Source organism: Astyanax mexicanus, chromosome 9, assembly GCF_023375975.1.
Source record: "Astyanax mexicanus isolate ESR-SI-001 chromosome 9, AstMex3_surface, whole genome shotgun sequence".
Classification (NCBI taxonomy): Eukaryota; Metazoa; Chordata; class Actinopteri; order Characiformes; family Acestrorhamphidae; genus Astyanax; species Astyanax mexicanus.
Window position 1 is genome coordinate 17,231,591 of NC_064416.1, and position 285,300 is coordinate 17,516,890.

Below are 285,300 nucleotides of genomic sequence, written 5' to 3' on the forward strand. Positions count from 1 at the left end.
CATGCAAATAAATTGTAAACATGAACAATTTAAAAAATATATCCTTAAAGCTTCATACTAAATAACAGTCTGCTTTCAAGACAGAATACTGCTATTATCAATACATGGATTTTTTTTAAACTCACAATATATTATGTATTAAATAAAGTGGCACCTCCCTGAATGCGCATAAATAGGGGATAGTCATTCCTAAAGAAGCCACAATAACTTTAGGAGAATGGCTGATATACCATAGTTACCTTAATGGGTTAACAAAATTCTCTTTTTTATTTAAAATGTTTGGAGACCTTCATGCTGCCAATCCACATAACATGATCAGCCATTCATAGAAAGTTATAAATCATGTAGAGGAATTCATGCAGTCCAGCATAATTGGGTTATGCAGCAAGACAATGATGGAGTCTAGCCTTGAATGGCTAAAAGAAACTAAACGAAGGTTTTGAATTGCCCCAGTCCTGACTGGAACCCCATTCACATATTGTGATAGTGTGGGCCAATGAGAAAGTTGAGATTCCAAAAATAACTTTTTTCATAAAAAGTGTGTGAAAAGTGGAAAGAAAATTAGAATGCAAAGTAGCAAGCAAACTTTACATCCACTTTTTAACCCTTTAAAATATATTAGTACATTGCTTACATACCGTTGTGCTACAAAATACATATTAAACTGTAGATATCAGTGTAGATATTAACATTTAAATGTTTAAGTAACCTGTTGAATGGAAAGTGATGCTGTTAAGCAGGTAATTGCTGGATTTGTCTTGTTTATGGTGGAATTTGATATTTTCCAGAATAATTAAACCACCATTGTGGACTAGGTAAGCTTTTTTCTGGTAAAAATTGGGAATAAATATTAGTCTGTTTGTGATATTGACTTGATGTGTTGTTTGAACTACACAGTTATGAGACTGTGCACCTGGAAGCTACTGGCACTGGCAGTAATTTGTGTATGTTTGGTGAAGATATTTGAACTTTAGTTTTAAACAAGTGTGTTTTTGTTTTGTGTATTTGTGATTTTGAATGTGAGAAAGATTATTAATCTTTGGTATGTTGGAAGAATAAATGTACCAATTTAACATATCATCTTATTTTGTTCAGCACCTCCTTTTCTCTTTTGCTCTCTGTGTGACTAGCCTTTTAGAAAAAAAAACATATATTTAAATATAATAATAGTGTACTTGAACTATATGTGGAATAATTAAAGTATGTATTTTTTCTCCTTATAATTACAAGTTTACCTACTTAATCTGTTTTTCAGTATGCTTTTAAAAATGTATACTATATATGGCTGTGCAAATTTTGCACTTTTGTACTGTGATTTACTTCATACAAATATATATTTATTATTATTTTATAACTGCTTTTTATAAAACTGTACTTGTAATAAATGTGTCATAGGAGTTTATATTTCTGCAATAAATCTGTACTTTAGTGAAATTTGCTAGCAAAACATTTTTTCTGCTCATTCAAATACATAAAATGTGCTGCTGGACCTTTTATGTGTTAAAACTTTACTTTAAAAGTTTACTTTAGTTGTGTGTAGGTAAATAACTTTAACAGATAATGCTTGCAATGAGAAATCTGGCTTTTGTTTTCACCAGTTTATGTGAACTTCTCAAAATAATTGAAAGTAATTTTAAAACTATACATTAATCACACTTTTAATTTATGTTTTTAATGTTCAGTTGGATAGCTCATACAAATATACCTACATTGTAATAAATAGTGGCAATAATAACATTAGACTAAAAACTCAGTTTAAAGTTAATGCCAGTTTATATAATTTTAAATACAAACAAGTAATAATTAAGTACAAATTAACATAACTTAAGCACAGACACATTTCAAGCTTTTTTGTTTTTTTGTTTTTTTTTTCTCATAGGTACCCATGCATATACTGTTTATGCTTTTTTTAGAGTGGCTTTGAACAGAGGGATGTAGGTAAAGGGTGGGGTTATTCTTATAAATATATTTCTATTTTAAGTTTACAGGGGTAATGCTAATGTAGACATTGCTTCTGTAATCAATTAAATGATCATTGAAATCATGCGAAATGTCCAAAAATGAAAAAAACGCTAAAATAACTCAAACAACAAAAAGATAGCACAGTTGAAATGAATAAAACATGCACAGGTCATTTCACTGGAAAGGAAAAATAAACACATTCAATTTCAATAGCATTTAAAGATGTAATTTAATACAAAGCAAGGAGAGAATGCAATGCAGAAAAATAGAAATGTATAATCACCACATAGAACACATACATTTGAGCCAGTTTGTGGAGTTTGTGATGCATGATAAATGACTGTATTTTACTGTGACTGTGCACTACGGCGGTGTGTTCATGTTTGTGCGTGTGCGTGTGTGCACAAAGGTGTGCATATATATTTATATATGTGTGTATGTGTGTGACTTTGCATGTGCATCCACTGAACAATAATCAATCAGTGGGCCATGGTTGCCATTGCACTGGTGATAAATGAGGCATTGATAATTGTATTAATACTCAGATTCACATTCAGTCGCTCAGTTAAACATTTGGGCTATGCTTGTCTACAGAGGGAACAACAGATGGACTCACCCTATGAGGGGGAAGTGTTAAAGGCTTTCTTTCTCCCTCTCTCTCTCTCTCTCTCTCTCTCTCTCTCTTCCTCTCGCTCTCTCTTTCTGCCCCCACATCCAACATCCCACCCACATACACTTTACACACACACACATATATATAAAAGGTGTAAGGAGGCCTTGTCAACAAATGCTGAAATGTTCTTTTTTGCCCCTTTTCCTGATTGAGTGACTCTCTCTTTCCCTTTCTTTCTCTCTTTCTGTCTCACTCCCTCGCTCCCCCTTTTTCTTCATAGACACCCATTTCACGTTCCTCTGCATTTCTTTCCCCTGCCTCTCCTCTCCTCTCTCGCTGTTCTTTCCTCCTTTTCTGACAGCTCCAGTTGGACACTATGGAGAGGCACCAGCACAAAAGGGCCCGCTCCGCTGTGAGAGGGGCTTCTGACCAAACAAAGCACTTCTGTCCAGCATACATGCATGCAAACACACAAAGCCACCATTCTTCAGAGGCCCAGCGTGCATGGCAGAGTATAGCTTAAGAGCCATCCGTCAAAGCTCCAGACCAGCAGCAGGGCTCTGAGAAACTGGATCAGGAACCGTCTCTGATTGACAAGCGGATCATAACAGTCTCTCGCAGTCGTGGTGGTGAGGGCAGGAGACTGGCTAGCCAATTTCCGCTCTGTGTAGTGTGAGCATGTCTGCTCAGGATACTACAAAACATCCCGGTTCAGTACTTTATTTACATTGTGACCAGTAGAATCACATCAAAGCTAAAACAAACTAAAACAGATAAAAAATACAACACTCTGCAGTTTATGAATCATGTACCTGCAGCAAAGCACAAAATGACCATAAATGGTGGCCCACTGGCAGAGACCCTTATTTACCCTCTACCCCAACATCAGGAGGGTAAATAATGCTCCAGATATCCACTAAACATTAGACATCTTATGGATGTGCAGATCACATCTACAGCTCTGACATAAAAGAAACCAATTAAAAAATTATGCTTTTTTATGATTTTACTAAATTGAAAACTTCTAGAATATAATCAAGATGAAGATGGGTGATCACAAGCCATCAAACCAAACTGAACTGCTTGAAGTTTTGCACTAGGAGTGGCAGAAAGTTATCCCTAAGCAGTGTGTAAGACTGGTGGAGGAGAACATGCCAAGGTGCATAAAAACTGTGATTAAAAACCAGAGTTATTACACTAAATATTGATTTCTAAACTCTTAAAACTTTATGAATATGAACTTGTTTTCTTTGCATTATTTAAGGACTGAAAGCTCTGCATCTCTTTTGTTATTTCAGCCATTTCTCATTTTCTGCAAATAAATGCTCTAAATGACAATATTTTTATTTGGAATTTGGGAGAAATGTTGTCCGTAGTTTATAGAATAAAACAACAATGTTTAATTTACTCAAACATAAACCTATAAATATCAAAATCAGAGAAACTGATTCACAACTGCTTGTGTGTGTTTAGTAGTAGTGGGTCCATACTCACTGTGCAAAAACACATTGAAGCAATGTCTTTTCTAGGGGATTTTTAACTTTGATTTCCTGAAGATGCAGACTGTGAAGCCAGACGATGTCTTTTTTCTGTTTTGTTTGACAGTATGTGTCACCACCAAATTATCATAAATGGTGGCCCACTAGCAGATACTCTTATTCACCCTCTACCCCAATATCAGGAGGGTAAATAATGCTCCTTGGTGGCACTTTCTGACCTTATCACTCCAGGTGATAGGATGCTGGTCGCCACAGTCATCTACTGGTTGTTGCACTGAAGGTGGGTTGCTGGGCTTTCCTCTGAACACTCTGCCTACCCAGTGATGCTGCATTAGTGCATCAGTTCATCAGTTCATAAAGAAACGATGTGCTAGTCTTCATGTGTGGTGGTCGGGGGGGTAGATAATGGGAGATAAACAGGGCTCGAATTATTGACCTTCAAATTGGGGAGAAAATATGGTAAATTTACAGATAAATATCAGTATAAATTTTGCCTAAGGGAAGGGAATTGTGAATTAAATCGCCCTTGTAAGTTTTGAACTAGGCTAAGATAAACAAACGTTTTAAGTTACATTAAATTCTGTGTCTGTTGATCTACAATCTTTATAACACTATTCTTGTGTATGTTTCATCACACGGTCCTCTTTACTCAAAGGCTTTTAAGGTAAATCCCAAAACACGGCCACACAAATTAGCTTGTAAAACTGTGCCCTCTTCTATTCTGGAAAGCTCTGCGATGACTCACACTAGAAGTGCTTCTTATCCCTCCGCAGACGTTTTAACCGGTGACAAAAAGATTAAACAATTCACATTAGTAAGCTCCTCATAAATGCCCTACATCTGGAAGTCACTGCTCATTCACAACAGCATACATCCCTATGCAATAACACCAGCGCCTCTGGAAGTCTCATGTGGAGCCGTAAACAGCCTACCGGATTATCTATCATGCCTGGAGGACAGAGAGAGAGAGGGAGAGAGAGAGAGAGAGAGAACGAGAGAGCCACCATACCCCTCAAGGGGTCCTTGCTGAAATAATTCCTCTCTAGTCTCATTGTTTTAGACACAGGCTCACTGCAGGTTTAATAAATGCCGCCTGCTGCCTCTCGTCTCGCTGTACATTACTCATCTAAAGCAGACACCACCGCTGGGGTCACCGTCACACCGGCTCACTCGGACACGCCCCAATCCAGGTCTGGCCCTGGGGCCCCAGCTCTCACTGTCTCTGCTAAAGTAGAGGAGAGCAAAAGGATGATATGTTAGCCCTATTTACAACAATTACATCATATTAATGTTTTCTATTTGCTTACTGATGTTCTAACTGCCAGTAAACAGAATCAGTTCATTCTGGTTATTAATACAGGTAATACCAACCAATGTATGGAACGTACATTCACTATACAGTAACTAATGGCTGGTAGAGTGTAATTGTGTCATTATCTTAAAAATACATAACTGTGTCCTGTAGAGGTTTCATTCCTGTTGAAATGAATGTAAGGTAAAAATAAATGTAATGTTCAGTAAGCATTAGATGTCTTATGGACGTGCAGATCATGTCTATATTGCTCACAAGACCAATTTTATTTTGGAGGGGGTTATGTGGTTGTACGTTTGTGTGTGTTTAGTAGAAGGGTCCATACTCACTGTGCAAAGACACGTTGAAACCTTTTTCTAGATTATTTTTGCACATTTAATTTTGGTTTACTAAAGATGCAGACCAGAGGTGTCCAAACTACGGTCCACAGTCTAAAAGTTGCTGTAATTAAGGAGTTTAATATTAAGAGACATCATGAAATGAAACATCAACACTGTCAAAGATAAAGATAGTAAGTCAAGTAAAATGGTGTGTAAATGAAATAATCAAGAAAATGTATTATTTAAAGTGGTATATTTCATTATTTGTTTTATTACAGAGTCTGTGGCCCGTGACTTCAAATATATTTCTCCTTCTGGCCCCCAACCAAAAAAATTTGGACAGAGTTTGGATGCAGACTGTGAAGCCAGACAATGTCTTTTTTCTGTTTTGAGTGAGAATATGCGACACTGGCAGAGACTCTTATTCACCCTCTATCCCAACATCAGAAGGATGAATAATGTTCCACAAATCGACTCACCGCTATAAAACACACACAATCTCACAACCACATAACACTCCCCTTCCATAACAACAAAACTACTTAACTACCTTCCATAACTACAAAACTTGGTCTGATAATATTACTAGCATGTTACTTGTAGCTTTTATAGAATATTAGTATTCATCTAGAACTAAAAAGCAACAAAAATGGATATTGCTTGACAGCAATTATTTGTTTTCCAATATCATGTCTCCATTAGATCTTGTCAGCTGATGCTTCTCTCTAGCCAAACAGTATTGTGCATGGATAAAACATTGGGGCCTTCCTTACACCCTGCAAAAGGCATATCACGATTCTCATTGCTATCTTACACCCAGCCAACTAATTCATGCCTTCCACATGCATTTTTAAATAGCAAAGCTTACAAATGTCTCTACACCAGAGGAGTGTTCAGGAAAATGTACGGTGTATTGCAATCTTGGCAACGAAAAACACAGGTGTGCCACTCACTGAAAAAACCTAGACAACAGTCAACAGTCAGAAGTTCATTCCTTTTTTGACAATGCAAGATACTCACACACAGGACACAGAGCAATGCACAAACCCAATTTTTACATCAACAATATGCAGAATACAAAATAAAAAAACAATGCTGTTCTTGTAAATGACCTGAGAACGCAGAAGCGCTGTGATGTTAAAGTAGTAATCTGCCATCAGAGCGCAGTCAAAGCGCAGCTGGCTCTTAAAGTGAATGGCAAGTGAAACTCAGATTGGTTTATTTCATGGTATGGCAAAAACACACCCATGATTAATTGATTAAAAAAGAATTAGTACACGTCTTTGCACATTTAAAGCCAGTACCTGATTTTCCTGATGGAAAAGCAATAAAGCAGTAATTAAATGCAGTAGGAAAATACTGCCAATATTGACCAGACTGCTGATACACTGTTGATCATCTAAGCTGTGTTTTTTCTGTAACATACCCAGGGGGAACCCAACACAGACACTTCTACAGTTCAATATGACAACTAATACAAAAAAATGTCTTTCATCTGCTATATTTTCTTTCCTCAAAAGAAATACATTTACTACCTACATGCATCAGGCAAATTGAATTAGGCATATATATATATATATATATATATATATATATATATATATATATATATATATATATATATATAGTCCAGCTTCAGAAAAACAGAAAAGGTTTTCAGATGAATATGCTTCTACAAGTATCATAACCTGGTATTGTCGTTGTGTTGTCCACACTTACACTGCAGCTCTCAATTTCTTTACAGTTTAAATAATAATAATTAGTTAATAGTTTTAGTCCTTTATTATTATTAATAATAATTAATTAATAGTTTCAATCCTGTCCACTGCACTGCATGTATGCAAGCCTGCAAGCCACCGGGATAAAGAAGCAAGAAGCAGAAGAACAAGAGCAGACTCACACATGGATACCTCACAAGGCGGGATGCTCGCTCCTCTGCATCTGTGAGTGTGTGTATGTATGTCTGTATGTGTGTGCATGTGTGTGTGTGAGAAAGAGAGAGAGAGAGAGAGAGAGAGACAGTGAGAGAAACAGAGACAGAGATTTTTATCCTCCCACATGCTTTGATGTATGCAGAGTGTGTGATACGCTGGTAGGAACGCTAGTGCCTCAACAACGTCACGAATCTGAAGCAGCTGATGAAACGCACATATACAGACACACACACACACACACAGAGTACTTTAATTTCACATAGTTAAGAAATTAGGAGCCAGGTCCCCTCCACACCTCAGCAGCTCCACGAATAACTAAATCATTAATAGGGAATCAATTATTACATGTTTTCCCCTCAAATGAACATTTTGCATTTTTCACATAGTTGAGCATGGACAAAAGTGTGGAGGGGAGCGGGGCTTGCTCCTGCTCAGCCATGCATGTGCACTTCTCTCGTCCAATCGCGGCGCATTCAAGAGGAACCAGAGGCTTAAATACTTGCATTTTAATGACGGCGCCAAAGTGTGTGATTTTCTCTCACGGCCAAAGCCCACCACCACCACCACTGCTCTTCCCACCTCTATGGCAGGAGGCAGGGAAAGAGGGAGGATCAGAGCTGTTTGAGGGACACACAGACCCAGACTAACCCAGTGAATTCATTCACAAGGCTCCAGCCAGTGTGGGCAGATGACTTCTTCTCCTCTCTCTCTGTGCGAGTCACACTGAGGCTGTGATCAATTCCCTCTCTTGGAGCGTGGGAGTTTACTGGTTACGTCATCTGAATGCATTAACTAGGGCTAAACTTAGACCCCAGTTATACCTGGTCAATTTATTCATCTTAAGCATCAGGATTGTATCTGGATAAGGCCAAGTTACATACAGTACCAGTCAAAAGTTTGGACACACCCTTTCTTATTAATTTTTTTTTTTTTGGCATTGTAGATTGATATTTAGGAGAGGAAAACCATGAAGGAACACTATGAACATTATGTTTCACACTTTAGATTCGTCAAAGTAGCCACCTTTTGCCCACTCTTGGCATTTTTTTTTTCTACCAGTCTGCTTTATAAAGTAGAATCTGGAATGGTTCTCCAACTGTCTTAAAGCAGTTCCTAGAGGTGCTGAGCTATTATTAACTGCTTTTTCTTTACTATGTGCTCCAATTCGAAATACCAGTGATTATTGCTATGAGTGCAATGAGTGAATTTGCATAATCCATCCAACACAGCAATCAGATTTCAGACTGACTAGCTAGAAACTAATTTGGCTACCAATTGTACTAAAAATGCATGTGGCTAAAATCATTCTAGCCACATGAAGTGATCTGGTGTAAATGGGATCATATGGCTGTATTTGACTTTATGAGCTAATGTACTTGATCTGAATATCGAATATAAGCTGTTTGCTGCATTTCATATTTAGATAATACCTGGATCTACTATGTAAGCAAAAATGTATTTATTTGCATAAAGCAACATTATGTAATAATTCATCAATATAGCAGCTTCAAAATCAGTGTAAAGATTCACTGGCAAGTAATAATGAGAATAGCATCTATGTGTTTGATACTTTGGGGTAACTACACTATGTAACTTTTTTGAAGCAGGCAGGAAAGCCCTAATGAGACACAAAATGAAGTACGTAAACCCTATTGTCTAAAAATCTATTGTCTCATAAATTTGATTTTTTATTTTGCTGTGATGGTTCTGTATTTCTCAGCTTGTCCAGAAATGCATGTGAAAAGCGCATGTGTCCATTTTTAGGTGTGGCTTTAAGCATGAATTGCACTTACTGGCTGTAGGAGTAACTCTAGAGCAGGGGCCGGCAATAAGCAGATAAAATGCTTCTCTGTCGAGCTTTTATTTACATTCCTCCCCTGTCTCTCTGTCACAATCGGCGTGATTAGTTTCCACCTGTTCTCGTTTTTTCACCCATTCTTGGGCTCCCTATCTCCTTAAAAGGGCATTTTTCCCAGTAGTGTACCAATTCGCTACCTGGGGAAGCGATAGTATATTGAACCACGACCCTGACAACCAGTGTTGGGCACGTTACTTTGAAAAAGTAATTAGTTATAGTTACTCGTTACTTCTCCAAAAAAGTAACTGAGTTACTAACGGAGTTACTCCACTATAAAAGTAACTAGTTACCAGTAAAAGTAACTATTGCGTTACTTTTATTATTCGCCCTCAAAAAAAAGGAAATCAATTATGTATTTACTATTATTATTAGAAAAATAACAAACGAAAATAAACCCAAAATGTTGACAAAAATATAACGAATTTCAAAAAAAAAAAAAAAAAAAACGAAATTCTCCACACAACCAAAGAAAATTACTAAAACTTACTAAAACTAATACTGAAAAAAACGGAAAAAACGGAAAAAACGCATCTGGGGATGAAATTAAACAAACCAAGCCACACTCAAAGGAAATATGTATATATAAACAAAACAAAATAATGGACAAAAACAACAATCTAACGACCGTTAAAATAGTATTAATATAACAGTTTCACCAAAAGAGAATAGAGCTTAGATCGTGCCCAAAAAATCCGACCCGACCCAGCCCGAGCCCGTGCACGTTCTGCCCGAGCCCGAGCCAACCCAAACCATAAACTGTCTGTTTTCGGGCTGATTGAATGAGCGAAATATAATCAGAATTATGTTTATTAACACTGCAACATAGAAGCATATCTATTATTTAATTAACATGATTTTTAAGAACAGCTACACACAGTGCTGCAAGTCAAACGCGGAGGCGTTCACGTGCGCCCAGAGCTACGTGATTACATTTTTCATTTTTATTATGGTTTAATTTTATTTTGTTTTACTTTTTTCTGTTCAGTAAGTTTTAATTTGTTTTTAGGGTGGGCTTGCTAGTTTTTATTATTCACATATCTCATCAGAGAGATCAATCTAATAAACGTGAGAGAGAGAGAGAGAGAGAGAGAGAGAGAGAAAGAGAGATTTCTGGTATGAGCTACTCACAGGTAAATGTTCTCACACACTGTATCTCCTGTTTCTCTTTCATCTGCTTCACACGCATATTGTAATCCCATACATAGTTCTGCAGTTTCTCAGTGTTTTCTGTCGTATTTTGCGGCTAGCGCGAGCGCTTTACACAAGAACTAACGGACCACGAGGTGCCGCGCGCTCGGCACAACAACTCCCGCTGTACAACTCCGCTGTACAACAGCGCTTATAAATAAATTAAACACGAAAATGAGGGTATTCTATCAGTAATTTCAGTTCGTTTTAGTTAGTTTTAAGAACACAAAATACAGTTCGAGGTAGTTTTTTCCTTTTAATTACCGTTTTTATTAGATTCAGTTAACACAAATGTTTTTTCACTTTCAGTTTTCGGTATTTCGTTCGCTTTAGTGAACAATAATAATTGGTTACTTAGTAACATTGTGATTATCACACCAGAGCTTTATATAAAATAAAAATAGGAGCCCGATTTCGGGTCGGTCCTCGGGTCAGGTCGGGTTCTGGCAGAGAATTTAAGCTCTAAAAGAGAAAGCAGCAGCAAAACAAAAACCGGAGCAGCTAAAAAGAACTTAACGTCCTTATTTCGGAACTTGGCCTGTCCACGGCAATCACTGAATTGATTAGAGCAGCAAATCGTCACAATTGTGCCTCACTTCACCACGCCAAACTACATAAACCTACAGGCACAGCGGCCAGAAGCTCAAGTTCACCGGAAAGAGGAGGGGTTAACCAGGGCAAAGCGAAGTTAAAACAAAAAAAAGCGGCTAAAGTAACGTGCAGTAACAGGGTGTCGGAAATGGTAACGGCGTTATATTTACAGTCAGAGTAAATAGTTAAATTACTCGTTACTGAAAAAAAGTAACGGCGTTAGCAACGCCGTTAGTTTTAACGCCGTTACTCCCAACACTGCTGACAACACAGGTTCGATCCCGCGTGAGGAACTTTCAGGATCTTTCTGGTTTTCAGGTTTCAGAAGTTTTTATATTGAATTGTTCTCTTTTGATCTCAGTGTTGAAGGCTGCACCAGCCTGTTTGCTGCCTCCTCTGCATGAGAGAACTCACAGTATAATACAGATACACATTTAATATTTAATATGCACACACACACACACACACACAACCACAGACATGGAGAGCTGGAGAGGTGTTTGCTGAACAGTACACACACTGAGGTTTATTTAAAGCCGCTGTGTTTGTGGTTCTACAGTAGCTGTTACAGGTGAGTCCAGGCAAGTTTCCGCTCCTCCGCCAATACAAGCGTTCCCCCACAAGATCAAGTTTTGTTGCTAGGAGACACAAGCATCGCACAGAGAGGCTTCTTTCTCTCTCTCTCTCTCTCTCTCTCTCTCTTTCTTTGTGCTTTCTGAATCTCACTCTCCCTTTCTCTGTGCTCTCTTTTCTCTCAAATTGTTTTTCTCTCCCTCTCTTTCTCTCCCCTTTTTTCGCTCTGTGCTCTCTTTTCTTTTGCATTCTTTTTCTCTTGCTCTCTACTTCTTTATGTGTTCTCTCCTTCTCTCTTTGTTTCTATCTCTGTGGTCTCTCTTAGAAGTCATTAAATCTGTCTCCCACACAATCTCTTTCTTTTTCTTTTTCAATCTCTTCTACTTCTTCTCTCCTACTCTGCTCTTTCTCACTCATTTAATATATTTTTCTTTCTTCCTTTCTCTTTGCTCTTGCTTTTGCGATCTCTCTCTCTTTACGTCTTTCTGTTCTCTTTTTTTCTTGCAATCTGCTGTATCTCCCTCATTCATTCAATCTCTCACTCTTCATCTTTGTGTCGTTGCTTGCTTTCACTCTTACTCTAAGTCAATATTTCTGTCTCTCTTTCTCTCTTCTCTACCAAACCATCTCTCCCTTTTTTGTTTCTTTCTCTCTCTTTTTTCTCTCTTCCTCCTTTTCTCTGTGCTGATTTTTTTCCTCACAATCTTACTTCTCTCTGTGTTCTTTCTTTCTCTCTTTTCCTTGGTCAGACAGTTTTCTCTCTCCCTTTTACTAGATCTCTCCTAATCCCTTTCTTTCTATACTTTACAGTATTCTCTTTTTCAATCTCTCCGTCAGTCAGTCAATCTTTCTTTTTCTCTTTTCTTCCAATTTCTTTCTGTCTCTTAACCACTGTGCCTCCCTTACTCCATCTCTCGCTCACTTTCTCTCGCTCTGCTCTTTCTTTCTTTAGCTCTCTCTCTCTGTGCTGTTTCTAACTCATTCACCCCCACCCCCCAACTCTCTCACTCTCGCTCTCTCTCTCTCTCTCTCTCTCTCTTTCTCTCTCTCTCTCATCCTGTCCACTGCGCGCGGCTCTCAGCACTGGCGGACTTTCTCGTGCGCTCTCTCTCTGGTGAAGGTAGGAGCCCCCGCAGTATCTCGGGACCCCCAGCCCCGCGGGACTCAGCTCGGATTATCCCGGACACTTTTGGCGGAGGCTCTCGCTGTTCTCCAGCTTTGCGCGGTGGAGCGCGAGGATCCAGCACGCGATCTAGCTTCACCAGAAACAAAGTGCAGGTATCGCTTCATAGCGCACGGGCTGATGGGGAGGGAGGGAGGGGTGGCGGTGTGTTATTGTGATGAGTGTTACTGCTGTATCTGATGTATCTATCTTATCTGATTTTATCAGCTTTCTCTACTGGGTTTACTGGTGACAGTAAGTGAGTTACAGCACTGGGTGGCTCTGTACTTTACTGGTCTATCTGAGAGAGAGTCTTAAAAAAAGGGTCTGAAAGAGGGTCTGAGGGAAGGTTTGAGAGAGTGTCGGGAGAGGGTCTTGGAAGAGGGTCTGAGAAACGGTCTGAAAAGGGGTCTGAGATAGGGTTTGGGAGGGGGTCTGAAAGAGAGTCTGAGAGAAGGTTTAAGAAAGTGTTGGGGAGAGGGTCTGAGAAAGGGTCTGAAAGTGGGTCTGAGATAAGGTTTGGGAGAGGGTCTGAAAGAGGGTCTGAGAGAAGGTTTAAGAGAGTGTTGGGGAGAGGGTCTGGGAGAGGACTTGAGACAGGGTTTGGAGGAGGGTCTAAAAGAGGTTCTGAGTGATGGTCTGAGAAAGGGTCTGGGAGAGGGTCTGAAATAGGTTCTGGAAGAGGGTCTGAAAGAGGGTCTGAGACAGGGTTTGGGAGAGGTTCTGAAAAGAGTGTCTGAGACAGGGTTTGGGAGAGGTTCTGAAAAGAGTGTCTGAGACAGGGTTTGGGAGAGGTTCTGAAAAGAGTGTCTGAGACAGGGTTTGGGAGAGAGTCTGAAAGAGGTTCTGAGTGATAGTCTGAGAGAGGGTCTGGGCGAGGGTCAGAAAGATTGTCTGAGACCGGGTTTGGGAGAGGTTCTGAAAAGAGGGTCTGAGACAGGGTTTGAAAGAGGTTCTGAGAGAAGGTCTGGGAGAGGGTCTGTGAAAGGGTCTGACAGAGGGTCTGGAAGAGGGTCTGAGACAGGGTTTGAAAGAGGTTCTGAGAGAAGGTCTGAGAAAGGGTTGGGGAGAGAGTCTGAGAAGAGGTTGGGGAGAGGGTCTGAAAGTACGTCTGGGAGAGGGTCTGAAAGAGGGTCTGGAAGGGGTTCTGAGCGATGGTCTAAGAGAGGGTCTGAGAGAGGGGTAAGAGAGTCTAAAGAGAGGGGCTGGGAGAGGGTTTAAGAGAGGGTCTGAAAGAGGTTCTGAGCAATGGTCTAAGAGAGGGTCTGAGAGAGGGTCTGAGAGAGGGGTAAGAGAGTCTAAATGAGGGTCTGGGAGAGGGTTTGAGAGAGGGTCTGAAAGACGTTCTGAGCAATGGTCTAAGAGAGGGGTAAGAGAGTCTAAAGAGAGGGTCTGGGAGCGGGTTTGAGACAGGGTTTCGGAGAGGGTCTGGAAGAGGGTCTGAGAGAGAGGTGAGAGTGGGTCTGAGCTGAGAGAAAGTTTCAGCAGCTCGTTTACCATCAGTTCCTGATAAAACCTCCACTGATCAATCAAAGCTGCTCGAGCTGATCCAGCTTCTGTTAGCTGCTGTGCGCCTGCATACCCTTACTGATATCTAAGATATGGCAATGCAGCCTATAGATTTACCACATATTATGATATACGAGAATATATAGAATTCCTTCATAGAGAATATATAGGCTATTTGTCACATTTTGCATTATATGTGACGTGTATATGTGGTGTATTTACAACATTATTATACAGATACAAACATATATGTGCAACACATATTCAATAATTAGAAAATGAACATTGTCACACTTCGTATCTCTGATATATTAAATTCACAGGAGAAGAAAAACTTTTTCGACGTATAAAGATTTTACTATACATTCCATATACTGTGATGGACTGGCAACCTGTCCAGGGATGCATTCTGCCTTACACCATTGTATAACTTTTGTGCTACCCTTAATCTAGATATCACACTGCACTTTTTAAAACTGTCTAATTTTCATGGATTTTCATCTCTATGGCAGTATCATTTATTAAAGATTTACCCAAAACCACTTCCTCACACATGCGTAAGACAAACTTGCAATTGCATTATTTTGTATAAAATATTAAGTATACATTAACAGTATACTAATTTTAGGCCGAATTTGAATCTCACTTCTGATAGAGGAAGTGACATTGCTTGGACATATATATGTTTTTTAATAGAACTGTTAAAAATAAAATTAGACTTAAATATTATTATATTAAATATGAGTGTAAATTCAGGTTGAACATATGAATCAGGAGGCTGAGACAGTCAAAAATGTGAGTTAATATTATGTTTAAATTGTGCTTAAAATATACATCAAGCATTATTAATAGTGGAAAATTAATGTGAATAGATCATTCAGTAAAGATGACAGACATGAAATTTACCATCAATTCTAAAATCTTGTTTTTTTTTTGTTTTTTGTTGTTGTTGTTGTTGTTGTGGTGTACATTTTAAAAATCGTTTTCATATTTAAAATTCATAATAGTCATGGCTGATAAAAAATCCAGGTTCTCCCATATAAATAAAAAATAAAACTAGACTAGACTAGCTTTGCTGCAGTATTCAACTAGCTTACCTGCTAGTGTTAGAAACATGAAAGGTACAATAAACACGCTAACTGCTAAAGCTTGAGGAAATCAAGCCTCCCAGACACTCCCCTTGAGTCTGTTGTGATGTTTTTACTGGTGCCACTGTTTTCCTCTATAGGGAGGTTCTAGATGTAGTTTGAAAAGATGTGAAGAGAACAGAGGAAAAGAGTGAGAGAATCTGAGAGAGAAAAAGACAGAGAAGCATTATGTTAGTTAGCTGAAGTAGCCAGAATGCTAAAGAACCTGTTCCCAGTTTTCTCCCTGTTTTTTCCGCACCCATACTACTTGGGTTCCACCCCTTTCTGCACAGTGATTGGATAATAGTACATACCTATCCAAAGGACCACTAGTTAGCAAGCACTACTAGCCAATCTTAGCGTAGGAGGGAGCTAAAACTGTCCAATTATAATGCAATGTGGGCGGGCTTTGCAACAAAACGGGTGGGGAAAGAAAGGCGCGCCTCCTCAGTGAGCCGTTAGAGGTGTATGTGTGTGAATGTGTGTGTGGGGCGAAACGTGGCCGTGTGTTTTTTTGTAAGATGTTAGAGGAAGACGCAGATGGTACATAATTTATGACGCCGAGCGCCTGCGCTGAATGTTAATCCGGCTGGTGGGTTCTGTGTTGTGGTTGAACTGTGAGGTAAAATGCTGGCGAGAGAACTAGAAAGGAGAATAAAACACGAGAAGCACGTGATTAAATTACCAATCATAACTTCAATCACATCTAACTTGCACTTGAAATACTGACTGTTATGAGGTGAGTAAGACCATAGCTTTAAAATCATCTACCTAATATTGTGTCGGCGCCCTTCCTTCCGACAAAACAGCTCTGATCCCTTGAGGCATGGAACGGACTCAACAAGACCTCTGAAGGTGTCCTGAGGCATCTGGCACCTAGAGTAACAATCGCAGCAAATTGTTCAAAGAGGACATTTTTTGGCATTTTTGCTATCACTTTTTGCATGCTTTTGTATATCCACTTGGGTCTCGACTGCCCCATAAATCATTAAAAGAGTTCATGTGAGAATCATATTCTTCTATGAACCGTTTTCTATGGCTCCCTTATTGTGATGTCACAATAAGAAAATGTGCATACCCACTAGATCAGTTGATGAGTTGCCATTTTGGTCTGCTAGTTTTATTTACAAGCACTGTGCTTCGTCTGAAGGAGGGATCTGTACCTGCTGTCCATCGCAAGTTGTCAGATCAGTGGAGATGTAGGTACTTTCAAATAGTGAGTTTTGTGCTTCGATCACGGTTATACATGAAAACTAGCTTGTTTATGTTTTGCCACTAAGCACAAGCTAACATCAATGTGGTAAATGCTTAACATAAACATGTTGTGGCCAGAAACAGCTTATTTGCATATTAATGACAGAGCCCTTAAATGGCTCATTCTAAAAAGGACTGACAAACATAGCACTAGTGAGATCTCTTTATGTGAGAGTGATTTTGTGCAACAAAAAAAAACCTTCAAGAACGTGTTTTGTATAGTCTATAGACCTAATCTAACTTGTGTAAAAAGAGGTATAATATGTACCCTGTAAGTCCTGTAAGTTGATTGGTGGTGTTTGTAGGGCTTTTTTCAATGAGCTATTAGTGTGTTAAGGTCATGACTGTAAGGTCTTGGCTGTTGTCCAGTGGGCTCAATGCTGCCACTATGATCAGAAGATCGCCGGTTCTACTGCAGCCCTGAGAAAGCACAATATGCCTGGTTTCCTTGAAGGGAGTGAATGGTGCTCTCTCTCGCCACATCATTCCAAAGGGTGATGTCTATCAGCACAAGGCACCTGTGGGCTGATGTATCGGAACCGAGTCGCTGCGCTTTCCTCCAAGCGAGCTGTGATGCTACTCGGCAATGCTGCATCAGCAGATGTTTGAAAAGAGGCGGTGGCTGACTTCACATGTATGAGAGGAGGCATGTGCTAGTCTTCACCCTCCTGGTGTTGGGGCATCACTAGTGATAGGGGGAGTCCTAATGAATGAGTGGATTGGGTAACTGGCCATGTAAATTTAGGAGGAAATGGGGAAAAAATTGTATTGCTGTAGCTTTTGCCAGTTCATTTTTGATGCACAGTATGAATGCTGCACAAGACCAGTTTCTTATTTGGGGATATTTTGATACAGTTTAGCTAGTTATAAATAGTTGGCTTCCCTTAGACCCTGTTCACCGTGTTGTATATAATATTGTATATAATAATATTGCAATATATTGTATCATTTACTTTTTTATTGTAGCTTTTCGATACGTGATGTCACAAGAGATGAATCTAAAACTCCAGGTGTAATTGGCTTTTGTTTTGGCAATCATTATGATCAGATCACCCAGGGTGGATGTTAATGCCAGGTGCATTATTCATTTCTTACTGCAACCAATACATCAACTTCAAGAACTGACTGCTCACTTGCTGCCTAATATGTAAATCCCACACCTGCTACAGGTGGACACTGTAACCAAATAATTTGTGTTTTTCACGTCATCTGCCTGTGGTTTTAATATCGTGGCTGATTACTTTAGTTGTAGTAGATTCTTCTATTCAACCAACAGTGGTTTAACCACACCCATTTAGACTGAAGTTATACAAAGTGTTATAGTCTGGGGTGTTTTTCAATAAGGCCGAGTTTTAATGTAAAAGGATATTATATAAAAAAAGCTATTTTTGTTTTGAGGGGAAAACAAGTTTGGGGAAGACCGGATGAGAAGAATTAGGGCTGTTTTTGTTACATAAACCCAAACAAACAGTGTAAGTGGACCTCAGGGAAAAAACACTGCAAACCATAATGGCATAAACATTATATGGGGTTTTCCTCTCGGGTTTAGTGTCTGAATTATAATTATTTTGAGAAACAAGACATGGGTTCTTTTCAGGTACTAATCAGACATAACATTAGAGCCATTGGCAGATGAAGTGGATAACACTTGAAATGCTTTGATTTTAGTGATACTTGTCAGGGGTTTGGAACTATATTCTGTATTAGGCAGCAAATGAACAGTCAGTTCTTGAAGTTGATGTGTTGAAAGCAGTAAAATGGGCAAGGGCAAGAATCTGAGCCACAGTGACAAGCATCAAACTCTGATCTGAGCTTCAAAACATCAGTCAGGTCTTGTTGGGTGTTCTCTGATGGAGTAGTATCCAAGGAAAGACAAGCAGTGAACTGGTGACAGGGTCATGGGCACCCAAAGCTCTTTAATAAGATAGTGGAGCAAAGGCTAGGCATTTTAATTTTACTCCACAGAAGACTACAGCTATTGTAGCAGTAGTTTCTGGTTAGGGTAATGAGGGGTTGAGTCCAGAGCTGTTTTGGTGACACAGTTAGGACTAACACAATGTATGACAAGTGATTTTAATGTTATGGCTGATCAGTACCCAGATATCTGGGTATCTACCATATACTGAGCCATATTCTGGTACACATGTGCCAGCCCCTCGGATGCCAAGTATAATATTACAATTGGTCAAAGTTCTGTATGTGCCAATACCCTGGTTGCTGAGTATAATACTTCAAACTTCCCAAGCCACATGTGCAAACACCCTTAGATGTTGAGTATAATTCAACAATCTTTCCAACACTCGTGTGTAACGTCCCTAGATTTTGAGTATAATATGGCAAACATCTTGCATGTGCCAACACCTCGGTTGCAGAGTATAATATGCCAATTTTCCCGTGCCACATGTGCAAACACCCTTAGATGATGAGTAAAATACAGTAATCTTTCCAAGACTCGTGGGTAACACCTGTAGATCTTGAGTATAATACAACAAACATCATGAGCAACATGTTCCAACACCCCGGTTGCAGAGTATAATATGCCAGTCTTCCTGAGCTACATGTACCAACACCCCGGATGCACGGTATAATATGCCAATCTTCGCAAGACACATGTACCAACACCTTTAGATGTTGAGTATAAAACAATAATCTTCCCAAGACTCGTGTGTAACACCCCTAGATCTTGAGTATAATACGGCAAACTTTGTGAGCCGCATGTGCCAACACTCCAGTTGCAAAGTATAATATACCAATCTTTGCAAGCTGCATGTGCCCACACCACGGATGCAGAGTATAATATGCCAATCTTGCTGAGAAAAATATACAGTCATGTGAAAAAGTTTGGGCACCTCTATTAATCTTAATCATTTTTAGTTCTAAATATTTGGGTGTTTGCAACAGCCATTTCAGTTTGATATATCTAATAACTGATAACTGACACAGAAATATTTCAGGACTGAAATGAGGTTTATTGTACTAACAGAAAATGTGCAATATGCATTAAACCAAAATTTGACCGGTGCAAAAGTATGGGCACCCTTATCATTTTATTGATTTGAATACTCCTAACTACTTTTTACTGACTTACTGAAGCACAAAATTGGTTTGGTAACCTCATTGAGCTTTGAACTTCATAGCCAGGTGTATCCAATCATGAGAAAAGGTATTTAAGGTGGCCAATTGCAAGTTGTTCTTCTATTTGAATCTCCTCTGAAGAGTGGCATCATGGGCTCATCAAAACAACTCAAAAGCCCAAAAGTGGCAAGCCAAGAAAAATATCAGAAAGGCAGAGAAGAAGAATGGTGAGAACAGTCAAGGACAATTCACAGACCACCTCCAAAGAGCTGCAGCATCATCTTGCTGCAGATGGTGTCACTGTGCATCGGTCAACAATACAGCGCACTTTGCACAAGGAGAAGCTGTATGGGAGAGTGATGCGAAAGAAGCCATTTCTGCAAGCACGCCACAAACAGAGTCACCTAAGGTGTGCTTTTGGTTTAATGCATATTGCACATTTTCTGTTAGTACAATAAACCTCATTTCAATCCTGAAATATTACTGTGTCCATCAGTTATTAGATATATCAAACTGAAATGACTGTTGCAAAAACCCAAGAACTAAAGTGAACTAAACTAGAACTAAAATGATTAAGATTAATAGGGGTGCCCAAAATTTTTCATATGACTGTATGAATCAGCCCAAGCCACTTGCACCAACTCTCCAACTGATGAGTATAAACCACATTCTATCCAATTGTCTCAACTGATGCTGCCATACATCAGACGATTCTGTATATATCTTACGTACTGTATCTTAGTTTTGTACCTCCATTGCAAAGCTAAAGAAGCAAACAGCGTTCTTGGCTCTGACTGACTACATTTGAGTTAAGGAGGAAAGCATGTAAATCTGATTTATCGGTGAACAACTTCGTTAAGCCAAGCTAACTTACCATGAAAGCTCTACCAAAACCCAGTGCTACAGTCTTACAGTTATATAGTACATTTCCTCTAGGCTATTCCATCTATTCTACAGTAGTTTTCACTTACACATGCGTTTGTTGTGCCGTACAGTCTGAACTGCACATTTCGTGATGGAAAAAAATAGGAGCAAGGATGTGCCTGCACTCAGAAATCAGTCGGAGGAGGCGTTGGCCTTGAATAGGGCAGAGCTCCCTGTTGAGATTCAGCCTCTCATTCTGAAATTGCACATGTCCACATGTGCAGGCTTCCAGAGCATCCTATAAAAATGGTATAAATCAGTCCAGTTAATATGTATGCATGCCATGTATTTGCACACCTAGCTGTGTGGCCTTTCTGAACCACGCGTCTGTGCGCTTTATGGTTAGAAATGTTTTGTACAGACCTGGACGGACTTGGCCTTGGACTGTGCTGTTCAGCTCTCAGTGCTGCACTCAGTAGAAATGATGCAGTAGAAGGCAGCGCTGTAATAATTAGCCATTCAAGAGCATGGCCTGCATAGTGCATGTAAATAAGTCCTGCCTAGCCCTCAGACTAAAGCGCTGTGCGTCAGGGCTTTACAGAGCTATACATAAAGTTCAGGGCTGTGTTGCTCTACTGTAAGTAGATGTCCACTTTGCAGGCGAGGACAAGTTATAGCAGAAGACCTACAGAAATCGTTAATTTACTATTAATACCATTATTTGCTAGTAAGATGAGATGATTTGAAACAGTTCTTTGTGTGATGCAATGGAAGAAACACTTTTTGCTTCATGAAAGAGAACAGTTTGTTTTTTTATAAGAAAATGCACTTCATTATCAGATTATAATCTTATTTCTGCAGCTATCTGATTATTCTGCGGTTAAGTAGCCATGTAAACAGTAAACTTTGATTTCTAAAAAGTATTTCTCAATCTTTATGGAGATATAAAATTTCAGTCTGTGCATGCATGAAAACATGAAAAACCCTGCTACTGAAAATATGCGAGCAGTTTTTAACACAGCACTCTTCGATGGCAACAAAACCTTTTCAAAGCAATGCTTAAGAAAGAAAAAACTAAGTATTTAAATAATCTTCATATTTTAGCTAAAGTGTGTTCAAATTTCTCCTTGATGTGTTAAAAAAAACAAAGTGCCATAGGGCTGAATGAATCATATTGAGTCATGAATCCTATGGTTTTACGATAAACACATTAAAAGAGCTGTGAATAACATCATGATTAACAGTAAACTTAAATTTACTATTTAAATTCACTCCTTTGTCAACTACCAAGTAAGTGCCAAAAAATATTTAATGATCTTAATTTATAGGGATATTGATATTGGGATATTGGGATAACCAACAGCATTATCACATATAATTATTTTGTCTATATTATACACTCCTAATGTGCAGTTTGGAATTTATGTGACAATTATTCTGTTAATTTATTGGCTGGTTGCAAAGCATGAAAATTGATTGATTGGATATAAGATAAATCCTATTTTTCATATTTATTGATTGATATGATTTTCCACAATAAACACAATGAAAGAGCTGCAGAGGTTGAGTGAAGTAGAGAGGGGCAGAGTGAGGTAGAGGTCCACAATAAAAGTACACACCAAACTACTTCTTAGCCTGAGATAATAACTGCAGCCAAGCCAAGTATCAAACAAACCTTAGAGGAAATAAAATGTTTAATTAAATCTTTATTTACTTTGTTTCACATTGATATTGCAATATTCAATAACAATAATACACATGGCTTTTTTGTCCATATCATATGCATTGAAATGGATTACTGACAAAACTGACGACTCCAATGTTCTGCAGTAGTCAGATTATAAAGTGAATGTAAACACTCTTCAAACATTTAAAAAGGTTCCTCACACCATATCACCACCTCCATATCGCTTTTACAAAAATGATAATAATGGTTCAAATGGTTTAAATTCCATTTCTCTAAAAGGCTTGTGTAGCACCTTTATTTTAAGGACTGTTTAAATATTTTATTGTAATTACGACACAGACAAATGATGCATCTCTTAAGACATCACCGACATGCTGTAAATCTAAGGCAATTTCATGCCCTGGCAGTAAGATCTTCTTTATCTTCTTTATCCCTATATGTTTGCAGCTTTGAGAACTCGAGAGATTTTCTGCCGCCCACGCATGTGTTCTCTGTTGAGAGAGCCCACCTTTTGTCAGACTGCATGTTTCCCTCAGATGAAGCCCATGGGTACGGAGCCGTATTATCAATTCTGCTTCAGTCACGTACTCGCAGGCCCAACAGCTTGCAAATGCCTCGTCTCCTGTTCATTAACATGGAGAGAAAATGATGCCTAAGCTCATAGAGCTGCCATATAGCCTTCTGAAAGCACATGCGTATCGTCACTGTCACATAAAAACAGCACACCTCCATTTTTGCCATTTTTCATTTTCAGTTAATGTGAATCTGGCAGGTGATTACGGTGTGTCAAAAATTAATATACCGATAGAAATGCACCAAAATGACTTTTATAACCCTATAGAAATATGGTGTATTTCTACATAATGATAATTTGGGTAAAAACTGTCATACAAACCCAGCAGGTACCAGATGTCAGTTTAATATCAGAAAGATTTTAGGAACATAAATTCAGACAGTGAATTTAGGTGCAAAATAAAAAATAAAATATAAAATAAAAACATTGATGATGTTGAATTTTGAGTTAAATTGTAAAGCCACATATCCTCAAAAACATTTTTTTACATCAAGTTCCAATTTTGCCAGATTAAACTGGATTTAGATGAATTACATTTAGATTATTCAGCACCACCACCGAAAAATCAACAATGTATACAGTAAATTCACACAGCATTACTTTACACTGTGTGCAGCTTGACATTATGAAGGTTAGCAGATGTTGGGGTTTGGTCACACACCCCACAAATAAATGTTTTTACGTCAATTTAATTTTGAGAGTTTGAAGAAGTTAAGAAACATTTTGGTCACTAAAACTAAAACATTCAAATTATCAAAGTCAGCTGTCGTTACTATCCTCCATCACATTTATTTCAGAATTAGACCGTGTTCTGACATTGAATTTTCAGCACCTGACATCATTACCTACATTATCCATACTATATTCATTTGGGCAGCCTTAGTAGAATAGTAAAAAAGAGAAATAATATCATCACTGTTATAACAAAGATTCAAAGTTTGAGAAAAGGTAAAAAATATATACTATTGAAATTACTATTTATTCTAACCATTAATTGTATATTAATCAAGGCATAATACACTGTAATCTTATGCCAAAGCCTTGTCACAGCCTTGTCCTATTGAAGCTAAATACACTGCACGGTCTGTGGGATATGAATTTGGGATGTTCTGCAGTGAATCTGGATGCAATTTTTTTGATGCAAGTTGCTTGTTTGTTTATATGGACAATTCCTTTTTTTACACAAGCAATTACCCAACCCACTCATTAAAACTCCTTCTATCACTAGTGAAGCCCCAACACCAGGAGGGTGAAGACTAACACATGCCTCCTCCGATAAATGACCCACCACCTCTTTTTGAACTGCTGGTGATGCAACATTACCAATTACCATCACAGCGCACTTGGAGAAATGTGCAGCGACTCGGTTCTGATACATCAGCTCACAGACGTAGCCTTGTGCTGAACGACATCACCCTTTGGAGTGATGAGGGGAAAGAGCGCCATCTACCCACCCAGAGAGAGCAAGGCCAATAGTAGCAGCCTATAGCAAGCTACATGAACAGGATACAAACCAGCAATTTTCTGATCGCTGAACCACTCAGAGCCAAATAGACAATTCTAGACAGATGCCGCTGGTCACAATCTTTACCATTAACTGTGGGGGATAATGCATTCTTGTCCTTCTGGCCTTCATTAGCAATAGGATTGTAGAAAGAACCACGATCATAAAGAATCTGTAAGTGATAAAAACCTTAACATTTTTTTATAACTACAAGGCTCCCACACACTGTTATAATACATAGTAAACAGTGAAGCAATTGAAGTGCTGACAAATGTGTATTATGTTGTATCTTAGTATCTTTCAATTGTTAAAAGTTAAGTAGGGGTTTCCTTCTCCTGTAGTGTAATATTTTTTAGATTTTTATATGTTGCGCATTTTTGACAAGGTTTTTGCATAATGATATATGTGCCACGCAAAATGTCCCACAGGACAAGGGCCAAGGTGTGCACCGGCACTCTGGAACGGCAGTAGAAATCTGTGTGCATACTTGTGGGTTAAGCCTCGAGTGTGTAAGGTTTGTAACGCGGTGCTCGGACGGGGATTGAGGCTTCACGAGGAGTGCGAGGAGTGAGTGCCCCGCTGAGGATGATTCGTTAAACGAGGCAGCCCTTTTAAAATTCCAGCCAAACAGGCTGATAGTGCTGCAATAAGTCTTGCGTCAAAAGCAGCAAAGGGCTGCGGCGCTGTTCGCGTCTATCTGCGGGTATGCACAATGAGGAGTGTGAAGAGATTTCAGCAGCCTGTCAGTCCTATTCGCTGCCAAGCAAATCCGTTTCTGAGTGGAGAAAAAAAAAAGAAGAACAGCTTTGTAGTTGTGGAGTGTTTCTATTTTTTTATACATTGGTTCTGTTTTGGGGGTGGATGGGTAGGTGGGTGGGTGGGTGGGTGTGTGGGTTGGTTGGTTGGTTGGATGGTTGGTAGGGGGGCTGGGTGTTGTTGCTGCTGCTGCTGCTGCATAGCAGAGCTCCACGTTTTCCTCCCTGCATCGCATCTCATCATATGTAGGTTGGCTTGATCTAAAAGACGCGTGAGCTTTTTTACACCACCCAAAGCTAGCTTTTCAGAAGCCGAAACCGTTCCCTCAGCGCGACCCCGAACAAACTGAGCATTGCAGATTCACCCCCAATTCAAAATTCATTTGAAAAAATCACCCTGTTGAGCTCGGCAGCTGTAATAATCACACTCGTCAGTGGGTGGTGGAACAAGAGGGGATTTAGATGGCATATCTTGATGAAAGAGTTTGCTTTCGGCTCACGCCGAAGTGACGGATCGGGATGCGTTTGAAGCACGGAAGGTTTTGACAGGGAGGAACGCGCAGTTCTTTCTAAACACAGAGATGAATATCCCTCCACTCAAACACACTTCTTCCTAATGATAGTGATTATTGGGGGTAACCGCTGTATGCCAAACAAGATTACATTTCCATTGCAGCAGCAGTAGGGTGGGAGGGGGGTCTGCAGTAAGGGGGTCCCAGATGAATGGATGTTGATATTTGTTTAGTGTTATCTGACTGCTAGCGTGATGTAGGGCGCTCTGTAAGCTGTGATCACTGTCGCATCGCTTGCTGTAATTTTCAGCTAACCAAACTCATCACCGTTAGGCTTCACCTAACGACATGCCGGGCCTGCAGCCGCGGTTGTATCTGGATGAGCTGTTGGTTGCTGTGTTTAGTTCAGGTGTGTTTGTGTCAGGTGTCAAAACAATGACAAGGCCTCTCTCAGGGAGCACTGCAGCATTTTTACACACCATCAGCCGTATCGGAGTTTGTAGTGTTCTCTCTCACACTCGCATTCTCACACTCGCGTTCTCACACTCTCTCACACACTCTCTAACACTTTCTCTCTCTCTCCAGTTAAAATCCCAACAGTAAACAAACACGCTCATCATTTGAAGTGACTTCAAATGTCTCGCTGATTCAAAGCTGAAATCCTCAAACGCAGTCATTCCTAACCCTTGGTCACTGAATGGGAAAACACTACACACACACACAGAGGCACACTTCTGAAAAATACACTTCTGTAGTGTCCTCGGATGTGCGGATGTGTGGTCTTAGGAAAGAAGTTTAATTGGTATAACTTTTAGATACCCAGTGCACACAAATATATAAATGTACTAAATATTTATATCTTAACAAAATCTAATACATTACTGCTGACTGTTTTATTTTACCTGCATTGCTCTCTTTGAGGTTCAGGTTCGAACCCCTGCTCATGCAGCTTTGTCATCAAGCTGCCGGCGCTCAGAGGGAGCACAATTGGCCCTGCTCCCTCCGGGTGGGTAGATGGCGCTCTCTCCCCACATCACTCCTGGGGTGATGTCCACAGCACAGGGCATCTGTGAGCTGATGTATCAGAACCAAGTCGCTGCACTTTCCTCCAAGCGCGCTGGCTGCTAGGCAATGCTGCATCAGCAGCAGCTCGAAAAGAAGTGGTGGCTTCACGTGTATCGGAGGAAGCCAGTGCTAGTCTTCGTCCTCCTGGTGTATTGGGGCATTACTAGTGATAGGGGGAGTTCTAATGAGTGGGTTGGGTAATTAGCCGTGCAAATTGGTGAGAAAATGGGAACAATTCAAAAAATAAATAAAATTATAGAAAAAATAGATAGATGATGAGTGACAAATGAAAAGAAAAGACACATAGCCAATAATTGGTGAACTTTGTGCCTATGTACAAATCTGTATTATATAATTCATTACAAATATCATAATCTCAGTAAACCCTAAAGATCTGTCAATCACAACCACAATTCATAGTGAAAAGTTAAAAAAGTAGCTGCTCTACATCAAGGCTGCGTGCGAAATCATCATCAATGCAAGATATTGTTAAACAGTGAAGGCAACACTGGATTGAAATAAATTTTGTAACATTGGAGAAGCTTATCGAAACAATGTCACAGCGAATGTTTGCTGTAATCGAAGTTAAATGCGGTCCAATGGAGTGTGTGTAGAGTGTGTGACTTTTTTTGGTGGCAACTTTTGGCCAGGCAGTGTATCAACGTGTTCTCATTGGCTTTACACTTTAAATAGAAAAAACGTCTCAAGGAATCCATACATTTCTTGAACTCAAAGTATATAACTCAATTTTATTACTCCATTGACACTACAGAGTTGATGTAGATGGTTTATGGTCCAGTGTCAGCTGTGAACAGGATTCTTGATTGGTTAGTAGACTGGTCCTGTCATCTGATCTCTGATAAGTGAATAAAACATCAGTATTGAATCCAATTACAATATAGGATCAAGCTGGGCTCATCTCTAGTTTTGTTGTTTGCAGTTTCTTGAAGTTATACTATTGGACAACAAAAAAAAAACTGTCAAAACCAAAAAAACACATTTGAGACTGGACCAGCCTGAATCTCCGTCCAAGAAAAGTGTGAAAGTTGGCAGCCCTGCTTTAATTTTAAATGTATGAGTAATAAAAACCTCACTTCACCTCATTGCTGTGTCTCAGCAGGACATGACTTCCTTTCATGTCTTGTAAAGAGCTAACAGTAACAGCGTGGTTCTTGCTCTCGCCGCTCTCTTTCTCAGTAGCTCTCTCGGCCTCTGTGTCCTGTTTATGGATCAATGGCCTTAGCGCTGTAAGGAGTGCTGTGTTAATATTTAATAGTGTCCCTCCACTAAAAAAGAGAGCATACTGCCTCCTAAAACTGACCAGCCCTACAAAACCGTACCCCTGTACACTGCGGACGAGGACGATGTACAGGATCTTTACCAGTGTAAAAGGTTCTGGTATGTAACTCAGCAGGGTCACTGTAAGTTCAAGGCTAACAGCGAGAGTGACTTTGGTGGTCCCAATCAGACCCTCTGCAGCTATTTGCAGCTTTTGAGTGAATGGAGTAAATGGGAGAGAAGTCAGTTCTGGCATTTTAAAAAAGTCAGAATTGTTTTTTTTATACAGCCACTAGGTACAGCAGGAGGCGATATTAGAGCAGTGTGTGTTTTGGTGAATGTAGTGGGGCTCCAGGCCTCAAACCTTCAAACTCTCTCCAAGAGGAACTCAAGTGAATCTTTGTTGTTTGACGAGATACGCTTCAGTGATGTAACTGTGCTCGCACAGACCCCCTAACACACACACATACACACCTAGATATACACACATCCATACAGACAGAGAGTGAAAAACAAATAACCAGTGGGGGAAAATGTCGATATCACTCTCAGGGTTGTAGTGGATTTTTTGATGCAGGTAAAAAACTGTATAGAGGTTTTAGGCACATAATCACATTATTAAAAAGTATCTCTCTCAGCGGTAAAAGAGGAGTTTCACTGTACAAACTCCAGATCACATCAGTACAGATGCAGGTAAAAAACCATATAATAAACAGTACCAATAAAAATCTGATTTTGCACAAATTAGTTGAGATCTTATGTTTTCTGGTTCAGATTTCTCCTGGACGCCCCCAAATCAGTACCTGGATGTGATCAATTTCATCATCAGTATTAGAGTGGTCGGGTAGGTTTGTTGGATGCAATTGCGCCCAAAAAAACCAAATACTTCCAAACACAGAATTTCAGACAGCAATTTATACATTGACCTTCATTAAAGGTATTCTTCTGCTAAAAAAAGTTCTCCCCACGGCATTGATAATGCTGACAGTCTGATGTTAAGCAGAGTTTAAGGTGTTATATCTTTACAACTAAGGCTGTATCTCTGAAAACATTTTGTCCTTTGAGTTTTAAAGGTGCAAAAATGACTGTGGGATATGGGGAAAGACAGGGCACATTCTCTGCTGCAGTGCTGTTAGCCAATCAGAGGTGATATGTTTGCATGTATGAATATGCATGAGCAAGAGCTGAAATCCTGTCTTTCTAAAGCAGAAACAGAAACACATGAGCACTTTTTTCACAAAAAAAACAAAAACGGCTCACATGGCATTCATTTATACTAGAGACCACAACTACACATTTTAAAATGAATGAAAAAAATTATGGAATGAGACTTTTAAAAGTACTCTTCTACATACAATTACTCATTCTCACCAGAGAGGGCTCTAAATCCCCAAATCCTCAAGACTTATGGATTGTCGTTTTAAGCACTGGTTTACTGACTTACCGAAGTTCCTATAGAAATTTGGGGTTGTGGTTGGGATTGTAGTTCTGCAGTACTGCTTTTGTACAGGTGTTAGTGGATAAAATGTTTCTAGGTGGTTGCCACGGTTTTCCCATACCGTAGAGTGCAAACATGTGTTGCTATTTGAGCTGTGTTTAAAAAAACATTTGGCTAAATAGTGGCATGCAGATACTTTGGGCTAAATTGTGGAACGTTTTAATGAACACATAATATTTTAAATTAATATTATTTGTATTTATTATAATATTAGTGGATGCCAGATACAAAAACACTGCCCAAATAAGGACTGTTAATAAACAATAATAAAACAATAATACTATTAATAATACCTAGTGAAGCTACAATAACACTTTTTCCTTTCTGATACTGACCAATGTCAGATTTTATGGTATCTACCAATACTGAGCACAATACTGACCAACTGACTTAACCTGACTTTACAACTCATTATACCGACCCTGCAATGTGATTGGCTGAGAGGTATTCTATGAGTGCCGTTATCAGCCAGTAATGCACAGTAACCAAAGCTTTCCACATACATGTATTTTCTCGTCCTTTTTAACTCAAAATATTTCAATAAACAGTGATAATGGAACTGTGGTATAATTGTAATTATACACTCAAGATTCATGCTATAACGTGTAATATTACACGTTATAGAATGGACCTCGAGTGTATTATTGCTTAAATAACTGCCTAATATTTGTAGTGTTCCATTTTTTTTAGGTTTCATGATGGTAAATTAGGCGTTCTACATAAGTTGTACACTTTATTTTGAATGGTTAGGGTTAAATAAATGTTCCTCAGGCTTTCAGTAACTTATAAAGAATATATGAGTGATGTAGCAGCATTTAAACATTCAGTAGATCATCAACAGACTTCTACTGTCCATTTTAATATCTGTAGATGCTGGCATTACTGATCATGTAACATCTCTAATACACACCATTTAAACTTCCCCAATAAAATTTAAGAGACCTGCTGCTGATACCAGTCTGTAACTGGAGCTTAACTGGATTAGTGGTGAGACTAAGAACAGAATTAGTCTTAGAATAGAAATAAATTTGTGTTGAGGTTAAGATAGGATTAGGATTAGGATTAGGATTAGGGCCTGGTTTAGATTTAGGTTTTGGACTGATGTTAAGTGGAAGTGGCATATCAAGTTTTTTCCATGTCACATAACAATAGTACTTCTACTGAATGTACTAAAGTAATGCATCAACAGCACATCTTTATGATATTTACCTCAGTGTATTCAGATGCTTTACTACTGCTACTGCACGGATTGTTACTCTTAATGATACTCTCTTAAAGGTTTTTTTAAACATTTATAACTTACCTCTCAGAATAAAGTGTTCCCCAAATAAGTAAAAGCTTAAAAGATCTGCATTTTATTATCACATTATCACATTCAAGTTGGCAAGCACAACAATTTCTCACTGTGCACTTGGTCCTGGCTTCAGTTTAGTGTTAACTAGTGGCATCCATGCATCACGGTATCGGTGCTCTCTACTCCTGATACGATACTGTATTGGCGCAAATATCATTGAAGTATCATATCAGATCAACACTACCCATGTTAATAATGTCTTAATAATGTTTTCTTACCATAGAAATGAAGTGTCATTTATATGCTATTTGTTTCGGTGGCGTACCTATCAAATCTGATGTCTTATCATCCCTCCCTGCTTTCCTCAAACCCCAGAGGAGTTTTTTTTTAACAAACAATTGTAATATTCCAGGGAAAAGAGCTCGTCTGCAGAACATTGTTGCCGCTGTGAGAGCAAGTACTTGGGGATTTTGTTTGGCGCCTGAGTTTAGAATTGATTTTGTGAGCTGACTGTTTGATTTAAGCATGCTGTTAAAGAACTGCCTGCAAGCAAAATCCAATTAATTTCAGAGGCTCTCTGTACCCAAAAAAGCCCTCGTACCCCGCTCCCGTCCTACCCCACTAAGCTAATTAACACGATTAGCCAAGGGGAACTGCTTAAAGATGGGCTAAAGTACGCGGCTCAGGGAGGGACCTACGCTCCTTCTCTCTCTTGCCGGAGAAAGTTAACACACTTGTTTTAACTACAGTTCGGGGAATTGATGTGAATGTGGCTTGAAGGTTGATGGATTGCCATGAGACCGAGTAGAGCTGAACTGTATAGATGTTTGTAAATCATTATACCAATATTTAGGTCTAATAATGGCAGGCCACCCAGGCACACATCTGATTTTAGGCAGTGTATACATTTAAAATACACTATATAGACTAAACTTTCAGGACATCTCAAGGGTTTTAAAAAGAGTTTATTCTGTTTTTGTTGAAGTAATTGACTCTACTGTCCAGGGACTTGAGCATTGCAATGAGTTTTTGATTGCATTCGCTGACAAGAGCTTTAGTGAGGTAAAGATTTTGAATGAGCATCATCCCATCTCATCCTAAAGAAGTATTGGATGAAACACCATCGTTCACCAATTGGTGCAACTTTAAAGAGTTAAATGCCTTGGTGACATTGCATTGGAATGCATTGGTACATTAATATAAAACAATAAAGGTACATTCATCAACAGTACTTATGAAAGACTGTATGGTCCCGCTTTATAAGAAGTGTCTTTAATAACTATGTAGTTACACATAAACAATCCATATAATAACAGTGTATCTACTGGTGAAGTACGTAAGTACACCAAGTACTTTGATCAATGTTATCAAACATTTCCTGGCCACATGATGAATTTGTTATATATTCAATATTCAATATATTGAATTGCTGTAGGTCCAGTTAATATTTATCATATATTTACATATTTGTGGTGTACATGCCAACATATTTAATATATGTAAAAAAAAATCTCCACAAATACAACTTTACAATAGAAGGTAAAAAATATTCAGTGTGAAGACATTTTGTTACTTGTTAGCATTTGTTTAGCATTCCTATTGGTCTATTTATATCATTCATAACATTCTGATATGTTCTGCACAGAACATATCAGAACATGAAGATACAAGGATTTTGCAATATACAATCCATATACAACCCCAAATCAAAAAAGGACAGTAAAGAAAGTGCAAAAATTGAGTTTCTCACACTGTATTTTTGTTTTGATTTAACTGAAGACAGTATAAAGGGTCTATTTTGTCTAGTCAACTTTCTTTAATTTATTAATATACATCCATTCAAGCATTTCAGGCCTGCAACACTTTCCAAAATATTAGGATTGTAAAGCATTTGTCATTTTCCATACTGTTGCAACTTTTTAAAATATGTGCCCACATATGTATGTACCTTGCAATTAAAACTATTGTAATGGTTCAGAGATTATGCATAGTGCCTAGTAGAAAATACTTTATTACTAGTACTTTTTTGACATAATCTGAATGTTCTTGTTCTTTACACTGGAGCGCTAGACATGCTTCATAAGGGCTTTACATTGACTTCCACTGGAGGTTAAGACATTTATGCAGATGGTTTGTTTTAGTCTGATAGTGATATTGTATGTGTGCATACATCAGATTTCCCTAAAGGCAATGCTGAACCATGATTGATACGTAGCAGATGTCAGCATTTTGTTTGTATTATATTGGATAGTGAATAACGTGTAGGGCTTGGAAAAGCTTCTCTTGTTTTTATTACTGGTGTAACACTAGGTGCAGTGGGTGCTCTAGACTGTTTTTTATATTTCATTTTACCTTTTTATTACATCTTTTCTACCTGTAAGGTTTTTTTATATTGTAAGTACAGACAGCACATTCAGACAGTTCTAAATGCTTTAAACACAATCTACTTAAACGTCTCCCAAAAGAGGAGTTTTCTTTCAAAACAATGCATTTTGTGTTTTTTTAGTGAATTTGGCAAAGCATTAGCAGTGCAAGAGAGCGAGCGCTAATTCCTCTCACCCAGCGTGACTTCCTCCGTCTCACTGTGCTAAAATGGCACCAGTCAGCAGCTCCTGAACAGTCAAAAGCTTCTGCCATCAAAGCAAAAGATCTCATCCCCCGCCTGTCTTCTTGCTGATCACTCAGGAGAGAGAGTGTACAGGAGTGAAAAGCGCGAGAACGTGCACTTAAACGTGCCCCCACACACACGGTGCACACAGGCGGCGCGAGAGCTATTGTAGCCGTTCGGCTGGAGCTCGCGGAGTTTGTGGCTGGCAGACCGAATCGGGAAAGAGATAACAAGGCTAGCCAGTGTTAACGCCGAGCCACCAGAGGCCCCGCAGCACGGCGGGCTCCGCACAGCATAGCGCCGTGAAGACAGATAGCATCGCCGGGGATGAGCATTAGGGCTATCTAGCGCTCGAGCCCTCTTCTTCTTCTTTTGGAGTGGGCCTGAAGGCTTTATGAGCCTGCCAGTGTGCTGGAAACGGGGCTGGCTTCTCGCAGGGCTCCTAAATGCCTCCTCCGCAAGGGAATGTGGGAGAGGAAATCAGATTAGAGAAGCTTTTCCAAGCCCTGAGATCAAAACACGGGCTTAGATATCAGCCGCACATCCGAGTGGCTTCAGCAGCTCGTCGCCAGGAGTGGAACGGCGAGCGTGGATTTGATCCGTCAATTAGACTGCCAGATCTTTCTGAACAATGAAAACACGCTATCTGGGAATCTATTTATTAATGCTTCTGCTTTAATTATTCACTAAAATGGATGATTATATAAACAGACAAGATATAAAACATGCAAAAGTTTGGGCACCCTTGGTCTGAATGTCTCTTACTCTAAATAGCTCAGTGTGTAAAAGTAAAATCACCTGATGGCAAAAAGATGAAACTTTTTTTTATTTTTGAAACTTTTTTGAAAGTACTATTTTTCTATTTACATTTTTACAGTTTCAAGGTAACAAAACCCTTGGTCAGAATATCTGTTAGTGTGACTAGCTAAGTGAGTTTCAAAACAATAAAAAAAAAAACAGAAAAAGTTTGGGTATCCTATTCTATTCAAGTATTTAATTGATCCATCCAAATTTTTATTTGCTTCTTTCCAGACAGGTTTCACAGTGGGTCCAAAAATAACCTACCCGAAATCATTAAGTCATTTAGGCAGGAATACCCTGTGGACAGGGATCCAGTCCATTGCAACAATTATCCCTACAATTATTCACTCTCAAACTCATGTCCAAGGGAGAAGTATGTCGTGCCCACTCCCATGCCATGTGTTGTTATGTGTGTTTGGTAATCAAAGTAGACAGTGGGTAGTCTTCACAGATAGAGCTCAGTTACTGCAGTAGAGATCCGAGTCTCTGTGTTCTGTGTGGTTCTTAGGATGCTTTGCTTCACTGTGTTTGACTCATGAAATTCCTGCCCTGCTAGAGCTGCCCCAGTCAACTGTAAGTGCCATTATTTTCGAATAGAAGCTTTTAGAAGGAATAATGTGCCATGAAACAGTAGACCTCACAAACCTACAGAGCACTGCCAGACAGCTCTGAAGGATGTTGCATCACTCACTACAGAGTACAGTCACTCAACCTCTGGGAGCAAGAATGAGAACTGTGCATAAAAAAAAGCTTCATAAAATGGGTTCGCAGTACTGAGCAGCTGCACACAATACTGAGCTCACTGAAGGCAATGCTAGGCATTGGCTGCAATGGTGTAAAGCAGGGGTCGGCAATAGGTGGCAAGTATGAAACATCTGGCCAGTGGGGTTGTTTGAACTATACTGAACGATAATGAAAAAAATAAATAAATAAATAAAATGCCTCCCTGGACAGCTTTTGTTTACATCCCTCCCCTGTCTCTCTGACTTGCTCGGCGTGACTTTATTTTCCACCCGTTCTTGTTTTTCTGCCTGTTCTTGGGCTCCCTATCTCCTTATGAGGGCTTATTTTCCCAGCTGTGCCTCAATTCACTGGCCGGGGCAATGGTAGTGTATTGGACCGCGACTCTGGCGACACAGGTTCGATCCTGCGTGAGAAGCAGTGTGTTTATTTTTAATTTTTTTTATTTAATTTTAATTAAATCAATTTAATTAGTTTACCTGCTTTGAGATCAACTGTTTTGCAGTTGGGTTTAACAACCCTCTGGGCTGGTGAGCTACTAGTCTGTAGCACTCCATCCCATTACACTTCATTTTCCAAAAGAGAATTTGTTTTTTTGTAATGGCTTGGAAAATATCTGGCAAATATCTTAATTGCCCACCCCTGATGTAAAGCATGTTTGCACTAGACTCTATACCAGTCTCATTAATCTACTAATCTACTTGTAGAATGCTGCCTACTTGACTGCACAATGCTAACAATAAACTTTGATGAAGGAAAGATTTGGGGATATTTTGCAAGGTTTAGACTCATCCTCTTAGTTCTCTCCCCTTATAAATGTTTATGATAATACCACAGCATTCAAAAACCTTTGGGACACAGGATAGTATGCTTCCAACTTTGTGCTTTCCAGCAGTTTGTGGAAGCTCCTTTCTGGTCCCAGCATGACTGTACCGCTGTGCACAAAGCAAGGGTCCGTGAAGGCACGGTTTGATGAATTTGGTGTGAAGGAACTCCAGTGGCCTGCATAGAGCCTTGAATTCAACCCCACTGATCACCTTTGAAATGAATTGAAACGTTGATTGCAGGCCAGGACTTCTCCCCCCAACATCAATGCTTAACCTCACAAACCTCACTTTTTACTGATTGGGCTCAAATTTCCACAGATACACTCCAAAATCTTGTGGAAAGCCTTTTTAAAAAACGGGAAGAGAAGGGTCTGCGTAACGGCATAAAACTGCACATGGTTTTGGAAAAAAATATCTAATGTCCACTTGTACTTTTCTTTAGTGCATTTAACTACTCCTGATCTCTTAGTTCACGGTGGGTGGGGGTGTTGGTGTTGTCGTTGAATGCAAATGAATAAAGTTGATGTAGAAAGTCGTTTTTGTAAGATTTTTAATGATTTTGAATCAATTGTATTCTAATCTAATTCTGCAAATCCAGATACTGCCAAAATTACAGCCAGATACCTGTTCATCATGTGATGCTCATATGATGTACTTGCCTACTTATCTCTGATTGGATTGAAGCAGTGTGCACAAAATTACATACACTTATAAACTTTGCTGAACTTTTATCACACGGCAAGGCTGCTCTAGACCCATCACAGCCAGCCGTGCAACACATCATGCAGCATTTCTCTCCATTAAAATTGAATACGATGCCTCGAGGCAAATTGCCAAGTGGACACATACTGTAACAGGTGTCGTCTATAAACCATTGATCATATTCAGTATGTAGAGTATACACCTACACCAGAAAGCACAGATCATTGGTGATGTTCAGTCAACATTTATGGATTGTTTTCATCCTGAAACAGTGATTATAAAAACAATATGTTCACTTCAGATCCAGTTTACCCTTTAAATTCCAAATTTTCACCCCTAAAATAGCGTTTTCACTCTGTCTCAGAGGCTGTGTGCTTATTGATTTACGCTTGTGTGTTTCTTCATCCTTGTATATCTGTTCTGACATATCTGTTCACAGCAATACAGATGAGGGGAGGTGAAGCTGGAGCATCTGTGTGTGTGTGTGGGGGGGGGGGGGTTAAAGCGTGTGAAGCATGATGTTTTCCAAAGCTTTATCAAAGTCTTAGTATCCTACTGTCACCCTGAAAAATAGAGTCTTGGCCAGGATGTGCAGTTCTGGAGAAAGCTCCAAATCGGTCCAGAGAAATGAAAAAATCTGAAAAATGGTCAGAAAAATTCTTGAACCACAAAGCAGTGTTTTTCACCTTCATATTTAAAAGTGTAAATACTACAGATACACTGAAATGAACATTTTTGGACAAAACCAAAACCAAATATAATGTTAAATTTGAATAGAGACAGAATGTTCAATACGGAACATGTCTTTTTTCACAGTTTTTAATCACTTTGTCACTTTCTTTTTACCACTAAATATATTAAATTGTCTAAACCTATTTTGTATTCCTTTCTAAAAGGAAAAAAGAATAAAAGTGCAAGATTAAAAATATTTTAAAAATTATATATTAAACACCTAACATTTTTAATATCATAGCAGATAAACCAACAAAGTACACTACATTTTAATTATGAATTTACTCATTTAGCGCTATTTTAGACATAAATATACCTCAGTACTGCTGCTATTTAAATCACAAATGTGCTTCAGCACTGCTGTTCTGGTCATAAAAAATATTTTATTGCTCATCTTTTTATAAAAGTGTGTCAGTTTTTTTTATTCATGCGTGCATCTCTTTTTTATTTTCTTGCCATTTTTGGATGTGGTTTTGCCCTTCAGGGCCACTATAAGATAGTCTTTCAGTGAACAAATACTAATGCTAAGTTAGCTCAGCTAATTTTACTATTTTTATTTTGTTTATTTTTTTTTGAGAGATTATTACAGAGTAATAATGAACTTTAACCTGCCGTTTTCCAGCTTTTTTACTGTGTTGAGATCTGAGTGCTGCTGTGGGCGTGGTAGAACTTTGAGCTTAAAAATGCTCCACTTCTCTGTTACAAAAATGCTAAAATATAACTTGAACATGTAATTCTTTGGTAAAATTATTTTTGGGTGCCAAGAATTATTGGGGCATACCTAGTAAATATGCATTTTCCATCACTTTTAGAATCTAGTGCCAGGTCTTGTTGATTAATCTCTCTCTCTCCTTCTTTTTCCCTGTGTGTCTCTCGCTCTCTGCAGGTGGTAAGCTGACTCCCCCCATAGCGTATCTTCATGTGTGATCAGACAGAACTCTCAGTGTCCACTCCATGGCTCTCCCCTGCCTCTGACACTCCCTCCTCACCCTCTCTCTCCCTCATAAAGCGCTAATCGGCCTTGCTGCTTGCTCCGTCTCCTCGTAACCATGTCATCCGCAGTCCGAGCTCTGCTGCTTGTGCTGCTAGGAGCCGGGGTCCTGCTGTCCAGTGGCGACTCTCCCCGCCGAGAGATTAAGATAGACGGGGATCTGGTGCTGGGAGGCCTCTTCCCCATTCACGAGAAGGGCCTGGGCATGGACGAGTGCGGCCGCATCAACGAGGACCGGGGCATCCAGCGGCTGGAGGCCATGCTCTTCGCTATAGACCAGATCAATCGGGATGTCAGCCTGCTGCCGGGTGTGGTCCTGGGAGTCCATATTTTGGACACGTGCTCAAGGGACACCTACGCACTGGAACAAGCCCTGGAGTTCGTCAGAGCCTCGCTGACCAAGGTGGACGACACCGAGTTCATCTGCCCTGACGGCTCCTACGCCTTCCAAGAGGACAGTCCACTGGCTATTGCTGGGGTCATCGGAGGCTCCTACAGCAGTGTATCCATACAGGTCAGTGCAGAGCTGAAGTGCAGAAAACAGTTTATGCAGCAATTTTACCTGCTGAAACATCATTTGATGATACTTTTGTTGTGATGTCACAGCCATAAACAGTATACCTGAAGTGATAGGCAGTGTTTTTTCTTAAGACTAAAGTAATTTAATGCAAATTTTAAACATAATGTGATTTATATACAAGTTATATTTATATAACCTCTGTTTTTAGTGATCTTGGGTCACTCAAAACAGGTAAGTAGAGTGTAATCCACTAAAAAAAACACTAAAATATTCTGATTACAGAACAAACTTTTTTTACGCCAACTACCTTTTCAGTTTTTGTGTAACAGAAAAAAACACATCCAGTGTGAAAAATGACAGATATTAATCATGTCTTTTACATTGAGTCCAAAACTGATGGACTGCAACTCTGGGAATTTTTTTAATTAGTGGGTGATTTTCTGCATTGTTGGATGCATTTAAATCAGACTGTCGAATCTCAGCTAAACTATATTATCTTGTCTGGAGCAAAAAATATATATATATATATGATAAGCAACATGCTGCATATAAAAATGCAAATGTTAAATAAAATATTTTGGTTATAAGTTTTGGGTATGACGTTTTGTTCACAAAGTGCTACAAAATACAAACAGACAATAAGCAGAGAAAAGGAAAGAGTGGAAAAGTATGAGAGCCCCGTTTACAGAACACAGATGGCAAAAAATGTGTCAGACTTCAGTGTGTGAAGGTTCTACTGCATTAAAAACAACCTCTGGTTTTATATCCAAAAAAGTGTTCTGTGTAAAAGGGCCTTACAAGACAACAAGTTGCATAGTGTGAAAGACACAATGATCTGATGACTCGTCTGATGTAGTGACATCCTGGCATAAGGTAGGCACCAGAACATGAATTATTCGGTAGGCTTGTTTGTATGCAGAGATGCAGATGATGTAATCATATAGTTTCAACACATTATTACAGGCCAGTGAATGATTTTCTGTCTGAGAGCTCACCACTCTCTAAGAACAGGAGAGAAAAAAATGGCTACACGGAGGCCTCGCTCCTGCCCGGCTGTAGAGTACCTGATCCATTATTTAGAGAGCACCATTCAAGATAAACAAAAAAAAAACGAAACAAAAACCGTGTGCCGCCCATTTTTTATTTGTCCCTGTTGAAATTCTCCCCTATTTGCTCCAGTTCTTTCCCTCATGCATACATGCCTGGATTAGCATCGTGGCTATGCTATTGTGTGCTTTGTTTCGCTGAGGAAATCTGCATAGTTTTACATAACCTGCTCCATCTGTGGCGCCACAAAAGCCATTTTTCCTTTTCATTTGCCGAATCCGTAATCTTTTATCCTTTTTCTTTTTTTTACTCCCTCTATCTCTCTTTATCTCTTTTTCTCTCTCTGTCTCTCCTTTCTCGAGTCTTACTTTTCTCTCTGCCTTTTCTTCAGAGGGCTAATGCTCTGTGTTTCTGGAGATAGGCCGGGAGGACCGTGACCTCACTATGGTCTCTCGTTAGATAACCATTGTTACCCATCATTCGCTTCTCATCAGCAACAATTAGTCACTGTTTATTTCTTCCTGCCGTTGTCTGGCCATCCTTTCTTTTCGCTCCCTCTGGCAAGACACACTCATGAGGGCTGCATCTCTCATTCTGCAGCAATCTTTACCCACTTACTTTACATACCATGCTAAAGAAAGGAGAGACCCCATGTCAAGTTTATGTTCTGTAATGCACTAAAGAGAGCACTGCCTGTTATTCTCGTTTAACAGTCATTGTTCATAACCTTCTTAACCACATGAAGTCTGAGGCTTTTCAAGCATATCTAAGGAATTTGAACGGGATTAGTTTTACATAGGAATGTATTTTCCCTAAATTCCCCAAACTTTGGGATGCTGTATAAAATGCAAATAAATGTAAATAAAAACTGATTGCAATGATTTGCAAATGTCATACACCCACATTTTATTCACAATAAAAAAAAATATCAGATGTTTAAACTGAGACATTTTACCATTTCATGAAAAACATTAACTTACTATGACCTTGATGTGGCAGGAGAACAGCATCTACCATCGCAAAAAGAGTTTGAACAAACAAGGTTTATTTTTATGGAAAGTGTACAAGGAGAAGAACCTTTGGATACATCAAAAAAAACCTCAGACCAAGACTTGAGATTATTTTGTCCAAAACAAATGGTTTCAATATTCCTGTTTCTTTTTTAGGTGTTTTCTCACAAACGTTAGACTAACTGTTTTTTAAAAGCAAATTGTTCCTCCTTTCAGACCAATTTCTAGTAGAGAGTAGATACTTTAACATAAATTCTACGAGGTCAATCAAGAGAGGTGTGTAGATCCCATGGTGACATTTTAGGAATGTTTAAAGAGCCTTCTATACACAGCTTGTGGTCTGCTCTTGGGAAACCTTGCTAAAATGCCTGATCTGGACATGTTGGCAGGTGTTTCAATTGCCTGATTTTTTTATTTGTTCTGGTATCTTTCAGAGTCCCTTCTCTGGCCCATCTGCATCTATATCCTTCTTTCTGAAGGCCTCAGAAAGCTCTTTGGTGATTTACATATTTCAACTTCATCAAGAGCAAACCAAACTAAATGTCTGAGGTTTAAATAAGACCGGCTCCTCCAACAATAATCTGCAGCTAATTTTACATTTTAATAAGTAATAAATGCTAAATATTAGTTGCTTAAAATTTCCATGTGCTATGGTATTTGTTTTGTTTGTTTTTATTATATTTTATACAAGACTGTATACTGTATACTATACTATATATCCCAGTTTTCCCCACAGCATCAAAGTATTCAGAGACAGAACCATCTTCCACACTGCAGTGAAACCTCAGCGCTAATGATCCATTCAGTTTGACAGTCACTAATGTAGTGGATAATTACTATGTGCTGTGAGCATGTAAAATAAACCCGTTGTAGCAGACAAACAGACATGTCCACGCTGAAGGCCTGATCACGATGAGATAAAAGGCTATTCTGATGGATTACAACAGACTGACAGTGTGGATTTCATGCAAGCTGACAGCAAAGTGCTCAATACGCTCGGTGCTCAGTCTTGCTGCAGTGCACGGCAGTGGCAGCTTCCGCCCTCGCGCTCGGTGTGAGATACGTGTGATGTGAGAGAGGCAAGCTGAATCTGACCAAAGAGAAACATCCCCTCTCTGCCTCGCCCTGCTGGGACTGCCTGCAAACACTTAATTGGGCTAATTTGAACTGATCCAATCAAATGGCTGAAAAGGAATATTTTATGTATCGTAGACTTTGGATAATTAATTCATAAGGCACTGACTTATTGATTTGAACAGTATTTCTAATGCTGCGCTGTTGCGTTTCTTTTTCTTTACTCTTTACTCTCAGGTTGCCAACTTGTTGCGCCTCTTCCAGATCCCTCAGATCAGCTACGCCTCCACCAGTGCTAAGCTCAGCGACAAATCGCGCTACGACTACTTCGCTCGTACCGTCCCTCCAGACTTCTACCAGGCGAAGGCCATGGCTGAGATCCTGCGTGCCTTTAACTGGACGTACGTCTCCACTGTGGCCTCTGAGGGAGACTACGGCGAGACAGGCATAGAGGCCTTTGAGCAGGAAGCCCGTCTGCGGAACATATGCATCGCTACATCAGAAAAGGTGGGCCGCTCTAACGCTAAGCGCTCCTCGTACGAGGCAGTGGTGCGGCAACTCCTGCAGAAGCCTACGGCGCGTGTGGTGGTGCTCTTCCTGCGCAGCGACGATGCCCGTGAGCTCCTGGGAGCTGCCACTCGCCTCAACGCCTCATTCCTTTGGGTGGCCAGTGATGGCTGGGGGGCGCAAGAGAGCATCGTCAAAGGTAGCGAGTTTGCAGCTGATGGCGCCATCACCCTGGAGCTGGCTGCTCATCCTATCCCCGACTTCAACCAGTACTTCCAAAGCCTCAATCCGCGCAACAACCACCGGAACCCGTGGTACAGAGACTTCTGGGAACAGAAGTTCCAGTGTTCTTTAGGCGGCACATTGTCATCGACAGGAATGGGCACTCCCAAACCTCCCTGTGACCAAGGGCTGGCAGTGGATGATTCCAACTTCGAACCTGAGTCTAAAATCATGTTTGTGGTGAATGCAGTGTTCGCCATGGCGCATGCCCTGCACCGGATGCAGCGAGCCCTGTGTGCAAACACCACGCGCCTGTGTGATGCAATGCGCAGCCTTGACGGCAGGAGGCTGTACCGGGACTTTCTGCTTCACATCAACTTCAGAGGTAAAATTAATTTGATTTGATGTAGTAATGTTGAGATCAATGTTGTTTCAAATTTGTAATTCCAGTAATTCCATACATGACACAATAGGTACTTTTTTTAGGTACATTAAAGTTGTAGGCAGGGCAACAGCAACAGAAAAAATTTATCAACAGTCAAATTCATCTGAAGCTCAAAGGAACAGATTGTTAGAAATGTGTAGAAATTGGCAAGTGTGAACTGAGGTCAAGAGATTATAGCATGAGTGGCAACTTTGCTAACAAGGCTCTTCAAAAGACTGGCTCTATGGTTGGTGTAGTATAGTGGATAATAACACTGCCCTCTCTAGTCCTTCTCTGGACTGTTGTTGTTTATAATATACTGATGTGAAATAGCTGTTTATAGTGATGTGAATGGGCTGTGAAATTTGATTTCTGTATAGCATGTGTGCACTAGCATTAACATCAGTCTTTACTTGGTTTTGAGCATGCTCAGTGTTGATTGGTTGGTCCTCCAACAGTAAAAGCCAAGTAAAATGAGCCCTTACTTTATATATGTTTAATATAGTGTCAGATAATAGTTCAGTAAAGCAAGTCCACACTGCAGACTCTAACTGAACTCTTGTATTTAGGATTTCTGAGAACTGTCCTTACAGTGCTGTTGGCTGAAAAACAATAATGTCTGCTAATGGTGCCTTGAGCCCACCTGATAGCTCTCTGAACAGAGTGGTTAAAAGAAAAAATGGAACTGGATTGGGATTAAAATATCATAATAAACAGTATACATGGATTGACCCCGATCCCACCTTAGTTACTGGATCCCTAGTAACACACAATACACCAGTGAGCAATTCCACATTCCCCTACCTGTGTAAGAGGATTCAAATCTAGGTCACTCTGGAACAGAGAGTGTCAGACAAATGTTTTAAATGCGAGAGCGACTTGCGACTTGGGAGTCTCATGTTCAGAGTGTTGACACTCCAAATGCGTTGGCAGCCCTGATTGGGCTCAATATGGCCCTTATTGATCCATTACTGTCTGACTTGATTGGTTGCAGGGATCTTTCAGATCTTTCGCAAAAAATTTGAGCATGGTGTTTCTACTCTCTACTCTCTCTCTCTCTTTCTCTCTCTCTTTCTCTCTGTTCTATTCCTATTCCACTCCCCCCCCACCCCCCCCCACCCCCCTCCGCTCTCCTTCTTGGCGGTGGTACGTAGCGGGCTGTGTGGAGGTGCTTAAGGATCATGCTGTATTTCTTTTGTCAGTCTGTGCTTAATGTGAGTGGAGGTGCATAGTGGCTGTGTAATTAGAGCCAGTGTGAGAACTGATTGCCGCACTGGCAGGGCCCGTGGCTGTGACGGGAACGCGAGCCGAGGCTAACGCGCCCCGGCTGCCACTGAGAGGATTGCTTTTGACTGACAGGTGGAGAGCAAGGGGAGCAGGTAAAAATAAACCATGTAAAAGTGCTCAAGCTGCCGCGTCAATATTAGATGAGCTTATGCCACACTTATCCGTGACTGTACACAAACACGTACGGCGATGGCGGCGGAGAAGAAGAAGCGGCGAAGGGGGGCGGAGAGAATTCTAAAGTCCCTTAAGGCATTGGGGGAAAAGAAGGAGTTATTAAGGTGTGAAAAATAGAACTGGGCTGAGAACTGTTTATGAAGATAGGATATGGGTATATAAAGAAACTGGGGTGGGTATGCAGAGAGAGATATGGAGACTATATATGGACAGATGTTTGTGGACACCTGTTAATTTACTGATTCTCCTTCCAAAAACAGGTCTCTTATTTTTTTTAAATATAGTTTTTGTATTGAGATACAAAGGTGTTTGACAATTATACATTAGAATAGCCCATTTTATTATTATTTTTTTAATCAGGTTTCTTAAAGAAACAGTAAGAAATGTGAGCAAGTGTGTAAAACTGCTACAGGAGTCACATAAAAAGCTCATGCAGTTGGCAAGTGGCAAATGACGCAAAGTCTTACTTTGTAGCTAATCAGTAAATATATGTACATATCAATGTCAAACATGTCCATCTCTACTACACAAATGAGGGTAGTAACTACCCAGATATGTTTAGGGAACCTTACTGAAGCTTAGTGATTACTTGTTCAGCAGATAAATAGTCAAATCTCCCATTTCCATGGCTGCAGCACACTCTTTGTGGCTGTTGTGTTTTATTCCTGACAACCCTGAGTGTGGAAATGGGACTGGTAATTGGCAGTGGGCAAATTTGGAGACTACATACACAGAGATTTCCATTACATACTGCACACTTTAACTAAAAAAATTCTGTCTAAGGCTGTCAGTGCTCTTTACTCTCTTTATTTTAGACTTTTCCTTAATATCTGATGATACTGTACATCCTTATCATGTTATGAGTTACTACTAAACATATAAAATTTAATGGTTCTTTATATACGAGTTTATCCTTCTTTTCTTTTGTTGGAATAACTGTTTAGTGGCTTTTTCCTCAACTTTCTAGACTGAGGAGAGCATGTGATTGCATTTTTTGACAAAAGCATCACCGCTCCATATCATCTTCAAACCCCCAGCATATTCCAAAAGTGTTTAATGGAGCACCATCATTTCAAATAACACAGTTAATTCCACCACTCCACCGCTTAATGCGTGGTGCTTTATACCGCTCTAGTCCATGCTTGGTATTAGACATGAGGCTAATAGGTTCATGTTTATCTGCTTTATCTATTAGCAGTACATCTCTGCAGAGACTAGACAAACTGTGCTGGTGTGCATTTATTTTTTGCACAATTGTTGCACATCGTTTGTGTGAACAATGTAGCTGTATGATGGATTGATTAGATTGGGGTGTCTGTAAACATTCGGACACATAGTGTAGCTACAGAAGCCTGCCCCTGTAAGAGAAAAGCAGTGTGGTGGAGGCTGTGTGCATGCCTGTGCATACCTATGTGAGATAGAAGGGAGTGTGCAAGCATTTGTGTTTGTGTGTGTATGCAAGAGAGAGAGAGAGAGAAAGAGAGAGAAAGAGAGAGTAAGAGAGAGTAAGAGAGAAAGAGAGAGAGAGACTTGGGGAGATAAAACGATGTGAGAGAGTTTGAGTGGGTTGGTATGCGTCAGCAGAAGAAGATTCTCTTTGAAATTCACCATCTTCATTTTTCAAGCGCAGAATCAAAGACGTGTGGGGTTTGCTGTCTGGGGCGATGGGGTGGCAGGAGCGAGCGATGCAGGAGAAAGAGCGAGCGAGAGAAAATGACAGTAGCCTGTAGACAGGAGGAGGTGGAGGAGAAGAGAAAGAGATAGAGATAGAGAAAATAGAAAGCAAGAAACTGAAAGAGGGAGAGGACTCTGGGTCGGTGGGGGAGGGAGAAGAAGAGAAGGTGGAGGAGGAGGAGGAGGAGGAGGAGGAGGAAATAGAGAAGAAGCTGGGGAGCAAAGGAAGTTTTAATGTGCAAAGGAGAAGCAGCGCAGAGGACCATCAAAGAGGAAGAGCTACTATCTGATCTAGCGTGGAGAAGGTGGAGAAGAGAATGAGATGGTTTAGGAAAGGTGCAGATGGAGTAAGTGGTTTACACAAGTTCCTACACTGCTTACCATGGGCTGAGGTTCCTGTAACAGTTCTCTAAGCAGTTATGGGTTATGGGAATTCCAGTTCTGAACACAAACAGGATGTAAGTGTTGTTTTTTCAGTAGGGTTAACCATACTTGGGGCCACAGAAGGGCTTAATGACACAGGGGCACTTTGATTGGCTAGCCATGTCATGCTAACACTGCTGTAGCAATGTATGACAAGGTTGGTTGCCAGCGTGAAAACTCATAGTTCTGCGTTTTTCATTTAGCTAGAATGGAAAAAGAAAGCATAACTGATATAACTGGTTTATAACAGCACAGTATGGTAGATATACAGATATACAGATTTTCAGTTTACAGTTAGGGCTGCAGGGTTTGATTATGCAGATCAGAACATAAACCAAAGGTTTAACTGGAGTTCCTTTTAAATTTACAGTATATAGACAAAATTATTAAGGCTGTGGCTATGTATTGAGATCTGCTCATTCACCGTTTCTTCCAAAAGCAAGGAAATTTTAAAAAATCCTGTATATTCTGCCTGTTGGAATAGCTATCTCTACAGTCCAGGGAAGGCACTTTACCTCAACTCTGAAACTAATCCCACAGCTACTATTCCACCAAACACTCAATGGAGATTGGCCAGCATTCTAGAACAGAAAGCTCCCCTCAATGTGGAGATCTGCGCAAGCGCAGGGGCCTTTACAAACAAAAAAAAAACATTTTTTTGTGCCTTGATTACATGATGTAATCTTTTCATGAGGTTTTTATCAGTAATTAATATCAGTGATTTAAAATCTGTTTTTAAAATGGTAATTAATGCTTTAGTTTCCAATATTTTGGAACTCAGAAGATGGTCTCAAATGACTGAAGCTAACTTCCCACCTGCAATTCAAAGATGGCTGCTGAGTGAACAGACTTGCCTATAAGACCTTTAGATGGGTTTTATACCCCTCTAGCCCAAGCCCGGCATTATCCACAGTGCCCTTATTTTCATATTTTATAGGTTCATATCTGCTCCTGTGAGTCATATTCTATTAGCAATACTCCTCTACAGGAACAAGATCAACTGGTGCAACTTAAAATAGCTAAATTAATTCATTTAAAAAAAGGGTTTCCATTAACATTTGGACACAGGCTAAATTTCAATACCCACTTTGCGACTTTATTGTATTGAAGCATTTCCTCTCCAGATCTTTGGATCTGTGGTTGATTCGCTCGTTCCTGCTTGGAAGATCTCATTGCTCCCTCTCCCAGGAGTGTTGTTAAACCTAGTTTGATGAGAAAATGGATTTTTGTCCTTTGTTAGCTAGCCTTCTGTTCTCTGCCTCATTTCCCCATGCTTTGTTCTTCACTTCTCACTATTAAGACAATTGATATTTTACTTTAAATCTCCTATTTAACTCTTTGAAATAAACCAGGAAATATCTCTAGCAGTCTACTGGAATTGCATGGTAATGGAGAATTGCAGGGCTTTTTCTGGAGGAGCTGTGTACAGTGACATGTACACCGTGACATTTACATACTAGTGATTGTTCAGACTCGCCAGATTTTTCGTACTTTTCACACTACACAACTTTTCTTCCTAGCTAACTTTTAAGTAGTAATATTTTTTTCTGCACATTAAAATTAATTTGTCAAGTTTTCTGGATGTTCTTGGAACATCATTTTGTGTGATTACGAGTGTGATTACTGTTTGCACAGGAACAAGAGGCACCAACAGTGCAAACAAACCAGACTCTGTTTCAACCAGATCAAGTGCTGGTGTGAACACACCCTTAATGCTGTAACACTGATACCTGTTTTTTTCCTGTTAAGCTGGCATTTTGAAGATACTAGTTTTTTTTTTGTGCAACTGTGTTTTATTTATTTAATGTAATATGATTTTAGATCTAGTGGTCCACATTTGGTCAGTTTGTTTTGCAGGGGTTTGATACAAAAAAAAAACTGTGATAAGCTTTGCTTTGAATTAAATCATTTTGTTGTAATATTTGACAGCAGAGTCTGAACACTTGATGTGAGACACTGTTGCGTCAGAACTCATCCTTATTATTCGAGTGTCTCCCGGCTCTTCAGAGTTTGTCATTTTTCCAACACTGTGCTCCTCACTCAGACTAATACAAGCTACATGCAGTTGCTATGGTAATTGGGTCTGCACATGGCACCAATTGGTGAAGTAATCCAATAGAGTGAGAGAGGGATATTCTGTCAACAAGAGAAAGAGAGAGAGAGAAAGTAAGAGAGAAATCGAGAGAGAGAGAGAGAGAGAAAGAGAGAGATATGCTTCAAATTGTAGTGATCCCACACCTACTGAGTAAACACATGCCCATGCACATGTAGCAGTAGCAACACACACACACACACTCTAGCATACACACACTTGCGCAGGCCATTTGGGATGTTTTTGTTTGTTTTTTGCTATTCTGCCATAACATCTCAGACACTCACAGCCCACACACTGTAGGAAAAAATGTGCACTCGTCCACCCACAGTAAACACACACACACACACACACACACATTATATAGAAATACATACAGTATACGCAAAACCCACATAAGTAAAGCAGGGCTGGAAAACAGCCCAGTTCCAAAACCCTCAAACTGTTACACTATGTGTCCAAACACACACACACACACACCTTCCCTATTAACCTATAGAGGAATACTGACAATAGAAGGATTAATAGGACCCTCTGAAGCAGATAAACATGAACCTATTGCTAAAACGGGCAAGTCTTAAACCCCCAAACTGTTACACTATATGTCCAAATGTTGGTGGACCTTTTTTAATATATGCATTCAGCTACTAGAGGAATACTGCTAATATCAGTAAGCAACATAAATAGGATGAACTTTTTTAAAAATGTTCTTTGATTTTGATTTAGGATAAAACCATAGATAGATGTGTTCTCACTGAGATTAGATCTCTCATTCTTCCTCTCTCATCTCTCTCTCAATATCTCTCTCTCTCTCTCTCTCTCTCTCCCTCTCTCTCTCTCTCTCTCTCTCTCTCTCTGGGTCACTTGAATTGTTTACTGCTATACAGGTTTGAGATAAATATGATTTATCATATCCACCAACCATACTGTTGATGATTTGTGTGATATCTTTGTGGTGCGCTTGTGTGTGCGCATGTGTGTGTGTGTGTGTGTGTGTGTGTGTGTGTACTGTAAAGCCAGCCCTCAGGCCATGCTGAGCTAGAAGCTAAACCGCGATGGGCTATAGATACCATTTCACTTAAACCACATACACACAGACACCCTCCTCCTTTTCTTCTTTACTTTCTTTCTTCCGTACACACATACATCTCTCTCTCTGTTTCTCTCTCTCTCTCTCTCTCTCTATCTCTTTTCCTTTCCTTCTCTCTGTTCTCCCGAAACATGAACACACAGCCGTGCGACTGCAGCGGAATCGAATGAAGGGATCTAGTATTTTGTAGCATTGCTGAGAATTCTGTGCTAAGCTACTGCATCTTTACTCATTTAAATCAGATTGCATCCAGTGCTTACAACCCCCCTCTTCCACTTCTCCTGTAATGCTGCAAACCAATGAAAAAGTAATCAGGGTATAGCCTGCATGTATATTTTTATGAGGCACATGCGAAATGCTTGCGTGGCGCTACGCCGAGGGAGGACGGCCTGCGTGTTTTTCTCTCTTTCTGACCCTGAATCAAACACAGCTGTAGAGGTTTTGGTTTAAAATTTTCATTTGAGGCTCAGAAAGAATTTGCTGTATGAGATGTGATCTAAGGTTGGAAAATTATACTGTCTAAACAGAGTTAATCTCAGACCTTTCATTATGTATGCTGATAGCATGGCTAATGAAGCTGTGTGGCTAATGCAGCATTACAACACACCCAGTAGAGCAGTGGGCACTCATGCTGAAGATATCTTCATTAAATATACACTGTAATCACACAGTACATTCATTTAAACAAAATAAATAAGAGTATTAAAAAAGTGTTTATCCTGCGTTTGTTGATTTAGTATCTGCCTCTGCTGTTCATGGAGGGCACTATACTTAAGCAATAATACACGAGAGGTAGTGCTATAACATGTAATATTGGGTCCATAGATCAGCACACCATTGCCAATTTTACATGTTATAGCACGAACCTCAAGTGTATTATGGCAATTATACCACAGTTCTATTATCGCTGTTTATTGAAAATATCATCTGTTTGGTTATAAACACTCAGCGAGTTAAAATCGTTTCATTGCTGCTCTGTTTGTAGCTGCGCTGTTTGGTTTGTAAGCGCTGCATCGTTGCTAGTTTACCTGTATGTGGCGAAGTAATACATGGAGAGCTTCGGTTACAGTGCATTACCAACTGATAACAGCACTCGTAAAGTGCCTCTTAGCCAATCACATTGCAGGGTCGGCATTAACTGTGGTATAATAGATGTCGGAACACTGCTGTGAGAATTAGAGTGCATGTATTATTGGGTGAGCTCAGGATGTTAAATGATCACCAACCCACCTCATCCACCCCAACTGCTTGATTCATCCCAAAAGTATTAGATGGAGCACCATGGTGACAGTTTCAGATTCATCTGCTCTAGAGAATCCTAATCTATTGGCAATATTTCTTTACAAGGACTAGACAAGCTGTTTGTGTGCATTTGCACATTCGCACAGGTCAGCAATGGTGCAAACTAAGAAGCTGACTGCACTAACTGAAAAGGATGTCCACAAACAATTGGACATTCAGTGTAGTTGTACCCGTTGCTGACACTGATGTGTAGAGCTTGTACAGAGATGGTCCATGTACAAATTCTATTGATTCTATTGGACTCTGCAACAGATAAACATACAACATTATTCTCTAGAATAATTGCACTCCATCCAATACTTTAGGGATGAGGTGGGCTGATGGTCCTGACCTCCCTAAAAGCTCCTGAATGCAATCAAAACCTCACAGATATGCTCCAAAATCTAGTAAGAAGTCTTCTTTAGACAGTTATTCCAATAAAACTAGAATAAACTCTTTTTAATATCCTTGAAATTGGAAGAAAAAAATGGCAGTAGCAGTTCCCAATATGTTTGACCATGCAGTGCTGCTAGACCTAATGGATATTTAACAACAGAAGCTATTTGTCAGGCCTGCGTTCTCTTACAAGCCATCTATCAACCTCATTGGACAGTTCTGGCCCCTTCCAAACCTTGACGATGAAAACAAGCAATAGATCTTTGAGGGTGTGTGTCGTTTCACAGCCAGTGAACTGCCTAAATCATTTTTCAATGGAAAAAATGAATGATCTTTGTGAAAAATGCCTTTATCTCACCCGGTGGTGAATAAAAATATTCAAAAAAAAAAAAATACATTTCATCTTATATGATTGAGCTCTTTGAATTACAAGGTCATTAACCAGTCAAAATATTAATTAATATTGCTACTTATTTATTTGATGTCATTAATGTGCATGAATGCAAGTCTTCTGCACAAACTAAACTAAACTACTACAAAAATCTTGGTGGTTGGCTTATTTGTGTATGAGTTTCCTAGTAAAATGCCAATCTTATGATAACAACTAATTATGTAGTGCTACATGCAAGATGTACTATTAATATTATACTGTATATACTTTACAACCTTGTAATTCAAATAAGATAATTATATTTAGGTTCTAGGAATTTGGATTAGGGATGGGACAAAATATTGTGATATTTCATGTTATATTATATATCACTTTTTGCTATACATAATACACACTCTAAACTCCCTAAGACTCCCCTTACTAAAGATACTGCTTCATTACTCCACATGTTGGTGCTAATCAAATGAATATGGTAAACCTATGGTAAATAATATTGGTTGTTCAATTCTGTGAAATTTATATTGGCATTAAATCCATAATTTCTAGTATTTGCCTATTTAGGAGTGTTTTATCCTAAATAAACGCATAAGCATAAACTGATCCAACACAATAAACTGTGGAGATACACTGACCTAGCCAATCTAGCCAATTAAATCGCCTAGCTTTTATTAGAGTACCTGGATTTTTTTTTTGGATCCTTTATATAATACTGTATGTAGATCCCACCCCTTGACAGGGGTCATTGTAACCAGAATAATCAATCTTGTTCACTTCACTCTCTATGTTATGGCTGTAATGGATGTTCATTGAGGCCTGTGATGCTAATTCTTTTTCTAAACACAGCATTCATTTGTGTTCCCTCCTTCAACTGTGTTCTGTGGAGTGATGGTACTCTATTGAATACTTTTAAGAAGAGCTGAGGAGTTGGAGATGAGGTGGGATGGTGGCCATGTAGCATCACAGCGCACTCGGAGGAAAGCGCAGCGACTTGGATCTGATACATCAGCTCACAGACGCCTTGTGCTGAGCAACATCACCCTTTGTAATGATGAAGGGAGAGATCACTATCTACCGACCCAGAGAGAGCATAGCCAATTGTGCTCTCTCAGGGCTCTGGTAGCTGATGGCAAGCTACATGAACAGGATTCGAACCAGCGCTCTCTTGGTCATGGTGGCAGCGCTTTAGTCTGATGCAACACTCGTTCCCTGTCTCTGCATGAGTGACAGGATTGATCAGAGTATAGTAAAGCTATAAGTATAATAAACCTTAGGTTTAAAAGTGTTAAATTGCAGTTAATCTCTTGTGCACACAATTGCTGAGCCATCTCGCCCTCTGTCTGGCCTGGGAGTCACACGGTTGAGTTAAAATACCAGGCCTAGTTCTGTGCACGTGTGTCTGCCCCTGTGTTTATCCCAGTATGAGTGTGTGTGTATGTGTCTGTGTGTGCACGGCTGTGTGAGTGAAGAGGCCGTCAGGTCTGAATGGAAGCTGTCAGCAGTGGAGGTGTGCGAGAGGATGTAAGAGGCTGTTGTAAGAGCAGTGCTTTAGACCTGTCTCCTCCTGTAGAGGGAGATGTTATGGCACCCGAGGCCAACAGATCGCTCCTGCTCCGTTTCTGCATGACAAGACTGACAGGCAACAGGGCACAGTGTCACCATGGAGTCGGAGGAGTTTAAAGTGCGCCTGACAAACAATGCTCTGACTGAGGGAGAGAGAGAAAGAGAGAGAGAGAGCGTGAGAGAGAGAGAGAGAGAGAGAGAGAGAGAGAGAGAGGGAAAGAGCAATTATGAGGCGCTCACTGCGACATACAGGGAGAAATATTTTATGTATCTTGTCAAAGCTAGAATAGTGTTTGACTCATCTTTCTCTGAGTGGGAGCTGTTTTCAGCTGCTTTCAGGAAACTCGGCACAGTCGTGTGTGTGCATGTGTGTGTGTGTGTGTGTGCTCGGAATATGATTCAGAATAATCCTCAATTATCTTCTCAAAGTCTGCAAACATTACACACTATTGTTTCTACATTCTGTCTCTCTCTCTTTGTGTCTAGCTTCCATCCATTAGTAAGATTCACAATGAACTTCTAGATAAAGATGGTACCCATCTGATACTCACCATGAAATGCTGGACCAGGATTTCAGAATTAAAAGGTCTGGACTGGTCTGCTTTAAGCAGGCTTAACATGAAATGTTACAGTAAAGTAGGTCACCTGATATAAGCAGTGTAAAGCACACCTTTAGGTGGCCATCTTAAGTGAAGTGCTTAAATCACTGCTTTTAAAGGAAGCATGGTGAGTTTTGCTGTAGGGGTGGGACAATATACTATTATTGCAATACAGCTCTGGATGTTTCTACTCCAGACTCAGTCCACTGCTTTCGCAGGTCCCCCAAGGTCTGGAATCGGCCCTTCTCCACAATCTTCCTCAGGGTCCGATCACCTCTTCTCCTTGTGCAGCGTTTTCTGCCACACTTTTTCCTTCCCACAGACTTCCCACTGAGGTGCCTTGATACAGCACTCTGGGAACAGCCTATTCGTTCAGAAATTTCTTTCTGTGTCTCACCCTGTTGCTTGAGGGTGTCAATGATGGCCTTCTGGACAGCAGTCAGGTCGGCAGTCTTACCCATGATTGCGGTTTTGAGTAATGAACCAGGGACTGCCTCAGGAATCTTTTGCAGGTGTTTAGAGTTGATTCGTTGATTCAGATGATTAGGTTAATAGCTCGTTTAGAGAACCTTTTCATGATATGCTAATTTTGTGAGATAGGAATTTTGTTTTTTCATGAGCTGTATGCCAAAATCATCAGTATTAAAACAATAAAAGACCTGAAATATTTCAGTTGGTGTGCAATGAATCTAAAATATATGAAAGTTTAATTTTTATCATTTCATTATGGAAAAAAATGAACTTTATCACAATATGCTAATTCTTTGAGAAGGACCTGTAGGTATATGTTTGAGTAAAATGCACATTGTTGTTTTATTCTATAAACTACAGACATTATTCCCAAATTCCAAATAAAAAATTGTCATATAGAGCATTCATTTGCAGAAAATGAGAAATTTCTGTAATACCAAAAAAGATGCAGAGCTTTCAGACCTTAAATAATGCAAAGAAAACAAGTTTATACAAATGTTATTAACACGTTTCACCTCCCAGCAGATACATATACAAAATAATACACAATAAAATAAAATAAAATAAAATTTATTAGCAAAGAAACGAATTACTTATCATTTGACCAGTCATCAAAATATAATGTTCAATATAAAATATTCCCATAATGCGCATGTGTACTAGTCCTAAATGTCCTAGTTTCAGGAGCATTGCATGTAATAGAGAGAGTCCAAGTGAAGGAAAATGTTGGGTAAAAATAATAAATAAACATGTTCTCTTTGTCAATTTCAAAGACTAAAAGTCTGAAGTCATGAAGCTTAATCACTTTATTAAAATAATCCAAAAAATAAATACCACAGAATGCATTATCTGATTTATCTGACTTTCTGCAAGCCGACTGATTCATCTTCACTGTTCTGAAGATGATAAAAGTGCTTATTCTAAATGTCAGTGGTTTGTGAAATATCAAATATCAGATTATTATCAGTATTAGAAAAGAAAAACTATTATACCATCTTTACTTTTACATCTTTACAGATTCATCAGGATAACCCTCCTTAAAGCAGTCTGCAGTGCTGAGAATCTGTTTACTGTTCTTACAGCCCCAGTCAGATCAATAGAACTATTAAAAGTGGTTTCATGCGTTGAATTTGATTTATTTTCCTCATTTAGAGGCCTAATAGAGGGTAATATACTTGTCATACATTTTATATCGATTAGAGAGAGCATTGTTTACATGAATAGAGAAGTATTATTGGGTTTAGAGACAGTTACTTCAGCAAAAGCTGGATAAACTCTATTTAATACAGCTACTCTTGATATTGGAAGAAAAAATAAAATAGCAGGCATCCTGATACTTTTAGATATAGGATACAGGATACCCCCTCACAAAAGTCTCAAAGTGTGGAACTTAGATTCTGTTAACTGCGTTTGGAACTGTTCGTACATCTCCAGTCAGATCAATAGAACTATAAAAGTGGTTTCATGTGCTGGATTTGATTTATTATTCCAATTTTGAGCCTTATAAAATATAATAAACTTGTCATTCATTTCTATGTTCATCACAGTGAGCATTATTTACATGGCTATTAAAGTATTATTGTTTTTAGAGACAGTTACTCCAACAAAAGCTGGATGAACTTTTTTTTTTTAAATATGGATACTCTTGATACTGGATGAAAAAAAAAATTAGCCAGCATTCCAATACTTGTGGAGATTCATCAGATCAATAGAGGTATTAAAAGTGGTTTCATGTGCTGGATTTGATTTATTATCCTAATTTTGAGCCTTATAAAATATAATAAACTTGTCATTCATTTCTATGTTCATCACAGTGAGCATTGTTTACATGACTACTAAAGTATACTTATTTTTAGAGACAGTTACTCCAACAAAACCTGGATAAACAATTTTTTTTAATATGGATACTCTTGATACTGGATGAAAAAAAGAAATAGCCAGCATTCCAATACTTGTACAGATTCATCAGATCAATAGAACTAGTAAAAGTGGTCTCAGGCACTGGATTTGATTTGTTGTGCCCATTTAAAGGCCTTGTGGAGTATTATATAGTTGCCGTTCATTTATTTATTGATCATAGAGAGAATTATGTACTTGCTTATGTAATTATATATATATATAGCAGGCATCCCAATACTTGTAGAGATCCATCAGGATACCCCTCAAAGAATTCTAAAAAGCAGAACTGAGATTTTGTTTACAGCAACTCTCAGACCAATAATACAATAAAAAATGGTTTCATGCAGCATTTGACTTATTATCCTCGCTTAGAGGCCCAATACAATGTAATATACTTGTCATGCATTCATTAATTGATCATAAAGTGCATTGTTTACATGAATAGTGAATCTTATAATAGTATTATTTGTTTTTCCCTGTATTAAGCAGCTTTTGTAGGTTTACTGAATGTTCACCATGTCCCCCGGCGGTTCAGCACAAGCTGATTAACTGCAATCCGTGTTTGTCGCAAGTAATTATATTATGGTTAATTATCCTGTTACCAGATGCTGATTACTTAATCTAGGGGTGCGTGGGGCGTCTGCTGAGTACGAGGATTATTAATTATAAGTGTGGATAATATTAAACAGGGAAATGAGCAGATGAACTGCAGTCAACGAAAGGTTAATGTGATCGTCAGTGAGAGGAAGTACCCAAATAAGTGTGTGTATAAGCACATATCGAGGGTACGCTCGCGTTCCGCTGCATTTTAGCTGCTGTATATGTGTGTACAGTATATGTGCATGCGTTTGCGTGTGCGCAAGTGCTGACATTGACGTTATCTCTGTGATTGATGCGGTTCATAACGCCTAACCTCCTTTCCCTATCTGACGAGTCAACATTCCCTCCAGAGCTTCCAGAGCCCCTCATGGCAATTACACTCTGAGTGATAAATCATACACACAGTTCTGAGACCAGCATTAGCTGTTCACTGAGCCCACTCGTGTCCATTCTTCTGACACGCTGGACTTTTCCAAGTGGGTGTGGAGAACTTCTCATGGGGTTGATCATTCCTAGGTGGGAATCTAATATAGGGCATATAGTTATACATAACATAAAGGTGGCTTTACAAAAGCTTCTTTGAAGGGTACCTATATAGAGGCTTTATAACACATTCATAAACCGTTAATAATGCATTTACTTTAATATTTACTCGCAACATAACGTTAGATTTTATAAAATGGTCAACATCAGACTTGGAGTTTTATATTTGACATGTGTGTTGTATATAAAGTTCAGGTTGTGATTTTTCTTTTTCCACTCTAATCATTTTAACATTAGCTTCATTTTCCCACCAAACATGCCGAGTGAATTCTGCTTAAAGAGGGAGATATGAATGCAAAATATGTTTTCTCTTTAGTTTAAGGGCTTCAATGTAATTAATAGAACTAATATACGTCTTTCAAAAATAGGTGCGTGTCTTATAAACTCTTATCAACGCCAAATAAATGAAGCAAAGGTCTGTCAATTTAGTTTAAGGACATCAGACTCCTTCATACAGCTAAGACCATGATGTCCCAGTGACAGTTCTGAGAGAGACCAACACTCAACACCACAATATGTGATTTAGAAGGTTAAAATACAGCTCTGGAAAAAAATAAGAGACCACTTCAGTTTCTAAATCTGTTTCTCTGATTTTGCTATTTATAAGAATATATTTGAGTGAAATGAACATTGTTGTTTTATTCTATTAACTACAGACAATATGGCTCTCACATTACAAATATAAATATTATCATTTAGAGCATTTACTTGCAGAAAATGAGCTTTCAGACCTTAAATAATGCAAAGAAAACAAGTTCATATTCATAAAGTTTTAAGAGTTCAGAAATCAATATTTGTAGGAATAACCCTGGTTTTTAATCACAGTTTTCATGCATCATGGCAGGTTCTCCTCCACCAGTCTTACACACTGCTTTTGAGTAACTTTATGTCATTCCTGGTGCAAAAATTCAAGCAGTTCAGCTTGGTTTGATGGCTTGGGATCACTCATCATGTTTGAGCGGTCTCTTATTTTTTCCAGAGCTGTATATATATACTTGTGCAGTATATGATACCAACCATTGTATTTGATATATATATATATATAGTGTGTGCATACACAGTTTTCAAAATTTCTGTTTCTGTGCTTCATATAGAAACGGTATAAACAAAGAGTTTTCACCGCCACACTCTGCTACACACAGAATGTAGCTTGAGGGTGTTTTTTGACGCTGTGTTTTTCCACCTCATCTCCACAGATTGAAATATCAACTGTCTGTGTAATAGACTTGATTTGTTTATTCACCTCAGCAGTATAAAAAATGATTCTTTTTTTTTTCAGCCCTGTGGGAGTGTGTAAGGTCGGGAGAAAACTTGTGTAGGGTGGCACATAAACGCTGAGCAGGACCGTAAAGTCTGTAGCACCTTCTACAGTTACTATCCATTTTTATACAGTAATCTTTCCCTGGACAGATGGTGCTTTTTATAGTAGCTTCTACTCCAGTATCCTGGCTTTTCTTTTAGAATCTGTTACAGTAAGGGTTCATGGTGCTCCCTGATGATTTTAAGAGCCTGCTGTGTAATTGTCTTGTGCGCCTGCAGCAACGTTGCAGAACTTACCAAGCGTAATTAAAGTCAGCATAACATTGACACCCTTAGAGCTGGCGATAAAAAACACCAAAGGCCAGTGATATGTTGCTATTTTCACAATACCTGAGCCACAATACTGTTTTTGTTTGACTTGTAATATTGTGATATGCTACGTTTTGTGTAGAGATGCATAAATTCAGATACTTGTATTGGGTATCTGCCTCATACAATGCTAATTTACTCATACTTGTAATCACAATCGAGGCTTTAATACCCACATCCAACCCTGTGTGTCTATATCGCACATTGTTGCTCAGACAGCTTGCAAGGAGAGGACACGGAAAGCGGAAGCAACAGCAAAAAAATTATATCTTTATATACATTTAATGAAACAGGAATAAATCAAAGAAATAAACACAAAATCAGGATGAATAAACAAAAAGGAATAACTAACAAAAACAAGAAATAAACTGATACAAGGAACAGCAATTTCCAGAGTCGGGATAAAATCTGGCAAGAGTCGAGCTGCAGTCGAGTCACGGTCGCGTCATCTGGATCGTTCAGGTGGTTATGACTGAAAATTTTAGTCGGTCGGGTTTGCTTCCTGGCGCTTCAATAAAATGAAATAAAAAATAAAATAAAATAATAAAATAAAATAAAAAAATCTAAATGTAAAAAATCTGACCATGACCGAATTACGTGTCCTTTTTAGCAAGCTGGAGTGAATTCTCTGTGATAAGCTCATGTGCAGTCTGAACTCATTTATGGCTCTTAGGATTCTGGCTATGAGCAAAGTGAAACTTAACATGAAGCATTGATCTGTCGAGCATGCATGGTGATGACAAAACATGAAGCATTCAGACAGGTGTCTGCGAGGGGGGACAATACAATGAAAACTAAATATCGGATTTGGTCTGCTGTGTGAACATACTGAATCAGAATTTCTTTAAAAATATGCTTGTTTTAAAAAAAAAACAAATGTTTATGTTGTCACAACAAAACTCAAAATGACACGTCCTATTCTGCATTAAATTTTGGCCATGGTTCATGCTAAATTATAAACCAGGAAACAACATTTAATAACTTATATCCTTATATCTATTTATTTAAATCTAATAACTGAAATCTAGTAGCCACAGGCACCTCCTACCTGATCTCACAACAAAGAAAACTAAATCTTAGCTCCATCTTGTGGAACAATGAGGATTATGCATGTTGGAAAAAAGTTGTTACAGTATGGAAAATAAAAATACAAAAGTGCAGTGTTTCTTGCATTCACTTTGAATTTAGTTTCATTGCAGACAGTATGAACCGATAATATTTAAGGTGTTATCTGCTCAAGCTTATTTTATTTGTCAAGATATATTAATTCAACGATTCGGTTCAGTGTAACAGTGTGGCCTTAAAAAACTTAAAAGATGTTTTGGCGCTGAGAATACCAAGCATGGAAATGTTAATGTGTTATTTTGTCCCATTTTTCCTGTAAACCCGTCTTAATGTGTGCAACAGTAGAGGTTATAAAATTCCCCACAGATACTCTATTGGGAACACTTCTTCTTCTGCAGCCATGCATTTGTAATGTGTGTATTATGTGGTTTTGTATTGTCTTGGTGAAAAATACATGTCCATCCTCAGTAATTCTGACACACCCTGGCTTTTGGACTTTTGCTGATAACAATCTGGATGGTCCTTTTTTGTCTATGGTCTGGAGAAAATGATCTACATACTAATTCTGATACTGCATCAACATTTTCAGCTACCTGAGGACCACCTGCTCTTGTTTTTCTTACATATCTTACTAATGCAAGAACATCACACTCATTTAGTGTGAAAACACTTCCACATACCCATAACGTGACTGATGTATTTTCTGTGTATTTGAAGGCAGATGTCTTTATTTCCAAATCAGTCTGGTCTATTCAGTATTTCAATTTATTTTTGATGTAAAGTTTTTACTGTATAATGCTTTATTTATGTATCATACACTAATTGAGTTTTTCCACTCATGTACTAATCATGGATGAGTTTTCTTTGAGTAATTTTATTGAATATTAATTTTAAAATGGTTGATCCTTCTTGGGATGGATTAACTGTCTACTGTCTACAGAAGGTTTCTGATTAGGTTTTGTTCAGATTGCTGTAAGGAGTGAGGCATTAGTCAGGTCAGGATGTGGGATGATCTTCATCCCGCCTCATCATTCTCAACTCCCCAACTTATTCCAAAAGTTATGGATGGAGCACCACAGTACAGTGCTGTCTTTAGACATTGGTTTATGTTTATCTGCTTTTAACAGTCCTATTCTTTTGGCAATACTGCTCTACAGAGACTAGACAAGTTCCATGTGTGCATTTGCATACATGTTGCCAATAGGTTCATAGGTTTATCTGCGGCACAGAGTCATATTCTAATAGCAGTAGTTCCCTACAGGAACTGGACATAAGTCGTTTACGTGCTTTGGCACTTTGTTGAAGTTAAAACAGATAAATACAATCATTACAAAGGACGTCCATAAATATTTGGACATATAATGTAATTATTGTAATTCAATCGTAGCATTTCATGGTGCACTGATTTGTAATCAGAATTTTTCTGTTGTTTTTTTCACCCTCCCACACTCCCCCAGCTCCATTCTCCCCCCCTGGCTCAGAGAACGTGGTGAAGTTTGACCAGTATGGAGACGGCCTGGGTCGCTACAACATCTTCAACTACCAGCGCCTGCCAGGCAGTGACAAGTTCACCTACATCCAGGTGGGTGAGTGGGCTGAGACTCTCTCCCTCAACGAGTTCTTGATCGGGTGGCCACGGGGAGGGGGGTTGCCCACGTCCCAGTGCAGTGACCCATGCGCTCCCAACGAAATGAAGAAGATGCAGGCTGGCGAGTACTGCTGCTGGATCTGCACAGCTTGTGAACCCTACGAATACCTGCCTGACGAGTTCACCTGTGCACCCTGCGCTCTGGGCCAGTGGCCTCGAGACGATCTGAGTGGCTGCTATGACCTGCCAGAGGACTACATCATGTGGGAGGACGCCTGGGCCATCGGGCCCATCTCCATCGCCTGTGTGGGCTTCGTCTGCACCTCCTTGGTCTTCACTGTCTTCATCCGGCACAACGACACGCCCCTGGTCAAGGCTTCGGGTCGGGAGCTGTGCTACATCCTGCTGTTGGGTGTCCTTATGTCCTACTCCATGACCTTCATCTTCATCGCCAAGCCTTCACCAGCCGTGTGCGCCCTGCGCCGCCTGGGCCTGGGCACTTCCTTCGCTGTCTGCTACTCTGCACTGCTGACCAAGACCAACCGCATTGCCCGCATCTTCAGCGGAGTAAAAGACGGCGGAGCACAGCGACCGCGGTTCATCAGCCCCAGCTCCCAGGTCTTCATCTGCCTGTCATTCATCTCCGTGCAGCTGCTGCTGGTGTCCGTGTGGCTGCTTCTGGAGGTGCCGGGTACACGGCGCTTCACGCTCCCCGAGAAGCGGCAGACAGTTATCCTCAAGTGCAACGTGCGCGACTCCAGCATGCTGCTGTCGCTCAGCTACGACGTGGTGCTGGTGGTGCTCTGCACCGTCTACGCCTTCAAGACCCGCAAGTGCCCTGAGAACTTCAACGAGGCCAAATTCATCGGATTCACCATGTACACCACCTGCATCATCTGGCTGGCCTTCCTGCCCATCTTCTACGTCACGTCCAGTGACTACAGGGTATGTCTGTCTATGTAATCCTCATTCGTTATCATCAAACACAGACCCTTTACAAGTAGTCTGGGTGGCAGGGCAGCATTATCTTGTCATGTTGATGAATAAAGAACAAATATGGATCATTGACAGGTGATAATTAACTATTTTGAGAAGATTATTGCTGAATATCATTAAATATACATGTTTATTCATTTTTCCTGTTATTGACCAACAGACAATTGGTGGTTGCAGGTCATTGATATGCCATTAGACTGAAGCTTTATTCAGCTTTCAATCGAATAGTACCTGTCTTTACTGTCTAGGGAAGTCTTCTACTAGATTTTGGAGAGATTTTGCTGTAAGGATTTAATTTTCTGAGAATTTAGAGCCACCCCAACTTTCCAACTCATCCCAAGAGTACTAGATGAGTAGAAGTGTGCCACCATTTGACAATACACAGTTCCACTGCTCCAGAAAACAATGTTGAGGGTCTTTGTTTCCCTCTATCCAACACCTGGTCTTAGGCATGGCACTAATAGACTCATGTGTGTCTGCTTTCCATAGAGTTTAGTTTCATTGGCAGTACTTCTCTACAGGGACTAGACAAACTATGTTTGTATGACAGCAGTTGATGCAAACTAAAGACATGAATGCATACTTTAGAGGAAGAATTGTGCAATACCATAGAAAATCATATTTTTGTTCCATAAAGAGGAGTGTGGAGAACCTTCTAACTTGATGTTAAAGTTCTATACCATTAAAACACACCCATTACCAAACCAAAAGTGGTTCTCCTATGGTATCGGTTGAACAACCAAACCAATTGACCTTTGCACCTTTTAAGATTTTAGTCTATTTGAGTGTAGCTAAATATTAGATCATTGCAGAATTAAATATTAATACTTAATTTAAGGTGCATCAGACCACTCACACCTGGATTGGTTCCTACATGCTTATTCACAATTAGCAGGCTCCACTTTCTCCACAAGGGGGAGATAATAGCAATCAAGAAGCTGTAGTCTGCATCACTGAAAGGGAGAAAACTGGCTAAACCCCAAAACAGCCTCATGGGCAATCTAATCACTTTAAACAAAAAAAAAATATTACGGTAATTATTTTCAATATACTTTGGCCTACTGGGAAGTAAAGAAAAGAACTGAATGGAGTGTAATTGAATTGATTTGCACTGGACTTAAAAAAAAGAAAGAAAAATGAAGTGAAGAATAAACGTTGCTGTTGAAACCACCAGGCAATTGAGTTCCCTAGGCATAGAGTTGCCTGCTGTTGAGTAAGATATGCATAATACAGTAGAACATCCTAGGATGCACAAGGGCGCGCCGAGCCAGAAGAATAAAAGAAGAGAGTGAATTTAAATCCATAATAAACATTGCACTTAATCGGTCAGCCCTTCACAACGAACGTGTCGAGCCTGGAGCGTCAGTGTAATGCAAGCCCTGAAACGCAGCATCTTTTCCAGCAGAATTAGACACGGATTAGACCAAGTAACAGTGAAATGTGATTAGCGCAGTCCTGTATCGTATGTACTGCATACACATTCCGAAGCCTCCGAGTCACACTCCCAAACTTCCCGCTGCCGTACCCACACTCGCCCTGCTGACGCCCGCAGTACTTTCCTCAGTCTGCGCAGTCTGCTCTGTGTGGGTCTTCCAAGGCCTCAGTCAATGAAGTGGGAAAGCGTGCGACTCAGTTTGAGAGGGCCCGGTCCTCCGAGAGCACTTTAAACAGAGTGCTGATGTCTGTAGAAACACTGAGAGACTTTAGAGAGAGGGGCAGATCAGAGAACCACAGAGAGAGAGAGAGAGCGACAGTCACGCAGACAGACGTACCGAGAACAAGGATAAAAACATCATCCCCAACTATCCTCAACAGCAACTTAACACTTCATAGCAAAGTTGCAGAGTTGTTTGGATTTCTGCAACATTATTGTAACGATTTAATTCATTAATTTGTGCTAGCATTATTATCATGTTAATGCATGTGATTAAACTGAAAACTGTAATTAATCACGTTACCAAGTATGGCCCCGCCTTCTACCTGTAATTCTTACAGAGTAATTTTTTACAGAGTCTAGTGACGCATTAGTGGTTTTATTTTTATTAAGCAACATGAACACAGCATGTTCACACACACTTACACTAGAGCTTAGATTGGACCCAAGAAGTCCATCCCGACCCAATCTGATCCCATTCTGCCCAAGCCCGACCCGGCCCACCTCATAAACTGTCATTATGAACCCGAGCCCAGTTTAGAACTGACGTTTTTAGTAAGTAGAATATTAAAACTGACATTTTTTAATGACAATTTTGAGTTGTTTCAAAGAGTTAAATCTGTTCAGAAAGATGTTAATGAACAGTGCAGCACAGAAGAAAACTGTTTATTAAGAATGGTACTCTAGAGTGTAATGTGTAAAATGTAGGCCTAAACTACCCTGAGATACTATATAAAATAAAAAAGGCTCAAGTCTTCCGGGAATACCACACTAAATACCACACATACATCCCCCTCCCAAAAAAATACAACAAAATACTAGTTTTTACATTTTTATGACAATTTTAATCATACTTAATCACAGAATATTGTTGTGATTAAATCAATAAATGTTTTTAAGCAATTGACACCACTATTATAAATATAGTTAAATTTTTTTCCAGTCTAACATTGATTACTTTATCAGCATTTAAATAGCCATTATTAAAAGCTTCAGATTTCAGAAAAAGAAAAGGTGCGATTAATCGCAATTAATCAAAGTCATTCTTGTAATTGATAGTCAACACTAAATTAAATATTTTTTCATTAGAGAATGTTATTAAATAATATATTAATAATGATAGCAATGGATAACAAAATACATATAAAAAAAATAATGACATAAATGCATTAATATTTGTCACCCTTTAAATGGCACCTATTGCAAACATAGACATGCAAATACTTACACCAAACCTGTCTTTTGTGCCATTTGTAGAGAAGCACTGCCAATAGAATTGGAATCTCCCTGTCTGGAGCAGATAAACCTATTAAACATCTGTTTATAAACTCTAAACTCTTTGTAAAAAAAAAAAGCATTGTCCCCAAAGTTGTACTTACAGTTTAAAAAAACTTGAGTACAATTTTAAAGGCAGCTCAGAATAAAAGAGGATTCCAAAAAGTTTTCTGAAGGTTTTCATTTCTTTGAAGAAAAATGTCATGAGTAATAAATTAATAAATTAAGGATGAATCAAATATGATACAAAATCACACATATTCAAGATAATGTTTTGCTACTTCAATAAAATGCCATCAGCTTATGGCTATTTGGGAAGAGAAGATGAGAGAGGAGAGAACTTTGGGCTGGAGTTTGGTGAGCTTCTGCTTGTCGTATATCGTCCATAAGTAGAGTCAGGAGAGAGAGATAACAGAGTTAAAGAGAAGAGATGGGGCAAATGAGGGTTGTGAAAACTTCTCATGATTCACAAGTGAGGTGCAGGGTATTTATAAGATGTTAGATTAGAAGGAGGTGCTTCATGTTCCTCCTACTGAAACTCAGTTTACCTTTTTAATAATCAAACGGGCAAACCTTGGTGAGGTGTGTTTATTAAGGTTGAAAACAAACCAGGGTACACTTTAACTCATTAAAAAAGTACAGGTGTGAATACACGTTTAAAGAATTAATGATTCTTTGATGGTATATTTAAAGGTTGCAAAGCAGAGCTTTCATACAGTACAGGCGACAGAGGACCAACTGAACCTAAAACAGATTATACAACACTTTATTTTCTTCACTGTGAAAGCGTTCCTCGCTGATTCATTAGCTTTGGTGTAGCGTTTCTGTGTTCTCAGTCAAGATAAAGCTGCCCCTGAGGAGCAAATTCCTACCAAGTTTACTTTTTACATCTATTCTTCTTCTGCTTTGTGCCTCAGTCACAGCAGTAATCCAGGAGAGAGTGGCAGGGTGGTACTAAAAGAGAGAAAATCTAGACCTTGAGTGGAGAAGATTAGCCTGTTAATGGAAGATGTCCAAATAGCATCTAATCAACTGCTATTTATGCAGCCACAGAGCTAACTGCCATGGCAATTATCCCCCATGTTCCCTCAACTGCTCTCACTGTTCTACTTTAACTAATAGCATTTGATAATCAGCATGTCTGTAAGTATCTGTGGAGATGCTGGCGGTGACTGAAGTACTGAGTAAATGAGCTGTTTACTCTCTCTTCTATCTTTATCTGTCTTCTTATTCTCGCTCTCTCTCTTTATCTTTATCTCTCTCTCTCTCTCTGTATCCCAGGTTCAAACCACCACGATGTGTATATCAGTGAGTCTGAGTGGGTTTGTGGTGCTGGGCTGCATGTTTGCCCCTAAAGTCCACATCATCATGTTCCAACCCCAGAAGAACGTGACCAGCCACCGGCTCAACCTCAACCGCTTCAGTGTCAGTGGCCCAGCCACCACCTACGCTTCACATGGTGAGAAACTACTAGCTTAGTTAAAAATAACAAATGTTTACATGTAAAGATACATGTAAAAATGCAAAAAAAAAAAAAGTATTAAAACACAAACATAGAGATGGAGGTAATATACTGTCTGCATAGTTTAAATAGCAATCGTGTTTGTGACTATATTTAAATATGCAAAAGGATGTGGTAAAATATCGATCCGCCAAAGTCAGAGCGCACCTGGCTCTTAAAGGGAATGGCAAGTGACACACTGATTGGTTTATTTCATGTCACACTCAAAACACACCCATGATTAATTAAGAGAATAAGTACATGCCTTTTAAGCATCTCAAGTCATGCTAGGTGTACTTTTCCCATCGTTACGATAGCAAAGACACACTGACAATGACAATGTGATTTATTGTGTGTGATTGTGCTTAGGTAAGTGTGTTGTTGCCATAGTTAAAGGAAGTGAGCTTAGATTAAGGAGGGATTCTGTTTGTTCATAGGTTATTTTTGGTAGGTCTGTTACTTGGCAGTTGAGGCAATGGACCATGAACATAGTGTTAGGCTGTGCTTCTGGATTCTTGTCGAGCCAGTATCAGATTGTGGTGGTTTTGCTATTGTTGTTTGTTGAGTGAGTAGTAGATCCTGGCTGAGCCCTATGCATAACCCCAGCTGTTAGGTGCAGGATTTGTCAATTTCCTGTATTATATTACTACTGCTGAGTATAGAAGGTGGATAATTTTTATTTATGCTGATATATGGATTAAACTTTTTCTCTTTTATGCTTGGCATATTTAATTTTTCAAGTTATTGAAGGTGGAATATGGAGCTAGTGTTAAGTAGTGTACATTTAAAACATTTCCATAAGGTGTGTTGTGTTTGTTAAGGTTGTCTTTATAAAATGTTGTATAATATACTGTTCAGGGAAGGATTTCTACTGGATTTTGAAACATTGCTGTGAGGATTTGATTGCATTCAGTGACAAGAGCCTAAGTGAGGTCAAGATGAATGATCACCCCTCCTCATCACCCAAACCAGTGAAAGTCAGCTTTCTATGAATGTTTTACCAGCAGCAGGTACCATAACGCTCTACCTGGAATTGATTTGTAACTGGGATCATAAGCCTGTCATTTTCAGGGAAAGAACAGATGTGGCATGAGGCCAAGCAGATGGCCAAGTTTTCCTTTCCTCCATTACTTAAGCAGTTTGTAGTGATTACTCGTCTTTGATTTGCCAACTGAAGGCACTCTTGGGGTGTCGGTATCATCAGCTGACGGGAGTCGTGTACGTGGGGGAGCTGCGGTGGTTCCTCCTGCTGCACGGTAATAAGCTCCTATAAGCAGAGCCCAGTGCCTTTCCTCTAATGTTTAATTCATAAGCACAAAAAAAAAATCAACAAATCAGGTAAACAGTTTCATCTTTATTTATAATTCACCTCTCTGATAAACAATATGACAGACACTGCAGAGAGAAGATCAGGCTGCCTACGGAGGAGGGGAGAGGTGGTGGGGAGGGAAGGGGATGGGAGCGCGAGAGAGAGAGAGCATAAAAGAGATTGGGGGGGGGGGGTAGAACATGGTAGGTAATGTCTGAACTTCATGAATTTTTTTTTGTGTATTTTTTTGTAATTTTCCATTGTACCTAGCTCTTCTAACCCAATGTTGGCATTTCTGTTATTTCCCAAATTCTCTCTCTCTCTCTCTCTCTCTCTCTCTCTCTCTCTCTCTCTCTCTCTCTCTCTCTCTCTCTCTCTCTATCTATCTCCTGTCTCTCTCTATCTCTCTCTTCAGCATCTGTGAGTGCTCACTACGTTCCGACAGTCTGCAACGGCCGAGAAATCGTCGACTCCACCACCTCATCCCTGTGACCCCTCCTCTAACTACAGCTCTTTAGCGACTGTTAGCCAATCAGCACACATTGTGCTCTGCCCCAAGGACTCCGCCCATCCACAGTGTGTAGAAAATGTGTATTATTATGATTATTATTATTATTAAATTATTTTCTAGGGCTTGTACATATTAACTGATGTTGTTGTAGAGAAACAAAAGAACAAAAAAAAACTTTCTAGAGTGATTTTGGAGACTTTTGTTTTTTTTGATAGCTTTATTGTAAACTGTTGTAAATGACCATGAAATGTGAGCGCCGTTGCAATATCCGATGAGTCTTCTGACTGAGGGTGGGAGGGGAAAAGGGGTGACCGATAAGAGTGGCCATGCCTGCAATACTGGACAAACTGGTCGTTTTCTTTTGTAGGCCTCATTGTAATAATGGATTCTGTATGTATGTATTTCTATGTTGTATATTTTGTACATAATCTTACTGATGGTTTTAACAGCACAAGTTGACAGTGTGTTAGAGAAGAAAAAACGATGACGACGATGCTTCTGTCGATCGGGTGATGACGTCGGGAGTGGACGGAGGGTGAACAGTAGGAGATCTCATGCCTCGACTTCCACAGTGTCTCGTTCTGAACAGGGACACGGTCCTTTTTAAGTAAGCTTTCATGTCGTCTGCTAGTGTGTTACATGAAAAGCTTCTCACAAAGCATACAGTGCTGTGAAAAAAATGGTTGCTCTCGTGCAAATTTTGGATTTTTTTTTCATATTTGTCACATTTCAATTTTGAATACTTTTGGAAATATAGTGTAGAAGGTTCCTCTGCCATTTTTAGTTGCTACATCATATTTCATACAGATTCGAGAAATGCAGCTGATGTTCAAAACTATTCTGAGGATGTAACTGATGTATCTTTCCCAGCTCTTGGTTACCCACAATTCTCAGTGCACTCAAAACACAAAAGGGAGAAAACAGCACCACGAAAACTGGGCAACAATGGCAGAGCCTCCAGAGTTCATTTAAAATGCTCATTCCTTACTGTGATTAAATTAAAAAGCACACAAGTTTTGCACCATAACTGCAAGAGGCCTTTTTGGTGGTGTCACCACAAAGCCTCATTAGACTTAACCATATTTACCATACTAATACAGAGTCGTCTTCATAGGACAGTATTATAGAGTAGAAATTGCATTCTCATTGTAAAAAGTAGCTGCTACCAATTGGGTCCAGTTTCACTAGCCACAGCCAAACACGATTACCACCAGAGCTGTTAAATTTAAACATCACTTGAAAACAGAATCCGGCTTCACAATATGAAGCAGGTTAAAAGGTCTCCAAAGTATCACATGATGCCTCGTTCTAAAGGAATTTAAATAAAGAGAGAGAAAAAACCCAGATTAATCCATTATCTACAAACAAAGATACCATGGAACAGTGGTGAACCTGTCCACGAGTGGCCTACTACAATTTTACTGCATCAACATCTCATCCAGGAAGTCACAAAAGTAGCACAAAATGAGCATCTAAAGAACTGCAGGCTTTATTTACAGTACCTCAGTTGAAGTCAATGTATAAGAAAAATACTGAGCATAAATAACAGAATCCATTGAATATTTCCAAGGTGCTCACCACTGTTAAACATGGTAGTGGACTTCCCTTGTAATTCCCTTGTAATTGACAGAAGCATGCATTTACAGCCTGTTATTGGGTTTATGCTATTACTTTTTTCACATTGGTAATATACATTTTGAATCTTATATTAAAAAAGTTGTATGAACAGAAACATTATTGAAATGTGACAAATTCCAAAAAAAAAAAGAATTTGGGAATTTTTTCGAAAAAAAAAAGAAAAGAAAACTTTTTTTAACAGCACTGTACACACACACCTCTACAAGGTGGCCTCGAATGCTAAAACTTGTACAAATCTGTGATGTGCGAAGTGCTTGGTGAGACGGGAATGTGTGTAAGTGTGATCCATTGTTTAATGGCTCTTTGTGCCTTATCATATGTGTTGAGTAGTTGGATACGGAAGCTTCCTCTAGACCTCTCGGCGGGAGGTGGCTGAGCCAGTTTTTTTACATCCGTCTTTTTTTACATCTCTGTGTTTTATACATTTCTACATTTAGGTGTGCTTTTGGGTTGGGGAAGGAAAGGCAGTGTGGGGTTGTGGGCTGGGGTGGGGTGGGCTGAGGGGAACAAATTTTATTTGACGAGTCGATGACAAATACGTAGTCGTGTCACTGGTTTGTTTGGAGGTGCGTTCGACTGATCTTATTTTTAGCCCCAGCCACTCATCTCTTTTGATCACGGCAGTTTATTCGATTGTCAAGCTCCGTAAGTCAAAATCATTTTAGGTTTTTACGGTTTTTAAAGTGGAATGACGCACACATGAGAACTTGACATGGCAAACAGACATGGAACAGTGACCTAGATAAGCGGCATTCATTATTCACCGTCGTGACAGCAATCGTGTTCAAACTGCATGTCAGCTAACAAGGGGGACGTGGAAGTGAATATGCACAGAGGAATGATAAGAGTAGAGTAAATATTATAATTACACTTTTACTGGGTTTGAAAAATGGGGTATCTGCCTGATTAACAACACAGACTTCCAGTCTTCCAGTAAGACAGTGCTCACATAGAAACATACATATACTTTTTAAATGCATCATCTCACAGAAACATTTAGGCAACAATCACTGAGCAATTTCATTGGGAAGACTATACTAATACTTGGTATGGGTTTCATTGCATCATTCTGTTGAGTTCTGGACCATACGGGTATTAGAATATCACATTCCATTACGTACCAATGCTGGAAGTATTCATAAGTAGAGGTGGAAGTACTTTATAGTGGCTTTGAAGTTATGAATGCACACTGTCAGCAACAATTCAACTCTAATCGGATTTGGAAATCAAGAGATAACAGATTAATAGGCATTAAAACATTACTACATCAACTCCTGGACTAGACTGTTGTTTGGATTGTTGGACTAATACACCATACTGTAGGTTTAATTTATGGATTCATGCCATTGAAACCAAATCCAGACCCCCCATAATTTGTGGGTTTGAGCAGAATTTGAGATTAATCTGACAGTTGATGAGACTGTACAGCCTAAAGCCTATGCAGCCTCAGCTTTCTGTACTTGGCTGACAGAGGTAAAGCCCAACATGGCTTTCTGATGTTGTAGCTCATCTGCCTCAAGTCTGGATGTGCTGCTGTACATTCTGAGGTGCTTTTCTGCTCACTGCAATCGTACAGACTGGTAATCTGAGTTACTGTAGCCTTTTTGTCAGCTCCAACCAGTCTGGCTTTGACCAAGTTCAGAGCTTTCTTAATACTGTAACTGCTGCTCACTGGATGTTTTTCTTTTTATAGTCACGCTGTACAAAAATCAAGTTGTGATGAAAATGCTAGAAGATCTAGAAATCTAGATCTAGAAATACATAAACCAACTTTTCTGACATCAACAATCATACCAGACTCAAAATCAGAGAGATCACTTTTTGTCTCCATTCTGATAGATGAAGTGATCATTACCTAAAGCTGCTGACTTCAGTATTGCATATATATATTTGTGCATTCCAATGCTGCCACATGATTGGTCGATATTTTAATCAGTGGTACAGGTCTTCCAAATGAATTGTTTGGTGAGTGTTTATGAATGTTTCTTTGGTTGAATTTTGCACTGTAATTCTGCTTCTTTCTTTTACAGTATTTTTTCTCTAAATGCCATTATAGGCCATGTGCAATGCTAAGAAGCAATGCTGACACAGAGACACAGACAGATATAAAGTTTAAATTGTTTTAAAAAATAAAAGTAGAAAGCATGAGTGAGCAGTGGATTATGAAAAGCAAAGCAGCTCCTGCCCCATAGAGTCACACTGTTTTTTTTTTTCCAGTGCTCTGCAACCCTCTGCAGTCTGGGCCCTCTTTGTTGTAAGCTTTATACCTCACACTCCCCAAAGTCTGCAACTCACTGATTCTCCCTGCATGTCAAGTTGCTAGGGGACAGCGGTTTTACCACAGCCTCTTTAGGAATGCTTTTGAGCAGGAGGAGAGAAGCAGCATGGGGACTGGAGAATGAAACTTGCTTTATCTGAATGGCTTAGAGGCGTTTTAGAAACAGCGGGCTGTAGGGAGACAGTAATCAGAGCGTATCCACTCATCCCTGGGCGAAGTTCAGCCCCTGTAGTCACCTCCTAACAACAGCGAGGGGGTAAAGATTCTCCGAAAAGCACACTCGTACTGTCGCCACAATCCACAACCAGGCAGCACTTGAAATATATGAATATCCCAAGACTGTTGGTGGCACTGGTTGATAAGGTTGGGTCATATACAGTAGCTCTCAGGGTGATTTATAGGCCGCGTTAAACCGTTATCTGATTTTGGCCTGTAAGTACTTTCGCAAATGTAAAATTGGGCTGCGACTGAAATTGATCCCTATTGCCTGACCAGATAGTAGCAGAATCCCACATGCCGAGCTCAAGTTTAATCTGCCCGAATACAGTTTAAATCAAGATCTAATTCTTGCCCAAATGCTCAGCTCACATCCAGGCTAGGTGCTCTTGTGTCATTGTCCATTTGCTCTGTATATTATAGGACAATCAGCTTAATGCACAACACCCCGGCTGCTGAGTATAATATGCCAATCTGCCCAAGCCGCATTTGTCAAATCACCAGTTATAGAGTGTAATATGGGAATTGCTCAGCAGCACAGTTCCCAACTTTTCGATTGGCAAGTGTAAAATGTATTAGTCCCAATTCTGCATGGAGTCTCAGCCAATGCTGCCATAAATATTACACATACAACACAAACATGTGATTAGCTGAGCCATGTTTAAAGCTTTTTACACACAACAGCGATTTCTAAAATGAAATAAGTAAATCTTTATGCTGTTCATGAAATTAGCATTGACCGTTATTTAAAAACACAAACCTCCCATTAAAAACTACATGGGAAAATATTTGAAATTCACAAAATCCAGTCACTGTAACCATCATTACCACTTTTTACCATTTGAGATCCAGTTTGTTCCACTGTCTGTTGCTTAGTAAAGAGAGTTGAGCAATGCATTTTGGTCCACATTAAGCCCATATAGTGATTTAGACTGTTTATTATAAATTACAGGTGCACTGTGAGAATGTATAGTGCCCTAAAAACCACTTTCAAAGTTCACTATATGAGTCTTTAAGACCTTAACATTTTTAATAGGGATCTATTTCGGTCACAGTCTAAATTTTTGGGTTGCTGATAATCATTCTATTTTCATTTTAGACAAACTATGATTTTGCTTATCAATATTCAACTCCTTGAACCCTGAGAGGCCATATAAGTAGCAATGCTTTGATTCCTTTCTCTTGTGTAATACAGTATGTAGCTATTAATTTTAATACAGTAACCAAATAACTAAATAATATTTAACGCCAACTGAATAATACATTATAATACACACTAATATGAAACTTTGGGTTCAAGGAGTTAACAAACATAGAAGCACAGTGGTCACAAAAACACTCTTGGTTTCAGGTGAATTTAGATACACCACCCAGGTCAGGTCTAAGTAGAAGGTTTTTTGGGTAGATTCAGGTCCAATTTAAACCTCATAAATTAGCGTATTATGAAGTTTTACATGAATGTAAGAAGACACTTTTGATTCATGGTTGATGACAAAAGAGAATCTGCTTTTTTCTGGGGTAAAAAAAAAAGAATAAAATGAAAGGGTAGTTTGCTGTGTGCTGTGTGTGGATTTGATACAGTGATATATTGCAGAGAGAGGTTCTGTTTGCCTCTTGATCTATCTGTCAGCTCCCAACTTGTAAACAGTGAAACGTAACGTTAAGGAACCCTGTGTTGTTTCGGGTGACCCTCAACTTTGAACTCCAGTCAAACACAAAAGCAATAGAACAGTACCCATGGTGCAGTGTGTGCAATAACAAGGACATCATAATAAACAATAACCTACTGCTGTCGTACGTCTGGGGTTTCTGTGGTTATTTTGAGTGTTTGTTTTTTTTGTTGTATGTTGAATTTATACTTTTCTTCTGGGTTTTTGGAGATGGGACTATTCTGGAACAGCAGTGACACTGACATGATGGATTAATGCAACTGGACGTTGGCATTAAGCTGAGCTTCATTGCTACAAGATGTTTAAATCTGTCATTGTTTCTGTTGGGTTGAGAATAGTACACTTTCTAAAATACACTGACACAGATATGAACTGGCATAATTTTCCAAAACCATGAAATCTAAACAAACAATGTTTCTCTGAACTGCAGAATATGAATATGGGGCTTCCAGCATTGAATGTAGATATGATTTCTGTTTCAGTTGGAAATCTTACCAAAAAAAGCTCCATCCATTTGGTGACCTCCATTAGTCTTTACTTAAACTCTAATAATTCACATTACAATGCCATGAGCATGTTGGCCAATGTCTAACCTCACTTACGAGATTGCACCTCACAACATATACAGGTGTGTGGGGGTCCTGAATCATCCCCTGAGGTAACACTGTATGAATAATGTCAATACCCTTATCCAATGACTTTTATAATGTCAGTGTTTGTTTTGCCAGAAAGTGACCACTGATTAAACAGTAGATACGGGTTATTGAGTTCCAATCCCAGCACTAGACATCCCTACTCCTGACTTAAAGGAGAACTCCGGTGTAAAATTGACTTTTGCTGTAATAAAACATGATAAAAAGTACTTACCTTTGATGAATAGCACAAAGGTCTTCCACAGCGTTCCGAGATCCAGAAATTTTAACAGTTTCTCCAAACACCCTTCAGACTGGGTAATTCATAATTTGCCCCGATAAATCTATTTTTCCACTGTTATCCAGCTCAAAGTTGCTCCCCACCTCCTTGCTAGAATCTGGAGAGCCCTGACATTTAAAACAAGGCATTAATAACTTAAAAAGTGCACAAGAAGCTTATTAAAAACACTGTTTACAACCTATAAATTGAGCTTCAGCACTGAGCGTCGCCATTACTCCTGGCGCCGGCTGATACGCTAGGCGGAGTCTATGTATTTATACTAGCAGCTGTTGCCAGGAGTAATGGCGGCGTTTGGAGCTGAAGCTTGTGTTATAGGACGTATTTAAATAAGCTTCTTGTGCACTTTTTAAGTTAATAATGCCTCGTTTTAAATGTCAGGGTTCTCTGGATTCTAGCAAGGAGGTGTGGAGCTACTGTAAGCCTGAATAACTGTGGAAAAAGAGACTTATCAGGGCAAATTATGTCCTGTGTCACCCAGTCTGAAGTGTGTTTGGACAAACTGTTAAAGTTTCTAGATCTTGGATTGCTGTGGGAGAGCGGAGATGTGCTATTCATCAAAGGTCAGTAAATTTTTTCATCTTTTACTACACCAAAAGTCCATTTTACGCCAGAGTTCTCCTTTATTAAATGGACCAAAGGAGTTGCAGTACAGGAGCTGCAGTACAAATAACATACAAAGAGCACTTACTAGATGTTAGAGTTATCGGTACCTAGTTTTTTTACATTTCAAAAACGTTATACGCAATTACATTGATTAGGACTGGCATCAAATCCAGCAGTAAAGAGAGATTTCTTTTCAGCCATTTGCAAATCTTTTATGGCAGTATGGTATGCAGGACACGCCATATGTGGGCCTCCTTGGCAATATCCAACATACAGCTGGGAGCACAAACACACCAGACAGTACTGGGAGAGCAGTACAGAGCTGTTTTTCATACAAGCTTTTGGTTCAGCATTTTAGCATGTCGAAAGCAACTTTTGAAATGCCTGATAAGAGAAATACTGTGTGTCTTGTAGCTTAATAAGTGATTGTTCTTTTAAAAACGCTTTTCCTCATCTCTTTTTCGCTAACTTTCATTTTAGCTATAGTGAAATTCTAACTTTTTCCTAACTCCACCTTGTCCTAATATTTAAAAAAAATGCAAAACCATGGTGGATGGAATTAAGAATGGATATTATGAATTAAAAAGATATATTAAGAAAAAAAACTGTTCTAAAAAGACACATCTATAATAATAATAATAATAATACATTTTATTTAAAGGTGCCTTTCAGGACTCTCAAGGTCACCGTACATAATACAATGAAAATAAAGCAGAAAACATATACAAACATCATTAAAACAACAGTAAAAATAGGGAAGCAATTTAAAAATATCATAAAATGAGGGAGCAGACTAAAGATTGTATGCTATCCTAAACAGGTGCGTTTTGAGGCGTGATTTGAAAATGTGGAGAGAGTCAATATTACGGATGTCTGATGGGAGAGAGTTCCAAAGACGGGGGGCAGACCGGCTGAAAGCTCTTAACCCCATGGTGGTCAATCGGGCTGGGAAAACAGTGAGACTAACAGATGAGGAAGATCTGAGAGTGCGACTAGGTCTGTTTATGTGAAGGAGGTCGGTGAGATATGGAGGGGCGAGATGATGGATAGCCTTAAATGTGAGAAGTATAAGTTTATAGTCAATACGGGATTTAACTGGGAGCCAGTGGAGCTGCTGTAAAACGGGACTGATGTGGTGAAAGGATGGGGTTCTAGAGATGACACGGGCAGCAGCATTCTGCACCAGTTGTAGCTTATGAAGGGACTTGAGGGGGAGACCAAACAGAAGAGAATTACAATAGTCCAGGCGGGAAGTGACCAGAGAGTGAACCAAAATGGAAGTATTGTCCGAAGTGAGAGAGGAACGGAGGCGGTTTATATGACGAAGATAAAAGTATGCCGACCGAGTGATGTTATTTATATGGGTTTGAAAAGACAAAGTACTATCAAGGACGACACCAAGACTTTTTACCTCGGGGGAGGGAGAAACCAAAACATTATCAATGGGGATGGAAAAACTATTTGCTTTTGCAAGAACAGATTTAGAACCAATGAGGAGAACCTCTGATTTATCACTGTTCAGTTTGAGAAAATTAGAGGAGAACCAAGACTTGACTTCCTGTAGGCAATCACAAAGGGAAGGGGGAGGAAGGTTGGAAGTGGGTTTGCTAGAAATGTACAGCTGGGTGTCGTCCGCATAACAGTGAAACTGAATATTATATTTGTGAAAGATGTGACCCAAAGGAAGAAGGTAAATGATGAAAAGAATAGGACCCAGGACGGAACCTTGGGGAACACCAGAAGTGAGGGGAGATGGCTTAGACGTGAAAGTTTTTAGTTGGATAAACTGAGTGCGTTCAGAGAGATATGAACTAAACCAGGCCATAGGTGTACAGGAAAAACCAATGGCTGATAGTCTTTGAAGGAGGACAGAATGAGAAATGGTGTCGAATGCTGCACTTAGATCAAGGAGGATGAGTATGGATAAGAGACCAGAGTCAGCTGCAGTCAAAAGGTCATTAGTTATTTTGAGGAGAGCCGTTTCTGTACTATGATGGGGACGGAAACCAGATTGAAACTGCTCATAGAGGTAGTTATTTGAGAGGTGGGAGTGAACCTGGGTAGCAACTGTCTTCTCTAGGATTTTGGAAAGAAAAGGCAGATTAGAGATGGGACGAAGGTTGTTAAAATTGTTAGGATCAAGACCAGGTTTCTTTAAGATAGGGGTTACTGCAGCAGACTTTAATGACAAAGGGACAGATCCAGAGGTGAGGGAAGAGTGAATAATGGCAGTTATCATAGGCAAAATAGAAGAAAGACAAGCTTTAACCAGAGTTGTTGGGAGAGGGTCAAGTTGAGAAGTGGAAGGTTTAGATTTATGAATAAATTTTGATATATCAGAGGCAGTGGGAAGGAGAAAAGTAGTAAATGGACGAATAAGATGGGGCGATGCTGGAGATGATAAGGTAGAGGAAGTAACAGGAAGCAGTTGCTGATGAATCATATCTATTTTAGTGTTGAAAAATGACATTAATAAGTTGCAATGGTCAACAGAGTAGAAATGTGAAGGTAAAGAATCTGGTGGGCGAAGAGTGGTGGTGACCAGAGAGAACAGGGCCCGTGTGTTTCCATCACCAGCTCTAATTAATTGGGAATAATACTGGGATTTGGCTTTTTGAAGATTATCTTTATAGAGAAGAAGATGATTATGATATAAATCTTTGTGTATTGTGAGGCCAGTTTTCCTGAAGAGACGCTCCAGCTGGCGTCCTGAAGCTTTGAGCTGACGTAAGTGAGATGTGAACCAAGGGGCTGAATAATTGAAATACACAGTCCGAGTTTTTAATGGAGCCAGCGAGTCCAGGAGAGAATGAAGCCCAGTATTATAATGATAAACCAAATCGTCAGTAGTGGCTGAAGGGCAAATGTTAGGAAGATTGTCAATACCTGATACAAAAGAAGTTATGTCCAAATTTTTTATATTACGATATGTGATGTCACGTGATACTCTACTTTTAAACAGAGTAATATTGATACTGAATGAGATTAACAAATGATCAGAAACAGGAAGACTTGTGGCTGTACAGTTGTGAGGAGTTACACCTGAACAGCAAACTAAATCCAGGGTATGTCCTTTAGAATGTGTTGGGAAATTGATATGTTGATGTAATCCAAAACTGTCCAAGCAAGATGAGAAATCCTTAGTAGTGGAGTGATGCATATTGTCCATATGTATGTTAAAATCACCGAGCAGAATAATATTAGGAAAACGTGAACAGAGGAATGTCAGAAATGCTGAGAAGTCATTTATAAAATCCGAATTGGGCTTAGGAGCACGGTAAATAGTAGCTATAACAGTGGGTTTTGGGCCATGTAACTGTATGGCTACTACTTCAAACGTATGGTAAACAGGCAAAGTAAGAGTGGAGGCTTTTAGCTGTTCGCGGTATAGTATCGCGAGACCTCCTCCACGACCAGTAACACGCGGCTGACAGATGTAAACAAACCCGGCCGGTGTTAGCTCGTTCAGCTGGGAGAAGTCGCCAGGTTGTTGCCAAGTCTCTGTGAGACAAAGAAAATCAAACTTACGGTCGAGGAGGATGTGCCGGAGGAGGAGGCTTTTACCCGTGAGAGACCGAGTATTGAAAAGCCCGACATTAACTTGGCTATAGTCCGTAGATGCAATGGAGTTAGCCGACCTAGCTATCCTAGCTAGGACGGCATGATCTGCTTTCCTACCAGAGTTTCTCCGAGGTCGGCGAGTTTTAGACCAGATGGTGTTTATAGCTGTCACGTCATCAAAGTGGAAATTCCGTCGAGACCCGCGGTGGATGTATCTGCGTTGAAAGGGCCGCACAATGTCTGGGAGAGTGTGGAGTACCGGTGGCATATGGGGCAGATGGAACCGCAGCTTAAGAAGTTCAGCAGCCGAATACTGGTGTAGGGTTGCCGCTGATCGAAACACTATAGACATTACAGCCCAGACAAGGACAACTCTTACAACCAGGTCATTATTCCACATGATGAAGGTGGCAGCAGGCAGCGTCAGGGAGCAGAGCGGTTCACGTTCAGGTAATCCCGTCAAAACACACAGTTTACTTGTTCTGGTAGAAGACTAGTTGGGAGACCAGGCATTACCACTAGCCAGATCTCTAAAAACACCAAACTCATAGAGAAACATAAAATAAAATAAAAATAAAAACAGTCCAGAGAGCAGCGGCAGCTACACGCGCCAGCGTTCACTCAACCCAACATCTATACAGTAACTCCTCACAGGGTCCTTGGCTCACAGCGCCTCAAGGAGAGATTGAGCCACCCTGCGAAGACAAAACCCACATGGCTCCTTTCTTCAGGAGCTTCAGTCCGTTCGTCCTCTCCGCTCCTCTCATGCGGGGAATTATTCCGCTGATGCCCAATCAGCCAGCTGCTGGGTTTCTAAAAAGGGCCGAGTGTAGATTATGAGCGGGGAAAATGGGAGGCAAATTTTGCCAGGGGATTTTCTGGCCGGAATAATGCAGTGGAAGTGCTGAAGCCTTTGAAAAGCCTCCCTTTTATCAGCCACACCACCTCTTCAGAGAAAAGAGAGGACAGGTGAGTGGGAGTGAATGTGTGCGTGTGTGTGTGACTGAAAGAGCGAGACAGGGGGAGAGGGTGCGCGAGAGGGACTTTTGGTAGAACGTCCATATCGCGCTGCCCTTGCTCTCGGTGGACGTCTAATGGCCTCTGTGCAGGGGCTGGATGGGAAATAACAGCACGACGGAGACGGAGAGGACAGGTGAAGTGGACTGAGTAATGGGGAACGAGCAATCAGTCAAAGGAAAGCAAGCAGGGTAAGCCACATCCATCTCCACAAACCATCAGGGACAACCATAGTCAGTTACAGCTACCTTAATACTGCGTTTACCTTATACTGGTTATAAAATAAGGACCTTGAGTCCAGTTTCCAGTCCTGGATTTTGAAAATTACAGGAAATTAAGGAAACGTTGAATGTAACTGATTGGGAATGTAGAATCACACCCACCAAGGTTCGCCCCTACCAAGTCCAGGAACGTTAACTGGATTAGAGGTCCAAATTTGAAGATCCAGATCTGGCAAAGTTGTTGTTTCAGCATTTAAACCAACCTGGGAAAGCTGGTGCTACAGTGTGGTCAGAATGGTGGTTCTTCTGAAATGCTTGTCCATAAGGTTGCTTGTAATGGTTGAGTAGTTTGCACAGTTTGCTCAGGCTGGTCTATAAGCTAAACGAGGGCTTAACATGGGGGTAGGGTGTGATTTAAATGATAAGCAAGTAATTCTAACTGCTTTTATTTTAGTATTTTAAATTTAAAGGTAAAGTTAACTTTAATATTATAATATTTTACCAATATTGGGGCAAAATCATGCTGCTCCCACTTGTCTCCAGTGTCTCAGGCACTGAGTAGCACTTTAGGAATGGTTGGAAACATACTGGATAAAATATGAGGAAATTACCTTGTGAAATACTTTAAAATTCTTAAAAATAATTGCACAGTTTAAAAAGGTTAAAAACCACTGACATTCCCTCCCTGTGCTGGTCAAGATTTAATCTTGTCTCATCGGCTTAACCAAATATATATCACTTTGATTGCAAGTTTGAGCAGGAAAGGGTTTACCAAGGGTCTTGATTAATCATGTTTCCAATACTTAAGAAAAAAAAATTGCTTAAAACCATTACACACTTTCAGTGCAAACAGTCATTTATTATATCAAAACCTTGATCAAGTCAGTGTATTTCAGTAGATTTGATACAGTTGCATGGCTTTCATTTCACTCCAAACACAATAAGAAAAAGGACAAAAAGATATGCATGTACATCACAAACCTCAAAAGTGTAGGTAACGTGACAGAGAAAACACAGGACCATAGGAAAGGCACTCTTCCTTTCAGAACCAGGACCTTGCCGGAGACTCGTGTAGTGAAGATCAATCTTGGCGGTCCTACACTGTATTAGCATTAAGAAATTAGCATTAAGACATGCTCCTAATCAAGTCATGCTAATCCTGAGCTGTTGGCAGCTGTTCCAGCACTTCGACATGCAGTTCCCTAATTCTAATAACGAGTGTACAACATTGGCATCTTCCTAAAGATTCGAACAGAATCCAACATTTTTTTGCTTGAGGACAAGAAGGGAACCATGTTTGTTTACTTTGTGTTAGAATTTCCAGTACGGTAGCACCACACATCTTCTTCTCTTACCATTTTGTGGAGAGAAACCAACACCAGAACCAACACCAGAAACACCAGATTAGATTAGCTCTTATGAGAGCTTCACAGCTCCCAATACATTCATTCCATAGGAGCCTTGAGGAAAGCATTTTGTCCCCTTCACAAAATGGTTAGAGCAGCTGTATGAATGGAGCTTTTGGATGTATATTTATATAATCAAATGGATCAGTTCAATGGTGCAGTTGTATGGCTTTAATTTCAATCCATTTCACTCTTTCAACCAGAGTTGCAGCTTTTCTTCTTTAAAAGGTAGTAGAAAGAAAAGATAGCTTAGCTAGCTAGCTGTGTGGTGTACCCACAATATGCTATACAATATCTTTTTGTGTTCAGTTGAAAAGCTATTCAGCTATGCTTTGGTGTAAATCATGTTAAATAGCCTGTTGGAATGTTGAGTTAGCATAGCTAGTTGCTTTAGGATCAGTACTACACAAGCTAGTTACTTTAGACTGCAGTCACTTTGAATATGATATGACCACAAACCATTTGATATGAACCGACCGGAAATTCCACAAATGTGGAAGAAACTAACTTGACAGTAAAGTAAACGTGACAGAATAAGGTGGATACATATACTGGTGGACAAATTCACTAATTAAGAGAAGTGTGACAACTGTGCATTTGGGTTGCTGTTTGTTTTGACTTGATTTGGGAGTCGAGCCCTTTGCTACATTGTGTTCCCTCCATTGATATGCATGTCAAAGTGGGTCTTAATTTTCCTTTTTTTATCCCTGTAAGTCTAAATATGTGTGTGTGTGTGTGTGTGCCACCTTCCAGCCACCCCCTAGTCCTACAAGCAATATTACATTTTCATACAAAATTAAATGGGGGAGAGAAAAACAAAACAAACAAACAAAAACAGCAGAGCTGCTGGAGTTTTTAAACCTTGTGTTCAATGTTGTAGACTTAATGTCCTTAATCTGTTGCCGCACAGTTTGTGTGGTTTATCCTCTAGTCTTTAATCAGTGGTTAAATTGTGCAACAGTTGTACCATGACCTTCCAGCCACCCCCAGTCCCACAAGCAAATCTCACATTTTTATACAATATTAAAAAAAAAAAAAAAACACAACAAAACACAAACAACAAGAAAAACAAAGACAGATTGCACAGTGACACGATGATGACATCAAAGAAAACCATCCCACGGGGTCTGCTCCGCCACTCTGGTCCAGAACAGAGTCAGCCCAGAATCCCCAGAAGGGCCCCCTCCCGCCTCCGGGAGTCCCCCAGGGCTCAGTCTTAAGGCCACTGCACGTACACGTTGGCGAGAGAAGAGGGGCTTCAAAGTATCCATCCATCCATCTGTCTGTCCGTCCATCCAGTTCTCGTTTACTCCCTTTTTTTTTTCCTCCTCTTCCCTCTATCCCCACACCCATCTCTCCGCCTGCGAGGATTTCAGCTGGACGGCCTCGGAGCTCTGCTCGTTGCCCTAGAAACAGCGACATGCAGGGTTTTTTTTTTTTTACACAACTGAACAAATGGCAGCACACCGCTCGCCCGTGTACCGGGACGGCCCTACCCGGCTCGCTTTCAAAAGCACGCCCCCGATCAAGGCCAAGGACTTAACCACCAACACCAACACGTTACCAAGACAACCAGCGCTCGCATTCAGAGTGTGTTCGTCAGTGCGCGGACAGGAGCCAGGCAGCAGACGTGAAAAGAAGAGGAAGGAGTCTATCTCCGGCAGTGGCCAAGCCCAGATACATGCCTGTACAGCTCAAGGCCATCCTTACTCAATACCAGCCTTCTCTGCTTCCTACCAGGCTGAAGATGTGAAGGCACAGTAGGCACACTTCAACACTATATATTATTCCTTCAGTTTTAACACACTGATGGAGAGTGCATGCTTCATGCACAATGAAATACAATACTTCGGCAAAAATCTAAATGTACACTATATTTTCTACTTACCGCAAATGTAGTCGCAATACTGTTGCAATAGTGTAGCTTTCGTTATAATTATGGATGCATAGAACACCTTCGTGTTGTTAAAGGTTCCACAGAATGCATTTGTACAGTTGTACAAAGGTGTTTTTTTTAAATTAATGAAATCATTACAAATATATATTTTTGTTCAAGGTAAAAACAGTGGAATTGTCCAACATTGTTCAACATTGTTCTAAATTTGACAAGTTTATTGCATTTTTTTTCTAAGGGTTTTTTCAAACTAGCATTTTAATTCTGATTCGAGGGCGCTTTCTCCAAGTATTAATTTTAATTAGTTAATTTAGTTTATGTATCGCATCATTTCCCTTTCCATCAGTTAACAATACCTCATACATAATAAATCCTCACTTTAATAGCTGGTGTGGAGGAACTTCACGGTAAAACGTCCACCACCACACCAAAATTGCGATTGGTTAAAAAAAAGTTCTTGTATATAAAAACAAACCAGTGGTAATAAGCTCCTCCTCCAAACAAGGAGTGCGGAGGATTGATTTATTCAGGATAAGTGTGAAATGTGAAAACACCCTAAGAGTGCATTACCACTTTGTTATTTTGCCTCAGAATGCAACACAATTTGTTTTGTATTGAAAAAATAATGAGTTAGCTGGTGTAGGTCATCATGTAGCCCACAGCCATATAGCAAAGCCTTACACTGGGTAGTATAGCATTGACTAGCACAGCACATATAGCTTCAACACCATAATAGTATTTTATGTAATTATTCCTGAGCCTTTCCAGATAAATGCAGCTCTTTTTTTTTTCAGGTTATGATGTAACCCCAAAAATAAAGCAGAGCTTATCAAGCCTCCCATAAAGAGAAAGGGAAAATACATTACACAAATAATGGACCATTCAATATTGGTTATTTTGCTTACATAGCAGATCAGAAGAGTTTGGGGAAGTTTTGACTAACAAGCTTTTCTAAGATCTGATCATTTTGATGAACTGCATGAGAAATCAGCCTTAATGAGTAATTAGAATGCTGAAAAAGGTCTGTCCCTGTCAGGGGAGATTTAAACACGTTCCCACACTGAGACTAGAACTCTAGACACTCTACAGCTCTTTTTTTTTTTTTTTTTTAAGCGACAATGGCACTTCCAAAGAAAGAGTCCCTCAAACCTCACTCTCTCAGTCTGTCTCCATCACCATCTCTCTCTCTCTTTAATTGGCTGCAGACACGATGTGGCACACTGCATCTCTCTGCAGCTCAACATTGTCTTTAATCTTAAAGAATCCCCTCAGTGGCTACTTCAACTGCCTTCAGTTAAACATCAAGGCACGCACACATGCACGAAACACACACACACACACACACACACACTTCTTCTATTGCTGTGAGCACTCAAGAGGGAGAGGGACCTAGAAATCGAGAGAGGCAGAGGCAAGAAGTCCGAGGTTGAATTAAGGTCTCTCTCTTTCTGAGAAACATGCATTTCTCGTGCAGAGACATTTTGTGCCGTAATCACAGATAAGCGAGTTTTCACCCCGAATGCTGAGTCGACAGCCGTGCACATTAAATGCACGGCATGACAAACTGCATTTGCCTCACTCAGAAGTCCATATTTAAAGAGGGGCGCTCTGCACAGAGCGTGATAAATTAAAACTGCACATTTCCATCTCTAAACCTCACTAAGCACGTCTCCCCTCTGCAAATGAGGAGGCGAGGGCAAGAGAGGCGCTGGGGTTCATTCAGGTGGTGCGAGCTTGGAGGTGGTATGAGGTAGGTGCACAGAATTTCAGATCACAGACTGAGATTATAAAGAGTGTTGCAGCTTTATTCCTAAAGCATTTCGTCATACGATTAATGGGCCAATAAAAATGCTTCAAAATTATTTGTGGTTAAATGTTGTTACATGTTCCACTGAAAATGAAGGTTTTATTTCCTTTTCCTGTAAAGTTGCCATTTTGGAGATATGTGTTCTTTGCGTAACAACGGCAATATTTTAGTTTATTTCTGAACCTGAACCATCAAATAATTACCAGAAAGTTAATTTGCTTTAGAAATGAACTGTTTAAAACTGTCCTCAAGTAACTCTGTAAATAAAATCTGTATATAATTTATTTGTCTGTTGCATGTAGTGCACAGAAAATCCACCAATGGGCAGAAAATCTGTACCTGATTTGAATTGTTGATTAACAATTTAAGCATAAGTTACTTTATTTTGTAAACACTTTTGCTATTATTGCTATTATTAAGATAATGAATATTAATAATCACGCTGATGTTACAGAGGTCTAAACAACTTCAATCTGTATCAAATAAAATAGATTTAAAGGCATAAAAAAAGAAAAATATGTAGCATTAGAAACATAAAATAACACCTTTATAATCACTGATGATGCACTGACCTGAAGACCTGAAGAATAGCTGCTACTCTGGGCTTAGCATGCTATTAACTGCACTATGTAACTCGGGTGAAGCGTTGGGTTTACCACACTTGCAAGAACTGAGTAACGCTGTATGATCCCATTAGTTATATTAGGGTAATATTTATATCATAACTATATGTAATCATATAAACACCTCTGTTCACATGATTTGTTCACTTTCAATAAATGCAACAATAAAGCACTCAATAAATCACCCAAAATAAAGCATCAACTGATGTGAAACATACACAATATCAATATATTTCCAGTACACTGAAGAACAAATTGAGATAGTGTTAGCATACCTTGGTAGCGATGGCTTTCAGCTTGCCCAGTAAAGAGGGTTTGGAGTAAACCACCTCATCCTCTACCTCTTCCCCTTCTCCCTCCATTATGGCACAGCTGTCAGCCGCTGGTAACTCACACTCCTTGTTGGTAGACATCACCAGTTTGGAATATTTAAACTCCAGTCTATTAGAGGACAAAAAAACAGAATGAGATGCAAATCTTGTCCTGGCCTGCTTGAAGAGGTGGGAACATGCGCTATGTATATAATTGTGACTAAGATAACCATGACTTTAGGCGCATATTTCTAAGTAAGTTAAAGTGGATTATCTACGCTTTTATCAAGAAGATGGTGTACAAGCGCTGCCGAGACTGAGTGCTTTTTTATGGCAGGGGTGTTGAATTCGGCACAGCACCGGCAAGCCCCCTGAGCAGTAAGTAGTGATGTAAGAATGCTCGGGCACGGATTGTTTAAATGCAGTGTGAGTGCAGGCCAGCAGGGGAGTAGGGAGGGAGGGGCAGAATGGCTCAACCAAACTTTGTTTAGTGGGAGTACACCCTAACATCCACCTCCATGCTCCATGATGGCATCCTACAGGAATTAATGATTATTCCAGTAGCAAATTCTGTAGATCTTATTAATTCTATGCCCAAGAGGTTTTAGGCAATGGTAAATAAAGATGGTGGTAACACGATATTAACACTTAAGGAACAATTTAGGCATGTGTTGAGTTATTTTGAAAGGACAGTAGGGACATATACTGCTACACAAGCTGTACAATGACTACTAATTATATCCAAGTTTTATTTTTCATTTAGTGTTTTCCCAATAAAAAAATCTAATAAAATATTTGCAGAAATGTAGCTAAAAGATTCCAGCCAATCAGTAATGATATTTCTATCTGACTGATGGGTGAGTGCGTGATTGAGCTCAGAGGAGGGAGGTCAGATAGGGCTTACTTTTTGTTCTTCTTCCAGAAGTAGCAGGTGAGGGAGATAAGCAGGACGGCACAGAACGCCCCCACCCCAGCTCCCACCTTCAACCAGAAATCGATCATCTCGCACGGTGTGCTCCTCTTTACCGGCAGGCCCACTCCTCCTGTGCAGAGCCTCGGCTCAGTCCACACATACACTGTGTCCTGATGTGAAAAAGCGCGCACACACACAGACACACACACACACACACACACACATATCCAATCACACCTTCATCACTCCATCCATTACCATACATTACTACTGATCACCATGAAAGATCCAGACAGTGTTTTAGACGTTCTACACTCTCGCTCTTCTTTACGTACACACTGAAGATTGACGGTTCAAAGGAAGACAGAGATCTTAGTGAGCTTTGATGAAACGACTGAATAAAGAGCACCTGCACTCCTCCTTTGCAGGCTCCCTCAATCTGGTGGTAGTCGGCCTCAGTGCAGCGTGGGCAGGCACTGGAACTCTCCCACAGGAAGTGAAAGGTGCAGCCGTCGCAGGTGCCTGCTGGACACTGCCTGCATAACGACACATCAGAGTCGGTCAGCTCTCAGCTCAACCATTATCATCATCAAGGGAAACACCAGCTCAATTGCTGATTCAACACTAGCTAACTAATTACTGAAAATTACTATTATTGCATGGACAAAAGTATTGGGATACATGTTTACTTAGTGTTTACTATGAAATCACAGGTATTAAATAGAGTTTTTCCTGTTTTTTTAAGGAAAGATCCAGGAAATACTCTCTTTTTGATTTTGGACCACTGGTGTGAGGATTTAATTGCATTTAGCAGCAAGAGCTTTAGTAAGCGTTGAGGCAGACACATTCCCTACAGCATCATGCTGCAAATTTGCACACAGATGTTGCAGTTAGACCTATAATTCCTGTGTGGGTGAGCATTATCCTGCTAAAAAAATTACAGTTTGAAGCTTTGCCATGGTCACACGATGTTAGTGTTCCTCCTATCACTACTAGGCGTGACCGACTGTCATATGCAATGGCTCCCCAGATCCTCATACCCGCAGCTGCGGCAGCAGTCCTTAATACTGAAACCCGACCATTGTCAGATCACAAACAGAACCCAAGATCAATGATGTAATGATGATGTATGCAAGGGCATTAAAGATGTATTTTCAACAGTCAAAAGTCATCTCTGAACAACTAAAGGTCAACAACCCAAAAGTAGCCTCTGAGAGCATTTTATAGTGAAGCATGAGAAGCACCTTTATGTCATTATGTGGCAAAACTAAGTGTTTTCTTTTCCCCTTCAATGATCTTTATTTAATTTACTGCTGCTAAAAAGGCAATTCTACAAAATTGGATTACACCTGGACTCCACATGGTATCATTCTGGGTGTTTAATCTACTCAAAATAGCAAAGCTTGAATGTACTGCTGCTCGACTTCATCATGCTAAGCCCATAACTGTTGAAACGTGGCTCCTGTGCTGAACATTTTGGATTTTCTGCAAAGTACGGTTTGAATATGGACACTTCATGCTCACTTTCTTTTTTGCTTTCACTCTTTCTACCTGTCTTTTGCTCCCCAGTCCCTTGTTGTTTGAACTTTGTATGAAAAAAAAAACTTGATCACAAACAAAAAAATCGTTATTAAATAATGTATTAAAACCAAAAAATAATTTATTTTTATTCATTAGACATGCATGCCTCTCTATAGAAAAGCCTCTCTGCAGGGCAGGGATTTGTAAAACTGCAAAAGTTACATAAGGACTTTGGCTTTCACACTAATTAAGGAGCCCAGAGACTGGACTCTAGTCTCTCAGCCTTTATGATACATATAATCTAAGATTTCAGTACATCTCGAAGAGGGGCTTTTTTCTTGGGTTCACTAAGCACAGCCCGCACTTCACAGCTGGAGACAAAAGTTTAAAAACGTACAAGCCTTACATTTCCATATGGACAGGCTTTGTGCAAACCAGGCAGAAAGATCACTGCGGAGCTTCAGCAGTTCTGGAGAATGATTAATGGAGAACGTTCACTGAAAGTTTGCTCTGTAAGGAGCAGCATATGAGGTCAGTGTACCTGGGTACTGAGATTTCTCCTTTAGCGGTCTTCTCAGGGCTACAGCGCAGCGTCACCACCGTATTCCGGCCGTTCTCACATGAGGAAGTTGTCTGTGGAGATCTGCACACAGTAGCATGTTAGCACAATGAATATACGTATATAAAAACTAAGCAAAAAAAAAAAACATGCATCAACTGTATGGCCACTGAGACGAACAGAACTTGAGCAGAGCAGATTAGATCACATCTCTCAAAGCAAAATGACAGAGATTTAGTTGGAGGGTTCTCTGTGTTGTTACCGATAATAGAAGTTAATGTCCGGGACTCTCTTGGGTTGAGTGGGGAAGAGTTCTGGTCTGGCTGTAACTCCATTGAGAGATTTCTCCAGTGTGGCTCCTGTAAAACCAACAAAGTATGTGTAAGTAAAAATTATTGTGAAGGAAAATAGAAATAAAGTTAAAACGAAATGCTTAGAAATGTTTATGTCCACTTCTATTGTTATTTTAAATGAATTATTTTTTTTTCCAATTATGTGTTATTAATTGTAGTAGAATTATTTCACTTTTCTGTTCAATCAATCATTTCTTGCACGAACTGAATCTGACAAATAATCAAAAATACTTAATAATGTTGAAATATGTTGCCAGAAGTTGGAAAAAATGGAAGAAAGCGGACATATTTATATATAAATGACTTTACTAAAATAGTACTAAAATATTACCATAACAAAGCATTGGAAAATGCAAAATTATGTGTTATCAGAATCAGAATCAAAATACTTTATTAATTACAGTAGCACCCATTTATGTAAAAAGAATAAATAAATTAACACAATAAATAATAAAGTAAAAATAGATTTTAAAAAGTACAATAAAAATATCTATACCTACTATAATAAATATGAATATATGTATTATACAAAACTGTTACCAATTATGATTGTACCTCTATAAATGCACCCTATTATTACTGCACCTATGATCATTATAGTTGGTTATAGAAACATTGCACAAAAAGGCTACAGTCACATTTTGAGGGAGGAGTTATAAAGTTTGATAGACAATGGTAGGAAGGACTTCCTGTGGCGCTATGTAGTGCATGAGTCTTGCACTAAATGAGCTCCTGTGTCATGAAGTGGGTGAGAGCCACTGACCATTATCGCTGATTATTTTCTTGTACATCAAGAAAAAAACTAATTAAAATATAAAAAAAACATTATTATTATTATTATTATTATTATTAAAGAACACATTTTAGACTAAAATAATGTCAAGAATTGAGAATACATATAATGGAGCCACATCTACAGCATGATAAACAACTTAAACTGTGTGAAGTGAAAGACTAAGCAAAGACATGACATGTTATTACAACAGCTCTCGTCACTCACCGAGAAATGAGTCTGCCAGACTGGTAGACTGGGAAGAGAGGGCTACCCTAAAGCCCCGCCCATCAGAGGGGATGACTGTTGATTGACAGATAAAGGCTTCAACCTTGTTTGCTTCGCTGCCATGAGGATCCTTATCAGACAGGTCTGTAACATTATCTGAACAGACTGCTGGCCTGTGAGCCTGAGAATAATTACAGTGAGTCACATCGATATGCTATTCAACAAGACGAGATGAGAAAATACTAAACATGTGTTACAAAAACTAGTGTGTGGAGATGTACCTCCAGCCCACACAGGCTGATGTTGAAGAGATGGTAGTATTTGGTGCCCTTGGATGTAAAGCTGGGGCCGTTCATGATGGAGCCAGTGGAGCCCAGAGAACTGAAGTCAAACTGCAGCGTGTGGTTCAGCTCAGTGTGTGTGAAGGAGCAGTCGCTGAAGCACAAGCTGTGCTCCTAACAAAACAATACATATCATTTCATGGGCTCAGACTCTCACCTTGTGGGGTTCTTTCCCTTGAAGAACACCCATTTTTTTATTGTATGACTGTCTCAGAAAATACTATGGTATCAGAGAATGATGTTAAATTATAATTTCCCAAAAGTATTAACATAACAAACAGAATTATACATATGATAAACCACAGACTAGATTTGATTTCTAAAAACAAGTGGATTTCATTTTCTTCTGAGATGGATTTCTCTGTAGCTATTGACAAACTGAGAGCTGCTTACATACAGTGTGTCTTGCTGATTGTTTTGATACTGTATTTGCATTGTTTCTGTAGGTTATTTTTAAGTTGTGTTATGAAGCCATGGGCAGCTGATTAGTTGTGATGCTAGCAACCAGGTTCAGCTAGGTTAAAGCAACAATGCCAACAGACACAGCAGCTGGTCTTGACAGTGTTGGAGCAGTTTAGCTACAGTGCTAACCTGAATGTTTTTCTGAGCTGGATCACTTGCTAAAAGTTGTTGTGTCTGAACCTGCATTATGAAGCCTAGAGTAGGCTCAAATGGGTTAAAACCACGTGGCTAACAAACAGAGCAGCCAGCACTCAGATGACGACTCTAACTGAGCTCTGTAACCTTAGACTAAATTGTGGATAGACCCATTAGAAGGGTCCAGCTTAGCTAAGTAATGCAAGGCAAAGAATGGCAACCATATTTACCACACAGGTGAAATGTGGCTTATTTCTTTAACCCATCCACACAGTGAATACATACATACTGATCAGATAAGAGCCTTTCTCCAGGGCCCTACTATGACAGCTTACTGAACCCAGGTATCAAACCCACAACCCTGACGTTAATAGTCCAATGTTCCAACTGCTATGCCCCATACGTTTTCAAAGGTTACTTCTGGACGTTCAGTGCACACATGCTTGCTGGGCTCATGGTTATATGGTGGAATGTATTGTGCTGCAGTAGGACTTTATTTCTGGACAAGACAACCAGAAGACTACAACAAAAAAAAGCAAATGAATCTTCAAGCTGAAATTCCCTCAGCTCATACTGTACATTCCCTCACTCTTCTCCTGTTTGCCTCAAGCAGCTCACGTCAAGTTCAGAACACTGGTACTAGCACACAGATCAATAAGAAGCAGAAGTTATATATAGGATATAATCAAACCATATGTTCCTATAAGATCACTCTGTTCTGCTGTGTCTGAAGAAGCTACAAAGATCTCCACATAAAAGATCTGCACAGGTTTGGTGTATTTTTGCTAGAAAGTGGACTATTACACTGCCAGAGGGCGATTAAGGTTGTTCTGCACATCTACTTAAAAAGATTTATATAAACTAGCTCTTAAAAATGCTTAACAATTATTGAGGGTTTTCAATGCCTTCTATTACTAAAGAAACATGTACCAACCTACTTATTATTTGATATTATATAAAAAACATACACTGCTTGGCCAAAAAAAAAAAAAAAGTTGCCACCGAAAAAAAAGGCCACACTCTAATATTTTGTCTGATTGCTGCATACATTCGCTGTGGATTGTTTGATAAGCTTCTGCAATGTCTCAAGATTTATTTAAATCCAGTGTTGCATTCATTTTTCACCAAAATGATGATCTCATGCTCCCTGAATTACTCTTTCACAATTCCAGCACCATGAATCCTGACATTGTCATCTTGGAATATGGCCGTGCCATCAGGGAAGAAAAAAAATCCATAGATGGAATAATATGGTCTATATTCAGTATATTCAGCTAGTCAGCTGACCTCATTCTTTCAGCACATACTGTTGCTGAACCTAGACCTGACCAACTGCAGCATCAACCCCACATAATTTACTTACTTAAATCCAGGTGGTGACTTTATTTTGGGCTAGGCAATGTATTTGTACACATACAAAATAAACTAGCTTTTTCTTTTACTGTCATCTACTGTACCTTGTTGCTGCGGCTGCCTGGTCCGCACGGCTGACACGCGTCTCGGCCATACACGTGGTGTCCTGAGAGGAAGGTGTTGGGAGGGCACTCTTGGCACTGATTGGTCTCTTCATCTATGTAGTAGCCAGCAGGGCATGGCACACAGGCTGAGCCAGGCTGCTGAGACTCTATGGCACAAGCTCTGCAGGATGAAGCTACACCATCCAGAGCATTGGTTACAGTGATCAGGTAGATCTTCACCATGTCGTTCACGTACTGACGCACCTGAGAGCGAGCGAGCGAGCGAGAGAGAGAGAGAGAGAGAGAGAGAGAGAGAGAGAGAGAGAGAGAGAGAGAGATCACAACTCTTCTCAAATAATTACAACATAGAACACTGTTATTAATATCTTATTCATTTATTTTCATTTTTTTACTATGTATTTATATTTATGTAATGTAAGATACGTAAGATATGTTAATATATATATTTGTATATGTATTGTTATGTATTTATTTATTTATTTTTTACCTTTAGTATATTAACTTCTTGTTTCATTGCTTTGGCAAAAACTGTTAATTGCAATTCATGCCAATAAAGCTTTTTTAAATGGAAAAAAAAATAACATTGAGAGAGAGAGAGAGAGAGAGAGAGAGAGAGAGAGAGAGAAAGGGAGAGAGAGCAAGAGAAAGGGAGAGAGAGCAAGAGAAAGGGAGAGAGAGCAAGAGAGAAAGCGAGAGAGCGTGAGAGAGAGAGAGAGAGAGAGAGAGAGAGAGAGAAAGAGAGAGAGATAGAGAGAGAATAAGATGTGTAAATACAAGATGTCAAACTGCACATCAAATAATGAAGAACCAATGACAATTTGTGATCATCAATCAATCAATAATTGCCTCTCTGGCCATGAAACCCCACTACCACACTACAAAACTTCTCACTAGAACTGCATAAGGCTAGGTAACTGAAAATCGTATTATAATTATACATATATATGTGTGTGTTTGTGTGTACTGACATCCTTAGCCTGGTTAATCCGTTGGAAGGCCCATGTGAAAGACACAGATGCATTCTTAGTCATGATGTGGGTGTAGGATTGTTTCTCCTTACTGCCCTCCCACGACTCCACCACACTGGTGCTCCTTCTGTCTGTGTCCTGCAAAACAACAACAAACACACACGCAGTGTGAAGAAACTGTGCTGAACTAAAGACGGACACTGCAGAACTGTCCAAAACACTGAAGCGCTGAGGAAAGCACAAGTTCTACGACTATAAACATACACACAGATACTCACTTACCATCATAAAATACAGCTCACAGTCAGCAGAACAGGTGGTTTCAAACACAAAGGTGACGCGTCCAAACTCAGTTCCACTGGTTCCACTGACTGATGTAGGCAACCTGAGATACATGAATCAGGTATGATTTCGTATAATTTACACTACTGTGTTCTTGCATTACAGCTGGCAAATAAGGCATTTATTCAGTCTAAGCATTTTTGTCCCAAACCAGATATACAGTGTATATATATATGTATATATACATATATACACACATATATATATATATATATATATATATACACACAGTGTTACAGGGCTATGTATTACCAAACTGTTATATTGGGATCAAAATAAAACTCTTATTTTATAAGCTTTGCTTATATTAAGTGGTTATATTATATTAAGTTATGAAACAGGTGAAAGATTACAAAAGCAGGATTTTACAACCCAAGAACACTGTTTTGAATCCTATCTAAGTTGTGTTGTTTTAATGCTGAAGAAAATTTTAGCCAGTCAGCTTTTAGCCTTACCTCACTTCCCCAGGGTTTGACTTTTTGAGTCTTACCAGTAAAAAAAATAAACCTGTGCTTTCCATTCTGATGTGTGATTATCTCCAGTTTGGTTCAGCTGGGTGAAAGCTATTGTGGGCTGGGAGTTAGCTTTTAGCCTAGCACTGATTGCTTTTTGCTTCTGTGTTTTTTGTTATTTTTTTGCTTTTGCATTATGTGCAGAGTGCATCTCCCCTTCTGAGGACACTGGTAGATAAAAAAAAAGCCACTCACACCTTCACAGCATGAATGAGCTGGTTATTTTCGTTTGCTGATAAGCATTGGACACGTCCAGGTAGCTGCGCCCTTAAAATACCAATGCGCCAAAGTCAGAGCGCACCTGGCTCTTAAAGGGAATGGCAAGTGACAGACTGAATAATTTATTGCATGTTACACCCAAAACATACCCATGATCAATTAAGAGAATAAGTACATGCCTTTTTACGAGGAGTTTCGAGCTATGCTAGTTATATTTTTCCTGTCTTTATGACAGCAGACACACTGACGCACCTAAAATTAAGCTGCGTCGTGCGTGGACGAGTGCTTAGTGCCTAAACATTACAAAAACAGGGCCCTATGTCTTCTTATAGACACCATTATATTTTACCATTTCTGCAGCATTGACCAGGGCTTTCTATAATGTACTGGGTGTGTGTGCCTATTAGGACTGTAAATATAAAAAGTTTGACAGTTTTCTAGTGCAACTTTATTGCAACTCTGAGCTGAGAAACAAGCATTAAAACACTAAAGCTTGAAGACAGGGTGCTTTAGAACTAGCGGGGAAAAAAGTTGAACACCATCCTACTGCAGCAGAAATCAGCTTTCTGCAGAAGCAATTAGGCAGCTTTGTTTCAGTTAATTAAAAGAGAGTTTCTTTATTCAAAATGTACAGTACTGTTTCCATTCTTTTTTATAACTACGATCTGAATATACTTTAAATATATTTCACGTCGTGTGAATGCACAAGCTACTCAATTTAATTACACAATAATTATTTCATCACATCTTTACAGAAAGATACTTTGGCTCACCTGAATCCAGGCACTTTAAGGTTTAAGATGAGGTAGTCATTATCTGATCCACCTGCTCCAGAACGAATGTGATCTCCTGCTACTTCCCAACCTAAACCATGTAGAGACACACATACACAGAAAAAGCAAAAAATGAAAAAGAGCAAAATGCACACTGTCGCTGTCACACAAAATGTCAGTTTTACAGATAAATAAACAAAAACATTTTTTTAGAATGAGAGTCAGTGTAAATATAATTTATTTAATTTTGGGGCTTTTCTATTGGTCCATAAATCATGACATTTTGATACAATGTAACAAACAACTGATTTTTGTGCAACTCCAAAAGCAGATAAACAGAACTATATTGGGGGGAAAAAAACACGGGTGCAACTCTCCGTCCGCGCAGTCAAATTTCAGCAGCCATGCATGGCACAACAGTGCCATCTATCTTTCTGATTTAGGCATTGCATCTGATTAAAAGCGGCCTCTCTGCAGGGATCTCCCTCTCACCATTCATGCCGTCACACTTGGTGTTGGCCACATTGAAGCAGGACGACTTCATGTTGGCAGGCAGAATGTTCCACCACTTGTATTCATAGCCCAGAGCAGGCTCCGTGCCTGCTGGGCACGGCTGGCACTCTAGGTGGAAACAAACACACACACACACACACACACACACACAGAGACACAGAGAAACACACACAAGTAAATGGCATCACAGGTTTTCTGTAGCTTTTCTTGAAAATACATGATGTTTATAATTATCCTAAAAGCCTTAGTTAATGTGGAATAAAGGCAAAAAATAGGCACATACTTGATGGAATTATTATTGCATGTTGGTATATTAATATGTTGGATTTCATGTTGGATTGGGCTCTATATGAATGTGTGATCGTATTTAAATATACTGATCAACCATAACATTAAAAATATTAAAACCACCTGCCTCACATTGTGTAGATCTGCCTCACCCTCATTCTACTAAAACTGCTCTAACCATTCAGGGCATGGACTCCACAAAAACTCTGAAGGTATCCTGTGGTATTTGGCACCAAAACATTTCAAGTTGTGAGATTGGACCTCCAAGGAGTTCATCAATTTGCTTTAGGCACCCATGACCCTGTTTTTGGTTCACTTGTTGTCCTTCCTTGGAGTAATTTAGGTAGGTACTGGACACTGCACACCGAAAGACCACAAGTCTGGATCAACTGATGAGTTTGTTTACCTGGAGCATTTTCTCCCTGTGTTTGGTTTGGTTTCACACAGGCACAAACCTAAACGCACCAAAATGCGAACAAGTTGTCACCTCTGATTGGTCAGAGCTGTCTGGCGCAGGAACAAGAACGTAAATATATTGATAAGATTCTGTGTTCCAGAGTGCATATATAGCACAGTGCAAAGCTGCTTTTACACTGAACCCTAAAAATTAGCTGCTGCGCTTTCAAACACAGTGTTTTCAATGGGGTGTACAGCACAGATGTAGTAGTAAAGTAGTAAACTGAGTCACGCACACACTGCACGTGTAAACAGCATGGAACAGAGACAGCATTTGTACATAGCTGTGGTCATTAGCATCATTATCCGGCTAATATATCAGATTAAACAACGGTTTATCAGCAGTTTAGCTCAATTAAAAAAAGTATATTTGATAGCTGGGTCGGTTGCCCATTGTTACATCTGATTACAGCAGAGCATCAATGTTTGTTAGCTATCGAATTAGTGCATCTACTGTATATGATTCGTGGTAATCAGATAATGGAAAAAACCCACAAGTTTACAAGAGTCAGATAATCTTCAAATTTATGCAGTGTATTTATGTTGCTTTTTTAACAAACCAAGATGCAATATATCAGCCAGAAGAGGATACTTTAAATCCTTCAGTTTCAGAGTTGGTCTGAAAGTGTTTTGTCACCAACTCACAGGTGCTTATTTCCAGTACCATGGTCTGATTTCATACATGCACAGACTGATAAATCTGAGAATACTCCGGTTAAGAGTTTATGTGCACTGAGATTTCATTATTGAGCTACAATCCAGCTCTCGTTACCAGATTTGTTATTCTTTTTCTTTTTTTTGGAGTATGTCAGTGACATGAATACTTGAATAAATCAGATACCTGCAGTAATCAGATAATGAACGGATTTAAAAAACTACAGTAAATCACCTTTCAGTCCATCAGAGTAGGTTCCTTGAGGGCAGGGCAGGCAGGTAGCAGTGTTGTTGTTATAGAAACCCGGGTTGCAGGGTGGACATGGCTCACGTTCTCCAGAAGGGGGCAGGGTTACTGCATCAGGAACTTCCTCCAGACAGATCTTAGGCTCTATCCACTTATAAATGATCTGTGTCTTAGAGATACAGACACAACAAAAAGGTATTAACTCATATGAATAGACAGCATCTCCAATCACTGATTAATTATGATAATTTAGCTTCACAGCTCCATTATTAGCTTGATAAAGATGAAAAAATGAAAAAAAGGGTTGAGCTTACCTTGCCCTCCTCATCACAGACACTGTGGATCTGGAAGTAGTCTTTTTTTGAGCATGCAGGTCTGGCCTTACACACAGAGGAGCCTTCCACTGGCCAATACACAGGAAAAAAACACAATCATATGATAAATTTAAAAAACATTAGCTTTCAAAGAGTCGTAGTAACACTAGTAACAGTACCATAGTATTTTACAAATAGATTATTTTAGAATAGTATTTAATACCATTTCAATGTGAAACAATTATGGCTGCATTCTGAGATCCGGATAGTTAATGCCTAAGAAAGTAATGTCTTACAAACTTGAGAAGATATGAACAAATTTAAGTCTATCAGGATAATAACATTATTGAACTATTGTACAATGTATGTATGTCAGGTTTCTGGGCTCTGAGAGGTCCAGCAGGCTAAGCACTGCAACTATGATCAGGAGATTGCCGGTTCGAATCCTGTTCATGTAGCTTGCCATCAGCTACCAAAACCCTGAGAGAGCACAACTGGCCTTGCTGTCTCTGCGTGGGTAGATGGTGCTCTCTCCCCACATCACTCCAAAGGGGGATGTCGATCAACACAAGGCTGGGTCTGTGAGCTGATGTATCAGAACCGAGTCGCTGCGCTTTCCTCAAAGTGTGCTGTGATGCTACTCGGTAATGCTGTATCAGCAGCATTTCGAAAAGAGGTGGTGGCTGACTTCATATATGTCGGAGGAGGCATGTGCTAGTCTTTACCATCCTGGTGTTGGGACATCACTAGTGATAGGGGGAGTCTTAATGAGCGGGTTGGGTAATTGGCCGTGTAAATTGGGGATAAAATGGGATAAAAATAAAGAAATAAGAAATAAAATGATAAGCTACTGAAAAGACAAGTGGAAAACTAGCGTATATTGCAGGGAAGCAAATTAAAGCCTTAACACTACGTATATTCCTAAAACTGTAATTACATTATTTTGATACATCATCATCTCTATATCAGTGAAATTAAATTTAATATTATCATTTAGAAAAATGATGGTTTATTATTCATTTTTGTTTTTATTTGAAAACAGAAGCTAATATACTATGCAGAACAGCATCTAAACTGTACTTTGTGTGAATGTGTGCATGAGTGTTCACTGCACGGACACACCATATCTGTTTGTCCATCATAAGTATGGTGAATATGGTTGTTTTGTCTCATCATGTATTGTCTTGCTACTAGAGACATAACCTTTAAAAAAAATTATAAAGAACCTGTGTGTGTGTGTGTGTGTGTGTGTGCTGTGTTACAGCTTTGTGAGGTTGTGCTTACATGCATAGTGTGTAGTTGTGTTGCAGGGAGTGCAGGAGCTGGCTCCTCTGCCTGAGTAAGTGTTTCTGGGACAGAGTTCACAGGAGGAGGAACCGGGAGATTTACTGAATGTCCCTGGTTTACAAGGCAAACACTCCGACATATAAGCCACACCTTATAGACAGAAAGAGAGAGAGACAAAACAAATAAGAATATAGAGAAAGGTATATCTGTATTAAAGCGGATTAACTGAGAACTTTACAGTATTATTATTATTATTATTATTATTCATATTGAGAATGGCTGCTGCACCTTCTATCTGGATGTTCTTGAGAAGAACAGGTTTGACTATTTTAGCTCCCACTGTAACACCAGTAGTTCTCCAGTACAGGACATTAGTGCCAGACTTCAAACTGACCTGCATGAGTAAGACAGGACACACACACAACAAACTATGACTACACGCAGGTGTGCAAATACACACAAAGCATCAAACAGATATATATGGTTAAGCAAAAACCACATATCCCAGAAACATGTGTCTTTACAGGAAAGAAGTCAATGGTAAAATATTTTATTCTATATTATAGTCCATACTATAATATATATATATATATATATATATATATATATATATATATATATATACTGGAGCGTTTATAGCAGTCCATTTATTATAAAATGTTGATGCAATGTAAAGAACATCAGATTCAGATACTGTCAGAAAAAAGGAACACATATTTCTATAATATATATATTATATAATATTTTTGCTCAAATAACTAATGCAAGATATCAGCATGTGTGTCTGAGTGTATAAACACTCCAATACCGTGTGTTTGCTCCACTGCCCATTGCTGGTCAGTTTAATCCACTTCTGGTCAGAGGTCTTCTCCATTTCTTGGCACTGGTCATTCTGTATCTGTAACTCACAAAAACAGCTAATTCAGCTTCAACCAACAAAATATAATTTTTTTTGTACCCTACATATTATCAGTTACTGCTCTATCTATATACTTACAAAGAATTCAAAAAAGATGTTGTTGTCCACATACTGGTACTCAAAGGAGACCGAGCCCTGCTTCTTTAAGTGTACGGCATAGACCAGAGATACACTGCATTCATCTCTGTTCGACTCCACATAACTTCCCTGAGCAATCCACGAGGAGCTAAGAGGTAACAAACACATATTACCGTATATAAATCCTGATCAAGTCATGTAGACAGAAAGAAAAGAACAAAACAAAACTTGCATTTCATAAAAGGCATTACTCTAATTCTCATTTTATTTGTGCAAGCATTAAAAAAAAAAAAAAAAAAAAAAAAGAACATTCAGTTGTTGCCACTTTTGGGAAAAATAAAAAAGAATCATCAAATTGCCAACAAATAAAAAAAAGTAGCACTCCAAAAAAAGACACCTGCCGTGGCCTAGTAAATCTTATATGTTTTAATAACTGTCCGATTTATACTAATAGGAAAAATAATTTATGAACAATAGATTGTCATGGATTATTAATAGATTATCATGGACAATAATATGCGAACAATTTCTAAACAAAAATAATAATGTTTTATGCCATGCCAAGGGAAGCTGCCAGAGTTTCTTGACGGTGTGCATGGACAAATCTAGCCAAACACCATCAGTCACGATCATTACCACACAACGCACTGTCCACTATGTGTGGTAATGACTTTTATGACTTAATCCCACTACACACGTGACACTGTGGATTGAGGACTATGCACATCAGGCCTTGGCCAGATTCTATAAATGAATGTTGCCTTGTCATGAGCATGCTGACCAGTGGTCAGCCTCACTCACAGGATGTATACAGGTGTGTGTGTTTCCGAGGTAACACTTCATCATGATCAGCTTAATGATCAACATACTGTTGACTTTTTTTACTACAATGTGCAATTATTAAGCAATCACCACATATAGCTCTTCTAATAATAATAATAATAATAAATTAAATGTATATATTTATACATCATCCACTTTAATTAGCATTAGCAGCATTACTAAAGGATAACTTGAATTAAATTTTAGTATGCTGATGTAACCCAAATTACATTAGGAAAAATTAGCAATCTGGAATCATCACGCCTTCCTAGTCATTTTAATACAAACGTAAAAAACAAAACTTATAATAGGAACCAAATATTATTTTTTTCTCTTTTTGATAAGTTATGTTAAACATGCTTGTTCTTATCCATGAGCCATAATGGTAAATGACTCCACAAACAACTGGACAAAGCCTCCATCCATCACTCACCCGTTACAGGACGGGCCCTGCTGCCCATGTGGAGTGTTGTCGAGGTAGGTTGCCACACTGCTGAATCCGCGGGGAATATCATCCCACTCGTCAAAACGGATGCCGCTGCCCAGTGAATAGGATCCGGCCGCACACTGAGTGCACTCCTGAGCAGACATCTCCAGAAACTCCCCCGCCGCACACGAAAAACCTGCCAAAGACCAGTTTAATTACATAACAGACAGTGAAGCATCAGCAGGGAAAACACAACACACTCTTAGAAAGTTATAATTGACAAGGTCACAGCCCAGGGTCAGCCAGGCTGGAGGGCTGGGGCTCTCCTGAAGGGCTAAAAGTGACAGCTTGACAGATACAGGTATTGAACTCACAACATTGTGATCAATAACCCAATAATCCTGAGTCACCATTGGCCCCCAATCGGCTAAACTAATATGTTTTTTTCCCACATGGATTGTAGTTTTCTGTGTGTTTCTATGTGAAATTGACACAGAGAAACAAACAGATGCTAACGCTGGCTCAGTTAGCTCTGTGCAGACAATATTTTTCAGCTGGAAAACCGCCAGTTTGTGACAAGGTAGTGAACGTATACTTAGCATGATAAGTGAAGCTGAACACTATATTTAATTTAATTTATGTGAAGAGAATGTAACTGGTGTTTGTTGGGTGTAACATCAGCAGAATACATTTTAAAATAAAATTTCATCCACTTTGTTGAAGCAGGACCTCCCTCTCTCCCCTGCACTATTTCACCTTGTGGATGACTCCACTTGTGTTTTTCTCAAAGGAAAATAATAATGGCAACTGTTACAGCAGCCATAAAATCCATATTAAAATTCTGTTTGGAGGAAAAAATGATTTTTAAAAACCGTACTCTCTTATATATTTTTTCCTGACGTTCTCGTGCTGGAGAGGGCCACTGCCAGGTTACATCGTGCTAAAGCAGCTACAATCCGATACTGGTCAGAAGCTATTGCTTTCATAAAAGATAAGTTATCCTGAAATAAACGAATGAACAGGTATTTGTTACTTGTATGTAACGTTTTATGTAGGTGGATGTATGTGGATGTCTGCAATATATATTCTATGGATATTTTATCTATTTGGGTTTTTTTTTTTTACTCTTGATGGAGGGGTGTGTGCAAAGTGTTTTGGGTTATTTATGATGTTTTATTTTGTGTCTATATATTCCTGTTCTCCTGTTCTTTGCAAAAAAGGAAAAAAACACTAAAAATAAATAAATAAATAAACATGTCAGTCTTTTTACTTATTTTTTCTATTTTGCCAAATATTCAGTGCATCCCTATATTTACAATATATTGCCCAGTCCAAATTTAAAGTAACATTACTCTGATGGGTCTGTGGAGAGCTATTTGGTTATATTTTTCTCCCTTTTTATTTGCTGATAAAAAAAATGATCAAAACTTTGATTTATGTGATTTATTTCATAATTTACCTACATGTAGTGTATGGCAAATATACAGAAAACAAACACCCTGACTTTACTCAAACACACAGCAGTTTCCAGGTCAAACTGAGGGGCCGGATATTAAGGAAATGACTGAATAGTGTTTAAACAGACCACCCACTGGACAGTACATAGACTGCATGTGTCTTTATCTGGGCTCTTGCGTCTGCCTTCAATCTTCTCTCACTATACTGTGCAAACATTCTGGCAACTATGTGGGGTTTGTGTATGAGTGTGTATGAGCGTGTGTGAGTGAGTGAGAAGCACTAAAAGCTAGAAGCTTCTGTCAGGAAGTCAGGAAGTCCACTCCGTACATCTATAAAGCACACTTTACAAAGGCAGTAATTTACATAAATGGTTCTGACTGCCTGACAGTTTCCAAATTCTGAAAGAAAATACTATCAGCAATATTATTATATAATCGGTCTTTGCTCTTTTATCACGGTTATTTTTAAATAATGTCCTCATCCCACTTGCATTGCTTTCAGAACTGTCACATTTGCAATTCAATTATTTTTAAACAAATTAATACAAAGAAAGACTAAGTAGAAGATTTAACCCTTATGAATTACACAGCAGAAAATTAGCATACACTGGGAAAATCTGGCAAAGCAGTTAAAAAAAAAATGGACAAAAGAAGACACTTCAGGTTTCCATGCTAATCTGCAAGTTACCTGCCAATCAGAGGACATTGAAGGTGGTGAAATAAAACCCCCTACTTTGAAGTTTTAATATCACAGAATTACTTTTTGTCTGGATTAAAACATGTAAAAATAGTTGTATTTTGTCACTGTTCTCAGGTGCAGGAATTTGTCATCTGCCTTTAATAAGTTACTTAATTGATCTAGGTTTTTACATTGTGTGATGATTTTCAAATTTCATGAACAACAGAATTAACAACAGAAATTCTATATTCTAATTATTTTAAAATGAACCTTATTACCACACAGAGTGTCACTGTCCAAAAACTTTCATGTCTCCTAACTTTAAAGGAAAAGAAAAAAAAAACTTGCTAACATCCACTGTACAGTGGCACTTCAAAGTTTGTGAACACCTTAGAATTTTCTATATTCCTGCATAAATATGACCTAAAACATTATCAGATTTCCACTAAAAGTCAGAGGGTAGGTAAAGAAAACAGAGTTAAACAAATGAGACAAAAATATTGTACTTGGTCATTTATTTAGTATCCAATATTACATATTTGTGAGAAAAAAGTAAGTAAATATTAATTATTGGGATCTTGCATTGTAAATGTTAATTAATGGGATTGGAGGGATGATCATCAGGTGTGAAAATAAGATGATGTTTTAAGGCATATTTATGCAAAAAAAAAAAACAAAATCTAAACGGTTCACAAATGTTTAAGCACCACTGTACAGTAGACGTTAGTGGAAGAAGAGATAAGTGTTGTTTGCGCAGTGTAGAATTTTTTAACCACATCTTAGTATTAAACCTTATTTTCTGAATTGTTATTCCACCAATCACAAGCAACAACATAGCAAACGCAAATATATAATCAGAAATTAATAAAATAAAAAATGATATAATTGCTTATTTCTTAATACTTGCTTATTTTTATTGTACTGGATTTCTAAAATGAGAGATGAGGAGCTGACGTTTTTTTTTAAGTTTCTGCTGCTCTGTAAAGCTGCGATAGGGTCCAAGAGGAAATTCTTCTGTGTAGATAAGTGGGGGGGTGACAGGAATAGTCAGAAAATTCCACATGCCATGAGAATAGCTCTGGGTGGTTAATCAAATTAAACTGTATAATGTAAATAATGCAAAATAAACTGTAGGCTGTTTTGATAGCTATAATGGTCCTGTTTGTCAGCATATAAAAAAACTGAAAAAGAAAAATCCAATCGTAAAAAAAAAATAATCGTAAAATTTTAATCGTAAAAAATTGTATCATACCAACGGTATTGAGAATCCTCATATATTTAAATATATCAAATTGTATTTGTTTACAACACCAGTCAGCCCTACGTAAGAACAGCATGCTCAGGGTCTTGCTCTTGCTCCATTTTCACCACCTTCATAATTGATCACTGACTGACATTCAAGAAGGGCCTCCCTCATTATTGATCAACAAAAAATACATCAATCTATTAATAATAAATGAAATGTCTTGAGTCGTATGCACCCACAATATGAACCTACTGCAGTCGGTGCCCTGCACAGGGTCCGGCAGTCCGGTGCACTCCCCTGGCCTCTGAGGAATGGCTACCCTCCATCTGGAACCTGTGCTGTCACACTCCGTGTATTCAAAATAATAATCCCCCTGTAAACACAAACACAAACACACAAACAGTTTAATTCTCACTCTTTTGCTTATCTAATGCTGTTATGCCATTTTCCCGGAAGCCGGCACGAGATCTGAATTCTGGCCTTTGGTGGACAGTAAGTGAAGCCTGATAAAGAGAGCAGAAAATGTAAACAAACCTCACAATAGAGGAATGTATTGAAAGTGAGTCATATGCCTGTCTTGAGGACAAAGTACCACTCCACCCTTTCCTCTACAGACACCTTTAATCCAAACACCATGACAAATAACACCACCTTAACAATTAGCACACCTTCTGTCTGACTACTGCTCAAATATATTGTAGCTAAAACATTATTGAAGATACATTAGATTGAGTATGTAACACATCCAAAGTCAGACCCATTCGAAGTTATATAAAATAAGTTACACTATTTAAAATATGTCTTAAAAAGAAAAAAAAAGAAAACACTTGTTTTTTTTACACCATGTCAACATGTGACCTTTTTATATTGTAAGAAAATTTCAAGATGAGTAGACTAGAACATGAATAATATGTATTTGTAACAGAACATCTCTGTATGGGGATTAAAGTTCGGTGCGCCCAGTTGCATGGACAATACATGGTATGTGTTAAAAGGGTAAACATTACATTTCTCATCTACTGCTGTACAGAACTAAACAATGGAGAAAATTGCAAACATTTTATTTTAAGATATTTCCTATTGTATCATACTTATACCAAACCATAAGGTACAAACAACAATGTAAAACAAAACGTTCTGACTTTATGGCATCCATAAGTGATTATGAATGATTAGTTATAGATCAGACATGCCACTCAATGCTTACACCAGCAGAAAGTCAGTTCCACTGCTCCACAGCCCAGTACTCATGAGCTTTATAAAGTCTTTCATCTACTGGATGGCAATGTGTATGAAAAGGCAGTGTTCCATTATATTGGAAGTACTTTTCTATGGTAATCAACAAGCTGTCATACTCATAAAGTAGGTGAAATAAAAGTGTATTGAAACTTTTGCACATATATAGTATATTAGGATGATGATGTGAGTAATGTATGATGGCATTTATAGGCACCCAAGGACACTTTCCAATCACACTGTCATTTACACTCAACCAACACACAGACACACACACACACGCGTGGCAAACAATTGTGCACAGTGTACTAGCCGCCCTGGACTGCAAAGAGCACTAAGGCAAATTCAGAGTGCAAATCCATAACTGGGCATGTAAGGCACGCACACACACGCACACACACGCACGCACACGCACGCACACGCACGCACACACGCGCACGCACGCACACACACACGCACGCACACACGCACGCACACACACACGCACACACACACACGCACACACACACACACACACACACGCACACACACACGCACACACACACGCACACACACACGCACACACACACGCACACACACACACTTTCTTTCAGGCAGACATGGAGAGAACATGGAAACTCCACCCTGATAGGGATTTAAACCCAGGACCCCAGTGCTGGAACAACTAATGTTCATGCTAACAACAAAGTTAAATTGCCACCCACCCACTGCTACTGCGTATGGCTGGGAATTATTATTTAACTTATAAATTGCATATTAATGGATGACAGTTGTATTTAGTAATTCCAGTGGTAAATCTTAAGATCTAAAGGCCTGCAAGAAGTACTTATAACTTGACCTTTTCACCATTTATTCTAGTTTAAAAAAAATCAGCGAGAAATGACTGCAGAGAAACAAATGGACCCCAGGGGGGAATGTAGGGAATATTTTCATTACCCATTTTTCCAACCAAGCAAAATAAATCACTACAGAGCGAACAACTGATTATTAGTCCATGAAACACACACACAGTGAAAATGCCTGACTCACTTGTTTAATAGTGCTCTCAGCTCTGCCATTCTCCTTGGTGTTGATTGAGACAGAGGGAAGGAAAGGCTGCCATCGGGAGGAAACTGATAAATCTCCAAAAAAGCCCTGCAGGTCAACACACTCTCACACCAAAGCACAGTAGAGCTTTACCTACTCACACACTGCACTAAACAGACAACTTAACCCCGATAAAACCACCACACCACAATAGCCCACATGGGTGCCAAGCTTAAGCCCACTGTGGACAGTCAACAGAGGAGTGCCAGAAACACTGCAAAGTCACATACAAAAGAAACAGTGGGTAAATACAATAGAGCCTTTTCCATGAACCAGCAAACACCTTAAAATATACGAAGGCAGAGTATCATCTGTCATCATCTCATTTACTTTCCATTTTTTTCCAGTTACATGAGAGAGCACACTGTATGGAAAAACACTGGAAGTGACACATTAAGCTTCAGTCAAAGCAAAGCTAATTAAACTTCCTCATGTATGACCCCAAAACCCTTCAGCATTTCTAGGTCTATTCCTCATGAAACTGTAATAAAATGTAAAGACTTGGCAAAAGACTTGTCTAAACAATGACTGTAATTCAATTCTTAGCCAAATTAACAAACACTACTAAAACATACACTGCCATTGACACGGCAGATGATGAAACCAGACGTTTGGGATCTTGAGATGAATGGTCATACTGACTGCCTCTCACTACAAACCTTAAATTTAAAAGCTTTTTCCTTAAAATGATGACAATGAACGGCTTCCTACAGGCTTTACACTGCTGTCCTCAGACCTCCTTTAGTGAAAGTGTGGTTCCTTTCCACACAGTTCATGACACAGCTCAGAGTTTTATTAAATATGTGTCTTCTGAACTTCTTTACTCTTCAGCCTACTCAATCATGTGAAGGAGGGCATCTCACATTGTGCTGTTTTGCAAACTGAGGCACTGTTGTCATTCTCCAGCAAAAAAAGAAGGGACAGATGATTTCAAACTCACCCAAAATAGCTGGCAAACATCAGTGTGTGACATGTACTTCTCACCAATTCTTTTAGTCTGTCACTGTACTAAACATAGCTTCTTTCAGCTTCACAGACACCCACAAATGATGAAGAAGGTTTGATGCAGTTTTCTGTTAGTTGTTCTTTTAAAATGTAAATGAGATGTTAATAAGATTTTAAGATTTAAGTCCTGTTACACTTGTTAGCCCTTTTTTACTTTGATAAATCAGTCGACCTTCATAATACTTTTCATGGTTGGAACCACACTCTAATGGAACCAAGCTTACTCCTCCATTATCTAGGACTCTGAGGCCTTAGTCTTCATTTGTAGACACTTTTCCTCTGTTCGCCTCATAGGGTTTCTATAACATTTAGGCGTTGGCCATTCCAACTGCTTGATTTAGTCGTCACAATGGGTCCATTTTGTCCTTAAGGCATGATTTGGATTATTGTCCTATCTGACTCCGTTTCCCCTGGATTTTCTTTTTTTAAACAGGAGAAAATTGCTTAAATAACATATTGGTATAAACCTGGACTTAACTGTGTCTAGGACAAATAATGAGACAAAGAGGAGATTTTAAATGAAATATTGCTTTTTTCTGGAGTGGCTTTAAATCCTGGTCCTGGAGTAGCACTGCCCTGCACAGTTCAGAGTTTCCACCGACCCAAACACTCCTGACAAGACTAATAAACTTATTAAAAAGTTCTGGAAAAGAATCCTCTACTATAGCCACAACCCTTTTTTTGCCCCTGCTTTTTAAACTTTCACTGGATGCAGTGAAGTCACTTGAGTCACTGTACTAAGCCTGACCAATGCTTTCAAGCAGCTAAAAGTCAGATGATTCAGTGTTCAGTATCTACTATTTAAGCAGCCACTCCCTACAACAAGCAAGAAGTGATTTGAAGCATATAAAAGCCAGCTGCCCTACTTTTAATTGTTATGGAGCTCTTTATCGCCACTAATTGTACAATGCCGACTTTTAGTTTTCCCCTCCTAAGACACACACACACAGTCACTCGAAGACGGACTCAATTTCAAATAGGAGCTGTTTCAAAGAGCATATTTTTAGGCTCCTTATCACAGAGCACTTGAGATTGGAACACAGCCGTGACCAAAGTGGTGAAATGCAGCACTCAAGTCTCCAATGGAAACAGTCTCATCCATTAGCATAACATTAGAGATAACACCACTTTACCAGAAATTTAAGCACTGCAGAGAGAGAACATATACAGGATACATCAGACCCCCTGAAGTAATTTGACACTACAGAAATCGAACCAAGCATGGTGCAAATTACAAATCAATTTATCCCATGCCCTATGCACCTTCAGAGCATGCTCATGTTAAATGAGAGAGGACATTTCACTATGTTACCGCAGCAACTTTACACAGGATTGGGAAGTCATAGGTCTTTTTAATGGAGTATCAGAAAAAAAAACATTCTATAATTTTATTTCTTGATATTGTTGGATCTTACAGGCACAGCTTTTAAGCTAACAGATTTAAGTCTAAAGTCTAGCCACAAATTTTAAATCTAAAAATAGGTCAGGAAACATTAAACCTCTGTGATAAGGTCATAGGTAAGGGTTTCTTCCATTTACATTACATTACTTTATATTTGGCAGACGATTTTGTCCAAAGCGACTTACAATAGTGAAGTACAAAAAAATAATAGAAGTTAAAGGAAAAACATCTTTATATAGGGCCAAGACTCTTCTATATAGCTTATAGCTTAAATTAGTGCAAACAATGCTGCATAATGTAACAGTGCACCACCTTCTTAACTTTTAAAGCAAAACATAAATGCAGATATTTGGGAATTCTGATTTGCCTTTCTTAACAGCGTACAAGCAGTTCTCCGATCTCATATTGTCCTCCATTGTTCCCCTGAACTGCCATCCTTTTCCCAATAAAAACCTACTAAATTATTACAACTTTTCCCCTGCCTTGAGTATTGTGGAGGTTTAATGAATCAGAATTTTCAAAGCTTGGTTTGCTTGAAAATTGTGATTCAGATGAGAATTCTTTGTTATAAATTCTGTTCTTATGAAAGACAGATGCATGCAACTATACATTATTATTTGCTGATGATTGTGCTCTCTGTCTTAGAGTTTTCTGGGACAATACAGTTACATAGAGACACAACCTGACTAAACATTTAACAAAAAGACAACATTTGAATGTCGACATTAAACAAAAATTAAACAAAAATCTAAATTTAGATTCTGTCAAGCTACCATGTTTTTCCATGTCAGATTTGGGTTCAGGAGGGGTTACACTGCACATAGGGCCTAGATGGGACCCAAGATTTGGGAAGCACATCTGGGTCACTGTAAAACACATGTACCAATTCATAGCCCATACCTACCTGGAACCCACCTTCCACCCATGTGAGCCCTACATGATCATGCTGGCTCACTTTTAGAATCAATCAGATTCACAGCTGTTTTGATTATTCCAAGCAAGCCACCCATACCATAATATACCCTATTTAAGCAAGCCAGCCAGCCAAACCATGAGAGTATAATCAGCAGGACAGACCTCAGTCTGTTTAAATCTTATCAGGACAGAAAACAGCATGACAGAGGACAGTGTCAGTGCCACTGCTGCTGGTGAAAGTGCTCGTGTCTCCTCACCTCGCTGCACTGAGACAGGCTCTCAGCCCCGGCTATCACACACAGGCTGCAGAACATCCAGACCAAACCGCTCAGAACACGCGTCCTTCTCTCCAGCTGCTCCATCGCCCGGCGAACACTCAAACGCAGCCCACCATTCATCCTCCAGCTGCAGCTCCTGTACCGAGAGAGAGAGAGCGCGGCTGTGTGACCGAGGAGCAGCTCCCTCCCTCCGCCTTCATCAGCTCTCTCTCTCTCACCTCCTCTCAGGCATCACCGTGACGTCAGCCGGAGAACACACCGCGCGCAGTTAAAGGCGCATCTCCAGCTGTTTCTGATATTAGGGTTATTAATTAAAACTAATTAAGTTTCATATTCATAAAGTAAAATGGTATTTTTCTAAACCTTATTTTATGGATTCAATGCATTATATATATATATATATATATATATATATATATATATATATATATATATATATATATATATATATATATGCATTATGTATTATATGTATTCTGAAAAATTTATGAATATAAACTTGTTTTCTTTGCATTATTTGAGGTCTGAAAGCTCTGCATCTTTTTCATTTCAGCCATTTCTCATTTCCTCCAAGTAAATGCTCTAAATGACAATATTTTTTTTTTTGGAATTTGGGAGAAATGTTGTCTGTAGTTTATGGAATAAAATAACAATGTTCATTTTACTCAAACATATATCTATACATAGCAGTATATATACATTAAGGCTTTGCCAGAATGGCTTTTGCTGTTTTAGGACCTGGAAGACTTTCTGTGATAAATGGAACCATGAATTCCACTGTCTCCCTGAACGTCCTAAATGAGAATGTCAACTCATCTGTTTGTGACCTCAATAGAGCAAATAACAACTTAGTATTTCAAAATACCCACTAATTATCTCAAAATAACCCCGTGGTATATCAAAATGCTGAGATAGTACATCAACATACTGGGATATTATTTCAAAATACTGAGAGGGTATCTCAAAACAACATACTTAGTATCTCAGGAAAAAAACATATATGCTGTTTTTTTAGGTGGTGGCAATGGGCTTCCAAAAGAAAATGCTCTTAGAATAAGTTAGGCAGGATATTTGTATAGCATGAATAAGTGCATAAGGGTAAATATAAGGTAACTGATGTGATAAGAAATAGTCTTTTTTTTGTTGTTGGTTTTGAATCACCATTACCACTTTTGTAACTCTCAAAAAAAATAATTTTAGCAAGTTCCTATAAAAAGATAGAAAAAAGAAAAACATGTTAAAATGTGAAATGTGAAACATGTCGATGGGTACAGTATTTGGACAGGACGCCACCAGAATCTGGCACATACCTTTATTACCAAAAATAAAAACAATGTCTTACTACTTGTCCAAAATATTCCTTTATTTGGAAAATAAAAAATAGCTAAAAAGATGCTTCAACACATCTATATGTTTTTGAACAACAGAGAGAAAATTGGGCTAAAGAAATTATAGTGTGCACCAGGCATTAGTCATTGCAGCACAGTCATCTTTATTGATCAAACAGAAGTCCAAAAAATAACACTGTATAGTGCCACACACTGGTCACAGTTGGATGTACTGGATTTCCTGAGATATCACACTTATGGCACTAATATACAAAAAACACTCACTAAACAAATCTCTAATTTATACATATTTAAAGTAATTTAAGACAAGTTTTACATGAGATCAGTGCAGTCAGTTCACATGTGTATTCTGTATCTCTAAGACTGTAAATAAACACTGCTTTAGCTATAATGTTAGTTTCAACTAAAGTGATATTGTAATTAGGTAATCAGTGCAATTCTATGAACAGAAGACAACAGCATGTAAAGGACTTTTAGGCTCGCTGCCTGTTTACACACATGGTGTGTTCTAGTGGGTGCATAGATGTCAAGTTTAAGGATTTATTGTAGTTAAATAAGGGGAGATGAATAATACAGGAGTGATCCATGGTCATCTCCCAACATCATGGAAATAAAGATTTGCACATAAACAAAGCAGAATGACAGATCCAATGGTGTAGTTGATAAGGTTTCGGAACTTTGGCTCCAAATCCCCTTGACGATACCAATATATCTGTAATTAAAAAACAATGATTAGAATCAGGATTTATCTCAACAGTTAGGCTAAATTATATTTGAAATGTATTTTTTTTGCTACTAGGCTCCCCCTACAGTTGTGAAGTGAACACTGTTGCAAACATTAACATTAAATTAACATTACAGTTTTTACATAAACATGACTTGGTTATGCGGCATCAGACACTATCAAGAGGTACAGTGCAGCTCCACCAGAGTGGGGCCAGCATTTTGGCCCCAAGTGGCAGTTACTGCACCATTTCCCCATTACAAGTCAGTGTACCATGACCATGATTCCAAAGCTGCAATTTTAAGGTAAATTTGATGCATAATGTTGCTTTAAAACAAATGACAGTCACTAGAAATGTTAGTTATCTCGTGCCTATCATGCAGAGTGAATGAAGGATTGATGGCAATACAAACCAGAACCAGTACTGAGGAACAGATCATGACAATGCAGAACACAAAAAAGATGTTCAGGCCTTTTGGATGAGGTGTAGGAAAAACAAATGAACTGACGATTGTTACCTTTTGGAAAATAGAATGGAAAGCAGTTATGTATTAAGACTTTGTATCAAGAAAGTAACATACTTCCACTATTTACATATTATTTACATATTACAGCTTCAAGCTTCCCCAATAATGTGGCTCAGCTAGTATATTAGACTATGTAAATGTAGTCAAAGTTAAAGACAGGTTTTGCACAGCAGAAGTTTGGGGTTGGGGAACAAAGCTAGATATAGATGGTATTTATTGGTCAAAGTAGTTGAACAGCTTTTGTTATGAAAAGATAACCTATAATGGTAAATTGACTGGTTAACTAGCTCAGTGCCAGCATAATGTTTGTTTCGCTTGGTTTTGGTCATGGTAGTGCCCAGTTAAACTGGTTATCTGATGGGTTTAGGATGGGTTGTTCTAAATCAACAAACACATCTAAATCAAGCAAAAACATAATCTATATGCTGGTCCACATTTAAGCTGGTCAACTAGGTTGTCCAGCTGAGCTGGGCATGCTGGTGTATTTGTTTTTTCTGCTTGAGGTATTCCAACTATTTACATATTACAGTTTCACGCAACTATTAAAAAAATTCGGATCAGCTGGTATATTTGACTATGTAAATGTATCCAACGTTAATGACAGTTACTGCAGATTAGTTTGGGGTTGAGGGGGAAAAAAAGTCTGGTAGAAATAATTTACTTACTATGACTAAAAGAGATGTGATCCCACCAACAGCCAGGTTAACCACTCGATCCTGAAATACACACAGAACTTGTACGACATGTTATGCATTTTATACAGAAAGATCTGACATTAATTTCACTATATACTCAGCATAACTGCTTGTACAAGAAATATACTCTCTCCTCTCACCCGAGCAGATGTTTCTCCAAACAGGGGCCTGTTGTCCAGTGTGCCTGTGCCATAGGTGCGTGTCACATATTCGTCCATGTTAGCTGTGGGGCTGAGTGGACTTAAGTCCTGGTCATGAGGACCAGCTAATCCCTGAGCCCGACCCCAGCCTCCTGCACTCATTATGCCTGTTTCTACTGCTGCTGCTGGGTGCTGTCATTCATCCAAGAATAAAACACACACACCCATACAAACATTTTATATACATATCTTACCCAAATTACCACTGAAACACAAAGGGGAGAGTTTTAAAGGACACACTGACTAGTTAACATGTACTAGACTAAGTGGGATACTGCTGTAAGGGAAGACTTAACAGATTGTGGGACAAACAAAACAGGAACAACCAATGATTTGGGGATAGGACTCTAGAGAGATAGGTTAATTAACAAAGGGAACGGTTGGAAACACAGGTAAAATAACTGTATTAGCTTTAAAAGTAACATACAGGACACTGGCACTTATTATGAAAAGTTGCCAAATCACGTATAAACAAGTGAATTTCACTACAAAATAAAATGTGTGAGTAAACTACATATTACATATAACACTAACAAAAGTTCCTCACTCACAGTAATGGAAAAAACAGCGATATGAGAGAGGCTATGGAGACCTGTGTGTTTCCTGTATATTACAACTACACCAGCAGCAGATTTCAGTGGGGTCAGTGTGGGGATTAGCTACACTTCAAAATAAAAGTCTCTAGCAATTTACTACAGGTTGGTGTGTTAGAACTAGGGATGCATCAGATATTAGGCAATAGAAATCAGGCTATTTAGACAAAAATTCAGCCGGTTGCATATGTGAAAGGACTGAATAATATATGTGAATAATATATAATAATTCATACCAAACAAGGACTAAATTAGTTTACCTCATTTTGTGCTACAATAATAAAAATGTTGTGTGTACAATAAATATGTATTATATTGTAGTTGTACAATGAAATAAAATGGTACTGTTTCCTCAATGCAATAATAAAAAAACAGTTTTTATCAAAATTAATAAAAAATAACCTGCCTTGGGCCAAATGTTTAATTTTATGTTGGTGCAAAGTTGTTAGTGATTGTAAAACTATTGAGTTGTTTCAAAAGATAGTGGAAATGTATTCATGTGTATGTATGAATATGTGCATGTTGAAATGTTTTAACTTATAGCAAAGGTATGTTTAATCAACTTTTGTACATTGATGTTATGTTGATTCCGTTTATTCAATGCTATTGTTTATATGTATAGTTTGTATTAAACATTACTTACCATAAATATGTAAATATTGTTTGTATTTTATTCTTAAAGCGTATACTGTGTTTTTGAAGTGTAGTAAGGGACATTTACATAGTAACAAACAACAACAACAATTATAATATTAATAACATTTTTTTTTTTTTTTGCCTAAAAGCAGTTTACTGTAGGGACTACCAACCATTTAAAGTCTTAAAAAATATATATATATAAATTTATTCTGTGTCAGAATTTCAACACCGACACCTATTGGGCGTTGTCAACATTAAATCATCGCAACCAAATAAGTAACAATGTTCTTTGCTATCAGAGAGTTGTTAGGAAATATATGTCAGTTTTTCATGCATGTGTGTTGATGTGTGTTGGTACTGTAATTGTTAAGTTAAGGACGTGTTCTGTAGCCTTTTTTGAAGATTAGATTATTGAAACAGTGTGTTTTATGTGAGATGACCTGCTGCTGCTACTGTCCCTTAGCCAGTCAGAGCACCGTTTCTCATTGGTGGGAAAACAACTGTCTCCACCAATCAGAAGCGCTACCCGTGTTGCGTCGTTATACTGTCTGGCCGAGGAGCGGGGAAGAAGTTGACAGAGACATTATTACAGTAGTGAGAGATTCCTCAGTCTACCCAGCTGCAGTTAATATCCTCCCTTCAGTCCGCCAGTTTGGCCTTGTCCCTTTCTTGGTGAAATAGACAAGATTTAACACTTTTTCCCTGAAAAGCTGCGACAGTGTAGAGGTGAGTGTGAAGTGAGGGGTTTTCATAAATCACGTGATATAAAACCGGAGCATTCTGAGGTAGAAAAAAAGTGATTTAGTGAAGTTTTAAAACAGTAGAAGGTGCAGAAATGTATTTTCGTTTTTAACAGATTATTACCAGAGAACACTCCTTAAGTAGATAGATAGATAGATAGATAGATAGATAGATAGATAGATAGATAGATAGATAGATAGATAGATAGATAGATAGATAGATAGAATGCGCACGGAATGCGCTTTTACGCACGGCGCGCGTTTTTACGCACGTAATGCGCTTTTACGCACGGCGCGCGTTTTTACGCACGGAATGCGTAATTACGCACGGCGTGCGCTTTTATGCGTCTAGTACTTTTTTACATACAGAAATAAATGCTCTCTTCATCTCTTTATGTTGTAATGTGTTAAACGTGCTTCCCCAAAGAGGTTGCCCAAAAAGGACATCTCTAAGTGACCCTTTGGTACCCAAAAGTCTCCAAGTGTGCCCAAAAGGCCACTTGGAGATGCCAAAAGGGTCACTTGGAGATCACCAAAGGGACACTTGGAGATCACCAAAGGGACACTTGGAGATGCCCAAAAGGACACTTGGAAATCCCCAAAATGACACTTGGAGATGCCCAAAGGGACACTTGAAGATGCCCAAAGGGACATTTGGAAATCCCCAAAATGACACTTGGAGATGCTCAAAGGGACATTTAGAGATGCCCAAAAGGACACTTGGAGATACCCAAAACGACACTTGGAGATGCCCGAAAGTACATTTGGAAATCCCCAAAATGACACTTGGAGATGCCCGAAAGTACATTTGGAAATACCCAAAATGACACTTGGTGATACTCAAAGGGACACTTTGAGATACCCAAAATGACACTTGAAGATGCCCGAAAGTGCATTTGGAAATCCCCAAAATGACACTTGGAGATACTCAAAGGGACAGTTGGAAATGCTCAAAGGGACACTTGGAGATGCCCAAAAGGACACTTGGAGATGCCCAAAGGGACACATGGAGATGCCCAAAGGGACACTTAGAGATACCCAAAAGGACACTTGGAGATGCCCAAAATGACACTTGGAGATGCCCAAAGGGACATTTGGAGATGCCCAAAATGACACTTGGAGATGTCCAAAGGGCCATTTGGAGATGCCCAAAATGACACTTGGAGACGCTCAAAGAGACAGTTGCAGATGCCCAAAAGTACACTTGGAAAACCCCAAAATGACACTTCAACATGCTCAAAGGGACAGTTGGAGATGTCCAAAGGGCCACCTGGAGATACCCACAAGGACACTTGTGAGAGATGCATAAGCGAGGTTTAGCTAGCAATATATATGATTTTATATATTTAAAAAATGCATTTATATTTAAATGTTTTTCCCTTTCAGTTAAACCATACACTGTCTATGAGTTAAACACATAGAGCTGGAAAGACTTTTATTTTGAAGTGCAGCGCATGTGTTTTCTCTCCCCGCCTTCCTTCTCCTGTAGGGTACTGCCTGTATATTTAGTAGTCTGGAGCTGCTACTGTCATAGCCTGATGGGATCCATGTAATCTGTTGAGGTTTAGAGTTAGAGTTGTAGAGTGGGAGTCTGGGGTTATTTAAACCTTCACAGATCTATAGGAGTGGATTTATAACTGTAACAGATCTGAATTTCACAGTTCAGGCTCTGCGCCATCGTTAATGTTTTGATACCCAGCCTAAAGTAAGTACAGAGTTACTGTACCCGCAGCTGGGGGAGTTATTAGTGTAACAGCATGTCTGCGGCTGGGGCTGAGGGTGGGGCAGATGGTGGGTCGGCGGTATCGGACCCTCAGCACTCTCAGAAGCTCCTGAGAGCTCTCCGCTCGTTCAGGCAGGAGGGCAGCTTTCAGGACGCTGTGTTGGTGCTGGAGGGAGAGGAGATCCCAGTTCAGAAGAATATTCTGGCTGCTGCGAGTCCGTACATCAGGTACCTCGTTTTCACACTCCAGTTTCTGTGCTGTGTTGCAGCAGGTGACGCTTCTCTTTCTGGAAAAAGCTGCTGGAGCTTGTGTAAGTGCTCAGACATGCAGCAGTGCCTGGAGCTGATCTACGTCATCAGGGTGTGAGAGACAGCAGACTCCTATGGCAAGCCAACTAAGCCAAAACGTGTGGGAAAGAAACGCCTCCACGCGTAAAAATATGACGTGTCCACACGTAAAAAAATTACGTGTACAGGCGGTAAAACTGTTCGTGTATACACGTTTTGGCATCTAACATCCAATCGGTAAACGCGCCTATGCATACATTTGCATTGTAATAAGGCAGCCTGACAACACATGATGTCATGCAACGTATTGTATTCCATATTCATAAGACGCTTACGTGGGTTACAACGCAGTGTCTACGTACCGTGACATAGCCCCATACATACTCATACACACTCTGCACGCAAGGTCCACATAACTGAAACGTTGTAATCATGTGTCTATGATGTACCCCCTATTTCACATGATGTAACCCCCGCCATTTTATATCCATAGTGTTTACCCTGCCTTTAGGTCAGTGCAATCATGGCTCTGCAAAATCTGCGAAGATGGCTGTTCACAATTCTGTTAAAGTTTTCCTGAAGCAATCTTAATCTTCGCCCTGCCATTGCTTTCAGTACTTGTTAGCTCTAAATAAATTACATTAAATTACAGTATTACAGGGGGGGGGGGGGGGGGGGGGGGGGGGGCGTGCGCTCAAAACGAAAAAAAGACAATAAAAACACTTCACATCTATAAAACAGAGAATGCTAAAACAGTTTAAAAAAGCTATATTTTAATATAGCATTATTTGTATTGTATACTTTGGATGTCTATTTTATTAAAATGCAATTCATAGTATATATATTAGTCATATTATTGTTATTATTATTATTATTATTATTATTATTATTAATATTATTATTAGTTTTTGTAGTACTAGTCATCTGCACAATAATCTATGGTTATTTTGTCATTTTGATTTGCTTTAGGACAATAAAAATGTAAAAGAAACTAATAAAAGATACAGAGAAATTGTGACTCTAAATTTACTAAATTCAGTGGCTGAACACCGAATGTTGTTTACTAGGGCTTAAAAAGCAAAATTACAATTTAAAAGTATAACATTTTAAAAGTTAAGACTTTAAGTGTGGACAGTTAGGACTGAAATATTGTGTTTATATTGATTGTAGTTCATTTTTTTTATTTTTTTTTAGACCTAACATTTTTAATAACAGCCTTGCTTTAGTGTTAATTGTGCCGCTATAATACGACTTGACTTAATATGACTTTCCCTGTGGGATCTGTCTTACACCTAGCAATAATAGTTATATTTCTTGTGTGTTAATGTAGGGAATGTTATGTTCCCTGAGTAGGGCACTGTGGCATTAAAAATACTTGTTTATCCACATTTTAATCTGTCCTAGCAGATATTGTACAGGCATATTAAGACTGCTTCTACAGCTCAGTAAATGTTGCCATCTACAGGCTGCATATTGCAACTGCGGCTTTTTGAGATGGACAGTAAATCCCAAGACGTTAATTTTTTACGTCTGTACACGTAATATATCCACGTCTGTACAGGTGAAAAAAAGCACGTGATGTACAGACGGCATAAATTTACGCCTCCACACGTAAAAAGATTACGTCTGTACACGTAAAAAGATAACGTCTTTATCTGTCAACACGTGATTTTTTTACGTGTGGACACGTCATATTTTTACGCGTGGAGGCGTTTCTTTCCCACACGTTTTGGCTTAGTTGGCTTGCCATAGACTCCTCCCTCCTGTGTTTTTGTTAGGACCTGTTCTCATTGTGATTCACAGCTGAACTTCCAGACCTCTTTAAAACCATTTGTTCTGTGTGACACACTTAGTTCAGGCATAGAACCCCTAGTTCTGTTAGAACATTTGTTTACATTCAGGTTTAAACTGACCCATTTCGTATGGAAGCTTATTTCTGCCACTTGGAAAAAAATAAGGGTCCTCCACTATAATTATAGATAGATATAGATAATTAGAGATCATGTCCCGGACAGGTTTAGTTTCTCAGGGAGTCCTGGGGTAATTTTCTCTTTTATAGGGGGTCCTCTGATTTTATTCCTGTCCGGAACGATCATTTATGTGTTTTTCTAAGATGTCCTCTGAGAAAATTACAGGCTGAATTACCTACTGTTTTTCGCTGAAATCCGTGGTCCTCTGGTAATTTTAGTTTTTTTTTTTATTTTTAAATTTAGAGTTTCCGTCATCTCACGTTTAATAAAATAACTATTTATCCACTGCCACGCACCGTAAATACACTTTGGGCGCCCGTTTCCACGAAGATCAACGTAAACACAACAGCAAGTGGAAATGGAGGAGCTACTGAACATATGTTCATGTCATGTGTCATGTCATGTGACAGAGAAAGCCTAAAAACTAAAAACTTGTATCACTGATTATAAGTGTTTCTCCCCCTGAGAAACATATTCGGACCGGATAGGGCTTTAGTATCTTATAATTATTACTTACCATTATATATATATTACTTAATTTATCATATTTATTACTTAGTGGAGGACCCATATTTTTTTCCTCCACTGTTTTTGTCACTGTCCACATGTTGTGCTTCACCCCAGGTAAAGTTAATCTCTTGCAGCTCTGACATCACCGTCCTTTGCCTTGTTGTTTTTGGCCTTCCCTGCTTCCTTTTATCAGGTGATGTCCATCACAATGCTACTTTAGGGATAGGCTGACTGCTCATCCTCAGAACGTGGCCGAGCCATTTGAGACAACTGTGCTTTATCTCCAACCTCAAACTGTCACACTTTGTTTTCTGACATAGACTGTCGTTTGTCATTCTCATGGGCCGAAATATACCACACTTTCTCCTCAAACAGCTGTTATGAAAGACATCCAGTTTTCTCATATTGGTCTGTGATACTCTCCATCATTTAGAACCATGCAGCAAAACAGATTTAACGTTGCTGTTGTAGGTCAGATAAACAAACACATTCACACACAGTCCTGTGATGCTCCCAGGATGTTCAGTAGATGTCACTTAGTGATGGTACAATGTGAGGGTACAAGGGATATGTGAGCCTTGATTCCTACCAAGGTTTTTTCCTCCCATAGCTTTTCCTTTTCTCCGTCACTCACTGGGGGTTCTGTGTTGTATATTCAGTGTTTTGTCTGATAATCTGTCCTGCTATTACAAGTTGCTTTGCAATAACGTCAGTTGTAAAAAGCCTGTTGTAAAAAGTCAGTTGTAAAAATTCAGTTGTAAAATGTCAGTTGTAAAAAACTATGTATATTTAATTTGATTTCAGTGGCAGAGGGCAGAGTAAAGTGCGAAACGTTGCATATTTTTTGAAAATGTCCTGTGACACATACCCCACCATTGGATATTCTGGGTTAAAATTGCAATGATAATTAATAATAATAAAAGCGTCTGTTACATTTCGCACCTCAACATTGCCCATTGGGTTTACTTGATGAGGAAAGCCTGTTATGATTTGGCCAGTATACCATCTTCAAAAGAGTTTAAAATCGTTGGTTTTATTTTACTTCTGGCTTAAATTTTTAAGAAAATTTAAGCATTTTATATTCCGTTTCTAGTGTCTGAGTATTCTAAATCATTAAAAGCCCATGAGAGCTGCACTGTTCTGTCTGAGACTGTGCAGGTCCAATCAGCCACTCAGCTTTATACACAAGGGAGCCAATTATGTACTATTAAGATAATACATATCTAAATCAATTTGGGCCTCAACAGGTTCACCCTGTATAACCCTACATAACCCTTAATGCAGTTATTTGTTGTCTGTACATAACTTACCTCTACTCTTAAAGGGCCATATTTGCAGGTGATACAAAAGCAAGGGATGAGATGTACACAAGATATATGGTTCATGTTTCACATAATTAAAAATAAATAAACAAATAAATCAGTCCAGAATTAGTCTAGAGTCTAGAATTATATAAAATGTTACTAAAAATTTAAAAAGTTATTTTACTTCAGTATCAATCAGCAGCACGTCTTATTTAAACTGTGGGGTGTGTGTAATTTATACAAACAGAAAGATTGGATCAGATCGATATTGGCTGACACTCAGCATTAACAAGCTGGGATCAGTACTTAAAGAATACTCCCAACTGTACCTAACTGTACATTTCATTAAAAAAAGAGTGAAATTAGACCTTATTAAATTAATTGGATGATGTGCAGCAAAAACTGAATAAAAAAATATTGTGCAATTTATAAGAGAGTATTTGAGTAGCATTTTATACGAATCTGCCACTGCTGGTGCATTTTGTTTGTGAATTATAACATTGCAATAAATATTGTGCATCACAAAAATGTCTTTATAGTGCATATATTAATTCCTTTCATTAAATTTTCCCCACCATGTTTACCATTTCTTCACAGGACCAAGCTAAATTACAACCCACCCAAGGAAGACGGATCTGTGTACAAAATTGAGCTGCAGGGCATCTCTGTCCTCATCATGAAGCAGATCTTGGACTACATATTCAGTGGAGAGGTGATTTCTCGTGTGTGCTCAGCCTGCATCCAGTATCACGTTTCCAGAATGTCTGTTAAACTCAGTCTGTTTGACCCTCTCTGGTGGTAGATCACCCTAAATGAGGACACTATCCAGGATGTGGTCCAGGCTGCTGACCTGCTGCTCCTCACGGACCTCAAGTCGTTGTGCTGCCAGTTCCTGGAGAGCTGCATCACAGCTGAGAATTGCATCGGCATACGACTGTTCTCCCTGCACTACTGCCTGCACCACGTCCACCATGTGGCCACTGAGTACCTGCAGACGCACTTCAGAGATGTAGCGGACACCGAGGAGTTCCGTGAGCTGCCACCTGATCGGCTGTGTGAGCTCTTGTCCATGGAGAAGCTCAACGTGGGAAATGAGAAGCACGTACTGGAGGCGGTGGTCCGCTGGCTCGCCCACGACATTGAGGCTAGACGGGTAAGAGTGATGGCCGCAATGAAAGTACCAATGCCCCAAACATTCTTACAGCATGGCATCACATTTATTTGGGTCATAATATGTATTTATATGTGCAAAATAATGTTTTTATTCTGGTTTTCAGAACAGGCATGGCTCACAGAACACACATTCCATAGCACAGTTTTAACATTGTAACAAAAACACTGTAATATTTCAGCGCAATGTGTTGTTATCAAGCTGACAAGATTGTATCCAGTTAGCTTTAAACCTGGCCCCGCTCGTATCCCCATGTTTGGCTAAAGTTTTACCAATGAAAAAAAAAGTGTTTTTAGCTCCAGTTTTGTTTATCTAATTTGGTTCAGTTTGTTTTACAGAAAGCGGATGATAGAAACAAGAGATGGTTAAAGCCTAGCATCAGCTTTTAGCCTAGCGCTGAGCCGCGTACCAAGTTTAGGCTCCACTTCTGCAGATTTTATCACACAAAAGGCCTGGATATGAGGCCAGGCTCACATAGAAAGCCATATATCCCATAACTATCATTTGAGTCTGGAGATGATGAGCTACTATCCAGTATCAACAACACCACATTTTCCAGAGGTCGCCATTATCATATTGTAATGTTGTACTAATCCACAAGCTTTTTCTTGGGTTTTTGCTAGTGGTCTATTACAGTTTTGGCATTTAGGAATTTAGTAAGGCTGTTTATCAGATTCGTTTTAATTATGCTTAACTTATTTATATTTTGAGGGACTATTTGAGGGCAAATTCTTCTTATACAACTCTGCTAAGATAAATACAGTTTGGCATTGTAGGGCCCCTATATGAATAATAAATCTGCATTACAGTAAAAAGGTAATTGTAATTTTTTTCCTAGTTTATGTATGTACGTATGTATGTGATATCGCATTCAATTCATTGATGTAGGTCCATATGAAGGAGGTGATGTCTGCAGTGTGGGTGCAGGGTCTGGACCAGAGCTACCTGCAAGAACAAATGCTGGGAGACCCCCTCATGAGGGAGGTAATCGGACAGTGCTGCATGGAGCCCCTAGGAGGCGCAGCCCAGCAAGGAGAGGCATTGCTTGCTGCCTTTAAGCCCCGCGGCTACTCTGAGTGCATTGTCATTGTAGGGGGAGAGGACAGAGCGTGAGTAATAGAACTAACATCAACAACATGTCTTAGTAAAGAGATTCAATTAAATATTTATAATTGTTCAAAACTGAATGCAGTCTGATCAGAGTCAGTAGTAATATATCACTGTAATTGATAATCACACTCTGAGGGAGTGTGTGGTAGATAAAATAGAGCTTAATAAAAAAATAATACAAAATAAGTGTTCTATAAGGAATCTCCATTTAAAAATGTATTTTTATCCAGGGCTAGACTTCATCTGTGTTGGCCCACTGTGTTGGCCCACTTTTAAAACCAAGTGTGTTTCCTGTGTGTGTTTCCTGTTTAGCACTCGAAAGCCCTCTGCGGTGACGCGCTGCATGTGTCCCCTCTATGACAGGAACCGGCAGTTGTGGATTGATCTGCAGCCCATGAATGAGAGGCGAATTGGGCACGGCGTGGTAACTGCTGGTTAGTACTTTCTGACACATCTGGTTTACTCTGTGCTGAATCTGTTTTTCAGAACAGATTCAGCCCAGAATATGTTCAGAATAAGTAAACATTATACGTTGCAGAATTTTTTTTGTATTAAGTGCACTAAAATAATTCGATTGATCCAAAAAGTGTCAAAGTTATGTCCAAGTTTGTTCACTCGTTGGCAATCTCTAATGACATCCTGACAAATATTTTTGCACACAAAATGTGTTTTTTTTCTTCCTGATCTGACTACTACACTAGCACAGATCTCCACACTGCATAGGAAAATTACTATTGTATTCACACCTTTCCTAAAACTGGTTTCTGGTTAATATTTTGCCATGTGCTATGTGTAATCAGATGGATGCCTTTTTGCGATTGGAGGAACGGATGAAAACAAAACTGTCCTGTCTAGTGGAGAAAAATATGACCCAGAGACCAATACCTGGACCCCAATCCCAGCAATGAAGCAGGTATCTCTATTTAATCGATTGTCAGGGTGTCTGGGGATCGTTAAAAAGTCTTACATTTGTTAAGCTAATGAATAGGGTCTTTATTTGTCCTAAAATGTCTTAAATCCCTTTAAATCCCCCTAAAGGTTGCTTCTGGGTTGTAGAGACAATAAGTAGGCCTAGGAAAGTGAAACTTAATAAAAACCCTTTTCCACCAACACTTCCATTTTAGTTTAAGTAAAAAAATATTGGTTTTGTCAGAATATACAGAATCACAAGCTTGATCTAATATCTGAAACTTAATATTGGTGTTGTGTGCCCTCTTTGCCATTTTGTTATTGTGAAAAGGGTAGCATTAATACGTCTTAAAAAGTCTTAAATCAAATTTCTCCATAACTGCAGATAATCTGAATGCATGGATAATAAAATATCAACTTGCACCAAATTAATACCAGGAAATTCACAACAATTTAATCATTGTTAGATGTACACTGTGTCTCTTCCTGTTTGTTCCTGAGATCTCATGAGCTCATCATCTTTTCATGATCTCCACAGGGGGCAGTGCACACTATCTTTTCAGTAAGAAACATCCAGCTGCATCAGACATTCAGTTTTGCCTCATTTCAAAAGACAATTAAAATGCCTTCATAATGTAGAATTCTGAGAATAATACTGAAATCATCACATAATTCCGCTTGCTGCAAATGACATTGTTTTTGTATCCTGTTATGACACTTCTCACTCCTCTCATCCAACCACAAGGAGTCAGTATTTAACCATTATTTACTGCTTGCATGCTCAGGCCAGGCGACACTTTGGTATTGCTGAGCTGGATGGGATGATCTATGTGCTGGGTGGAGAAAATGAAGACACTGAAGTTCTCCTTACCATGGAAGTATTTGACCCCCACTTTAATACCTGGACCACCCAGACTAGTATGACCACAGTCAGAAAGGTGAGGTTTAGTCACCTTTAGGCTTTTGTGTATCCAGTCCATCTTATTTACTCACTGTAATGTACAACTTTCCATTCCTCAGTTTAGCTGCTGCGCCACCATGAAGAAGAAGCTTTTTGTGATGGGAGGAGGATCTTATGGGAAGATTTATGACTCAGTGGAATGCTATGACCCCAAAACTCAGCAGTGGACTACACTGTGCCCTCTAAAGGAGAGGAGGTATAAGCACACACACAGTGAAGGTCACAGAATGTGCCGAAATGAAAGAAAAAAATTTTTAGAAGCATAAATATGAGGGGGCAATATGATGATCTGTTAATGTAAATTACTTCATGGTAATTTCTTCTGGGAATATCATGTGCAGTATCCATGGATCAATATAACAGCATTCCAAAGAAGTTTTTTATTAGTTTGTTTGTGAGTAGGCCTGTCACAATAGCTGTGGATGTTTTGGACAAAAACATTTAGTGATAAACAATATCACTAGCAAAAAAAAAGCACTTGCTCCCATTTAGAGCTTAGATTGGGCCCAAAATATCACACATGCATTATGAGCCAGAGCCCGATTTAAACCCCACTTTTTTTTTTAGGAAGTAAAACGTTAAAACTGAGCTTTTAAAACATTTTCGAGCTGTTTGAATGAGTGAAATCTGTCCAGAAAGATGTTATTTAACATTGCAACACTGAAGAAGATGTTTAATAAGAACACAAACAATGCGAACAGTGATGCAGAGGCCTAAACATCAGTAAATTAGGCTACAAGAATGATGTCTAAATGACTTTCCTCTAATCTAATATAATTTAACATGGTTTAAGAATGAAAAATAAATTCTAAACCAGTGAATTTTTTATATTGAGCTTATGGTCTGTATGCAGAAACACAAAAAAAAGTAATAAGGCTATGCACTGCACTGCACAGCACTGCAAGTCAAGTGTGTAATGCAGACATGTGAAATGCGCACTGTGCGCTTGTGCAACTTTTTTTTTTATAATGCAGTTTTGATTTGTTACTTTGCTGTATTGTGATTATCATGCCATAGTTTTAAATAAAATAAAAAAAAACACAAAAAACAGACGCCTATGTTACAGACTACTTTCTTAAGCCCAACTCGACACGGCCTGAGGAAAGCGCTGGGAAATCTTGGCCCGACCCTGCCTGAGAAGCTCTACACCCATTTTATACAAACATTCTAATACTTTTATATAAAACGGTTATCCTAGTTATTGATTGCATGGGTCTGCAGTTATAGATTATAGATCAGATTAATGTGAGCTGTAGGTAGAACCAGGTTCATTGCTTAATATGGGTTATTGAGTACTGAAAACATAGTACAGAAGAGCTAATGTTGGGTTCTGGTTGTTCTCCTCAGGTTTGGTGCTGTGGCGTGTGGAGTAGGTCAGGAGCTCTATGTGTTTGGAGGAGTGAGAAGCAGGGATGCTGATAATCCTGAGTCCAGTCAAATGACCATCTGCAAGTCTGAGTTCTTTCATGACGAGTTGAAAAGGTGGGCTTTTTCTTGGTGATTTGTATCTAAATACGTCTATTATTTGGTTAAAAGTCAGTTGCTTTTCAACAGCAGGGATGAAAATCAGACTTTTAATCAGAATCATGTAGATGATAAACAGGGCTGCAACTAATGAATATTTTTGTAGTCGACTAATCTGATGATTATTTGTTCGATAAGTCACCGATTATTTCTGCCATGTCCTTGAATTCAGGTTTCCAAAAAGTGTGATTAATCACAGTTCATTTATGGGGGGGGATTGGAAAGTTTTGTTCCCTTAATAAATAAAATCGTCATTGTCATTAGTTTATCTTTGTCTGATATCAAAGTTTGTTTGATAATTGGAAAAATATCATTATGGCAAAAAAGCAAAAACAAAAGAAATCTGTTGGGAGGCAAATACTTTTTCACACTACTGTACCTATTCTTCACTGCTAGGTTTAGACCCAACATTATCTAGAGAAGTAAAAAAAATGAGCACTGATGTAGGTCAAGAAGATGTCTAGAAGAACAATGCATCAATTGAGAGACAATAGACACCAATAAATAAACATCAATAAAGTGGATTGGCTGTCAGTAAAGTCTCTTAAACCAATAGAAACAGCTGAACATGAGATTTAAAAGAGATTTAAATGTCTATATGTTGTGTAAACATGGAAATGACTGATATTTAGTGAGTACATATGTAATCTTTAGTGCTTTTGCACTTTTGGAGACACCAATTTGAGTGTAAACTGTGTGAATGAGCCATTTACCTATCTTCCATTGCGCTTCTGTCCCCAACATATGTGTAATGTGGTACTGTTACAAATTACAGAAAAAAGTCAACAATGAAATTTGTAGTCTACAAATTAAATTAATTAATATTATCGATTACATCGACTTATCGCTGCAGCCCTAATGGTTAACTGACTGTAATTATGAGAATGATGTCTGTCATTTGCACTCTGGGTGGAACACCTCTTTTGCACTGTGGAATTCTCACAAGAAGTGTGTAACGCTGTGTAACTCAAGCCATTTTTTGTATGAAATCCTGTAATCCTGTAACTCTCCTGCTTTAGTCCACATGCTTCTTTTGCTTCAGATGCTGCTTCTGCATCTCTCAGCTTGTCAACAAATGCATGTGTGCAGGAAAGTACACTGTAGTGACGTAGAAGTTCTTTACACTCCCAAACTGTAAGGGAAGCCCACATTTTAGTGATGTACTTAGACCCACACTTTAATTCGTCACCATAACTGCTATTTTATCATAATTTCACAGACATTTCACAGACCCTGAAACTTGTTCAACCAGAGATGTTCTACAGAAATTATGTTAAACTATTTACATATACTTCTAAATAGAAGTTGTTTATGCATTATAATTAATAACAGAAAAAATTACATTAGGGTTACATTGGGCTAAAAAAAGTAAAATAAACCTAATATTGTAAATTTGTTACAAAAAATGTTAACTATAATGTGTTTTAGGCTTGTAATGGAAACCCTTTTGTTGTACCAAATACAGCTTTGGAAAAAATTAAGAGACCACTTCAGTTTCTGAATCAGTTTCTCTGATTTTGCTATCTATAGGTATATGTTTGAGTAAAATAAACATTGTTGTTTTATTCTGTAAACTACAGACAAAATGAAAATATTTTGCATTTAGAGCATTTATTTGCAGAAAATGAGAAATGGCTGAAATAACAAAAAAGATGTAGAGCTTTCAGACCTTAAATAATGCAAAGAAAACAAGTTTATATTCATAAAGTTTTAAGAGTTCAGAAATCAATATTTAGTGGAATAACTCTGGTTTTTAATCACAGTTTTCATGCATCTTGGCATGTTCTCCTCCACCAGTCTTACACCCTGCTTTTGGATAACTTTATACCACTCCTGGTGCAAAAATTCAAGCAGTTCAGTTTGGTTTGATGGCTTGTGATCATCCATCTTCCTCTTGATAATATGGTAAAATGAAAGAAACTCATCCTTTTTAATTGGTCTCTTATTTTTTTCCAGAGATGTATATTGACCCAGAAGTAATTTAAAAAAAACAAACAGTACTATTGCCACTTATAAAACCATTTTATACGTCTGATATATTGATAATAGTATTATAATAACACAATAATGCAATTACACGCTTTTTAAGAACAGTGAATATTTCATTAATAATAGTCTGGGAGATGTATATTTGTATGTATTTCTCCTTTTCTAATCCATGCTCTTGCTGCAGATGGGTGCTCCTCGATGATCAGAACCTGTGCATACACACTACATCATCCTTTGTATACGGTGCTGTTCCTATTGGCGCAAGCATATATGTAGTGGGAGAGCTCGACACAGGTAAGAAATGTTTCATCAGCCGTTCTCTCTTTCTTTCTCTCTTGCTCTCTTGATCTCTTTCCCTTCAGCAAACTCACTGATCAGCCCGTCGCATTATCAGACCGCAGACACTGCTTTTAGCCTCGGAGGAGCGAGTTACTCAGTGTTTGGATTGTGTGAATAATGTTTAAATAAATAATCAGCTCTATTTGGGCATTAGCTAGACTTTCCAGAACATAGACTTTCATGGTTGTCTTTCTGCTGCTGCTACTGCAGCCAGCGTGTAGTACATGCTACTATAATTATTTATATAAGTTTATAATGTCTTTAAAAATATAATCTTATCATTTGAGTTTCCAAACAAAGCTTGCCCTTTTATACTGAATGTGGTGATGCAGAGTGTGTGTTATGCTAAATATTGATAAAAGGAAAGAGACTAGATAAATAAACCTAAAATAATTTTTTTTTCCAAAGCTTAAATTCTTAATCATCAGCAACATTTCTAGGTTCAGATGTCTCCTATAAATTCCATGTTTACTCAAAAGGCTAATTAACTTGCTTTATTCTAAATTAGTTATCCCTGTTGTGTACAATACATACACTAAATATTATGGTACTATAAAATTTATTTGAACAATGCCATGGAGGGACCATTTTTGTTTCCGTGAAGTACGTGAAGGTGAGGAATATAAACATTAAAATAAAGGTCACCATATATATATATTTTTTTTCAAGAATGAGGACATTGAGGATGCACAGGTATCCATTGTGTTTTATATGTGTATGTATGTTTGTGCCTTTGTGAGGGTAAGAAAAAGTTAAATATTTCTAAAAATCTATAAAAGTTACATTAATGATCAATTATACATAAACACTTACTTATTTACTGAGACTGATAAATAGCCTTAATAGCCTATATTTGCAAAATTATGTTAAAAATAAAACGAACAATGTAAAAAAACAGAATAAACTTGAATCCCTTTTACATTACTTGTTTTTTTTATTTCATGCAAATATAAAAATTAGAATATGATAAATTGATAAAGTAAAAAGTGAGGTAAACTAATTTGTGTTCATTCACATTCAGAATTTTAAGGCATTTTTAGGTGCGAGGCAGTTTGACCATTAGAGTATGATGATTCAGGATCATGTAGACTAGTAGTAGCGACAAGTAGGTGGGCCTTAAAGCACTTAAAGTTTAGTCACAAGATGAGTGGCAAATGTAGAAGCAAACTCCTAAAGTGTAATCTTTGTCATATCACCAATATTTAACATATTAATACAATATAATACAATTCCCTAGTAAAGATTGGTTCTTCACGCACATTTCCTTAAGGTATCATCATTGATAATAATAATAATAATAATAATAATATTATGCGTTTGTCTGTATTAATTATATATATATATATATATATATATATATATATATATATATATATATATATATATATATATATATATATAATTTATTTCTAATTTTGCCCATTTTCTCCCCTTTTTACAAGGCCTATTACCCAACCCATTCATTAGGACTCCCCTATCACTAGTAATACCCCAACACACCAGGAGGGTGAAGACTAACACATGCCTCCTTCGATACATGTGTAGTCAATTCTAAGAGGATTTTTATGCTATATTATATAAATTAGATAAAAATTAAATATACTAACTAAAACTATAAAATAAAAAACAAGTCTGCATATTGACTTCTTCTCGTTGATTGGCTCTCCTTACTAAGAAAAAACATGTATATAGCAAAAATGATCTATGTAGTCTATAACATAATTATTGAGACATCATTTTAAAAATAAAGTTTAGAAAGCTGTCAGAGCACAGGGTAAGCCTTGCTAAATCACCCCAAAACTAATAGCCTTGCCCAAGAGCGCATGGCAGCTTAATGGATCTAGTTATTGGTCCCACTCTCCTGTGGCATCGCTCAAATAAAAACAAAGGAGCTGCAAATTGCAGAATAGTCCTACAACTGGCACAAAATAGACAATAAAGACTTCCCTTGGCTGTAACACCCAGAAATGCTAACGTTACATTTTTTTGTTCCTTTTCTCTCTTTCACTATGTATATGCAGGCACTAGTTATGACTATGTTCGAGAGTTCCGGCGCAGCACAGGCACTTGGCACCCTACGAGACCTCTCCTGCCATCGGACCTGTGTAAGACTGGCTGTGCCGCCCTTCGCATTGCTAATTGCAAGCTGTTCCGACTGCAGCTCAAGCAGGGCCTTTTCAGGATCCGAGTGCCATCTACTTAATCCACGAGCACATTCATGATCCCTGCATCTTCTCTCCATTACCTGTTTGGAGGAAAGTTGCATGTGGGGATTGGGTATTGCTGCAGCCTTGGCCGAATCTGGAGATTAGACTTAAAGAATACTTAAGTTTGGGCTATGGGGAGGTTTGGGCCTCTTTTGTTTACTTTGTTTTGATGCCTTTTTGAGGAAACATGCATAGACCACCACATTATTGGTAGACCACCCTTTTATTAAACTTAAAGGGATTTGAGTGTCATAGTTTTATAAGGTAACTATTCAAGCTGCTTTTTAGTGTTAATAGTGTGATTGTAGTGGAGCTTTGGGTGTCGCTTGGTGCTGCTGGTCTTTAATGGCCAGCATTTAAAGCTTGTTTGCGAAATTGTCTTTGCTTGACAATTTTGATCATCTTTTTCTTTACATAAATGGAGTTATGCAATAGTTTTTGGACGTTTCTGAAGTTTAGGAGAAAGACCACGCCTGGTACTCCTCCCTCCATGCGAATGCTTGGCTATTCTTCTTGTATTCCCTAGGATTCCAACAAACCCTCAAAAAGGGAGGGGTTGGTCTTCTGGTGAAAAGCATAAGCTGCCCAGAAATACCGCCTTAGTTCTTCTCCCTCTTTTTTAACAGTTTATAGTCACAGTACATGTTTTTCTGCACTTTTTCACTCTTGTTCGTTTTCAACCTTGGTGCGCTTTGTTTGGGCTGGTGTGAATAGAGTAATCTCATTTGGATGCGGACCAAAACAACCACAACGAGAATCTTGAGAGGAGGTGGTCTCAGCCCAGTCTGAAAGGAGCACTGGGGCACTAAGTTTTTGGTGAGAATGTACAGTTTCAGCTAAATAGCTATTTAAATGCCAAATGTTTTACCTTATACATGACCAAAATAATTACTACAGCAATGAACAGTATCCATCTCTGCTATTCTTCCATGCTTAAAAGTGCACTAATCCAGGTCACAGGACCTTTCTCCTGTATTTACTTCCTTGCTCCCCCCACACAGGTCTAACCAATGAGAGGGGAGAAAGTTCTCACGTTTTGTGCCCTTGTAAACTCTTTTAGTTTACATAATGATTTAGTCGGTTTTCACATCTGAAAGTCCAATCCAGAGTCTGAACCAAGATTCGGGCCAATCTGTTACATTAAATACATTTGCTCTGGATAGTTTCGGTTTCAGCCATTTAGTGCACTTTGCTGCAACCTGTCGTCATCAACTATGTGGGCTGTGTCTCCCTGCAACTTTCCTGTAACTGTTCCAAAAGTCTTGACCATCCAGAGAAGTGCTTTTACACTCCAGATGTCTCTCTCTCTGTGGTCTGACCTTTTTAACATGTTTTTTTTTGTTTTCTTTTGTTTTTTTTTCAGATTAAACTAAAAAGTCCAAAAGTCTGGGCTAAACATGGTACTTATGAAAGCACACTTACAAGTTCACACCAGAGCAAACAGATTTTAGGTGTAAAAACACCTTTAAATTTGAGTATCCCATCGATAGGACTATCAGAAATGGTCAAGGAGAACGTTTGCCCATGAAGAGATAGTGTGTACATTTTTACTGTATATGCAAAACTCATGGGTACCCTCATCAAAATTTGCTTCTATGGTACGGTGTACAATTTACCTCACATAGAGTTAATTTCATATAATATTAAAACATTAAAGAGGGGCTTAGGATGCTTTTAGGAGCATGTTTTATGTTTACAGCTGGTAGAGTGGTCTCTTCATCTACACAGATTAAAATCTTATCTCCTCTAAGATTCGTTACACTAAGATATAGAGTAGGTATTCTAACGTGTTTAAGTCACTGTATGAATCTTGTGGTTGACCCTTAAACTGGCCTTCCACTCACTACAGACGGCTTTGGCATCTGGCGACCCCATTTGTTGTGTGCGTGTACCAGCTGCTGCTGTCCGTTCTAATTGAAGGCCCAAACGTTACAAATTCACTTCTGCAGAAACTCACCCACACATGCTAGCAAATCTGCAGGTTTGGAGGAAGTTGTATATTACTCATAGTATACACCTATACTACCTTTTGTCTCCATATTTGACAGGCTTCACTGCAATTATATATATATATATATATATATATATATATATATATATATATATATATATATATATATATATATATATATATATATATATATATATATACACCGTATATATACGCTTGCTCATAATGACTACTACTATCTGTGTTTTTTAAATTAACATTAAACCTCTGCCTTGTAAGCACCTCCTCTTCATTGCACCACACTTCTAAAAATAAAGTTGCATTTAATGGTTCCTTGAGGTATACCAGAGAAAAGACACTTTTTGAGTTTATAGAACCTTCTTTTATGTAAGTCGTCAATGGAATTTTCGGCAAATTGCCCACCACATAGTCCATCTATCACGAACATCAGTCACTGACCATTAGTCATGAATTAAAAACCTGCACTACTACATAATGGCATTTTTCAGCAGGATAATGCTTGCCCATAAACATCAAGGGTCTCCCAGAATTTCAGTGTCTGTAAATTACAAACATATCAGGCATGGGTTGCTGTGGTAACAAGGTCGGCATCAGTAATTAACCTTTGGTGCTCTTTATGGAAACCCTGTACTTCTGTCTCTCTGGATTTATGAAGGTCATTGTTTGTCATGTTGTGGGTCCGATTTGAGTGTCCAGAGCATCCAGACTGAGACGCATCTGTACAAATCTGATTATATTTACATTTCAAACCACCGGGAAGCAACAAGTCTGTTTTACTATGTTTTCTGGCTGTTCAGACTATCAAACATTAATCTGGATACAATTCAGATATTTTAAAAATGTTTGGGCTGGCTTGTCAGTCTGGACATAGCTATCAACTGGTTATACCAATGGTTTATGGTTCTTAAATGGACCAAAAGTTCTGCTTCTAGGGTGTCATTCAAATATCCACTTAATGCACTTTATTTTTTTAATTGTGGAGCATAGAACAAATTTTTGGGCACACTACTGTAAAGTCATTATTATAATAACGGTATTCAGTAACTGTACACAGATTGGCTGCAGACTGATGAATTCTAGGAGTTTTGCATGGACGTGCTTTAGATATGGTAAAAGTCTATTAAGGTAACACATCATTCCCTTTGGGAATTGGAACATATTGGTTAGGTAGGAATGACTTCACCTTGATCTTGATTATGTTCATATTCTATGTGGTCATGTCCGTTTACTCAGGTATGTGCATGATATGCACCTTTGATTTATCAACCTTGTGGCCTCAATTGTGTGGGATAACACTCTAATCACGCTCCTGTTGATTGTTATTATTATTTGTATTACTGTTATTGCTATTGTGGCTACAGAACGTTGTTTCTGCCTACAGCGGCCTCGGCTTTAAATCTGACTCATCTGTTAGTCGTTTTATCATCATGCTGATTGATACGAACAGCAGCCAGTGGCTTATTGTTTTCTTCCCTGGCTGAAGATGCTGCAGTTATCTATATGAAGATAAACTCTGTGACGCACTTGGCCTTTTATTAATTATGTGATGTTAAGTACAGTGGTACTGTGACAGATTAGCGACCATGTTCAGGACTGTCAGTGTTAACATGGACCATTGGAATGACAAGTAGACCCACATTTTTTAAATGAAAACACGGATGTGCAAAAACTTCAGGTCTTTGTGCAAGTCTTCTAGTGCACTTTTAAAAATAAATGTGCTTCAGATGGTTCCTTGAGGGATCCTATAGAAGATCATTTTAAAGGTCTAAAGAACCTTTTGATGCCTTTTGATTAGTCTGCATTGCGCTACACTCTAAAAACATAAATTTCAGATGGTTCCTGTCTAAAGAACCACCCTTGGTTCCACAAAGTCCCATGCCTTTGATCAGTGTGTGATTTTGCACTACAGTCTTAACTATAATGGTGCTTCACATGGTTCCTTGAGAAATACCATAGAAGATCCTTTTAAATGTCCTTTTAACAGTAACTTAATAAAAAGATTTGTTTTTACCAATCCTTTGAGAGTGAGAATGCCGAAAAGGAATCATCTTTGGTTCCATAATGAACCATATTGGTCTGTCTGTTTTATTGCACTACATTCCTTAAAATAATGGCGTTTTAGATGGTTCCTTGAGGAATTCACTTTTACTTAATCTGCAATTGATTCAACATGCCACTTTGTGGAACCAAAAATAATTGTTCTTCTATGGTGTCCCTTAAACAACCATCTAAAGCATATTTGTTTTGTGGAAGTTCTAATATACTCTGAAAAAGTATATTATGACTTTAATGGTCTTTTATGGGACACCATAGAAGAACCACTTTTGGTTTCACAAATGCCCTGCTTGTAGTAGATATGAGTGGAAAAAGTACAATCTTCAAAGGTCTAAAGAACTTTGATGAAAAGGTCCTCCGCCAGTTATAAAGGTTCTTTATACGCTCACATCTGTTATAAGCAACAATTCTAAAATCAGTGGGCATCTTTAAAACTAAAATATGTTTAATAGACAAGTGACTGAAATGGCAGGTTTTAATTTTTATTTTTGTGCTGACCCACTTTTAGTTCCATGTTTGCAATAGAGAAGGAGCTAAAGAAGCTTTGATTGAAACACACAGAATTTATATGGCATCCCTCAAGGAACCATTGTATGCACACATGAACACATTAGTATCCTCTATTGGTTATTTTGCCATTCAGTCTTTCTTAAACTGACTGAAAATTCTTTCTTTGTGTTCTATGTCCACTATTATGCGAGGATGCCTAGTACTGTATATGTAAAATAAGACTAATCAAGAGCACTTTACAGTATGTAGCAGTAAAACACTGGAGTTGTTGTCTGCTTTGCACCTTTGTGACGACGGAATACACGCCCAGCACTTAAACATACAATGTGTGTGCATGTGCAAACACGATAGCTATCGACACACTCCACATTCCATCATGTGCCATTGTTTACAGTACACTGTGGGCTATAGAGCCAGAGATGTATTCTCACACGACACCCAAACAAGCACCTTGAGAGAGATGAATTGCACAATCAACAGTTTCTTTTGGGTCAAACTGATTCCCTTATAAATCCCGTGTTGATTGGAGATGCTTGCTTCCTAGCCGAAACATGATTTATTGTGATCACTAACTTACACTTTTGTTACATTGTTGCACATGGTAATAAATGATGCATTAAGTATTCCTAAAATATACAAGTTTCTTCATGAATGATGGACTATAAGGCAGGGTTTCTCAACCAGTGGGCCACGGACCACCAGTGGGCTGTGAAGCACTCTCTAGTGGTCCACAGTCCCATTCTCAGGGGCAGTAGGCCATAGGGTGCCGGAAACAATGGAAATGTATTGCTGCCACGAATAATTAAAAATAAATTATTAACATGTCATTATTATGCAATTTTACAATTTACAAAATTACTATGAGATCACTACTATGAGATATATTCTAATATTATTACAAAATATATATGTCATCTATTAATTCTGATTATGCTATCTCATAATTATGAAATCTTTATTTCTTAATTACAACATAATATTTCATAATAATGACATTTGTTCTTATTTACTTGGCAGCAACATGCTTTTGTAGGGAACAGCAAAAAACAGTAACTTAGTATAAATAAAAAATAAAGAGATTAGTCATGTTTAGAAAATATATTTACATACATTTTTATAGAAATGCACAAATAAAAACTAAGAAATCAAACAGACCAACTCAAGCAGGCCCTAATTCTCAAATTGTCAGTGTCAGGATTTTGAGAAATAAAATATAAAAATAACAATTTTACATACATATTTTCCTTTCTAGTGATACTCATATGGGCTGTAAGGTGAACAAGGTTGAGAACCCCTGTTCTAAAGGATGTAAGGTAAACTGTCACTTTGAATGTTTCACCTTTTTATTTGTTATTTGTATCTAATCAATGACACTAAGAATAAAAATGCAGAATTGAAATGGACTGGAATTGACCGTTTATTTTGGACGGTATTACGTTTTGTTGTATGGGTGATAAAGGTCTTGATAAAGATGTGATTTCTTCTCCAACGACTGGAGTACTAATGTAACCCTCCACATGTATGTGGATAAATGGCACATTGGTTGGAATTAGCACAACAGGTTTACTGAAGACAATCAGACTGAAGGTAATTCATTTAAACTGAGTTGCTCTCATGATGGCAGCTGATTTAACCAGAGGTCTTGTGACTTGGGTCACTGATAAGTGGCTTAAAAAAATAAGGGGAGAGCTGGCCTCTCATGCCCCATTTTAGCAGCCTGGGAATTAGCTCCTCTGTGATAGATGGATAGATAGATAGATAGATGGATAGATAGATAGATAGATAGATAGATAGATAGATAGATGGATGGATGGATGGATGGATGGATGGATGGATGGATGGATGGATGGATGGATGGATGGATGGATGGATGGATGGATGGATGGATGGATGGATGGATGGATGGATGGATGGATAGATAGATAGATAGATAGATAGATAGATAGATAGATAGATAGATAGATAGATAGATAGATAGATAGATGAAATTTTGGTGGTCCAAAACAACACCAGCGTAATATACAGAGCAGACTACCCAAGTTTGCACTCAGATGCAAAAATAACAAAATATTTTTTTAAAAGAAAGGAAAATATTTTAATCTCGTAAAGGTTAATTTTCACATTTAAAAAAAAAGCTTAAAGGTGTTTCAAATAGTTATTTAAAGGATGACAGAGTAAGAACCCTTTTTGTAGTGAAAGGTCTAAAGAACTATTAAACATTTCAATTCATTTCTTTTCTAAAGTCACTTAAGCAGCAATCAAGGGCACTTCCTATTTTCAGTTTTAGCCAGCCCCCCATATATTGATATTTTAAGAGTGCAGGTCAGGCCATATAAGATGTCTTTCACTTTCAACTTCATGTCACAACATGTGATTCAGCTTGTGGTTTTTGTCTGGGTCTTACGAAAAAGAAACCCAATGAAAAAATGCAGCAACTCAGCGGTAAGGCTGAGTAATGAGAGTGGGTAGTATGGAAAAAAAGGGCAAAGTGAGAAACACACTCTTCCTGTAGAGATCGTTTGAATCTCAGTAGAGAGACCATGAGAAGTGCTTGTTTTTTCAGCATTTGACCCCAGACCTAAGGTTTGCCTCCCGCACACCTTTCATGTCTCTTCACACCCATAACAAAAGACTTCCTGCGGTCCGTATCCTGTGCCGCAACTGGTCATGTGACCGAGCATTAAGTCACTATGGCTGGTATCGTTTCATATGATCTGGGAAGTCTGATTCATTTCTTTGTCAAATGCTGGTCAGGAGGTATGAAGGCCGCAACACACAGGATGCCAAGCAGTTTAGGTTGCTTTTCTCAGTCTAGGCTCTGCGGGACTGTGTAGCCTATCATCAGAGTATACCCAATGGGGATGTGAGGGCTCTGTCTCAGCAACCACACACAGGAAAGGCTGTAAACAAACCAAAGGAGACAATACAATCAGAGCTCATGATCTTTCTCATGGGTACTAATCAAGCTTGTGTCTCTGCTTGGTGTAATGACGTCTTTGCCTGTAATGACTTAAATAAAGTATATAGCACATGTAAGTGTAACGTTTAGTGTCTACCCTGCATAAACAATGAAACCTACAGTTGGGATACAGACATTTGAACTTAATGTCATCGTGGACTTAAAATTATAACAATATAAGTGTTAATAGTGACAGCTTCTTTAATATATCCTTTATATGGGCAGAATCAGTAAAAAAAAATACATCTCTAAATGTTTATAACACAGGGTCTAAGGTATGCATACAGAATACCTCATATTTGTTTACAATTATTTTAGTTAATTACATTTCATTTTAGTTCAATTAAATGTCTCTGATTCCTGCCACTAACCTAACTTTTAAGCATGTTCCAAACTTTCTAAAGCACTTAGATCAAAACTTTATAAAGAAAAATTACCTTTAATGTGTGTTTGGGATCACTGTCCTCTTGGAACACCCAAGTGGGCCCATGTCTAAACTGTCTAGCTGAAGGTCTGAGGTCATTTTTGAAGGTTTCTGAGGTAGTCCACCTTCATCCTTTTCACCTTGTACAATATCCCAGTTCCAGAGACAAAACAGGCCCAGACCATAGTGTTACCACCACAATTTTTAACAGTCATAACACTGTTATTATATCTATATATATATATCTATATATCTATATATATATATATATATATATATATATATATATATATATATATATATATATATATATATATATATATATGTTTGTTTGGCCTGATAATCTTCAATTATTCTTCTTTAATCTTTGAGGGGTTTTTTTTTTTACACTTTTCCATTTGTGTTGGTCAGTACAGTGAGTGCTGTCACTGAATTTTAAATCAAAACACTAAAAGCCCAATATTGCCATGATTATTTATGCTCACTGTCATACACCACAACTGTACATCTACAGTCAAACTACAGAAATCATTACTCACTGCATGTAATGTAAGGCCCGACTTGAGAAACAGACAAAAATATGAATAAATAAAATAAAAGTTGAGACATTCCTGGGCGAAACATAGTGCGCGAAACAAAACAGTGCTGCACTTTACAGCAGCAAATTAGTAAGAAGATAAGAATCTCATTGCCCTTTCAGTGGCTGATATGAAATGTCATTTTATGGAGCAGTGTATAGCTGGTGTGTGCACACAAACATTTACCCTCAAGATTTCAACAAGCTTGACTTATTTTCAGGCTGTCCATTCCTCCCTCACTGTCCTGACTCAGACCAGACTGAAGACAAGTATGACGTCAAGAGATGAGGGGAAAAAACTCATGAGAGAAAAACACTGCTGCCACATTCTCGGGGAGTGTCAATGACTATGTTGTTTGTAGTGTGGGATGTCTCATTCTGGCTTTCTGAGCAATCCTGTACAGTTTAGGAGGTGAAAGAATGTCGAAATCGACCGTCATTGTGTTCTCATTCAGTCGACAAAGCAATATTTAACTTTTTACTCAGTAGACATAAGGTTAGTTAAGAGATATGACGTTTTGGGTGGAAAAATAAAAGAGAAAATTGTAGGACAGGAGACCATTTTTACCAGTATACTAAAGACTTTTTCTTTAATTTATGTTTACATACTGGCTGTTCTGTTGGCTGCAGTGTCTGCTCAAGTAGCCAGATTGTAGCCTTGTCATGTGTAGATTAAGAACAAAGGAATTGTTTCTTTGTGACAAAGTAAGACATTCTGTAGGTCTGAGAAAACCATGTTTATGAAGTTTAGGGGGAGGAACAGTGAAGGCCTCTCCATTTTACCCACATATGAAAGGGGTAAACTATAAAACAGCATTCTAAATAATCAATCAAGCTATTTTTCCTCAAATTTCGTATTTAAAAAAATGTTAAAGTCTAAAATTTTCATAGCCACAGCAGTATTTGGGCCTGGACAAAGGAATCATTTTCTGTGGCACAGATTTGACTACCATCTAGCCCCAAATGATAGAATAAGGTAAACAGAAACAGACTATACGAAGAAAAATAGTAGAAACTTAACATTTGATGTAAAATCCTAATTTATTAATTAATTATTGAATTTGCCAACACAGGAAAGGAACGTACTAAAACAGCATTCTAAACAATCAAGCTACCTATTTTCCTCTATTTTGTGTTGAAAAGCTCCTCTCTATTACTTTAGTTTGAGTCTGCGTAGCCACAGCAGCGTTTTTGGGCCCGGACAAAGGAATCCTTTTCTCTGGCACAGATTAGAGGACCTTCTGTAGTCCCAAAAGGCAGAAGCAGGTAAACAGAACCAGCCTATACGATGGAAAAACTCGAATTCTGTACAATAGTTCCAACACAAAAAAAATACTAAAAAAAAGACAGCACACTAAACAAGCAAGCGCCCTCTTTCTTCTTCTCCATTTTGTGTTGAAAGAAGCCTAGCTTGGCTTTCTCTCCCTATCAGACTGATAGTCAGTCGTGTGTAGACAAGACACACACACACACACACACACCGCATCCGTTTGCCTCCCCATTGACGTCACCTCAGTGTCACGTGACCTGGCGAGGACCAATCCTGACAGCGCTATTCGGAGTGCTCGGTTCCTCCACGAAGATAGCTAGCTTAGAAAGAGAGAAGAGAAAAAAAAGAAGACAGAAAGGGGAACCATGTCTACGGGCATTTAAAGAAGAGGGGAAAAAATCCCACGGAGAAATCTGGTCGCTGGTCGTTTGGATAGTGTCGTTCTACCTTCACTGTCACCGTGTAAGATAGCTAGGTTACGTGTGGGAGCGGCCGAGCGAAATATGCTGTGGTGGTGGAGGAGAGTGACAGAATGGATATGGCAATGGCCCGAACATATTGAATAGCCTAGCTTTAGCTCTTTTGGAGGAAGGGAGCGGAGGAGCGTTCACGAGCTGTTCGGGGGGGAAAGACGTGTGACTTCGGGGGGGAAGAGCGAGGAGACACAAAATAAAAACAAAACAAAACAAAAAAACTGGACTGTTTTCGCATATTCAGCTAACTAGCTAGTTAGCTCATGGCTTTTCTCGCCGTCCCTCGTCCGCGTCTGTTTAACCCCCCTAATAGCGTTGTAAAAGCGGCTGAGGTCGAATCGCCTTAGCTTGCTAACTAGCTAACCAGCTAGCGCTCTGAAGTAGCCGGGGCTAGCTTACACAGACAAGCTAGGTTAACTAACTAACCTAGTTAGTTAACTAACGTTCGCTAGGTTAAATAGCGAACTAACGCGCTGGGGCAAAACGACCGTTGGAAATTTTTTTCAGCAAATTCAAAAAATATCAACAGCTCCAGTTTATCGCGAGCTTAAACAGGAGCGTCAACGGCACTCAACAGGACTCCCTCAGCCCCGAACCATGGATTTTAACGGCGGCAGCGAGCTTCATAACAACCAATTCTACCCCTGCGAGGAGAGCAAGCCTTTGCTGGGCGAGATGTCAGCGCCCACAGCGCCAGAGGGGAATAATAACGCAAAGCTGGGCGCAGGGCCGCCGTGCCGGAGGAGCCTCCTCCTCCCCTGTAGCAGCGGTATGAGGTATAAGCTGCTCCAGGAAGGCGACATTCAGGTGTGTGTGGTGAAGCACCCGCGGACCTTTCTCAGTAAAATCCTCACCACAAAGTTTCTGCGGAGATGGGAGCCTCACCACCTCACCCTGACAGACTGCAGCCTCGTCTCCGCCACGGTAAGATAGCGTTAGCTAGCTATCTAACGTTAAATTCATATTGGGGGAGCAGCGAAGATTTTCCTTCAGCTCAGCTGTTGCTAAAAGCAGCAAGCTAGATGGCCATGCCGAGGCTGCGTGTGTGTTAGAGGTGTTAGCTAGTTAACTAACCAAGGTAGCTAGCGTTAGCTTGGTTACACTGATTCTCGGTTAGGACGAAACGGTTAACTTAGTAAGTTAGCTAAGGCTAGCTAAGTTAGCTAGTTGACCAAGGTATAAGGTATAATTAAATCCACATTATTCAACACATTCTGCGCAGGTGTCTTGTTTCAGTGTCCCCTAGATGCTTATGGCAACCAATTCAGTTTTTATTCTTAGATAGCGTTAGCTGACATGTTGTATTTTAAAATGTAATAAAATTGATGAAGTTAATATAAGTAACTAGCTTACTCTACTTATTGACGAACCTGAAATATTAAATGCCGTAATTCATACATTTTGCTTTTTATTAATTCTTTTTGTGTTTGGAACTTGGAACAGATCTATAAAAATTTAAATCTAGAGTTAGGTATTTTATTTAAAACTGCGAAATGAGAATAATCAGGTGAAACTTTAAACACTAGCGTAGTGTTTTAGGGTTAGCTAGATTTGAGTTCACAAGTTATTTAGTTTTTTTTTATTTTTAATAGAAAATCTCACCTAGTTATACGTTCAAAAAAAATAAAAGCATTGTTAAAATAAAAATTAATAAATTGCGATATTTATTATTTAAAAATAGTATCAAATAAAGCAAATTAATGTACATACATTGCATATTTAAATAATGTAAGTTATACGTTTTTATGTTCCCTTTAGGACAAATATCAAGCATTTTATCCATTCCTTAACCACATAATTCTTAAACAGTTTAAATATTACATGATGCTGTTATTGTTGGTCATGTAATGATCCTTAGCTATTGAGGCCTACTAGGCTACACATCAGCTGTGTTGTGCTCAAGGCAGGGTTAATGTTAGAGAATAGATTCTAAACAATTTCTGCTAAATTAATAGTAGGCTACATTGAGCATCTCTATTTAACATTTTTTAATGTTCTTTTGTATTAAGCTTTTTACCGTGTGTATGTGTCTATTTAAGCATGTCACACGGTTGACATCCAGGTTAGTTTTTGCAAAGTAGTTATTTTGAGCTCCTAGAGATTACTGTTAGTAAACACAAACAACATTTTGATTTTTACAGTATTGTCAGTATTTAGATTGTGTTGACATTGTTTTCAAGAATGTAAGATCAATTCGGTCAGCTACAGTCAGAAATGGCTGCTCTGTTCAAGCAGGAGAGGCCTTGCTACAATGGTTTCTTACTGATGTCACACATGTATCCCTTGTTTTGTTTTATCTCACATCTCTATTTCGCACTGTGCCTATGTCAAATCAGTGACTCACATTTTAGTGTAAATTCATGTGAGGTACAGACTGTCTTGTTGAAACATGCCAGATAGACCCAGTACAAGCTGGATGTGTAAGGTATTGTACACTCAAGAGATCTGTGTATGGAGCTGTGACTTTCTTTATCAGAATGGAGGCTCTGAAGGTTTGGTCATACAGTGTTTGCTGTATTATTTGTTGCTGTTTAGTGCATTCCTATTGAATTATTTTTACAAGTGAAAGGTCTTAAAAGCCTTGAAACCTAGGCAGCTTATTTGTTTTAAATTTTAAGATTTATGTGAGGTTTGGTTGTGTTGTGTTTGCTGTGTTCCTATTAAGATAGTTTTTAAAGTAGGATTAATGTCAATATGTTGTGAATAAATGGTCCTGTTCATTTGTAGTTTCTGGAGTATGTATGAATAAGCTTGAACATTCCAAGTAAAAATTTCATCTTAAATCCTAAGTTCTGCTAATGTGTACTGTTGTTATTTAAGCGTAAGGCCTTTACATTTTAAAGGTTAAATCATTATAGGTCCATTTCTTTATAGAATTTTTTAAAGATTTTAATTTAGGGCTCTCCTTTTAGTCTTAATGCCACATCTCCTGTTGATCTGTAGACTAATAGATGTTTAGCAATGACCTGTGTTCAGTTGACCATAGCTAATTGAAGGGTAGTTGACTGTGGCTAATGTTCTCTTTTGGCTAAGGTTAGAAAGTTTCACTTGACATCTGAACCTGTGGTTTTAAAATGTGCTGTTGTGTGCTACAGGGTAGAAGAATGTTTTGTTGTTTTTATAATTGAATCAGAATATAATATTTTTTATTTAATTTGAGTGTAATTCAGTAGTGTGATTTATTTAGTGTTCTGTGTCCTGTATTAAAGTGTTTTATTTAGACTGCAGGGAGTTTTTTTTCTGATGCTTTTAGCACCTGTGACCTCAGTTGACTGGCATAAGTAATGGTTTCATTTTAAAATATGCCATGTTTAAATAATAAAAAAAAAGGCTCACTTTTCCACTGACTCCTATAGCTACTGTAGCAGAACACAAATGATTTGCCTAGTTGCTTTTAGTTGATTCTCAGTAAATGATGGCTGTTCTGTGTAAAATGTGATCTCACTGAAAGATATTAAAGATGTGACTCACCCCTTTCCTTAAGCACTGAGAACCTACATCACATTTGCGTAATGCCAACCCATTATAAATACTTCCTGTCAGTCTTTCAAAAAAAAAAAAATACAAAGCCTTCCCTCCAAACGTGCTTGCCTAAAGCCACATTTGTTTTCTTTTGGATAGAAGGAACGTGTCTACACAGCCTGTCTGTCCTTAAGGTTGGAAAACTGCAGGTCTCTAGAATAGTGATGGACAGTAATGTACATATCCACGTATTAGCCAAAACTTTAAAACCACTTGTAACTTACAGAAAAAAACTTCACACACCTGTATAACTTTAGAAACAAATGTAACATTTATTTTCCTTATATTGTATCTGTCAACCAACTGAATGCAAAAAATCAAATGAAAGGTGTCTGTTTTTTTTTGTTTTTGTTTGTTTGTTTGTTTGTTTTTTTAAGCTGACTTTTATTGTATGCTGGAAGAGGACCAGGCAATGTTGGCTGCACTACTACAACTGGCCAAAATTGGCCAAGCTGCTTTAAAATCCATAGATTTAAGCTAGGTTATTTATGTTTATTAGTATGAATTGAATTATCTATTTTTTATTTAACCTTTTAATTAAAAAGGGTTAAAAGCTGTAAACAGTGTAAGTGAAATAAATTGCTCCACATGGCTTTGCACTCTAGATATCACTTAGTGATATGTTTAGTTTACTGTCCTAGCCATGCACCGCTCCTACAGCAAAAAGTTCATTATTATGTAGTTAGTAATGTTGGCAGAGGTAATTTAATTTTAGGATATGTTTGTTTATCAAAAGCCTGACTTCTCTTTCTCTTTTTAAGACTTAAGTTACATGTGATCTAAAACTTTCTGTGGTCTCATTATGGCTTTAATTTAATGTACCTTTTAAAATGCTGCATGGCATGTTGTGGCATCCAGTGTTTTTTTTTCTGTTGTATTTTTTTTTTAAGTTGACTGGTCTTACATAGACTGTTTACAGCTTTAAACCCTTTTTAATTAAAAGGTTAAAGAAAACAATAGATAATTCAATTCATACTAATAAAAATTAATAACCTAGCTGAAATTTATGGATTTTAAAGCGTTTTGGCCAGTTGTAGTAGCGCGGCCAACATTGCCTGGTCCTCTTCCAGCATACAACAAATACTTCAGGAAGTATCTGTTTCAAATATCGGCCAAATTGGCTGATACCAATGAATCTAGGAAAAGCAATTATTGGTGAATAACAATATAATTCCACTATCACCGAACATCCCTTATAGATAAAAATTATTTATCTTGAGTCAACTTGTGATTGCTAGATGACTGTCAGAACATCTAAAATGGGAACTGTGAAATAGAAACATTGGTGCCAAAGGTTCACTGATGCTTATAGAGAGCAAAGGCTAGCTGGTCTTGTCAGATTCTGCAAAAGAGCTGCTAGTTGATTGCTGGCTATGTCTTTGTTTCTTGACTGGTCAAAGCTGTTTTGGATGCATAAGGTGAACCTACAGAAAATAGTGTTTTTAATGTTATGGCTGGTTAGCTATCAAATCATATGGATGTTTTAGCTATAAAATAATTATTGATCTCTATACTTAGAAACTGATTCCGGTGGGTACCTTATAAAGTGCTATGAATGACTATCAAAATATATTTCTGCTTAAAGTTTTTTATTTGTATCTGTTTTATCTGTTTATTTTTTATAAAAAACCCAAAATGGTGTTCTTCTTGTATTTTTTTCAGTAGAGTACACACAGTAAACTTCTTTGTAACATGGGTAAAGCATGCATTGACATTAAATCCAGTTCTTAATGAGACTAAGTAAGTATTCCACCAATGATAATGTGAACTAACACATTATCCAGCACTAGATGAAACATCAGTTCAAATAAATGGCTGCTCATGCACAAACATTCGGTATCTCCATTTTTGATGCATTTATCCTTTTTACATTATTGAAATCATTATGTGAAACTCTGCTCACATAAATTAAGTGAGATAAATTGCTCCACATGGCTTTGCACTCTTGATATCACTTAGTTATATGCTCAGTTTACTGTCCTAGCCATGTACAGCTCCTACAGCAAAAAGTTCATTATGTAGTTAGTAATGTTGGCAGAGGTAATTTAATTTTAGGATATGTTTGTTTATCAAAAGCCTGACTTCTCTTTCTCTTTTTAAGACTTAAGTTACATGTGATCTAAAACTTTCTGTGGTCTCATTATGGCTTTAATTTAATGTACCTTTTTAAAATGCTGCATGGCATGTTGTGGGATCAAGTGTTTGACAAGCTTTGGGATACATTGCATCTTTTCAACTGTAAAACCTACTTAACTTAATATGTAATGCCTATCCTTCTTTTTAACTCTCCTTATTTTAAAAAAAAGCCAAAGCAGTGGCAGAAACGAATAGCCGATGCTTCTTTTCATGTCAGTGATTAAATAAATCAGCAAATGTATGAACTAAATAATAGTGACAACGATTAAAGACTAGAGAACGTTAAGTGTTACGTTTTCCTTTGTGCAGTTTTTTTGGTGTAACATCACCAAATTTGGTAGCTGACACGCAATGCTCCAAAAGTGAAAATGTGCCTCAAATCTATTTTACACCCCCTAGAATCAGCAAATAAATCCTCTCCAGTGCAAACTGCAATATAAACTAAAATATATTACTCAGTACTTATTGTAGCTTGGTCATTTTACATGCAGTTGACTAGCAAAAAAAGAAATGGTCAAATTGTTGCAAAAGGGGAAATGACTACTGGAGTGATACCATAGGTACTATACATACCAACCTACCATTTTATTAGTTTGTAACTCATCATTTTTTTTTATTTCTGTTTGTGTATTTTTGACTGTAATGTCCTTGAACACTATATTTTCACTATATATTCTCCTTAAGGCTGAATTTAGCTATAGTGTGTCTGGACGTGAGTGATCAGGTTAGGGATTAAATAAAGGATAGTGAAAAGAACACTCAGCTGATCATATGGCATGCAGACTATAAAATCCGCTTTCTCATGGTTCATTATATGAGACCAGTTGGATATTCCTTCTCTGTAAGACTGTACAGCACTCTTCTGTCAACTGCTTTCTCTGCTACTAATTGATTTGATTCTAGGTGTGCACATGCAGTTGTTTTTGTAATGGCTTCCAAGTGTCTTGCTTTTCATATAAATGTTTGTTTGATTGCTTCGGTAGTCCAATCTGACATTAACAGTCAGATTTTTATACACCAGTCAGCCATAATATTTAAAACCACCTTATAAAATTGTGCAGGTCTCCCCCTTGCAGCCTGAACTGCTCTGACCCATGGAAGTATAGAGCCCACACAAAATAGTGCATAAAAATAGAGTGTATCCCAATTGCATTCTAGTTACTAATACCAACTAGTTTTTGAGTATATAATACAGAATGAAGTTGAGTCTACTTATATATCCAAGATACATACACAGAACCAGTTTTTTTTGTGTGTAGTTTTGATGGACACTATTATCCCACAATTCAATCAGAACAGAAAGGGAGGAACTACTCATGTTTGGAAAATGTTAGCAAAAATGGCAGACACAGGTAGTTTTGTGACAATGGCAGCTTTAATACATCCTGTTAGTGTACTAACGAGCCAAACTTGCAATTTTAAGATTTGTACATACCTTTTATTATTATTGTGCAGTACATTAGAAGTATATGACTTCTAATGTTGTCATATGCTCCCCTTATTCAGGAATCTGTGGTGCCTAGGACTATTGCTGGTTCACCATTTGTCGTTCTTTGGAGTACCTTTGGTTGATACTAAACTCTGTTATTATGCCAGGAAAGTCTGATGTTTTTGAGCTATTCAGACACAGCTGTAACAAGTTGGTCTCAGATCATTACCCATGTCATTTTTCCTGCTTACAGCACATTGGCTTTAAAAATCTTACTCTTCATTTGCTGCATTATTTCTAGTAGTGATCGACCCATATGGTTTTTTTGATTAACTGATAAAATAATATCACTATATTTAATGGTATTTTTGAAATAATGATACTCTTGGTGAAATTATTTCTAGAATAGATTACTTCAACGAAATGAAAATGACAATTTATTATTGCGTACGGCATGATATGGCACACCCCACAAGAATTTGATCACAGTGATGAGAGTGGATATTTTGCCCCTCCAGTATTTAAGACAACCAAGCTGGTAAGTAGCTTGGTATGGGTAGAGTGACAAAATATGCAAAAACAAAAAGTGTGTTCACATAAACGTTTTGGCAAGTTGTTAATGTTAAAGCTAAATTTTGTTTATATAAATCAATGCTGGGTTTAACAACTAAATATTCCAACCTGGCATATGCACAGATGGAGAGAGGCAGTGATGCACTTTCTCTCTCGCGCATGCGGGAAGGGGTGGAAGCAGAGACGCGCACACACAGAAAAAGACTAAAAAAGAGAGGAGGTAATGCAGAATCTAAAACCCAATAAAGTTTGTTTCCTATTAATCATAATAATAATTAATCAAGTTACGCTAGCTTTTGGACTCCCGGCAACGTAAGCTTACGAGTTAGCCTTAGCCAGCTCATGCGAGGGGAAATACTAAATAACGCTGGATATGTTAGTGAACTAACAGCCAGCTGATCAATGTAATTCACTACACTTCAGTGGTACAAAATTGTGAACAAAAATGACTACATCACAGAAGATTTGCATCATTCTCTTGCTCTTTATAAGAAATACAGGTCTGTAAGCAACTAATTTCAGTTGGAACTGGGACTAACTGTGCAGCATTGTTAGTCATTTCCATAAAATCATAGTAGAAAAAGTAAAATCTTTTTTAAAAGTCGTGCCAAAAGGTCTTTGTTGTAAACTGTGTGGTGAAGTACATACCGTATTTTGCTTTGCCAGTTCTGTTAAGGTAGGATTGTATTATTATTATTATTATTATTATTATTATTATTTTGTGCCACAAAATGAAAGTCAAATTGTGTCTGTGCTCTAGTGTTTCTAAGCATGGCAATCAATATTAATTGTGTTACCTGTGTAAGCTTTTCATCTGCCACCTCAATGATTTTACTGAACAGAACACATGTAGACTGTATAATTTATGAAAATTATACAAAATAACAGACAACAAACAAGTTTAAAATATCCTAAATAAATAAACAAGATATTCTTTACGCAAAAAAAAAAAGCAATGACATACTGACTCGATGGCTAGTTTTTGTCAGGAAAAAAGCGTATGTCTATAATGTACGAAAAGTTGTAACAGGCCTACATACAATGCATCAATTTAAATACATTCATTATTTTATAGAAATTTTAGTTAGATTACTAGATTTCTCATGATTTTCATAAATCAGTTTTTTAAATTTATATTTGAGTTGAAGCAGCTAGTAATGTGCACTAACATTATACTTAATTTTTTTTCAGATTATCAAACAAACTCTACTATTAGACAAGTATAATCTGAGTAAATATAAAAAGCACTTTTTAAATGATGATTTCATATATTAAGGGAAAAAACACTATCCACAAAAAAAAAAGTCATTGATCATCTATGCCTATGGAAAAGGTTACAAAGTCATTTCTAGGTATTGAGACTCCAGTTGACCACAGAGAGCTATTATTTACATATGGAGAAGAACATACAAACAAGTCCACCCCTGAATGGCTTAAAAAAACAAAATTAAGGTTTTGGATCAGGCCTAGTCAATGTCTGATTGAGATACTGTGGCAGGATTTTAAACAGGCTCGTAAAACCCTCCAATGTGGATAAATTAAAACAATTCTGTTAAGAAGTGGGGAGCAAAATTTCTCCACAGAGATAAGAAAGACTCGTTATCGGTAAAGCTTCATTCAGGTTTAGCGGGCAAATACTTTTTCACAGAGGGCTAGATTGGTTTGTATAGTTTTTTTTCCTAAAAAATTTTTTTTGATAATTTAAAAAGTAAATTGACTTAGATTATATTTGTCTGATATTATGATGATAATTTGATCATCAGAAAAATGTCAGTATGACAAAAAAAAGCAAAAACAAAAAGTATTTGACCCTCTACAGATTTCTTTTCACGTCACTGCATATGCATATGTGAACATATGCCACACACAAAAGTAGGGGGGAAACACTGAAAATAAAGTAGAAGAAATTAATTGACTTAAATTATATAGCATTGTGTAGCTGTTTTAAGTTTTAATGAGAGGGCTGCCATCGTTCGTAATTTACTGTGCAAGCAGCTGAACTTGAGTCTGCACAGCTATGGATGGGTCATTGGGTCAAGCTAAGAAAATGCATGAATAGCTGTAATTATATTACTGACGTTAATATGTAATTGCTGGCTTTAAGTAGTTTAATAGTTTGGCAGCTAAATTATTTTATTTCAAAAGATTTTGATAAAACCTATGCCAGCAAAAGTCTGAAAGAAGTCTTCAATCAATTAGCTAGCTAGTCCAACTTAGGATCATTTTCTTGGAATATGTACAATATGTTTTTTTCAATGGAGAATTTCTATTCAGAATGCAATGTAGTGCAAGACTAGGCTTAACTAGGGCTGGAAAACTGCCTCTTAATGTGTTTGTCTAATTTCTGTAGCATCAGAAAATAGTTGAGAACAGTAGCAGTATTTAATTGATACATACAGCAATCAGCCATGACATTAACACCACTGATGAGTGAAGTGAAAAACATTGATAATAGTCATTTACATTGGCTCTTGTCAAGGAGGGGACAACTGGGTCAAAACTGCTCCAAAACATCAGGCAGGTCTTGGGTCTGTTTTTTGTTTGTTTGTTTTCAGTGGTCACCTGGTAAACTGACTAGTGCCCTGGGCTCAAAGGTTCAGTATTGTGATCCATGTAGGCAGCACCTCACAACTTACAGGACTTAAGATGCCAGATAGCAAAAAATCTCTTGTTAAGTCAATGCCTCAAGTGGCACAAATGGGACCTCTTCAGTAGTAGGCAGGTGGTGCTATGTTGTGGCTAATTGGTGTGTGCATGTATATAGGTCTTGGTGGGACAGAGGTTCCGCTTTCTCCACAGTTGTCACCTTTCAATCATGTTTGTACAGCTCTTACAACAATCTTACATCAGTGGTCATCAAGGAGAATGGTAGCTTTTAGCCTTGCTGTTGCTTTTGTTGTTGTTACTCATGAATTAATTCAACAGGTCTTTCCATAAGGACTGTTCAGCATAATCTTTTGGAATATATCACTTCAAAATCTGTTTGAAAGATGTTTTAAGTTTTAATGAGAGGGCTGCCATCACTCTGTCAGCGTAATTTACTGTGCAAGCTGCTGGACTTGAGTCTGCACAGCTATGGATGGGTCATTGGGTCAAGCTAAGAAAATGCATGAATAGCTGTAATTATATTAGTGACGTTAATATGTAATTACTGGCTATAAGTAGTTTAATAGTTTGGCAGCTAGGTCATTTTATTGCAAAAGATTTTGATAAAGCCTATGGAAGCAGAAGTCTGTTAGAAGTCTTCAATCAATTGGCTAGCTAGTCCCATTCTTCATTCAGAATGCAATGTAGTGCAAAACTAGGCTTAACTAGGACTGGGAAACTGCCTTTTAATGTGTTTGCTTAGTTATGTTTATCATTTGGATAATGCAGTCTTTACTTAAGCAACCATCATTTTAAACTAAAGAGAATCATGCTGACATGCTGCAAATCATGTTGACTTACAGTGAATCTTTATCTATTCTCTGATCATATGTCCTGATGTAAATAACACTGATTTCGCAATGTCAGCTTTGGTCAGAATGGGTTTCTCTCCCTGATGTGTTTTGTTTTTTTCAAAGCTGTGAATGGTTTGTTTTATGATAGGGGTGGGTTATACGGCCCTAAAATAATATCACCATATTTCAGGATATTTTTACAGTAATGATATTTCTGGGTACCACAATATTAAAGAGCAGAATATTTAGTGCATGCATTTAAGCTGTATGTTTAATATAAACATTTATGTTAAACATGTACAATTATAGCATTAGTAATTTCTTTGTCTTTTGAAACTTAATGACTGTTATTGTGTACGATATATTATGGCACCTCCCGATTTACGATGATTGTTTTGTTCCATTTATTTGTTTCAGTGGCTTATTCTGGGCTAGTCCTTAACCAGAACAATATTGGTAGTAATAGTCCATAGCATTGTATACTGGGTGAACAGTCAGTTCTTGAAGTTAAAAACTGTGCTAGGCGACTTGGTCTGAACATCTCCAAAACATCAGGCAGATGTTGTGGGTCTGTTTCAGGTGTGCAGTGGTCAAATACTTGCAAGAAGTGTAGGCGAGGAGCAAAATATAATGCTTGCTTTATGAAATTCATGTCTTGACTGGTCTTTTTTATGGCATGAAGAGAGGTCCACACAATATTATCAAGGTGGTTTTAATTACTTTATCATTGTACTGATACAGGGATGTACAGATCACTTTTATGCTAGATCTTCATTCCATGGGGCATTAGTGAGATTCTGGGGCATTTCTTGTATTTATTGTTCTGTCTATTGTATGTGTGATTTAAGGTGGTAAAGGGGGGGTGTCATAGATTGTAAAAATTCGATTGTATGTTTATACTGAGTAACAGAAAATGTAACTTTATATGGAATTAACAGTGAGATCTGAAAACAACACTTCTATCTTGCAGTCTGCATTTAAACAATACTTCGATTTATCATAATTTTCTTACACCTATTGGAGAGGTATAGTATGTAGAGGAAGATTAGGTTGTTGTGATGGCCATCGTCATGTCATGTAAACAAATAAGTCTATTGTTAAATGGTTGATATCTTGGTATGCAAAGTGTTTTAGCAGGTAGAAGCAATGACACAATGTAGCGATTGTCATAAAGATATCAGCTATCTATAGAAATACATTTAAACCAGGTGACACAAAACATGCAATCACAGAATCCAGCTTAACCAAGACTTTAATACAGTAATGGCTCATCTGCCTGTTGTTTCTCTGTTGCTTTATGTGAGTAAAGATGTTTTATTGCTCTCTGAGCTTTGCCAGACAGCATCAGGTTTTATTGAGCCTGCTCACTCTCACCAGGGCTGTGTTGATTTAGATTCCTCTTCGTTACAGATTGCACTTTGCCTTGTTGGGTTCTGCAGTTTGCTTTAGGTGTGAATGAGAGTTAAGAGGAAGAAGCCAAGCTCTGTGCTGCCTTTTTTTCTTTTCCTTTAAAATGACGTGTACTCTACATTAGGGCCGATATTTTCAAGAATTTTTAAAAGTATGCTACAGCAACAAAATAAATGTTCAAGTTTTTTATAGTATTGCTGCAACTAAGGATTATTTTATTAGTCGACTGATCTGTTGTTTATTTGTTAAAATTAATAAATTAGTCAACAATTATTCTGCCATTCTCTCCATCTCTACATACATTGTTGGAAAAAATCTATCAAAATCTATCAAAAAAGTGCAAAATATTTAGTGCACGCATATAATCTTCAAAAATACAATTATACAAAAAAATAAAACAGTACCTTAAAGCATTACTGTAAATAATGAACTGCTTTCAAGACGGAATATACTGTTGTCACATTATGGATTTTTTTCCCCCAATTATGTTATTACTTAGTCACGTTACTTTTTGTATGAAACAATGAGGCAGCATTGCTTATAAAAAATGACATTTCACTTAGCTACCCAGGCAGTCTGCGTTACATGCTTTGCATTTAGTTTGCATTTGCATAAACATTTGAGTGCATGTCAAACTATGTTTTGGGAGTCATGATCTGCAGTGTCAGAGGACTATGGTTATGGTCCACCTGATTTTCATAGCATTTTGAATGACGTTAATGTTGAGATGGTGTGACTGTTTTTCTCTCTGACCATTATATTTGTTCAGTAATGCATTCACTTTTCTTACATATCTTCTCCAGATATGTAATTCTGATTATTCTGTTAAAAACCCAAAAGTGATATTTGTATGAGATTTGTGAAATCGCTCATTTCCAGAAGCAGCACCTGAATATACTGATGTTTTCCTCCACAGCTTTTTCCATCTGGATTTCCCTGGTAACAACAAAAAAAAACATATGTCTCTATTTCATGTCTTTGTTTCCATGGCAACATTGCAATGTGGCGATGAGAGCTGTTCAGCTCCTCTTTAAGGAAGAATTGCAGCATGAAAAAGAGGATGAATGTGATGAAGCTGAGGCTAGGCGGACAAGGGGAGCCAGGCAGGGCAGGAGGAAAGCACAGGGAGAGCAAGAGACGGCCACAGAACGACACAGTGACAGGCTGATAGAAGCAAGAGCTAAACCAGAGTTTCACCAGCAAGCTGCTGTTCAGGACACTGTCGCTATGACAACCCTTGCTGGAGGTTCGAGGCTGAGCCTTGCTGTACACTGGCTCCTGTGGTCATGTAATGACTTTCTGTTTCTCCTTTCTTCAATGATGTATTTGCCTCCTCTATAGAGGTGGGTTTTTTTTTAAGCTTGGTCATAGTTCACTTCTCACACGCAGCATGTGTTGGGGATGAAATGTAGATATTTTCTTGCAGCAATACTCCAAAATATAGTAGAAAGCCTGATGAATACAATGGAGACCTTTACTCAAGCAAAAGCAGGATAAACATTAATACCCTTGGAAATAAATCGTGTACTGGTAGGGGAAAGGCCAATTACCCCACCCACTCTTAGCACCCAGTTACTAGTAATGCCCTCAAAACTAGGAGGATCAAGACTAGAACATGCCTCCTTTCAAACTGCCACTAATGCAGCATCACTAGGTAGCTATAGTGCTTGGAGAAAAAAGCAGCCCACCAGCTCTAAAACAGCAGCCAACAGGCGTCTGTGCTCACCAGCAACACATTAGGAGGATGGGGAGAATGAGGCTTATTGTGCTCTCATTGTCTCTGGCTGCTGATGGCAGGATTTGAACCGGCGTTACTCTTATCATAGTGACAGTGTCTTAGAATGGGACCTTTTTAAACAATTTGTATTGTAGGGGTGGGCGATATGACCTAATAGTTTTTCTAATAGTATTTAACAGAATCAGTGGGGCAGTCTGTAGGAAAAAGAATTTGGAGACCTCTCTGATGCGAATGTGTTATTGCTCAGAGACTTTTAATGCAGGTTAATGTAAATTAATTAGTTGTGTGTATTAAGTAGTTTTTGAGTATGTTTTTGTTTGTTTTGTTTAAATGCTTTCACAATGTAGACGACAACATGAATGAGTACATTAGATATTGTAGGAATAATGGACACTGATACCATTAATTAATATTAATATTTTGTCCACTCCCAACTCATGTATACTACTGCTTTTATTTAAAAGAGTTGTAGAATGCTGCTTGTAAACTCTTGTCTGTTTTGTTAAGTTACAAAATAAATAATCTAACATTTAAAAAAAGAAACAGTGTAATAAAAAATGTACCACAATAGTACATGAATATATCCTGCATATATAAACAATTATTTAGAAAATACTTTTAAACCTAACAGTGAACTAAATACAAAAGACTGCTTTCAATGCAGAATAGGGCTATTATGATTTTTCTTTATTATTGTGATGTGGAGGTGCACTTTTGTGGGGTATTTTTTTTTTTTTTCACAGGGTAAACTGTGAAACAGCCGGTTGCTCTATCATCTAAATAAAAGAATAGCCCATTCTATTCTGTTCTACAGAGGGAGGGAGATAGAGGGAGGAACTGCATGTTTGTTTGAAAGAGAGAGAGCGAGAGAGACAGAGAGAGAATGAGTCAAAGAAAGGAACAGCTTGTTTGCTATGCTGAACTGGGTGGTTGACAAATACAGGAACTGTGGTTTGGTTTGAGTCTAGAGGGAGTGCAGCACAAATCAAGTAATAGCCTTGTTTGTTCAACTTCGGAGGGAGGCCCGTTCTAATAACGGAAGAGCCGGTAGCAGAGCTATGGAGGTGGGAGGGTGGGTAATAAAGGAACAGCTCCAATGTTCTATTGTAGAGAGATGGAGACGGGGAACAGCCTGTTGACATTTGAAGCCATGTGACCACAAGCACTAGAGTCAAGACTTGGTGAAGCTAAAAAATGAGATGCAAGAGAGACTGTGTGATGCATAACAAAAATGTAAAGCTTTTACAGTCATTTCGAGATCATTGAGCAGCTAAGGTAAACCACAAATAAGCACAAAAGAGTCTTAATAGTGGGCACAGTGAGTCATTGCACTATTAAAATATACTTCGTGAGAACATCCTTACCTTTCGGTTTCTTCAAATGTCATTTGGTTCAAAAAAATTCTGATGTATGAAAAGATGTGCCTGAATATTGTCTACTGATTATGAAATCTAAATTTCCCCTTTGTGTCTCCCTAGCCTACAGGCTACATGGAGACTGCTCTGTCCTACAGCTCTATAGAAGACCTGCAGCTGTTGTCCTGGGACAATGCCCCCAAATACTGCGTGCAGCTCAGCGTCCCTGGAGGAACCGTCCTTCTTCAGGTAACGTATGCACCAGCTGCAAAAGAGCATGAATATATTTTTCCATTATAATTAATTTCCTATCAATACTTGTTCGCACATTAAAATCAGTTTTTGGGGCCCACTCATAAATGTGAGACTTGAGAAAAAAATTGCTCATCACTATCACAATGTGCGCATGCCTTGTAGTCCCATTGTATGATGTTTAATGTCACATAAGGCGAGTTATATTAAACATGTCATGTGTTTTTTGGTTTAACAATAAAAGAAAATTCCTATTTTTTTTAACAGCTCATTTTTATATTAATTCAATCTTGAATACATCATTAATATTATTCACATCATTGCATGTTGGATCATTGACATGTTCAGTGGAAATTGGTTAAAATTATATAACAGAAAAAATATATATTGCAGGGTATTTCTGCACATATTTTTCCCAGTAGCGTGTAACCCTAGTTCTCCTATCCCTTTTGTAATCGTTAGATTAAGCAAATTATGTTCATTTGGCTTGTTAATGTAATTAAAATGTTAAAGTTTAAAATAGACAAAATATCATCCACATTGACCTGGGTTATTCAATATTAACATTACAACTCATGTAATTTAATACATTATATTGTCATTATCTTTGAAGATTAGTGTTTTTGTAAAAGAACCCCCTTTAGGCTCAGTATATCTTGTGCATCCTAGGAATGGGTAATATGGCCAACAAGACATTTTCACATTATTTATTGTAGTATTTTAATATGCTGGCTAAAATACAGGTACCAATAAAGGCACATATTAAATATGCTGTTCAGATATTATCCTATTTTTAATATATTTATTTTACATTTATTTGAAATGATTTTTGTTAAGCATTTGCTGGAATATATCCAGTTAACCCATTATTATGTTCTTTGTAATGAAACAGTCAATATGCAATACTTTATGAACTGATTACATACTATGCTTTTTCCCTTTTTTAAATTATGATTACAAAGTTTATTGAGACACAAATAGTGTTTGAAAATATTTTACAACTAATACTTTATTATTAATAAAGCAACCATTTTTTTTTAAATAAGTAACGTTGACTTCAGCACAAACAAGTAACGGATTAGTAAACATATAGAGAAGCACAAAAAAACTTTTTGTCTTTTCTCTATCCCTCACTGTTTATGTCTTTATGAACTTTTAAATACACCTGATAAGTAATGTAAGTCTAGTGTACCGAAAGCAAACACAAATCTAAAATAGTAAAACAATAAAAAATACATAATACATACTTTTTATCTGACTAAAATTAATTCAACTAAAATAAAACTAAAATGTCATTTGTTTTCATTGACTAAAACTAGACTAAATCTAAAAATAAGACTAAAATGTCACTAAAACTATTATACGTTTTAGTCAAAAGACTGAAACTAAATCAAAATCACCTGTCAAAATTAACACTGCCGGTGGCGCAGTAACATATTAAATCAACAGATGACACTATTAGGCCTCGTTCTGACGCGGGTGGAATGTAGTCAAGGCAGGGGCATTTGTTGTCAAGCCGGCCTTCCTAACTATACAAAGCTGATGAAAACCCTGGAATAGTTTCGATCATTTACTTCCAAAAACAATTTTCAAACTGACCTTAATTAATTATTTTGTTTATGTAATTTAGGGCAAGCAAATTTGGGTGTTTTTTTTTTTTTTTTCTTTTTTTTTTTTTTATAAATACATTTTGAATTATGCACCTGAAATAATGGGCTTAGACTGCTGTGGCAGGCGGCAGGGTTTGAACATAAAACAATGCACTACTGTTTTCACTTCTGCAAAGTAATCTGCACCTCTAGTCTCACCAAATTGTTCACCTCTCTTAGAAAAAAAGCCATTGTCTGACTGGAAAGCTTTTAAGAAGTAGCAAAGCCAGTAAGCTGCTGTTTATGTTTGGTGTAGATTGTGATTAAAATTGTTTCATATTTACACTTCTGACCTCTAACTTCTAACAGACACACCTAAACTTTTTTGTTACTCACTAAAGACACAAAATACATACTGCATTCTTTAGCTCGGTCTTATTCTCTGTGTGTCTGTGTGTGTGGGTGTGTTCTCAGGCTGCTAACAGCTATCTGCGGGACCAGTGGTTTCACTCTCTGCAGTGGAAGGTAAAGTTAAAACTTTAACTGTCACTGTTTCACTTTGGTTAAAATTGCATAAGTCACAAGCAGTGGATGTTTTTTTTCCAGTAGAACTAGAAGTAGGCCTTTTTCATGTTTAACAAATGGGTTAATAAATCAATGGTTAGCATTTAATTATCTGTTAAAACAATACTAAATACACTAATCAGCTGCCCTATGTTTGCATCACCTTATTAACTTTGGCCTGTCAACAGAAAAAGATTTACAAGTACCGCAAAGTGCTAAATAACCCGAGCCGCTGGGAGGTGGTGCTGAAGGAAATTCGAGCCCTAGTAGACATGGCCCTTACCTCTCCACTGCAGGACGAGTCCATCCACCAAGCCCCACTTCACATCATCTCTACCCTGCTTGCTGAGGTACCAAATGCATGCACACACAATCACACTCATACGAGCCTGTATTCGCATATGTAGGTTTTGTGTAAAGTTGATCTGCAACTGCTTTTGTAGACCAGGGCCTTCAAATGAGAACCTTATTTATTAAAAGTGCACATGAAACATGTCCTAAATCTATGAACAAAAATCGCCAGCACATTTAAAATTTGAAATATAACTTGCATATACACAAAGCTGTGTACACTAAGCAATAATACTACATACTGCATGCTACATATAATCCTGCTTATGCTCTAGAAGACATGTTTACATAAAGATGTGTACGCCCCCAGATGGCTATATATGGTAAACAGTGCTCATTTACAGGAACAGTACTTCATTTAGAAACATTTCAGGGGGGCCAGCAATTTCAGCCATCAATTTTCCAACTGTATGCAAAAACTTAAATCCATTTACATGTAAAAAAAATTCTAATCATTAATAAGTAGTGTTGAAACATATATGGGCAATAATTTAATATCAGTATATATCATGTAAAAAAAATCTCAATAAAAGGTTAGTTCATCATAAATACTCGAGCTTAATTCCTACTGCAAATTATTTTCATATGCTGTATTATTTTGTGTTTCAAGTACTTTTTCATTGATATTTGCATTTTAGTCGATTAAAACCTAAAATGACTTGCCATAAAAGCACACTTTCCGCATAATTACAACATGTGCTGCAGGTCCAAGAAAGACAAGAACAGCCTATGTCTGCATCACAGTACAGTCTTTAGGTATCCCTTTTATATGATTTCCCTTAGCATTTACTATGAACATAAACCAGCTGCCATTTTTGTGGCCCATCTGCACCTCATCTATATGAGCACTCCAGTGTGCAATCATTTTGTAAATTATGCATAAGAGCACAGTAATCCTGCTGTGAGTTATCTGTGGTTTAGTGCCTTTGCAGGGGCTGTCCATTTTTGAAATGTACAGAAAATCTAGCTAAAACCTGGTACATGTTTCTGCTCCCCTTGGTTTAATTAGCAAACCTGAACCTGCCTGTTCACTGAGTTTTTGCTTAGGTTCAAAAAGTATTGGATGTACATTGTTATAGACCTGCCAGGATTCGGCCTGGCTGGCTTGTCACTTCTCTGTGGCAATGAGGAGTCAGCAGGCAAGTGGATTCTCAGTAATTTGTTTGTGTCACTTCCTTCTCAGAATACTAACCTCAGCGCCCAGGACCATGAGAGCATCATTGTGGTAAGTGGGTTTGGTGTGTTATATTTGGCCTGTGATAGATAAACCTGGAAGTTTTTTACACAGTACAGTTAGTGTACTAGTGTATGGTAATCCTATAACCGAAGAGAATGTTTTTCAGGGGTTTATTCCAGAAATTAAACAGGCTTTGGGAAACTAAATAGTTATTGCACTATTTTGTGAGTCATTTTTGGTAATGCATACATGTGAAAGTGGGTAGTGATTAATGATCCTGTGGTCTACCCGCAGGCCATTGCTCCTCTACTAGAGAATAATCACCCTCCCCCTGACCTGTGTGAATTCTTCTGCAAGGTAACATGCACCTGGGCCCAACGCCACCAACTCAAAGCCATGCATTTGCCTGACAAATACACACACTCAAACTCTTTTACAGTCATGCAAGCTGTATATTTCATAACGCCATATCTTCATGAACACAGAAGGCAATTATAAAGTTGTTTGACAAATGAGTTTAGGAGTACCAGAGTCATGCACTTATACACTAGATGTCCAAATGTGTTTTGGACACCCCTTCTAATGAGTGCATTTTGCTACATTAGGTTGCACCCATTGCTGTCACAGTTGTGAAATTGCACACATTCGCAGAGCTTACCCAGTCCCTGTATAGAAGTACTGCAAAAAGACTATGTCTGTCTGGAACAGATAAACATATTGGCACCATACTTAATGCCATGGGTAAGATAGAGGGATATTGTTATCCCTGCATTGAGCTGTGGAACTGAAATTATGAAATGAGGGTTTTGTTGAAACCAAACAAAATTAAACATTTGGCTGAAGGATAAATACCAAAAGCTATTTTAATGTCCCAGAAGACAAACCAACAAAACACAACACATTTACCCCAGCAGTTCTTTTCTGATAATAAATATACCTCATCAGTGTTTTTTTAATCATACATTTAGCTCAGCAGTGCTACCTAATTCACATGAGTAAACTTTACACAAAGGTTGCCAGTCTGAACAAGTGCTGCAACATTTTTTTTTCAATGTTCAGAATAATAACAGGATAATTTCTGTTGCCAATTATTCAATTTATCACTGCAGTTAAGAACTATTGCCTTTGTGGAAGGAACAGGAACCATTTTTAGTATGACGTGTTTAGGTGGCTTACAGCTTGCATCAGCTCTTCTTCTCCTTTCTTTACACAGCATTGTCGGGAACGTCCCCGGTCCATGGTGGTCATTGAGGTGTTCACTCCAGTGGTCCAGAGAATCCTCAAACACAACATGGTGAGTGTGTGTAATTCACAGTGCGCTGTAAATGTTATATTGTGGATTTGATGCTTGGTGTTAATAACTCACTGTGCTTACTTTTTCTCTACCCCTTTTCTCTTCAGGACTTTGGAAAGTGCCCTCGACTTCGTCTCTTTACTCAGGAGTATATTTTGGCGTTAAACGAGCTTAACGCTGGTATGGAGGTGGTCAAAAAGTTTATTCACAGGTGAGCATGGTCAAATATACATACACACATCATGTACTGCTGAAATTACTTTGACGATGCTTTAGCTTCACGCCTACAAATCCACAGAGCATTTTATCATGTGTAGACATTTCTGTAATGTTAGCCATGCCGTATGTAGTCCGAAATATTACTTAATTTCATGAACTGTTCCTCCTCTTCTTTTTTTTGCTTCAAATATTTGTGTCATGCTGTTCCTTTGGGTTTTGACACACGTGCCTGTGTGTCATTTCAGTATGCACGGCCCCACTGGACAGTGTCCTCACCCTCGGGTTCTCCCCAACCTGGTGGCGGTGTGCCTGGCTGCCATCTACTCCTGCTATGAGGAGTTTATTAACAGGTGAGTGCTACGCATGTGGAGCAAGGCCAATGGCTTTGGACACTCCACTCAAAAACCTCAAGTCCAGTTTACTAGCCCACCTTACTTGTTATAAAGCAGTGTTTCCCAACCTTTCTCTTCTCCCAACCAGCCTAAAAATGAATCCATTGATTAAGACACACTTTTTGTTTAGTTTTTCTTTTTTTCAGTTGCTAAGGGGCTTTGTAGTTGAGGGATTTCAATGTATTTTCATTCATGTTTGTAACATTTACATCATCTCTGAGTCAGCGGGCCCTAGTTGGCATACCTGTGAGGAATTCTTGTCCTCTGATTTTCCATTATCCATTCGTCACCCTCCAACCCTAGAGATTTTGGTATCGCAACCCCACCTGTTTTTCCCCTACCTCTGTCTCTTAATGCTCTCATTTGCTATTTAAATAGTTTCCATTCCCACTGTGTTTTTACCATCTTTCGTTTAAACTACACATTTGCATGTGTTTACGAGGGATGATATTTGACTCTTTAACATTTGCTTAAGTGTTCCATTAGTCTCATACTAAGTGGTTTTGAAGTGTGCAGTGTTCGGCACGTTACTTCGAAAAAGTAATTAGTTATAGTTACTCGTTACTTCTCCAAAAAAGTAACTGAGTTACTAACGGAGTTACTCCACTATAAAAGTAACTAGTTACCAGTAAAAGTAACTATTGCGTTACTTTTATTATTCGCCCGTCAAAAAAAAAAGGAAATGAATTATGTATTTACTATTATTAGAAAAATACCAAACGATAATAAACCCAAAATGTTGACAAAAATATAATCTAACGAATTACAAAAAAAAAAAAAACGAAATTCTTCACAGAACCAAAGAAAATTACTAAAACATATAATACTGAAAAAAACAGAAAAAACGGAAAAACGCGTCTGGGGATGGAGTTAAACAAACCAAGCCACACTCAAAGGAAATATGTATATATAAACAAAACAAAATAATGGACAAAAACAACAATCTAATGACCGTTAAAATGGTATTAATATAACAGCTTCACCAAAAGAGAATAGAGCTTAGATCGTGCCCAAAAAATCCGACCCGACCCAACCGGAGCCCGTGCACGTTCTGCCCAAGCCCGAACCATGAACTGTCACTATCAGCCCGAGCCAACCCAAACCATAAACTGTCTGTTTTCGGGCTGATTGAATGAGTGAAATATAATCAGAATTATGTTAATTAACACTGAAACATAGCATAGAACTATTATTTAATTAAAATGATTTTTAAGAACAGCTACACACAGTGCTGCAAGTCAAACGCGGAGGCGTTCACGTGCCCCCAGAGCTACGTGATTACATTTTTCATTTTATTATAGTTTGATTCAGTAAGTTTTAATTTGTTTTTAGGGTGGGCTTGCTAGTTTTTATTAGTTTTCACACATCTCATCAGAGAGATCAATCTAATAAACGTGAGAGAGAAAGAGAGAGAGAGAGAGAGAGAGAGAGAGAGAGAGAGAGATATTTGCTTGTTCTGGTATGAGTTACTCACAGGTAAATGTTCTCACATACTGAATCTCCTGTTTCTCTTTCATCTGCCTTGCGCTCATATTGTAATCCCATACATAGTTCTGCAGTTTTTCAGTGTTTTCTGTCGTATTTTGCGGCTACACCGCCCGCTGTACAACTCCGCTGCACAACAGCTCTTATAAATAAATTAAACACAAAAATTCAGTAATTTTAGTTCGTTTTAGTTAGTTTTATAAACACAAAATACAGTTCGAGAGAGTTATGTTTTTTCCTTTTAATTACCGTTTTTATTAGTTTCAGTTAACACAAATGTTTTTTCACTTTCAGTTTTCGCTATTTCGTTCGCTTTAGTGAACAATAATAATTGGTTATTTAGCAACATTGTGATTATCACACCAGAGCTTTATATAAAATAAAAATAGGAGCCCGATTTTGGGACGATCTTTGGGTCAGGTCGGGTTCGGGCAGAGAATCTAAGCTAGAATCTAAGTCCACGGCAATCACTGAATTGATTAGAGCAGCAAATCGTCACAATTGTGCCTCACTTCACCACGCCAACACACAGGCACAGCGGCCAGAAGCTCAAGTTCACCGGAAAGAAGAGGGGTTAACCAGGGCAAACCAAAGTTACAACAAAAAAAAAGTTCATAGAGGCTAAAGTAACGTGCAGTAACGGGGTGTCGGAAATGGTAACGGCGTTATAGTTACAGTCAGAGTAATTAGTTAGATTACACGTTACTGAAAAAAGTAACGGCGTTAGTAATGCCGTTAGTTTTAACGCCGTTACTCCCAACACTGGAAGTGTGACTGTAATTGAAAATACTGTGGCATAGTCAGACATCCTTAAATAAGCAAAAATTGTGGTTCGGAAATAAGAAAATAAAGTCATCAGTGAATTGTATCTTCACTACTCTTTTTCTTTCTTTCTCTCTCTCTCTCTCTCTCTCTCTCTCTCTCTTTCAGTCGAGATAACTCCCCTAGTCTGAAGGAGATCAGAAATGGGTGTCAGCAGCAGAGTGATCGGAAACCCCCAATGCCTCTGCGGCTGTTGCGGCCTGAGCCCCCAACCCCTCCGCCACCAACTACTCTTTCCCCTCCTCCCCTCGCCCTTTCACCTCCACCCTCTATTGTCAATTCTAGCGAGATCATGGTGGAGCTGGAGCGCAACAACAACACTGCCAACGTACTGCGCAAGGCACCCACAGGAGGTGACAGTGAGCCCAACCTGATTGACTGCCTGCTGGTTAGCCCAGCACTCAGCGCCCTCTCCATTCAGCTCCCTGCCCAAGCAGACAGGGTGCTGGCTTGTTTTGCCCTCATCCTCAAGATGCTGTGAGTGTCCAAGTTCTGGTTGACGCAATTTTTTATGACATTCTAGGCAATATGCTTGAACAGTTAAAAATATTTGATTTATTATAAGAATATACCCCTTGTAAAACAGTTTTGGACATTTAGTAGAACCTGCATCATTGTAACAATAAGACTATTGATTATGTGTGATAAACTGTATCTTTATTTAGCCTGGCAGGGTTTCAATCTCAGCACTGTTGATCAGGTCTCATCTGTTGCACTTTAGGAGCGTACCAGCTCCTCCATCTTACACAAGACACTAATTTCCCTCTTTGTTATTCTTCCTGTGTTTCTTTTCTTTCTTTCCTTTTCGTTTTTTCTCTGTAGCTCGGACTATGACGACTGGAGACCAGCTCTGGCTAGCCTGCTGCAGCCCATCCCATTCCCCAAAGAGTGAGTGCCTGCTTCAGTCTCTCCCTTTCTCTTAGTCTGCTCATCTGTTCTCAAGACACCTCCTGCCTGGCCTCATTGTCTACTGCCCACACAAAAGTGTTCCCCACCACCTGCTTACTTAACTTTGCCTTCCTTTATCTACATTTCTGTTATGTCCTTCCCTGTCCCAGGTGCTTGTTAAAGGGGGTGTGCACCTGTATGTGTTATGCTCTCTGGGGGTTGGGGTGTAAGGGAGGCTGCTGACGTGGGTGAGCGGTAGCTGGGCTCTGTAAGGGGACGGTGGGTGTTGGGCCTGTGGTGCCTAGGAGTCCTGGGAGCAAATGGTGTAATTGGTCTTGCTGTCCTGGGACTCATTATGTGCCTCCTACGGAGCTGTGCTGTTGCCACAGGTGGGGAACTCACCTGTGCTTCAAAGCTAAACTGAGCTTCTAGCCGTCATTAGGAAAAGGCAACAACAGATGTATCCCAGAGCACGTCACAAAAACATAAAAATGCACGCACACTTACAACACTTGAATATGGTCAGCAATTACTGTTGCAGTCTAATGTTTTTCTTTGTCATTCCTTCTCCCCCCTCTCCCCTTTAGGGCCCTTGCACATGCCAAATTCACAAAGTAAGTGACATAATTTATATTTCTGTACATTTGGCTATCAATATATATATATATTTAAATAATAACTTGGAAACATACAAATTAATAACTGATGTCTGTAGGAAAATGTATGACAGTGAATTGTATGGTCAAACTGTCTGAGTCAGTCTGTTGATCTGTGACCTCTTTTGTTAAGTCTAATAGGAGTATGTTTGTATGTTTTTGCAGGGAGCTAAAATATGTTATTCAGAGGTTTGCTGAGGATCCAAGACAGGAGGTGAGTTTACAGGCCTGTTGTTAGGGCTCAATATCCCCAGATTTTTTTCCAGTTCATGAAATACAAATTGTAATGAACAGTAGTCAGTTACAGATGCACTGAAAAAAAAAACTGAAATGTTTCAATAAAGGTGATATCATTTTTTTACACAAATATTTATATTTAATTATTGTCCAGCTCTGCCTGTAAGGTTTAATGTCTGCTATTTCTGTCCTCTGTTGTTGATTAATGTGATTAGTATTTGGTTGAGAAATTAAGGTGTTTGTGTTTTACAGGTACACTCCTGTTTACTCAGTGTGCGCTCTGGAAAAGATGGCTGGTTTCAGCTCTACAGTCCAGGGGGCGTTGCATGTGATGATGATGGAGAGTTGTTTGCTAGCATGGTGCGTATGTGTACACTGTGTCTCTGTGAAAGAGAGATTGAGAGTGCTATCTCCTTATCTGTTGTCTTTACTGTGTGTGTGTGTGTGTGTGTGTGTGTGTGTGTGTGTGTATATATATTCTAATGTCTAACCCCTTAATATTGTTGCAGGTTCACATCCTCATGGGTTCTTGCTACAAGACGAAAAAATTCCTCCTCTCATTGGCAGAAAACAAACTGGGGCCCTGCATGTTACTGGCACTGCGGGGGAACCAGACTATGGTAGAGGTGTGTGTCTATGCGGCCAAGGAATCCTGAACTGTGTGGAGCTGCAGAGCTTATAAGAGGTTAATGTATGTGTGTGTGTGTGTGTGTGTGTGGGGAACAGATCCTGTGCCTGATGCTGGAGTACAACATCATAGAGAACAAGGATACTCAGCTGCAGATCATCTCTACACTGGAGAGCACCCATGTTGGCCTGCGGATGTACGAACAGCTGTGTGACCGGCAGAGAGAACTTAAAGAGCTGGTGAGGAAACACATAGGTGCACAGGCACACACATGCTTAAATCAGTATTTTGTGGAACACCAACACTAATGACATCACAGCAAACCACAGCCGGGTCATGGCTGTTTTCTCAGAATAAGCAATGCGTCATATTGCTACCATTAGTTTAGTGTAGCGCTCCAATTTCTACAAAGACAGACCCTTCAGTGACCCATTTAAACCTGTCCCACATTCATAGCTGTCTGAATGTTCACACACGCCACCTGCTGGTACAGCACAAAATATAATCATCATATCTCTCCCTCTCTCTCTCTTCTTTTGCAGCAAAGAAAAGGAGGGCCCACTCGACTCACACTTCCATCCAAGTCCACGGTTAGTTTTCATCCTTTTTCGATTTTTTTTTTTTTTTTTCGATTTTTATTTTCTATGTCCAGTTTCTAATTTGGTGGTTTTATGTAATATTTTTTTAAAAATTGGCAATATTTTGAGCTGCTCTGTTTACATGAAAAAAGAATCCTAATGATCATAAATTTTATTTAAAATTCCATGTACTGCATTCAGGATGTAGTAGATGAGAATATTAAAGGATGTAGTTTTATGTACCATATTTACAGATGATTATTTAAAAAAAACTTTATTTGTTACATTTTTGTCAAATGTCTATTGTGGCACACCTGTATATTTTATATTACTGAGACGTAATTTTGACTTAATATTTGAAGGAAATATAATTAGTTCCTTATGAGAAAATGTCAAAAGACCATTTAAGATTTTTTGTTGTGAAGCCATTTTTTAGCAACGTAGCAACAAATATTTAAATGTATTTCCAAATATGCATAAAAATGAACTAATTTATTTAAAAGATAGTACAGCATTGAATGGTTCCATAGTTCCATAAAAGTTTTGTAAATGGTACCGCAAATTGTACCACAAATGATACGATATCCATTGAATACATCTTCTAGTCCAGTTTGCTTCAAGCATTCACACAAACAGTGGACTGTACTTTTGTCTCTGTGTCTCTGACGTCTGTGCTGTTCTCTGCTTGCAGGATGCTGACCTTGCCCGCCTGCTGAGTTCTGGCTCCTTTGGGAACCTCGAAAATTTGAGTCTGGCCTTCACCAATGTCACCAGTGCCTGCGCCGAGCAGCTCATCAAGCTGCCCTCCCTCAAACAGCTCAACCTGTGGTCCACCCAGGTCAGCTAAACGTGTTGAGTTTCAGTACTGAGTGTCTGTCTCTGTACATTTTAATACATTAAGAAAGTGCAGTTTATCAATTAATAATTTTTTCTTTCACAGTTTGGGGATGCTGGGCTGCGACTGCTCTCAGAGCACCTGGCCTGCCTTCAGGTCCTCAACTTATGTGAGACTCCTGTCACTGATGCAGGCCTGCTCGCCCTCAGTTGTAAGCACAAGCGCTTTCTCTCTCTCTCTCTCTCTTTCTCTCTCTCTCTCTCTCTCTCTCTCTCTCTTTCTCTCTCACACACACACACAGCATGTTATGTGTATGCAAAGGTGTGACCAAACAAGTTTTTTGTGATTGATTTTAAATTATATGTGACAAATGTTTACAGTCTAAGAACTGTTACATACAGCTCTGAAAAAAAGACCACTTCAAAATTCATTTTCTCTGATTTATCTATTTATATGTATCAGTTTGAGTAAAATTAACATTGTGGTTTTATTCTATAAACCATTGATATTACAAATACAAATATTGTCATTTAGAGCATTTATTTGCAGAAAATGAGAAATGGTCAAAATAATGAAAAAGATACAGTGCTTTCAAACCTTAAATAATGCAAAGAAAACAAGTTTATTCAGAACTATTCATTCAGAAACTCAAATGCTAATGTTATAAGAGTTCAGAAATCAATATATGGTGTAATTATCCTCATTTTTAATCACAGCTTTCACACATCTTGGCATGTTCTTCACAAGTCTTTCACACTCCTGACACAAAAATGTATACAGTTCAGCTTTGTTTGATGGCTTGTGACCATCAAACTTACATCCTACATGATTGCATTCAGATGTTTTTCAATGGGGTTCAGGTCTGGAGATTGACCGTCAATCGTTTGAATGTCAGTGAGCAACCGCATGATGACATCATGTGACCTATAATAAGAATGGCATATGGCAGCTGGGGTAAAGTGCATGGAAAGAACAGTTCAAAACAAACTCTCAGAGGCAGGACTCAAGCTAGAAAAAAATACCTTCTTCAATGAGAAGCAAGAGCCAAGCTCAAGTTTGTAAAAGTTCATAAGAACTAGACCATAGAGGACTGGAGTAAAGTTATCTTTTCTGATGAGCCCAATTTTCAGTCTTGCACCCACTGTAAAATTTGGTGGAAGATCTGTGATGATCTGGGGATGGACAACTTGGTCTTTGTAAATGACTCATGAATCAAGCTGGATACAGGTTGACAAGGTTATCCTGAGAGAAAGCTTGCTTCCTTCTGCTCTGGCAATGTTCCTCATCTCCTGAGGGCTGTTTTTTTCCAACAGGAGAATGCTCAATTCCACACAGCTAGATCAATTAAGATGTGGATGAAGGACCACCAGATCAAGTCCCTGTCATGGCCAGCCCCATCTCCAGACCTGAACCCCAATAAAAAACATATATAATCAAGAGGAAGCTAGATGGTCACATACCACAAAACAAAGCTAAACTGCTTGAAATTGTGTGCCAGGAGTCGCATAAGGTTACCCAAAAGCAGTGTGAAAGAATGATTGAGAGCTTCCAAGAAACATTAAGGCTGTAATTAAAAATCTGGGTTATTCGACCAAATATTGATTCTGAACTCTTCCTTAGATAAAACTTAAGGACTGTTGTTTTTAAATGAATATGAATGTGTTTTCTTTGCATTATTTGAGGTTTAAAAGCACGGTACCCTTTTCATTAATTTGACCATTTCTCATTTTCTGCTAATAAAGTTATAATATTAAATTAAATAAAACTATTATATATAACTAAATTAAAATATTTTAATTTGGAATGTCAATAGTTTTTAGAATAAAACCACAATGTTCATTCTAACCAAGCATATACCTATACATAGTTAAAACTGATCGTTTTGAAGTGGTCTCTTAATTTTTTCCAGCTGTATATAAAAAAGTTCTAGGTGGGGTATCTAATCACAGAGATAGTATGTATTTCCTCCCACTGTTGATTAATCGCTAGAGATCGCCATAGCAGTTAAGTTTTACACTCTGAGTATTATTAATATTATATTAATATGAGGTGCATATCCATACATACAATCATTGTTTAGATGCACACAAAAAAAAAAAAAAACATTCAAGTAAATCAACCCAGAATGACCGACTTCATCAAAATAAAGGCACTAAGTCACACAGACCATTTCAAAGTCTTAAATTGTCACATCTCTGTGACACATTAACACATCTGAAATATTATTTGATCACCAATAATAAGCACAATGTTTAGCTGTTTAATCTTCCTAGCTTTCTAAACCTGTAACCGTAACTTTAAATGAAGGATTTGGAGACTATATTGTAACATTTGTAAGTTATGTTTATTTATGTTTACGGTGTTGCTTTTTTGCAGCTATGAAGAGCCTGTGCAGTTTGAATATGAACAGCACTAAACTCACTGCAGACACCTATGAGGACCTTAAGGTAATGTAGTAATTGAACACCTCTGTTTGGAAAGTATTTAACTCCTAGCTGCTTATCATCATTTTTACCTTTACTCTTTTTGACCGATGATTCCAATCTGGAAGTTGTCCCTTATTTTGTGTCCAGATTTAATTATAAATGGGCCGAATGGCTTGGGATGAAATCTTTTTACATTTAATTTACTGACAATTCAGAAGGATTTTTCCTTCTCTGTAAAGCTGCCATTTTAAAGATGAGTTTTTTTTTCCATGATTGTGATTTATTTGTTATAATCCCTTTCATTTAAGTCATTTATTAATTTTATTTCTAAAATATAAATGTACAGTATTTATGCATTTTGCCTAAGTATGTTTTATTCTCTCTTTTTGAAGGCCAAACTTCCCAATCTAAAGGAAGTGGATGTTCGCTACACAGAGGCCTGGTAAACTTGTTCAGCATCATCGATTCTCAAGGGAACTTGACATCATTTTAAACATATGGATTTGCTGAAATCATCCTAAGAGCCTTCAACATCATCGCAAGCACAGACATTTGCAGATAAGGACTGTCTTTATAGGAATACCGTTCAAACGCAAGGATCTTTTGGTGACATCAGTCCACAGCAGTTGAGTGTCATCCCCCGAACATCCAAACACGAGGACGTTCTTTGTAGTCTCATCAAAATGAATATTTATAGTGACATCATCAGATGGCAAGGAGCCTGTTTCTATTGATATCATGAGGACTATCCCAGTCCTCAGTCTATTTCTGAAAGTCTACCCTTCCCTATATCCCTCTCCTCTCAGAGGCAACCTAACGTTGTTTTCTCTGCAACTGATGCTTCATGCATTATTTCTGTGTCTTCGGTTACACACAGACCAACACAGCAAAACTTTCCCAATTTTACCCCCTGTTGTTCCTGTTGCCAAAAGACTATGTCAGTGAGGTCCTTTATTCCGCCCCTGCCCCCCCCCCCCCAAATTATTTATTTTTTATTTTTTTTGCTTTCATTGGGGTGCCATTTTTCCCGGAGGTACACTTCGACTGGTGAGGGTGTTAGCAGCCAGAGCCACATTCCAGTACAGTTTTTTGAAATCACCTCCGTGTGGAAAGCCAAAAGTCGACAAAATTTGAAAACTTTTGTTCTTGTTACATTTGTTTGGTCCTCTCAGTTCAGATTCTGCCATTTTCTATCCTTCATTAATCAACACTGTTGCCTCTGTAAAAAGGTGGCAGCCAGAGTGTCCACTACTGTATACTCATTTTCACCTTTCTCTATTTCTGTCTCAAAAATTTTTATCAACTTGAATAAGCATATTTTTCCAGACATCTCTGCTTTCATAAATTGTGTGTTTATACATTATAAAGTATATATCTATATATATATATATAAACATATAAATATATCTATTCCCTTTTGACATTTTAAAAACATACATTTGAGGAGTTTGAGGATATAGCTTACTAGAAAAAAAATATTTTGTTTTTCTTTGTTTTTTCTTTTCCTTTTTTTTGTACAGTGTACAAGTTTGATCATGCACCCATATTTAAGAGAATGGTTGTTTGGAAGGTAGTCTGGAACTACTCAATATTTATGAAGCTTTTTTTTTCTCTGGACCCCTCCTCTTTCACACCATCTATCTACCTTTGTATTCTCTTTTATTCATGCTATCGTGCAATGCTTTCATCACTTTTGTCAATCAAATGAACCGAGATGGTGCCTAAAGGACATTTTTCTATGAAGAGTGCATCACTTAGGAGCCCTGAAGATGTGGGTGGCATGGTGTCAGCTAGCAGCAGTCTGTATATGTAAATACTTCAATCATCAATTTTATTTTCATCATTTTTTCACTTTCCACTAAACTGGCTTTGTTGTTTACTGTAAGCTCATCAGCATAGGTGAAATGTTTGGTTTCGTATAGTGGCCAGTCAGTTCTACCACACACAACCTGCTACAGTGGTTGACAAACTATTCAGAACCTATATTTACAAGAAATCAAACATTAAGCCATAATATGTTTGAACAGATCTTTCCTTTTTTTTTTTGTTTTGTTACTGTAATGTAACAAATCTGTAATGGAGAAGGTTTAACTAAATCTCCCTTACAATCACTTTTTAACAGGCCAGGTGAAGTTTAGAAATCACTTCTGCTTTGTATAACAGAATGGCATCTATATATATATATATATATATATATATATATATATATAATATATATATATATATATGCAAATGTTGACAGTTACTATGGCTGATTGGCCGTAGCTGTTTTGGCTAGAAGTTGCCATCCGGGTGGGACAACACTGCTTGTTGTTTCTTCTTCTCTCCCTGCACTTCCAACCACTAACAGCCAGACTGTGCTACCCCATTCAATCAGCTTGACCAGGGTCTGATTAATTGGACTGTTTTAACATTTTGTGTCGTTGGTTTTTTGTTTTTTGTTTCTTTTTTTTTTTTTTTTTATTCAGGTGGTCAAGCTTTTTTGGCTTCGCCCAGAGGTGGAACTATGCGGTAGCTTTAAACTTGAGCACAGAGAAGATGGACGCCGTCCACTGAGTTTATTAAATAAATACTGTGTGTGCCATGGATGGTAATGGCACCAGGCTCCATTGTGTTTGTACCATCTCGGGTCTGGATCAGGACCCTGCATGGTTGCATTCTGTATAATGTACATACAAGTGTAAATAATTTCCCCTCCCCCACTCTCACTCTCTCAATCTCTCTCTATACGTCTGTTGTGTATTTTTCTCTGTCTCTTTTCTCTCATGGTTTTGGGAGACTGCTGTTGCCTTCATTTTAAAGTGTGTGTGTGTGTGTGTCTTTTTCTCTTTTTTCTCATTTTGTTTTCCCAGACCAAGTGCACTGTAATTACTTTCCAACTGTCTGTGTTCAATGGTTTTTATCTTTCAATTGTTTTTCAACTGGTTATCACTTTAATCCGTATTTTGTTGTTTATTTTCCTTTCAGTTTATTTGTTTGTTTTTGCATGTACATGTTGCATTAGATTAAAGGTTTAATTTTGTAATTTTAATTATTTTAAAATGTTTCAATAAGTAAAGGATCAGATCACTAGCTGAGATGGGGCCCTCACTTCACCTCACCTCCAGCCCAACCCTGTCTGATTAAGCAGCCATAACCACTTTACACCACACAGATTAATGTGTGTCTATACATATAAGAAATAGAGAGGTGGAGCAATGCGCAATTAAGTCATCATTTCAACTACGAGGCTCAGTAGTGTAAGGCTAGAGATGTACTTGTTTTTTGGCCATGCGTTCCCGTAGACAACCAGCTGTGTCATGAATGTAATGGTTCACGTATTAGACTATGTGCTACATGCATTCCTGAAGGCTTTCACTACAGGCTTCCACTTCCCACAAAAGCAAGGGACACATTATACAGATGTAGGTAGCCATTCCATAGAATCTCAAACGGAGAAGAATACTTAAGAATCTTTTCTGCATATGTTTTAACACCAGAGGGCGCTCCCAAGTGATTAAAAATTGATAGAGTTGTTTTTAAGAGAGAACAATATCAAATATATCAGATATTTTTAATGCTTTAAAACTCAGTGCTCTGATTGTGTCTCCAGCATCAGCTCACCAACCAGTCAGCACACATTAGCAGTAATGCTAGCACCTGTTTACTGAAGAAAAACTGAAATATATATATAGGCAAGTTTTCTTTTGTTTTATAGCAAAAAACATCATTCTACTTAACAAAATTCAAGCAATGTCCTGGCCAAGTAGTTAGTTACTATTTATTTCTGTTTTTAGGTCCATTCATTTTGGACTCACTTGCAGTGGTTTGCAGTCAGTTTCTGATATAACGGTGGAGATAGGAAGTGGGAAGGCTCTCTATAAACCAGCTCTGGCCATTCTTCTAAACCTTCCGTCACGTTGTTGCTATCACTGAGTGTTTACTGATGTGTGTACTGGACCTCAAATACAGCTCTGAAAAAAAGAAAAAGAGACCTCTTCGGTTTCTGAATCAGTTTCTCTGATTTTGCTATTTATATGTTTAGGTAAAATAAACATTGTTTTATTCTATAAACTTTGGAAAAGATTTCTCCCAAATTCCAAAAAGGTCATTTAGAGAATTTATTTGCATTACTTAGTGAAAAAAAACTTGGGTTTTTACAGTTTTCATGCATCTTTGCCTGTTCTCCTCCACCAGTTTTACACACTGATTTTGGAAAACATAATGCCACTTCTGAAGCAAAACTTCAAGCTTGGTTTGCTGGCTTGAGAGTATCCATCTCCCTCTTTATTATATTCCATTGTAAAGTGGTCTCTTTTTTTTAGAGCTGTATGTTGCATTCGTTTTTAACCGCACCAAAGGATGCAGGATACGCGATGCAGCTATCATGCGTATGCAGACGCTTGAATAGCAGCAAGTATATCTCAACCCTAGATCTGCTCCAAAAGAGTCCCTGTACAGAAGTTGTTTGGGACATTTTGAAGGCTCTACTCTGTGTAAGTGGACCATAATTCAGTGGGGGAGGTGAGGGCTGGACATGCCTGTGCATAGCTAGAAGGGTTTCCTAACCCTTGCTTTGTTGAAAGGAATTTAAATATATACTGTTTTTAGAAAGAGGAAAAAAACGAAGGCAGAGGGGGCTAGAATGGGTGGGGGGTTACAGGGTGTTCACATTTTTTCTATAGTAATTAAAGGGGAAACTAGTTTTACAGAGCCGCTTATCCATTCATCATATCTCTCCTCCTTTCCCTATCCCGTGTAGCTCACTGTGCTTTTGGCACTCGTTTATTCTACTTTTCAGCTCTTCTCACGCCCTCCTCCTATTTCACTCCTCCTCTCAAAAGAGATTAGAATTTTTTTTCCAGCATTTTTTTATTTTTAAAGAAAAAAAAAAACAGCTTTCTATAATTTTGAATTGTGACTGAGTCTTAATGTGGTGAAGAATGGGACGCCTATCACTGCGGTCTCTTTCCTGGGCGCAGTCATGTACATAAATGAACTACATTTCCCATGATTCCTGGAGTTTTTTGCATATAGAACTGCCCTTATTTCCTCCTGTCTGTGTTTATCTGCTTCTACAGCTGGGTTGCTGCTGCTGCTGCTCTGTGGCTGTTGTAATGACAATACGAGACCTTCAACAGGAAAATAAAGACAACTACGATGTGAAATAATTTCAATCAAAATAAACTGTCTGTGAATATGTTTCAAATGTGGTACTTCTGTGAGTATTATTTCACAAGTTCACAACACACAAACCATAATATTGATTTACTGACTTTGATATAGTAGTGCATTTAAAAAAAAAAAAAAAATATATATATATATATATATATATATATATATATATATTATCGCTCACAGCCAATGAAAACTCAAAAAACAATGGTCTCAGAAAGTTTTAATATTATATAAGACCAATCTGTACTTTTGGCAGTGTCCTACTGGAAAATGGAATTTGCATCTGCCTAAAAGTTGTCAGCTGAGGGAAGCATGAATATTTAAACTTAATAAAACACCAGCAGATGACACGGCTCTCCAAACCATCACTAACCATCAGTAAATTTTACATTTCATTTGGAAATCAAGAGACCAGAGTCTGGAGAAAACTTTTATGAAGATGCTTTGGGATTTCATTTATACACTAATAAATCACTCTGTGTGTAATACTTCGATACAATATAACATTTTGAACCTAATTACTTAAATAAAGAAACTTTTAAATAATATTCAATTTTTTGAGATGCAATAGTTCAGTGAAAATTGTGAATTGTGGGGGTTTGGGAACTTTAAGAATCTGTCATTGCAAGTTTATATTGGAGTATATTGAGAGGCTGCTTTCACACAGCATGCTCCAATATGGGCCGAATCCGATTTTTTTTTTTTGCAAATGTTATGTGTATTTTAGTCAGTTTACACTCTTTTTATTGCAAGCTATATATGCTACATAACTCTGCTGTCATGCCACTAAATACCTCCCACGCTGCCACAAGTCTATTTTCTCATGCCCTCATGTCCATTTTTTCCCTTTTTCTTGACCTAAAAGTTAAATTCCGATCTGGCTGTTCACACTGAGTCACATTCCTGTAAATCTTATGTTTCTGATTTTATGTGGTAAAATAAAATCTGAATGGTGTCTTATAACTCCAACATGCTATTGAGTATCATCAATTGATATAGGTCATTAATAGTACGGAAAAGGTTCTTTAGAGATTTTGTAGTGTGACTTGATTACAGTTTGATTTACTGTTTTTTTTTTTTTTGTTGTTTTTTTTTGTTTCCCAAAATCTTGTTCAGGTTAAACTGAATAGACACCAAAATACTACAGTAATATCAATTGATCCTTACATCATTAATAGTATGGAAAGGGTTATTCATAGATCTTATGATGTCATTTTGTAATTTGTAGCTTATTTTATAGAACTTCAAAAATTTCCAGATTGTTATATTGTTATACAGATTCTCTGTTTCTGGTGTGTATATGTTAATTAGACAGCATTAAATAATGCTTATTTAGCTGTAAACCTTGTTTCTGCTCCGTTTTCAGTCTCTATGCGAGAAGTTCTGCAATCGTTCCACAGTTGCTTTGAGAAATGAGTTTTACAGCTAAATAAACATAATTTAACGCGGTCTAATTAAGTACACCATAAAGTAAACCAAAAATAAATAAAAAATACACCATAAAGACAACCACAGACACTGTGTAGAACAGTATAACATTCTGGAAATGTTTGAAGTCCTACAAAATAATTAAACCAAATGATTATCAAAAGACATAACTGCCATAAAAGTCTTAAAGAGCACATTCATTACAGTAATTGTATTCATTATATATGATTCCAATAATAATACGGGAAGATAAGACAAGAGTCTGGAGTCCTATAAAACAGAAAAATCAACAGGTTATCATATCACACCACTACATTCACAAAAAATATATAATTCCCATGTATTCAAGATATATGTTTCAAGTAATATTACTGTATCATTTTGCAGTAATGGGAGGTCAAACGTCATCATGAATCAAATCAAACAAAGTGTCCGCACTGAAACCAAGAACATTTATTATTAAATTTCAAACAAATGAGTCAGAATTTAACTAACACAGTTCAGCTGAATAAAATATTTAGTCTAAAAGAAACTCTTCTCTCGCTCAGCTCTAGTGAGGGGTCTTCGTTTTGGACACTGAATTCACCAATCCAATCTGTGCTGCTCTGGCCATCTCCACACCTTTGGGCTGAAAGCAAAAATGGTCACAACTTCCATTTAGTCTGCTTTAGCCCAGTCTGAAAGAGCATCAGCAGTAAAGGGGCGGAGTCAGGGAGAGGAGGCCTCTGAAGCAGATGTGCAGCGAGTGGGCAGGAGAGGACAAAACTGGAAAGCTCTTCCTTCAGGAGTAGAACTTGCTGTTATTGATTTTCTTTTCTTTCATCCTGCAGAATAAAAAGACAGACAATTAGATATCTCCCAATGATATCAGTTTTTTTTTTGTTTTGTTTTTTTCACATTTAGTCATAGAGTTCCATTCTGCTAGAATATAAATCAAGAGCAAGATGGATGATCACAAACCATCAAACCAAGCTGAACTGCTTACATTTTTACACCAGGAGTGGCATAAAATTATCCAAAATAAGACTGTGTAAGACTGGTGGAGGAGAACATGCCAAGATGCATGAAAACTGTGATTAAAAATCTGAGTTATTCCACCAAATATTGATTTCTAAACTCTTAAAACTGTATGAATATGAACTTGTTTTCTTTGCATTATTTGAGGTCTGAAAGATCTGCATCTTGTTTCAGCCATTTCTCATTTTCTGCAAATAAATTCTCTAAATGACCATTTATTATTTGGGAATTTGAGAGAAATATTGTCCATAATTTATAGGATAAAACAACAATGTTCATTTTATTTAAACATATACCTATAAATAGCATAATTTATTTTCAGAACTGTATAAATATTCCAAAATCCAGAGTATTAAAAAGAGTTGATCATGTTGTTGTTGGAGTACCTTGTCTCTATTGTTAATTCTAGTCCTTTTCTATATTGGCAATTGTCTCTGTAGGGACTAGACAAGCTGCGTTATACGGGTGCCAGGTAGATGGGACATTCTGCTTTCGAAGCTGGTAGCATCCGGCTATAAAAAGCAACTCACATAGAAAATCACATCCACATTCACTGCAGTGCGGCGTTTTAAGCTTCTATGGAATGTGGCAAAAGTCTTGGGACACAATCCAGGCTCCTGTACCATGACAGTGTATCTACATGTTTTCTCATGCTAAGCTGACTGCAACCCTACACATGAAATATTGCTCTTATAATCCTTATTTGATTGGTAACACTAGCCAGTGGAGCCACATCAAAAAACAGTAAACAAACATCGTAATTTAAACCAGCAAGTCTCTTACACGGTTTTATTAAAGTAATGATAATAGAATACAGAATGCTATGAAAAAGCTGTTCATGTTCATTGTGAAAGCTTGTGTGTGTGTGGTGTGCTGGTTTGGCTGAGATGGGTTACTGTTTGGATAACTCACTTCTGTTTGCATGTGTCGTTGATACTCTGGAGCTGCTTCTCGTTGGAGTTGAGCTCCTGCATGAGGTAATCTCTGCGGTGGGAGGGTGCTGAGCGCTGTAGGCTCGTGTGTGTGTCGTACAGGAAGAGCTCGTTGCTCAGCTCGGCTTGTCTCTTTCGCAACTGGCTGGAGGAGGAGTACAACTCTTCTTCTGCTTTCTGATCAGGAAACATATAGAGAGAACATACATATATATATATATATATATATATATACACACACACACGTGTATATATATATATATATATATATATATATATATATATATATATATATATATATATATATATACAATGATCAGCCAAAGCAAAACACTCGCTTTTTGTTTCTCCACTAGAATCTATCTAATCTATCTATGTATTCACAGAACTACAAAGTGCTCTATATGGTTCGTGGGGCTGAAGAAAACACACAATGAGTATACAGGGTCAATCAGTGAGTCAAAAGTCACGGGACACCCTTGTGTTTCAAAAACAAAAGGAAAAGGAAGCAAAAGGGAAAATGTTATATCTGTATACCCCAGCAAGAAATGAGTGAGGGGGCCTATCTTTCAGGCTATGGCTAAAACATATCCACCATCTTGAAAGTCACCATTTTTCATTATTGAAATAAAAGGGTGTCCTCCAACTTTTCACCAACCCTTTAGAAACAAGGAGATTGTCATGACAATTTTCTAGCTATAACAACAGAGTCCACTGCAGATATGTAACACACACACACACACACACTGAAAATTACATTTTGTGTAAAATGTTGATGTTAAGACTGAAATCCAGATAAATAGTATTTTTTCTTTTACATTTAACGAGATCTTGGAACAAGCTGTGTCTCAAGTAACAAACAAATAGTTAATTAAAAACAATCTCCAATATATGCTTCAGTGTGCACATAATTTACAATCAGCAGTCCCTTTAGGCTTCCTCTAACACAGTGGTTCCCGACCCTGAGGGAGCATGACTGGCAAATTTCAGTGTTTTCTTTGCTCCCAACACACTTGATCTAGATAATTAGCCATTTAACAAGCTGGGCTAACATTTGCTGGAGGCTGAGGGGTGGGCGAAATGGCTCTAAAATAATATCACAATATTTCAGGGTTTTTTCTTTTTTTGCGATAACCAGTGATGGTATAGTTACTTTGAAAAAGTAATCCGATTACTGATTACTGATTACTCCTTTAAAAAGTAACTTAGTTACTTTATGGATTACTTGATTTTAAAAGTAACTAAGTTACTTTACAAGTTACTTTATTAGTTACTTTCAGCAGCTGCAGACACCACCTCCCGCCGCCTTAACATTAACATTATAACCAGTTTTGCCAATACTCCCTTTATTGGAAAATGCATTTTTAATAGCAACAATTTATCTCTGTTAAGTTGAACTATTTCCTAAAAAAAATTTTTCCTAATAAAAAAATTAACTTAACATAAATATTTTTTTTATAAAAAATAAAATATGGTCTTTCTTGATTTTACTAAACATAAATAATTGTTTTTATAAAAAAATATATAAAATAAAGAAAGTCTTTCTTGACCTGACATATTTAACACTGTAAAACTGAACATTGAACCTGTTGTTCTCTGCAGGGCAGCAAGGAGTGGTTTTATAAAACAGAACCGTGTATATGGTCTAGACCAGGGATCACATATTTGCAGACTGGGGTCCGGGTCCGGACCCAGATGTTGTCCAATACGGACCCATACCGGACCCAACTACTGAGAAGGATTTAATTCTGACAGTGTTCATTTAAAGCACCGGAACTTTTCTTGTCTTTACGGTATTGTGCGCTCTGCGCCACAGTGAATTTACAATCACGTGTGGTGTAAAATCTTTAAATGCTCTCCTCTGCCAATCAAAATTGTGGCAGACCGCTTCCCTGGCTAGTGAATTGGGACGCGGCCGCAAAAAAAACGCCTCTATAAAGGAGCCCGAGAACTGGCGAAAAACGAAAACGGGCGGAAACTAAAGACACGCCGAGCGCGAGAGAGAGAGACAGGGGAGAAAGCGAGACGCGTGTGATTGGGGAAGAGCGGAGGGGGAATGGGTAAGGGAGCGGTGTGTGTGTGTGTGTGTGTGTGTGTGTGTGTGTGTGGAGGAGATGAGGTGGAGAGAGAGAGAGAGTAACGCACAGTGACTTAAATAAGTAACTTTAATCTGATTACTGGATTGGAAATAGTAACGCGTTAGATTACTCGTTACTGAAAAAAGGGTCAGATTAGAGTAACGCGTTACTAAGTAACGCGTTACTGACATCACTGGCGATAACGATATACTTGGCGATATAGGAAAACTAAAATAATTCATTCATTTCAGGAATATAGTATAATAGAATAACAGAATAATCATAATGTGGCAAAATAAATAATAGAGCATAAAATAATATAAATAATATGGCAGAATATTTAGTGCATGCATATAAACTGCAAACTAAAACAATTATACAATAAATACACCTAAAGCTTCACAGTAAATAATAGACTACTTTTAAGACAGAACAGCCCTATTATCACGATATGGATTTTTAATATCATGATATTTCTGTGTCACGATATAGTGTATATGATATAATATTGCCCACCCCTACTACAGAGCTAGGATTGGGATCATGTGCCATTAAAAGGACAATTCTCAGGATTTCTTGTGTGTACCAAAAATACATCATAATGCGTGGTAATGATTGTGACCGGCGACTTCCGTCTAAAACAGACAAACAGCACTAGTAGAAATCCCATCCCCATTTAATGCAGGAAGAACCACATTCATATTGGATGGATGGGTTGTGACTTGTGACTGTGTGACAATAAAGACAAGTCTGATATTCAGACAAGTGCAGTGTTCTTTAGCTTCTATGGAACATTACAGATGTCACTGGGACAGAATACAAGCATCTGTATTCGAGCTTAAGCCGATGACACAGCAATAGAAAGCCAAGCAGGCAGGCTACTAAATGACCAATAGCAATGAATAAATTAAAAATAAAAAGAGGTAAAAAGATTTTATTTCACGTCATTTTAGAGAATATCTATTGGTCCACTGATCATGACATTTGATCATGTAAAGGACAACTTTAATAACTTCACTTATTTTTGTTTGTTTTGTTGCAATTGGTCTTTATATTGTGTCAAAATGTCACAATGATTGGACCAATAAATATGCTCCAGAATATTTATTGAAATCTTTACTGCTTCCACTAAAAGTAAGGTTTATTTCTTTTCTTCTAAAGTTGCTGTACGGATTCAAAATACATCACCAAATATGATGCTGTGCTCCCCACATGCTGTATTTATATATCACTGTGCATCCTGAGTGAAGACGTATAGATCCTCCAAAATGGTTTTCTTACCTCCACCTGCTGTATGTCAACATACACTAGAAGAGAAGCGAGCTCCAGGCTCTCGCTGTAGCCGTTGTTCAGAGGAACTGAACGGTATCCTGGAAGAGAAAGACGCATCTTAGACTTTTCCTCATTACCTCACACTTGTCTGTAGTTGTTGATCGTGTAGAATAAAAATGCGTGCTAAAACCGTGTGTATAAGACACTTACCTGAGCGAACACCTTTCACAGGAAAGGTAGCCTGGGCGAGGAAGTTAGGGTCAGAGAACATGTCCTCCTCAAAGACAACAAAGCGCAGAAAGCTGAACTCGGGTTCATATACAGTGAAGGTCACAGTCTCAGAGTCACTATCCTGTCGATGAGGCCCGAGCCACACGGGGTTCAGCCCGTTATCATCTGCATAGAAACATCTGTGTCAAAAAACTGTTTTTTTTTTTTTTTTTTCATAGCAGGCCATTTCATGTAGCTATAATTGCATTTGTTTAGCGATGCACTGAATGTTTATTTGGCAAACAAAAATATTGGGCTGGTGAAAAACTGAATAATTTATACAGAAAAATGACTTGTTTATTTCAGGTCATATTTCAGTGTTTCCTCTAACAAAAGAACAGAGGGGAGCAGGGAAAAGAAGTGGAAGAGAACCTGCTAACAGCAGGTTTATGTCATGTTTACTCTCACTTAGCATCACTTGAAATGTTTGGTATAAGTTTACTTTAGCATCTGTTTTTTTGTCAAAAGATTTTGTCGCACGTGACTTAAGTAGCCTTCCTGAGGTACTTTTATGACTAGAAAAGCACTACAGAAGTAAATATTATAATTGCGAAGAATCTTTAATTTTGTTTCAAAGTGTGAACAATCATAATTATTTATTTGTTGCCTCCCCTGCCCCATTTCTTACGGCAAACTGTGGTCTTGAACTTGGCGTTTTCCTTCTGACCACACAACAGCTCGATCTCCACAAAAGGGCTGACAATGCTGCGGCCTGGCTTGGGCAGATGCCTGGCTGCTATCACCTACAAAAAGCAGACACACCGAATGTGAACCTTCACTAGGGGTGTATTTTATTATATACACACATAAACACACATACACAGACATACATTCTTTACATACAGCATATCCTTATTTTTTCCTGTTAGATTTTCCCTCATTGTTTTTAAAACTCATTGTTTTTAAGATATTGACACTTTGCCATCTCTACATTTTTTTTAATCCAATTTGGGCTTGTAAAAAGATTTTGGACTGGATAAGCTTCACATACTAGCAGATTTTTGTGAATTCCTGACCCCACAGTAATGAACGGTGTGCAAAAGTCCCCACACCCTCCATATGGCAAGATGATAAAAATACATTAGTAACTTAAAGCCAACCTGTACTATTGAATCCAGCTAAGAACACTATAAAAAACACCTGGAATACCATAGCAGCTACATTGTAACAGCATACTGAGAAGAAGGAACCACATGAGCTGTACAACCATTTTGCATTTCATTTCCTCTCATTATAGTTGTAATTCAACAACTAGTATAATACGTGCCTAATGATGTTAAATCAAATGAACTAGGGATGGAATTAAACACATCCACATGCTCAGGGCATGTCCAGGAGGGATATAAACTCGACAACTTTTTTCTCAAAATGAGAAATTCTTATTTTTTAACTGTATTGTTGTTTTCCTGCATACAGGCTACACTGTACCTGTATTAAACCTATACGTTATAATATAAGGCTATATGCTACGTTAAGAGATGTTTTAAAGAGGAAAGTGGTTTATAACACGCTGAATAAGTAATAGTACTGTCTTACTCTGACAGACAGGGTGAATTTGACAGAGGTGTTCTCCTGCTGAGGATCATAGCCTTCTGAGCGCATGAGCTCCGGCTGTAGCACGTAGCCTGTGCCGGCGTTCAGGCTGAAGAGGGCACTGTTCAGCTGAGTAAACTTATCTGAGGAGAAAAAAGAAGGCAGAGCTGAGTGTAACAGATTGTTTAACATTAAATATGGCACATTATTTTAGCCTAAAATGAAACCAGTGATACAAGTTAAAAACACAAGCAAAAGATCTCTGGAATGTAGTGTGTAGAAGTAGAAACTCTATCAGCTATGAAATGTTCATAATTCATAATCCCTAAGCTTCATTTGTCATATGTTAAAAATGGATTACCATTGAATATCAATCCCCCTTAACTATAATTAAAAAAATACAAGTAAAAACTTGTATTATTGTTTACTGTCTTATAAGTAGAACATTTAAATTTAAATACTTCTTGTCAAAACTACAGACATACACATACACACACACACAAATATGAACCGCTACAAATTAATGAACTGAGAAAAATTTGGATACAATTTAATTAAACATTTTCCAGTAACATATTCTGAAATCTTTGTTTAGCAAACTGTCACAACAATTTGTACATTAATTATTAATATGAATGACTGCTATAATCATGGTTTGTGTAAGGTTTGTGTAGGGTGCAGGGTTTGATTCCCCTGTCAGGTAATCACACGACACTACAGCAATAATGAGGCTCATAAACCTGCATTCTCCATCCTCCAACCAGGATTTAAATTATGGCTGCACAATGTATCTGTTCAACCTTTTCATCGCACTTTGAATATGTGCAGTAACTACATCATAGAATGTGCAGTGTCATGTAAGGCAAATTTAACACATCAAGTACAACAAAAAGAAAATTTACACTTTTACACCTTTCTTATTTTACATAAAATATTACCAAATATTTACCAAACACATATATATATATATACAGCTCTGGAAACATTAAGAGACCATTTTGCTTGGCATGTTCTCCTCCACCAGTTTTACACATTGCTTTTGGATAACTTTATGCCACTCCTGGTGCAAAAAGTAATGATCAATGGCTTCTGATCATCCATTTTCCTCTTGATTACATTCCAGAGGTTTTTTTTAATTTGGTCTGTTATTTTCTTCCAGGGTTCTCCTATCTCACTCACCAGCAGTTTGAAAGTTGAGAGCTACCATGTGGCAGCCGTACATCCACAGCGGGTACGGGTCGAAGTTGGAGGAATCCATTCGCTGAGGTTGGGGGTAGATGCGGCTGAGTGCTTTGCGGTTATACCTCAGGTATTCATTCGGCCTGTGCTTGATGGGGACCTTGTTCTCCACAAAGGAGCGGACCTCTTTATAGGTATAATTATCTGACAGGAGACACAAAAAGTGGAAAACTCTTGACAGTTGATACACTTATGATAGTTAATTTTGCGTCCTTGTCTTGCTTAGTTCACTGAAAAGCACACATGAAGCAAATTAGAGACAAACAAAAAATGGTCATACCAAAGCTTTCTTTATCTTTGCTGCGGGGCTGACAGTACACAACCAGGTCTGACATCTCTTTGGCCACCACATTTTTAGATTCCAGTTCTTTTTGCTTGTTTTTCTGTGAAAAGTAGATAAACGCATGAGATATATAATGGCTCTAAAGTATTCAATGTGTGTAAACCAGTGCACACAGCAAAGTAAAATTATTCCACAACCTTTCGTCTATATGCTACCTATTTGTCTTCAGGTGTGTTGTTAATAAAAAAAATCACACCAAGACTCCAGCGTAACTATAATCCACAATATATGGATTTTATGCTTTTGTTAATGTAGCTGGGAGATGGAGAACATACATTCGTTTGGACATATAAATTAGCTATAATAAAACAGTATGCAGGTATTTCATCTTAAAATGAATGTAATGGTATAAATGGCGTCTCTGTCATTGCATATATTTCTTTCACATTCACTTCACATCCAATAGAGGGCACTCCAACAAAATCTGTACCGACTGCAGTGGTGTAAGTGAATTACACTGCATGTATGGCCATGAGCAAAAAATACAGCATGTGACATCATGCTCTGTCCTAAGGTTAGCTAACATTATTGTTACCTCGAATTTTTGGTTCTCCACTCTCTGGCTGATGTCCCAGGCCACCTGGTACCATTCATACAGCTCTTCTGTGGTCTCTGTTGCCAAGTCAAAGGGCAGCATGTTCTCCTTACTGTCTTTATGCTGCAGTGTCACCACCACAGGCCTGCCATGCTTAGCTAAACGCACTGCGGGCAAAAAGAACAAGTACAGACTCTCAGTCCAGAAGAACATGAAAGCTAATTGAGATAAGTAGCTTCGATTTCAGACAGTTTTCTTATATGCACGTCCTGCTTTGAAAGCATCTGAACCACAAATTTATATCTATCCATCTTTCCATGTTACTAGCATCATTTTAATGATTTTCAAAGGCCTGTCACAATAACTATTTTGGTTTGGATGATACACTTTTGAATATATAATTGTGTTACACTATGTGCTGTACTATTATTAAAGAGAGAGGACTTCACACTGAGAGTAGTGAAAGCTGTTCAACTACATATGCATTCCCTAAGAAAAATACTAAATCTATCTAGAACAAAAAGCTTTTAGGCACACTATGACAGTTTTGATGCTTTTTAAACTAGAGTATTGTAATGTGCTGAGTTACTGAGTTTAACTGAGAGTTTTAATGGAGATATTCAACTTCAACAGCGTGCAAAGAGGAAACGTGCCATCACATGTGTGTGTGTGTGTGTGTGTGTGTGTGTGCATTACTATGTAAATGTTTGTGTGAGAGAAAGAGAGCATATACTTCAGTTTAAATAAGGTAATCTACCTTCTAAACTCAAAAGTAAGTGTTGCTGTGTTCTATAGCTACATAAAACTGCTAATGCATCACCAGGCTCTGTTAATTTTGTCACATGATTAATTTGCACAAAAAAAATTACATGTTAAAGTTTCCTGATTAACTGCATGCGTTAATGTTGACAGCCCTAAAATAAGCACTAATAAAATAAAATAGCTGTTTTTGACACACAGACTCATTCATGCTAATGTGCATTCATTAACATATATATATATAACATATATATATATATGGTCATGTCCATATGTTGTATTATAATGAATAGTGAAATGCTGCTTTTGTTTCAAACTAAATTACAAAAACTCTTACCAACATTGCATTTGGAAATGTCCACCACTCCCTTACATAGATCACCCAGTGGGTTATCTTCATCAATCTAAAACAGATACAATTTTGACATGCATTTATACGGCTTTACAAATAGCCACATTTAGATCTATTCAGGTTAACTCTGCAACAAAAGGCATGGCTTGTGGCTCACCAGGTCTTTAACCTCGGCTGCAGAGGGGTTAGCAATCTCTTCTACATAGTTAGCAGGAAAGTAGAGCTGCACTTTCCCACCGTAGTCCCCTTTCCACCTGTGGGGGTCATCAGAGAGAGAAAATTAGAAATCCTTGCTATTAATGATTTATTAATCATCATTATAAGATAATATCCAAGGATATTTACGTAATAGATTTAAAATAAACCCTTTAAAAAATTAACAGATTATCCAGATGTCATTATATGATTAAAGATAAAAGGAAGTGTCTTTTACCATCCATTGCTCTCTTTGGTAACATTGTGGATCACAACACCTCGGCAGAAGTTGAGCTCATCTGGCCGCATGGCTCTGTAATCATAGAGGGCTTTCACTGTGCACTTTGTCTGTAGAAAAACATATGAAACATATTGAATACAAATTATTACATATCTGCAGCAACACGAAACTTTAACCTTCGTAAAAATAAGAAGGCTTTCAAATTTTTGAGCTGTAAGAATTTCATTGTATTTAATTGTAGTCCAAGCCTAGGCCATGCATGAGGCATAGAGCTAACTGCTCACTTGTAGATACATGTGTTATATTGATTTTGATCATAATTATGCTTTTCATACAGTTGTTTTGCGACAATATTAGGTAAAAAGCATCATGCATTTGAATGAATTTAAATAAATTTGAATTGATGTGACAACTTAAATTCTTGCTAAATGAAACAAAAAACATACAAGGCCACTGACAAGGCAAATTAAGGGTGGGTGATAGGACACGCTGAGAAGCAGCACAGATGTAATACAGCATATAATCCAAATACACTCAGGCATGACACTGCTGTATTAGCCGTGGCTCATTTCCCCTTTAGTGAAGATCCATTTCCTATCTGAGACACAGAGATAGCAAACAACCCAGTTTCCTCTTCAAGCTGCTGCTAATAATGCAAATGACCTCTAAAAGCGCCTGTGCGTGCATGTGCCTACCAGAGACGGCTCGATTTCATTGGCCTCCACATACTGCTTACTGTCATAAAGCGAAGCAGATTTACACTCCTGCAAAGACAAAAAAAGAAAAAACATCAGAACAGGAATCTAGAGTGCTGGACAATAACTCAGTTTCAATAAGTGTCATAATAGAAAATGTTCCAGTAACCCATTTCTGATATTCTGGTATACATTATTTCACAGCATCTGTCACTGACTGACAACTTTCTTTAAACAATTTTAACATAAACCTACCTTATTTTTGGATAAAATAATATTAATATGTGTACAGTTCTGATTTTTATTTCATTTTATTCCTGTAGTACTTTTAATTATATTCTCATTCTCATTTATTGTTCATTGTACCTTCTTTCGTAGTGTAATGTTTGTCAATAGTACATGCAACTATCAACAAATAGTGTAACTATGTCATACATGTGTTGCTCTCACCAAGCCAGATTCCTTGCGTACATGTTGGCAGATCTTTAGGATGTGTAATAACATAAATTAAAATTGAACTAAAACATTTTTCAGGCAGTTTTCAGTAGTTACATCAACTGTGGTCATTTTTCTGTGATTGTTTTTTGTTCATATTAATATTATAAATGTCTCCCATTGCTTGGAATTAAGATGTGTATTTGAATATAAAATTCAGTCACATCATCCTGTCATAGAGCAGGAAAAGCCCTAAAATGTGCAGGACAGGGTGCTTCAAGGACCAGGACTAACAAACACTGGCCTAAACGCTTTTTAACCCTAAAGATCCTCCCAAAAAGTACATAACTTGCAACAACCTTTTATCCCCATTTTGATATTTTGTATTTTGGACATAATGTGTCATACATTAGGCAATTTTTCTTTAGATTGCATTAAAATTCCATTATGAATGGATCAATATCAAAATTTTAATATGATTTAAAATGACAAATAAAGGTATTAAATTCCTTCTGATGTAAATTTGGTAACAACAAATTGAATTCTTATATATCAGTAGTTTTCAAAATAAAAACTTGAATGCAATTACAACATTTTAAAAAAGTCTGGAGCCTACAATAAAATGTTAACTAATCAAGCCCATCTTTAGATGAACACTGAACACTAAACTGTGAAATCAGGTTTTGAAACCTGAGATCTTTCCACATAAGCACTGACCATGCTGAAGCGCTCCACTAGCTCTGGTGTGACGGGGTAGCGGAGTTTGATCTTGCGGTACAGAGGCTTCTTGCGGAAATAGTTCACCAGCTCCACTAAGCTCTCAAACTCACTGGAGGTCCCCAACACGTACATGGGGCCGTCTTTGTGGATTCGACAGTGCTTGACCATGTCTTCACCTCTGCAGTAGCACAGAAATAAAAAACAATGTTCATTTATTCAATTTAAGCCTAATTATTTCATTATTGTATTTTTTTCAATAAGTGTTTTACATGCTACTTCTGAAACTATTTGTAAAAACAATATAATGACAATTAACTAGTCTACACAGGTTGTGAAAGTGTATTTTTTTTTTTTTACTTTGCCATCATTTGAATCTAACAATCGTTGTTTATATTTTGTCACAATTTCATGATGAGTGGATTGATAATTTCAGAATTACTTGGAATACAATCTTTTTTACTCACATTCCACTGAAAGTTAAGAATTATTTTTCTTCCCATGTAAAGATCCAATATTGAAGATAAAAGATGTTTGTGCAACAGTTATGGTACACTTCTCAAGCCTGCATGATCCCCTTAATGGGATAACGATGGCAAAGATAATCATATTCAACAGTTTGCGTTGGATATAGATGAAATTTGGCCTCCATATTTAACCCACTAAAGAGGACACAGTGTGGGTTAGGGACCCTGATCAAAGGCTGAAGAGCCCAACATTACAGCTTGTTGAACTTGTGTAGCAAACCCACAATCATGTCAACAATACCCTATTGCTCTACTGTAGATATATATATAGTACTGTAGTACTGTATGTGTACTATATAAGTACTGTACATCTCAGAATAATAAGTGCAGTAGGTACTGGATGTGTCAGAATGAAATGCTGATGAGGGTTATGATGTCAGAAAGGCTAAAACAGCAGCACCTGAAGGTGATAGCGTAAGTGTCTGGTTCTTCTCGCTGTCTAATAAGGAAAGCTCCATCTCGAGGGATCCTCAGCAGGTAGTCTTCTGCCTCACCTCGGCTCAAGTTACTGTAAAACCACCTGTACAGCAGAAAACCACCATTGTTAAAGCCCTACTGTAACAATGACCCCTTTGGAAAGTATATTCAAATCAGGCCCCTGGGAGTGTATTAAAATAGACTTCTTTGGTACCGTTAGTCAAATGTGTGTACACTGCCAGTAATTGTCTAAAATTACAGCGAAACCTTAACAACTACCTGTCTTATTATAGAAGTGGGATGACGTAGGATTGTAATGATGCCATACTGTATATTTTTTTCTTTTTGAGTGTGTAATTAAGTAACTAAACCTTGACCATTCGATTTGATCAAACCTAAACACATACTGGTGACATATTAAGGTAAAATTGCTGTGTAGGTAATTTAAAGACAGATTTTTAAAAATTCTGTGGGGAGGTCTGGATGTTGGATAATCACCACCCTACCTCATCCACAACTTCCCACCATAAACATCCCCATCCCCATCCCCAACCATAAGTACCGGATTAAGCTCTATCATTACAGAGAACAGAGGCTTTACAGACCTCTAGCTCATGCCTGGGCCATGCTTTAGGTACATGTTAATATCTGCTTCAGAAAGTCCTATTATATTGGAAATACTTCTCTATAGGGACAATTTCACATTTGTAGCCTCCATTTTTTTTAGCATGGTATGTTACATGAATCTCCACAGTAATTCCTCACCCCTCCTGAAGGTGCTGGTTGGGACGAGGTACAAAGTCGGTGAGGCGCAGGTTAAAGTCGTGGCAGCGGAGTGGGTTCTCCCTGTAGTGCTGGATCAGAGAGTACACACTAGGAAAGTGCAGGTTGTCCGTCAGGAAAAACACAGTGTGACCGGCATCGGAGGCGGAACGGATCCGGCAATGCTGAACTCTTCCAGTGCGCCTTAATAAGAAACACACACATAAAAACACACGCAGGGCATGATCTTTACTGCTTTACACCAGACCCTCTGATTCACACAACTATATAAAATTCATGAAAGCAGACTAAACTCTTACTCAAGTATTAAGATATTGTAAATATAGGGCCCTATCTTATACCCTGTGTAAGGTGTGTTGCGATGCTCATTGCTACCGAAGCTCATTGCTACCTTACTCCACGTATTTACACACCTTGCGCCTGCATCGTTTAAAAAGCAAAGACGCCTGTAAATACAACTCTGAAAAAAGGGGCCACATAATAATTAAGAGTTTCTTTGATTTTACCAAATTAAAAACCTCTGGAATATAATGAAACGAAAGATAGATGATCACAAGCCTTTAAACCAAGCTGAACTGGTTGAATTTTTGCACCAGGAGTGGCATAAAGTTATCCAAAAGCAGTGTGTAAGACTGGTGGAGGACAACATGCCAAGGTGCATGAAAACTGTGATTAAAAACCAGGGTTATTCCACCAAAAATGTATTTCTTAAAACTTTATGAATATAAACTTTTTTTTTTTTGCATTATTTGAGGTCTGAAAACTCTTTTTGTTGTCTGTAGTTTATAGAATAATTTATAGAATAAAACAACAATATTCATTTTACTCAAACATATACATATAAATAGCAAAATCTGAGAAACTGATTCAGAAATTGAAGAGGTCTCTTATTTTTTTCCAGAGCTGTATATCCCGTATACCAATGATATCAGATAAATTAATAAGATATCTCACTGAATAATGGGAGCAGATAAAAAATGAAGTGAAGATCAGTTTACCGCTCATAGTTCTTATTAGTTAAAGAATGACAACTTTACCCTTCAAGTTTTTTTTGGTTTTAGATTTCAATGCAGTTTATATAAGGTAGTTTTATTGTGTTTTTTACCACTTTACAGTAAGACAGAAAGGCTTTTATATGATAGGGAAAAGAGAATAAAAGTTTGTTTGTACCAGAAGGAGAGGGTACAGTCAGTACGGAAGGTGTCGCTGTCCCGCACAAGAAATGTTCCGTCTTTGCCTCCAGACTCGGCGCAGAACTCCTGCAGCAGCCTCTCTGCAGTTTGCCTACCCTCAGACAATTTTCCGTGGAACCAGGGCTCAGACTGGTGCAGTTCTGTACCACTCTGTACCTGATAAGAAGAGTACATAAGCTACCTTTTAGAGGCTTAGAATAAGGCCCAATCCCAATTTACCCCTTGGCCATAACACTTACCCCTAAACCTTCTTTTCAAGTGTAACCCTTTCCCTATGAGGGGAAGGGGTGAAATCCTCCACCGTAAGATTTGGACAACCCTTCATGCACCCGATACGTCATCAGGAGTGCTAAAGTTTAGTAACTTAGCTGCTGGTTAAATAGTTAACTTTAGGGCATTGCATCTGTTGAGCCATTTAAGGTTGAACGGGAAAGTTAGCTAGCTACTGAGACAAACTACTAGTGACCTTTTTTTCTGCTTGTTATGAAAAAATTCGGCCAAAAAACATGGAAACTACACATTAAACTATGGTGATATAGTGCTAATCATCAAAAAGGAAAATACTTACATTGGGAGGTTTCTTTGGTCTCTTGTGCTGCACCATCTTACCAGTGATTCTTATATCGCTTGGTTTAAAATGTGCCTCTAAAAAACCTCGGTTTGAATGGCTAACAATCCCTATCCCTATCCTTTCAGCCCCTACCCCTCCAACCTAAAAAGAATCGGGACACCCCTACCGCTTGGCATGCACACACAAAACAGAGGGGGAGGGATAGGGGTAAGTGGTGGGGTCAAGGGGAAAAAAAGATTAATACAGACATCTAAAATTACTGATTTTTTTTTTCCATCAGCCACTAAAATTCAGTTTTGCCATGTTGTATATATAACTTTTAGTTCCGTAGATATGAAATTGCAAAAAAAACAAGTATAAGTAAATAAAAAATAGAAATCGATACATTTCAAAGACTTAAAAAGAAAACTGCTGCAGATAAAGATCCTCTTTATTTTGTTGGAGTATTACCTTCCCAAGGTCATCATCTGTCTCATTCTCCTCTGCATAGTATAACTTGTTTTCTGAGAGCACGCAGTAGTTCTTATACCACTTCTAAAAACACACATAGACAACAGTAACACACAAGTTATCACCAACACTGGTAAAATAACACACAAAATTAAACACATTACACAAACGTTACAAATGCATTTATTCAGTTCTGTATAAACCTAATGGATAGTTTTTTCTACATCCTATAATAGTTAATTAAACACTGAAAATTTTGCTCTGAAATCCACAAAGAAGAACGTTTTGAAGAAGAACGTTACTGTACCTGATCTATTGGGTCCCAGATAAACAGCTCACCCTGCTTCTCCCCTGAGTGTAGGTTTCTTTGACCAAAGCTTTCACCAATATTCAATTTTTTATGCTGTGTAGAAACATATGAGCAGATAAGAACAAAATACCTATAATATGTACTATATATACCTACTATAAAATTACTATAGTGTATATACAAAGTAGTGAGATGCCTGATCATTCATTTTTTCTTAACAAGAGTTTGTTTTGAGTGTATTCTTTTGTTGTAGTATTGACTGTTTAGAGAAGGCTTTTAACTACAAGCTGGAGCTATGCTGTAAAGATCTGATTCCATCCAGCCAAAAGAATATTAGCGAGGCCAGCATGGGTGTTCATCACCTATACCTCATCCCCAATTCATAAATCACACCAAAAGTTTTTAGAAGGAGCACCATTATCTATCACCAGAACTAGATGCATTCATTTAAAAAAAAGGCATGTCCACAAATATTTTATATGACATTTGGTGTATGTTCAAACTGTTGCAATTACGTATCCTAAATTGAATTATACAATTCATTAGCTAGAATCTACATGTTTTATTTAGCCCAATAAGGCTAGTGTGTGCACTAGCACACTGTGTAAAGTAATCAATCTGCTGATTTGCATTCTTATCTAATGACTGAAACTCACACTGAAACTAATTTCATTAGACAAAGGAGCCTTTGAACTGTGTTACTCAACTAATAATCTAATTTGAATTAAATAAACAGATGCCTGCTAAAACAGGTCTACATTTAAAGTTAAAGAAAAATGGAAATGGTACTGTAGCCGGAGGTCAGCAACTAACAACTAACAACGCATAACATTCCATTTTTATATGGAAGATAAGGCAATTGGTGTCCACCTTGAGGATGATCTTGCCCCTCAGCTGATTGGGGGAGGGCAGCTGTTCGGCTTCAAGTTCCACAGGATCAGAAAGCAGCTTGTCCTGGAAGACTTCTCTGAACACTTGTGCCATCAGCTTCTGCTGCTTCAGATCACAGTGCTCTTCTATAGACAGAATCAAGGGGTACCTAGCCAGAGCAGCACTTAAGAATAAATATCTATACAGCACAACTCACAACAAAACAAGAAAAGTCCAAGTAGGATAGATAGATATACTTTATATATCACTATATCGGTCAACTCACTCAGATGCTACAAATGCATGGTCATTGATGGCCTTCACTACATCTCTAAATTTAATCTTTGTGGTTCTTGTCCAGCCGTGGTATATAATGGGCTCATCTGATGGGCCATTCCAGCAGTCCACTGAATGAACACAAACAGAGCAAAGTTATGATGGTTGTGTGGAGGTTCCTAATTCACATACTGCTATCCCAGGACTTTTGGCGTATCAATAAACAGTACTCTGCAGATGGTTTAAGCATGTTATAGACAACAAATGAATCCGTTTGTGGAGGCACTTTGGTCAGCAACAAGATAAATGGATTGTACTTTAAAATACAGTCTAATGATGCTAGATCACCTTTAATATTAATTACATGCACCTTAATAATAACATAATGTTAATAATAATAATAATAATTATTATATTATTTATTTAAAACAGTTATAATATACAAATAATAAGAAGGGTCTAAATGAATGCTGGACAATTAAGAATAAGGTCTAATTTAAAGCTAATGTAAAAAGATATGTTTTTAGCTTTTTCTTAAAAATAGTAACAGAGGCTACTTGACGAATATTTATCGTTAATGTGTTCCAGATTGATGGCGCATAAAAACAGAAAGCCGCTTCTCCACTCTTTTTGTGTTTTATACAGGGGATCTGGAGGAGTTTGTCAGTTGATGACACGTGTTTAAAACACGATGGAATTGGAACATATTAAATCAGCATTTCAGAAATGTATGAAGATGCTAAACCATTAATTGATTTAAAGACTAGTTATACAATCTTAAACTTCTTAAACTTCTTAAAATTCTAAAAGAAACAGGTAGCCAATGGAGGAAAGCTAAAACTGGTTTGATATGGTCCTGAAACCAGTACCCCTTAATTTTATGAATGCACACTCTTGTGCAATATTCCAACAGGACAATGCTCATCCACATGCTCATCACCAGACCAATCTCCCAAAACTGTACATTAATATATGTGGGATGCTATATATGACGCAACATCAACACTCCACTCCTACAGCAAAATCTGCATAGGATGGATTTTTGCAGAACACCATTAGGAATTTCTATAACTCCATGTTGTGTTACACAAGTGTTACACATGCATTACATACTACTTCTCTATGTGTAACACATATTGGTAAGTCTTTTCTTCCCGCTGAATCCCACTGCTATATGGCATTTTCTTATGCACACAATTAGGTTTTTGCTGAAGAGTTTTAAATACTTAACATAGTATAGGCCAGATAAAGGCCAGATCTTTTTAATTCTAACTTAATATAATTTACAATTGCTCAAAACTTGTGCACAGTACTGTATCCTATGATAGCGATCCGCCAACAAGAAACAACAGCACTTATTCAAAGAAAAAAGGAGAACTAAGTTAACTAACACTCGACACAGCGGCAACCCATCCTCAGGCAGCGCACATAGGCCTCTGTTGAAGACTCGCTCCACACCTGGTCACCAGTCAGATAGCTGTGAAGAAAAAAAATAAAAACGCACATCACACACTTTCACAGGAAGTGCATCAAAAGAGGAAGGCAGTAAGTGTGTGTGTGTGGTGTGTGAACATGCAGTGAAGCCATACTGACGTGTTGTGGGAAGAGTTGATCCAATAGTGAGACAGAGGATTGTTCATATCCAAGCTTGACAACTCTGAGAACTTCTCATCCCAAATGGAGTTCTCTTTGGAGAACAGAAAGTTGAGGAACTTGAGGGGAAGTTAAGGGAAACAAAAGAAATGAAAGAGAAGGTAAACGTTAGCATGCATAGCTTCTCCAAACACAACCACACTGGTGAAAGCCCCCTTTAATACAAGTGAGTTCTTGTACCTCGCCAACAGTGAACTCTGGGTCATTGGTCTTCCTCATGTTGTCATCGATGAAGGTGGTCATCAGCTCTCGGACTTGATTCATGTTGTTAGCCCATGTCTCCTTCAGGAGTGAGAGATGAACAGGCATGAAAAGATTTACATGAGAGATCTATAACATTAGCATAATTACATGAAGAATACACTACTGTTTAAATGCATGTGAACACCACTTCTAATAAATGCTTAAAAAAACTTTAAGTAGCATCCACTGCTGAAGGGCACACAGTTTGTTTGGTACCTGTACATATGTATTGCCAATAATATAGGACTTTGATGGTGCTCCATCCAATACTTTTGAAGGGGATGGATGACCTTACTAATTCTAATGCAATCAAATGCTCACAGCAATGTTCAAAACTCTCATAGAGAGTTTCTCTTTACAGTAGAAATCATTACTCTATGAAAAGCAGCATAACTTGCTTTTAATCAATTTTGGAAGAAACTAAAAATGAGGGTGTCCCAATACTTCTGTCCATATAGTGTAGATTACTATAAATATTGTACAGAAATACTTACTTTTTGCTGATAGAGAAGAAATCTTTGAAAGTCAAAGAGTAAAACTGCAGAGGAATCTGGTCTATCTGTGTTACTAAAGAAAAAAAACACACAGAACTTACATTAAACATTGCATTTGGTACAATAATCAAACTAATGATCATCTGCACTAGACAATCTCTCTTTTGTTAATCAGATGATTGTTCTGTTTTATAAGAAACATAAAGGACTACATCTTACCCCATGATGAAGGCACAGGTCTCCCTTTTGAACTCATCCAATATCTAAAAAATAACACGCAATATAAATAAAATTAGATGAATTCCAATTAATTCCGGCCCTAGTAGCCAGAACCACTAGTGCTGAGAGGGTGAAGCATAACTGTTTTCCACAATAGTTTGATCTGCTGCTAATGCAACATCAGTGTAAAGCTGAACACACTTGTGTAATTTTTGTAGGTTTTAAGTTCTCAATCCAGGTACTGGAGTAACACTACCCAGAATATTGTAGTGTTTCCATGTTCTGACACCTCAGGATGGGCTTGGTACTTATGGCACTTTTTGACTAAATGGTACCTACACTCGACTCTTTAAAATAAAAGAATATTCGCCTTTTTCGCTTTTTTCAAGTTTGACAACTGGAATCAAGACTAAAATGTGATTTGTAGAGTTTGAAGAACACTGACTGATCAAAAAGAAAAGTTACTCTATGCAACACAAAGATACACAAACCAAGAATCTGGAACACAATCCTATGTAAATTGTTACTGAGTTGTTTCAAGATATTAGCAACAGTGTTTTTACTATGCCAACAACAACACAGATTTCAGGGAAAATGAACAAGGTAGTAGGTACTAAAATGTCAGAAGATGTTCTTTTTTTTCTTTTTTTTTTTTAAAAAGGTGTGGTGAGCTTCATTTATCTTTTTAACACTGCACCTGACAAACATTTACACATTTCAAAGAAATAAAAAAGCTATAAATGTGGTAATTCAGCTGTAAAAAAAATCACTTCTCTGTGTTAAAGGCTACAGCTTATTTCAATGTTGGTTTACTACTGACATTCCTTCTCTGTTATTATGACTTAATCATTGTCTAGAAAACTGGACCTTGCTTTTTAAACAATGATTTATATTTTAAAGGTTTTGCCAGTTTAGTATTTTAGCAACACTTACCATTTTCTGGTTTTCAAATATTAAATCATTGTAGAATTTGTGAAACTGCTCAAAGTCAAGAACATCTTTCTTCCCTCCAACAGCCTGAAAAGAAGACAGAGACGTAAAGTTCATTTTTAAAATATTTTTTGAAATTTATACTTTCTTAATTATTTCTTGGCAAGCTGGTTAGGAACTGAAAGGTGGTTTAATGATTTTTTGAGTTGAATGATGGTGGAATTCATAGCGTGTCACTACCAGAAATTTCTCCTTTAAAAATCTCCCTCCAGGAACTTTAAAGTTGATCTGAGGCAGCAAAGACTTGACCTCCTTCAGAGTGATGCTACAGACAGAGCACACACACGGATACTTGTTATTTATGATATTATTTACTTACATATGACAGGAATATTGTTCTCAATTGAAGGTCTATAACGTGGATGAATCTAACCTGTTTTTCTTTGTTGAATCAACAGAGTACATCTGCTTTCGTAGCCAACTATAGAGGAGAAAAAAACAGTGTAAAATAGATGACAGAAGAGGACAGACATAGACATAGACAGAAAGATAAAAAAGAAAGAAACAGTCTGACTGTGTGCTTTTAAAAATATACAAGGTCCCACTGAGTAGTACCTTTCTATAATCTCTGGCGTATGAGCCTGTCGTGTCTCTTGTCTGAGCAGTTCCAGTCCTGTTAGCCATTTCTCTGCATCATCTACTGTGTCAGCTGTAAAAAAGCACATCAATTCATGTTTAAATTGAGCTCAGGTCTATATTACACTGTACACTGTTACATGATTTTGTCATTTGAAAACTGTAGAGGAATCCTTTAAGGTGCTTTGAGGATCCTTAAAGAAAAGTATTATAGAAAAATGTTGTTTGAAGGTTCCTCAAATTATCATACCTTTATCAGTAATACTGTCATTGTCATGCAACAGTGTATCGACAAAAAGTTATAACCTTTCTACCTGTAATCTACATACAATTACATTTTTGTGTTTGTGTTTAGATTAACCTGTTGAAATCTGAATGTAAGCCCACACCTTCTGGTTCTTTACTCTCCTAACTGCACTATTGTAATTATTAACATCAGTTTCATAGGCCCTAAAATAGAACCCTGTGGAACTCCACAGGATATGCTTAAATCAACCAGTTACCAAACCATTCACAGTAATTTCTGTCTTAGATGACATGAATGACATGTGGAGGCCACATCTATCCTGTGAGAAGAAAAGGGAAGGCAGATGGCCAGAAAAACTGAGAACCACTGGTCTACCAAAACCCAGAGAAGATGACATAAATCACTTGCAACACACTCACCCCCCAGACTCAGTGTGTTAAGAACGAACTGGTTGCCATAGAAGATTGTGAAACTTTTGCTGTCTTGCTGTTTGTCTTTGTTATCCTTAAATCTTTCAAAGTCCTTGGAGTGTCTTCCTGGACGGACCTCACGGATCTCAGAAATGTCCACTGCAAAACACGATTAGGGCAGTTATTATCTGATTGGTGGTCATTGGAAGAACATAAGCACCCACACATCGAACAACCATGACAAATGAACTCCACATTACATAACTCAATATAATGAACTCGCAACAAGCCAGAACTGATCCAGAGCAACAATGTCTTATTTGGTTTGATCATTATTTATTTGTTCAGATGTCTCACTCTGGACCATCACGGATTTTCAAACTAGCCCTAAAGTACTGAAAGTACTAAAGTATTGGACAATTTCTCACCAACAAGTCTAAGAAGGCGACCTTCCCCTGGGTACTTAATTAATACGTACAAAAAATAAGAAAGGTTTACCTGACTATTTTCAGCATCCCTTCATTGCAACTCATAGCCAGTATGATGTCACACTTTACAATAAAGAAAACTGAAACTTGCATTTACATTCTTGTTCAATACTGTAGCCAGGCAATCAACCATTAGATCAAATATAACTGAATACCTGAGTGAAGGCAGCCCTGGTGGGCAATACGTTGTACTGATGAGTTAGTGGTTGCCATTACACAAATAATAATGCCATGAACTAATAGGGAAGATGCATATGTTCATATGTAGTCATACATGGCGTTCAAATGAAATTTGAAAGTTACTAAAATTATGTGAATTAATTCATTATGATATTATGAAATAAGTAAAGTATGTTTTTTGAGAAAGAAGTGATGTTGCTTTTTGGAATTTTTGGGGCATTTTGTAAGGTTATTTAAGGTATTTAGTTGACTTCAGGAGAGCACAACACACCCACTCTCCACTCAACATCGACGGGTCCTCTGTGGAGATTGTTAAGAGCACCAAGTTCCTTGGTGTCCACTTAGCAGATAACCTCACCTGGACCCTGAACACCAGCTCTACAGCCAAGAAAGCCCAGCAGCGTCTCTACTTCCTCCGGAAGCTGAGAAAGGCCCGTCTCCCTCCACCCATCCTCACACTCTTCTATAGAGGGACCATTGAGAGCATCCTGAGCAGCTGCATCACTGCCTGGTTTGGGACCTGCACCGTCTCTGACCGCAAGACCCTCCAGCGTATTGTGAGGACAGCTGAGAGGATCATCGGCGTCTCTCTCCCCTCCATCACGGACATTTACACCACCCGCAGCATCCGCAAAGCAACCAGCATTGTGAATGACCCCACCCATCCCTCACACAAACTGTTCTCCCTCCTGCCTTCGGGAAGAAGGTACCGCAGCATCCGGTCCAGCACGACCAGATTCTGCAACAGCTTCTACCCCCAAGCCATCAGACTCCTCAACTGCAGAGACTGAACTGATGGTTTTTCTGTACATGCACACACACTCTTACCCCACTTACCCCAGAAAATGGAAAGCACTAAAAACCCTACTACCTCACTCGACTCTTTTGCACACTGTGTAATAGAGTAATTACTACCTCACTGGTCTTTTTTGCACACTTTTTGCACACTGCATAATTTGCACACTGTCTTGTTATTTATTATTCTTTGTCTGTATTGTGTTGTATTGTCTGTCTGCACTTTTGTACTGTTGCACTATTGTTCTGTCTACACTGTGTTTATGTGCACCATGGTCCCTGGAGGAACGTTGTTTCGTTTCAATGTGTACTCTGTATATAGCTGAAATGACAATAAAAACCACTTTGACTTTGACTTTGACTTTAAGGTTATGTAGGGTAAGTTAGATGATCACCATCCCATTCCACCTCACCCCCAACTCCCCAAATTGTTCCCTCCAAAAGTAGTAGATGGAGCACCATAGTTCCAAAGAACAGCATTCAGTTCCATAAACAGTATGATCCCATATAGCCCACAATTGGCATCAGGCATGGTGACTAAAGTTTCACGCTCCAGAGAGACCTATTTTATTGGCAAAACTAGTCTATAGGAACTAAACAATAGCCAGCAATGAACTCAACTTGAAGTAGAAAACTACATACGTTCTTCAGAAGGTTGTCCACAAACATTTGGACATGTAGTGCACATGAAACAACAGTAAAACAATGTGAATGTCATTCAGAGAAATGCAGAGAAACTGGACAAAGGTAGGCTAAAGAAAAAGCAGAATACATGGTCAATTATAGGGAAAAATATGAAGCAAGAGAAAGGTGAGAGAAAGGATGTGAATGTAAGGTTTGGCTAGATATTTAAGATAGACAGAGGTGTAATGAGATAGCAAACCACCTACTTTCGATGACATCCACTACAAAGTAAAGGCTGTGCCTCCAGCATAATACACTGTCTCAAAAAAGAACCTACTATTAGTTGTCATCCTACTGTGTTTCTTCTTCTAGAGTTGACTCAGCTCTTTCCTTCTCACTATAATAAAATGATCATTTGAAAGTAAAGTTTAATGAATACTTGTGTGCTTATTTTTTAGGCATTATGGTGAAAGATTCTTTCATTTTTAAAGTTGAGATGGTCACACAGCCACACAGAGAAAGGTAGCCAGGCTTTTGGTAAACAAATGCTATGGCTAAGTTATCCAGTCCTGTACAGCTTAAGACTGAGTATGCGGAATGCTTTATTTAATTTAGAGTTTAGCAGAGCTTAAAAATAAACTTGAAAATCCCGTTTATTGGCTCTCCCTGCTTGAATTTTATATTTGATACACAACACTGTGCTATTGATATTCTGTTGTGGTGAGGAGGGGTGTGGGTCTGCTGCCACTGCTTAAAAAAGCATAGAAGAAACCCTGTAGTGTCTGTTAATACTAAACCAACCTACATTTGTGGGGGAAAAAAGAGATTTTGTTTTACTGTTTGCGTTTGTTTACCAATCTACTTCTCAATATTTCATAATTCTACTTTCCAAAAAAAGAGAACAGTTACTTAGTTACAGTTAACACTTTAAGGACCTTCGGTGTTCAGTTAAGTGTGTGTGTGTGTGTGTGCCTGAAAGAGTTAATGTCTATAAGAAGACCCATGGCTCTATCTCACACCCTGTGGAAGGCGTGTCACAATGCTCAATGCTATCTTCCACCCTATTAACAGAACATTTTCACACCTTTCTCATAGCGTGTTCATGTCAACAGTTACTTTTACAGTAACAAAAAAAAGCAACCGTATTCAACATCAACACAAAATAATAGGCATTGCCATATTAGTTTTGTTAGTCTTTGCTAATTCATGTAATTAACATCCAGGTAGCTGCACCATTAAAGTAGCAATACGCCAATGTCAGAGCGCATCTGGCTCTTAAAGGCAATGGCAAGTGATGTGCTGATTGGTTTATTGCATGATCAATTAAAAGAATTAATACATGCTTTTTGCAAGTTTCGAGCTACACAAGGCGTAATTTTCCCATCAGTACAATAGCAAAGACACACTGACACACCGTAAATAAAGCTGCACAGTACGTGGTTGATGGCTTGCTTAAAGATTGATAAAATAGGGAGCCCAGTGTACATTCTGTACATACTTTTGTTTTTAGGGCAATAAAACAAAAGAATGCTTTAATGTGACCATTGAATATTTATATGGCTTATAGCAGGCTTTTAAAAAATCCAAATTTTAACCAAACTAACAAGAAAAGCCTAGAATTTCAGCTTTTAGAAAGAAAATCTTGATTTCAGAATGAGGTTAAATCTCAGATAATTCCTGAGGTGCATCAGATGTGTTGGATAAGATAAATGATTAATTTGCACACAATGATTCTCTTTGGCACAGAGATAAACACTGACTAAGACAACCGTGCTGAAATAAGTATTGGAATAATATCATCTTCATTTCTCCATCCACAGATGCCAGATTAAATTAAGACCTGTGTACTCACACACTCCGTCAGTCTTGTCGGCAGTGCGTGTCCAGGCCACCTGTCTGGTCTCCATAATGACCTGTACAGTGAGCCTCTCCATCTTCTGCCTGTACACAGTCATTACAATGCCCATCTCTAAGTCCCGCTTTATGAGACTCCGCTTGTACTCCGTGTGGTCTCCATGCCGACTCGCCATCTCTGCTTCTGGTCACACACTGACATACACAGATACATGCATTAGGGTTAGTGCTTAAGACACATGCTGGTTATCTCAAAATAACTTCTAAGGACAGTGTAATGAAAATCTTTGGGCACCACTGTTCCAAACCATCCTACAACAATCATAACTTGATCTTATAGAGTCAATATTTTCCTCCACTGTTGCTGTTAACTGCCTTTTCTTATTTACTTTATAAACTACAGAAATGGCAACCTGTAAATTTTTAATGATGAAAGGAGGGAGTTTTGAGGGAGTTTTTCTTTGCCACTGTCATTTGTCTGCTTCTCACTTCACAGCCACCAAATATCTGTAAAGCTGCATTATTTGTAAAAATCAATACATAAATAGATTTGATTCTAAGTTTAATTTGATCTTCTGAGTAACCATGCAGGCTTCAGCCAAAGTAGGTTTCATTTCTAGACCGCTACATAATAGAAGCCTGTTTGACGGTGATGGACCCTTCAAATACAGCTAAGGATTGCAGCTAAGGTTTTCAAGGATGCAACTATTTGGTGATACTGAGAAAAATTTGAATATTCTTCTAATATATATATATTTTTTGTCCTTAAAAAGTTTTACTCAGATATTTATTCAAACACACAGCTCCATTCAGAGCTATTTTCAAATATTTTATTTTCAAAGGACTCAAAACAGTGCAAACACAAAATAACTTAAAATAAAGTTTAATATATACAGTATATATTTTAACAATAGAATGCACCTCCCTTTAACCTCACAAGCGGATTTTGTATTGGACAGTGTGCAACAATAACCTCCTTATATTTCAGAAAAAGTGTAAAATTAAAAAAATTACTGCCACATAAAAGAGTTATTTACAGGATTCTTAACAGAAGCACAAGTTTATCTACTGGGAATCCTTAAAGGAGGTTCTATATGTAAAAGTGTACAATCTTGATCTTGATTATTTTATTACTTCACTATCAGATTTTTCAAATTCAGAATGAAAGCATACACATCTTGCTACTGTTTCATTGTGACTTCCACCATCTCTATTGTTATGAGCAGGGTGGTCAGGATCAGAAATATAAGTTTTCTGTCTGATTTTGATGCTCCAATAAAATCAAACATGTTTAATAATATTATAGAAGTTTTTAGTTTTGGCATATGCAAACTCTGACTTGACATTGAACATTATAGATGAGCCCCCTCTAGCACCGAACAGGAAGCAGCTGACCTCGTTCCCTTAACCAGGGTAATGTCTACATTCTGTGGTACCAGATTCTTTGATGTCTTTTTTAAGCACAGTCTACCGCACAGACAAAGGCAGCAGTTGAAAAAACGTTACTTCTGTTTGTGCTGCAGTGTTTAAGACTTTCTTATAAATGTCATATTGTGTATTTCAGTGCATGGTTGGCATAAGGCATTGGAACACAACTAAAGAGATATTTTGCTTCATGAGCATTAGTTCTATTAATTTTCAGAGTTCTAGGCCTTTTGCCTAGAGAAGCTCATGGCTGCTGATTGTTGGGCAATGTTTAAAGAGGCAGAGTGTTTGACATTGAAACATTTAGTCTAGGTTTAGGCTGCAGTTGAGGTAAGGGCTGGTAACGCATATGGAAAAGTCTAAGGAGGCTTTGTGGTGATGTTACAGACAAACACAAGATGATATTGAGGCACGCATCCTTTTTTATTTCTTTAGAGGAAATTACCTAAGCAATAATATACGAGAGGGAGTGCTATAACGTATTATTGGCACTGTACAGGCCTGTGTCATTGTGCCTACAACAGCAGCACAGCAGTGCCAATTTTACATGTTATATCACAAACCTTGAGTGTATTATTGTGATTATACCACCGTTCCATTATTTTGAGATTTTGAGGTAAATATGATCTGTTTGGTTATAAAAACTCTTTAAGTTAAAATAGTTCCATTGCTGCTCTGTTTGTAGCTGTGCTGTTTGGCTTGTAAGCACTGCATTGTTGCTAGGTTACCTGTATGTGTTGGAGTAATGCATGGAGAACTTTGGTTTCTCCAAATGTCAGCTGCATTTCTTGGATATATGTTAAAAGCTTATGACGCAGAAGTTGAAAAATGCAGCCCACCCACCTAGGCTTTGAAACACAGCGAAGGTTTATAATGTGCCTTTCTTTAACAATTACCGAAACAAGGCATTCACATAATAAGCTAATTAAGGGCTAAGAGATTAAAAGTTATCTGTGTTAAAATCTCTATTGGGATTTCCCAATTCCAAACCTTTGCATTTCTTTAATACTGTACAATGCAAGTACATTAATACTAATGAACATTTTGAAAGGAATGTTTTATCTTTAACTGTATGTATTATGTAGATAGATCTTCTTACAGTGAGAGAAGTGTTTACTGAACTCTATGTACACTTTTGCATGACACTGTAAGAGAAGCAAACAACTAAGAAATTGCTGGTGCTAGAGAAAACAGCTCTCACACACTGTCAGCAGTCAGAATGTGTCAGAGAAAATGTGGTACTGCAGTTTAAGCTTGGTGGATTATAAACATTGCATATGTTAACATTCAAATCCATACAGAAAAGTGTCGTATGGCAATTTATAGATTACAAAGATATGACTTAGACTATATGGACAAAAATATTGCTTATTCATTGTTCTGAAATAGTTTACTCTGCTTTTGTTGGAGTAACTCTGTCTACTGACCAGGCTTTCTATTAAATAGCATAACATTGGATAGAGCACCATCATTCCAGAAACACAGCTCCATTGTACCACAGCTAAATGCACTTGCCTCTTGCCTACACATGACATTAGACATGATGTCAATATATGGGTTCATGTTTAGAGTTCTATTCTTTTTTACAGGGTACGCTGTAGTTGAATACCTTCATTTGACAGGGTGTGTCCACAAACATTGGACATATACTGTACATATACATAATATTATTTAGAATTAAGAATTTCATTATGTGGAACTGATTTTTGTCACATATTAAAATATATTCAACATATATGTGACATACATTTCAGCTATATGTCAAACATTTACGTGTATTAACCTACCAATCAAAAATATCTGATTCAAATATGATATCCAACATATGATACTTGCATACATGTATACAATATATGTAGATGTATCTTGAAAAATAGGCCATATACTTTGAAATATATGTGCACATACCACCACATATGAGATTTTCATATTGGCACCCATCAAGCAAAAAAAAAAAGCAGACGTGCTAACATATGTATGAACATGATCCTGCTGGTCCTGCTGATAATACTTGATACTTAATCCAATGTTTGTTGATAGTCTAAAACACAGAACTGCCCAAACTGTTCTAGTGAAGAATATCAACAGTAAGCATCTGAGTTTCGGTCTTTGATGTGGACTTAATGAAACAGTATACCTTTCTTAACTGTTTTTCTTAATGCTTAACCAGCGGCACGCAAAAACACATGGTCACACTGTTCCTACAGTGGCTAGTATTTGCATTGCAAATGAAACAGTGGAGCAAATCATGGAGGGACTCACCCAGAGAGTTGGAAGATTAGAGTCCTTCTGGTTTAGTAAAGCATTAACCCAGTCAACTCAATGGTGTGTTGGTAGAAAACTTTGCACTCTGCCTGAGAAAAAGAGAGAAAGAGAAGGAGAGAGAGAAGTAAAGAGAGCCAGTATAAGTGTGTGAACCTTTACTGAAACTGTACATATAACAATGCAACCAAATCAATGATATGAGAGAATACAAAAACAGTGTGATAAAAACAAAGTACAGCACAGCAAAAGTTAGCAACAAAAAAAAATAGATTTATGTCTTTAAAGAGAAAATACTCATTTATGTTGATTTATTAAGCAATGGCACATAACATACAATATGTTTGACTTCTTTCCAGGAAGTTTTATTACAAATCTATTGTTAATTGTGCTCTGAAATGATGATAAGCTTTATGTAGGGAACTTCACTTAAAAAATAAGCAGCCAAATATTTAGGTGCAAAAACATTTGCATGAGAAAATGTTTTATATATTAGTTTAACCCCCTTTAAATTGATTACTTTAGCGAACATATGTTGGCCCACTCTTTATTCACTGTTTTTACTCACTGTTATTACTCCATAATATACAATGTGATAGCTACAAAATGGATTTTCTCATTGTAATTGAAGATACATTGAGGATAATGTATGTTTCTGCAACTAAGGACTAAGCATGAAAAAAGAAGAGTTTAAAGAAAAGTGTACTAAAAATGGTAAGTATGGTGTAAAGCAGGGGTTGGGCAATTCCGAACCTGAGGGCCAGATTCCTACACTGTTTGGGCCTTTTTTGTTTAAGTACACCGATTGACTGGTTTTATTGTTTTTTAATGTATTGGCTAGGGCTGTGTATTGGGAAGAACTTGGCGATATAATATACAGGGTTACAATTCAAAGTATCAAAATAATTATTAAATACTGAAAAGGACAATGGAAAACTCATTTTTAACACTCAGTATTAACAAAAATGCCATTATGTTTATAGAACAGAGAAGCATCTCTATCTCAATTCACTCAGTTCAGCTTAACAGGATCCATCATCATTCACAGTAAGCCTCAAAATAACGGTTTCTCAGGAAAGAGTTGGCTGCCACTGCCTAAAAAAACAAGCCAAAAAAACTACTACCCAGAACAAAAAAAAAATCCCCTAACCCATCCTGTTGTTCATTCACTGACCTACCAAACATACATGGGCCGAAATGTATGATTTATTATCATATTTATAAAACTTTAGGCTACATAGGAATATTTCCCAGGCTTAATTCCTTGAGTGCATGTTTATGTTAAGCTGCACAACAGTTTTAGTAAAAATTGACATTTGATGAAAACTTGACCTAAAAATGACCTACTGCTGCGCATATTTTTAATTCTCTTTTTTTTTAACCTTATTTCATTTCAAGATTTATTTAGATTTTACTTTACCGCAGCTAAGTATATAGAAACTAAACAAAGTGAAGTGGAATTTATATAATTAAATCACTGAATTTGGGTCTTAAGTCCTTTGAAAATAAAATAGTGTGAATGTTGTGTAAATATCAGTGATGTCACTGATATGAAAGGTTCCTTTCTTAAAGAGGCCCAGCTTATTGGCAAGATGTGCTTCTCCTCTAAACTCAAAAATAATAACAAATCAATTAGAGCTTTATTTCAGAGAGACAGTGTCTCAGTTCTTAATGTTACATTTTATTGGAACCAATATATATGAGACTTAGAATGGAAAAAGATTTGGATCTTACCTTTTAAATTTCTAGTGATTAATAAAGTAAAGGAAGTTACATTTAAAATACTACATAGGTGATACCCAACAAACCATTATTAAACCAGATTCAAGTTGCTTTTTTTTGTTATGTACACCCAGTAACCCTATTACATGTTTTGACATTGCGAGTTTATTGAAATGTTTTGAAAAAACTTATTGTTATTGATAATATTTGTTATTGATATTTATGTTGATAATGTTAAACATAAGATAGATTAATATTATATCATTAATCTAATTATAATTTTAGCTAAATTTTATTTTCATAAAGGTAAAAAGAGCACCCCGCTGTGTATGCTTTTTAAAATTGAAATTAAAAAGTATATGCAAACTATACTTGGATCAACAAACAGAGCGCCTGCAAAGACTGTAAATATTTGCAAATCCCTAGGGCTATTTTCATAAATGTCCCCCACCCCATTATATATATACGTATATATATATATATATATATATATATATATATATATATATATATATATATATATATATATATATATATATATAAAGAGAACGTTAGAAGAATGTTTAGCAACGTTTTAAAAGAGTTAGCCTAATATGTAATGGTTTGCTTCACAAGGTTATTAGAATGTTTCTCACATAACGTTCCCAGCTAGATTAAATTAACGTAGTAGAAACGTTAAAAGTAACATTCCTAAAACTAACAATTAAAATGTTGACACGTGACTTTGCTAGAACGTTAAAAAAGGTTAAGTAAAGAACATACAAAAAACTAAACGTTCGAAGAACGTTAACTGTAAAATTTACAAAACGTTCAACTAACTTTTTTTTTTTTTAAATAATAGGCTATAATAAAGGATTAATCATCTTAACCAGGGAGCACTGTGGACATGGCAAATAAAAACTCCCTTATATTATTAAAAAAACGGTATAAAATGTACAAAAAAAAACGTTTAAAGTAAAGGTTAACATTCATCTATATTTGTAACAATGTGTTAATTCCAATTACATTGTTACACAGCAACACAGTACACAGTTTTCAATTAAAACATTTTACACATTAAGTTATATTTTTATTATGACCTGCATACTACATACATTTAAAGGCAACAGACTCAGAAATGCTAACTGGCTATCTTTCCCTTTCACACACTTTTTTAGGCTGATGTTGAGCTCTCAAGCAGTTCAAACTTACCCGCCTCAGAGGAAAACAAACGCTCACATCCAAAAGCAGTCCTTCTGCAGCAGAGATATTCACATTTTATACATAAAATCCGAGAAAAAGAGCTAAATGTAGATGATGATAATGATAAGAGACCAGCTACAAAGTTACAAAGTGGTCAGTTCCTCTATTCTCTGAACACAAGGAAGTAAAGCGAAGCTTATAAGAATAGCCTTCATAAAAAGACACGGAAGTGAAGATGCTATCAATGCAAAGTCCTCAAGAAAGCCAGCCAGCTAGGTCTCTGAGGCTACCACACTTTCACCTCCTCACATCACTGTCTCTAACACCCCTCACTAAAGTCTGGAGGAACAGTTCTGAAGCCTCAGGGAGAGTCAGCAGTGTGAAGATGTGAAAATGAAAGCACTTGTTACTGGTCCTCTACTCGCTCTGCTCCAGCCCAAAACTGACCACAACCCCTAGAAAAAGCCTCCTTAAGACCAGCTCCCTTACTTCTGATCCAAAGTTCTCACACAGAACAGGACCCAGCCTCAGCAAACCGCACCGAAAGTGAAGTGACAATGTAAATTTCGAGTCAGTATGGAAACTCACGCTTTACATATCTAACGTCATTTTCCCCATCATTTGCATCCAACTGAACAGAGCGAGACGTGCAAAAGTGGCAAATCCAGGTCCAGAAAGTAAAAATCCGCCGCCAGGACTTTGTTACAACTGCATGGATTGCTCACTAGTGTGCAACCAAGCCTTCCTTTCAAGCAACAAACTCCTGGGGTGGAGTTTTACTTTTTGGAACTAGAAATATTTGCTACCTAGAAGAAAGTAGATGAGAGAATAAGGACAAGAAAGAAGCACGAACAACAAAAAGCAGACAGCATTGTGGTCCCCATGCTGCCCAAATGTGTCTGGAAACTTTGTCAGGTTCAGCACAGACGTGGGAGGTGACATTTCAAAGCATGTAGGCACAAATACAAAACAATGAACATTAACATACTGTAAACTTTTTAAACAATGTGAGCAAAAAAATCAGGCAGGTCAATTTGATAAACTGACTAATTATTTAATTTATTTATATTTTGTAATTTCAGCCATTTTTCACAGAATCAAAAGTAATTAGTGAATCAGACAATTTTCTGTTAGCTTTCTGTTAAACATGGTGGTGGATACATGTGTGGCCGTGGCAATGGACATCAGCTACCTTCAATTAATGTCAGAAATATTGCATTACCAGATTAGGGGACAAACTCGTATTTACCAGTGGGAAAGTCTGGTTTTTGATAAGCCCCAACTTAACATAAAATCAAATGTTGTTTGAAAAGCTAATGCAGTTTAATTTTTGATAGTTTACTCTCATCCAAATATTAGTGCTCTCTGTTGGAATAGATGGGGGGCATTTCTCCAGGGTGTTTGTTTTCTTTCAATCAAAAAGAAAATCCAAAATCGTAAGTATAAGCTTTTAAGGTGGATTTAACGGCAGGATTGGCACTGTATGAAAAGTTCAGATGTAATTCAAGAAATTATCAATATTTAACCCAATCCCATCCAAAATCATTACATTTATTTATTTTTGTGGTCCCTCCAGTTCCACAAGCACATCCTTCTGTTAAACAGTTGAATGAATCTCTGGCTGCCCATGGACTTCCACTTGACTGACTTGTGTCAGTGTTGACTTTTAGCTGATATTCAATGGGTTTGATCACTTCTGTGTGGCGTTGTTCTACTAGCATCTGAACGAAAATGAGCAGAATGCTATGACTCTAAATACTGTTTCTTAAAGAGTTTAACTATAATAGCAGGCACTGTGAAAAATTGTAGTAATTCCTAATGAGGTTATAAAAGTTAATTAATTACAAATCATTAAGGTCGTTATTTTATTGACCAAATATCAATGGGTCTGACTATACATGGCCTTCATCTCAAAGGTGAATTTGTATGCAACAGCAATGCATTATCATTCACAATCCTTTCAGTTCATAATTTTAATCAGTTTCAAAAAGCAGCCAACGCAAAAAGTAAAGCAGTAAAAATAAATTAACAGTTTTATTTTTTTATCAACCAATAAACCACTTCATCACACACAAACTGTAACACTGATTTGCACTGATTTGTATTAGTGTATATTTGAATGTCTTACATACTCGTTATTGATCAGGAACAGGTCAGCATATAACATGTCTTTAGCAGATTCTAGAATTCTTCACATAGCAGGAAACCAGCTCCTCTTTTTATTAATTCAAAATAACTTTTTTCAATCTGCATATATTTGGATATATATATAGCGAAACTTAGCTGCTGTAACCGTCATGAGATCCAATCATTTGATTAAATTATGCAAAATAAATGAGAAAACATCCATCTAAAAGCAGCTCTGCAATAAAAAAGTTTGTTGTCTTTTTTATGTGTTAAATGTATCCCTTAATCCTCTCATTTTTTCAACCTCTACTTCATTTCCTGTGTCTTCCTCTGGCTCTCTGAGGCCTTGGCTGTAGATTTTTTTCCCAGTCATCTCCATGATGGCCTGCAACTCAGGATCCGCATCCAGAATGCTCTTCTTACCCTCATCCTGTAAAGCAACATCCCAACAAACAAAATAATAAATTCTTAATTTTCTGCATTTAGTGTAAAACATCAGTGCCACAAAGTGGATAAATTAACCTCTATATTCATACAAAGTGCTATAGTAGCTAAAACCTCAAATGATAAAATATATTAAAAATACATTTTAAAAAGACATGCTTTTTTTGGAGTAACTGTTTCTACTGTCCAAGGAAAACATTCTACTAGATTTTTTGATTACTAGCACTGCTATGAGGATTTCGTTGTATTTAGCCACAAGAGCAATCAAATTCAATCCACTACTCCACAGCTCAATGCTGGGGGTCTTTACTTGTTTTTTTGCCCCTGAGAGTCCTATTCTATTGCCAATTCTTCAAGCTGTGTATGTGTGTCTGCATTTGCATATCTGTATCCAGAATGGGTGAACTGAGAGAAAAAAAGTATCCACAAACATTTAGTTCATTTGCATCTGAAATTACCAATTAACAGACACTAATGAAGAAATCCAATAATTCTGAATGAGTGTGTCACTACAGATCTGTTGCTGACCTCGTCCTGTTCCTGTTCTGAAGGGGGTATGCCGACCCCCCAAACTTCGACTGTATCCATTGTAAAGTCCTCATCCCCTGAGAGCTGAGGGCTACCGTATGTGGTACAGCTTGGTCGAGCCCGACTGTGACCTTTCCCAAAGTCATAGTCCAGCCACAGTCCGAAGTACCCGTGCTGTCCACCCATACCCTGAGACAAGACAATGAGGAAAGGGTATAGTTCAGAGAAGACCATCTATCATCCTACCATCCATCAACTTCAACAGATCTATCTAGTACTTGAACCTAGTAATAAAAAGTAACAAAAAATGCAAAAGACACAGAAAATTGTATGATTGTATAATTAATAGATAGTTGCAGTACAATGTTCATTATCAGTGTTATCATAATTAATATTGTTGTTACTTAATACAACAAGAATGATTCATTGTTATAGAATCTACAAGGATGTATTGTCTCACCAGGCCATTGGGCATGGTGTGCTGGCCCAGGTTCATGTACATGTAGTGCTGGTTATACCCTGTGCATGTGAAAACTCGCATGGATGGGAACACAGAGAACAGGAAGCACCTGGAATCACCTGGTCAGAAGTGATAAGCATCAGACCTGGCACAATAAAAAGGCGAATATGCAAAAAAAACATGTTTTAATTTCTTCTGTTTCCTCCTCATCACTTACCCTGAAACTGGGGTTTAATCTCCCAGCTGTGAGAAGCAAAGCCTCCGAATATGTGGCCCTTGGTGTCTTTCACCAGAATAACAGTGGGGCCTTGACTTTTGCAGTTTCCAACCAGGCGGGTAAAGCTTTCCCCATGTACGTTTGTTGAGAACAGCAACCTCCAGGGAGCTTTGTGTCCTTCAGGCATCTGAGGGCTCAAGAACATGAGAAGAGGTAGATCTAGCAAACACCGGAGCGCACTCCAGGGAGCATCTCGACACTGCGGCAGCAGAAGAGGCGGTGTACACGAAGTCAACCCAACCTCAAGACCCTCACCAATCAGGAGCTCCAGAAATACAGCGACTCCTGAGACTCGGAAAAGCCAGTCCTCTACACAAGCGACATCACACGTATTCTGATCTATAGGGCAAAAAGAGGGGGTTCAGTCAGAGACTGTAAAATGTGTTTTCAAGTGTTTTGATTCAAACAAACTAGAGTTTTGAATAGGCACATGATCAAAGTATTACTTACAAACTGTGCTTTAACTACTTCCTGCCTAAACCTTCAATTTAGCAGGAATGTTCCAAATCAGACACTATCACACAGTGTATTAATACTAATCACCACTAAAACTGCATTTAAAAGTTCCATTGTCTCAGTAAAGATGTTTTCCTAGCAAAAAGACAAACCCCTTCTAACAGCCTTCTGTCACACATACATCCTACATCACACAAGCTGAAGAGCGCAAAGCAAACCAGGAATAAAATGCATCACAATGCTCATGACAGAATGAACCAAACTACTAAATATAAACACACTAAGAGTGTCTGTCTGCACTTCGTAGCTCCTCTTCTGGCCTTAAAAGCTACCTCACATTGCTTTGTCATATTTTTATGAGAATTTCTTTTTTTTTACATCATAAATGACCTACAAATGTAGTTTCCCATACATTCTATTAATTCTGCTGCCCACACACCTCCTATAGCGGTTGGGTCATTTTTCTCCACACATTTCCCAACACAGTACCACCAGTCATCACCGGTATTTAAATCTGATCATTGTGTTTCCTTGTGACGTTCACATTTCCCAACCCACTCAATCATTTAAGGAGCAGTATGACATCTTACACGTCTTGATGGCATATTGGGTAATGTTTGTGGTGCAAAAAAAAGGAGGGGTCGATTCCTTCAAACATATCCAGAACAGCTGCTTAACATGAGTTTATGACACATGAATAAGTGTATGAGCAATTTGAAGTTTTGAAGTTTTAATGTTGGCACAGTATAATTACTTGTTAGAAAGTTAATTATTAAAAGACTAAATTATAAACTTTATGTAGATGTCAACTAGGAGAACCACTAAACAGACACTTCTCTGGACCTCAGTCCAATATTTGTCAACTGTAATTATTTAGCCGGACATCACATAAAAACAATTTTAGGTTTCTGCTGAATGAAATTAGTGAAACTATAAAAAACAATAATGATATTCATAGCTCAAATAAATCACAACCAGATTAGAGTGAGCTGCTTTTTTGTAAACGCAGAAATAATTTCAGTTTAATAAATAAATATTAATATCTGATTATTTGTCAAAGGGGAGTACATCTGCAAAGAGTTACAACACGTTACAACATTTATTACTTAAATTAAAACACTCTTTAATTTTTGTTTTAGGTCATGTTATGCTTTGTTGGAATGTCTGTTTGTTGTGTCTTTGCTTTTCTTTGAAAAGGTAGATGAAATGACATTTATCCAGTTTAGTTCAAAGATTAAAGGATTCAATGCTTTGAAGGATTCAAGTATATGAATTGATGAAAAAAATGGCAAAATGTAACAAAACCGGCAAAACTGCCTTTGGCCTAACTGTCTTTTGTTCTGTTTTGGTTTTAGATAAAAATCTCTCACTTAAATTCTTAAAAGTCAGGTACCTCTGCAGTTTGCTATGACCATACTTAGAAGAAAACAATCTACATTAACCATCATAGTGTGAGCAGTTTTATTACACTGGATTAGTCACTAGGTGTGGGTGATCATTGTAGTATTTTAAAATTAATCATAAAGAATCAAATCAAAGTGAAATCACTAACCTGAGGGTTTTATGTCAGAGCTCAGGTGCTCAGCCAAAAGCTTCACCCCCTGAGATCCATTACCCATGCGGTCTGGTCTCCAGCCTCGGAGTCGCCCCCTGTGCGTGAGAGTCTGAACTACAGCCGAAATCAAGTCCTCCAAGAACTGCAAAAAAAGTGTTAGTGTTAATTTTTTTTGCTATGATGGTCTTCTAAAAAAAAATTGACTGCTTTTAACTGACTAAGGCTCACATTATTCCTTTATTTATAAGTCTCATATCTCCCACTGCTGTTGACCAGAGGATTCTGGGTTCCTCTTTTAAATCTTGGTTCCTCCGATCCTCTTACTGTGCTCGAACCAGACATTTTTTTGTTAGTTGCTTTTGTCCCTGATTTGTAAAGCATATTGTTTGAAAAATTATAAAAATAACATTTTCCAGTTTCCAGTTTCATGTAGGTTGGTTTCCAAAACAGTTAAAATTACTACATTTACTTTTAACCCAGTTTTAATATAGTTTGCTACTCTACGTTTCCCCAGTATTGTGCAATGGCATCATCAGTGTGGGAGAACAGAGGCTAGCCTTTCTTTATGCAGCAGATTCCAAACTTGCTTCCATGCTGCTTGACCATTGATGACTGATGATCATTTGCCCCTAATCTTGTCTGAAACATTCATATTATACTTCTTTATTATACTTATACCCATATTATATCTTCTACTGGGCCATCGACAGACATGACATGACTTGCCTTGCTAGACCCCATGAGAAATGCACTTACCCCTGTAATCTGATCAGTGGTAGCAGTTGTCTTGGTTCCGTGTGACATCGCTACGACCAGCGGTGCTCTCTCCTCTGCTGTGCCTCGGAGTGTATCTGCCAGGAAAATCAACAGCTGCTCTCGTCTCACCCCACCACCAGGTGGAAGTGGCACCCCAGGGTCCACGCTAAGCATTCCATCAAAAACCCTCTGAATCATCGAGTCTGGGGCCATTTTACTCATAGTTACCTACAAAACATCAAATAGGTGTCAGCTTTCAAGCATTAATCTCTATAGGCTATGGGATCCTATCAGCGAAGCATAAGTAAGTGAAGGATAAGTACATTTTTCAGTGTCATTAGTAATTAGAAATAGTGAAATATGATATATATATAATTCATCAGCAATTTATAAAAACATTGCAGGTAAATCTGATTAGAAATATTTGTATTACTGCGAGGTAACAGAATGTGTATATATGTGTCACAGTTATATATGGCACGTTTTAAATGGAGATCTAACTCTGGATGCTGTTGTTTTTTTGTTTTTTTTTACATTGTTTAAAACAAATCTCTTGATGAATTGTCCAATATAATTGCTCTACACTTATTTGAAATAAAATTGTTTTCAGTGACCACAATAAAATGATTATAATGTTATTATAATGTACAATGTCATGTTATGTACAGCGGCAGCCAGGAAAAACTGCATAGATGCAGAAGAGTAATGCACTGATCTTTAGTAACTGCTCTGAATGTGTTTGAAATGGTAGATACCACAGCACTGACCAATGATGGAGTGGGTTGAGGAGCGAGGGAGTTCTGGAGATGTAATTTAAAACACACGTCTTAATTTTAAACATCAGAGAGAACTTGTGCAACTGTCTTGAGAAAGAACTTGTGGGGCTGTAGTGGTGGGAATGAACATTCCCACCACTACAGAAGGTCTGAGGGCTGATTAATCATTCATTTGGAAAATATGAGTGGTGTGAGGGTGTCAGCAGGGTTAGCTATAAAATACTTACAAATATTCTCTGTGATTTTAGTAACTGTCAGTGTATAAAATAAATAACAAGAAAAAAGCTACAAAAATCTGAAGAATGTGTAAGGACACAGCCATATATTAAATGGTGTTGTAAGAAAACACTGATATATCCATAAGTTTGGTATATTAATTTTGTGTTATATAATTGCACATATTATCGGATTTCATGTCAGTGCCTATACATACTTAGTATATTTACACTATTATGTGTAGTTCTTTATATGTAGTATGTTACTGTACATTTCGCATATTTATTATATTTAGTTCTATTTTTATATACAGAAACCTTTTGATGTATATTTTATATATTTCTGTATACTGAGTATATGTAGTTCTGTAATATCAGTATATTCCTGCATATTTAGTGTATGTAGATTTGTCTAATGCATATATTTAGTTCTGTATGTTTAGCATATTCCTGTATTCCTGTAATTATATTAAATTTTATTTCGGTATATTAAGTATGTGTAGTTCTGTATATTTGTGCTGTCCAATGAAAAACATCATGAAAATCTTATTTTTTTTTGTTTACTACATGATGATTGAACCAATCACCATGTAAATTTTTTTTTAAACTCTTTCTCTTTTAAAATTGTCTTTAATTAAAGGTTATGAAGGTTTTATCTCCTATAAAGTTGCTATTTTAAAGGTAAAGGTTTTTATTGGACAACAACAGTATTCAGTATATTTCTGCATATTTAGTATACTCAATGTATGTTTTATTTATATCTGTATATTCAATACTATTTTTGTGCATGTATGGTATGAGGCTCTGTATATTTAATATACACTGCCTGGCCAAAAAAAAGTTGCCACCAAAAAAAAAAGTCACATTAATACTTTGTTGAACTGCCTTTAGCTTTTATTGCGGCACACATTCACTGTGGCATAGTTTCAATAAGCTTCTGCAGTGTGACAAGATTTATTTCCATCCAGTGTTGCATTAGTTTTTCACCAAGATCTTGCAGCATTGATGATGGTAGAGTCGGAGCACTGCACAAAGTCTTCTGCAGCAACCCCAGATAATTGAATTAGTTAAGTTAGTTAGTTTTTTTTTGACCAGGCAGTGTATAAGACAATAAGATCCAGCTGTGGCTGCTTGAGTGTGAATCACAGTAAATCTATGTAACTAGATGGTTAAAGAAGCAGTGTAGATAAACTACAGCTGTGTCTGACCAGAGTCTATCCCAACCTGGAGATTGTGGATGAGTAGGAGCTTCCCTGCTGGAGCTTTTCCTGAGCTGGAACTCTGGAGTCTGTCAAACACCCCCTCAATAATAGGTCTCTCATCCAGGCGGAAGCGGAGCAGCCGCTTATTCACTACAGCGCTCTCTGCGTTTCCCATCGCTCTGTGAATCAGGGAACACAACACACACATAATCAGATAGCGCAGCATACATGGATATGAACAACATTTTTAAAGAACTTTGCATGTAATTCTGACTAGAAATAGTATATATATTACTGTGAGGTAATAGAATGTGTATATACAGCTCTGAATCAGTTTCTCTCATTTAAACTACGAACAAAATTTCTCCCAAATTCCAAATAAAAATATTGTCATTTAGAGCATTTATTTGCAGAAAATGAGAAATGGCTGAAAAACAAAAAAAATGCAGAGGTTTATTCAGACCTCAAATAATGCAAAGAAAACAAGTTCATATTCATAAAGTTCCAGAAGTTCCAGAAATCAATATTTGGTGGAATAAACCTGGGTTTTAATCACAGTTTTCATGCTCGGCATGTTCTCCTCCACCAGTCTTACACACTGCTTTTGGATAACTTTAGGCCATTCCTGGTGCACAAATCCAAGCAGTTCAGCTTGGTTTGACGGCTTGTGATCATTCATCTTCCTAGGTTTTCAATTTGGTAAAATCAAAGAAACTTTTTAAAGTGGTCCCTTTCTTCCAGAACTATATATGTGCCATGGTTATATATGTGGCACGTTTTGAGTGGATATCTGAATCTTTTACAGAGAAATTGACCAATATAATTGCTCCACACGTATTTGGAAAACAATCTTATTACAGTGACAGCGATAAAATGATTATTATAATGTACATTATGGATCCGGGAAAACAATAAACACACAGAGATCAGAACACACACACACACACACACCCACACACACACACACACACACAAATCAGGCTCTTACTGAGATGAATCAGCATAAGATAATGTTCTGTAAAGATGTTCAGTACCTGCGCAGTGCTGTGAGGACGAGTGAGAACTGCAACACTTCACCAACTATATCAGTTAATTCCGGTTATTACAGTAAAACGCCACCATACTGACCCTTCATACAGAAACTACAGCCTCACACTGTAAACAGAGGCTCATCCGGGGTACGGCATCGCGTCATCGCCAGCTGACCAATAGGAATACGGATTAGTCAAACTCGAACTATGATTGGCTGGGAAGATATAGCGGCTCGGTGAGTAAATTATTATGCATCCGCTTAAAACGTTACATTTTCTATAAATGTTATAAAGGTGGAAAAATAATATATCTTTTCATTTAATGTGTTTTCTTAATGTTTATGTATTTTTACATCGTAAATTTAATATTGAAGACTATATTAAAGCTATACAGGAACACATGCAGAATTAAACAAACCAGAATATGTTTTTAGATTATGTTTTATAAGTAGCCACATCTTCCTCAATCTTCATCATAGCTCTTAACCAATTTTTTTTATATGAATAATATAAATAATTAATATACATTTTTAACATAAATAAAAATAAAACTCTTATTGTGGTTCTTTGATAAGTTATTAAGGTTTTACAGTGTAATAAAAAAGTTTGCCTAACATTGATACTTAGCTATATTAATCTCCTTGTAGCTTCACGATATTAATAAAGAACAAAGTACACTTAACACACCAAACCTATTGGCTAAATAACTTATTTTGTATGGACACAGATGACACAAGATGCCTGATGCATACAATAAAATGCACTAAAAGGATATTAAGAGTCCAAGGCAAGTTAAAAAAAAAACACTTTGGAACTTTTAGCTTGTATTAATAAATGAACTCAGAGCTGATTTTAGAAAAAAAAAAAGTTTGTAAAGATGTAGTCTGTCTCAGAAAGAGAACAGTTCAAGTAAACAATTGATGAGTGAGCTCCTGACCAAGGAATTGTTCTTTTAAAACCGTAGATTTAGCACTAATTATTCCTTATCTTGTGTCATAAAGGTCACCCTGACCTCATGACACATGGGTCGTTGCTGTGATGCTGGCTTTAAGTCAATTTGAACCAAAGATTATCCTTTAGTGAAATAATTGTGAAATAACTTCACAAACAAACTGTTCCAGAGTGACTTACAAAAGTGCTTTTTGGCCACTGAAATGGACAACAAACAAAGTTATGGAAGTGCTTGGAGAGGTAGTAAATGGATAATATTATTGGTTAATATCTGGCTAATTCATGGTGATGTAGGACAAAAATCACATTTTAAAGGTGTCTAAAAGTTGTTATATTATCATAAAGATGAGTTTGATTCTAATTTAAACTGAACATTTAAGTTAATAAAAATGTTTTGCTACATGGTTGACTAAATGTGTCTAAGAATGGACTTCTATTTAGTTTCTGTGTTTTATTTGCATAGCTGAGAGTCTAGTTCATGTAAGGACAAACCATATACTGCTGTTGTTTGTTTCCTCTTTTTAAAGAAAAACCTACATAAGTATCGTGAAACAGGCCACTTTAAACAACCTCTAAACTGTTATGTGACAATCTTCACTAATTTGGTTTCACCTAATCCAGCTGACTAGAGGCTAAATACAATGGCTTTTAGGAGAGTAAAGTTGCAAGTCATTATTACTGCTACTTTCTATTTACATCAGATATCGAAGCTGGAAAAAACTTCACATCCGAGCTGATGCCATTCCAATTACTCCCAATGAAACATTTTGATAATTGTACATTATTTTAAAACATTTCCAACAAACAGCAGCTAAAAACATTGAAGATTCCCACAGCTGATTTGACAACCATTTCAGAGTTTTAATGGCAAATCTAGAACAAGGTTAGCATTGCTGGTAAAACCAGCTGATAAAAATACATTATGTATTATTTTGCACATACCAAGAAACATGTCCACAGGCAGGACATCTTGGATTCTGGGTTGTTAAGGCTCTCTCAACTTTCTGTGTTTTCATTCCAGTTTTAAACTGCTTTTTAGAGATAGGAAATGGTCTGGAGCAGCCGTTAAAAACATCTTTATTTTGGCCACAACAAGTTTTTAGAAGCTTGCAATTATTACACTATTCCACAGTGACGAAACAGAGAAGGCAGAAAGACCAAGTAAGTTTGTAGCTTGCCATCAGCTGACGGAGCACCGAGAGAGCACAATTGGCCTTGCTCTCTCTGGGTGGGTAGATGTACTCCAAAAGGGTGATGTGGAACAGCACAAGGCATCTGTGAGCTAATGTTTCAGGACTGAGTCGCTGCGCTTTCCTCCAAGTGCGCTGGCTACTCTGCAATGCTGCATCAGCAGCAGTTCAAAAAGAGGCGGTGGCATGAGCTAGCAACAATAGTGATAGGGGGAGTCCTAATGAGTGGGTTGAGTAATTGGCGGTGTAAATTGTGGGGGAAATGGGGAAAAAATAGAAATAATATAGTAAAATTGAGCTCTTTGCCTCCAGTGCTTTTTTTGCCTCTTTGCCTCTAGTGCTTGTTTTTTTTTTCAGTGTAGTGGGCAGTGCTAAGCTATTGTTTACAGTATATTCTGATTAAAAACAGGTCTCAATTTTGTTTATGTGCAACAAATCATTTAAAATGATAAGAAAATGCATAATGTCTATTGTAATGGAAACCTTAAAAAAGAAACAGTCCCCTGATGAGGGTGCAGGTCCTCTGGTCCACCCGAAGGGGGCATCCCAGCTCCGGCAGCAGCAGCAGCAGCAGCTCACGGTGGCCTGTGTTGATTCGCTGTGTCTGCGCAGAGCTTTTCCTCCTAACAGCAGGCGATGAAAAAACGCCTTTTAAGGGCATGAGAGATATGGCAGAGTGCTGGGCGTGATGATGGGCTGAGCATAATGCCTGCCTGCCTGCCTCCGACAGCTCTGGACCAATACAATACCTACTTAAATGACAGGCATATTACTAATGACTATAATAATGAAAATAAACAGGTGTAAAAGAATAAGACAACAGCATCATTCGTCTAATATTTATTCATTAATTCATGGTCTCTGCAGGGCAGGCTCATGGTTGCAGGCTCAGCTGAGCTCACGTGACTGTGCGGCCTTACACCCACCAGAACTCACTGAAGCGCTTCTGAAGGCTTAAATGGGATTTGACCATGCTCTCAGCAGGTAGTCTTGATTAACTCTCCGGCGGAAAGATCTTTCCTGCTGGGAGGATTCCCTGCCTGCCTGCCTGTTGTGCGGCTGCTGGCTGGCCAGGCCTGATCCAGTCCACACACCTGGTGTAAACCAGCTGCCACTGGTTGGACAAAATAGTGCTCTGGTCTATCTCTTGTGGATAGACCACAAGTGATTTATCCAGATAACATGCCCATGTGAGGCCTGAATGGGTAGCCCAACTGGAAACCAGAATATTTTGCCAGTGGGTTAAATACTGTCCCCACAATTGGATGATATGGATGTCAGTGGTCAGTGACCAGGAGGGGTTAAACATGGGCCTCATCTGGGTTCTACACTGCACTGCATAGGGTCTAGACTGGACCCATGTGGAATTAAGATGTGCTGTTGTAATGATAGGGCCCACTAACTAACCCACTCAAAGCCCATAACTACCTAGAACCCACCTAGCCAACATTTCATTTACACATGATTATGTTGGCACAACCCACAACTATACATCTCTTACTCAAGTTTTTTTTCAGTATTTTTTGTCTAAAAACTCTGAAAAAAGTAATAGTGTGTAAGCAAAAAAAAAAGGACCGTCTCGCACCTCCTGTGCAGTCTCGCTGTCAGTGCATGCCTCTACGCTCTCCTCTGTGGGTACCTGAAAGCCACAGCGACGATGCAGTACAGTGGCGGCTGCAGTGTTGCATGCAAACACAGCACACAGCCAAGAAGATCCCCCATTTGCTTCTTCTCTGTGCCTAACCTGCTCTAGAGAGCACCTTCTTATCCATAGTCTGTAGAATCACAAAAACAAAACTGACAAATGTGTCAAAAGTATTCACATTCTTTACTTCAGCAGAAGTATAGATACTAGGGTTTAAAGTACTTCTATAAAACTAAAAGTAATGTAAGGGAAAACAAGTCATTAAGGACAAAAGCTTAGGCTGTGCCACAGGTGCCTATAGTGCACTACACCACCTTCCCAAAAACACGTTTTTGTAAAAGCCACGATGACCATAATGTTATATTAAAATGTTAATGTTGATAATTTTGGGATGCACTAGGTTTCCTGTTTCAGTTGCATATGTGCCCATTAAAAATTAATGTATTTTAATACAATGCAGGAGTGAGGCATGATGTGTGCAGGTGTGATAGATCTCATATAAACCAATAACATGTTGGAATGGTATATATTTAATCTAATTCGCTCTATCCAGATGGTGAGATTTATCTGGATACTCTTGTTTTTGAATGATGACAACCCATAATAAAAACAAACTAAAATGAAATTGGGGTAATGAGACTTTTTTTTAAATGTAAGGATAAGAAAATACAGATAAGTGTATGAACATGTAAGGAATAGAAGTAAAAAGTAATTTGAAAAATAATATCCATATATTAAAGTATAGATTTTCTACTTAAGTAAGAACACAAAGTTGTTGTACTTATTATTTGACACCTCTGGAAATTGATATGATATATGAGTCTCTAGTGAAAGAGAAACAAAGTATGCATGCCTTAACCAGTCCCACACGAGCCAAACAGGCCTCACACAGTCTTATGCAGTGGTTACATTGTAGAGGAACAGAAAATGCTGTTTTTGCTGTGTGACAGAATTTCCTGACAGCACAGCTTTTACAGTAAACCGGATTGGCCAACATCAAATGCTAATCCTTAAAATAAGTGTTTAATAGCTTATCGCGCTAAGTAGCTTGTCTTGCATTCTATATCACAAAATTCTATCCCTCAAACTCATAGATCTGACACAATTCATGGCTTTGTATCATCCATCTGTGTTGTCTCACTACATTATCCAGTATGCGTTAGGCAAATACATTGTAGAAACATTGGGAATCCTGCATACTGTAATAAAATAAAATAACTGATATGAAGTCTAATGAGAACAAGCATGATACTCATCTGTTTTGCATTAGCCAGCTGCCCAAAGAATTATTCAAACTACCTGCCCTCTCATTTAGGCACCAACTTGCTCAGTTCTTGTAGTTTATCAAAGGTTTTCTTACCTATTATACTTTAGATACATCTTCAGAAAAGAGGGTATTTCACATTTTAACTAATATATCTTACTCTTACTCTTTGTGGAAGGTTTACTGGTGGTGCACTGTTCTACTGTGCAGCATTGGTTGGATGCCTTACTTTTAAGACTTGGCAACATTTTATTAATGTAGTTTTAGGTTTAGAACATTTAGGAATGACGCGATTAGAGCAAAAAATTTACTACATTTCAAACTGTGAAGCATGGGGGTGGATGTGTCATGCCTTGGGGTTGGTATTACCTTTTGTACCATTGCATATGTTTTACCCAACCCTTATTTCCATGCACAGGCCATATATTCTTAATCTTAATTCCATAAACAGCATGATTTTATTATCCTGTCCAAGTCAAATGCAATATCTTCTTATTTTGTCATTAGCAAACCAGATTTTGAAGAATAAAACATGCTTAATATGGACTGATGAGGCCAAAATAGGACTTCTTGGCCACAGTTAGAAAAGGTACATGTGGAGAAAACATCGAACCGCGTTTTCATCTGTGAAGCATGGGGATGGATGTACCACGCTTTGGGGGACTGTGCTACCCTTTATACTATTGCATTTATCTCGCTCCACCACGTTTATATGCATCTGCCTTATTTACTTAATCCCACTTCCTTAAACCCTATCATATTTCCTGCTTCTCACCAAGTCAAATGTCAAAATGTAATATCTGGTTACTCTGTCATAGACAAACACCAAGTAATGAGTCACCTATTTCAGCTCACAGAGTGTAGTGTACCACAATAACTGCAAATTACAACCTCTCAGACAGGTAGGCAGGTATTTTGCTTATATTTGCAGAAGTCATATGTGAAGCTGCTCTGAAAGTAGGTCACTGATAGGCAGTAAAGTGTCTTGGCCTGAGCAGTGAAAGTGTCATATCTTCATACCTGCTCTGAGGCCTTTGTCATGCATGCTCAGGCAGAGCGAAGAGTCGTACAGTTTCAGCTCCACACATGTGGATGAGCGCATAAAACACTCCTGACTCACAGTCCTACCCGCACCAGCGCTGGGGGTGCAAGTTGAGACATGAGAGTATTCTCTCTCTTTTTTTCTTCTTCACTTCTTCTTTCCTCTTCCCCTGCCTGCCACATTCTCTCCACAGCCCTATAAGGTAAAAGGCCTTTAGCACAGCGAGCATACAGGAAATGGTGAAGCACCCACGCTCTCCTTCACACACTCATTCATGTAGAACACGATATACAAGAACAAACAGTGTTGAAGCGCACGCATATGCTGTACACACACACACACACACACACACATAAAAACACACATTGTACACTGTTCACATTAAAACACAGGCCTATAAGCACATATGCACCACAGTTGTCTTCTGAAGTTTAAAATAACAACATTGACCAATCGCCAGATGTCATTTTTTATTATCTCCAATCGACGGCAACTTCAAACAGGGAATTCACTTTGGCTTTATAAAGATTAACACACTGTGTATGTGTGTGGTCTGTATTTTGTTTTACACACCTTATTTCTTAAGAAGTGGAAGCCTTATCATAGTATGTGTGTGTGTGTGTGTGTGTGTTAAACAGGAAGCGTACTATTACGTCTGAGAAACTCTGATACTATGGTCTGAGTAATGTATTCATAGGTAGTGGCTTACCATATAAGTATAAGCACACAATATGTGTGTGTGTGTTTGTGTGTGTGTGTGTGTGTGTGGTCGTGTATCACACTGTATGTTAGGCAAGGCCTTATTTATGTTGCTCATAATAAATGTACATGAAATGTACAAGCATAAAATTATCGAAAGAACATGACCCCACAAACAATCACAAATTGAACTTGCTCTCTTTTTTTGGCAGGATGGCCCTCCCTCTCCCTAATACTGGACACAATATTAGCCAGTAGGGGCCTTTGTTAGCCTTTCGTAATAGAACTGGCTAATTAGTGATCTCCTCCAAGTTTCTTCATCTCCAATGATGCTACCCTGCCAGTTTTCAGCCTTCAACCATCCAGTACTGGTGGCCCTGTGCAATTTGGTAAAAAGTACCGGTAGTGGTTGGGAATTAGCAGTGATGAAATTGAGAGTCTGCTAGCAGGCATTGTCTGCAGAAGGGTAATTCAAACTTGGTAATCGAGAAAGCTGAAGCCAGGAACGTGAGCAGGTAACCATGCTAGAATTTCTTCAGGTACCTCTCTGGACGCAGCACCAAGATGGCAATGAGACGACAGCAACACTGTTTGGTATGATTTGTGATTATTGCAAAAACATTACAAAAAACAGTGTTTAAAAAAATGAGTTATATTATGTTACATGGCACCTGTGACATTAACACTGTCTGGTATGATTTGTGAATTATTGCAAAAACATTACAAAAAACAGTGTTTAAAAAAAAGAAATTATATTATGTTACATGGCACCTGTGAGCCGTTACAGTGTCTAATACGGCCAATGAAATCATAGCTAATTTTTCACAATGTAAGTAAAATCAATTTACTGTATAATTCTGGGTAAAAAAAAACACTTCTAAGCATTTTCTCACCCTAAACAATGTTACTTATTTGCTTGTACATGAAAAAGCAGGCAGATTACATAATGCTATCTACTTTCACTGGATTTCACTGTAACTGGATTGTACTTTGATTGCTTAGCTGTTACAACTCTGTAGGTTAATTATTCAGTGCTGTTGAGATATAGGTGTTGGTAGCTAAGGTGCTGCAAGGTGGTTTCTAAGGTGCTGCTAGTGTATAGGTTTGAGTGTATAATATGGTGTTGCTAGATGGTTGCTAAGGTGGTGCTAAATGGTTCCTATGCTAATGGATTGGATGCATGGTGTTACTAAGCAGCTCCTACTGCGCTGTTAGGTTATTGCTAAGGTGTACCTAGGCTGCTGCTTAGGTATTCCCAGAGGCTTTTATGGAATAGCTGTCGGGAGGTTGGGATTTAGTAAGGATTGGAATGAAAGGGAGTGAATGGGAGGAAAGAAGGATGAAAATAAAAGGACAAACAAACCAGTGTGGTTTAAAAGGAGACATAATACATATCCAAAAAGCCCATTTGAAATCATTATGACACAGAGTTTATCTCTCAAATAATTGCAACTCATGTTAATCAAACAAAAAACAGGTGTAATAATAATAAAAATAATTTAAACAAAATAAAATAATAATCACACTCAAGATAATAATTTAAAAAAATAATAGAGGTACCAATCAAGCAGTGCCAAAAGTATTTTTAATATAACTGTCTTTAGTCTTGACTCGAAGCTGAGCAAAGTTGGAGCATGTCTGAGATGTGTGTGTGTGTGTTCGTGTGAGTCTGTGTGTGGCTGAAAACAGCATAAAAAAGATTACACACAGATCTCAGAGTGCTCTGAGTGAAATGTGACTAAAACATGACTAAAAGTACCTCACTGATCACCTGTCTCTATCTCTCAGGCAGAGTCTGAACTTGAGAGGTCGTAGCTAAAGCATTTGCCTTGCAAATGACTTCGTTCTGATGTAATGGGCTTTGTTTTAGCCTCTGTGGACCTCGTACGGGTGTAGCACAGGAGAGTCAAAGCCGTCTTGATGGATTGTTAGGAAATTGCAATGGTTGAGGTCAGTCCCACATTACACAAGATCGTGTTCCACCTACATGCTCATGTGAGTCATGCTCGACGCACCACCCTAAGGGTCTCTTGACGAAACACTAAACCAAGACAAATAGCTGGGCTACAGTGAATCAAACAAAACAAAACGTCACTCGTGGGTAATACCTGTATTACTCGAGCTTGGAATGTAATATCTTTCTCACACTCATATCAGTTCTCTAAAAGCATAGGTCTTAGCTACTTTTAATTTTTTTTAAATCAATAGGTAATATACACTAAGTTATTTGTGTAGTATGATCATGACTTTTACTAATTGCAGTTATCTGGATCATTTCATTGAAATATGCGGAAGTTGTATTTGGGTAGTGCAACCTTGATGAGCAAAACATCTTTCTGATTGGCTCCTGAGACCATCTGTTTGCATATTGGGTGTGTCCTCCCCCCTGCCACCATTATTCACCATTGTTGTGTAGTCAATCACCCAGGATATCTTTACTGGTAACATATGTATTGTGGTTCAACTGCCAGGCCTCAGTGTTGAAGGTTATAAGAGCAAGCCCCATGACACATGCTCTACACTGTAAAGCCCAATAAGTTGACTAAGCTCTTTTGTTACTTTTGTTGGAACCGAAGACCTTAGATATTTTAAGCTCAGGTAATATAATTTTTAAATAAAGTGAACTTATTATTGTATTATTCTTTTAAATACTCATGGAAAAAGTAGAAAAAGAAAGAAAATGCTATAGAGTACCAGTATTGAGAGCACAACCAACATAAAGTTACTTCAGTTTAGGAAATGAAGCTTGTTCTTACAGCCCACAACACAGAGGCCAAGCAGTTAATCATAATACATAATCCACAAATTTATCTAAGGTAGTCTGGGGGATTTACTACACACTGATGGTGAGTGTCAGAAAATGGGGGACACACCCAATATGCAAATAGAAGACAGTGTCAGAAGCCAATTGAAAAGAACCTGCCAATGGCAACATACTAAACTCAGTATTTATACACTGGTTTTACTCAGAGATGTCTGTTTGTGTGTATATGTGCCCGCTAATGTTCAGCTAACTAAAATAGTTGAGTAATATTTGGAAACATTCAATTTATATATATTTATAAAAAAAAAAAAAATAATAATAATATATACATGTCAACTTAAATATAGCAAGTAAGTTATAAGGCATATGGTTTCCCCAAACCATGTGAGTCCACCTAACTCATTAGGTTTTACAGTGTATGCAATGCACTAACTCTCTGATATCGGCTGCCTAAAGCGGCCTTGGTAACCCACGTCACAAAACTCTGACTCTCTCGTTAACCTCTCAAAAAATCAAATACATCCTGAACAGTTGTGTAGTCATATATGTCCATTCAATGTAAAGCAAGTGATCTATAATGTTATTACATACGCTAGCAGTGGGATGTTTAAAGTGCCATAACATCACTCTCATCAAACCCATTCAGTCCCTCTGGGACCCTAAAAGCTGACCTTTGTATGGGATCTCCACTTGTGACCTTTCACTACGAGACATGTGTCATATTGTTTAGTGCGCTAGAAACACAAACGTGATCAATAAATGAATAGCTGTTTCACCATGCTCATTGATCCATGCGAAGAGTTACAGCTTAATTAAACAGGCCGTGTCCAGCGGTAGTACGGTATGTGTGCGACTGTGTGTGTATGGTGGTGGGAGGGGTTGGGGGAGGTTTGGAGAGTTGCAGGATGAGGAGTGCAGTGATATTTAAAATAGGACTGAAGGCAAACATAAATAGTCATGTGGAAACCTTGGTGTTTTTGAACATATTGAAACATAGCCTACACTTGGAATTTTTCTCGTCATTTGAACTATGTTGAGAGATCTTGAACAATATTGAGGAATAATGGGGCTTAAAAGTTTGTAAATGCTTTAGAATTTTCTGTATTTTTGTATAAATGTGACCCAGAGCCTCATAAGATTTTCAAAGAAGTGCTAAAAGTAGATCAAATAAACGGGACTTGGTCTTTTTGTCACGTCTTGGCCTCGTCTCGTGTCTCTGTGTGTCTTCCCCACGTGACCTGTGCTCCCCTGTGTCTCCCGTCTCAGTACTTTTCCACCTGTGTCTCATTTGTAGCTCCACCCCTTCCCCAGGTGTTTCTAATTCTAGAGTGTTTCTTTATATAGATCCCCTGTGCCACTTTGTCTCGGTCGGTCTTTGCACCTTCCACTGTTGTCCGTCTCTCCGCGTTTCTGTGTTGCTAAAGCCCTAGTTCCGTGTTTATTCCTAGTTTGTTTCCCTTGCTCCTTATTCTGTGTTTTTCTGTTTATTTTTAGTTTCCTGTTTTTATCCATTGTTTTTCCTCCCTTGCCCTGCTTAGTTTAGTTTTACCTAGTTTAGCTTCTTGTTTATTTCCTTGTTTAATTCTAGTCCTTCCCTTGTATATATATCCCTAGCCCTGTTAGTCTATTTCTTGTATCTCTTGTTTGTTTAGGTTTATGTTATTTTGTTTCACTGTTTATTTTGGTTATTGGTTTTTGGTTATTCTTTGTTTATTTACTCCCTGTTTATATATATATTTAGTACTTCTTGTTTATTTAGTTTATGTTCACTAGTTCCTCTCGTTTGTTTTGGTTTATTATCTTTGTTACGTGTTTACTTGTTTCTTTGTTATTTATTTAATAAATTATTTATTTATTTCGCCCTACCTGCACTTGTGTCCGCCTCCTCATCTCCCTGCCTGGGTATTACGTGACACTTTTGTTTATTGAAGAATATTCATTATTACATACAGTATCTGTGAAAAGTATGTGATGTTTTTAAATTGGCCCAAACCATGATACTACCGCTACTGTATTGCACAGATAGAATACCGTATTTTTCGGACTATAAGGCGCACCATATTATAAGGCGCACGATGAGTGAACGGTCTATTTTTAGTGTTAGTCCATACACAAGGCGCACTGGATTATAAGGCGCACTAAATGAAACTTTATTTATATCAGTAACAATAACTCTGAGCAATAAATCCTTCACAATATCTGTGAAAAATAACAACATCTCTGAGCAATAAATCAACAAGCACAGCAAGTACGTATTACTCTGCGAGGCTCCTGACAACGGTAGCCGCAACGCTCCGACAGACCATAATATTATGTTGAAGCACAGCAAGTACGTATTACTCCGCGAGGCTTCTGACTATAATAGCGTGTTGTGCCGAATTCGGTGAATAAAACGGTTTTAAAACAGAGATAAAGATTGGATAAGTTTCATTTCTGGATGAAGTGATTTCCAGCGCTGTTTGGATATAACTGTGGATTACAGGAGACTGGATTGATGGATTCTCTTTAGTCTGGACGCGTTTTGAAGGTAGGACCTGTGGCTGAGCGCGGGTGTGTGTTCGGGGGGTGGCGGCAGTGACCGGAGGTTACCCCAGGACAAAAGGAGAGCCTTTTATTACTGGAAACATGCGCTCTGACGCAGCTCTAATTCATGAAACATACATCCAACAGTAAAAGCACAGTTCTGGAATCCGGAGAGCCAGACGGTTCGAATGGTGTATGACATGTTTATTTTCTGAAAGGATATTCCGCTAAATAGGCTAAATAGCTCAAAAGCAGAGATTCTAAGCTTTAAAATGGTATATTGGATGTCTATATTGAACCTGTAACTGTTCATAACTATTCAGAAACACAGCCAGTTATGAAATATTAAATATTTCTGGCCCGCCGGTGGGCCAGCGCGTGTTAAGAGGTTAACTTTACTTAGAAGTGGGCGCTAAAAAGAAACAGTTTGTGCTATTACCCCAGAACGGGTGGAAAGGAAAGTTTACCGACACCTTGTTCTGGCCACGGAGCTACAGTGGAAACTAGCTACCCTGAGCCACAGCCGAGAGGCAGTACGGCAGTCAAAGGTAACCGCGCGCTAGCCCAAGAGGGGGATCTTTTTCTGGCGTGGGTGAGGAATTCTGCACAACAGAGCGCCGTGTACCACATAAAAATCGAGGTCAGTAAACTCCATACACAAGGCGCACTGCATTATAAGGCGCAATGACGATTTTTGGGAAAAAATAAGTATTTTAAGTGCGCCTTATAGCCCGAAAAATACGGTAATGTTTTATGCTGGAATGTGGTGGTTTTCTTTCTCTAAACATAAAGCTTCAAATTTAAACCAAAAAGATAATTTTTGGTCTCATTAATTAACAATAGTAATAACACCTGCTATTGAACAGGGACTTGATTATGTTTAGGAAGCTCTTGCTGATAAAAAAGAACCATGAAAAAACTGCATTGCTTTACTGTTCACAGGGTGTTCTTTTCTATCAATTTTACATTCTTCTTCCGCCAGTCAAACTGCTGATCTATAGGGAAATGTTTCTGTTCTCATCGCTCCAGAGAACAGAATCTTAAACTTCTATAGAGCAATGAAGCAAAACTGTAACCTTTCTGCGGTATGCCCGGAGGAGGAAGTATGAAGCATATGCTAAAAGAACAGCCTGTCTACACTGAAGCATGGCTATGCTTCAGTGATGCTCTGGAGCTGCTTTGCTTCCTCTTGTACTGAAAATGGAATCTATCTGGAATTAGCAAAAAATCCTCATGATTTCATGATATCATGATTTAAAATCTTGATTTGAAAGCTTGGGTGTCATTGGACTTTAAAACACAGCCCACTCCAAACCCTTAAATTCCAACAAAGCTTGGTTTCAAATGAAGTCCTAGAAGATTCTGGAGTGGTCATCACAGTCGCTTGACTTGAACCCTGAATAAATTCTTAGGTGGAATTTGTAGAAGGCAGGGTGATGATCCCAGGCATACTTTAGAGTCTACCAAGCTTGGTTTCAAAAGAAGTCCTGGAAGATTCTGAGGTGGATGTCACATTCGCCTGACTTAACACCACAGAAAATCTGTGTTTAGTGGGATTTGAGGAAGGTGGTTGCAGCACACAAACCCAAGAAAATTAGTCAACTGGAGGCCACTGCCCATGAGAAATGGGCTAAGATTCCTTAGGAAGTCTGTCTGAAGCTTATGTCTGGTTGTGCATCACATATGCAGCAGACCATAATAATAGCACAAGGGGGATATCCTAAGAACTGAAGATGCTTGTCATTGGAGGGAATGAATAATTATACTAAGTCTAGAGTAGTCATTAAAAAGAAGACCACACTGTGTCAATTTTTGTAAACAAAAAAAACATGTTATATTAGTTGTGCTAAGCTACAAACAAGTTTTCATTAATTATCCATTTTTTTCCAATCTTAAAAAGGGGTTAAATGGCTTTGATTGCAACTATATATATATACGTAAAATGCAAAATCTCTAGGCTGAAGTGGGTTTCTTTATGACCTTATTTGGATGCCTGATTGTGCAGCCTCTTCTATGCTAATGTAAAAGCCTACATATACTCATTTGCTTGTTACTTAAAACCATGCACCATTTCACAATATCCAAAAACAGGAATCATTCAAATAATGTGTTTGATTAAAGCCACAGTCAGAAATGCCCACAACACTGAAAAGTGTCCACAGCATTTGCATGGAGTTCACTAACAGTGTGTATGGTAAAGCTACACCTTCAGATTGTCTGCCTTGTCCACCGTGCCATCTTGTTAGTGAGCTGGTTTGTTATTCAAAGATGTGTTCTTATGTTCTTGATATAGCACTTCCTGACTGGAACTTTCCATGCGTGACTTTGCTGAACTATGGCCATATTTAGGTCTCCTGTTCCAAAGGAAAAAGAATATTAGAATGAAGTACTGTAAATTACTCAGCTGAATTTATTTTTAGATTGATTAAATATTGCAGGTTTCTGAGGAAAACCCTGTAGTACACCAGAGCCAATATCTCATTTACAGGGCAAAAAAGCTGGTAAAAAGGTCAAATGTCAAATTTGCTTGCTTATTTCCCTGAAACTAGAACATGATGTACAAAATGAAGAATGGTTGCCATGTTAACTAGGGCAAAACTGTTTTTGTTAAGGGTTTTTTTGGGGATGCCATATGGTTGCAATGTGGTTCCTTTAATTTTCCATGTGGTTGCTGTGGTGTTACTAAGTGGTTGCTAGGATATTTCTTGATGCTTGCTTTGGTACCCTTGGGAGCTGCTTTGGTGTTTGCTAATGATTAATAGGAAGTAGCTTATGTGTTTTAGGTTTCTGTCCAGTTGAGATGTGTCAGGTTGTTGGTAAGGTGTTTATAAGTGGTTGCTATGGTGTTGCTAAATTTGCCATTTTTGATGAACCAAATGTCATAACATTAAGAAAACATTTTGTTAGCTGGGAAAATAGATTGACTAGTATTTAAGATTGGCTGTATTTAAAATAGCTTCTCTGTCTCAGTGCATGGTCTAGTTCCGGGTGGTTTTGGAGCAGGTTGTTGTGTCCTGGCTGCGATGACGAGGCCCTGGCAGCGGCAGGTTGGTGGTGATGACCAATTTGGTGGCTGGTTGCAGTGCAGCTCGTTAGCCTCTGACAAAAGCTGCACTGTGCCATAGTTGGAGTGGCACACAGGAGCATTGAGAAGAGACCCATTCACATTCTCATTCTCTCTCCTCATTCACTCAGTCTGAAAAGCTCACCCCTCGCTCGCCCCAACACCCTCCTTTTCCCCCATCGCACTCCCCCCAAAAAACCCTGGTCATCCTAAACAGGCTCAAACGGTCTCTCTAGGCCTGGCTGTCCCTCAGTCCTCTCCAGGGCCTGCACAGACATGCCTTACACTGCTGCTGCTCTGCTGCTCTTCTGCTCGCCGAGGCACAGTGCATGTAAATGCATGTGTTTGGATGCATGCAAATTCCCCACAGACAGCGCCTCACCAAAGGCCCACCATACTCAGCTTCTATAACAGGGGGCACAGCAACAGTGCAGCAGGGCAGGACTCTGCGTGGGTTGCGGGTGTTTTCGAGACAAAGAGTGTGTGCCTGTCTGAAAGCAGCTGTGTGAATTCCTGCATGATTTAACCAGCACAGAAGCTGAAAGGAGACAAAGCAATCGGAATGTGAAGATTTTTTAACTTTATATAAGAGGTTATTAATTCAATGCAGCATTATTTCAAGGGGTATGACAAAAATATTGCATTTTACTTTTAGAAATGATGGATATTTGTCACACTTTCTGTCTCATTATAAAATACCCCTCTGTTTCCATCATTTATAGCGAAGTATTGCCAACATATATATCGGATGTGTACTAAACAGGTTTCCATCTGTTTTTTATTCAATGTATAATAGTTGTTTGCTTCTTGATTTACTATTGTACTATTTTCCTTTCCCCTCTGGTTGTGGTTCCCCTTGTTGATTATTTACTGGTTTATTATCTTTCCATCCTTATTACACATGTATTTTTGCCTTTGCCTAGTCCATGTCCTTTGTTTGCTGTCTGGTTCCTGCTGTCTTGGTTAAACCCTGCTGTGTTACCCACCAAATCTGTCATTAAACCAGCTTGTTATGTTTACAGCTGCGAGTATCTGATTGCCCTGAAAAATGTTACTTTGCATTGCCCTTAATTTCCACAAGCTCCAAATAATTGGATATTTGCTAAGTGCGGACCACGCCTGATTAAAGTAGAGAAAGGAGGAAGAAAAGGGGAGGGAATTTGGGCTGGAGTTCTGAGTTCAGCATTTCCCCCCCTTTTATTTAATGAAAAGTGGAAGAGTAGAAAAAGGGGGTTGTTGGGGAGGAGATGGGTTGCGAACTTTCGTCACGAGAGGTAGTTAGTTAGGGGAGGTATTTATAGGACGGTTGATTGATACGGGGTGGAGTTAGAACGTAGAGTTCGGGTGTGGTCCTTCTCCCAAACTTTTGTTATTACATAACATCATTTAAAAGCAGTTTAAAATGTGAAATTAATGGAAATAAAAGGCCTGGAGTTGATGTATTGAATTTGCAGTTGGTATATATTCATCTGAACTCTTAATATGTGTTCAAAACGGATGTTAATGCAAGGAGACCTATATTAGACTGACAGTCAACTGTCAGTGCTATCATAACAATGTGGAAGCGACTGTGAATGTAAATTGACCGAGAGGGGTCAGTGGATGCTGAGGCACAAAATTAATACAGGTAAATTAATACAGACCTAAAAACTCGGCCTTCAGATCAGTTGAAGAATAGTGTGTAGAGAGCCTAATGGAATTTGTTCCCATGGCTGAGCATCTTTATCCAAGCTTTACATTACCAAACACAAGGCTTATGAGTATACGCTATTGGCAAAAGAGTGCTTTATTTACCCTTGCCATGAGCACACTGGCCAGTGTTCAACCTCACAATTCACAAGCCGTCACCTGAGGCAACACTTTACAATAATGTATATACTGCTATGCAATGACTATTATCATTTCAGTGTAATCAAGCTGTTTTTGTGGTCTTCCATGTATTTTCCTTAAATCACATCTTCATTACTTCATTTTGACTGTGATGATTGTAGCTCCTGTTTACAAAACATGAAATTACACACTAACAAACACAACACAGCAGCCCATGACTTCAGCAATGTGTGTGGGATATGAAATATTCTGGAGCGGGGAGGCCTCTGGAATGCAGGAAGAATCTGTGATAAATAGCTATAAGGGACTTCCTTGTGAATCTTTGTGTGAACATTATGCGCAGATGTCTTTATCTCTCTTTCTCTTTGGCACACAAAACAGGTTTATGTATCTTAAATGTTCTGGAAATGTCAATAAACCTAAACCTTAATTCCAAATCTACTGTTTCAGTTTAAACAACTAAACGTCCCTCTTAAAGCACTAAGAATATGGTAGGTTAACACTACACACACACACACACACACACACACACACACACACACACACACACAAAAGCACGAACCATCCCAGACAGACAGTTACAGATTTAGTGGACCTAAAAAGGACACAGTAAAGAACCGCAGCCCTTGGTAGTATCTGTGGAGCTGCCTGGACATGCATCCCTCTAGAATCTCTGCAAACAAGCCTGTGATTAGAGGCTGTGTGTGGAGTAGAGAGTCAGCACACAGCTAGCCACAGTGACAAAAGACTAATCAAGACCCAACAGTCATTAATCTCATTAATACAGTCCCAACAGGCACACAGCAACACCTGTCCCACCGCTAAACATAACCCACAGCTCACACACACACACATCCTGCAGAGTCACACTATCACACGGGCACATGACAGCACTGAATAAGTTGGCCTATCTATATCATACTGTTAATAAATTGTTGTTGTAAGTAGGTTCATTATTGCTCGCATTCCACTGGGAAATGTGATGAAGAGTAATATATAGATTTCAACTGACATGCCACATTTTACGGGACAGCTTTTCAAGTTTGTTATTTCTGTTTCTCTCCAAACTTTACTATCCACTTTTCATCCTGTCCTTTAATGGCCAGGGCCACCACAGAACAGATTTCATAGTTTTTTTTGTGATACATTTTTTATTATGTTTTAACAAGACTAGTAGCCAGAACTGCAGAAACACAAATCTCAAATATATACATACACCAGAAACACAGAGCCAAGCACAAACAAAACAAAGAACAAGTTTACAACATATTTTTCAGGGTTTCAGTTGCACCGTACCAAATACTAACATTAGCTTTGTTAGCACCATTAACTCGGGCAGTAGAGAGTTCCATATACATTATGTCCATGAAAGAAAAAGTCCACGCTCTAATTGAGAGAGAATGAGGAGGTTTCCAGCAAACTAGGAATAATTTATTGCCGCATTGAGTCCTGCTAGAATAAAACGTTTCTTTTGGACAAAGAGAGTTCTGAAAAGTCATTAAACAGATTTAAGTGTCATTTAAGTGGTGGGTTATTCGCAGTTCTGCAGTGACACTGACATGGTGGTGAATCAATGTGTTAGTAGTGTGCGTTATGCCGGTACGAGTGGATCAGACACTGCAGTGCTGCTGGAGGTTTTAAACACTGATGTGTCTATTAGACCCTCCTACTGCCTACAGTAGGTGATCCACAATAACAGAAAACAGAAACTCATCAACCTATCTAATGTATGTTCATATATTATGCATATAGTATGTGTATATGTATACCATATATTTACATTATGTGCATTTGCCTGCCAATTAAAAAATGTATGTATATGCATGCCTGTTCTCCTCTGGCCATATATCAGATTTCTGTATGAGATTGATAATAATTTTTTTTTATTTCACATGAGACCAGCTGCCTCTGCTAAATCCTTTCCTTTCACTTTGTTTTTTTGCACTGGGGAACAAGATCTAAACAACTCTAAACAGGGCAGCTCCAAACAGAAAATCGCATGGGACTAGCAGGCCTTCTCTCACTCCGGACCACGCCGCACATTTGCTCTCTGCCTTGTGACCAAAACCTCAGTGTCATAAAAGCTGCAAGAGGCTTATAGATTATAGATTAAGTAATTAGGCAGTCGAGTTCACATCTGTTGGACTAAATGGTGGACAGGGAGAGCAAGAAGGGACTGGGGGAGGAATGAGGAAAACAAAAACGGGGGAGGAGGCTGAAGAGCAAACAACAGAGGGAGGGAGATGGGAAAGGGAGGGCAGGAGAAAAGGGGGTTAGTGGACTGAGGGGCAGGGGAAAGCAGGGGCCAGTATTGACAGGATTTGGAGCAGAGCGGCTTGGCTTGAGCCTGTGATTGGCTGTCGGACTGACAGAAGTGGTGACCATGACAACCCACGGGACTCCCCTAAGACCCCTGGGGCAGTTAGCATGAGGGAAGAGTAGTAATATTGTGATGAGCAGCTCGCATTACCTAAGCCTGGCCTGAGCACTGAATGCTGAAAGACATACAAACAGGTTTCATAATACTATATCGTCGCTGTCCAATGAGAAACATGCATCTCCACACAGCAACTTCAAAAGAGATAGATAAAACCTTCTTATGTTTCAGTGTAAAAAGAGTCTATTTCAGGTCATTTTGAAGAATTTCTATTGGTCCATTCATTCAAAGAAAGTTTGACACAGTGTAGGAGATACTCGAAATTATGTAGTAAACTAAAAATCAACAAAAATGATGAGCATATGACAGCGACGATATGCATTTTGGGTTTTGCACCAAAATGTGAAATGTCCTCAATATTAAAACAAAACTTTTACTGAAACAAAACAACAATGCTGGATGAAAGCCAAACTCACATAAATAAGGCCTGTTTTGATACTTGTGTGTTTTATGAACACGTTTCCATTTTTGATGCATAAAACCTGACTGTATTTGATTGACATAAAATCCCAAACATCTGCTCAAAAGTTTATTGTAGAAGGAAATTTTTTTTTAACATTTTTAAAATTTTATATATTCACCCTGGATGAACTACAGAGGGTATATGGAAAATAAGGTGCACAAACAACCTATTTTGAATTCATTGCATTATGATTTCAGAAAAACTGAAATCATATATATATTCTTATATATATATACTGAAATCATATAATATATATATTCTTCTGCCATTTAGTCAACATTATTTTTGTTCATTTTTCACCTGGGCCGTGTTATTAAATGTTGATGTTGCAGTCAATTGTAATATATCAGAAGAAAATATATTTGCTGAACATTTAACAGGCTAGGGCAAATGCGAGATTTGAAAAAAGTCTTGTGAAAATGTAAGACTCCAGGCAAGAAAGTAAAACTTAAAGGTGCTATTTAGGATTCTTTGGGTGATGCAATAGAACCATATTTGTTTCAATAAAGACCTTCAAAGGTTTGTTCACACACACACATCTCTTAACAAACATGGCTCTTCAATGGCATAATTCAAACAATCCCACATAAAACATTTGTGTTATTAAGAGCATGTTATTTTTGCCTTTTTGATGATTTTTTTTGTAACCAAAACCAGCTATAATTATAGGTGCTACAACAGATTATATTCTGTAAAACAGCTGAGTGTAAAGAAATGAAATTAAAATAGGCTTTACAAATATGGTTTTATGTGGCAACGCAAACAAAGAATAATTTTACAAACATATCTTTTTATGGAACAATAAAAATTGTGTAAAATTCAACACCTAAAAATACCACCAGTAATTACCTTCTTGCTCAAGATCTTCTTTATGAACCATAACCAGCCACAATTACAGGTGCTATAAAGGATTATTTGGAAATGGTAGTGGTTCTTTTATGGTGTCACTCAAATAATGCACCTTCTCTAGAACCTTTAGGAAAATATTGAATATAGACCCTTTAATATGTTTGCCAGGCACGCACATGCACACATACAGACACCATGAACCACAACAAAAACACAAACATCTTGGAAAAACAGTTTTTTTTTATTATTCTGAAATGATTGATTTCGTTTGTGCCCATGTCAATATTTTTTCTTTTTTTTTTTCTTGGTTCGTTAATGACATCAGTTTCCAAAAAAAAGTAATTAATTATGACAAGTAAATAAACATTGTTGTAAAAAACATTCTTGGGGAATTCAATTCAAATGACCAAAAGAAAGGCTACACTCAGAGAAACGGCTGCTCCACAGCTGGGCTGAGTGACAGCAGCACAGCCCACCAAAGTGCTCACAGGGCTGGATGCTGTCCCCAATCTCACCCCACCTGGAGACTAAGTGAGTCACAGTGCAGTGTCTGCAAACACATACACACATAAGCATACATCCAATGACGCCCCTTTCTCCATTGGAGATCGAGGCCGTAAACACAGTGGTCTGTATTAAGGAAGTAGCCAGGGAGAGCGAGATTTAAAAAAGGGGAATAAAAACCAATGGTGAGATGAAAGAAACTGCAGTTGACTGGAGGTGATCTAGCCATGATCACGTGATCTAGCCATGGCCAATCAAAAGCCAAAGAAGCCTCTCTTCACATCACAAGTCCAAATGGGTCCGACTATAGTTGTTGTACAAAAGCCACCCCTGAAGGAAATGAGGTCAGCACTCGCAGCCCGGCTGAGATGAGAGTGAGATGATGCACAGTACAGTAGATAAATCAACCATGACCACACTGGAGGAGGACTGTGAAGTGTAAGTGTGTGTGTGTGTGTGTGAATGTGTGTACATATATAGACATATTTGTAAATGTGTGTGTTTGTGCGTATGTGTGTGTACGAGTGTATGTTGGTGTAAATGTGTCTGAGGAAGTGTGTGAGATGAAGTCTTCCCCTTCTGTTTCACCCAGATTTGATGACCCCCACCCAATTCCTCTGTGTGCACCCTGCTAGGCTCTATTCTGCCTGTGCGTCGTAGTTGGCACCGCCAGCCTTCTTCAGCTCATTGCGGATGTAGTCCTCCTCCAGTTCTCGCATATCGCTGACCATAAACTCCTTAGCAAAGTTCTGCAAGAAGAAAAAAATTGCTCAGACTACACCTGATGATGTATACTAACAGAACCAAAAAATACACTGAATGGACAAAGGTAATGTGACACATATGAAGATACAGTGAATCACAGACCAAATTGTACAGTTTAGTTTAATTTTTTTTGTATGTGTGAAAGTAAAAAAGGTGATTTTGATTAGCTAAAGCTGTAAAATAATATTTAATAATTAATTATTTTGAGTATTCCAAAGACTTATTTGATTAATGACAGGAAAAACATAGTCTCATAATGTATACATATAGACTCACCTGGACAACGTCTTTCACCAGTGTCTTGTCTGTGCTAATCTTGGCCCTCTGCAGTCCACTCACGTTCTCCCCAATCCAGGTGATGAGGGTGAACTTCGCACGCTTGCTCATGGCATCGCCCGTCGTGATCCGCACAAAACCGAACAGACGGTTGTCATCTGAAAGACAAGAGAAACCAACCGTATATTGAGCAACAGACTATGAGACCCATGTGAGCAGTTGGCCAATTGTCCTGAAGATCTGCTGGAGTGCATGGTAATCAGATGGTGCTGTAGTGTATTTTTATTTATGGCCTTGAGGAATAAAGCTCTGCGAATGAAGCTGGTTGATCGGCAGGTTCTGTGGATAATGGATAATAACACGTTGCGTAAATGGTGCAGGAGGCTGAGTAACTGTGGTAATTTAGAAGTGTAATAAGAATGAACCCGGACACACTGCTGGCTGCTGAGAGACAAATCTTTGGCAAAGCTCCAAGCTCAGAACAAGGGAACAGTGAGGTATTCAGGTCAACCAGCTGAATTAAGAAGAGAATTAAGAGCGGGACAGTTTTTCTCAGTTATTTTTTCTCATTTCTCTCTAGTGGTCTTGTATGTACACACACACACACAAATTATATATACATATATAAACACAGGCTAACTGTTGACTGTTAGCCTCTCAATGGCAAACAACTGCATTGCAGTGGCTTTGGGAAAAAGTTCAAATCCCTCGAGTCCTACAGAGGAAATCTCCGCCAGCTGCTTATTCATGACCTGCAGAAAATAGTCCTGCTCAAATGAACTCTTCCTTATACTACAGTCTGGCTTACTGAACAACCAATCAATTAAATCTGTTTTTTTAAATATACATATGAATAAGCAACAAATTCATCAATAAAAAAAAGTTTTACAATGTTTAATAAATATCTTAAATATCTAAAGAAGACATTTACCTTTAAGATAAACACTCTGTCCAAATGCTTGCCAGATTTTTACACTGAACCCATTGCTAACACAGATGTCTAAAGGCACAAAAATGCAGCTTTAAAGTCCAGTTTCTGCACAAATGTATTGCCCATAGAATAGGAATGCCTGGATCAAATAAACTTGAACGTATTGGTACCATGAGTAAAGCCAGGTGTGAGCTATAGGGGTATAAATTTCCTAGGATTGAGCTGTCAAGTAGTGGAACTGTATTTTCTTGAATGATGGCGCACCATTCAGTACTTTTGGATGGGATGAGGGTGGGGTGGCAATTCTCCAACATCCTGACACAACTTCACTAAAACTCTCGTTGCTAAATACAATGAAATCTTCACAGGAATGCTTCTACATCTAGTAGAAAGCACTCCCTTGATAGTTGCACCCAATATGCAAAGATCATATGAATGAATAGGCTTTACACATATTAATTATTGAATATTTTTAGCTAGCTGACAAAATACCTGCCTACATAATAATGTAACAACAGACACCACAAAGGGACTGTAGAGCTCAGAGCTAAAACACAGCAGAAATAAAACACAAAAAGTGTGTTCTGTTCACATCAACTCTTATCAACATCTTGCTCTGCACTGACCTGAACCTCTGGATGTCATGTCACTGTTTACAAGAAACTGCCTGGCTGCTTTTGCCAAGAAGCACTCAGCCCTCAGTGAGCTACCTTGGCACCACTTCCCACTGCAGTATTTCAGGCATTAAATGCCGTTGTTCATTAACCAGGTTTAATGTTAACAAGCTTAGCAGTCAAAAAATAGGTCACTGGTGTCACTTTGTAACGTTGTTACGTTAAGCAGTCGTGCTAACAGGTTACACAACTAAATGACGACAAATCCACCACCCCTAAAATACAAAGCCTTAAACACTGTAGAAATTGCTGGTCAAAATCTTTCTGAGATAGTAAATGCTGTATTTTGACATCAACTGCGGCAAGAGCTATCTGTAGGCCCATTATGACATTTAGGTTTCACTTTCCAGATCATTTCCAAATAATTTTAAAAACATCTATAAGCTTATTTCTGAAGGCCTCTGAGAAATCTCTGGATCTGGCCAATGTAAATGAACCACTCACTTTAACAATCTAGATCAACAAATCAAACTAAATGACTATGGTTCAAATAAGACAGGCTCCTCCAACAACCCCTCTAACCAGGTTCTAATCATCTGCAGCTGATTTGGAGCATTTGATTTAAAATTGAAGCTTTTATTAATTAGTATTAATAAATGTGGGCATTTCATGTGTTTTTCCCACAAAAAATACCCAGATAGGCAGAAAATAATAGAATTTATTTTGATTACATTCTACAAACAATGAAAAAGAAATGTATTCAGCTGTATCTGTTTAGCTTATTACCACCATCTCTTCATTTTTTTCAAATAAAGATAAAACGTTGGCATTCAAATATGTTAACTAAAGTTTTTAGAGCATCCTAATCTTTTTACAGACTTTTAAATTACAAGAGATTACTACTGAAGAGTAGGAAACTCCTTTTTTGGCATTCTTATTCTTTGAAATGGTTCCTGTTGCATTTCCCTTATGCTGGTTAAGACCTTTCCCACTTCTACTTCCGTGTAATTCTAAAGTGCCACAGTTCTGTACAGCTCTTCCCCCTCCGCTTCAGCCTGCCTGAATACTTACGCTGACGCTGCACCAGCCTGTCCTTAGATCAACAGTAGAACTATGATGATGCAGCAAAAAAGAGAAACGCAAAGGTTTTTAGCTCTTTTAACAGTCCTGTCAAGCTTGGTTTTGAGACTCAAACGCTGATCAGTCTCCAGAACCATAGACAACCAGTACAGTAACAGACAAATGCCAATATTTGCAAAGGCTACAGGATACAACAGAAAGACAAACACTTCAGCACATCTTCCTAGCAGCTGATGTTATTGCTATGCTGAACCTTATAAATTCCTAACCATCTCCTCCAGAACAAAGGTCTGAAAGCTAAACTTCTATCTGTAAAACCAATCAATGGGACTCAATCAGCTATCTAGGCCACATACTGTGTTCTAGGCCAGTGTTTCCCAATCCTACTCCTGCAGTCCCCCTTGTAGTGCACAATTTAGTGCTCCACCCACTCTAAAACACTTATTCCAACCCCAGGAAGGGTTTGGAAACCAGCAGAGGAGTTAAGTCAGTTGTTTTAGCTCATGTTAGGAACCAAAAACACACTGCATAATAAGCAGGAAGTCCAGTATCAGCATTGGGAAATGCTGCTGCTAAATCAAGATTATATGCAAATATTAACATCAAGGTGAGTTTTAATGTCCTGTAGGTGTGCTTTTGCTGCAGAGTGCAGTCCTCATTTTGGACACACCACACCCAGATCCAGCAGCTTGTTAATAGGAGTGGGCGGATGTGGTGGTGCTGCTGGTGGTGGTGATATCATTTGCTTTCTCTCTTTCTCTGAGGAATTGCTGCTCTCTAGACTCATATTACACTGAGACAGTCATAGATTTAGTCATGTGGAAGTAACTTGAAAAGTTTGACAATGTCTTAAAAGCGAGGCACAGCACAGCAAGAGTTTTGTGTTTATAAGAATATGGAATTTATCATTTTGAGAGAGTGTTAGAGCTCAACAAAAATACTTAAGTTAAATAAAGGAAGTTGAAGCATTAGTGTAGCATTTCAGCTGTTTTATAGTACTGGAGTCAAGCATGCACAAATGTGGTCAAATAAGACTGCAAAGACTAATACCAACCCTACAACAAGCGATTTCCACGCTGTTTCAGTTGCAGACATATTTCCACTATTGTTTGGTTTAAAGGCGGTAAGATGGTAAGTTGTTTTCTTTTCTTAGCGCTCCAATGAAATCAACTGTGGGTAACATTATCACAGGTTTTTAAGCCTTGGCTCATGCAAACTGTGACGTGAACACTGTGAATAACCAATAGGTGAGCTTTATCCAGCACCAAACAGAAAGCAGCAGAGCTTCCCCATTCATTTAACGGGGCGTTCTTTTACTTTTTACGATCAAAGTACTGTGCACACGCAAGTGCAGCTGTGGCCAAAAGCTGCTTCGATTACTGATCAAATTACTGTTCAACAGCAGAAGATTGGACTTAAGCTCAAAAGCATCTTGATGCAGTCTTGTAAATAAATAGTGAGCATGCAGAAATTTAAGTCTTTAAGTCTTTATATGTTAATTATGCCACTTAGCTAAAGTGATTTATTCATTTAAGTATAAGTATTCCAGTGTATGCTTGGCATAAGTGTCTTGAAACACTTGGAATTGAGTGTCTAATGCAGCACCAATAATAGGGCTTACCTGAACATTGACTTTTGAAGTCTGCATAGTCGGTTCCATGTCCTGCAGGAACAATCATGGGGCCATCATACTTAAAAGCTGCCCTAGAAGCAGATTAATGCAAAAATATATACATGTTCATTCAATAGGTTCTTCACTGAGGGCCAGTTTCCCAGACATGGATTAAGCCTGGTCTGGTCTAGTAGGATTCTAGCACAAACTAGAGCATTAGTAGAAATTCTTCCAGAAGCTTATGAAGCGTAATGCAGGTCTAGAAAACTGGCCCATTTATTGTTACACGTTTAACACATAAACCAGCAATATTAAACACCATGAAACAATGACAGCACAGTTTTTATATGCTTTTGATGCATGCAGATTATTAAAATAACCCCATTTCTGGCATATGGTGGAAAGAAAATCAATGAAATGAGTCTGTCAGCCTGAAAGGAAACTGAAATCAGGCTTAAGCTCTGTCTCACTCACCAGTTAATGTCTGTGGTATCGTCTCGGACGAGGTTGTAAGCTTCTCTGCAAGCTTCTTTGTCGATCCGTGTTGCCATTTTTGACGGATAAAAGGCTGAGGGACGAATAAAACAAGGGAAGTGAAAATAGAGACGGTAGGAAAGGGTGTAAGAGCTTGAAAAGGCTGGTTAAATCCTCAGCTCAGTGCAGCAGGGCGGCGATGCTGTGCTCTCAGCTGCGGGCTACAGGGAAAGAGGCGACTCTCGCTGCTCGATTCATTTCCTACTGCCGGTTTATGGGCGTTGGTGATATTTGTCAGTCATGTTGCTGTTCGAATGAATCTGGGTGCTCTAGCAGGGCTCACCTCCTCCTAATGGCCAAGTAGGGGATTCTGCTAAATTGAATCCAACCCACTCCATTGTGTGTAAGTGAGTGTCTGCTGAGTGAGTTATTCTGCCATCTTGTGGCTCGTGATTCACATTGTTTGGCTGTGTCTCAGTGTCTCTTATAGCCTTTAACTGTACACACCCTGAACAATAAAACAATAATACCCAGGCTCCAACAGGGTAAACCACACAGTCTATAGGTGAAGCTGACTGACTGGCTTAGATCTGGACCAGCAGGGTATATGTTTCTGTTAAAGTCTGATTGTAAAGCTGGTCTACATTCATATATTTGCAAGGACATTCCCAACCCTAAAAAATGCTGTAATTCGAGATGCTATCTCATTATTTCGAAGGTCATTTTTTTGAGATGCCATTTTGAAATGTTATCTCATTTTGATAAGCCATTATTTTGAGATGATATCTTATTATTTAGAAATGCTATCTCATTCTTTTGAGATGCTATCTTACTATTTTGAGATACTAAGTAATTGTTGTAAAAGGCTAAGTCAGTATTTTGAGATACTAAGTCATTATTTTGAGATGCTATTTCATTATTTTGAGATACCATCTCTTCATCTTAATATACTAAGTCATTATTGTGAGATGCTTAGTCAGTATTTTAAGATTTCATTATTTTGAGAAACTAAGTAATTATTTTGAGATACTAAGTAAGTATTTTGAGATGATATTTCATTATTTTGAAATGCTATTTCATAATTTTGAGATGCTATCTCATTATTTTGAAATGCTAAGTCATTATTGATAGTATTTTGGGATACTATTTTATTATTTTGAGATACTAAGTCATTATTGTGAGATACTAAGTTATTATTTCAAGATGCTATTCCATTATTTTGATATTTTATTACTTTGTGATATTAAGTATATTTTGAAACAAGTTATTATTTTGAGATACTAAGTCATTATTTTAAAATAGTAAGTTATTATTTTAAGATGATATCTCATTATTTTGATACACTTTGTCATTATATTGAAATGCTATCTTATTATTTTGAAATACATTACTTTATGAAAAGTCATTATTTTGCAGTACTAGTCATTATTCTGAGGTGCAATTTTGAAATACTAAGTCGTTATTTTAAAATGCTATTTTGATATACTATTATATTAAAATATTAAGCCATTATTTCGAGATGCTCTCATTGTTTTGATAAGGCGTTATTTTGAGATGTGATAATTTTGAGATGTTATGTCAAGATTTTGAGATGCTTTCTCATTATGTTTAGATGCTGTCATTGTTTTGAGATGCTAAGTCGTTATGTTGAGATGCTTTTTCTTATCTCATTATTTTGAAATGCCATCTATAATAAAATACACCTGGCAGTTTACTGCAGAATTCTGTACACTGATTTTTTTTTTCATTTTCAGTTATTACATGACGTGAAGAGCTTAAATGGCAAAAAACACATTTGTATTCTTGTACTGAGTTTTAAGGTGTAGAAAGGGACGTTTAAATATTTTTAATAAATAAAATAATTATTATGGAGGGTATTATTAATTTTTCAAATATGTAATGCAATTCAAAAATGAAGGTTTATCCAGGGTTCTTGGATGTGAGTGATGTATCTGTGGATTACACTGGTGAGATTTGATCCACGTTAATAGTCTTTGTTGTACAATGCATGTCAGTGTGTCAGGGGTGGGACTTTTATTATGAAAAGTAGCTATAGGTTCCAAAACGAGGTAGCTGGGCTAGCTAAAGTGTAGAAGTGAGTTTCACTGGTCCTGAAGCTTTTCACGAGCGAAACTGTTAATAATAATTAACCTACAGCGTTTTTCGAGCTCTTCGGGAAGACAATGACACAATGGTAAAATTATCTCGTCTTCTTATTAGCTGGTTGTCATCACAGAAAGATGAGAAGAATCGCTGCAGATTTGTCAGGCTAGCGAACTATTGTAGTGCCTGTGTGTGAGGCTCTGTTATTCCTAGTGTTATTTTTCCTGATTTAACTTTCCAGTGAGAATAATAGTTAGTTAAGTAACACAGTTTCTGTTTTATCGCAGAGTATAGTGTGTTCTAAATGCCGTAAGCTTGCACATTTCTTCTTAATTCTTTAAATTAAGTTTCTGTGTCAATAAAAACTGTTTTAATGTGCCTGTCTTTAGCCAGCTAGCCATCGACTTTACTCTCAGCAGGTCTGCAGAAATCTTGTTTTAAAGGGACAAAGATTTTAAACTATTTTTTTAAACCCTACAGTGTGGACAGTTTTAGTTTATTGCATTAAGTATGTATAACAGGTATTGTAGGAATTGTATATCTATATTACCGGGCATTCGGTCGACTGTAAGTTTAGTAACTAGTTAATAAACATAGCTTATAAACTGCTGGATGCCACTTTTCTGTCTATCACTCTTCTGTCTATCTCTTTGTCTCTCTGCCTGTCTATCTCTCTGTCTCTCTCTTTATCTCTCTCTCTGTGTCTCTCTCTATCTGTCGCTCAACGTTGATTTTATGTTTAAATCAACATTGGATTTGGTGTTGATTTTGAAGTGAATCAATGCTGTTATGGTCACCTTCTTTCAACGTCGTACGTTTTAGCTTAAAATTGTATGAATTATGAAAAAAAGTTTTATTTTAATTCTTGCTCTCTCTCTGCATATACATATCTGAGAAATAGGAACTGTACAACTACAAACAAAAAGCTTCAATTACTACAAGTGGCTAAAACTAAAAAGTCTTAAAGTTAAACTTACATCACTGTAGTAAAGCTGAGTATAAAGAATTTTACCCACTACTACCAATCTGACTGAACAGCTGATCTCAAAAACACAACAGTAAACATCAACATACCACCAGAATTGGTGCCAAACTAAAAAGCAATCACTACAAATAGAAGTAAATCACTTTTTCATCCCTTCATCCAGCTGTTTTTTGAAATTGTATGGTGATGAAATGTAAAATGCTAATTCAAAAGGTAGAATTAGATTGATTCAACAAATAAAACAACATGTAATGTTGTTTTAACATTGAAACAACAACAGACCTTTCTTCAGCCATATTTCAACCACATTTTAACGTTAAAGGTCGGTTCTCTCTCTTTCTCTCTCTCTCACTCTCAAACTCTCTCTGCATGTAGGAATACCTCATCTTCTCTTGTAGAAGTAGCTAATCCAAGTGTATTTCTTTCTATGATTGGTGTGTGGCTAAAGCTACACTACACAGACTCCAGTTGGTATATTTGTTTAATAAAAATGAATACTGTCCAATATTGTAATGTAATGTTATGTAGTTTTAAAACATACTGCTTCTACCCCTTTTTTAATTAAATATTAAATTTTAATAATTGAACATAAATTTACTAAAGGCACATTTAAAGAAATAAATGTTATTAAATGTAATTAACCGAAAAGTAAGTTCATACTATTTTCATTTGTTTTACATTAGAAAAAAAAAGTTTTCCTCAATCAGCTCAGAATGATTATGACAATTTGTATACTGATTCAGAATATTTAATGAGAAAACAATTTGTTTTTCCACCCCTCTATTTCACCTTCAGTTTGTCTATATGTTTGAGACTATTATATCGTTCTTTCACTTTGTAGATAGTTTTAGAGGGAGATGACATGATGGATGGTGGGAGGCAGGCTCGTCTTTCACGCCCACACAGAATCAGCGAGTCTTCAAAGGTGTGTGAAATCCTCCTCAGAAAGTGTGAAATGTTACAAATTTTAAAGCATTTTCATTAAATCTCATGTATCATGATTCTCCATCTGCTCGCATGTTATTTTTTTTAACAGGTTTATCGATGGCCAGACCAAGCTAGCTATCTCCTTCAGGGTTTGAATGAGCAGCGAGAGTGTGGTCAGCTGTGTGACGTGGTCTTGGTGGCCAATGACCAACGGGTGGCTGCGCACCGTGCCCTGCTGGCAGTTTCCAGTCCTTACTTCCAGGCCATGTTCACCCTCGGCATGCGGGAGGAGCGTCAAGCCGAGGTGGAGCTGGTTGGAGCCTCCTACGTTGGTGTGAAGGCAGTTGTGGACTTTTTGTACAGCGGTGAGTTGCCTTTGGATGGTGGGAACATTGACTATGTGCTTGAGACAGCTCACTTATTGCAAGTGTGGCAGGCAGTGGATTTCTGCTGCCAGTACCTGGAGAAGGAGGTAAGCGAGGAGAACTATCTATACCTTCAGGAACTGGCCTTACTTTACAGCCTAGACAGGCTGGATGCCTTCATAGACCACTTCATCCTGGAACGGTTCTCCACACTGTCTTTCACGCCTGAGTTCTTGAGGGATGTGCGTTTGTCCAAGCTGTGCTCATACCTGGCGAGTGAGCAGGTACAGAATGAGAGTGAACAGGCACTTCTTCAGGCTTCTTTGCAGTGGCTGACCCAAAGACCTGAGCGCTCAGCTTTCGCTTGCCAGCTCTTGTCCAACATTCGCTTTGCACTGATCCCTCTGGATGAGCTCATGGAACAGGTGTTGCCTGCAGTGCGCTCCCTGCTGCCTTCAGACTCTGGTTGCGAAGCTCTGGTGGAGGAGGCACTAGGCTACCATGCCCGTGTCAGTGCCCAGCCTGTGCTGCAGACAACCCGCTCAAATCTACGAGGTGGCGTCGAGCGGCTCCTGCTTGTCGGAGGGGAGGTGTATGAGCGTGGGGAAGAGCTTAGCACTGAGGTGTGTTGGCTGGATGAAGATGCAGGGACATGGGAGGTGGAGACTCAACTGCCAGCTCAGAGAAGTCACCACTGTGTTGCGGTCTTGGGTGGATTTATCTTCACCGCAGGGGGAAGCTCTTCAAGGGACAATGGGGGAGGTGCTGCCAGTAACTTACTGTACCGATATGATCCACGCAACAACACATGGACCAAGGTAATCTGTCCCTTCTACATAATTAAACTATTCATTTTGAAGGCATATTGCCTCAGTTTCTAAGCCTTGTCAACTCTTCTGCCACAGGGTGCCACTATGAATCAGCGAAGAGTTGATTTCTATCTGGGCACTATGAGGAATTGCCTGATTGCTGTTGGAGGACGCAATGATAGTGGTGCTCTATCATCTGTAGAGGTCTATCATCCTGTTGAAGATTACTGGGCCTACGTAGCAGGACTGCCTAGGTAAGGTTTCTTCTCAGTTGTCACAGATAAGATACATTTAATAGAATATACATATATGCTGTGTGATTGTACAGTTTGTCTGAATGTATAGCAGAATTTAATGTATCCAGGTCCTACTACAAAGTATCCACATACCATTACAATAACACCAATGTGTTTCATAGCTGGTATGGGGTTCAGTTTTAGATTATTATTATTACTATTATTATTATTATTATTATTATTATGAGGCCAATATCAGCATTTCTGTTCTTTACCGGTTCTATAAATAAGGGCATGGGTTCCTAATCCCAGTCATGGGGACCCTACAACCTGTATGTTTTTAAAACATGTTAACATGTTTTTAAACTTGTTATAAACAATTTTGTTAAATTTTCCTAAACTACTTTATGTGTGTGTGTTTCAGATTCACATATGGTCACGCGGGCACCACACACAAAGATGTTGTGTACATCTCAGGAGGCCATGACTATCAGATTGGACCTTACAGACGTGACATGCTGAGCTATGACCCCAGTACTGGTGACGCTTGGACAGAGAGGCAGGCCATGACCCTGGCTCGAGGCTGGCACTGCATGACATCCCTGCAGGATAAAATCTACGTCATCGGTGGCAGTGATGACCACGAGGACAGCATGGAGCGTTTTGATGTGTTGGAGGTGGAGGCCTTTGACCCACTGACTGAGCAGTGGAGTAGGATAGCACCACTGCGGTATCCCAATAGTGAGGCGGCAGTAGCAGTGTGGAACGACAAAATCTATGTAATGGGGGGCTACACCTGGGAGCACATGGACTTCTCAGAAAACACTCAGGTGTTTGTTCCTGAGAAGGGCCACTGGATAATGGGTAACAATCTACCTAGGTACATTGCTGGAGCATCAGCATGTGTTTGCACGGTCCGACCTCGACAGCGCAGCAGTCTGGAGCAGAACAGGACAGAAAAGGGGGGGAAGGAGAAGCAGAGTCTCAGTCAGGCACAAGACAGATAACTGTAGGAGGAACTGTTTGAGGCGGTTGCAGTGGTACTGTGAGGTGGATGTGTGTGTGTGTGTGTATGTGTTCTGAACTTGCAAACTTGCAAACAGCATATCAGTTTCAACACAAGCTGATCTAACACCAGTACACGAAATCTGCTGATGAAAGATGTGCTGCTATTTTGAGTGGATTCCGGATTTGTTGGTTACATCCATTTGTATGGTTTTAAGAATGGGAAGTTCCTGTGTGGCAGAACATTGTGCTGTTTTTTGTCAAGCTCCTGGTGAATTTTGTCAAAAGCACAAATCTGAAGACACTTGGATGTTTTCCACCAGTTCATGTTTCAGAGAACTTGCTCATGATGTGGACTAACATGGACAAACATTTCAGTACTACATTAAAGTAAACACATGACCTATCACTGTTTAAAAAGATTTTATTCACTTAGACCTGAGAATCTAGCAGCCTTAGACTACCACAATGGTATATGGGATCACAGTTTGCATAGATATTGTATGAAATCTTGCAGTCAGACGAAAGAAAATGATTTGTTCATCTGTTTTGGACAGCAGCAGTGACGGCAACATCCTTGTGTATCTTCTATACAGAATGGTTCACTTAAAAGGGTAGAAAGGATGGGACTCCAACCTAAGGAAGAGAAGCACACAGTGTTAACTGTTATAGAACTGTGTTTTGGGTCAGTGATGTGATGCCCATCTGACTGCATTATTTTTGGTTAAAATGCATACAATTACATGTACATGTAGTACCTCTCATATAAGTGTACTCACTTTTTTTACTAGTTAGTACTAACACTAATAATACTTTCTAATTTTTTCTTTCTGTTAAGTGTCAAAATGTACTGACAGCTTGTCAGTATATAAACAAGTGAGACATTATTTATTTTTTAAGATAAATCAATCGCACTATTTGACATTTTGTACATTTTGTGATCGCATCATCCAAAATTTGTATATTTTTTATTATTTTTTCAAATTGGCCTGTTCAAAATCCATAAGCGTCACTGACTCAGTTACAGTATTGGCTTAATTCGTATTACAGTGGTAGGTCTGTGCACTTACTGTTCCAAGGTACAGGCCTTCCAGCCACGATTTAGAGACTTGAGTGCCTTCATATCCTCCTCAGGCAGGTAGAAGTCAAAGACCTGCATTCAGATTCAAAAAGTGTATTACTTTTGGTCAGAGGTGGTGGATGAACTGGAGCCACAAAGGGTGGATCCATCGCAGTTTGGTCATTTTCCTGCCCCGTGTTGAGTCAAGGTTGTTTGAATAGAGCCACCCATCATGTGCTGGACTGGGGTCCACCAAAACACTTTGCTGCTCTTGCTTTGCTCAGATATACACTATATTGCCAAAAGTATTCCCGCACCTATCCAAATAATTAAACTCTACACTTCTAGCATGGTCCAGTCATGACATTGTATTTATTTAGTGTGTAATATTTACTTTATGCAAGTATGAAATGAACTTTTCTGTGCATTACTAACAGTGATGGATGTGCAGACCATATTTTAAACACTCACAATTTTTTTTCTATTCAGATTACTGCAGTTTTAGATATCTGGTTATTGATGTACACTGCCTGGCCAAAGAAAAGTTGCCACATGGATTTAACTAAGCAAATTATCTGGGGTTGCTGCAATTGGTCAGGTCTAGGTTCAGCAACAGTATATGCTTAAAAAATTAGGTCAGCTGATTCCCTGAATATACTGAATATAGACCAGGTTATTCCATCAGTGCATTCATCATTTTCACACATGGATTGTTCACCACAGAGTCCAGACCTTAACCTCATTGAGAATCTTTGGGATGTGCTGGAGAAGGCTTTGTGCAGTAGTCAGACTCTACCATCATCAATGCAAGATCTTGGTGAAAAATAATGCGACACAGGATTTAAATAAATCTTATGATGTTGTAGAAGCTTATTCAAACAATGCCACAGCAAGTGCGTGCCACAATGCGTGCCCCCTTTATTACCACAGATAAAGGGGGTCCAACAAAATATTAGTGTGACTTTTTTTTTTTTTAGGCCAGGCAGTATATATTCAATAACCAGCTGTATATTCTTAATCAGAGTATTCTCACAGTACTCAGTCTGATCTTCTTTAGTACCGTATTTTTCGGACTATAAGGCGCACCATATTATAAGGCGCACGATGAGTGAACGGTCTATTTTTAGTGTTAGTCCATACACAAGGCGCACTGGATTATAAGGCGCACTAAATGAAACTTTATTTATATCAGTAACAATAACTCTGAGCAATAAATCCTTCACAATATCTGTGAAAAATAACAACATCTCTGAGCAATAAATCAACAAGCACAGCAAGTACGTATTACTCCGCGACGCTCCTGACAACGGTAGCCGCAACGCTCCGACAGACCATAATATTATGTTGAAGCACAGCAAGTACGTATTACTCCGCGACGCTCCTGACAACGGTAGCCGCAACGCTCCGACAGACCATAATATTATGTTGAAGCACAGCAAGTACGTATTACTCCGTGAGGCTCCTGACAACGGTAGCCGCAACGCTCCGACAGACCATAATATTATGTTGAAGCACAGCAAGTACCGCATTACTCCGCGAGGCTTCTGACTATAATAGCGTGTTGTGCCGAATTCGGTGAATAAAACGGTTTTAAAACAGAGATAAAGATTGGATAAGTTTCATTTCTGGATGAAGTGATTTCCAGCGCTGTTTGGATATAACTGTGGATTACAGGAGACTGGATTGATGGATTCTCTTTAGTCTGGACGCGTTTTGAAGGTAGGACCTGTGGCTGAGCGCGGGTGTGTGTTCGGGGGGTGGCGGCAGTGACCGGAGGTTACCCCAGGACAAAAGGAGAGCCTTTTATTACTGGAAACATGCGCTCTGACGCAGCTCTAATTCATGAAACATACATCCTACAGTAAAAGCACAGTTCTGGAATCCGGAGAGCCAGACGGTTCGAATGGTGTATGACATGACCGCATTCGATGAAATATGGACGAACGATAAACGCAAATATGAGAGTTATGAATTATTAAAATCATAACCAAGGCATATTTCGCCCTAAATGTTTATTTTCTGAAAGGATATTCCGCTAAATAGGCTAAATAGCTCAAAAGCAGAGATTCTAAGCTTTAAAATGGTATATTGGATGTCTATATTGAACCTGTAACTGTTCATAACTATTCAGAAACACAGCCAGTTATGAAATATTAAATATTTCTGGCCCGCCGGTGGGCCAGCGCGTGTTAAGAGGTTAACTTTACTTAGAAGTGGGCGCTAAAAAGAAACAGTTTGTGCTATTACCCCAGAACGGGTGGAAAGGAAAGTTTACCGGCACCTTGTTCTGGCCACGGAGCTACAGTGGAAACTAGCTACCCTGAACCACAGCCGAGAGGCAGTACGGCAGTCAAAGGTAACCGCGCGCTAGCCCAAGAGGGGGATCTTTTTCTGGCGTGGGTGAGGAATTCTGCACAACAGAGCGCTGTGTACCACATAAAAATCGAGGTCAGTAAACACAAGCAAAATCCATACACAAGGCGCACTGCATTATAAGGCGCAATGACGATTTTTGGGAAAAAATAAGTATTTTAAGTGCGCCTTATAGCCCGAAAAATACGGTAATCGGATTATAAAGCGCATGTTAACACACTTGCTGAAAGGGATGGGTTACCTTTGTGTTCTCCAGAATATGGTTGGGTTTAACACTTTTTGGAATCACTGCAATGTCCTGCTCAATATGATACCGTAATAAAATCTGCAAAACACCCAGGATTTAACAAGTTAGGTACACTGTAACATGCACATGAATACCATTCAATGCACCCAGAGGCATGTTTCTGTCCTGGTTTGTGTGACCTGTGCAGGAGTCCGTCTGTGCTTTGCAGCAATCTTCCCAATCACAGGGTCCTCCAACAGCTTTTTAGGGTCTGTGTCTCCTCTTTGACTGCGCAGAAGAAGACATTGCCAGAGATGAATTATTTCTAAATGAGACTAAATTTATGAACTTATCTCTCATGGATGAACTTACAGCTCTTTGGGTCGGTCTGGTGAGCCAAAGGGACTGTAGGCCACAAGAACTATATTCTTAGACTTGCAATATTCTATTAGATCAGACTGAACCAGGTAAGGATGAAGCTCTACCTGCAGGTAAAAATGTGTTTATTTTATTACTGGACTCACTTATAGTATTATCATAGCCAAACATACATAATGTATAGTTCATCCATACAACAGAAAACACTCTACCTCTGCCTTGGATTAGTACCTGATTGACAGCTGGACAGACTTTAGCCACAGACAGCAGCCTCTCAAGTTGTTCGATAGAGAAGTTGGACACACCAATACTCTTCACTTTTCCAGAAGCCCTTAAAGCCTCCATGCCCTAAAATGTACATGCACAGAGCAATCAGAATGCAGTGGACCTATCTAAAACCTGCTTGGAGGTTTTACACATGACAGGAGGCTGCTCAGGCTCCCCTTACCCTCCACACATCCACATAGTCTATGTCTGTTGAGAGAAGCTGTCCGTTCTTCATTGGAAAGAGCTCATCACCAACTTTCTGTGAGGATAAGGAACAAGCCAACAGCAGAGGCAAATATGATATACAAATATGATATACATATATATCAGATTAATATCTGTTATATTCAAGAAAATGAACCTTTAACACTTATGTGACTAACAGCTTTGAAACTGTATTTGTCTTTCTAGCTCTTGCTTTTATCATTGTTTGTTTTTTGAAGCCACCCCTTTATTAAGGATGGGAGACCTACCCATTTGAGTTATGTATTGTGATATAAAATACAATGTAAATTAGTCAGCGTACAGCTTGTATAATGTAAATTTGGTGTTATCGCTCTCACATTTGTCACTGGAACTTTTCATGGCACCTCTTTTTTAACCTTTAATTTAACCAGGCAAGTCATTAAGAACATGTTCTTATTTACAATAACAGCCTGGCAAGAAGCAAAAGCTACCTGAGGGAAGGGTACATCAAAAAATGAAAGAATAAAAGGTAAGACAGGACAGAGACAGAGCGAGAAGAGGAAGAAAAAAAAACAGAAAAAAAACTAAGTTAATAGAAAAACAGTATCAGTAACAATTTTCCTAATGCTTTCCTTAAACTCAGCAATTGAAATCAATGTCTCTAATTGTAATGTTTTCTAGTGTGTGTTCCAGTCTTTGGCAGCAGATGCTTAAAAAGATAAGGAGACGGGAGCAGAGTGTGTTTTGGGGGTTTGTAGTTGAATTACAGTAGAGGACCTGGTGTTATACTTAACAGATACTGGTTGCAATAGGTTCTGTAAGTAAGATGATGATCGACCCAGCAGAGTTTTATAGATTGAGTGAACCAGTATATATTGCGATGCATATGTAATCATGGCTAATTAAAGGAGAACTCCGGTGTAAAATTGACTTTTGGTGTTGAAAACATGATTAAAAGTACTTATCTTTGATTAATAGCCCACCTTTGTTCTCCCAGACCAGTTTGACCGTTATCCAGGCTCTAAGTAGCTACAGACGCCGCCATTTTTCTTGGTACCGGCTGCTGCGCTATGCGAAGTCTGTGTCTGAGTCAGCATAGTGTGGCAGCCAGGGCCAGGAGTAATGGCGGTGCCTTGAGCTGAAGCTCACGTTATAGGTTGTTATTAGTGTTTTTTAATAAGCTTCTTGTGCACTTTTTAAGTTATTAATGCCTCGTTTTAAATGTCAGGGCTCTTCGGATTCTAGCAAGGAGGTGTGAAGCTGCTTTGAGCCTGGATAACGGTGGAAAAAGTCACTCAGCCTGAAAGGTGTTTAGACAAACTGTTAAAATTTCTGGAACTCGAAATGCTCAGGGAAAATGGAGGTGTGCTATTCTTTAAAGGTAAGTACTTTTTATCATATTTTACTACACCACAAGTCCATTTTACACCAAAGTTCTCCTTTAATGTAAAGAGAGCATTTGTAATAAAGCAGAAAACAGAATGGCATAGGGTCTCAAGCTTCTGAATAATGGCTTTATCTGTAGACTACATTGCTGTAAACAAACAGGGAGTAAAGTCATCTGAACCAAAGTGGCCTCACCATGGTTAACCAACAAAGTTGAGTGCACATGAAGCTTTATATCCAGAGACTGGCTTTTAAAAAATAGACATATAAGTGCTGCCAAAGCATAATTCCTTCCCTTGGAAAACCATGTGGTTGCGCAGGTGCTGCCGTGCCAAATTTGTGCCCATATTTGCACCCCACTGCAAAATGCATGCCCTGTCAGGAGCACCCATGCTACTTTGTGGAGGTATACTGCTGCCTTTACTTTGGTTATTGTGACCAAAGGACCTTAAATACAATCCATTCCAGTCTAAATGATTTAGGACTTTAGTCCAAAAAGATTTTGGACACAGCCCTATTAGCCAAAAGTATTTTCACACCACCATTTAGACAATTGTTTTCCAGGATCAAAGTAGCTCCACACCTCCTTGCTAGAATCCGGAGAGCCCTGATATTTAAAACGAGGCATTAATAACTAATAAAAAAGTGCACAAGAAGCTTATTAAAAAACACTGTTTACATCATATAGCAAGCTTTAGCTCAGAGCGCCGCCATTACTTAACTAAAAATAACAGACATATATACATAGAGTCTGCATAGTGCTGAGGTTTTTGAAGGGCTAGCAGGTAAATTTAACTTACAACAAATCAATGAGATTACCATCAATCTACCTTAACAACATAATGACAGGGATGTGGAGCGCTGATTATTAGGAATACTATCTAATGTGTGTAATTAGTTTATTACAACAGCGACAAGTTCTAAACTTAATACAGACTTTATGCGATCAGTAAACAGAGTTCATAAATAAATACATGTTAAAGTTACCTGGCTATGAACTTACTGTATTTAGCTAAGATGCACAACATAAAGCCAATGTTTATATTATTCCTTTATCATTGATTAATGCCCTATATTTAATACTTACAAGAAATCCTAAGATGAAATAATTTAACTTTATTTATTAAATGATTAACTCTGGTATTAATGTCTATTTTGTGTTTTATTTATTTCTATTTGTGTTTGCAATGTGGAAATGTGGTGAATTTAAAAATTAAGCCAATTGGTCATTCATTATTAAGTAAAAATTTTCTTATTTTATAAAATCTCTTATTTTATGTTTTATCTGATTACTCGATTAATCAAATCGATTTTTCAATAGAGAACTCGTTTAGTAAAATAATCAATAGCTGCAGCCCAATGACGCCAAAATCGAGGCCCAAAATCTCCGCCTGCATACTGCATCACGAGTTAATGCTAGTGTATAGCGCAACTGAGGAACCGCGGGCCTTTTTTAGGTGTGCGTCGTGATGACATCACGCGCCGCTTTGTGTCGCTCTCCTGATTGACCAGTGACGCGTCTAGACCATAGTGCGAGGCTCTTCACACACTATCGCCATGATGACGTCACGCGCAGCTCTGTGTCGCTCTCCTGATTGGTTCTGACCAGTGATGTGTCTAGAGGCTCTTCACACACTAGCGCCTATAGACTCGTCCCAAATCACACCTGCTCTCCAGTGACTTCAACAAACAGGATACTTAAACAGGTATGTTTTTTGATCAATAAAATACTAAAAATATTTAAAATTAATAAAAAATAATTAATATAAAACACAAACACAATCAAAGGCTAGTAATATAATACAGGAAATTGACAAATCCTGCACCTAACATCTGGGGTTATGCATAGGGCTCAGCCAGGATCTACTACTCACTCAACTAACAACAATAGCCAAAACCCCCACAATCTGATATTGGCTCGACAAGGATCCAGAAGCACAGCCTAACACTATGTTCATGGTCCATTGCCTTAACTGCCAAGTATCCAGACCTACCGAAAAATAACCAATGAACAAACAGAATCCCTCCTTAATCTATGCTCACTTCCTTAAACTATGGCAACAACACACTAACCACAGCACCCTACCTAAGCACAATCACACACAATAAATAAATAGTGCACAGAATAATATCAGTTTCAGTTAGTTTCAGTTTCAAATAATTGAACAGCTGAAACAGGTTCTCACTCATCTTAATTTATTTAACTAAAGTGAGCTTTTAAATTATTTCTAGCCTCGTACTGAATTCAGCTCGGTGCTGCAGGAGGGAGGGTGGTGGAGAGAGAGAGAGAGAGAGAGAGAGAGAGAGAGAGAGAGCAGCGCAGCACAGCACATTTTGCCTGATTTCTCTTGATTAAATATCAATAAATATGTGAATTTAATACATTTTAATACCATATATTATACTACACTTTATAGGACCTTATTTATTAAAACGTTTTTTTTTTTTTTTAAATCTCAATGCCGCGGGCGTGTTCCTTATTACTGACTCTAAACTGTTTGATCCAGCTGTTATATAATATTATGTTATATTAATACCATTTTAATGTTTCTCGTTTCTATGTTTTGAAATTCGTTAGATTATATTTTTGTCAACATTTTGGGTTTATTTTCGTTTTTTTTTAAATAATAATAGAAATTACATAATTTATTTTCTTTTGTACATTTTTTAAGGGTAACAAAAGTCAATAGTTACTTTTACTGGTAACTAGTTACTTTTATAGTGGAGTAACTCTGTTAGTAACTCAGTTACTTTTTTTGGAGAAGTAACTAGTAAAAATAACTAATTACTTTTTCAAAGTAAGGTGCCCAACACTGGTTGACAATGAGCAAGTTTCCCGATGCACAAGGAGCAGGCTTATTCTATTTGCCTGAATGACATGAAATGTTTAAAATTAATACAGACATGTAGAAAAAAACAAAGACAAGCTGTAACCTAGATATAAATAATAATAATATCTTAATAATAATAGAATAATAATAAATAATATAATTATATGCCAATTAGGCATATTTGTAGCAGTAGGGTATTTTAATTTTCATCCCTGACTCTAATTCATATAAGTTATATACCTGATTTGATCTTTTTCCGTACAATCCCTGCTAAAGTTTTAGGTGAAGAGGACCTAAAGAAGGTCAGTGCATGTTTCTGGAAAAACAAAAAAAGTGGGCGTGGCATTGCGATGGTTACCATCCATCGCGATGTTGGGTCATCGGCACAACCCTAGCAATTAATACATTTAGGTCAATGTACAATACACTATGCTAAATAATAAAATGCATTTTAAAGTTATTTTGTGTGCACATTTATTATTGTGTCACCTTAAGCCCCACAGGAAAGTGTACCAGGTACAGGTCCAAGTAGTCTAGTTGCAGGTCACTGAGAGATTTCTGGAGACAAACAGGGATGTCCTCAAGAGCATGATAAGTGCACCACAGCTGCACACAAGAAAACAGAAATACTTTATTAGCCTGTCTGCAGAGATTTGACCATTATTAGATATAAACATTATTTTTCTACAGCTGGATTGAAGCACAGTGTTGATGTGTGTTGAATGTTTTAAAATGCTTTATTAAATGTTATTGTCTTTCTTAGTAGTATTCAACTACAGTTACTGCAGAGTATACTGTCTGTAAGAATGACTCGCCTTGCTCACGATATACATGTCCTCACGTCGAATGATGCCCTGCTGGATCTTGGAGCGGAGGGCTTTTCCCAGCTCCACCTCATTCTGATAGCTGTGGGCTGTGTCCAGGTGACGGTAGCCAGCAGCTATTGCTGTCTCAATGGCTGCTTGACACTGTTCTGAACTCGTGCTCTGTTGACCAAACAGGAAACAAATGTAGTGTCACATGAGAATAAGAAGGATACAACCTGAATTACTCCACTTCTAATTCATATACAGCCTGGCAGGTCACAGCACAGACTGCCATAGGTAGACTTGGTAGTACTCTTAGTGTAATTAAGTAAAATCTTGGTTGATTCAGTTTCAGAAGTATTTATTTACTGTTGAGTACTTATAAACTCCTGGTGAAAAGATATGTTATTATTTATTTATTATGTATTTTACATCTTTTTAACAACAAATGAATAGAGCCTGAAATAAAAGTTTGCATGGTTACTATATAATAACTGCCCATTCCGCTGAACAGATAGCTTCTAGCTTTGTTAAGATTACTTGGCTGTCTTGTTGTACTTCTCTTTTGAGGTCTATGTTTGATGTTTGATCATGTTTAGGTTGGAGGATTGTGTGGGTCATAGCAAAACCTTCAGTTTTCACCACATTGTGGATGTTGACTGTTCTTTATAGATGGTGTGATGCTTGCTTCCAGAATTTGCTTGTCGTTATTAAATCCATTCTTTCCTAAATCAATTCCCAACAATTCCCAATTACCAACACAACAATGTAACTGCAACACAAACTGATCAACCCCTGTGCGTAACAGTTGGAGAGATGTTCTTTTCGGGAGATTCTGCACCTTTTTTCCCCTTCATACATGTCATTGCTCATTGTGGCCAAGAAAAAAATATTTTATCTTCAGCTGTCATTTGTCTTTTCACAAGGCATCAGTTTTTGATGTCTCTGTTAAAACATTGAAAATATTATCTTCTGATGGCTTTTCATAAAGTTAATATTAAAGCAGGTGTTGCTGATCAGAAGAATAGACTAGTGCGCTAAAAAGTAGTGCCCTGATGTAATAATTAGGGGTGGGTGATAAGGCACGATGTTGGCGTTATTATTGCGTACAAAACGATATGGCACACCCTTACTTTTCAACAATTTCTTCTTACCTTACTATTCACAGTAACAGAATGTTTGGCACAGCTGTTTGCGTTCCATTGTAACAGTTCCTACACGTTTAGCTATTTAAGTCATATGAGTTGTAATGAATTGTCACTTCCATCTGTCAAACAGAGAGCAGAGTGTTTGAATAGATGCTATTGAACTGGGTTTTGTATTATATGGAGTTTGTTGTGTCTTACTGGGCTTGGGTAGAGCCATCAGACCAGATCCAAAGCTGTTGATTTAAATAATGCCTCCATAAAGTTTTCAGACAGCACAGAATTGTAATGGTTACTAATCAAACTAAAACACTTCTCTACATTCAAACCAATGACTCTATATTAGCTTTTAGTCATGGATTAACAGCAGTAACGTAATCCTACCTTCGCCTTCCATGTTCCCAGCCCCAGCAGTGGCATGAACGTGCCATCATTAAGTTCTATCTTTCTTGGCTGTTCAGCGCTCTCCTCCATGGGGGAATAGCTTTATTTACAGCACCAAACAAATATCAGATGAGTGGACTGGCTGGTCCTTCCTGTCTTCCTACTGTTTCTTACTCAAGTTCTGCTATTTTTTCTTTCTTTCTTTTTTTCTTTCTTCTATGTTTCACTGCTAAGTCTCTCCCCACTGACTTCTCTCACTTTCTTTATCTTAACAGTTAATCATTGAACCTTACACCGAGGGCGTGTGCGTCTCTCTGTGTGCGTGTAGATTATTTACCACCACTATTATGTACGTATACACTCCGGCCTGTTGACAAAATTGAGGAAAGTGACCTTAACACCTAAGCTCATGTGACAATCTGCTGTTTCCTCAAGAACAATGTAAAATGAGGAAGCGAAAGTTCTTTCTTTCTCTCTCTCTCTTTTCCTGTCTCCCTTTTTCTCTCTGTCTCTTTCTCTCTCCTTCTCTCCCTCTCTCCCAACTTATGTTAAAATACTGTTTTAAAGGTAATCCTCACTGGTAAGACTTGTATGTATTAAATTAATGCAAATTTCCAGTACTTTAAGACTATGATTTACACTATATGCACAATTATATTGAAATTGTATTAAAAATGTATTGAAATTCCTGCTCATTCATTGTTTCCTTCTAAATGTATTTTTGAGTATTAAAAAGAGTTACCTTCTCTTATGTCCAGGGTAAGACCTTTTCAAATTAGATTTTAGTGCACTTCTGTGAGAATTTGATTGCATTTGACAAGGATTTGGTGACATTTTAGTCTCTAATGGGTGCAGCTTAAATTAGCTGAACATATTCATCAAAAGAGGTGTCCACAAACATTTGGATATGTATACAATGTATACACTAAATGGACTGCTTTGTTTATTATAAAGCACATGCACAGCCCACAACTAGTCGGTTGCCAGTATGATAATTGGTCAACCACAACATTAAACCTACAACTACAATATATTGTGCACCCCCAAAACAGCGCTGATGCCTCTAAAGGTGTTGTATCTGGTAAGGGTAGGGTATTTGTAGGGTATTTGACATTCACAGCATATTTGTTGGCCTTCCTTAGAGCACTTTGGTAAATACTGACCACTGCATACAGAGAACACCCCACAATACCTGCCTGATGTTTTAGAGATCATTTTGACCCATGTTCATTTGCTACCTAATAGTACGTGTCACTATAATCTGATGCTTAATGTTATTCTATTCAATTGACAGTGTTTTTTTTTTAAGTTTTAACTGTTTGATGTATTTTTAAATATATGTTACATACAATACATTAGCTCAATTGAATGTTTAAGTTATAACGAGGTTTAGCTACAATTTGAAAAGGTTCCAGAAAAGTTGGCCTGTAACATTATAGAAAGAATGTTCCAGGAATGTTCTAAAAACTTGTGGCATAATAATGCATGTTTGCATCACAACCTTTTTAGAACATTTCTCACATAACGCTCCCAGCTAGACAGATGCTAACACTATGGAAATGTTAAAAGTAACATTCCCGAAACTAAAAATAAAACCACACTGACACAAATGCCATTGCAGCAATGTAACTAGAATGTTTAAAAAAACATTATGTAAAAAAGTTCAGAGAACAGCAAGAAAGCTTGACATATTGAACATTTTAAGAACATTGACTATAATATTAAGATAGCAGTCAATAAAAAAAATGTTAGATGGATTCTACCTTCAACTGAATGAGATTTTCCAGCCCTTAGCCCAAACCCCAAATCTTTATCATATCCAGATCTCTGCATTTTTATTTCTGTTTGCAGTTCCTTGAGCAGTCAGTAGAGAGTGGCAGAGTTCTACAAAAGTTCTTAATTTCCAAGAAACACTTGGTGTAAGACTATGCATGACTACATGTTTATTAAGACAATATTGCTAACAGGTTATATATATACAAAAACACAACAATTCTATGATTTGTATTCTTTAAGAAACTAAAATTTATCCTTTTAGTGACATCTGAGGACAGACAGACTTATTGATTTTTTTTTTGTTCAAAAGGTTATTGGCCCAGCAGCCAAGTTCAGACAGATAGAGGGCAGAACACCAGGTTTTGGGGTAAAGAGCTTACATAATGCTTAGTCAGCAGGTCGCTGCACAGCAAGGGAGGCCATAAATGGCTGGGTAACATGAACAAGAACAAATAAAAAATACTGTACATCTGCTGTGAGATTCCAGTGTATAAGGTAAAGCCAAAGTAAACGTAGTTAATTAAAAGCTACTTATTTAATGTATTTGAAAGGACTAACTAATTCTATTTTAAGACAATGTATAACTCTTATGTTTCGGGAATACATTCCTAATGTACAGCTTTAACTGACTGAGCATCCATTTGTTTTCATTTACAGGCTAATTTTAATGGAGCCTCCTAATCCTTCTCCTCCATATCCACATATTAGTGCATTGAGAGTGTAAGAATCCATGAATCTCGGGATCTTCTCACAAATTTGCTACATTCCTGTGCGATGTAAGAAGTAATTTATGATTATTTAATGTTTTTCAGGTAATTTGTCTTTCATTATGAAGGCTAATGTGTTGGATATATCTATTGTTTGCAAAGCTGTTACACTTTTTATGTTTATTATGTGAAATGTTATAAAGATAAGAACTTTATTTGTTTTTTTATTTTAAGTTACTAATCTAGAACATTTGTTAATGTGTATTTGTATTTTTTTATGGTTTTAGATTAAATATATATATTTTTTCCTCTTTTGTGTGATGGACACATAATCAGAGCCCTTATTCAGGCACCTGTGAAAATTCCTTATCTGGGCGGTAAGTGATTATTTATTTAGTATATAACACCAATTTATTAGGATAGATATTAAAAAAATACAATAAGTAGTGGTTTTACATCATTATGGTCAATTAAACATCTTCAAAGCTCCCCTCATGGGAGTCTAGTATTATTTATAGTTGTTATTATTTATAGTAATGATGTTAAATCAGGTGAACTAGTGATGGAGTTCAACACATCTGCTGCTGAGGTTCTCTAGAAAAGAATCTGGTACCAAATTTTATTGTTAAAATTAGATCACAAGATCTTAGAGAATTTCTTCAAAATGAGAAATTATTGTTATTATTTACTCAATGCATGTTTACCTGCATCTGATGTCACCTGATCTGAAGTGTTCAGTTTTATACTCTCTTATAGCTGAGAGAAAGTATTTCATTTAAAATAATGTGCATAGGCACATAAAACCTTTGCACAGTACTGTGTATCAATCATTTATTTTGTTTAATACTAGCTATGCTTAAATTTGCATGTATATTTCTGTTGCATCACATAGAACTGAGACACACATTTATTACATCACCAAGCATTTCTAATAGAAAAGATTTTATTTAAATAGCTACATAATACATGTTACATAATGAACGCTATTATACGTATAAAGGAATGTATATGACGCTATAAAAGTGGTTGAGCATGCAGTCGAACAAGCATAATACACTAACGTAATACTTTCAGACACAATGCCAGAATGAAGTGCTCAAAGATGAGCACCGACCCTCTGAACATAATGAGTGTGTATTGTGTCATTAGGAAACTGGCAGCAGTGTTTGGAAACTAGGGTCCAACATATATAGTTGCCAAGGTGTAGGTGAGCTTGTAACACTGTGGCAGGCTCTGTGGCCTCTCAACTGGGCTGGACTTGAAGGCAGATGTCATGCAAAAGTGGGGTTACACTAGTTAACAGGGATAAAAATAAGATTTACACCATATAAAAATATAAATATAAGGTTTACATAGAACTGTGGGTTTCCACTGAAGAAAGAACACCAATAGTCATTCGAACATCCTCAAGTCCACAATGCTTTTCCTGGGCCGTAAGTCTTTGTTTTTTTTGGCTTTCCCAGTCTTTCTTTCATTGGTCCAGGTCGTTGCTGTCTTGGCTGAGAGGTCTGTAGTGGCGTGCGCAGAACTCTCTGATCCGGGCACATGCCTCCACCATCATTTCCTCTGGAACCGTCACCACAATCCGGAAGAAGTTTGGATATTCAAATGCCTAAAGATGAATGCAGAAATAGAATCAGACTATGCATCATGAACATAAACTGAAGATAAAACTGAAGAGAGAAAGAAAGAGAGAGAGAGAGAGAGAGAGACGAGTCAAGTACCGTGGCAGGCAAGCAGAATACAGACTGTTCAGTGACCAGCCGTTCAGTGAACTCCACATCGTTCTGGAACTCTGGAAAGTGATCCATTTCGATCCCGACCTGCAGGTTAGATACAGATGAGGATAATGCTCCTTATTAGGAGTTCCTGTTGGCCCTGTGAGCCAGGATTGTACCATCAAAGCTTAAAAATTAACTATGGATGTAACATTTTGCCTTTTAGAAACATTCACTTTTACCAAAATGGCTGTATTTAAATATAACCATTTAGGAGGATGGAATAAGGTGTGAGATAAAATGTAGAGATGTACTTAACATTCTGCAACTGAAATAATTTAGTAGTTTTAATAGTTTAATTAAAAATGGAAAAAAAGAAACAAAAAAAATTAGTGTTTAGCCAAAAAAAAAAGAAAACTTTATATCGAACCCTATTGTGATTAATTGGTATGTCTGCCAAAAAAAAATTGCCAACCTTAAAAAAAAACGGTGAATTTTTTTTTTAATTTGGTTTGGTTTCATTTTGGCTGGTTTTGGTTGAAGGTTTTCATTTTACAGTTTTATGTAGTTAAAAGGTCAAATACAGAATTGTATCTTTTAGTCATCGCATTTCTCAAAACTCATTATAAAGTATATTAAAATGACTCACAGCCATATTGTTTTAATCTTGTAATAAAGCACCATTTAAAGCATCTAAACTACTCTAAACAAGCTAGACAGGCGAAAGTACTGCCTCCAAAGTCAATTTTTTGAGATGTGTGCTAGGTTCATTTCCCCAGTTAGAAGGAAACTGAAGCTCACCATGAGGTACATGGCTCCAGATGGCATCACTGGATTCAGCCCAGGAACGGTGGACAGCTCTGAGAAGCAAATCTCTGAGTTGGACTGTTGGAGAAGATAATATATGTTAAAATGTCTTGCTCGCTTCTCACTCAACACTCAACAATCTACCTTCTACCTTCTATTCCTTCTCTTACCTTAAGAAAGCTGATTGTGCTCTGGTAGAACTCTGCTGGGGTGTTGTTAAGGATGCTCTCTAGAGCCCCCTGGACAACAGTGCAGGCACCCAGGATGCGCTGGCTGAGCTTAACAAGGGCTTCTCGAATCTTTTAGGGAGAAACAAAGAGCGCGTAATTAGTAATGAATGTCAGTTACATACACATTTTACAAACACGGTAAAGAATCGACCGGCACACCTCTGTTCCAAAGATGTCGTTGCGATCGTGTATGAGGATCCAGCCCATTCTCCATCCAGGAACAAGCCAGCGCTTAGCCAGACCCCCACAGGACAGGATGGGTACATCATTGCTGAGAGGGGCCAGAGAATGGAACTCACAGTCAGGAAAGACCTGAAGAAGAATAGAGATGTTAAAGCACAGCAGACATAGTATAGGCTATTGCAGGATGCATTACAGGAGTCATAACTAATCTACTATACATTGCTGTAAAATAATAAGTAATAGGTAGTGTAATAGCATCCTCTATGCCATCTCAAATCAAAGCCCATTTAGACCAAGACCAAGAGCAGAAAAGTCAGAGAGCAAGCTTTCAAACTTCAAATTACTTGCGGACAGGGACATATGTGATTATGTAAGTTTTGTGGCCAAGCCAGAAATGGAAAGAGGGAAAAGAAAAAAAAAACTATAGAGAAATTCACTGGAAGAGGCTCTGCGGCAGTCTGCCTGGCTCTCATTAAACTCCAGGCCTTGATGTTGGCCAGACGGATCCGCCCCATCTCTCATTGGCTGAGACAGTACAATTGGAAGTTCTGGCAAGCTCACTTTTACACATATCAGCATTTCCCCAGGATATACTGTATGTGTTGTTTTCCATACGGTCCAAAAAAACAAGGGGGCTGGTTGCCTGCAGACGTCCCCCTACACACTAGACGATGCAAATTTCAGTTGCATGAGAGAAGGCAGGTATAGGGAGGGAGGAAGGGTGGGAGGGGTTCGGGTCTCGTCCCATTAAACAGTGTTGTGTGTATTTACTGGCACAGGACCTCTCTATCTCTTTTGCCTGCCTTTCTCATGAAGCGCATGTGCCTTAATCACAAACACATGGTATGAGAAGTGCAGAGTCATTGTGGGGATGTGGATGAGATCTTTCAGGACCACAAATTGTGCACAACATTTTGCACGAACAAAAAAGCATGAAAAACAAGTTGTATAATACTGTAACACAAGTTGATCAGGAATATACAAAGTTATCAAAAAACCTGTGCATCACACTGAAATGAGTGTGCCATGAAACACAATGAAAAGTGCACAGTCATGATGAAGATGCTTCCAGTAGGTTTTACAGTCTCATCAAATGGACTCCTGCTGTCCTGCACTCCTGCTGTCCCCATTAAACTAACATCTGGAATCGACTTTATCAACTGCATTTGATGGTCCACTCAATATAACACTTCTTTTCAGCGAAGCTGCCAGCCACTACATTAAAACCACCTGTTTTATATTGTGAAGGTAGTACCCTTCCTGCCAACAAACAACCCTAACCAATCTAGGCATGGACTTATACTAAGGTGTCCTATGATATATGGCACCAAAATGAGAGCAGCTCCTGTACCAGGATCAGGTGGTACCTCCTTGGAGTACTTTTGGTAGAAACTGACCACAGCATGTCAGAAATACCTTAAATTATCTGCCTTATATGAACAATCTTGTTCTAGTCTTGCAATTTTTTAACACTGCAATATATAGATACTTATGTAACATAATAATAATGTATGAAGTTACCACACATTGACAGGGCTTATTGGAAACATTTAATGTTATTTCCTTTACTGTCAGGCAGTCTTAATGTTATGGCTAATTTCTGTACTGTAACATTGTGGAAAGGATAAGATTGGGAGTCTTTGGCCGGGGAGTAGACCTATACGCCTATGCATAATTCCATGTTGCACTCAGGTGGGCATACTAAAATTGATAACATTTTGATTCAGGGCTAATATATAATATGTTATCCATGTTCATGTCTACAGTTTCAATGAAGTTTTTTAAAAAGCCCTCTTGTGCTTGTTAAATTAGACACAAATAAGCCCTTTTCTTTTGTTCTTGTCCGTCAAGTCTCCCATTCTGAAAGAATCTTTGTTTTACTATATGAATCAAGAAGTCTTTCACTAGACATACAGTACCAGTCAATGGTTTGGACATACCTCTTCTAACTATTTATTCATTATTCTAATGTTTATTATTTTTATGATTTTTTTACATAGTAAATTAAATATTGAAAGCATTAAAGCTATGCAGGTACAAATTTAGAATTTTTTAGTAACCCAAAAGTGTTAAACAAACCAGAATATGTTTTATACGTTAGATTCTTCTCAGTACCTCATTTATCTTTGAGGACAGATCTGCACACTTTTGGTATTTTAATCTCAGTGTCTTCATTAGGTCATCATTAGCATCTTGAAGGAGTTCCTGGAGGTGCTTCAGCTGTGAAGCTCCAGCTCATCCCAAATCACCTCAACTCACCATCTCAGTTGATGAAGTTTAGATCAGGGGATTGTGGAGGACAAACACTTTTTTTGTTTACTACATAATTCCACATGTGTCCTTTAATTGTTTTCATGTCTTTAATATTAATCTACATAGAAGAAAATTAATTAAATAAAGAAAAACTGAATGATGTGTCCAAACTACTGTCTGATACTGTATGTACAGTACGTACACTGGCTTTTCTCTCATTTCCTGCGCTCCTGGTTTGTGGACCCACTGTCCTTCACTCGTCCTTGATGACCTGCAGCTTCGGTGGCACGGAATGTTGCCAACCTCCTATTCACACACACTCTGTTCTAATCCCTCCTGTGCTGATGTGGTCTCCAGCGCTGAGCTGAGCCAGGGAAAACCTCTCGGCTCTCTTCCCTCTATACTGGTTCAAAACAAAGGATGTGCCTTGCTGGTATTACATTAGGCTTGCAATGCCAGTAACCTGCAGTAACCAGTAATTGAACCAGTGTCACCCTGGAGCTCAGTCCCTGAGAGAGGCTTGCACCTTGCTTTTTTGACTGCAGGCATGATATGGGTCTAGGATGATCTTTGCTTGTAGAGACAATTTCACGATTTTTTTTTTATATTAAAATATAGTAAACTGTGACAGAACCCCATGTGTGCATGAGTGTGTGTATGGGGAGGGGGGGTGTATGTGTGAGTGTGATGTTGAATTATTGCATTCTCAACTCACCATGTCTCCATAGATTTCATCCGCAAGGATAGGGATGCAGTGTTTTGAGGCAACTGGAGCAAAAAAGAAATCAGTGTTAATACTGTAAGATACACAGGCTGATACTGTCCAAAAAGGTTCTTTATTGGGTTCTTTACTAAATTAATTTTTGTTGTGCCAAAGGGTCTTTAAATATGGCTAATAAAGGTGCTTGTATGCAGAATGAATGTGTGTTTTTTAGGAAGTCTAACTTTACAGAAGAAGTAAAAAAAATGTAATACAAATAGTTTGTTTCAAATGGAGAGAGTCTTAATATAAGCAATGCAATGAACTACAGTACATTACACATACCTGCGAGAATATTTTGCAAGTGCTCTTTGGTAAACACTGAGCCACAGGGGTTGGACGGGTTGTTGACGATCAGACATGTTGTCCTGTCGTCAATCAGACTCTCCAAATGCTGCAGATCAATCTCCCAGGATTTCTCTGGCTGAACACACACATTTCAAGAAGAACATTAGGAGCAGTAAAAGATCATAGGTAAAAATAATGATCTAATCTGATTCAGTTATGTAACGTAAAATATTGTGCCCATCACTTACAACTCATAACCCACAACCTGTTTTTATATTAGCTATAGCTCTCCATTATCTCTTTAACATTAACACTGAGCATTTGCCCATCAGGAGTTACGATACATATATTGCAATATATTGGTCTGTGTTCCAGCTTCACCTAGTGATTAGAAAGTACAATAAATATAAAACAAAATAATATGGTGATTTATTTTTTTTAATCAAAATTACCTCAGACAAAAAAAAATAAATAAACACATTTAAATAAGACTCATATGCAACAATTCACATAATTGTTTTTGTTTACACAGAATAAATGATAGAATAATCATTTAAATGCCATGCATAATTGACCTCCATCCCCTGCAATACCTGATCATCTTGATCCTATTGGCAATATTTGTAATGTAGCTTTTACTGCAGTACTGATTTTCATTCTTTAAATTACATTTGTACAAATGTCATTCCAGTTGTATGCTCATGAAGTATATCTTTTTTTGTTGTTTTAATTGCACACAAAGATTAAAATATCTGTTCAAAAAGGTGGTTTGAATTAAATGGGTTTCTGTAAAAGTGGGTCACATCTGGCTTCATTAAGTCATGGGGGTATGACCCCCCCCCTTCTTAAATATGGGACGTGCACATGCACACACACACCTACATACAGTGTGGTCAATAATTAACGAGTAGCGCATTGACCACGGCTGTGAGGTTACAGTGCAGAAAGTTCACTTTTATTCAGGAGAATTTACCTTGATATTGGGTGTCTAATAAAAAAATAAAGCCCTTTATTTTACACACTGTCTACTGATTGCAGAGGACCATAACTGGACAATCAACTTTTTAGTTGTTTCCTGGGCAGCTGTGCACTGTAGGGAATTGTTGTAAATTTACTGTGGATTTAAAAGAGTATCATATTGTATTTTATAATATTCGTAAATAGTGGGTTGCGATATGACAGAAATATCATATCACATTTTTTGTAGATTTTATTACAATTTATTTAATGTTGATTTTAACAGTACAACCAAACTAATCTTCCCATTTTTAGAATAGCAGTAAAATGCAGTACTTTTCACTCTTAATGCACCTGTTTATAGTAGCACTCTCCAAATCTTTCTACTGCACGCAGCAGTTACTCACCAGCAGGTTGTAAAGCTTGATCTGGATGCCCAAAGACACTGCCAGGGTTTTGTAAAGAGAAAATCCAGGACAGGGTACCAGGATGTTGTCTCCTGGATTACACAGGGCAGTGATGGCCAGTTCTATGGCCTGACTACAGCCACTGGTTAAGATCACATCCTGAAGACAAAATTACAAATTGATGAGCATGATTTTACATTTAGCATTTGAATTCATTTCAAAGAGTGTACCTAAAGAGTGACTGAAGACAGATTAGAACATTTAAATAAAACACAGTGGTCTACCTTAGCTTCCAGTGGAGCTCCGGGGTGGCTGTAGAAGTTTGCCACAGCCTCTCTACTCTTCAGGTAACCTGATGATGTAAAAATGAAAAGATGAAATATGTTTAATTACCAATAACTGGGTTTTATAAGTTGTATAAGTTTGCAGCTGCAGGAATACCACTGGTCTGCAGTGAAGTGGAAGTCTGGTGCCAATCTTTTTAGTCCAAAAATTAAAATGACTGAGATATACAGCATATACGGTATTTGCAGTGTAATGGTTACATTACATATTCTAGTAATTTTCGTGTGAAATGAATGTCACATTATCTTTACACAACTTCGAAACCTGGCATTATAGAGCATAATTACTGTTTATTTGCTTAATTAAACATATTGCAAAAAAAAAACCCTGGCCTGTGCAAAAGTAAAGGCACATTAATAGTGATTAACGGCTTATAAAAAAGTGATCTATCTATCTAACTTACACAGTCATTCACAAAAAAGTTCACATAAAAGTGAACAAATCTAAAATTCTCTTCACCATATAAAGCAGAACATTTTGATTGTTGGAAAAAATATATTTTCACTTTTGTATACTTAGAAAATCAACCAAGTGTGTCAGATATAAACTAGCATGCCAAAAGTCATGGGACAGTAGTATGTACATTGATAAAACAAATAGTTACCCTAGAAAATGGCTTGGTAATGCCCACAACTGTGTAAGTTAGATAGATCACTTTTTCTTATAAGCCGTTATGTGCCATTTTAAAATAGTTTATCCTGATATTGTTGGAGTAAGTGTCTCTACTGTTCAGAGTAGGCTTTACAGCTCACCTCCAAATCCCCAACACATCCCAAAAGTCCACTGTTTCACCACCTAATGCTGTGGGGCTTTACACTCCTCTTAAAAAAAGTAGCATTGCTGTGCTGTTTAATTTCTTACCGACTGATGGGGCATAGCCATTATATTTGTGAGAATCTATAGCATCCTTCATTGCTTGGAGCACACTTTCATCTGTGGGCAGGTTTCCAAATACAGTTGGGTCACCTGAGACAAGAGAAACCAAGCAAACAGGTCAGGAGATATGGATGATAAATAATAGGCAATATATGTAAGGGATCTATAAGGGATCTGTAAGGGATCTTTACATACAGCATAGTAAACAAAACTAAACAAAGCTGCAAATGAATGGAGGCCTTTTACAGGCAGGCTCTGGTATGAATTATGGTAAAGACTGGGGGTTTTATTGGTTTATTCAGTGTCTCCCCTTACCATGCCCCTTTCAAACTGCATTTGAGGCTGGTTAGGTTTCGTTAGAAAGCGCATTCTCCTGAAATGGAAGTCCCTGGCTCCTCCCTTACATTCTATGTAGGTCCAGGAATAGTATAGTGTTAAGAAATGCTAGAGGATCTGATGCATTAAATCTAACTCTGCTCTGAGATTTTATAAAATCATTATTTAAATTTATCCTTGTTAGACCTTCTTTAACCCAACCCTATATGGCATAAATTATATAATTTGTAAAGATTACGAGTCTCTGAAAATATATAAAATGTAACCAAAATGTATTTTTTGATTTTTGATAATAAACAAATCAGCTGAATCATGTTTTAGAGCAAGGAAGCATAAAAACACTGTTTTGGTGAGTTTACAAAAATAATATAGTAAGAATATAAACTGCCAAATATACTTCTTTACATGTTCTTGCACATATACATACAGCTCTGAAAAAGCTGAATCAGTTTCTCTGATGTGCTATTTACTGCATTTATTTGCAGAAAATGAGAAATTGCTGAAATAAGTTTTAAATTTATTTATAAAGTTTTAGAGTTCATACTTTATAAAACTGTGTTTTTTATTGTTTGCTGCTTTTTTCTTCTTCTTCTTTTTGATTTATGCATGTGTATATGATTAAATAAATCCTAATGAACAGGTTGCAAGCAGTGTTTAACAGGGTTTATTAGTGGGGGAGTGTGCTGATGTGTCTCTGTACCGATAGACAGGGCGATCATGGGCTTGTCAGGGTTGGGGGTGAGCTTCATTCCGTCCACTATAGCTCGGATGGGGTTCAAGGTGTTCTTGGACATCTCGGAGGCTCGGACGCTCCAGCGCTGTCTGCGCGCCTTCAGCTTGGCGGCGCTGACGGGAGCGCGCACGCTCACGTGGTGCACGGCGTTCCCCTGAAACCCGTTCACACTGATCCGTTCCGCGTCTCCTCCGTTCACTCCCGGGCATTTCTTTCCGTTCACCGCGTTCCTGCTCACCCCGTTCCGGTCCACCCCGCTCCCGTTATTAGAGACTCCGTTCATTCTGATCACATAAGACATTTTCCTACAGGCGCAGCAGCTGAAAAACACACACATTTAACTCATTAACCCCTTAACGCCTGAATTAATGTAGCTGTATATGAAAAAATGTTTCATGTGTGTTTTACCTTTAAGTAGATAGTAAATATTGTTGAGATTATTAATTTCACTTTTGCACAAAAATAAATAGAAATTTTGGTATGTTGCAAATTTGCAACAACAGGCAATATGGTCTATTTGGGGTAAATTTGGTATGTTGCAAATTTGCTGCAGCAGACATAATGGTCCATACTAAGATAACAATAACAGAGTAATATAACAGTGAAAAATCAATGTTTTATTTATGCACCCAACAGCAGGCATTCAATAATAAATAACACCAATTACTGTCACCAACACAATATACACAAATATTACAGGAAACATTTCATTAATTTGAATTCTAGATTCATTTGAATTGTAAATTGTCAAAGGTTCCTAGGTCCGTGGCGAATATGCACTAACAGGCATTGGGGGAATGCAGGCGCTATCTTGGCAGGTTGATTGAATCAAACGGTTAGTCGCATATTTGCAACAACAGGCGTTAACAGGCCAGCATTTTTTCTTAATTTTCTGCCCGATGTTACACACCTACTACTACAAATTAGAATTGTAATTGTAATAGAATAAAAAAGACAACTTTAAAAATATAATGAATAAAATAATAAAATTGGCTCTTTTCTAAACTTTATTTTAAAATCACTATTTTCCCGAATACAAATAAAAAATTGAATGTCCTCCAAACCTTTTGTTTTGTTACGGTTGTCTAGTTTTTAGTCTAATTTCAAATTTGCAGAATTGGGGTTTGATTCCTGTTCCTGATCTGGAATTATTAAGTGGAGTAGAGAGTAGACTGTTCAGAAGTTTTCAGAAAAACCTATTTTACTGCAGAGAAAAAGGGTTTTGTATCATCTAAACTTTTAGATGTTAACCCTAAAACATTCAAAATTTCATACTAAATAATTATTAATGTCCCCTATGTTTTTTTTTTTTTTACATATGAAAAAAAAACATTGGAACAAATCCTGTTACTGCACTCTCTACTGCAGCATTTACACTGCACTTTCATCATAATAACAAGAAAAAGACACAGAAACACAGACAACTATGTAACTATTAAAAGAACACATGCTTTCTTTGTGTACTTTATCTGTAGAGAAATTACAGATGAAGCCAGCGTGTGTTGAGTACTGTTCCTAAACTCTTGGAAACAGGAGAAAACTGTTACAGAAAAAAGGTCTGGCTGACCCACATGGCAATGAAAAAAATTAAAGGTCTGACAGGTGAAGCGCATAGGGGTGTTCTAAAACTTTTGACTGGTACTGTATATATAGCATGAATGCTGAAAAGGGTGTATTACAGTATTACTGCAATACATATTATTATATAAAATAATAATAATAATAATTATGCACTTTAATTAGACTACAAATACTGTAAAACACAATAATGCAATAAAGTTTTTTTTAAAACTTACCCGAAAATGAGTGTAGAAAAAGGGTAGAAAAAATCCCAATAATGTGTTAAAGAAGTCAACCTAGAAATGTAAAAAAAGATTCACAGTAATGTTAAAAGCTGTTAGAAAGTATTCAGGCTAAAATAGTAATGTAATAAATGTAAATGTAAATAACTACTTGGAAATGTTAAATACTCCAATTTACACTATTATTTTACAACACTATTACCAGGCTTAGTTGAATTTTTTTTAATGTAAGTAAATTTTCATATTCTTATAAAATCCTTAAATCACTAGTCCTACAGTCCTATTGTCTTACAATATTAAGTGCTGCAAAGAGTGCCCACAGTTGTGCATATGAGTGTAAGTGAGTAAATCATTATTTATCATCTACAGCATCGGCAGATCTTTATGAAGAAAAATAATTAGATTCATGTAAATTCAGAACAGATTTTCTCATTCAGTGTATGCACAAGCGCACCTGTGGCATCATGTTATAAAAAGACATACTATTGTTTTGTGCCCTTAATAATAATTACAGAGATGATAGAGTGTCTTACTGTGAATTATAAGTGTGTAAAAGAGTAAGTGTTTAAATGTGTTTAAACAGTGCTGAATAAATACCTTCACAAATGGCCCAAAAGGAAGACAGGAAGTTCACCTTGCAGTGGAAGAGGCAGGGATGAGATCAGACACAGAGCAGTGAGAGGGGGAGTAGAATCCCGGCACCTTTATGTAGAGCCCCCCAGGAATGGGTGTAGAGCCATGCCCTTTTCCCCATTGGTGGAAAGAGAGGGCTGTCCCAAACAGCCCACTTACATCACAGACCAAAAACGTCAAACCCAAATTTTTGAGCTGCGCCCCAACAATTCAATTTAACTCTTTCCAGGTCTGGCAGCTTGGCTCTTCCAGGAATTAATGAATTCTTCGATTACTGCTCTGCCATAGTCCATTAATGAAAAATCTCTGCTGCACTGAGAGATTACAGTTTACACACTACATAGGCAATCAATACCGTATGCTGTCAGGTTACATTGTCAGTATGTACCTAGTATATATGTGTGTAGTCCAGAACAAAACACCAAGCAAAACATCTGCCCTGCAAAAGCAACACTTACGTCAGACAGGGTTTGGCAATGTCCTAGAGTACCAAAGGTGCATTTGTGACCTGTGAGACCTCTGTAAACAGCTGTCCCGTGTTTTTAGGAGGATGTATGATCTCCTAAACCAAGATCTTTGGGTTGGGCTCTCTTGTAAAGGTCAGGTTAGTGATTTGTGAAATTGCATGTTTCAATTAAATCATTGTAATTGCCATTTAAATATAAAATTACAACAATTAATTTTTTTCATTTTCAATTGTGATCCACGGAAGCCTCATCCCACAGCTTACAGGACTTGAAGGTTCTGCTGCTAATGTGTTGGTGCCAGATATCACAGGACATCTTTAGAGTTCTTGCAAAATCTAGGTTTTAAATGGTCAGATTTGTTGTGGTGGCATGAGTGGCACTTACATGCCTTCTTACAACACTTAAAATACGCTTCAGGGCTCCAAATGGTCCAGTAGGCTAAGTGCTGCCATTATGCTCGAGAGATCACCGGTTTTCGAATCCTGTTCATGTAGCTTGCCATCGGCTGCTGAAGCCCGTATGTGAGCTGTTGTTTTGGAACCGAGTCACTGTGCCTTCCTCCCGAGCGTGCTGGCTACTTGGCAATGCTACTCTGCAATCTCCAGTCATGCTTTTGTAACGTGTGGTTTTGCATTGCCTTGTTGAAAAATGCATGAACATTACCGGAAAAAATGACGGCAGCATATGTTGCCCCAAGATCTCAGTAAAGTTACTGGTGAGACTGGTTCTTATCTCTCTCCACTCTGTGGTGAGCTCATCTTTGGACCTGTTTCAGTTTGCCTACCAGCCTTTTACACTGAGCTCTTTCTCACCTACCTGGCTCTCTCCTGGAAATACTGTGAGAATCAAGTTTTTGACTGCTCAGGTGCCTTATATGAACTAGTTGGCCAAGTTAGCATCCATGCTCAAGAACGACTCTCACTTCTTCTATTAGTTTAATAGTTCTTCTATTATTATTATTATTATTATTATTATTATTATTATATTAAATAGTTTGCTATTGTGATAATTAAAATAAGTTACCTTATAGATATTTACACTGTATGTTAATGTAATGTAACTGTAAAATAGCAAAGGTGTTGATCTGCACTGTCCTCTGTGCAAACTCCTCAAACGGGCCTCTCAAGCATGTGTGTGTGTATGAGTTTGACCCTGGATGGGGAGTAAGCCGGAGTGCAGGTGCAGACTTATTAACAATAAGCAGACAGTTTGGAAATGGGCAGCAGGCCAGTAGACAGTAACGATAAAGAAAGCACCCAGCCTCCCTTAGTCTAGCCGTAGAAGTTGACAATTTCCCCATGTATGCCAGCCAATAGCTTAATAGCAAGACTGAGTCGCTCTTGTCTTCCAAAATAGAGTTATAGATAAGAGCTGATACAGCAAGTGTGGGGTCAACCTGACCCAGTCTCTTGAGGACTCTTCCTGACTCAATTGGGATACAATTAAACCAAACTGAAGGGGGTTACGTAATAACGAGCCAGGTGAAGCCTGAAGCCACACCTGTGTCCCAGCCCACCGAGAATGTTCAACCCATTTTTTAATGCATAAATCCTTATGTTTTTGACTCTGTCGACTAGAAGGCTTATTGTTCTGATCTGCTTTGTAAGATTGAAAGTACCTGCTAAATAAAGCTGTCTTCTCCTTTCTTTTACAACTGTTTCCGTCTGTTCATTAGTTTTAGTTTAATTTTCAACAAGTTGTATGCTTAGAGAACTTAGACAATTTTAGTAAGCAGTGGTGAGCACCGGTTTCCTCTCGGGGGAACCATTCCAAGAGACGTATTTAGACACGTCA

At 38.1% G+C, this 285,300-nt stretch overlaps 11 protein-coding genes across 17 annotated transcripts; 4 read left to right on the top strand and 7 right to left on the bottom strand.

The window, feature by feature from the left end:
• The first annotated feature begins 12,051 nt into the window (after nt 1–12,051).
• grm3 (glutamate receptor, metabotropic 3) lies at nt 12,052–70,192 on the top strand. Its single transcript, XM_007250942.4, has 6 exons — nt 12,052–13,128; nt 38,306–38,924; nt 42,299–43,175; nt 61,846–62,921; nt 67,183–67,360; nt 69,127–70,192. Exons 2-6 carry the CDS (start codon nt 38,469–38,471, stop codon nt 69,201–69,203), a joined length of 2,664 nt encoding a protein of 887 aa, XP_007251004.2. The 5' UTR covers nt 12,052–13,128; nt 38,306–38,468; the 3' UTR covers nt 69,204–70,192.
• Nucleotides 70,193–82,197: 12,005 nt separating this feature from the next.
• Nucleotides 82,198–112,510, bottom strand: elapor2a (endosome-lysosome associated apoptosis and autophagy regulator family member 2a). 2 transcript variants are annotated; one of them, XM_049483495.1, is made up of 22 exons: nt 112,265–112,510; nt 106,616–106,736; nt 102,988–103,177; nt 101,733–101,880; nt 101,544–101,633; nt 101,024–101,129; nt 100,733–100,885; nt 99,449–99,537; nt 99,123–99,303; nt 97,469–97,597; nt 96,977–97,067; nt 95,413–95,515; nt 95,131–95,268; nt 94,142–94,405; nt 92,028–92,201; nt 91,747–91,927; nt 90,656–90,752; nt 90,376–90,477; nt 88,723–88,849; nt 88,305–88,483; nt 87,365–87,530; nt 82,198–84,171 (listed from the first exon to the last, which is right to left on the bottom strand). In XM_049483495.1, exons 1-22 carry the CDS (start codon nt 112,403–112,405, stop codon nt 84,103–84,105), a joined length of 3,039 nt encoding a protein of 1,012 aa, XP_049339452.1. In that variant the 5' UTR covers nt 112,406–112,510; the 3' UTR covers nt 82,198–84,102. The 2 variants fall into 2 exon arrangements, with proteins under 2 accessions (XP_049339452.1, XP_049339453.1); XM_049483496.1 differs by lacking the exon at nt 112,265–112,510 and having other exon boundaries at nt 106,603–106,691.
• A 1,247-nt stretch (nt 112,511–113,757) lies between these two features.
• tmem243a (transmembrane protein 243, mitochondrial a) lies at nt 113,758–116,432 on the bottom strand. The gene is made up of 5 exons (XM_007250943.4): nt 116,332–116,432; nt 115,721–115,912; nt 115,551–115,601; nt 114,772–114,876; nt 113,758–114,346 (listed from the first exon to the last, which is right to left on the bottom strand). The coding sequence occupies exons 2-5, from the start codon at nt 115,880–115,882 to the stop codon at nt 114,224–114,226; spliced, it is 441 nt and encodes a 146-aa protein (XP_007251005.1). The 5' UTR covers nt 115,883–115,912; nt 116,332–116,432; the 3' UTR covers nt 113,758–114,223.
• A 2,787-nt stretch (nt 116,433–119,219) lies between these two features.
• gan (gigaxonin) lies at nt 119,220–139,697 on the top strand. Its single transcript, XM_007250944.3, has 11 exons — nt 119,220–119,703; nt 124,145–124,259; nt 124,350–124,700; nt 125,607–125,827; nt 126,141–126,262; nt 126,629–126,741; nt 127,523–127,675; nt 127,758–127,894; nt 129,046–129,180; nt 131,396–131,505; nt 133,572–139,697. Exons 1-11 carry the CDS (start codon nt 119,510–119,512, stop codon nt 133,751–133,753), a joined length of 1,833 nt encoding a protein of 610 aa, XP_007251006.2. The 5' UTR covers nt 119,220–119,509; the 3' UTR covers nt 133,754–139,697.
• A 4,126-nt stretch (nt 139,698–143,823) lies between these two features.
• On the top strand, nt 143,824–179,181 carry LOC103036769 (c-Maf inducing protein). The gene is made up of 21 exons (XM_049483262.1): nt 143,824–144,921; nt 159,724–159,849; nt 161,916–161,966; nt 162,194–162,355; nt 163,540–163,581; nt 163,828–163,890; nt 164,747–164,827; nt 164,935–165,038; nt 165,292–165,396; nt 167,854–168,222; nt 168,568–168,633; nt 169,221–169,247; nt 169,455–169,503; nt 169,779–169,886; nt 170,036–170,152; nt 170,253–170,393; nt 170,697–170,744; nt 171,424–171,570; nt 171,673–171,778; nt 173,944–174,014; nt 174,386–179,181. The coding sequence occupies exons 1-21, from the start codon at nt 144,595–144,597 to the stop codon at nt 174,437–174,439; spliced, it is 2,364 nt and encodes a 787-aa protein (XP_049339219.1). The 5' UTR covers nt 143,824–144,594; the 3' UTR covers nt 174,440–179,181.
• Nucleotides 179,182–181,009: 1,828 nt separating this feature from the next.
• Nucleotides 181,010–214,526, bottom strand: plcg2 (phospholipase C, gamma 2). Of its 4 annotated transcripts, none has more exons than XM_022679586.2 (35): nt 214,442–214,526; nt 213,962–214,005; nt 211,049–211,140; nt 207,360–207,556; nt 203,430–203,579; nt 202,743–202,836; nt 202,561–202,608; nt 202,368–202,452; nt 202,131–202,214; nt 201,198–201,241; nt 200,979–201,051; nt 200,422–200,523; nt 200,182–200,300; nt 199,980–200,065; nt 198,599–198,719; nt 198,313–198,481; nt 197,440–197,535; nt 197,133–197,216; nt 196,089–196,267; nt 194,901–195,101; nt 194,119–194,238; nt 193,192–193,372; nt 192,040–192,108; nt 191,342–191,451; nt 191,066–191,162; nt 190,894–190,960; nt 189,798–189,964; nt 189,200–189,302; nt 188,860–189,063; nt 187,684–187,823; nt 186,776–186,890; nt 186,088–186,273; nt 185,887–185,975; nt 182,508–182,704; nt 181,010–181,402 (listed from the first exon to the last, which is right to left on the bottom strand). In XM_022679586.2, the coding sequence occupies exons 4-35, from the start codon at nt 207,535–207,537 to the stop codon at nt 181,360–181,362; spliced, it is 3,801 nt and encodes a 1,266-aa protein (XP_022535307.1). In that variant the 5' UTR covers nt 207,538–207,556; nt 211,049–211,140; nt 213,962–214,005; nt 214,442–214,526; the 3' UTR covers nt 181,010–181,359. The 4 variants fall into 4 exon arrangements, with proteins under 4 accessions (XP_022535307.1, XP_022535308.1, XP_022535306.1 ...); XM_022679587.2 differs by having other exon boundaries at nt 211,049–211,136; nt 214,442–214,489; XM_022679585.2 differs by lacking the exon at nt 214,442–214,526 and having other exon boundaries at nt 211,049–211,136; nt 213,962–214,421.
• A 1,447-nt stretch (nt 214,527–215,973) lies between these two features.
• meak7 (MTOR associated protein, eak-7 homolog) lies at nt 215,974–223,934 on the bottom strand. Of its 2 annotated transcripts, none has more exons than XM_007250950.4 (8): nt 223,783–223,934; nt 222,771–222,927; nt 220,556–220,783; nt 219,797–219,941; nt 217,729–218,127; nt 217,570–217,630; nt 217,052–217,240; nt 215,974–216,509 (listed from the first exon to the last, which is right to left on the bottom strand). In XM_007250950.4, exons 2-8 carry the CDS (start codon nt 222,921–222,923, stop codon nt 216,449–216,451), a joined length of 1,236 nt encoding a protein of 411 aa, XP_007251012.3. In that variant the 5' UTR covers nt 222,924–222,927; nt 223,783–223,934; the 3' UTR covers nt 215,974–216,448. The 2 variants fall into 2 exon arrangements, with proteins under 2 accessions (XP_007251012.3, XP_007251011.3); XM_007250949.4 differs by having other exon boundaries at nt 217,512–217,630.
• Nucleotides 223,935–244,720: 20,786 nt separating this feature from the next.
• On the bottom strand, nt 244,721–251,082 carry cotl1 (coactosin-like F-actin binding protein 1). Its single transcript, XM_007250952.4, has 4 exons — nt 250,757–251,082; nt 250,292–250,374; nt 246,046–246,203; nt 244,721–245,753 (listed from the first exon to the last, which is right to left on the bottom strand). The coding sequence occupies exons 1-4, from the start codon at nt 250,831–250,833 to the stop codon at nt 245,643–245,645; spliced, it is 429 nt and encodes a 142-aa protein (XP_007251014.2). The 5' UTR covers nt 250,834–251,082; the 3' UTR covers nt 244,721–245,642.
• Nucleotides 251,083–252,811: 1,729 nt separating this feature from the next.
• klhl36 (kelch-like family member 36) lies at nt 252,812–257,592 on the top strand. The gene is made up of 5 exons (XM_007250951.4): nt 252,812–252,950; nt 254,686–254,769; nt 254,881–255,954; nt 256,042–256,199; nt 256,606–257,592. The coding sequence occupies exons 1-5, from the start codon at nt 252,948–252,950 to the stop codon at nt 257,186–257,188; spliced, it is 1,902 nt and encodes a 633-aa protein (XP_007251013.3). The 5' UTR covers nt 252,812–252,947; the 3' UTR covers nt 257,189–257,592.
• Nucleotides 257,593–268,537, bottom strand: zgc:56622 (aldo/keto reductase). 2 transcript variants are annotated; one of them, XM_022679588.2, is made up of 10 exons: nt 268,229–268,535; nt 266,709–266,879; nt 266,383–266,499; nt 261,672–261,749; nt 261,455–261,571; nt 261,218–261,330; nt 261,046–261,133; nt 260,861–260,944; nt 258,257–258,339; nt 257,593–257,822 (listed from the first exon to the last, which is right to left on the bottom strand). In XM_022679588.2, exons 1-10 carry the CDS (start codon nt 268,316–268,318, stop codon nt 257,789–257,791), a joined length of 975 nt encoding a protein of 324 aa, XP_022535309.1. In that variant the 5' UTR covers nt 268,319–268,535; the 3' UTR covers nt 257,593–257,788. The 2 variants fall into 2 exon arrangements, with proteins under 2 accessions (XP_022535309.1, XP_022535310.1); XM_022679589.2 differs by lacking the exons at nt 257,593–257,822; nt 260,861–260,944 and having other exon boundaries at nt 258,255–258,339; nt 261,001–261,133; nt 268,229–268,537.
• A 3,099-nt stretch (nt 268,538–271,636) lies between these two features.
• tat (tyrosine aminotransferase) lies at nt 271,637–283,110 on the bottom strand. Its single transcript, XM_015606264.3, has 13 exons — nt 283,004–283,110; nt 282,401–282,460; nt 280,572–280,924; nt 279,521–279,625; nt 278,599–278,666; nt 278,315–278,473; nt 276,948–277,086; nt 276,618–276,670; nt 273,626–273,778; nt 273,407–273,535; nt 273,231–273,314; nt 272,436–272,534; nt 271,637–272,323 (listed from the first exon to the last, which is right to left on the bottom strand). The coding sequence occupies exons 3-13, from the start codon at nt 280,903–280,905 to the stop codon at nt 272,183–272,185; spliced, it is 1,464 nt and encodes a 487-aa protein (XP_015461750.1). The 5' UTR covers nt 280,906–280,924; nt 282,401–282,460; nt 283,004–283,110; the 3' UTR covers nt 271,637–272,182.
• Between the last annotated feature and the right edge of the window lie 2,190 nt (nt 283,111–285,300).

Bases quoted from the DNA above. Each gene is read 5' to 3' on its own strand.
- grm3 (XM_007250942.4), top strand. From the start codon at position 38,469: ATGTCATCCGCAGTCCGAGCTCTGCTGCTTGTGCTGCTAGGAGCCGGG. The intron at 38,925-42,298 runs GTCAGTGCAGAG...CTTTACTCTCAG, and splicing joins ACAGCAGTGTATCCATACAG to GTTGCCAACTTGTTGCGCCT. The intron at 62,922-67,182 runs GTATGTCTGTCT...TCTGTATCCCAG, and splicing joins TCACGTCCAGTGACTACAGG to GTTCAAACCACCACGATGTG.
- elapor2a (XM_049483495.1), bottom strand. From the start codon at position 112,405: ATGAATGGTGGGCTGCGTTTGAGTGTTCGCCGGGCGATGGAGCAGCTG. The intron at 103,178-106,615 runs GTAGGTTCATAT...GGTCTTTGGCAG, and splicing joins TGTGCAGGGCACCGACTGCA to GTTTTTCGTGTGCGGCGGGG. The intron at 101,881-102,987 runs GTGAGTGATGGA...GTTACCTCTTAG, and splicing joins CAGGGCCCGTCCTGTAACGG to CTCCTCGTGGATTGCTCAGG.
- tmem243a (XM_007250943.4), bottom strand. From the start codon at position 115,882: ATGAGTGCAGGAGGCTGGGGTCGGGCTCAGGGATTAGCTGGTCCTCAT. The intron at 115,602-115,720 runs GTGAGAGGAGAG...TGTGTATTTCAG, and splicing joins TTGGAGAAACATCTGCTCGG to GATCGAGTGGTTAACCTGGC. The intron at 114,347-114,771 runs GTTTGTATTGCC...TTTTAATTACAG, and splicing joins GTTCCTCAGTACTGGTTCTG to ATATATTGGTATCGTCAAGG.
- gan (XM_007250944.3), top strand. From the start codon at position 119,510: ATGTCTGCGGCTGGGGCTGAGGGTGGGGCAGATGGTGGGTCGGCGGTA. The intron at 119,704-124,144 runs GTACCTCGTTTT...ATTTCTTCACAG, and splicing joins GCTGCGAGTCCGTACATCAG to GACCAAGCTAAATTACAACC. The intron at 127,895-129,045 runs GTATAAGCACAC...TGTTCTCCTCAG, and splicing joins TGCCCTCTAAAGGAGAGGAG to GTTTGGTGCTGTGGCGTGTG.
- LOC103036769 (XM_049483262.1), top strand. From the start codon at position 144,595: ATGGATTTTAACGGCGGCAGCGAGCTTCATAACAACCAATTCTACCCC. The intron at 170,153-170,252 runs GTGTGTGTCTAT...TGTGGGGAACAG, and splicing joins GGAACCAGACTATGGTAGAG to ATCCTGTGCCTGATGCTGGA. The intron at 170,394-170,696 runs GTGAGGAAACAC...CTTCTTTTGCAG, and splicing joins AGAGAGAACTTAAAGAGCTG to CAAAGAAAAGGAGGGCCCAC.
- plcg2 (XM_022679586.2), bottom strand. From the start codon at position 207,537: ATGGCGAGTCGGCATGGAGACCACACGGAGTACAAGCGGAGTCTCATA. The intron at 190,961-191,065 runs GTGAGCCACAAG...TATCTGTTTTAG, and splicing joins CAGCCGAGGTTAAAGACCTG to ATTGATGAAGATAACCCACT. The intron at 189,303-189,797 runs GTAACAATAATG...TACTTTTCACAG, and splicing joins TGGAGAACCAAAAATTCGAG to AAAAACAAGCAAAAAGAACT.
- meak7 (XM_007250949.4), bottom strand. From the start codon at position 222,923: ATGGGAAACGCAGAGAGCGCTGTAGTGAATAAGCGGCTGCTCCGCTTC. The intron at 220,784-222,770 runs GTTGGGATAGAC...GATGTTTTGTAG, and splicing joins TACTCATCCACAATCTCCAG to GTAACTATGAGTAAAATGGC. The intron at 219,942-220,555 runs GTAAGTGCATTT...CTTTTTTTGCAG, and splicing joins CCACTGATCAGATTACAGGG to TTCTTGGAGGACTTGATTTC.
- cotl1 (XM_007250952.4), bottom strand. From the start codon at position 250,833: ATGGCAACACGGATCGACAAAGAAGCTTGCAGAGAAGCTTACAACCTC. The intron at 250,375-250,756 runs GTGAGTGAGACA...ATCTGCTTCTAG, and splicing joins GATACCACAGACATTAACTG to GGCAGCTTTTAAGTATGATG. The intron at 245,754-246,045 runs GTGAGTCTATAT...TTCTTCTTGCAG, and splicing joins TGGTGAAAGACGTTGTCCAG to AACTTTGCTAAGGAGTTTAT.
- klhl36 (XM_007250951.4), top strand. The intron at 255,955-256,041 runs GTAATCTGTCCC...CTTCTGCCACAG, and splicing joins GCAACAACACATGGACCAAG to GGTGCCACTATGAATCAGCG. The intron at 256,200-256,605 runs GTAAGGTTTCTT...TGTGTGTTTCAG, and splicing joins TACGTAGCAGGACTGCCTAG to ATTCACATATGGTCACGCGG.
- zgc:56622 (XM_022679588.2), bottom strand. From the start codon at position 268,318: ATGGAGGAGAGCGCTGAACAGCCAAGAAAGATAGAACTTAATGATGGC. The intron at 266,880-268,228 runs GTAGGATTACGT...TTTGGTCAACAG, and splicing joins TGGGAACATGGAAGGCGAAG to AGCACGAGTTCAGAACAGTG. The intron at 266,500-266,708 runs GCGAGTCATTCT...TCTTGTGTGCAG, and splicing joins ACATGTATATCGTGAGCAAG to CTGTGGTGCACTTATCATGC.
- tat (XM_015606264.3), bottom strand. From the start codon at position 280,905: ATGTCTTATGTGATCAGAATGAACGGAGTCTCTAATAACGGGAGCGGG. The intron at 278,667-279,520 runs GTAAGAAATTAA...TTACATCATCAG, and splicing joins TGGCTATGCCCCATCAGTCG to GTTACCTGAAGAGTAGAGAG. The intron at 272,324-272,435 runs GTACTTGACTCG...ATTCATCTTTAG, and splicing joins TATTCTGCTTGCCTGCCACG to GCATTTGAATATCCAAACTT.